At 38.7% G+C, this 288,358-nt stretch overlaps 7 protein-coding genes and 1 long non-coding RNA gene across 16 annotated transcripts; 4 read left to right on the forward strand and 4 right to left on the reverse strand.

Moving 5' to 3' along the window:
* Positions 1 to 3,380: 3,380 nt before the first annotated feature.
* Positions 3,381 to 13,713, reverse strand: THAP1 (THAP domain containing 1). The gene is made up of 3 exons (XM_026673003.2): positions 13,416 to 13,713; positions 11,040 to 11,235; positions 3,381 to 3,921 (listed from the first exon to the last, which is right to left on the reverse strand). Exons 1-3 carry the CDS (start codon positions 13,484 to 13,486, stop codon positions 3,526 to 3,528), a joined length of 663 nt encoding a protein of 220 aa, XP_026528788.1. The 5' UTR covers positions 13,487 to 13,713; the 3' UTR covers positions 3,381 to 3,525.
* A 7,880-nt stretch (positions 13,714 to 21,593) lies between these two features.
* LOC113415459 (transcription factor Jun-like) lies at positions 21,594 to 27,486 on the forward strand. The gene has a single exon (XM_026672870.2). The coding sequence runs from the start codon at positions 21,910 to 21,912 to the stop codon at positions 23,194 to 23,196; it is 1,287 nt and encodes a 428-aa protein (XP_026528655.2). The 5' UTR covers positions 21,594 to 21,909; the 3' UTR covers positions 23,197 to 27,486.
* Positions 27,487 to 60,925: 33,439 nt separating this feature from the next.
* Positions 60,926 to 87,194, reverse strand: RNF170 (ring finger protein 170). Of its 4 annotated transcripts, none has more exons than XM_087957459.1 (9): positions 87,087 to 87,194; positions 81,937 to 82,028; positions 77,370 to 77,519; positions 76,271 to 76,346; positions 71,627 to 71,735; positions 70,796 to 70,869; positions 68,777 to 68,881; positions 66,927 to 67,223; positions 60,926 to 64,690 (listed from the first exon to the last, which is right to left on the reverse strand). In XM_087957459.1, exons 3-8 carry the CDS (start codon positions 77,504 to 77,506, stop codon positions 66,954 to 66,956), a joined length of 771 nt encoding a protein of 256 aa, XP_087813585.1. In that variant the 5' UTR covers positions 77,507 to 77,519; positions 81,937 to 82,028; positions 87,087 to 87,194; the 3' UTR covers positions 60,926 to 64,690; positions 66,927 to 66,953. The 4 variants fall into 4 exon arrangements, with proteins under 4 accessions (XP_087813585.1, XP_087813584.1, XP_026528791.1 ...); XM_087957458.1 differs by having other exon boundaries at positions 81,937 to 82,024; positions 87,087 to 87,190; XM_026673006.2 differs by lacking the exon at positions 60,926 to 64,690 and having other exon boundaries at positions 66,409 to 67,223; positions 81,937 to 82,024.
* Positions 87,195 to 87,235: 41 nt separating this feature from the next.
* HOOK3 (hook microtubule tethering protein 3) lies at positions 87,236 to 153,486 on the forward strand. Of its 2 annotated transcripts, XM_087957460.1 has the most exons (23): positions 87,261 to 87,555; positions 97,804 to 97,889; positions 102,176 to 102,248; positions 103,474 to 103,549; positions 105,583 to 105,633; positions 106,960 to 107,092; positions 116,912 to 116,979; positions 121,909 to 121,971; positions 124,200 to 124,283; positions 125,371 to 125,534; positions 126,737 to 126,877; positions 128,103 to 128,304; positions 128,688 to 128,798; positions 130,368 to 130,455; positions 132,956 to 133,025; positions 134,611 to 134,751; positions 135,730 to 135,817; positions 139,500 to 139,534; positions 141,375 to 141,457; positions 142,807 to 142,907; positions 145,826 to 145,930; positions 146,275 to 146,346; positions 147,052 to 153,486. In XM_087957460.1, the coding sequence occupies exons 6-23, from the start codon at positions 107,044 to 107,046 to the stop codon at positions 147,190 to 147,192; spliced, it is 1,806 nt and encodes a 601-aa protein (XP_087813586.1). In that variant the 5' UTR covers positions 87,261 to 87,555; positions 97,804 to 97,889; positions 102,176 to 102,248; positions 103,474 to 103,549; positions 105,583 to 105,633; positions 106,960 to 107,043; the 3' UTR covers positions 147,193 to 153,486. The 2 variants fall into 2 exon arrangements, with proteins under 2 accessions (XP_026528790.1, XP_087813586.1); XM_026673005.2 differs by lacking the exon at positions 103,474 to 103,549 and having other exon boundaries at positions 87,236 to 87,555.
* Positions 153,487 to 159,270: 5,784 nt separating this feature from the next.
* On the reverse strand, positions 159,271 to 215,798 carry KCMF1 (potassium channel modulatory factor 1). 4 transcript variants are annotated; one of them, XM_087957464.1, is made up of 8 exons: positions 214,470 to 214,630; positions 186,725 to 186,892; positions 174,184 to 174,323; positions 168,205 to 168,295; positions 165,502 to 165,687; positions 164,663 to 164,945; positions 162,407 to 162,518; positions 159,271 to 159,903 (listed from the first exon to the last, which is right to left on the reverse strand). In XM_087957464.1, exons 1-7 carry the CDS (start codon positions 214,546 to 214,548, stop codon positions 162,443 to 162,445), a joined length of 1,023 nt encoding a protein of 340 aa, XP_087813590.1. In that variant the 5' UTR covers positions 214,549 to 214,630; the 3' UTR covers positions 159,271 to 159,903; positions 162,407 to 162,442. The 4 variants fall into 4 exon arrangements, with proteins under 4 accessions (XP_087813590.1, XP_087813589.1, XP_087813591.1 ...); XM_087957463.1 differs by lacking the exons at positions 162,407 to 162,518; positions 214,470 to 214,630 and adding an exon at positions 215,255 to 215,798; XM_087957465.1 differs by lacking the exons at positions 162,407 to 162,518; positions 214,470 to 214,630 and adding an exon at positions 214,935 to 215,156.
* Positions 215,590 to 222,758, forward strand: LOC148132417 (uncharacterized). The gene is made up of 3 exons (XR_015747981.1): positions 215,590 to 215,697; positions 216,260 to 218,947; positions 220,117 to 222,758. It is a non-coding gene; the product is annotated as an uncharacterized LOC148132417 (long non-coding RNA).
* FNTA (farnesyltransferase, CAAX box, subunit alpha) lies at positions 222,194 to 238,544 on the reverse strand. Of its 2 annotated transcripts, none has more exons than XR_015747980.1 (9): positions 238,318 to 238,544; positions 237,400 to 237,488; positions 235,650 to 235,764; positions 231,989 to 232,093; positions 229,879 to 230,005; positions 229,191 to 229,339; positions 227,558 to 227,620; positions 224,501 to 226,130; positions 222,194 to 223,935 (listed from the first exon to the last, which is right to left on the reverse strand). XR_015747980.1 is itself a non-coding variant. In XM_087957461.1 (9 exons), the coding sequence occupies exons 1-9, from the start codon at positions 238,446 to 238,448 to the stop codon at positions 223,363 to 223,365; spliced, it is 1,083 nt and encodes a 360-aa protein (XP_087813587.1). In that variant the 5' UTR covers positions 238,449 to 238,532; the 3' UTR covers positions 222,194 to 223,362. The 2 variants fall into 2 exon arrangements, 1 of the variants encoding a protein (XP_087813587.1); XM_087957461.1 differs by having other exon boundaries at positions 222,194 to 223,494; positions 225,959 to 226,130; positions 238,318 to 238,532.
* Positions 238,545 to 244,595: 6,051 nt separating this feature from the next.
* Positions 244,596 to 256,568, forward strand: POFUT3 (protein O-fucosyltransferase 3). The gene is made up of 5 exons (XM_026673012.2): positions 244,596 to 245,088; positions 246,927 to 247,213; positions 250,552 to 250,846; positions 251,926 to 252,761; positions 256,090 to 256,568. The coding sequence occupies exons 2-5, from the start codon at positions 247,133 to 247,135 to the stop codon at positions 256,312 to 256,314; spliced, it is 1,437 nt and encodes a 478-aa protein (XP_026528797.1). The 5' UTR covers positions 244,596 to 245,088; positions 246,927 to 247,132; the 3' UTR covers positions 256,315 to 256,568.
* Positions 256,569 to 288,358: the final 31,790 nt, after the last annotated feature.

A 288,358-nucleotide genomic window follows, 5' to 3' on the forward strand; every position in this document is an offset into this window, starting at 1 on the left:
TGGGCAGAGGCATCTTATGGCTATCAAACATCACTTGCAGCAGATAAAGTAAAGCATTTCTGCTGCTTAACTTTACTCTTAAGTGTCACTTGCTTTCATGAAGAGCTTGGGAAGGCTGCTTTCCTCAAGCCTTCCTTAACCCAAAGCACTTTTCAAAGATTTGCATATTTCATAAGCAGTTTTTGTTTGTTCAATTGAAAATCAAGATATGGAAGAAGAGATGCACAGCAAACAAATGTCAATTAATTAAGACACGAGGCTAGAAATCAGGTTGTCATAGGTTCTAGTCCCACCTTAGACATGAAGGCAATGAGGTGACCTTAGACCATGCAATCTCTCACAGCACAAGGAAAGAGGCAATGGCAAACTACTTCTGAAAAACCTTGTAAAATAGCCTGCAGTGGTAGTCCAGGAAAAATCACCAGTTGACATTGACCCACAGGCACCAAAAAACATACATGACTTTCTAATCTATGGTAGATCAATTCCATGGAGAAGTGTGTCAAACTCGCATCATCATGTGACATATCGCAACTTTTTTCCCTTCATTAAAACGGGTGGGGGTGGCCAGCACATGATGCATCCACCCCGCAGGCTGCAAGTTTGACACCCCTGCCAGGGAGGCTTTCAATGTACAATCATTCTTTTATCAGAAAATCTTACAAAAGATTTGATGAGGAAGGCTCAAGTCCACCTTCAGTTATAGAAGCATTGGGACAGTCATTCTCTTTCAGCCCAATCACAGGATTGTTGTTGAGGTAAAAAAACAACAAAACAGAAAACTTGATATACTGCTCTGGCTTAAGAACAAAGTGTAGGATATACAGTAAATCTCACAAATAAATTTGACTTAAACATTAGGAACCTATCACCTTGTAACCGCTGGCACGTGTACTTCCTTTTCTACTCAAAGAAGCTATCAGCATTTGTATTAAATATCTTCAGTATTTTTTTTATCAATAAAGAATGGTAATTTGGATAACAGTTTAGATCTTCCATATGTTACAATGACATCTAATAAGCTTTACCTTAACCAGATGTCTTTTCAGGAACTCAGTCGCATTCACTAACATTAACCTTTTGTAAGGTACAAAGGAAGGAATTGTGACATCATTATATCATCACTGATTTATACACTTAAGAGACTACATAAGGAGTCTGACGGTAGGGGAATGTGCCAATCTTTTTATAATCAATCTTTCAATTTAATTTACTAGGTCTTGCGTGGTAGTCCCAGAACAATAAAATCTTCCCAGTTTAAAATTAGTACACTTAAAATTTATTTCTTCAGAGGTTTTTTATTTGATAAAAGCATGCAATTGCTAGAGTTGTTTACTGGTCTGGGGAAATGTTTTAATGAAGACAATGGCAAGCAGCTCTCATATCTTTCTTAAATTTCTTAAATTTCTTAAATTTCATGAATAGCTTTTAATATTATAATGGTTCTATATATTTTAGATTGGTAATTTTAGCATACTTTATTCTATACAATCATTTATTTGCTTATATAAATTGTAGCATACTTTATTATGTTATTTTTATGTCCCAAACGTTCTTAAAATTTTGTTTTATGATTTTATATTGTTTTCTATAAATCATTTGCAATATTTTTGCTTTGTTAGTCAGTGACTGAAATAAAATGACTCTGACTCCATGAAGAATCCCTCAAAATGTTTGGATTCACAAAGTGTTTTAAGTTACAATGTGGCTTGTTTAGGACTTAAAATATGTAATGTAAATTTATACATTTTCAATCTATAAATAAATGGACTAGAGTGCTCTGCATTAATTGTGATTTACTCAATAAACCAGGATTAAATGATTTAGCATAATATGTGAACCTGATTAATTATCACTGCAATTATCTGTGTACCAAGCCATACTGGGTTTTGTAAATTAAAACCAAGACTTTGGGTTGCAACTGGAAACCTATATAAGGCAGTCAGAGAAGGTTGCACACCATCAATCATCATCAAGTTGAACGCAGGCAGTGAAACTGTTTTTTTTATCTGATCTATATCTTGTGTTTCCGGTGTTTATTATGGATCTGGCTCACCACAAGCACAAAATGGAGGATGAACAGGATGAAACTGAATATAAATTTGAAGGATCGTTGACAGCTCGTCTTGATATAGACTGTTTTTCTATGTGATCTCCAGCTCAAACTAGCAATGGCTGGATACACCTTTTACCAGTTTTAAGATACAGTGGATCTGAACAATTGTAATTCATCTGTTCAATAACCTAACTTCAAAGTTGTTTCACATGGGCTGCCACAGATCATCGAAAACTTCAGCTGTTGCAGACACAACAACACAACTCTTTCCAAGGAGGCACTCAAAAAAGCACAGTGCAACCTCACTTTAACAATCTAATTTTGGGGAGTGTGTTCATTATTCATAAAGTCTATCAAACATGGAAGTATATCATTGGGACAAGCTAATTTGTATAAGTTGTATGATTAAGTTATCATGCAAATGATCTGAATTGATGCAAATGGCATAAATCACCAGTGCAATGTGATTGATTGCATGTGAACCCTGTTATACTGAAGTTCATTAAATTGAGGTTTCATTGGATTCTAATAATCTAGAACCTGAACTGGAGCCCTATTACTGTCTGGGCACTATTCTAAGAGATGGTTAGAATTTCTATGCATGTGTCTCTAACATTGCCTTTTTTGTTTGTTCTTAAAAGTATGATTGAACAATGAAAGATGACCTAGCTTAGCTATCTTTTGCAATCTGGCTCACACAGTGGAACAGAAAAGTCACATAAATATTTTTTCAGAGGCTGAGGAAACACAACTGGCCTAAATTACTCAAGGGAGACAGAATTTGAACCAAGGTTTTAGTGACTCAGATAATAGCCACCACGATTTATCATACCACACCTTATGAATGCTATAGAAATATTTCATAGACCAATGAATCACTGAACATAGATTTCTGAATGTGCTGGAATGTGAATTTCCTGAGACAAAGAAGAGGACAATGCCAAGATATCAGCAATTTGAGATAGGTAGAGTCAGAAAACAGAGTCACTAGAGTCTTGCACTGCACTTGAATGCTGGTAAACTATTGATACATAATCTTGAAAGCATGACAAAGTATCTTTCCAGTTCAACTTATCCCTAACACAATTAAGGTGGAGGTGTGCTTTGAATTTTTTTCTGATGCTTTTTTTGCTGATTTATGATTTATCTTTTTTTATTACAGCTCAGTATTTTTTTTACTGTCAAATCCATATTTCATCACATCAGGCAACATATGAGTGAGCACGGTATGTTATTGCCAATCATTCTCTACATTTAAGTATCATCAGCTCCATTCTTGAGCAACAGATCAATAAAAAGATCAGCACTAGGCAACACCAACAAATGATTATATCCCAACTTTTATTGTTTTGAAGGGCTGAAGTGTTTAATATACAGAACTAAAAAGTCTTGCTTTTTTAAACTGAACAGGTGGATTAGTCTGATGAGGCTAACTTTGGCGGTGTCCCACAAATGACAATGCTAGCCTTCTAGGCAGGGACTTCTACAATTTCAAAGTAGTCATTAGGTAGAATCACATAACCACCTTTGCCTGACAGCACGTCTTTTTCCTTCTGAAACTGAACAAGCTCTCGTAGTTTTTCAATCTGTTTTTCCTGACGCCTACATCGCTGCTGGGCAGTCTTAAGTTTCTTCCTCAGTTTATCCACCTGCTCTTCCAGTTGCTGAATTCTTTTTCTCTGATGCACAGTATCCTCTACGGTATAGTTGTGATCACAAAACACAGCAATATTATTGGGAGTGTGAAGTGGTGGCATCAATAATCCAATGCTTGGATCCACCAATCTTGGGTACGTTTGCGGAGGTGGTGGAGGTGAAGGAGAAGGAGGCGTTGGTACTTCAGGTGGTTCTTGCGTGCCTTCAGACTGAAAAGCAAAATAAGATATATTTTTACATTTATTTCATTAAAAGGTAACATAAAACATTTCAAGGCAAAAAGAAAGATCACTTTTCTTCTTCAAAACTTCATGCTTGGGGAAAAAATAATTTCATTATTTTAGTTTAGTTAAAACAAGCTTCCAACAGAGGTAGCAAAACCTTCAGGGGAACAGTATGTTTAGTCAGTTAAAAGGCTTCACAAATGAACAGAATACAGAAGCCTGCTCTCAACGGAATCTTATCATACCTGAACTCACCTTTAAGATACCTAATGGACACTGAACAAGTTCAAGATACTAATTGTGTAAAAAGGGGCAATTTAGTAACATATGTGCTACAGATTCAACTTTGGATCTGAGAATCCAGAGACACAATAGAATAATTTGTTACCACTGAAGGCAGCTCATTAGTTTATACCTGTGTAAATGCTATTCTACATAGAGCATGAAGGATATTATAAAATTATCTTGAGATAATAAAAGAAGCACCCACATGTTCACACTTGCAATGATATTTTGGATGCCTAAGTCCATCGTTTCAATTCTACCATGTACAGATAGTCTTCGACTTACAACAGTTCATTTAGTGACCATTCAAAATTACACAAGCACTGAAAAAAGTGACTTATGACCATTTTTCACACTTACAACCATTGCCACCTGCCCATGGTCACATGATCAAAATTCAGATGCTTGGCAACTGACTCCTACTTACGACAGTTTTAGTGTTCCAGTGTCATGTGATCACCCTTTATGACCTTCTGACAAGCAAAGTCAATGGGGAAGCCAGATTAATTTAACAATCATGTTACTAATCTAACAGCTACAGTGATTCACTTAACAACTGTGACAAGAAAGGTTGTAAAATGGGGAAAACTCAATAACTTCCTCGCTTAGCAACATAAATTTTGGGCTCAACTATGGTTGTTAAGTCGAGGACTACCTGTCCTGGATCCAGAAAGCAAGGACTAGGCTTTGAGGACCCAAATCCGCTTAGAGAGGGTTGTAAAGCACTACAGCTAATTTCCAGCCAACGAAGAATATTTGCGGGAGACTAAAGAACATGGAGAATGGCTCTTAGAAATTTTGACTGACTAGCTTTGAAGGTAGGTATGGCCTTACATACACAGAGCTGAGTGCCATATAGCAGCAGACTTACGATCTTAGTGATTAGTTCAATTGCTATGGGTATATAATTATTGCCGATAGCTTGAAAATCCAATAATCACACTGGAAGCTTCTAATGCTCTTATTGAGAGTCCACTTACTTTGTCGTTCGAAGAGGTACAGTTAAAGTGAACATTTAACGTTCTTAACATAGAACTTAACATTCAATAGATCTATTATTAATTTTCCAATTATGAGAAAAAATGAAATACTTTTTGGTGAAATCTAAGAGTTTTGTCTTAGAATAATATTCTATGTTTTCCCTAAAGCAAGAGGTCACCAGTGCTCTTAAGGATCTGAACAGGACAATTTTAGATAGATAGGATAGCAATACTATCTGAATAGAGAAGAAAAAAATAGGCCAGTGGACGAGAGCTTAGAGATAAAATTTAGATTTATGAAGAACACGTGATCTTAAGATAAAAATACATGCAGTCATTTGTTTTATTCATAGAATCATTGTTTCACCTAGATTAATTCTATTACAACAGAAATGAATTTCCATAGTTCTAATTCTTTAATTGATCCTATTAGATTTAGGTGGTACGGTACCAATAAAGCCTCAGTTTTTTTTCCTTTTATTCATTTATTCTATCCTTCTTTTCTACTAAGCCATTAGATGTTATAGTTATATTCCTACAACTGCTTTTTATGTTTTCCAACATATGTGAATGCTCACAGATTCTTCAGGATTATTTTTTTAAATAATTACAAAATGCTTTAGGGATTGTTTCTCAGTAATTCTCACTAGACAGCAAAATAAGATTAAATTTCCAGTTCCAGCTAGATTTTTCCTTTGATATAAACAACATATCTCATAACAGGAGCAAAAAGTACAATTAATCCAGCCTAGAAGTCTCCATTACAGATTCCAGTGGAACATTAGAAAAGAGAATATAATCTATTTTAGTGAAGCAGTTATTATATAGTTATATTTTTTAGAAACATACTTGTTCATCTTACTGTAAGTAAGAGTGTGATTTACTTTTAAGATGCTTTTTTGAAAGAATATGAACGTTTAATCATTCTAGAATTTCAGTTGAAATCTCTACCAGTCTATAGGTCAAGAATATCTGCAGCTACAGTCACTGGCTTTAAAATTCACTTGCACATTTTGAAGCCAATGACAGAGTTGTGGATGCCCCTGCCATAAGCCACCTTTCAGAAGGGACTTAATATCTGAGGAGATTTTCTAAGGAAACCCACTAGTACACAATTGCCTTGAATAGCAGTGATTGTTTAATGTGAATTCTATAATAAACACCAAATAAAATAAAAGGCAGAATATAAATCTAACAAACAAATACATCTTCCATGCTTATCTTTTGAAATACATGGCCTTGAACAGGAAATAGTTTCTTATACAATCCAGCAACCCAGTATATGGGTAATTATATGACCCATAAAATGCAGTTTATCAAATTATTTACTTTTAGGACATTGTTGTTTTTAATTTATGAGATTATTTTTCAAATAAGATTAGATTCTGTGTCTTTTAACAGTGTTGTCCAACTGAAAGGAACCCTTTTGGAATTCAGGAAGAGCCTTAAAACCCGGCTGTGCTAGTTGACATGGAACTCTGGAGGAGAAACTTTAGGGTGCAGGTAGCTGAGGCAGAGACCGAAAAGGCACCATAACTGCTCCATTTCAAATCCGTAGTCTTTTAGTCTGTTCTTAATCTTTTGTAATTTTAATCTGTTATTTTATAGTTAATGTTTTTATAGCTCCATGTATTCTTGCATTGTGAACCATCCAGAGTCACCTCAGACTGCAAGACGGGTAATATATAAATTTAACAAATGAATAAAAATAAAAATTTGATCTCAACTATTAATTATAATTGTTTGAAATGCATAACTTGTACTGGAATTATCTTATATATCTTCAGTATTTTGAAACTGTTCCATCACTACTAAAGACAAAAAACATTTTTCATCTCCCATTTATTTTAAGGCACATTGCCATTGAAGGGGGACAAAAGTCTATTGTTTAAAATGGTATGTTTACCTAGAATTAAAGCTTGCAACAATAGTTCTTCTATAAGTACAACAGAGAACACTGCCCATGTCTAGTCAGTCACAAACAACCAGATCCACACATGAAGAATTCAGTTGGCTACTTTATTGTTCATGCCTATTTCACAGGAATCTTCCCAGAATGGCAATTTGTACCTCAGCCAGATTAGATATGGTTCAAAGGTCTTCAAGGAGGATTGGTCCTTGCCCTCTTGTGCCTACATAATGATTCCAGACTATTTCCCTACTTGACTTCTCCCTCTGGTTTGGCCAATCTCTCTCCAACAATGTCTTATTATATTACAACTTTTATATACATTTGAGAACAGATTTAATCTCCCTAATTTGGAAGATTCTCAAGAAAAATAACAATGCATATGTTATCCATATATTATTCAATTCTTGTCCTAGTGCTACATATATTTTGTTTAACTGCTATTTTTTCAACAATCTTTGAAACACTTTGAAAACTTGTGAAATGTTCCTTATCTCAAATTATAATTGATACTATTATTGTACATGCTGTTTGTATTTATATATACTAATCAATTACCATAAATACACTTGAATTGAACTGAAACAGATTTATATATTAGTTACTACATCTCAATTAAATGCTTCAGTAAGTGAAGCACTAATGACTAATCCACGAGTCAGTGATTATTTCTTTTTTTTCACCTTTATCAGTTGCTCTGAAGTTATTTTGAAATAACACCATTAAAACATGTTAAGAGTCAGATAGCAAGATGGGTTTTTTCCTGCAAAAAATAAAATAAAATCATTTGACTATAATTAACAGTTATAGGAGGAGGTTTTGGAAGTACAGCCTAGAAACATTCAATTCATGAGTGTTTATATAATAGTGACAGAGGCTGATGAGCTCTCACCTCATCTCCAGGCTTGCTGTCTTACAGAAGTTGATTTTAACATGCGTGTTAAATCCTATCTTCCACTAGCAGCACTGAGGAGTTATTAGCAATGCTAAGTCCTGGTTGATATAGCTAGTCTAAATCCACAACAAATGTATACAGAAATGTAGTTGCTTTAGATAAAAAATGAGCTGTATATCATGCATTGAACAGCCTATCCAGTGGCAACCTTTCCATTAACTCATAAGAAAATCCCTAGTGGCAATTTTATATTCAGACCAGAAAGACTGAGGGCCTAACCATTTAAGACTGGATTATGATTATATTCATTGCACTTTATATCATCATTAAAAGAGCCAGTTTGGTCTAATGGTTAAGGCACCAGGCTAGAAGCAGAGAGAGCATGAGTTCTAGTCACGCCTTAGGCGTAAAGCCAGCTGAGTGATCTTGTGCTAATCACTTTCTCTTAGCCATAAAAAGAAGGTAGTAGCAAACCACTTGTGAAAAACTTGCCAAGAAAACAGCAGGGATTTGACTAGGTACTCTCTGAGATTTGAATACAACTGAACAGAAGAAAAAGGAATAATTAATATAATCAATTGATTAATTAATGTTTATCACAGCCTTTTCCTCAAAACCACACATTTCAGCATGTATAGGGTAGTTGTGTTAGTGTCCAATCTAGTGTAAAGAATCATTAAACTATAACTTTCAGAGTTCCAAGCATCATTAATTAAGTAACTGGAAAAAAACCTATTAACACTTATGTTTTATACACGGTGCATCAAAAATTAAAGGTTTAAAAAGATAGTATTAACTAACAACCAGAACAGTATAATTTTTTTAAATAATGGCATAAAGTGTCTATGTGTGTTTCTGTGTGTGAGGGGTTGCAGCAAAATACATTGGTGTCATGGAGTATATTGACTTAATATTTATAAAAAAACAGAAAGTCATCATAAACCAGGGGATCCTAACACCAGAGCCACAGCCCACTACCGGTATGCGGCTTGTTAGAAACCGGGCTGTGCAAGCGATGGGCAAGTATGTGTGCAAAGCTGCATTTGCGCGAACATTGGGCACTTGTGCAAATGGCACTTCACATGCGAGCACGAGCGCCCTCCACTCAAGCACCCATTCGTGCAAGTGGAGGGTGCGTGTGCCTGACACTCACATGCTTCCCCCAGCTGGGCCACCAAGATGATAAGATGTCATAAACAATCCTTTGGCTGAACTATTTTTCTTATATTTCATAATGTAACAATAATATAATATAATAACTATACCATAACATAACTCATATTCCAGTATTCATCTGGTGTATTCAATGTATTTAATTAGTGAATTAGGTGTAGTAGACCACTGCATAGACCTTGGCCAACGGATCTCAATGGAAGGTGATATAATAAAGGAAATTGAATGACGTGTTAAATGTGGTTGGCTGTCATTTGGCAAGTTAAGCATAATTTTCCAGAACAACCTCCCCCTATGCCTGAAGAGAAAAGTTTTCAATCAGTGTGTGCTACCTACCTGCTCTAACATATGCCAGTGAAACATGGACACTAACCTCACAATCGATATTAAAGTTATGAGTGGCACAAAGAGCCATGCAGAGATATATACTCGGCATTACAAGACACGATAGAAAGACCTGAACAAGGATTAGAGAACAAACCAAAGTATATGATATCATCAAGAGAGTAAAAGAATTGAAATGGAAATGGGCTGGTCACATAGCAAGAACAACTGATGACCGGTGAACCAAGGAAGTTGGTCAGAATTTATCCCACTTGATAAAAAGCATCCACTAAAGAGACCTAAAACAAGATGGATCAATGACATCAGCAAATATTGTGGGCCCAATTGGCAAAAGAAAACTCAGGAGCATTATGGTTAGAAACATGCAGAAGAGGCCTTCATCCTGCAGGAGATAGACAATGTTTAAAATAATGATGATGATAATAATGATGATGATTCACCTAATTAACCCATGCATTTTTAGGAAAAGGAAAAGGCACAAATATTCTGTTAAAAGAAAATCTTATGGTCTGATAAAACAAGGGTTATATCCATGATACCTTTATATTATACCCTCTAACTTCAAAAATTAAAATATGAGGATTTTTAATAAAAAAGTAAAAACGTAAAATATAAGCCAATTATATAAGATTGCTATATACTCTTGCATCAAATATCATGTGATGTTTGTTATTTAAAATTGTATTTCAGCATCCAAAATATAATGCAAAATTGTAAAGGAGCCTGAAAAGGTTGCTGATCTCTAACATAGAACATTGCAGGTAAGTTTGTTGTTTTAAAAGAGCATCACTTACTTGTATTAATATAGCTATTTCTTGGATGGAAATAATAATTTACGATATTCCTATTTAGGTTTTTAGTTCACCATTAGTTCTGAAAGAGCTGCTGAGTAGACAAAACAGTACCTTACTTTAAATTTCCACCAAGTCCTGTAGTGACAATTTGGAAAAAAAACTTGTGTCCCAAATATCCATTGTTCCAAGCAAATCGTTCTCCATATTTCTCCTTGTTTAGAAAAGAAAATGAAGTGGAACATTATGGTTTGAGCAGCAATATTCTGTCCATAAATGACATAAGATGGAGTAATGTGCAGCTGTACAAAACAGTACATATTTATCACTCTTGCAATGGTCCCCAAAAATGAGATATTGTTTGGTGCAGAAGTGTTGATCATTCTTACAATATTCTTGAATTAACCCATGTGAAATCAATCAAATTTAAAAGTATTCTTGCAGGAATGAGGAAATGTCTAAAAGTGATACAAAAAGCTGTCAGAATTGCAACAATGAATCCATTTTTGCTTTTATTTTAGAAGAATCCAAAATTTAAAAAAAAATCAAAGATGGTAAATGAGTAGAAACACAATTTTAATTCTTTCCATTATATCAACAGATGAATATGCTTCCGTCTGGCACTATATATCAGTCTCCTGTCTTCAGAATACTTTTGCTTAGCAATAGTGGCATTGCCGACCAATATTTTCTGAATTACAAAACAATTCATAAACCTCACTTACCTTCACATTTGGTTCTGTGTGGCAAAATATTGTTGGTACAGCATTGTCCTTTAATAGTTTGTTGTTACATTCTCTTTTGAAGCAATCTGGAGTAAAGTGTTCAGAACAAATGCTGCTATATTTTGTTGGTTTGAAATTTTTTCTTCTAACAGCAGCTTCCCATTTCTTGCAGAGATCAGGTCGTGTGAGAGGAAACCTACAAATAAAATGTACATCAAACAATTTTTATTACTAAACTGGAGGTGGGAAGGAGAGGAAGGGGAAACACTCACATTTTCACTTAACTGTAGTCTTTCTATGCTTTTAAGAAGTTGCCTAAAACATGGTAGAATCAAGCTTTTGAATTTAATGAAAGGTCTCTATTTTTCTATTCTCCCAGTAACAGGAGAGGTGCTAATGGAAACCAAAAACAGAAAAATCAGTTTGTGCAAGATGAGTTCCAGTACAGATATCTCAACATTCAATGTCTAGTGAACGAATTATGGATTCATCTCTATTCATGGTCCGTTGGAGAAATTTGAAATACCCCTTGTTTCTATAACTTTAATCCATGTTTGTAGAAATGTTTAAGGAGCATACAAAACCCACAAAGACTCAAGATTTATTATTGTCCAAGGAAAAGAAAACATTTACAATAAGAAAAGCTCAAAATCAGTATTAAAACATATTTTATTAACTCAACTATAGATTTACAGATAGCATGCAAACGTTCAAGTTCTCAAAAGCACATATTCAGTCAAGATGAGTTTGTGGGTATTCACAAATGTGCGTGTTTTATTGGTAAACTTTCAGTTACCCTTATAACCTCTTCTTTGGTGCAAGTCAATTCAGCTGCTCTTAAATTTTTGTGAGAACAATCTTAACTGAATACTGGGCTTAAAAAAACAATGTAGTAGTTCAACAAACAAAACTGAGATATATAATTAGTGCTCAACTTACAACAGTTCATTTAGTGACCCTTCAAAGTTACAACAGTACTGAAAAAAGTGACTTATGATCATTTTTCATACTTATGACTGTTGCAGCATCCCCTTTGTCACATGATCAATATTCAAACGCTTGGTAACTGACTTGTATTCATGACGGTTTCAGTGTCACGGGGTCATGTGATCAGTTTTTATGACCTTCTGATCAGCAAAGTTACTAGTTTAAGTGCAATGATTGAATTAACAATGGTAGCAAGAAAGGTTGTAAAATGGGGCAAAACTCACTTAACAAATTTATGCTCAGCAACATAAACTTTAGGTTCAGCTTTAGTTGTAAGTCAAGGACAATCTGCACACCTAAAGCCCAAAAGCAACCATAGGTCTTCTAGCTCACAACCCTTTGTTTAGTGACCATTAGAAGTTATAACAGCACTGGACAAAGTCACTTATGTCTGTTTCTCACACTTATGACCATTACAACATCCCCATGGTCACATGATCAGAATTCAGAGACTTGGCAAGTAGCATATATTTATGACAGTTGCAGGGCCCCAGGGTCATGTGATCACTTTTTGCACCCTTCTGACAAGCAAAAGTCAATGGGGAAGCCAGATACACTTAACTGTGTAATACTAACTTAACAATTGCACAGATTCACTTAACAACCATGGCACGAAAGGAAAAAAAACAAACCATGGCAAGACACTGCGTCATAAATGTCAGTTGTCAAGCATCCAAATGTAAATCACATGAATCATGGGGATGCTGTCATGGTTTTAAGTGTGCAAAATGGTCATAAGTCACTTTTTACAGTGCCATTGTAACTTGGAACGGTCACTAAGCTGTTGTAAGTCAAGGACCTAACGCACCAAAGCAGGAGTAGGTCTACTTGCTTTTAACAAAACGAGAACTTTTTTTGCTTTATTTGAGGGGGGAGGTGGACTTTATTAGACCAGACAGCACTCGGGTCGAATACCAGGATCAAAAGTGGGGGCGGGAACAATCCCTATTGATCCTGCTTTGCCGATTCTTAATCATGGTTATTTTAAACAATCACTGGTAACCGCTCCCCCCCCCCCACAGCCTGTCAGAAAGGTTGAAGGGGCGCCTTGCTGTTATTGACGGTTGAACAAGCGCGCGCTTGCGCGCGTTCGGTTCCACCAGTCAGGCACGTCTCGAGCCTTACTTTTTAAAGAAAGAAACAAAAAAACACGAAAGGACCCAGTAAGCTGACTTAGCCCCGCCTTCTCGGCGACCTCCAGAGGCCGCGCACTATTTAAAGTCCCTCCCGCTTTGGGCCGCGCAGGCGCTCTGGCTCCGCCTTCCTGTTCGCGAAGCGAATGCAACCTCCTTCTCCCGTCTGGTTGAGAGCCGCTTTTTTTCCCCCACTTCCCTGTCTCCCCCCCCCGCCCTCCCCCGCTCCCGTTTTCCTACCCCCGCCCCTACTCACTTGTGGAAAGAGATGGGCTTCTCTTTGTCGTATCGATTCCGGCAACGGTAGGCAGAGCAGGACTGCACCATCCTCTTGTTGCCGTCCCCTCCGTCTGCCTCTTTAGCACCACCGGTATTTCTGGGAGGGAACAAATCAATTTAAGACAAGCGTCGATCCAAATGCTTCCTTGAGGTCTTCGCGTTCCTTTTCACAAACAAACAAACAAAAAAAATAAATCCGAAGAACGACATAAACTGGCTGTGGCCTCTCCCTATTTCAACATGGCGGTGCCAGCTTCAGATCAACTCTCTCGAGATCTTCGTATCGGGCTTTGGCTATTGGTCACGCCCCGCAATGTTTGGGGTGCGACGCGTCTCCGTCGGAACAGCCAATGAGAGGAGCGACTCATCTTTTGACGCACGGACTCCGGCTTTCTGAGCTCGGAAATAACACGGGGCGGCCGTCCGAAGGCTTGGCTGGGCGCGCGACGGAAGCGGCGCGCTATTTTGGATCGAGCGTAACGGTTGATGCGCGCCTCGGAAAAGAAGGAACTGGCGGCCTTCTATCAATTGTATTCTTAGCCCTGCAGTTTAGCCTTATTTGTTAGAAAGGATGTTGGTTCCTAAAAGAATTCAGTTGGAGGATGTGATCTTCTAACATAATAAATACGGACGACCATTACATATGCTGTATATTTGACGGGCTTTTATTCTGTCTCTGTCTTTCTTACTTTCCTTTTCTTCTTTCCTTCCCTCTCTTTTTCTTTCTCTTTCCCTCCCTCCTTTTTCTCTTCCTCTCTCCCTTTCTCCGCCCCCTCTCCCTCCCTCCGTCTTTTTTCTTTCTTTCCCTGTCATTTTCTCTTCCTCCCTCTTTCTCTTTCCCTCCCTCCTTTTTCTCTCTTTCTTTCCCTCCCTCCCTCCCTCTCTCTCTCAACAGGGATCCCCAGTCCATGGACTAGCACCAGTGCACAGCATGCCAGAAACTGGGCCACACAAACACGTGTGGGGTGTGTGCTGCTGCGGGATGCAGGCAGCACACGAAATCACGCCTCCATGAAAAAAACTGTCTCCACAGAACTGGTCCCCTGTGCCCAAAAGGTTGGGGGCTGCTGCTTTAAAATACAACGTTGAGATGTAAAAGGCCTTTTTAGAGCTATGGTGATTACCCTTCTCCCTATTGGGGATGCTTAATAGGACTTTGGGTTTAGACACTTTACAAATTCTTGCCCTTGTATTATTACAATAAGGATGCAGTCCTACCATAGTTACCAATGACTATGAATGCATTATATTCTTTACTTATACCTTTGCCTTTCTTTCAAGTGATGTAGTAAAAATCAGAATGATAGGGTCGCAAACGTGGCAGTTGGTTTGTATGGGCATTTAAAAATATACAATCTGGTGCTTCACACGAGTCCTCTATCCTTAACTCAGAAAATGAAAAACCTGTACTGGCATAAAACGTGTTGTCCTTGTTACCCGTCCATTTTTGCTCTTGGGGCACCTGCCCCAAATCGCTGGAGTATTCAAATCAAATCTTTATTACTGTCTTTGACACAAGCCATAAGGAGTGTGGGTACAATCAAATAAAATTCACAGGGGTATAACATTGCCCTACTTTGTGAGTGGCACTTCTGATGGGCATGTTGATTGGTTTTCTGGTATTTTCAGTGCTGTGAGGACTGGGTGAATTACCATTGAAAGGTTGGCAAGGCATAGCAGGTATATTCAGGCATGAGAAGGGGATGGGAGGACAGGGATTTGAGGTATAGGTGAAAGGACAAGCCTGAAGGAGCCTCAGGATCTTAATCTGAGAATATCTTCTTTCAAGGAGAAAGGGTTAAGAATATGTTTAATGCTAGGATATACTAATACAGCTTGTCCTTGACTTAACAGCCATTCATTTAGTGGCCTTCAAAATTACAACAGCATTGAAAAAAGTGACCTATGACAGGTTTTCATACTTGCGACTGTTGTAGCAGCCCCACGCTCAAGTGATCAGAATTCAGGTGTTTGGCAGTTGGCTTGTATTTATGACAGTGGCAGAGTCTTGAGGTCATTTGATCACTATTTGTAACCTTCCCAGCTGACTTCTGTCAAGTCAATGGAGGAAGCAGAGTCACTTAACAATTGCAGTGATTCATTTAACTGTGGCAAAAAAAGATCGTCAAATGAGGAGCAACTTACTTAACAACTGCTTAGTAACAGAAATGTTGGATTCTATTGTCATACATTGAGGATTACCGATATTGATAGGATATAAAAGTAAATAAATAAAAGTAAGTAAATAAGTAAATAAAAGTAAATAAATACATTTAAATAAATGTATTTAAAATTATTTCATAAAAGCAATTTTTTATGTCAATCTGTTCTCTTCAATATTTTCCTGACATTCCATCCAGTTACACTTTAAATTTCAAAACCAGAAAAGGGGCTTAATTGTGACAGCAACACAAAAAGTTAATAATGGAAAAGAACACACACACACACACAAAAAAAAAAATAAGGAAAATTTGCACAAGCAAATTCCCAGTAGAGCAGAGAAAACATCCTTCCAAAAGGCAGAACAGCAAAAATAAGGTGATCTGTCTAATAAGGTCTCCTTAAGGTTTATTTTTGCTTTTACTCCCATATTTCCCAAGTCAAAATAATATAAAAAGCATCTGGGAAGACACCACGGCAGAAATAGCCCCAGGGAGGAGAGAGGCAGATTCTGTAATAATTGTACAACCAACTAGATCCTGTAGGGTGGAAATTTAAAATGATTAGATGTTGAGCAAATGACATCTTGTACTACAGAGAAGGCAGGGGAATAGTAATTGAAATAAATATGGGAAATAAACCAATGCCCAGTTTAATATCCCTATTTTTGGACACTGCTATCAAGAAAAGTGGGGCTGCTGTGTCTAAAGGTACGTGCTATTTCAGAATATTTTAGTACCAGCATTAATACACCTTATCTTGCCCAGAAAAAACTATATCTCATTTCCTCTGTACTGAAAGGCTCAAGTCTAACTTTGCAAAATGGATAGAAGACACTGCCAGGTGTATGAAACTGAACTCAGGAATCAAAGACAGGGAAAGAAATGGCTATGGGGGAATGCATATGCCTCCCAGCAATCCCACACACATCTCTTTTTACAGTTATTACCTGTCTTTGCTTTCAGAGTAAGTGATGAACATTTTACACAGAATGAAACTATAATGACTTTGTTGGCCGAAAAGGAAAACAAAATTACTTCTATTCAGGTACAGTAAAAAAATTACTTCAAATTGTTCGCTTTTGGGTTGGCTATAAGGTGACGCTACAGTCATGTGATCAAAGTTCAATTCTCGGACTGTTAAAGCATGAGAGTACAATGATATACATAGAGAGTTACAGATTGAAAGGATGTCCCTTTCAAGAAAAGGAAGAAAAAAAGGATGCTTTATTATTTGCAAATCTGCTTTACGTTTATACATTGATGGATATTTACATTGCTGATTCTCCTTTTTTCACCACTACAACTCTTATCAGTCATTAGCTACCCCTATTTATCTCCAAATCAGTTTCACCTGTTTATATCTGGAACTAAGGGATAGACTATTTCAGATATAAAAAGGAAACAATTCAATGTTAATTGCATTCACAGCTGCCTATAAATTTAAGACAAGGATAAGAACATAAGAATAATGTGTTGATCAGATCAAGGCCCATATTGGTTCTACATTTTATTTCTCAGTGATCAACAAGTTTCCTCTGGGATGCTTTCAAACAAGAAAGGGTTTTTTTCAAACTGGATATAATGTTAAATCTTAAAATATAGTGCTCTTTAATAAATCTGTCCACCACAAATTTACCCAATCCATCTTATATTTAACCATCTTGTATTGCATTTTCCACTTTGGGATTATAGCACAATACTTCAGCAAGCTCTACATATGTCTCCCTCATACCTTCTTGTCTTAAAAACCTATTTGAACAATGCTATCAAATATGTATGCAACAAAACAATAGTTTATAAATAGTGTAATTTCACTTAGCAGATACAGCTTTGTGTGGACATTTTCAGGGCACAGTAAAATAAAACACGGCTCACATATAAATAATGTTAGTGCCAGTTTTCATTCTTCTCCATATGAAGCCATAAAACTCCCATCATTTCTGTTCAGTGACCATGATAGACCATGATTGGAGATGTAATGCGGAGGAGGTTGTTTGTTTTTAAAAAAAGTTTCCAGGGATACAGTTCTTTTCTGAGACTTGTCTCATTCAGACAAGAAATAAGCACTTCTGATGTGGAATTCATCGCACATCTGCTGACTAGGACTGGATTTTGTCTGAAATAACAGGTTATTCTACATGTTCTGGTTGATGTACTGCAAAGTAACCACATTACCATTTGTCAAGCCGTGTCCTCACAATAAAGCTTCCCCTCAGGTGCTTCTGAGACTAGCTGACATGAGACAAAGGGTTCTGACATGAAACTAGGGTTTTCCACCTTATGTCAGCAAAAAACATCCATCCCATTCTAGTACATATGGAGGAGCTTTATGAGATCAGCAATTTGCAGGAACCCAACTTGTCCACAGCAGGACCCTTTTTCCTTCCAGCTAGATGGTGCTGCATCTCTACAGTTGTTTTCTGCAGAGGAATTGGTCACATCACTGGAATGGACTTTCTTCTAATGAGAATATTGACTTCATGAAAACTTGACTACTGGTCTACCATGAAATTATTATTCCCATTAGTAAGCAATATTAAAGAAGGCAAAGGGCCGGGAGTTTGACAGGTCTGAGGTAAAGGAGCAGTAGGGAGTAGTGGTTGCGCAGTGATTACAAAACAGTTCCTTTTGTGTGTGAGCATGTATGCATACACTGTATACGTGACTATGTATGCATTTATACATATGGATAGAGAAAGCTCTGCAATGGAAAGGCTCGTTCTATGAAATAAATGTACAGGTGATTGTTCCCATTTGCTGCATTTTTAAAAATATAACTTCCCCATCAATTTTGAAGAAGTGTGAATCTGGGTATATTTAATAGGGGCACTTCCTAAAATCTGTTTATAGGAGTAACTACTGAAAATGAGGGGCTGGGATGACTACATTCATGTCAGATTGAAACAAGATTCCTTTTTTGCATGTACGAAAGCTTGTTTCAATTTTGTTTTAGTTGGAGGAAAGGCTCATGAAGTAGTAAGTTGAGGAGAGAGTAATATTCGATGTTCCTATTCAAGAAAAAACAACAGAAGAGGCACTTAGAGACTTCTCCTTGTATAGTGGAAGAACATGAGAAATCATACTAGAAAACCTCAATTCTTCAAGGGTAAATAACACCTGGAAAACCTCATTCATCTCTACTATTCATAGAAAGGAGAAGAAACTATGGCTATTTAGATCTCATCTTCTGGCCAAGACACCACCAGAAGACCTTCACTCTTGACAAGCAGGAGAAATCTTCAGAAATTTGGATACAAGAGTGCCTATCACTTCCATTGCAAGTTTTCTTTTCTGCGGGTTGGACATCAAGATGTTGTTGTTTTTAGTTCTATCACTAATGCTTAGCAATAAAAGTCTAGCAAAGCAGGACAAAATTAAGTATGCAATAAAAATGAATATAGAAGCCTGCCTTACCACCCATTCACAGGAGCAATTACAATAGTAAGTTTTCTTGCTACTGGAAAAGTAGTAAACATTATATCTGAATAGCCATATATATTGTATATATTTAGAAAGACAGAAAGATAGAAAGATAGATAGATAGAGATAGATAGATAGAAAGATAGATAGATGATAGATAGATAGAAAGATAGATAGGTAGATAGATATAGATAGAAAGATAGATAGATAGATAAGATAGTTAGATATAGATAGAAAGATAGATAGATGATAGATAGAAAGATAGAAGATAGAAATAGATAGAAGATAGATAGATAGATAGATATGATAGATAGATAGATAGATAGATAGATAGATAGATAGATAGATAGATAGATAGATAGATAGATAGATAGATAGATAGATTATAGATAAAGATAGCCATATGACCAGGAGGGCCTTTGTTCAAGTTTATTGTTTACAACTTCTTGGACAAAATAACCTCACAATTGTTTTAAATTCATCCAAGCAATTTTATTACTTTACAATGTTTCAAAACTCCCTTTCGCACAATAGTCTGTAGAATAAATCATTCAGAGTATACTCACTGAAATAAGTTGATTAAATCTATTATGTTGCATGTTAGACTTTCCTCTCCCTGTAAGATTAATACAAGATTCTCCATCATCTTTGGGGAACAGGTTTTGAGGGTGTGAAGTTATTCCATTGATTGAGGCAACTCTTTTGGCTGAAGAGATTAATTGAATACCATCTCTCAAATTTGAATCAAGCATGATAAATCTCTGACTTGCTATCATTCATGAAATTAGAATTCAAAGGCAAAAAGAGAAATATAGGGCACAACACAGACTTTATTATGCCTCTGCTAATAACATTGTCTGAGAAATCTTCAGTAACAAACCTTAATGGACAGAATGTGATGTCATTCGTTCAAGACAGTAACCAAAAAGAAATCTTTCACAGATGAAGTCCACTTTTTATTTTAGGAGCAAATCAGAGCTAGAAGAGTAGGTGGCCAGTGTGGCAACGTTATAAGTGGAATGGGGCCACAAAGTTTGGGTTAGACTGGTACGGTCAAATGGGAAATTGTCCTTTCCCAAATCAACACATTTACTGCTGAATTTCTGCAGTGTGATCTGGATGTTCTGACAGAGCCATACAACAAATTTATGACCACAACTGAGCCCAACATTTCTGTTGCTAAGTAAGACAGTTGCTAATTGAGGTTTGCCCTATTTTATATGCACATTGGCAAAACCTCCTTGCTAAAGGTAGTCCTTGACTTACAAGTTCATTTAGTGACCATTCAAAATGACAACAGCACTAAAAAAAATGACTTATGACCGTTTTTCACACTTAATGACCGTTGCAGCATCCCCATGGTCACGTGATAAAAATTCAGATGCCTGGCTACTGGTTCATATTTATGACTGTTGCAGTGTCCTGGGGTCATGCAAAGGGGGATTCACTTAACAACCAACAACTTTAACAACTGCAGGGATTCACTAACAACGGTGGCAAGAAGGGTTGTAAAATGGGGCAAAAATCACTTAACAAATGTCTCGCTTAGCAACAAAAATCTTGGGCTCAATTGTAGTTGTAAGTCAAGGACTACCCGTATAAGTAGCCTAGTTCCTAGTTCCCCCGTTGCATTTCCTTTCTAGTGGTTCTGTATTTGTAACAGAAAGGCCGTTATTTTCAAAGTGGAAAGACATTTTCTTGAAATGTGGATGAAAGCAGGAAGACCCTTAAGAGAAAGATTAGGGTCACTCTCTTCTTTTTTTCCAGATAGACAAAGCCATAGCTGCTTGGCCATGATCTACTATAGGTAGTCCTCGACTTGTGACCACGATTGAGGCCAAAATTTCTGTTGTTGAGACACGTCTTAAGTGAGTTTTGCCCCATTTTATGACCTTTTTGGGCACAGTTGTTAAGTGAATCACCGGAGTGGAGACTGTTACTAACCCAGTTAAGTGAATATGGCTTCCCCCACTGATTTTGCTTGTCAGGTCGCAAAAGATGAAGACGACATGACCTTGGGACACTGCAACGGTCATAAATACAAATCAATTGCCAAGGGGCTGAACTTTGATCCCATGATCAAGGGGATGCTGCTGAGGTCATAACTGAAAAACGGCCATAAATCACATTTTTCAGTGCCCTTTGAATGGTCACTAAACAAACTGTTGTAAGTCGAGGACTACCTGTAGTTGCCCGCACTTTTACTTCGCCCGTTTATCGGATCGTCCATCCGACTGTCCCTGTGTTGAGAAAGTTTAGGGGCGGGTGGGCGAGGGGGAGGATACAGGCACCTTTCTGTCCCTGATTTTCAGGCGAATGAGGCGGAACCCAAGGCGTCCCCGCCGCAATGCAACGTCGGGAAGCAATAAAAGTTTCGCGCCAAGATTTCTCTTTGATTTCTCTTATCAGCCTCCGGGCTGATCTCAACGCAAAGCCCCGTTTTATTCGGGAAGAAGGGAGAGGCAAGGTAGGAAGACGGAACCAGGCGACGCGGCTCCGTCGCTCCGCCCTCCGCTGCTGAGCCGAGAAGGCCGCGTGTGGCCGCCGCAGCCACAGCCAAGAAAGGCGGAGTAGCGGGAGCTGCTACTTAGGGCGAGGCATTTTGACATCAGTTCCTCTGGCTGCAAGGTGAGGGGCGGGGGGGAAGAGTTTTCTCCCTCTTCAAAAGGCGCAAGTCGAAAGCGCCGAGCCCCGGGCGGGTTGCCCCAAGGGGCGAAAGATGGAGAGCCGGCGCCGGGCGTGAAAAACTCGCCGCAGCCTTCGCCGCGCTGGGAAGCGGAGCTCGCGGCCGGCACCGCGTCGTTTCTTCTTTCTGGAAGGCAGACAGAGCTGGGGACTGGCGGCGGCGGCGGCGGCGGCCACTCCAAACCCGCCGCCGTCCCGCCCAGCATGAGCAGCGGCGGCGGGCGCACTGGCGCCCGCGTGGCTGTGAAGATGGAGATAGCACCTTATTACGGCGAAGAAGGCTTGGAGCTGCTCCCGGACTTCGTGCAGCTGCCGGGCTTCGGTGGCGGGCCCGGAGCCGGAGGACCGACGGGACTTGAACCGCCTGAGGAAAGCGGGGCGGTTCAACAACGCAAGTTGCTTCTCGTCGGGAAGCCGCCGCCGCCGCCTCCTCCTCCTCGGGATTTAGCGGCGGCCTCCCCGGGTAATGCCACCTTGCCCCCGGCCGGACCGTTCTTGCGCCCCCGCGGCGGCCCAAGCAGCGCCGTGCACCGCCTCATTCAGGAGACCACCGTCGGCGCCGGCCCTGAGGTGGGCCCAGCCGTTTTGCAGCCTTTGCTGAAGCTGCCGGCGGCCGCCGACTTGGAACAATTGCTGATCCAAGCGGGGAGCCCGGGCCTCGCCGGCCCATCCAGCCCCACCGGCGGAGGACCCTCGGTGGCGACGGCCGGCGGGCCCCCCTTCTTGTACCGTTCTCCGCAATCCTCGGTTCCGCCGCAGGCGGTGACGCAGGAACAGGAGGGCTTCGCCGACGGCTTCGTGAAAGCTCTGGCCGATTTGCACAAACAGAACCAGTTGCTCGGGGTGTCCCCGGCGCCTCTCTCGCCTACCCAGCACCCGGGAGGGCCCTGCTGCCCGACGTCCAGGCAGGATCCCCCAGCCGTCTACACCACCTTAGGCAACTTCAACCCGGCCAGTCCATCGGCCGGCGGCGCTTTTTTCACTCCCCAGGCTGTGGCTCGTCTGCAAGCGCCCGGCTCGACCGGCAGGGCTTTGGAAGAGCCGCAGACTGTGCCGGAAGCGCCTGTAATAGTGTCAGCTCCTCCACCGCCGCCGCCGCCGCCGCCTCTTTCGGGGCTTTCGTCCGGGGAGTCCCCGCCGCCGCCTTCCTCCTTATCCCCGCTGGACGCAGAGAGCCAAGAGCGCCTGAAAGCTGAGCGCAAAAGACTGCGCAACCGTATCGCGGCTTCCAAGTGCCGCCGGCGCAAGCTGGAGCGCATCGCCCGCTTGGAGGAGAAAGTCAAAGCGCTCAAAGGGCAAAACGCCGAGCTGGCCGCCACCGCCAGCCTCCTCCGCGCCCAGGTCACCCAGTTGCAAGGTCGAGTCCGGAGCCACCTCTCCAGTGGCTGTCACATCAACGCCGCCGCCGCAGTCCCCGCGCAGACCTTGGCAGTGGGTGGTCAGCCCCCCGGTAGGGAGGCACCCACAGAGCCGGAGACCAGTGCTTGCTGAAAGCGTGTGAACCCCTCCAAAAACTCATCGTGCGCCCAACTTTGCCATGCATGCATGGCAGAAAGGGGGATTAGACCTTGATCCTGGTCTTGGGAAGGGGCCATGGGAGCCCTGCCTTCCGTTGCACATCCTTTGGCTTCTGCAGAGTTCGTTCATCTGAAAAGCTGAAGTAGACAGGGAAAGGTTCGGCTTCTGCAAGACCATGCAGGTATCTTAACCAGTTTCTGATAGAAGTCGGAAGAGCCAGAGAAGAACTTGGTGTAATAATGGCAGAGAGATAAATATGTCAGAAAGAATATCCCATGGAACAGAGTAGAACTTCACAGTGTTAGCCTTTCTAGAAACAACTTCTTAAAAACAACAACTGTCCTCTTTAACTAAAGGTTGGCAGTTTCAAGCATCTCCAGCAACCGGCAGCTTTTCTGCCAGCCACCTAAGTAATGAAAGTAATACTGAGATTGGTAATAACCAGCTGGAAGTGATGCTGTTGGGTTCTTTTTAAGAGCACCAAACAAATGCAGAAACCTTCAGAGGGAAAGAGGAAAGTGCCAAGCTTCTCCAATTGAAGCCCCTCTGACCACCTTCAGGCTGTGAAGAAGTCTGGGGCTGGATTCTTTCTTCATCTTCTGAAAGCTCCAGCTTATTTTTCTAGCTTTCTTGCCCTGCTTGAAACAAAGAACCAGAGCTTTGCTGACTGGACATTAAAATATGTCTTGTTGCTGGAAACCCAAAGGTCTCTTCAAAGATCATACCTGTGGGCAAAAAGTTATCTTTGTGGAAGACTTTTATATGTTCTAAAGATTCATAAATTGAATTTTTATTCTGTGGTTGACGGTCACTGAGTGTAACATGTATTAGCATTTCTGCAAAGAGAAAAAAAAAGTTACCAGGGACAGTTAAAGACACTCCAGTATGTTTTGCTGAAGGTGTATTTACAGCTTTCTAATGAACAGTGTGGATTTTCTAAGAAGGGATATTAAGGGAATAGTAATATGTTTGTATATCATGGATATTGCTAGTCATTTCAGTAGATAAATCATATTTTTAAGAGCAGCTCTAGAATTTGCCAGTGGATAGAGTTGTGAAATGTTTTTCAACATTTAAAAGACTTGTGCAAAGTTAAGTCAATTTTGTGTACAGACTATTTGTTATTTTCTTGCTGTAGAGATTCTCTAGATTTGCTAAATGCTTGAAATACACTAAATTTATATGTTTAGGAAGAGAAGTACAGAGTATGTGGCTGGGCAATTTTGATGAACAAAAGGAAGCAGTCACATAATTTGTCACTATGAAAATGTTGCCATTCAAGCTAATTTCTGGTGCTGGAGATTTAGCATACTATGCCATATAAAATATTTATTTAAAAAGCAGAATTTAAGAAAATTCTTTTCACCCCTAGATCTATGAGCTCTATATTATTTCTTGTGCCAGCACAAAGTTGAGGTCTGGGTACACTTATTTATTAAAAATATAGAATATCTGTTTATTTTTATAACATGCAAGGGGATAAAAGAAATGTTTTTGAAGAAAAATATCAAATGCTTTATCTGTTACAGTATACATTCCAACTGTAATTGTTCTCAGTATGATCACTATAGTTGCTATACAGAGAAAAAAATTGGATTTTTAAAAAGAGATAAATCAGTGAATTCAACTATGTTTTGAATAATTCATAGAAAACAATTAATAGACATGTAGATAGCCATATATTTTTAGAAGAACTATGTATAAGCTATTTTATTCAAAATGTTAAAAAAAATGTTCTCAGGATGGGAGGTGGAAAGTAAATTTATAAGCTGAGTTTGAAAGGTTTGTTCACTTTTATTTTAAAATGGGATCCGAAATAAGCGTTGTTTCTTGCTTGGTTTTGATGGTTTTATTAGTATTTTTGTCAGTTTTATTAGTAACTGTGCCAAACTGTTTATCATAGACCAGGGGTCTCCATCCTTGCCAATGTTAAGCTTGGCGGACTTCAACTCCCAGAAGTTAAAGCAAAGCTGGCTGGGGAATTCTGGGAGTTGACATCCGCCAGGCTTAAAGTTGCCAAGGTTAGAGACCCCTGTCATAGATGACAGCCCTCCCTACTAACGTATTTCACTGTATAAGTTCAGAGAATAGTTTTTACCCTTCTCCAAATGCAGTTTTCTTATGTCCTGTGATTTTATTTTCTGTTTCAACTATAACTTTCCATGCAGTAAAAACCCTTGCTTTTGCCTGGAAATATTGTGGTCAAAAAGATACTAGGGCACAGCTGATTTTTCTTTCATGCAGTAGTATTGACATATCCTACTTGATTGATAGGTTGATATTTATCTTAGACTTAGATGGATACCTATGAGGGAGTCAGATTTTCAGAAGAAATGGCAATTAACAGCTTTTGACTTGGAATCCTATCACTGCAAGTGTGAAATAATCTATTTTGGCATTTTAGAAGTAGAAGGAAAACTCTGGTGAAGAAAATTAACTTGATTAAACCATCTTGTACTGATTGACAAATATACTTCAGTAATATATTCCTTATCTTTTCCCCCATATGTGATAATTTTTTCTTCTTTGGAATGCAAATCTACCTTAGCATTTTCACAGTCATCATTAGTATGAATAATTTTCTTTCCAATTTGGTTAACAGTTCAAAATCAGATGTTTTCAAATGTTCTCTAGAAGATGTATACTGAAATAGGAGAATTTTTCAGGTAAGTTCTGTACTGGAATATTGCGTTTTGGAAAAGGAGCTTTCAGAGATCATAATTCCTACTTCAAAAACAGCATCCTATTTCTTAATTTCTTCAAAAAAGACACATCATAACTGAAGTTGCTTTGATCTTGGCACTCAGATAATTCATTATCTTGTTCATGCTGTATGTATGTTTGTAACAGTTTTTGCCAAAAACATGGTGTGCTTGAAATATTTGCAGTATTCTAAATTGTTTGCCTTTTTCTAGCCTATTTGGCAAATATTGCCAATGTATGCAGTTTTTGGCGCTTTTTTCCATGAGAATTTCTCTGAATACAATGTATTTTGGACACAATTTCCGGATGTCATATTTTTAATATTGTATTTTTTTTCATGTACTAACCGATCTGCCGGTGTCTTTGAAATCTTGTTTACATACTGCATCATTCATTGCTGATGAACTGGGAACATATTTATTCCCAAGGGAAGAAATTTCACCCTTATGTTTTTCTCATTTGTTCTGATTACTGGTTTTTGTTTTTGTTTTTCGCATGTGCCTCTGAATAACTATTACAGAGCTATTTGAATTGTTTTTATACACTTTGTGTCTTGCACTTTAAGTAATTATAAAAACAACCCACTCCCCAAAATTCTAAACTAAATGGTACTCACCTGTCTTAAGAATTCATTAGGCAAATATCCCATTCTAATATTGTTGGTGGTTCAGGTGATGTCCATTGTTGAAACTGACATAAAATCTCATTACAAGAAAAAATATATGTCTTTGGGAGATTTGAAATCTTATCCTTGACTTTTAACAGGAAGAGTTATTTGGCAACTGGTTTTCTTGTGGATTTCTCCAGTTCATGTGAACACTTAGGTGTGATTGTGTGGCTAAAAAGGCTGACTAATTTTGTTGCTAACTTAGTGAGTGATGATGTATCATCTCTCTTTTCCAACGGTTCTTTTTTAACTTACCAATGGAATCATTTTTTGGTTCTATTTTGCAATGCTTGTCATTGATAGAAATGTACACTCAGGTGTGGACTTACTCTGAAAACACCACTCATTATTATAGGTTTTGCAGGGATTGACGTAAAACACTGCATGTTTTCACAGCAGGATTTTTAGTCATTGAAAGAAAATCGTTGTTGGCTTTATGAGAACTCCACTGTTAGCCTGAAAAATTTGATTGATTTTTTTTCTCATTAGAAATGTTAGTGGGCCGCTGGCTTTAATTATGATAGCGTATTTTTTTTTCCTGGAAGCTGTAGAACATTTATTAGGATTAAATGTATTAGGATTAAAAGACATTAGGGCAAGTGTCAAGCAAATTCATATATGTTTAAACCCCATGATTTTAGTCAGAGGATCTTTTTTAAATTTGCCATGGAAATCATTGCAATATAAAAGTGCTTAAATTTTGCTGGAGAATGCTTAGCTTTTTATATTGCTGGCAGAAAGCATTTTAATAATATGTATCTGGAACAGAAGGATGTAAAAATCAAACATAGGCCGGCCCTGGTGCATATTATTGTAATTTCTTGCTTTCTGTGGCAAAGCCAAATCTGTTTGAGTATGACAATATTTCTATTGCTCAATAAAGTTCAAAGTGATTTTTTGCTATGTTAATTGTTGTCAGTATTTCCCCACTATCAAGCAGTTGTACTGTAAATAAACACCTGTTCCTTTGATCAGAGGTATTTAACTTGATAACTAGCTGTAATTTTTGCAGCCAGACATTCAGATGCAATCATAAAATTTTTGTCTTTTGCATTTTTAAGTGTATTAGTTTTTTTAAAAAAAATAGTATAATTTTAGGTTTAAGACTGTTTCTATGCATGATCAATTCTAAAAAATGCTTATTTAATTTAGCAGTTCTTTGGAAGACACAATTAGTTTTGTCAATTTGAAAGATCTGGGGCAAGGAAAGTTTATATAATAGTTAACCAACCTGTCTTATGTATGATGTCTTCAGGCAATTTGTTCAGATGAGCTTCAGTTATATTTTCCTTTTTGGGTGGAAGCAATACTCAGGTTGTCTAAGAAACTGCTAGGTGGGGTGTGAGTAATTCCTCTTAGATAATGCATAGTTTTAACCTTCTGTGTAGTTTGAAACATAAACTGGAAACTTGACATGATAGATGAATAATGCCTGTTACTTTAGATAATGCAGTTATTACATGGATAATATTTAAAATGTCTCCATTGAGAGTACATCTACTGAGATTGAGTAGTAGAAATTAGTAGTATACTCGTAAGCTTTTTATTGATGCTAACTCAGCATGGCTTCCAGAACGGTTGCTGTTCCTGATGAGCTTTAATAGTGAATTCCTAGATTATCTCATGATAATTATACTGCTTTGAGACAAATCAAACCCAATGGTTTAAAATAAAAAAGCAGATATCCATGTTTCTCTAAGAAAAACATAAACCTGGTATTTTAAGCCTTTTTCCCATATAACATTCAGGAAGATTTATTGGTAAGGATGTATGCAAAGGATTACACCCTTTAAAGCAGGGGTCCCCAACCGCCGGTCCGCGGACCGGTACCGGTCCGCGGAACAAGTCTTACCGGGCCGCTGGTTGCTGGGCGCCGCCATCTTTTTGGTAAAAAGTGCTTCCGGTGAGCTTTTCCGGGTAGAAAGCTCACCGGAAGCACTTTTCATCAAAAGATGGCGGCGCAGCGTTCGTGAGCTTTTCCGGGTGAAAGCCATTTCTACCCGAAAAAGCTCACCGGAAGCGCTGGCGCCGCCATCTTTTTCGTCAAAAAAAGATGGCGGCGCCCAGTTGATGCCGGTACCGGGCCGCGGCGTCAAAAAGGTTGGGGATCACTGCTTTAAAGGTCTCCCTGATTCCCATCTTTGACCACTGGTCTTCACTGATTGATTAGTACGCACTATTACATCACAGAGTCCCGTGCAGGAAAGGATTCTGAAACTCCTTGGGTGAAGTAATGTGTCATTAAAAAAAAAAAACACAGTTGATCAGTTTCAAGAAAAGACCTACATATTAACCTATAACAAGCATGTCTCCTTCTGAAATTTGATACAGATGAGTTATTTTTCTTGCTTAGGAGCAAGAAAAGTAATGTTTTTAGAAGAATAAGGTCATTCAACCATTTGAGAAGTGAAAAAGTATGTGCATATATGAATACACATCATGAGTTGAATTTGGAGTTAATTATACTTCATGCTGAAGACCTATGAAGTTGGTGGGATTAAGTGTGGCTAAATATTTATCCAACATAGTCATTAACATTTAATCTTGCAAAGGTACCTTTTTATATTAAAGACATATATAATTGATTTATTTTTATGCTGAAGACATACCTTGAATTGGGATTGACTTCAGGCATGGCAATGATCAAGGAAATTCCCCGAGACAGAAAGAGTTTTGACAAGTTTGGGATTCTCTTTTCAGTCTTTTTTGGGTTCTACTTAAAAGTGGCTTAACAATTTTGACTTTTGGATGGTTTTCTTGAAGCAGAAAACCTTCTAGAATTAGGTTCCTGGAGGTAGATTGAACTCAATGCTGGTTCATGCAAGTAGAAAGAATGTAATGGGATTGAAGGGAAAAAAAAATAACAAGATGTGTGTCTATATGAAATTAACCCATCACCAATCAACTAAAGCAATTTTGTAGTTGCTTAAAATTTGGAATAGGGGTTACTTTTATTCTGAAAATAAATATCAGTATTCCAATTAGGCTATCTTTTCTTGCCTTCTTATTGAATTCTACCCCTCTCAGATATGACAGTACTGCCAATGGCCTCACAGTCTATCTGAAACCACCATAATTACAAATATATTCAAATGAAGCATTTGAAATAGTACCAAATAATGCCATTTTAAATAACAAATCATAGGAAAGGGGCATTCCTGTGCCTTTAAAACAAACATGCAAGTTAAGCCTTTCATATCTTGTTAGTGTGCCACTTAGTTTCAGAGCTAAGAATGATACAGGGTTTGTTGTACAGTTTTTGAAATATTATCTGAAGGCAGAGATGGTCCTGCCATGATGGTCGTGCAGTTAAAGGTCAGACAACTGACCAAGTGTAATTCCAAAAACACTAACTGATCATATGGTGAAAGAGGTAAATGGACTTGTCTGATTCTGTTGTCTCTTAATTGCTTAGCAGTTAACATTTGTGATATGGGGGCAGCTAAGCATTGCAAAAAACATGGCCTTATTAAAGAAATGGTTGAGATGATCCTTTCAGAGACTGTTGCAAAACTGAGAATCAAAATAAATGGATACTTCTCTTAGCAAGAGGATATAAAGCTTGTAGGGAATTGATCTCTCCAGACTTCTGTATTGAAACCACTGGTTCTTAATTTCATAAATAATCTGAAATTAGTGATTGCTGAGGACACCAAATTCTTTAGTGTTTTCTCAAACAAACAGTCCAAAAAACAAACAAAACCCTGAACAGCAAAGCATTGCAAAAAGCTTTCTCCAAATGGGCTCTGAAATAGCACATTCCATTAAATGTAGCAATGTACAGCAATGCACGCGTACACGCACACATACATTCCAACTGCACATACATTTGAGCTGATGACTAATAAGGAAAGATATCTTAGGGTTGTGATAGCTCATTGAAAATCTTGGCAGTTTGCAGTTTTCATCAAAAGAGCCAATTCTGTATTGGTGGTGGAAATAAGGAAATCATATATAAAACTGACAGTGTCATAATGCCTTTTACAAATGTATGGTGTAACCACTGGGCACAGTTCTGGATAATGCACTGGAAGTAATTTTTGGCTCCTTGTCTGAAATAGTTTACCCCTATTTCAGAATTAGCTATTTTCTAATAACCTTTTCCCCCTCTTTAATCTGGCATTCTGCTGTTCTTGCTCTGCTTCTGTTTCCTAGAGTAGCCTGGCAGATGAATTGAAGATTTATATTGAATATATATATTCTATAGTTATATTTTGTACTGTCAGAAGCGTGTTGGCTTTATTTGAGGAGCATCATGCTGTTTTGCTTATTTTATATTGTGCTTCTAGGTGGCATTCAGATGTGTCAAGATTTTGAGATGAAGAGAGGGAAGATGTATTTATGAAGGCTGATGTTCTGGAAACATGTTCAGAACCAAACCAGAAAGCGGTTCCAGGTACTGCTTTGTAAAGAGAGTCTTCAGATTAAGGCTCAAGGGCTACCGTGTTTCTCCAACAATACGGCCTCCACCAATAGGAAGACCCAGCATGTTTTCTAGGCATAAAATCAAATTAAGCCCCTCCCCCCAAATTTAGGTCTAGTTTAAAACATGCAAAATAGGGGGAAGGGTGGGGGGACTTGCCATTTGGAGTGCTGTTGGAGCTGCTGCCGCCGTTTGGAGCTGCCTCTGCCGTTTGGAGCCGCCGCCGCCGCCGTTTGGAGCTGCCTCTGCCGTTTGGAGCCGCCGCCGCCGTTTGAAGCTGCTGCTTCCGCGTTTGGAGCACTGCCGCTGTTTGGAGCACCACCGCCACTCCAAACACGGCGGCAGCTCCAAACACGGAAGCGGCAGCTCCAAACGTGATGGCGGCACTCCAAACGGCGGCGGCGGCTCCAAACAGCAGAGGCAGCTCCAAACGGCGGCAGCAGCTCCAACGGCACTCCAAACGGCAGCGGAATGGGCAGAAGGGAAAGCAACAGTGGCAGGTGCCAAGGGTCTTGGGTCTGCAGCAAAGGTGTTTGGTGGGAGTAGGGAGCTCTCTACGCTTCGCCATGATCGCCCGTTAGGAGCGGCTGGTGGCGAGGCTGCCGCGGGGCGCTCTAGATGAGGATGAAAGGGGGAAAATTAAGTTACCCCCGAAAAGACGGCCTAGCTGTTTTTTCGGGGCTCAAAAAAAAATAAGGCCCGGCCTTATTATGTGAGAAACACGGTAGTATATAGTCAATAGTTGCAAACAAAATCTCCAGTTTAGTAGAAGTAACAGGTAGGAGTTGCAGAAATGAATACAGTATTTTCTGTAGAGAAGTAAGCTTTATTTAATTCATAGTGATTTTCTTCAAATGAACACACTGGATTGTGAATTCACATGTTAATAGTGAAGTCCTCACTCACAATTTCTGGCTTTGGTTTGCTTTTATGGAATTGAAACATTTGCATGGAATGGTATATGAAACATAAAAATACAGGACAGTAAAAATGCATTCAGGTCATGTATTTTTTTTCATAACCTTCATAATGTGTGGAACTAAAAGGTGTTTAATTATTGACACGTCTTTTTAAAGTAACACATAATTCTACTTGATTAAATGTGTATCTTGCTTTAGTGTAGTGAGTGATTGAGGAAATAAAGTGCTACACCTTTTCATTGACTGGTGATTAAATCCATGTTTACAAGAACACTCCAAATTTATACTGCCAAAGAGCAGTTAGCTTTTGTTTCCTTATGAACTGAGTTTGTGGATGTTTTGATTCAGTGCAGCAGTTGGAAATCTTGCAATGCTAATTTCAAACCTGCTGTTGTTGCAAATAGTGGATCTTTTGTCTGTGACTCCACAGGAACAGGATTAGATCTTCAAATCTTTGTGTTAAGCACTTGGGACTAAAAGGCGACTTGCCTTGTATGTCTAACCAATAGGGCATCTCTGCCTGTAGGGACTAATATGGACATTCTCTGGTTTTTATCACTTTCTAACCAGAATAATTAATGGAGACTGAAAGAAAAAAAGTGGGAGATAATGGATGTTCTGGAATGTATAACATTCTTGTGCTGACATTGTTTACATTAAAAAGAAAAGATTACATTTATGAGTTTGTAATCTCTAATGTGCAATTTTGTATATGTTGTGTCAACACTATGTTTATAAGATACTGTATGTAAAAAATACTTGACGGAGTATTTGATATAAACATCAGAACATTAAAATGTCTTTATATTCATACTAAGTTTGTATGTGGTCTTCTTTTTATCTTCCCAAAATGAAAGCACCAAAATTAGCACTAGCTGAAAGCTCTGACTTTAGTCCCATGGAGAGTCTGTGAAAAGAGGGGCTTTGGAACACACAGGATTGCATATGAAGCCCTGTTTATTGGCTTATTTAAGCAGTTGCCTCTTCAATCTCATTTAGGTATTTCCAAGCTGGCCCCACTTTCTGCCTGCTGGTATATACACAACTATTTCATTTTGCTGGGGGGGAAAAAAGAAATTAGAGCGATTTTGAATGCATAGGCATACATTCATAGCTAGGAGCAGTTTATGAAACAGCTGCACACATTGGGAAAAAGCTGCCTTAATGAGCCAAAAACAAATACTTCTTATATACAGTATTCCTACACATTACAGAAAATCCCCTTTAAAGGGTTTGCACAAATCTAACTGCCAAGGTAAAATGTACAGATATACTGGAAAAGATATGTTGCCAATTTAGAGATCAGCATCCAACCATGTGAGTTTGGCTAACTTTAAAGAGAGAATTATGGATGCTGTGTACTTTAAAGAAATGAAAATACACAAATATAGGTATTTTTGTATTTTTGTGATCTGATGCCTACTCATAAAATAGCTATTCTGGGGGCTGGGGCGGGGGAATGAACATTGAAACAAGGAGCTTGAAATTTACACATAAATCTATATGAATAGTAATTATTATTAAACACTTCCCGTGTTAAAAATGGCTTTGTTAGATTTGTGCTCTAGCTTAGATGATTGATCCATACAACCAACCAGTGCCAGGCCTCCTTCAGTGTTCAGCCATGTAACCCCTCTCTTGATTTAATGTCTTGGGTATATTTAGATTTTATTTTCGGACAAGGATACCGTTCTGTGCTAAAGGGTCTCCATATACATATACACATACTGTATACCTATACATAGACATCGAGAGAGAGAGCCGGACAAAGACAGACTGGGAAGTTTTGAGTCTGGTTCTTCTGTTTAGTATAAGCAGGGAAACAACCAGTATATTCCAAGTAGAAATTACAGTGGGAAAAAAATGGAATTTAATAGCCATCTGGTTGTATTCCTTTATGTTATTGATTCCCAAATGTTTCTAATTTCTGGACAGATGATTCTGAATCTGAATCCTAACTAGGGTTGACTTTTTAGTTTTTAATTCCACCTGTATTATTTTTATAAATAACTCAAGGCAGAAAACACACTTAATATTTCTTCCTGCCTTTATGTTCCCCATACCATAGCAACAATTTTGTAAGGTGTAATGGATTGAGAGACAATTATTTGTCCAAAGCCACTCAGCTGGTTTTCATACCTCAGGCAGGACAAGAACTCACAGTTTCTTGGTTTCTAGGCTGGTGGTGCCTTCACCATTAGAACAACTGGCTCTATTGCTTTAAAATGACTTTGATCTAGTGAACATCGAATTCGAGCCATTTCTAGTGCATGGTTAAAATTATTAAATCAAGAAGGGCATAACATTCTTCTAGTGTAGATCTAATAGTTTTTTTAGGCAGTGCTGAAAAATTGAATTTATATGGTCAGCCTAACTTTATTTATTTATTTATTTATTTGATTTGTCAATTGCTTACAAAATAATAGGTATAAGTATAAACATGAGTAAGAATACGGAAAATAGGTACGATTAAATGGGGACAATAGGACAGGGACGAGAGGCAGAATGGTGCACTTATGCACGCCCCTGACAGACCTCTTAGGGATGGGGTGAGGTCAATAGTGGATAGTTTGAGGTTAAAGGAGTGGGAGTTTGAGGATGTAACCACAGAGTCAGGTAGTGCATTCTAGGCATTGACCACTCTGTTGCTGAAGTCGTACTTTCTGTAATCAAGTTTGGAGCGGTTAACATTGAGTTTGTATCTGTTGTGTGCTCTTGTATTGTTGCGGTTGAAGCTGAAGTAGTCATTGACTGGTAGGACATTGTAGCAAATAATTTTGTGTACTACGCTTGATTCCAACCATAGGCAGAGTAGTTCAAGATTGTCCAAGCCTAAAATTTCAAGACTGGTGGTATAGGGTATTCTGTTGCAAGCAGAGGAGTGTAGTAAGTACTCTTCTTGTGAAATACTTCTGGACTCGCTCAATTGTATTAATGTCTGATATACAGTGCGGATTCCAGACAGATGAGCTGTATTCGAGTATTGGTGTAGCAAAAGTTTTGTATGCCCTAGTTAGCAATTCAATATTTCCAGAGGAGTAGCTTCATAAGATTAGATTTACAACTCTTAATGCCTTTTTGACAATCCTGTTACAGTGAGCTCTGGCACTTAAGTCATTAGATATGAGTACTCCTAGGTCCTTGACAGAGTGAGGGTCATCAATGAGGTCATATCCGCCCAGTTTGAATTTGGTGTACTGATTTTTTTTTTACCAGTGTGTAGGACAGAGCATTTGTTGGTTGAGATTTGGAGTTGCCAATTGTTTGACCATTCAGACACATAATCAAGATCACTTTGAAGAGCAGTAGCATTGTTGGTGGTGTTGAATAGTTTTACATCATCTGCGAAGAGGACACAGTTGCTTATAAGGTGATCGCAAAGGTCATTTATTATAAAGAGTGTGGGTCCTAGAACACTACCTTGGGGGACACCGCTGTTAACTGGAGCAGGGTTTGCTATAGCGCTCCCTATTTTTACTATTTGTTGCCTGTTTGACAGGAATGCAATAATCCACTTATGAAGGGATCCAGAAATGCCGTAAGAGTTTAGTTTTAACAGTAGTTTGTCATGTACCACTGAATCAAAGGCTTTGCAGAAGTCTATGTAAATTGCATATTCTTGATTCAAAGGGCTAAAAAGTACTCAACTATTAGAAAGGAAGCAAAGGTAATTATGCTCATGACATTGCTACTGACCATTAGATTGAGGAAAAGAAGGTATATGTCAGGAGATAGGATACCTGTGTATGCAAACATACAAAAATCACAAAAGATCCCTTGGATAACCTTATCAGAGATGTAAGAGCAAAATACCCATTTGAAAAATAAGCCCAATATACAATACAAGTTGTTTTCTGATGTGCTGCACTATTTGTAGATCATTTGAGAAGGGCAAATATCCATTACAAGCTACAATGTTGTCAACATCTGGCACCAGTACTATGAAATGCTCTTTATTGGTTTTATTATTGTTTATAAGCCACTCAGGGTTACAATAAACAAGGTGGGTGGCTGTATAAATCTTTGAAATAAATAAATAAATAAATCTAACTTAACTATATAAAGTTAGATTCCTTGCACAATGACATCATGACACATTTAGACCACCGCAGATGATCATAGCAGAATGCATGCTTAGGAAAATTGTGTCATTTTGTTTTTCCATAGTAAATTTGGCCTTGACATATTCTCTTAGAAAATCCCAAGAACATTCTGCAATCCTACAGTTCCTGTATGTTCCCAAGCATGGAGTATGCTAATCAATTCACATCCCTATAGGCAGGAGAGAGGTCACCAGTCCATATTTCACCCAACATGATTAGATAAACTATGACAATAAAGAAGGAGAAATCTACTTTGAGACATCTTATTCACACTCTAGCACAAGCGCAAATTAATAGTACTCTACATTCCATGCATATAGTTGGTAGTATAGAATACGATGTATAGTTGTTATGTCAACCATAAAGTCCTGGGTCAGCACTGCCAAAGAATGGAAGATGAACCTCCAAAGACCACCATATTTGGTTCTCCAACACACTGTTGCTTTTGTCAGTTTGCATAAGACATGGGCCACGGATAGGTAGAAAACAATAACAAACTCAATGTGTCGCTTTGGTCCAATATCAGGTTCAAAAAAATGCAAATCTAGATTAGATGGGTTTATGAGGGGAAACAAAGGAGTCTTTATTGACCACAACCAGAAGGTATGAATCCTCCCTAATTCTCTAATCCACATTGATGTACTACCAAATACGTAGACAGGTAGAGCTGGATCAAACTCATCAGCCTAGTTTTTCTTAATGTATAATTAAATCATAGATGACTGATGCTTTAATCTGAACTGACATTGACACTCATCAACAGTGCCACTAGGCCACAGAATTGGCTGTCCCCTGTTTCTGTACATATCCAGTCCAATGCATAATACATCTCTTTTTCTTTCAGTCCATTTCTTTTCTCTCCTGTTGCCATTTGAAGTATTAGTGTCTATTTCCCTTGCTCTATATCCCAGATTCACTACTGAGACGCAAAATTTAAAACTGCAACAATACATTCACTCACAATTCACAGGCAAAGGACTCTGTCTCTATAACTCATCTGATCTAATTTGGGAGATCATACTCAAAAGCTCACCTTCTCATCCCACTGATCTGTTCTAGGATCTTCCAGGTGCTGAGGCTATTAGCAGAGAAATCTCATTTGCAAACCTGGATCTCCTTTTCAATTGGGGAAGAAGAGAAGTGACCGCAAAAATAGCCAGTATGCAGTCCTGCATTTTTCAGGATCTTCACAAGTACCTTGGGAAAGAGGAGGCAGGTTTCAAGGCAACAGCCCTATTTCATTGTTCAAGCTCCGTAGTCAATTATGTTACCTTGGGTGTATTGATATTAGATATATCCAGTGGTGGGATTCAAATTTTTTTTACTACCAGTTCTGTGGGCTTGGTGAGCATGGCGTGACTTGGTGGGCGTGGCTTGGTGGGCGTGGCAGGGGATGGATACTGTAAAATGTCCATTCCCACCCCACTCCAGGGGAAGTTTACTGCAAAATCCCATTCCCTCCCCACCCCACTAACCTGCTTTCCAGCTCCATTCTCCTGTGCAGGGCAACAAAAGAAGACCCAGCCGATCAGCTGGGACTCGGGAGGCAGAGAATAGATGGGGGTGGGGCCAGTCAAGAGGTGGTATTTGCCGGTTCTCCGGACTACTCAAAATTTCCGCTACCAGTTCTCCAGAACTGGTCAGAACCTGCTGAATACCACCTCTGGATATATCTTGTAAAATGGGATCAAGAATACCTCTCTGATATGATCTGTTCAAATCTCAAACACCTATAAAAGACAAACGTGACGAGCCTGTGCAATTGTGTAGTAAAGACAGGGCTGTCCTTTTGCTTTGCAAATTTAGCAGTTGTAGCGAGGGAGCAGCAGGGAACTGCAGCCTTGGGTATGATTCTAAGCTAAAAGAATTAAGTATGATAATGCACACATACAAACAAGTTTTCTGTTGCAAAGTACTTGAATGTCTATTTAAGCACCTTATGATATTGATGGGCTAAGCACAAAGTGCCGGATTAAGAGCCTGGGGAAATAGGAGTGAGGTAGTGTCTCAGACAGCAGAACAAATATTTATCCACAAAGTATTTTGGCACATAATTGAAGAGTGGCTCATGCAGGCTGAAGCTGTAGTAGAGTATGCATGAAAGACAATTCTTGTGGAAGTAATGAGAATTAAACCAGGCTCAAAAAGTCATTTGCAAATTTGATATATTCAAAGCTCTAGAAGACTTGAGTTATATAACCATTGTCGTGGGTAGTCCTCGATTTACAGCAGCAATCGGAACCAGAATATTTTTATTGCTAAACAAGTCAATTGCGTCCAATTTTACAACCTTGTTTTGCAATGGTTGCTTGAGCAAACCACTGCGGTTGTTAAGTGAATTGTGTGGTCTTTTAGTGACTCTGGCTTCTCCACTTGGCTTTGCTTGTTGGAAGCCAGTCGGAAGGTCTTAAATAGCAATAATACTTAAATTTATATACCACTTCATAGTGCTTTACAGCCATCTCTAAGCAGTTTGCACTAACAATATCATTTTACCCACCTCAGAATCATGTGACCGAGAGGAATGATACAATGGCCATAACTATGAGTTGTAAGTCAATTGTTGTAAATAAAATGAACAGTTGTAAGTTGAGGACTCCTTGTGGTTAATTTGAGAACTAGTCTAGATTTCAGGGAAAATGCATTCCTAACAAACGGCTTTTTATGATCAATGGATGGTCAAAGGATCAATAGACCATAAGTTTGGAACAGATCTTCTTCCAGGAATTGATCCTTTACCTTTTGAAAATATACTGTAGGAAATATACAACTATAAAAATGGAAGTTAGAACATATCAGCTGATTTGATTGCAGTTTGGTCAGGTCGGTAGGCTAGGATGGAATAGAGTGGATCACCAAAATATGTAATGAAGAGAAACATTTTTTCCTTCTAGCAAATGGAATTGATCTGCCTGGAACATCTATTGAAAAGTTTTGACATGAGCCTTCACTTGCTAGATACCAGAAAGGTTAATTTAAATACTGGCTTTTTAAGAGGTATAATTTTCTTTTTTACAGTGATGTAATGAATATGCATTTCCTGAATTTTTCTAGAATGGAGTCTAGGAATCTGATATTTAAGGATGGTTGATCTCAAACCCACAAGGTAAATCAGATTAAGGATCCAATGCCATATAGGTCAGGACTATTTTTACTGTGACTTTATTGCAATAGCTATAGTTAGAGAATCTTCCACAAGTGAATGTTTTTCCTCTTTCCTAAGATTTACCTTCATGTGAACTAGAAAAGGGTGTGTCTGAAATATTTTCTCAGGTTGTTTTCTTGGCCCATGCTAAAGTTCCTCCTATTTCACTGCTGCCTTGGCTGTGATTCTTCCTGCTATCTCTTATTCTCCTCAGAATGTTTGAGATGATGTATTGAAGAAAAATACTGAAATACTGAAGATCAGGAGTCTGCATAATCAAATTTTAGGATATTCTGGATTTGATTTCTCGCACCATGAGTTGATAATCCAATAACAGTTTTGGTCTTTCCCTCACATTACTTTACTCCATGAAAGGCTTGGTTACAACTTGCCATGATAGGTTAGTGTCTGAAGCAGTACTTTCAAACAATAAATATAATAAATAACAAATAGCCCATTCTTCGTATCCTATCCTCACAGGGTCTCATGCTATCCAAATCACCACTACGTACAGGGGTGGGCTTCAAAATTTTTAGCAAGGGGTTCTCTGCCTGCTTGTTGGGTCGGCCTCCTGCACCATGGTGGAAGGGGGGCGTTTTTGCCCTCCCTGGGCTCTGGAGGCTTTCATGGTGACTCCGGGAATGCGAAAATGGCTTACCCAGGCTCCAGAGGCTCTTTGGAAGCTGGAAATGGGCCCATTTCTGGCTTCCCCGAACTTCTGGGAGGTCTGTTATTCACCCTCCCTGAGCCTCTGTGCACACCCTGCACTTCCCTGCATCCAAAATGGGCCTCACAAGGACTCAAGAGTGGCGGGGTGGGCGGGGCCAGCCAGGAGTGGGATTTGGGTGTTCTGCAAACCCCCAGCAGCCCACCGCTGACTACATAATAGCATTTGTCTTAAACAACTGAAAAAATACTAAAGGGACAATGGTGGCGATGATTTAAGGCAACTGAATGCAAAAATAAGTCATGTTTCTCTATATTGTAACTTCCAATAATATAAAAACAAATGATATATTGATGTCATCATAATAAAGGTGTTCTACTCTATCCTTGCAGGTAAAAACCAGTGCAGGGAGATAGGTGATGGGAAAAGAAACTGATCAATCTAGAAAAAGAATGGTAGGGTATTGGTTGGCCTTCCTCTTTTTTAGTCTATAGTCCAACTAAGGAAATCAAGTAAATAGTGAGTTCGCCTTTGAATTCTTTTATGTTTCAGTGCCAGATTAATTACTGCTAAAAATAAATAAATGAATACCCAGGACTTAATTCTAGGGAAAACACTGACTTGCTCGTATCACAAAGCTCTTGCTGACGCTTGTTTCTTCTACCTCTGTCTGCTAGATTCCTCTATGGCAAGGGTGTCAAACTCGCAGCCTGCGGGCCGGATGCATCACATGCTGGCCATGCCTACCCCTGGTTTAGCGAAGGGGAAAAAGTTGTGATAAGTCACATGATGACAACGTGACGCTGTTCTATGCTCTATGGTATATCAAGATTCCCATATTGCTAACTAAATATCAGCTCTTCAAGCTAGTCCAGCTAAGAAACCAATATAATGAGTACTAACACTTCCTTTATTGCAAGGTTACAGTAACAGATGCTTGCAAGTCTGAATGCACATGTCTCTCCCTTTGCCTTTATTTTCCAGAAAACTAGGGAGAATCCCTACTGAGACACTTTCCACATCCCCATTCCTTCTTTGGGCTGGGATATCTCTTATCTGACCATTGCCCGGGATTTCTCCTCTCAAGGATATTCCCACAGATTATTATACCAGAAGCTTGATGGGATAGTTCATACTGCTGTATTCAGGGAGCTGCGACAGCATAGGGATATCGTTCAATACTCTGTGCTGACATGGCTGGAGTCCAAACATGGCCACAGACAAACAAGAACATGTTTGGGAACTTGCAATGTTTGCAGAAATATGAACAATGCATAGTGCAATGAGCATATTCTGTAATCACCAAGATTAATCTGATTAATCATACTAAAGGGTCCTTTGTCATTTTAAGTAAATAGCTTGCAAAATAGACAGCGAGCTAATTACAGTGCACCAAATCTAACTATTTCAAACTAGATTTCCAAGATTAACTTAGCTTTTCTTTTCTTTTCTATAGATCCCCAGATATTTTCTTTCAAATACTCTGTAAGACACAATAGTCAGTTCCATGAAGTGTAATTATTTTGCAACGTCAGATATTAAACTTAAAGCATTTGACGTGCAACACCTTTCATCTTGACTACTATAATACACCCTACATGGGACTGCTCTTGAAAAGTATCGAGAAGCTTCAATTGATTCAAGATGTAGTGGCCTGTTTGATTCCGTGCAAGTCTAGACTTCCACACAGGCTATTTCTCTTGCGAGAGCTGCATTGGTCACCACTTTGCTTCAGTGTCCAATTCAAGGTGCTGGTTGTCACTTTTAAAGCCCTACATGGCCAGATTATTTGAAGGGTCATCTTTTCTCAGTTACATCTACCTGACCCAGGGTGGGGAAGCAAGGTATATTATGGGTCCCATCTATTAAGAAGGTCCATCTAGTAGGACCAAGAAGAAGGGCCTTCTCCATGGAACATAATCCCAACACAGGTAAGATTGACCCTTACCTTGATAATCTTTTGGTAAAGGTCCTAACAACACGAGTTTGCCAGTCAGACTAGGGACCCCAGGGTGATATGGAGACCATCCTATGGTTTGTTTCTTTGGTATTGTTGAGTGGGAGGGGATTTATTGGGTTTTGTATTTGGGTTTTTTACTTCCATAAACCCAGGGGTGGGATTCTACCGGTTCGGCCCGGTTCAGCTGAAGCGGTAGTTCCGAGGGTCAGCTGGGAACAAACAGGTTCAGTTTGCTCCAACGATCAGCTGTTGGGGCCACCTGCCTGCCAGGGCTCGAGGCTATGCTTTAGATCCTGTTTTTCAAGCTCAGCTGATTCACGCGGCAAAGCGGATTGCCATGCACCAGCTGCTTAACACAGAGGGATTGCTGGAGAAGGTCAGTAGCAAACACTCTATGCGCACATGAAGTGCGCGCTCACTGAACCAGTTGTTACACCGATTGAATCGCACCCCTGCATAAACCACCATGAGTTGGGCAACCATATGAAATTCCTTTAATAAATAAACAATAACAAAACATGTTTGGCAGGAGACTCTTTAGAACTGTGCAATCTGTAGCAACTATGCTGCCATTGTAAACATTTGCTGACATTCATAGATGCTTAAGACTTAGCAACTTTTATACAAGGGTTGAATCAATTGAGAGGTTGAGTAAGTGGCAAAAACCAAAGCATCCAGATTTTAATGTTGATGTTGACTGGTAGGAGAAGCATCCATGCATCTCTGATCTGATCCTAATGGTGCTATTAATAACAACAGACATCCTTGCTAAAGATACCTGCTCTTATTCAGAAGTTATCTTATTTAAACTGGAGGCACATGTAATGTAAATTAAAGGTAAAGACTTCCCTGTCAGTCATGTCTGATTCTAGGACACGGCTCACATATGAAACGGGGTGATGCAGTGGTTCAAATGCAGTATTGTAGGCTAACTCCGCTCACATCGCCAGGAGTTCGATTCTCTCGATCCTGACAGGCTCAAGGTTGACTCAGCCTCCCATCCTTCCAAGGTCAGTAAAATGAGACCAAGATTGTTTGGAGGCAATAGGCTGACTCTGTAAACCACTTAGAGAGGGCTGTAAAACACCATGAAGAGGTATATAAATCTAAGTGCTATTGCTATTGTTGGGAATGTAAGTCACCTAACAGTTGGGTTGGAAATATATAAACCAGGATAGAAATTTTAATACTGTCTCTTTAAGGGAATGCTAAAATTGTAATTGGGTATGGTTCCTCAAACGGCCATAAGATGAAGCCAGAAACCTGGGTTGTTTAGTCCTGTTGTTGATAGTTGCTAGTTGGTCGATGTTCTGATGTTCACTGTTTCCTGAATATTTCCCTATTGACTGTTGCTGATCATTGTTATTCTTGGATTGATGTGAGTCTATTACTGAACTGTTTTTGATACTGGACTTTGTTATTGGATTATCCCTGGACTGAAAACTGACTGCTATAACTGTGTATGACTTGGACTGCTTGTTGGACTTTGCTTAACCATTTACTGGAAGTAAAAACCTACATTTTACTATACAGTGTATCTGTGTGCTGGTTGTGTGTTATTCCTCACCACTCTCACTACGTCTCCCTGTGTGCGCTCATTCTCCTAACGGTGAATTACCTCAACAGCTATTACTATCTCTGTTTCTGGGCTGAGGGAGCCAGCATTGTCTGAAGACATTTTCTGCAGTCATGTGGCCAGCATGGCTATACAACAAAGGCTCATGGAACAGTATTACTTTTCGACCAAAGTGGTACCAAAAATGTTAGCAATGGGTTCTCTGCTTGGTTACTGGGTGTGCATGGCCATGGTGGGCGTGGCTTAGTTGGCCTCCTGCACCATGGTGGTGGTGGTGGGGCGTTTTTGCCCTCCCTGGGCTTTGAAGGCCTTCCTTGAGCCTCCGGGAGGGCAAAAATGGCCTCCCTGGGCTGTGGAGACTCTCTGGAAACCGGAAACAGGCCCATTTCCAGACTTCCCGAACTTCAGAGAGGCCTGTTTTTTTGCCCTCCCTGAGCCTCCGCATACACCCTATACTTAACTGCATCCAAAATGGGCTGCTTGGGGACTCCTGGGAGGGGAGGGGCAGGGTGGGCGGGGCCAACCAGGAGTGGGAATTGGGGGTTCTCCAAACTGTGCAGAATCTTATCTAGAGGATCTCCTGAACCCTTGCGAACCCCCAGCAGTCCACCCCTGTACTTATTTATCTCTTGTATTTGCATGCTTTCAAACTGCTAGGTGGGCTGGAGAAGTGTACCACTAGTTAACATCTAGTGTACCACTTTCTAAACTAGCCGAAAATGACTCTCTAGGATTGTCTTCTAACTGGCCTTTTCTTGCCCAATGCTGGAGATCTAAAATGTACACCTGCTCCCCTTCTCTCTCTCTTTCTCTCTCTCATGTTGTAACAGGTTCTATGAATTGCTTCCACTGGGATAAATGTTGGACATTATGATATGTTTTATGATATATTTTTTCCTGTTTAATCCCCAATAACTGTTTTATATCAGGCAGTCATACTTCATATTAGTTTTGTGCATGATACCCTTAATGAGGGTAAAATGGGGTTTCTCTGGAAGATAAGAGCTTAGCTGATCATTATAGATATTTTATTTTAAAAAAATATTTTTATCCTTAAGCATTGAGAGATATCATTGAAGAGGGTTGGTTTTCTCTATGACAGATGGAGACTCACATGGCAAAGTATAAACAATGTGTCACCTAGAACTGAAAACTTATTTTGTTTTTTTTTGTTTTTTACATTAGCCACAGATGGCTTGGCACATTTTAAAAAATATATAAAAACCGGTCCCTAACTTTATATTTTCCTTCATTCTGTATTTGTAATTTTATCTTGACACCATGAGATTTCTAGCCAGGAGCTAACAGGTAGTCCTCAACAAATGATTGTTATTGAGCCAGAATTACGGTCATAAGTCATTGCAGTCATAAATCAAGGCATCACATAATTGGATTTGAAGTTATGGCTGTTTTTTATGATGGTTGTCAAGCAAACACAGTGGCTATTAAGTGAATACAGCAGTCAGTTGTTAAGCAAATTCATTTTTCCCAATGAGTGCAGCAAAAAAAAAAAAATCCCATTTCAAATCATGATCATGCGAGTGCAGGACATTGCAAATAGCTATAAGGGTGAGCCAGTTGCCAAGAGCCCAAAATGCAATCATATGACTCCAGATGTGTCTGTGGGTGGCCATCCTAACTCTGAAAATGGGTCATAAGTAGCTTTGGGGAGGTCCATCGTAACTCTGAATGATCGTTAAGCAACTAGTTATTAATCGTGGACTACCTGTATCTCGTCTTTTTCAACTTTGGCAACTTCTAGACATGTGAACTTCAACTCCCAGAATTCCCCAGTTGGGATGACCACTGCTGACAATTCTGGAGATTGAAATCTACACATCTAGAAATTGTCAAGGAAACACTGTGCTAACTTTAATCTTACAGCATGGTTACAGCTACAGTATAGAGATGTGCATGCTTAGAAAAATGTTCTACTCCCCCACTATATATTTGACTGTTTTTTTTCCAAAAAATAAGGATTTTTAAGAGATATAGTTAGAAATGGAAATACTTCCTTTAATAGCTAATCCTACTGCTAAAACAGTTCATCTGATTATTATTTTTTTAAAAAACAACAACTTGCAAATAGTTGATACTGGAGTGAATTCTAGAATCATGTGGGATAGGAAAAAATATTTCTGAACGTAATATGCTCCATTCCTGACTTTCTTATCAAGCTCTTTTACTTTTCTTATCAAAACTCCAAAAACTTTCATAAAAGTCCAGTGCTTAAACTATTAGACACTAACACTATCATAGTGTTGCTAAGATTCCTTAAGTGAAATTGATCGATCTGTCATATAGTACAGATCAGTAGACTATAGGAAACACAACTATTTTCTTCTATCTGGGTTGTTTATAATACCTTGAAAGCATGCTTTTTTGCTTAGGATGCTAAGGAAATGAATCACCTGCCAGAAACCCCCAATACTGTAAAATGAAGAGAAAAATCTCTTTTGGTTCATTCCTTTACAGCCTTAATAATTCTGAAGAGTTCAGATAAGCATAGCTGGTCTGTGATATCCACTTTCTCTACAGTGGCACTCAAGACAGAATGTAATAGTTCACCTTGTTGAAACTTTAGGCATAATAAAAAACCAAACACAGGGGATTCATTGTTGACCCATGCTAGGCTTTACTTATACAATTTTCTCTTAAGATATGCATTTTTTTTCTCAAGCTAATCAATTTAGCTTGCCCAACTGGGCATTTTTTATTTAATAAAAATTCTGAGTGGGCGAAGTTGTAGGGCAGGGGATGACAAATGGGGCCCCCGCAGGCCGTATGCATCATGCACAGGCCACACCCACCTCAGCTCTGCAAGGGCAAAAAAACATCACGATACATCACGTGACGTGACGTGATCAAGTTTGACACCTGTGCTGTAGGAGATAACCAGGCTGAGCCTGGGGGAGGGGTCAAGTGCATCATCAGTCTCAAGTTTCTTCGTGCCCACAAGACATCTAACTCCGGCCCAGAGGTGGTATTCAGCTGACCAGTTCTGGAGAACCGGTAGTGGAAATTTTGAGTAGTTCGGAGAACCGGCAAATCCCACCTCTGACTGGAGATTTTACAGTATCCTTCCCCTGCCACGCCCACCAAGTCATGCCCACAGAACCGGTAGTAAAAAAAAATTGAATCCCACCACTGGTCCAGCACACCTTGAATTCCATTGACTCTTATCTTCCTCCAATTTGCTTTGACCTAGTAGTTCAGATTCTTGTAGACAGCTCATGAGCCTGCAATAAATCTTTATACTCATTTGAACTGCCTGGCTTTTCTGATTTTCGTAGGGCTTAATAGAAGCTCAACATTAGCCATCAGGCAAACAAAAAGAGTAGGTTTATTAATAGGGATGGTTTAGGAGGTAGGAGGTTCTAAGCAGACTGTGGCTGGTTTGTATTAGGGTTATAAACTGGATCGGAATGTTTGAAAATACCAAAAGAAAGCAATGGTGAACCTTCTCCATGTTGTTGCAAAAACCCGCTACTCAGCATAGTTATTATCTATGCATAGGTCATCCTCAAGTTACAATCATTCATTTAGTGACCATTCAAAGTTAGCACAGCACTGAAAAAAGTGACTTATGACCGTTTTTTCACACTTAACCATTGCAGCATTCCCACGGTCACATGATCAAAATTTGGAGTCTTGGCAAACTGCGATCCCCTTTTGCCACCTTCTGGCACACAAAGTCAATGGGGGAGCCAGATTCGCTTAACAACCATGTTCCTAATTTAACAACTCCAGTGATTCTTATAACAACCCTGAGAGCTACCAGGCATTGAGCTTAAATCAAGGAAGACTTCATTTAAAGGAAATATTGTCTTACTTCCCACATCTTTTCTCTGCTTGCCATTCTGCATATCAGCAAGATGACTGAGTGAATATACTCTATTCTCCAAATCTGGGTTGTTGCATTCTGCAGAATCTATTTCAGATGCAGAATGTGCATTCAGTTGCCTTTGGGAAATCTTTCTTCCTTGTTTTTATTTCTTTAACTTATTGTGCTATTGCTTCTATGACTCAACCATGCTTTCACAACAGTCTGCAACATAAATTGTCCAATGTCTGAAATTCTGGTGCTACCAATGCCCAATGATGTAGATCAATTCTGACCTCTTGGTTTAGACCTCTTTTTCACAGGGCTGTTTACTGCAAAGTACAGAACAGAGGTAAGGACAATCCAAGTGATCGTGTTGCCTGAGGTAGAGCAGAAACAAAATATTCAATATTTGTCTTTGTTTTAGATGGAACAAAGCGTTTCTTTAGCAGCTAGATAAGTATTTGGAATAGTTTAACAAAGCTTTTAGGATATCTATCTACCTATCTGTCTTTCTATCTATCATCTATCTATCATCTATCTTTGGCTTAAACATCGATGCATTTTAATTTGAGCATCTTTAAATGTTTGTCAGGAAAATAAAATGCTGACCTGTAACTACAGAAAATCTGGCAAGCAATAAAGCATCTGGTTTCTCATCTATTTCTTAACTAGAAAAGCATTTCTTGTTAACGATGGCACGGTGGGTGGATGCCAAGCTAGCTTACATTTTCAGTCTCATTTGACTCCTCTCTAAAGCCCACTCATTCGGTGACTAATCTTCAAGTTGATTCAACCTTTCCCATCTTAAGAGCTTTACCGTCACCATATTGCCAGTTTTTTCTTGGAGCCTAACCACAAAAACTGGTAAGTCAAAAAGCATCAGAAAAGGCAGCAGTGAGAAAAATCTTTGGTAGTGTTGCCAAAAAAGTTGTATCGGATGCACTCACCAGAAGTCCAGGTCTTAATTGTTGAAGTTTATACATCCGTAGCTGTAATTAATTGGATGGCTTCACACTCTGATAGCATCTGAAATGGATTCAAACATTGGGCTGGGCATACCAGAAGTGTGAAGCATTTGATTTGGAGACTTGCTGAAAAATGTATTAATTCCTGTTTTATTTTTTTTTTCTACTCTTAATTGGCTGCCAGGCAAAACTCAAGAGCCTAGCCTTAATCTCAAATGGTACAGAAGCAAAATATCTCAAAGTTATCTCCTTACAAAGTTGTTCCTAATATTGGAGAGAAGGGGGTTGGGCATTGATTTATATTACTTTGTTATACTGCTTAAGTCTTTTTATTGGCATTGTGAGTTTACGTAACTCATGAATTAGAATAGAAACTAAGTGTCCAAATTACCTTGAGATAAGCAGTTCGAGTATTCTGTGACTTTAATTAAATCATGGAGTCCATTTGTATTACTAAGGATCATATAGTTAGTTGGGTTATGTTCATTTTGAAAAATCCAGTGGAACACAATATCTAAAGTGTTCAAAGATTCCACAAAGACATTGGAAGTCTTGGAAGTCTTAAAAAGGAATTGCTTTTTTTCTAAATTAAAAGATATGGACCTATAGATCATGGAATATAGGGTTGCTTGATTTTCTTTGACTTTGGTTTAGCTTAGGGGTGGGATTCTACCGGTTCGCACCTATTTGCTAGAACTGGTTGTTGACATTCTAAGCAGTTCGGAGAACCGGTTGTTAGAAGAAATTACTGGCCTAATCCTGTAAGGAAGGCAGGAAGGAAACATTCTGGTGTTGCTTACAGAAACTGCCTCTCTGTTAACCTTTGTTACATTCTTGGCAGGACTAGACTTCCTGTCTCAGGAACATCTCTGGAGGTTTTTTCCATTCCTTTGCTGGTACTTTGCTTGTGTGGAGTGACCATTTAAAGTTACAATGGCACTGAAAAAAGTGACTTATGACCATTTTTCACACTTACGACTGTTGCAGCATCCCCACAGTCATGAGAGGCCAGGCGAGAAGATGCGTGCATCGATGTGAGTGATGTTGAGTTGGCCAGGCCCAGCCAGTCACATGACCACCAAGCCATGACCACCAACTAAGCCATGCCCACAGAACCGGTTGTTAAAAAATTTGAATCCCACCCTGGTTTAGTTTTTGTATGAACCTAGATGTTAGAGTTGTACATCTATGATTTATTATTTAATGGAATACTGCCTTGTTAATTGTGGCACATTCAATAAACTTTAGGTTAAAATTATAGCTTAGTATGATACATGAATCAAGCCACTATCTCTCAGCCTACAATAACACAAACACTAATGTTGCGTATTCAATATGAGAATTTTACTTACATGATAGTTGAATGAAAAGTAATGCCTCCAATTTTTATAAGTTGGCAACAGATTGCAGTACCGATGTGCTAGAAGCTCTTTAGCTTCTGATCTTTCCATCAGCTGGTTGGAAGTTGCTGTGAGAAAATATTTTTTGTTGCTATTGTTTCTGGAATGAAAGCATGCAGTGTAAATATATCAATGCATTCTAAGCAATATGCCTTTTTTTTTTTTTTTTTTACTATAGCCCTGCCAATTGAAATTTGCTGCTGGTGCAAGTTGTTTATGGTGATAGCTGTATTGATATGATTACTGTGCATTGCTAGGTCAAAAAATATAGTAGTGAACTGGGAAAGCTGACTTTGGGGATCAAGAATGAAATGGACATAGGAGTTATTTTATGGATGGTTGGAGAATAAAAATAGAAGTGAGAAATAAATGGAAATTAGTGAAATAAAGAATATATGTTAGGATAGAGATGTAAACAATATGATGACTATTATATATGATTGTTAAGATGACCATACTCAGTATAATATTATATTTTCATTAGAAGACATGTTAAGAGGGAGAAATGACTAGTTATAATGCTGAGTATTAATATTGTAAGATTAGAGAATTATTATCATTGTAATGAATATTGTAAACTTTGATTGTAATTGCACAGAGACATTTGTACACACACTGTTTAATGGAAGATGATATGTTCAAGTTAAAAAAAATAAAAAAAGTATATACAGAAGCCTGATGATGGCAGATGAGATTCTGCCGAAACGTTGCTACAACTTTAAAAGCACAACTACAATGACGCGGGAAAATACCCGAACAAAGCTGAATGCCATATATATATATATATAATTTGTTTTTGTAGATTTTCACCGGTACAGGTATGTAGGTCTAGGTGTGTTCGGGTCTTTTCCCGTGTAAAATTAAGAGTATCTTGGCGACGTTTCGGCGAGGTCCCACTCGCCAACCTCAGGCTGGTGCTTTCGGCTTCGTGCCAGTGCAAGTAGTGTGTGATCGGAGCTGCCATCTCTCTATAAATTCTGGTGGGGGGGCTGGTATGCTGGGCTGGTTGGCTGCGCTGCTGCCTCTTGATTGGTTGATGGAGTTGATGTTGGTATAATGGGCTGTGTGATGGCCTTGTGAGTTTTGTTGTGGAGATATCCTGGATCTTGTGCTGTAATCTCCTGGGTCGTTTGTTTTGTAGTGATCTTTTTTCCATTAGCCTCTCGTGTTTTAACGGCTTGGGTAATGGGTTGTGTGATGGGCTTGCGAGTTCTTTTGTTGTGGTATCCTGGGTCCTGCGTTGTAATCTCCTGGGTCGTTTGTGTTTTGATCTCTTTTCCATTAGCCTCCTGTGTAGTAATGGCTTGGGTAATGGGTTGTGTGATGACCTTATGAGACTTATTGCTGTGGTATCCTTGGTCTTGTGCTGTGATATCCTGGGTCATTTGCTGTGTTGCAATTTCTTGAGTTCTTGTGGTGTAATTTCCTGAGTTTTCTGATGTGATATCCTGAGCGGGTGGCTGTGATGTAGCATTCTGGGTTTTAGTCTGGCTTCAAGTTTGGGGTCTGTGTCTGTTTTCTTGGCGTGTGTCAGCTTGTTTGGTTTTGGGGTTGGGGGTGCGACAACTGGCGAAGCAGCTGTGGTCTGTTTTCTGGATGGTGGTTGTCCTTCGTTTATAGGATGGGCTTGGGCCTGGGTCTGATGAGGGGGATTGGCGGTGGTTTCCCGTGTTGTTTCGGGTCTGGTGTTGGTTTTCGTAGCTGGGACTCATTTGTTGGTGAGGGCTAGCTTCCAGATGTCTGGTATGCGGAAGGTATCATCCCGTCTATTCATGTTATGGGGGTGTTTCTCTATCTCGATGGTTTCCCTGATTATTCTCTTGCTGGAGTGTTCAGTGTTGGATATTAATTTGGTTCCTTCGAAATTAATTTCATGTCCTGTGGCTTTAAGGTGCTGGAAGAGGGAGGAAGTATTTTCTTCTTTTCTGACTGTGTTTTTGTGTTCTGCAATGCATGCATTTATTCTCCTGTTGGTTTGTCCAATGTATGTGGCTGGGCAATTGTTGCATGGTATTTCATAAACTCCTTGGTTTTCTAGCTGGATCTTGTCTTTGGGGTTTCTTAGGATGTTGGCTATTTTTGGTCAGTGCCGAAGGCTGTCCTGATATTGTGTTTGTGGAGAATTTTGCTGATTTTGTCTGTGGTGCCTTTGATGTAGGGGAAGAGTGCAATACCGTTGTCTTGTTCTGTGTCTTGGTTTTTGGGGGGCATCTCTTTTCGGATTAGATTGATGATAGTGTTTCTTTGGAATCCATTGGAAATTGATACGTTAATGAGGGTGTGTACTTCTGTTCTCAGGTGGTCTTTGTCAGCTAGGCGTTTGGTTCTGGAGATGAGGGTCTTGGCTACGGAGTTGATCTGTGCAGGGTGGTGATGGGATTGTGCATTTAGGTAGCGGTTGGTGTGTGTTTTTTTCCGGTAGATGGTGTGTCCTAGGGAGCCATTGGGTTTTTTGTAAATTAGGACGTCCAGGAAGGGAAGTTGGTTGTTGGTTTCTGTTTCCATGGTGAATTGTATTTTGGGGTGTAGGTTGTTAAGATGTGTGAGGAAAAAGTGACTTATGACCATTTTTCACACTTACGACTGTTGCAGCATCCGCACAGTTATGAGAGGCCAGGCAAGGAGATATGTGCCTCGATGTGAGTGAGAGAGAGCGCAATTGACTTTTTCCCCTTCAACTGAAAAAAAGAATGAACTTCTGAAAGCTAGGCACTTCAAAAGGAATTTTCATTGAAAGAAAATGATTCCAATACTAGTCAAAGCAGAATCTAAGATGCTTCCAGGCATACAGTAATAGATAAAGGGAGTTAGAACCCCTCCCCTTATTCTGATGTGGATTTAGTCAAACAAAGAACCAACATGTTAATCTCCCCTCCCCTTCTCTGGGAATGTACCTTAGAACAGTGATCCCCAACTTTTTTTATGCGCGGCCCGGTACCGGCATCAGCTGGCGCCTGCGGCCCGGCATCAGCTGGCGCCGCCATCTTTTTGATGAAAAGTGCTTCCGGTGAGGTCACCGGAAGCACTTTTTCATCAAAAAGATGGCGGCGCGCTCGGTGAGCTTTTCCGGGTAGAAATGGCTTTCTACCCGAAAAGCTCACCGAGCGCTGGCGCCATCTTTTTTATGAAAAGTGCTTCCGGTGAGCTTTCTCCGGAAAAGCTCACCGGAAGCACTTTTTCATAAAAAAAAGATGGCGGCGCCCAGCAAATCAGTGGCCCGGTAGGACTTGTTCCACGGACCGGTACCGGTCCGCGGACCGGTGGTTGGGGACCCCTGCCTTAGAAGAATTTCCCAGGGGTGGAACTTTTATGGTCCCTTCTCCTCTTGCTCTCTCTCCAAGAGGTGACAAGTTTGTAGACATCTGGCTTCAGTCCTCTAGTGCAAGTTATACAGATTCAATATAAGATTTAATATATTCAGGTTACATCAAAAAGGATTACTTGTACCAACTTCCCCCCTTTTTTTGCTTCCATTTGAAGAATGGCAGAGATACATGGATTGGACAGAGAGACAGGGAGGGAGGGAGGGAGAGAGAGAGAGAGAACTTGTAACTTGCAAAGGACCAGATCATCATCTTGAATGCCGCTCAACTCTCAAGGACTCTGGGCAACCCACAACAAAGAAATTACAATAAAATCAATAAAGCAAAGATAAAAGATGCCAGGTATAATGACCAAAGGCCTGAATGAAGAGCCAGGTTTTTGCCGCTCTTCTAAACAATAGCAGAGTGGGGGAACCTCATTCCAGAAGGCAAGAAGGTGCAGATGTGGTCTCAATAGATGACATAATTGAAGGAACCCAGAGTGTGCCAACCCTGTAGGGTTCAATCAGCTGGGTAGATATTATGAAAAATGGGCAGTCCCTAAGGTAACCAGGCCTTATGCCATGTAGGGCTATATAGGTAACAACCAGCACCTTGAATTACACCTAGAAGTAAACTGGCAATCAGTGCAACTTGCAAAGCAGAGATGTTACATGGGCATCCTGAGGCATACCTGTCATATTCTGACCAGCTGGGGGTAGCCTTCAAGGGCAGCCTCATGTAGAGCATGTTGCAGTAGTCAAGCCATAAGGTGACTAGAGTATGACTGTCTGTTTGAAGAGCTTACAGATGAATTGGTTAAGGACAACTGGTAGAATACAGAAAGGGACATCTGGTTAATCTTGGCATTTCCGAGGAACACATGTTCACCTTATTGAACTTCTTCCATATCAGAAGAATTGTGTAAGATTGCATGCTGATAGCAGAGACAAAAACTTCCAAGAGCTGAAATTTGCTAGTGCTGTAGTTGTTGTCTTGCTGTGGGAATGAAGGTTGCTTCACAGCATTGTGATTGCTTCACCTGCAAATAATTAAAACTCGGGGTTTAGCAGAACTCATTGGTATGTTTTAGGGATCCAAATAATGCTATTCACATGGATTTCCTTGTATTGTGAAGTTGGACGTATCATCCAGACTTGATGGCATGTAACTTCCATCTTTTTCAAAATTAAAGTAATGTTTTTGTGGGCATTTGTTTGATTCAGAACATAGCACTCGCGTCAGAAGCACCAATGTGCTTCCGGGTTGAAAGGATTTGCCAGTGACATCATTGTTGCCCAGGGGCACTCAGTTGGGTGCTCTTTTCATGTCCCCGTCAGGAACTGGAAGTAAAGGACAGGAGCTCAATCCCGCCCCATGGCAGCACTCGGGTCTCAAATGTGAGCTTGCTAGCCTCCAACCCAGCATCCAAACCATGTGAGCCACTGTGCTTCTTTATAGTTTCAGATGAAAAGGTGGAAAAGGCTATTAGAATCAGGTTGAAGAGACAAAGTGTGGAGTTCTTTAATGACATCTTTAAGCTTGCTCATTGAGGATAGAACTGGAGACAAGTTACACGGAAAAATAAGGATAACAAAACAACTCATTTCAAGCATTCCCCACCCCCGTTGTTTATTTTCTGTTTAAGTTACAGTTGTAAAGGTACAAGCATACTTTTCATTCAATCCCTGTAACCTTTCAGTTCTTGGAAGAGAGTAGACTATAAAAGTAATAAAACAAAATTCATTTATTTGCCATCAGAAAAAAAAATCTGATGTTAGTTGGTACGATCGGTTAGTCTGGCATAACTTCCCACTTATAGTTAAGTAAAGTCTCCTTCAGGTTGACCTAGACTTTTGATGACTTCATGAATAGATCCATAGTTTCCTTGGCAATAATACAAAAGCAGTTTGCTGCTGCTTCTCCCATAATATTTCCCAACTTTCCAGTCTAGCTGGCAGCCTTGGCATTTCCTGAATGATCGCCACCCAATCCTGCTTAGTTTTGTGGAGATCAGCCAAAGACAACTAGATGGTGCCACTTAGTTGAGTATGTATAATTCCAGTAATTGGATGTAAAAGAGGCTCCCTTTCTTGAATATTTTTTAAAAAGAATTTGATTTATATTCTGCATTGAGGTTCAGATTATTATGTGAAAGGTCATTTCAGCGTGAATAATTTCTACACGCACAATTTATTTTTCAGCTGTCCACCCTAAAGCAGATGGATATCAAGGCTAAACTTGTTCTAATTTTTTTTTTTTTGTCTATTGGATGAAAAGATAACAAAATATTTTTGTCACTGTTTAGCCTATGCTCATTGTCTTTGGAACTAAAAAGATAAAGGATTTATCATCTTTCCAACACAAAACTCTCTAAGTACATTGGGAGTGCAACTCCTAGAATTCTTAACCAGGATGGTTAGATCTAATTCTAGGAATTGTAAACGCAATTTACAAGGATGGGAATTCTGTGACTAGAAGATACTTTGAGCCGTGGTGGCATTGTGGTTAGAATGCAGTACTGCATGCTTATTCTGCTGACTGGCAGGAGTTTGATCCTAACCAGCTCAAAGTTGACTCAGCTTTCCATCCTTCCGAGGTCAGTAAAATGAGGACCCAGACTGTTGGGGGCAATATTCTGACTCTGTAAACCGTTTAGAAAGCGCTGCATAAGTCTAAGTGTTATTGCTATTGTTACTTATGATTGATATAAACATAAAAAGGAACTACATCCCATGCATGAGTATATAAATCAGGATAGGTAGCCTTAGTGTGAATTGTGCTCCTTTCCATCACTATAATTTGAAACAGCATACAGGTAATTGGGTTGAGAGGGGATTATTTGCAGATATTAGTAGATAATGACATTTTTCACCTACTTTGAGAAGCTTCAGCTGCTGTTTTCATCAAACCAGCAGCTGGTAGAGCAGGTTGAAGCTGTTTTTGTTTTTCTGGTCAGTTGACAATCCTTAAGCATAACCTCCCTTTCATTGACAGTTGCCGAAATTTTGCAGGGAAGTGTGGGTGAAAAAAGATTTGGTAACTGAAGCACAGCATATGTTTTAAACGGGGCATAACAGCTTTTGATGCCATAGAGTTGAGCCAAGCTATTAGTAATACCTGATATAAGTTCCTATGCTTGTTAATCATGTGCCAAAAATGAGCCATCCCGTTAGCATTCACGCCTTTGTTCTTCTGCATTGCCACCAATGAAGCATCTGTTTGCCGTGCAAAAACAGACCATCTCCTTATGAAACAAGGCACAAACATTTGCTTTTTTTAAAAGATGGAATGAAAACTACAAATAATAATAATTGCTTGGGAAAAAAAAAACCCTCCAAGGAGGAGGAGGTAAGTAGAATCTGCTGAAAGTTTTGTCGAGTTATGGCAATGCTGCTTTGTAAAAATTGTGTTGTAATCCAGGTTGGTGACTTGCGAGTTTTGTTTGCTCTAGAAAGAGGTTTAAACCTTAAAGGTTTGTTTTCTCAATTTTAGTCCTCTAAAAAGCAGGTTATATCCTGGTAGTGAAGGTTAGACTAAGTGATAGGGTCCAGTTTGGCCATAACATTTTGTGTGAACCCATGAATTATGGCTCGTTAAATTCACCCTGATGTAGCACAAAGTATAAATTTAGCCAGCAATTTCCCAAGGCAACAAATACAGTACCTGACTTTGGATGGATCTTGAAAAAAATGCCAAAAAAAAAAATTGGACTGGATGAGGCATCAATAGGAAATCCTGGGACAGTTAAGTTAGACTAGGAAGCTGAAACAATAACTTGAAAAAAACAACAATGGAAAATCCATATTTATTGTTAAGGGCTGCTATATCTGGGCTGCATTCCTGCCCGATGGAGCTAGTAATTTTGGCAAGAAAATACAAGGAATAGAGTGTACATTTATTCAGGAGGCAGTCCAGTTAGAATAAGAACTTCATGACTCTTATGTATATATGTGTGTGTATTGTATGCACCTAACTTTTAAGGTGTTCCTGCCTGCCATATATTTTCCAAGGTAGCAAAAGCACATTGCTTACTGTAATTTGAGGTCATAGTTTAGGAGCCTTTGCTTTTAAGTAAAAGGGGAGTTCTAGATTAGTCAGACCTCATGCAAAGTAAGAGTGTACTCACTCGTGATGACTGTACTGTGTGCGGACAAATAAATTGGTGCTGGGTTCAGAGAAGAGAGCATGAAACGTAAGATTTGTAAAGAAAGTTTGAAAAAAGGATTGTAATTGTAGTTTTCTGCTCAAATGAGGAGAAATATCTACATAGGAAGAGGACATGGATTGCACTATTTCTGACTTTTGGAAGATGGCCAATTGCTATGGATCTAAAGATAATTTCTCCAGTCCAATTTGAGTGATGGGAAAATGTGCACATCTTCATCGTCATCTCCCCTATTTTCTTCATGGCCATAGATACTTATTTTGTACTATTTAAGAGAACAGAATGAAATCTGTAGACACAATCTTTTCCAAGGTGACTAGATCAAACAAAATTCATATAAATAGACACACAAGGCTGATTCTATGTTTCTGGATTGTTGTTTTTTTTAAAGAAGAAAGTTTTATAATATTTTGCTTTCACAAAACTGTATGTTTTGTATGCATAATTGTCTGCTCTGTGTACTATGTGGGTGCATGCAAGAGGAGTCTTTATAGTGTAGGAGTGCTTAAAAAAAGAATAATTGTTCCTTGACATTGTTGGGAGGGTAATTAAAGGAGAAAAAAAAGACATTGTCAAGGTGCCTCTCACTGAAAGAAAAACAACTCCACCCTCCCTGTCCAAGTAGAGCATAATTGCAGAAGTTTTTGTGCAGACATTGAAAAGCTGGGTTTGGCTTGGTTAAAAAAGTGTTTATAAGATTTTTCTGGACCTCAGTGTCTAATTACCATTTTGGAGTATGGAAAAGGAAAAAGGAAGGACTCAGTCAAATGGTTAGGGATTTTTGAATTCAATGACAACTACGATGTTGGCAGATTCCTTGAAAAAAATTGGGTGCAGATGATTAAAATGTTGCATTGTTGAGGGGGGAAAATCATCCTAAATATGGTTGAACCTAGACAAGGACAAATATTGTGTTGGGACCTATATCTCACCATAGGTGGTCATCCATTGAAATAATTCCCTAAAGTCCTCTTACACACACACACACACACACACACACACTCCTTTGCGGTGGGTGTAACCATGGCAACTAATATTCACAAACCCAATTCAATTGGGAATACGCCTTCCAATCTCTAAGTGGGTGCTACCTCCTGTTCTTTCTTTAAATTCCTGTAATGCACAATGGAACCAGATTGGAACCAGTGATAGGAATTATTTCCTAATGTAGTGTAGAGCATCTTAACAAATTCACAATAACCATCCACATCAACATCCAAGAAGGCTTTTTCTCCCAAGTGGGAACTATATCAAACAGTGTTTAAGGCTGAGAGTATAGTTAGAACAGCGGTATTTCAGGAGATGAAAAACTGAAGTGGTTTATGCCTAGTGGTAGGGAGATACAATATTAAAATATTAATGCAATATTAAAATGGAACCTCTCCATTCAGATTCTCCACGCAACTGAAAAACAGGTGTCTGGGGGTGGGCCTTTTAACAATGGGGTTTTGCTATGGTGGCAGGTCCTGTGCCCGCCCTCTCTCTCTCAGGCCCAAGGCTTGATTATTCACAACTTCTTAATGTAGGTTTCTGCAGTCTGGGGGCTGCTGATGTGCTGAGATGACAACTTCCGGACCTCTTAGTATGGCAATTGGGAATCATAGTTCCAACATATGGGAAAGTTTCCAACAGAAGAGAACGTATGAAGCTCAGGGCTGAACTGTCTTCTTGGGCGGATTGGAGCAATGTAGCAAACAATGTTCTATTCCACGGATGACAAAAGCAAAGACTAAGGAAGTTCTCCTATCACGATAAAAATATTTTTTTTACAATTCGGCCCTGCCCCTTCAGATGTAGGCAATGTTTTTATCTTTTATATTATTCTATGCATCTATTGCATTTGATACTGGATTTTATGTTTTCTACTCTTTGATCGCTTGTAGATGCTTTGAACAGCAAGCAATACATAAATGTTAAAAAATGTTGTTTCTGTCAACCAGAACCTACTGTATTAACTATTTTTTTCTTTTTCACCCCAGAAATTGTTGGTTTAAAAGAAAAGGAGCTTTCCCTAATTTAACTTAATATTTTAAAACATATTTTAGAGACTTCTGGGTGAGGATCTTTGGAAGACTAGGTATCTCCTGAGGGAGTGGATATGGCATTTATAGAGAAAATCAGCCACCAGACAGCAAATTATGTTCAGTGGAGTTTCTCTGGACAAGGACAGACCAAGAGATTGCCCATTTGATCTCTGGAAAGCTGTTCCTCATACAGAGACTGCTGAAAGTGAAGTTTTTGTAATTCAGTCACGAACTGAGAGGCTGGGAGTTGAGGGATCAAGCATACAGTTGTAATATGAATACAAGATTTGCAAATGCTTACTTTTCTTAAACCCTTCTGGATATGTGCATAAGTGCACCATCGTGCCTCCCGTCCTTGTCCTATTGTCCCCATTTAATCATACCTATTTTCTGTATTCTTACTCATGTTTATACTTATACCTATTATTTTGTAAGCGATTGACAAATCAAATTAATTAATTAATATACAACTAGAGAGATTTTCTGAGTGGCAAGATAAGATAATTTCACTTTTCTTTAAAAAGGAAAAAAAGGGGGGGGATTTAATTTTTTTTGGGCAAAAAGCTTAACAAGCACGTGCGAGAAAGTTTAAAATGGATATAAATGTGATAGTAAATTTGAAAGATTACATTTGGGTAAAAGTGCTTTTGAACACATTGGAATTAAAGTAAAACACCTGAATAGGAATGTTTTTTGTGTACCATTAAAGCGGGCAGACAATTACCAGATTTTACAAAACAAAAGATAAAAGGTAATATGAGGCAGACCGTGACACTGACTACAACTATAGAATGCCACTTGAGACGAAAGTATTAAGGATACAGAAGACAAAACAGAAAAAAAGTAAAAAAGAACACAAAGTCAAAAGAACTGGTGGCAAAGGAATATAATTGTCAATGGTTTTCTTATTTACGGTTATTAGATTTAAAGTTGACAAGACTTTGTTTTAGAATATTGTAAGACTGAGTTTGAAATGCAACTGGGTACAAATGAACATGTAATTGCTAAAATGTATAAACTTTTATTGAAATTTTAAACAGAAAGTATATATTTTGGCTAGAATATGTAGGTTGAACAATGGGAAAATAAAAAATGATGTACTGTTGGATATGACACAAAAGAAATTGTTTATAGTGTATAAAGGACCTTTATATGTTAGAATATGTTCTGATTTATGTTGGAACTGTGAGCAACAAGAAGGGATGTTTTATCATACTTGGTGGATGTGTAAAGCAGTTACAAAATTTTGGATTCAAATAAGTACACAGGTTTAGAGAAATTTAAAATGTAATATACAATTGAGACTAGAGGCTTTCTTTTGGGACTGATGGACAAACAATTAGAAAAATGGCAGGGAACTTTTTTTGTATATAACTGCAGCAAGAGCTAGAAAGATCTGGCAATATCTACAATGGAAGAAACGTTGGTAAAGATGTTAGAACTTGCTGAGGTGGCCAAATTGAGTTTTTTGATTAGAAAAAAAGGCTATATTTACTGCTGACTGGAAACTCCTTATGTGGAAAACACAAAAATTTATGATTTGTGGTTTTGATGAATAGGCAGAATACATTAAAGAAAAGAATAATGATTTAATTTGAGAGAAAGAAGTAAATTTAGAATTATATTGTAAAGAAGATTGGAAGCCACTTCTTTGTGTTTTTTTTCAACATTTGTCTTTTTTGTTTCTTGCATTTTTAGCTTTCTCTTTGATTCTTTTCTTTGCTAATTTACATTAATTTTTAATCTTTGTTTTTAAAACTCTTAAATTATACAAATTTAAAAAATTAAACATGTTTTAGAGAATGCAAACCTATGATGGTATTAGAAACAGAAAAATAAATTGCCAGAGTACATTTCTGATTTCAGATATGGTTTTATTACAATAAAAACAAAAATTAGCTTAGATTTTTTTTATAAAAGATATGTATGTATGTAATCTACAGCCTCAGGTCTCCAGGCCATTATTGAGCAAGTTTAGTTACTAATTCTGTAACCATATACTATATATGCTTACTCAAGAGTGTATTCAGTGGAGTTTGCCTTTCATTGAATATAGATAGTATTGTAGTATAATTCTTCCTTAAATGAAAGTCATTTTAGCATAATTCCTATATACAGTACTGTTTTTAATTACAAGATCAATAGATATAATTGTTTTAAAATACTGTGGGTTCAATTAGATAGCATAATGTGATTACAGATAGTCCTTGACTTACAACCATTTGTTTAGTGACTGTTCAAAGTTACAATGCTACTAAATAAAGTGACTTATGACCACTTATAACTGTTGCAGCATCCCCATGGTCATATGATCAAAATTTGGGGGCCTGGAAAATGGCATGTATTTATGACAGTTGCACTGTGACACGGTTAAGTAATCACCATTTATAATCTTCTCAGCTGACTTCCAACAAGCAAAGTCAATGAGGGAAGCCAGCTTCACTTAATAACCAAATTATTTAATAATTCTGGTATAACAGGTTATAAAATGGGGCAAAACTCACTTAACTATCTTGCTTAGCAACAGAAATTTTGGGCTCAACTGTGGTAATAAATCGAGAACTATCTGTACAGATTTTCTATTGAATATTTTATCTTGCAAACATTTTCTTAAAAAGGTGGCTGCATAGTTTAAACCAATGTTTTGTATTAGTATGATTAACAAACTAGGATTTCAGAAGAGGCGCGGTGGCTCGATGGCTTAATGATACTGGAGATAGTCTCTGCTCCAGTGGTTCGAGTCCTAGCACTGTGTGGCAAGGTTAGCTCCTGTCCCTCAGCTTCTGTCTGCCTAACAATTTGAAAACATGTTTTATGCAAATAGATAAAATAGGTACCACCAGTGGTGGGCTGCAAATTTTTTAACAACCGGTTCTCTGGCTGGGTAGGCATGGCCAGTTGGTCATGTGACTGGGTGGGTAACATCACTCATCGCACCCAGCCCTGTCTCCCGGCTACTCACCTCAAAGGAAGAGGTAAGATTCAGCCACTGAGGCTAATCCCACCAGTGGCTGCCCGTCCCTGCCTGTTTTTTGGCCTGTTTTTGAGGCCGTTTTTGGCCTGAAAAATGGCCTGAAAATGGCTCGAAAAGTGGCCTGAAAACAGTAAAAAAACAAAACAAAAACCAGACCGAACAATGGACAGGGGCGGGGTCAGCCAGTGGTGGGATTTGCCCGTTCTCCAAACTGCGCCTTAAATACCAGTTCATTAGAACCAGTGCGAACCAGCAGCAGCCCACCTCTGGGTACCACTTTGGTGGGGTGACAAGTTGGTGCTCTGTTCAGGCAGTTAGATGTCTACTGGCTCTGAACCTTCCTGGTTGTAGTGCCTGTTCATGAGGCAGCTCCGAGAAGGGAGGGGGCCTTGGAAGACACCGCAGAAAGAGCTGTTCGTTTTTCTGGTGCAAATCCCTGCTATGGCGCACCTTGGGAAACATGCAAGCATGTCCTATAACAGAGCTGGTAAATTCACAAGCCAATCTACTACTCTGCAATAACTTTATGGTCTCCTGGCTAATGTAACAATGCCATACAACAACAACAATAATAATATTAGGATTTCAGAGCCATAAATGTACAATCCATCCTGAAAACTAAGTCTCAATGGATAATATTTTTTAAAAGAAAAAAAAACATTCTAAATCAAATACATAATGTAAAATTAAATTTGAATGTAACATTTGATTACTGCATGTAAACTGGTGATTGAATCCCCTTTGTATAAGGAATCTCAATTCCTTTTAGAAATTAGTGCAACAGATATATGAGGATACCCATCTAAATACGTAGGCAGCATTTAAAATGAGATTAGATCATTCATGCTCTGTATCAGATTTGACAGAGGACATTTTTTCTTGACGAATTACAAGCAAATCTAGCTATTTTTCACCTTGCACAATAAAAGCAACTGTTCACATCTGAGGTAATTCAAAATGGTGTGATTATTTCTATATTACAACTACATTAGAGGCATTGTGATACTTTCTGTCCAAATTCTTACAAAGCAATCGGAGACTGGTTTAGTTAACTATATATTAAAAGTCAATGTAAACAGGAACATTCTTTCTATAAATTCAACCTGGGTGTATGTTGGAAAGTGGGTACAAGCTAAGAAAAGATAATAGGAAATCTTATTCTGTCTTCCCCAGCTCCTGCCAAAATCTGGAAGGAACTAGGTTGAGAAGGGCTAACCTAAGCTGTGTGCATGAGATGAAAGATTTCTTAGAAAAATTCCCAGAAAAAAAGTTTTAAACTGTCACCAATTGGAAAGCATGATACCATCTGAACTGACTCCTTAGAGCATCATTAGAACACCCACGCTGGTTTCATACATTGCATGAGGACAAATTGTTATGCCATGTTTTATTGAACAAATATTTACTGAATTATCTGGAGCGAGGCCAACACAGCACACTAAGTTAAAATCAAATAAGCCATATTAGAACTTAGTGTATTATGTGATACTGATTGCTGCCCCATCAGGGAGGTATCCCAAAACTCTAAAGAGACATTTGTTGACCAGAATACCAGAAAAACATCAGTACAGAAAAAAGGTAGGGTATTAAAGCATTTGTAATTATAGCTATTTTGCTTAGCATAATAAATGCCTCAATTTCACCAAAAATGAAACTAAAAACAGAAAGCAATAAGTAGCTAATTACTTTGACTCTGCACTTACGTCACATGAAGGCCTTTAAAATAAGATTGAAGATCATTCTTCTCTGTAAACATATATACATGATCAAGATTCTATGTTTTATAACTTATGACTCTATCTTTCCTGCCACTGAAACATAGGATTGGTGCTTGCCAAATTTACCTCATTCAAAATTCACATTATGCTAGACTTTTACCTGAGTAAGCCCAGAAACTGTGTTAAGATGCTACTGAGGATAAGGGACTGATTAAAGTATTGTAAGGTTTAGTATAAAAGTACCTTCTTTTTCTAAATTATTGTATCATGTTCCCTTTTCTTCAGTTCAAACATGGATAGAACAAGTTGCTACCCTGTTTCTCCAACAATACGGCCTCCCCCAATAGGAAGTCCCAGCATGTTTTGTAGGCATGAAATGAAATTAAGCCCCTCCCCCCAAATTAAGGCCTATATTAAAACATGCGAAATGGGGGTGAAATGGTGGGGGGTCTTGCCGTTAGGAAGTACTTTTATTGCACACCCAGATATGGTGCTGCCTGTGTTGACCCCGATACTAAGTGCCTCACCAACGCCGAGGTCAACATCCAAGCCGTCGCCGCCCGCCCGCCCAAAGATGCAAGGGGGGGAATTAAGTCACCCCCGAAAAGACGGCCTAGCCATTTTTTCGGGGCTCAAAAAAAAATAAGACCCGGCCTTATTATATGAGAAACATGGTATTACATTTTAGTATGCAGCAGGTGCATTCAAATATGTTCTCCAAACATAACTTTGGAAATTTAACACGTTTAAAGAAATTACAATGAAAATGGTTCCACATTTTTAAAGAAAACTTAGATCGTGGTCACATTCCGCATTCTGAGATGAAAGCAAGAGAGACATGTCCATTTTTACAAAAATTACTACTCAGATATACTCAATATGTACATCTCAACATATTCATTTGTTGATATTGGCACTTGAAACCCCTGCATAGAAATGAAAGCAAAAAACAAAATGGCATTTCAAATCCAGTCTTTATATAGAGTATATGAAGATGATTATTATTGTATCAACTAAGTTTGTTAATAATGGGAGATTTCTTTGGCAACAATTTCATCAAATTGAAAGCCTTGGATTTTTTTAAAGTCAATCTTAATGCACATGTTTCCCCTTCTCTAACTGTAGCTATATGATTGGAAATAAGACTTAAACATTGCCTCCTCTCTGACTAATCATACCCTCCCACCTTTAATCATAATTTAGAATTGCGTTAATTTAAATGTTTAAAATTAGTCAATATTCAACATTAAAGCAGTAATCAAAATTCAGTTTTAAATGGGAATAAAATTTAAAAAAACATTAAGAGTGTTGTGGAAAAATAGGAAGAAGAGGTATTAGATATATACACTGCCTTGAGTAGTTTATAAAGACACAGGTGGGATATAAATAAAAATAATAAAAAATCTGGCTAATAATAATTTTAAGTTTAATATAAGTCTTCATGACAACACTGCCATAGAGAATTCAGACCAGAAATGGGTATCCTCTGGTCTTCTCCACGTCTTTTTTTTAAAAGTTATATTTATTAACTTACAACAAAGTTTTCATTCTCTGCAGGCATTTGCTAAAAAGCAAGACCTAAATAATTATTTCTTGGATGCTTACGAAGTTAAGAACATTCCACATATAGCTCAGCACTCTATATTTTTGGAGATTAAATGCTGTATAGCACCCTTTATAATCCAAGCACCTATATGCCTATTCTCTCTCTCTCTCTTTTTATAGTAAAGATACTGTTCTGCATATATCTAAGGAGATAGGGCATGTTCTTCACAGATTAGTATATTTCCAGTTGGGATATGAAATGAAATAGTATAAACAGACTGGAAAAAGTATAGTTATGATATTCCATTAGTCCAAACCAGGATTACAAATAGCAAGGAAAGCTGGAAATTATAGTTCACATCATATGGAAGGCTACAGTTTCTCCAGCATTGTAGATTTGTTAGTCGTTTTCTCTTTCTTCAAGAAGTAATGCATGGCTTAAACAAGGCATTTCATGTTTTAGGACCACTTTGAAATGTAACTTGAGAAGGCTTGTAGACTGAAATTATGTGTGCTTATTGAGAAGCAAGGCCTACAATGTTCAATGAGGTTTACTCTTAAGGATGTCTATATACTTTTCATATAAACTGTGGTTATATGATATAACCATATATCTATGGTCCCCATTACCAGTTGTTATTTCAAGTGTACTTTCGGCTAATGGCTCTATCAGCTGTTATTTAATATGCCATTTAGTATTTCACCTGATTAAAGAAGCCAGTTACAATTGAAACTTTTGCCTAATACTGTACCATAATAGGCTAGGCCAGGGGTCTCCAACCTTGGCAACTTTAAGACTTGTGGACTTCAGCTCCCAGAATTCCTCAGCCAGCTTTGCTGGCTGAGGAATTCTGGGAGTTGAAGTCCACAAGTCTTAAGGTTGCCAAAGTTGGAGACCCCTGGGCTAGGCTATCTTCCACTTTTACAAAAAACATGTTGAATATTGTAATGCAAAACCTTACTACATACAATCATTTGTTATGGAGAAGACAGCATTCTCTCCATAATGGACAGTGCAATTCCATGGGGAAAAATTATATTGAGACAACACATAATTGTACATAGTCACAACACTGTAATGTACTCTGATGGTGCAATATTATGTTATAACACAAGCTTATTTAATAACTGCACTCCTGGAGCATTTCCTGCATAGGCAGACATTCCAAACAATTGTACTTAAAATTAAATCATCTTTACCTGTTTACCCACAACCTAAAGGCATTTTTGAAACTTTACATTTAATATGAAATTAAACATTAAACAATGTTTTAAGCACATGTCCAGCTAATTCAAATAAAATATTCCAAGACAATTTCCCTTTTTATCATTGCTGGTGGCTTAAATGGCATTCACTCATTCATCTGCTGTAAACACGTATAAGCATGGGTTACACCTTTTTAATATCGCACATCAAATTTCCAGTTCCCTAATCGCTGTGACATTAATTCCTCACATTTGCGTAATATACTTTTATAATCTCATGTTATCTTATGCTGGCTTATGTCAGAAATAAAGATGTTTTTGATTGCATAAGATGATCAAATGAAAGCTGTTTAATAACCAAAATTGTGTCTAGATATTTTTTTCTCAAAACAGTTAATTCATTTAATGTACCTTAATGCTAATTACTGACATCTGTCTTCATCTGTTCAGTCTCTGTGTCACAAATTCTCGGTACATGATAGATATATATATGAGTAGCAGAAAAACCACAAAAAAGTCATCTAAAAATCCTAATATTCCAAACAAAGCTTCAGGAAGAAAGTCCAACGGTGATGCAAGATATAACAAGGCCCCCAGGAAACAGAGGAATATTCTGATGCGGAACATCCAGAAGAGACCACCGACAGAAAACATTTCTCTGAATGCATGGCGCAATAATGTAGGTAAATCCATAATCCTTTCCATAATCTAAACAAGACATACACAGTCAAAATTTGTCTGTCTTATGCGCAAGACGTAATTTGCCACAGGAGCATTTCACAGATCACAGCTTTTAATGTGCAATCAAATAGTATCACTTTAGAGCAGAGGTGAGGAACTATAGCTGGCTCAGGCATTCTGGGAGTTGGAAGTCCACAAGTCTTAAAAGGGACATAGTTCCCCACCTCTGCTTTAGAGAGAGCTAAATTTCTTTCCCCAGGACCTTTAACTTAGATCTATAGTGGTCAATAGGAACCCAACCTCAATTTTTAAAAATGCATGGAATCTCTTAATAACAGACACGCAAAATTAGACAAGCTAATGAAACAAGCAAAAGACATTAGAATAACACAGCTGTGCAAAATCTTTGGAGAAGAATTTCCCCCAAAGCTTTTAAGTATCAAGGTAGTCACTTCCTTCTCCCCAAACTTTTGTGCCGATTATTCAAGATTGTCTGTCCGTGCATGTACATGCAGAAAATGCTTCTGCTGGGACCGCTATCAAGGAGACATACTCACCTTTTTATTTCAAGGTAGTATATTCATATTCATATAGAACATGAAGAGCATATTGTCATTTTATTGGGTTAGGGATATTTATTTCTGATTATTTTAATGTTTTTATTATGTAAACTGCCCAGAGTTGCTTCAAAAAAAAGATAGGCGGCAAATTAATTTAATGAATAAAAATAATAAAAATAAATTTGGTATAAGCTATGTCTCTCCAAATGATCTGCACAGCTTCATTAAATAAGAAAGACTGGTATCGTAATTGTTCAATATCAGAGGGAACTTGCCTGCCAGTAGCTTGTCAAAGATTCCCTAACAAATTCATGGTCTACATGAGATTTGGAGTAGAGATCATTTTGCTCAAAGCTCTCTCTTCTAAACTACCTTAGTACTTTTTGAGCAAACCTGTTCTGCACATTGCCACAAAAACAAAACAAAAACAACTGAAATCACTGGTCACATCTCTGTGATATAAATTACTATAGTATGGATAGTATTATCCAGGAAGGGATATTGTATGGTTTAATTGCTAACACTTGGGGGGGGGGGGATTAAAGATTATTCTGGTAGAGTAACTTAGATTTCAGAAGTTTGTATTGTTTTATTTAGCAAATTCATATTTTTATCCTAAACAACACACTTTGAATTTTACTACTAATGGCGATGTTTTATCATTTCATAAATCTATCTGATTAAGTTAAAACTACGGTTTTTAAGTCCCTCCTCTGAATGACATGAGATTCTGAATCAAGACGAAGACTTCTCTTTCCGCAATGCTGTACTATGCAATGTGAACCAGAGAAGGAGATGGGAACTGACAAACATGGGCACAATTCCCATCTATTTCCATCCAATAGCTTAAGAACGGCTGCGGTTAAGAAAAATACTGAAATGATCCCTCCACTTGTTCTTGCTACCCCAGCTTCATTTCCAGAGCTGGTGACTTGTCCAACTCACATAGAGAAATGCAGCGTTTGTCATAATAAATAGAACATTGGGCAGATATTTTAATTGCTCTAGCCCCATACATACCGATCTTGGCTGTCCCGAGAATCTCCTATTATAATCATTAACATCATGAAGTACTTGTGCTGCATCCTCTTGTCCCTCATCAAAGAGTGGTAAAAATAAAGTTACCTGAATAAAAACGACAACAGGTATTCAATATCTTCATACAGACTCCACCTTCCTTTTCTTACACAGTATATATATTTAAAAGTGTATATGGGTACCCCTCATCTTACAACCGTTCATTTAGCCACTGTGTGAAGTTACAATGGCACTGAAAAAAGCAGTTACAAGCACTTACAGTATAATCATCACAAACCCTCCCCTCCCATGGCCACCTGATAAAAATTCGAGCACCTGACAACTGGCATGTATTTACAATGGTTGCAGCATTCCGGGGTCATGTGATCATTATTGCTGATCTTCCCAGATTGCTTTCAGCAAGCAAAGTCAATGAGGGAATCAAAATTTTCTTAGAAACTGCAGGGATTACTTTAACTATGGTACCATGACAAAAAAGGTCATAAAATCAAGCATGGCTTACTTAGCAATCAGCTTGTTAAGCAATAGAAATTCTGGTTCCAAATTGAGGATTATATGTATACTTAACAGTAATTTGTCAAACAAAAAGTTTTGGAAAAGAATGCAGAAGTATTCCTGCGAGGTCTTTCTTACAATCTATTGGTACTAAGCATATTACTAGGATCATAGAAATTCAGATGGTTATTTATTATACTTTAAAACTGATTAACAACTGTGATATTCAGAAGGGAATAGAAATAGATTAAGAAAGTATAAGAAAATAACTATGTATAAAAGCAGAACAACATAAAAACATAAAGAGGAATGCATTTAATGTACATAATTGCCAAAGGTCTGGAGAAGAGAAATAAGAATGTCTAGAAACCAAGAGACCAAAATACAGATACCAAGTAAGCCTGGTGGATAACTAGAGAAAAAGTGCTCAGGTGATAAGCTTACCGTCTAAGTAAATATGAAAGGTGACCCAGTAGTTAAATTGACCCCAAGCTACTTAAGACATTAAAAAGCAAAAATGAATAGAGAAAGGACTGGCAACAGTCATCATCCTAACCTTTTAACGACCCCGTAATCCCTTGGGGGGTGGAGTCTGGGCAACTGAATGGGGCTAGCACAGTGTTTAATGGCCGGATGCCCTTCATGTTGCCAATGCAGAGTTTTGTTCAGCAGATATATTTTCATTGTGCCCAGAGAGGGAAATATCTGCCTCTACGTAGGATCAAACTCATAGCCTCCCGATTGTGAGGTGAGGCTACCTCTAGGCCACTGCACCACTCCCAAAAAGGATTGGCAACAGTGCAGATGGTAAAATACTGACATATTATAGCCATGCTTGTTAGACTTATATGTTATTCTGGTTGCCTTGTTTTTAATCTGAACTTTCTCAACCATTTTGAAAGCCTCTACATAAGTTGGAATAATCCAAACAGGATCTGAAAACCTACATAACTGTTCTGTGTTGAAGCACTTGTCAAATTAGTGTTCAATAAAAAGTTCTGAAAGCCAGAACATTAAGCACTCTAAACTTTTATCTGAATAATTGCAGAAAAGAAGCTTAAAGGAAGATCAAATTATTTCTTATCTGTGGGAGTATTACAGATATATTTGATAGTAATATGTAACTAGGTTCTGGTTGGCTTTAACTCTAATCCATGAAAATGATTATCTCAAGTAACCTTTACGGTGCTATGGAATGTTTAGTTATTTTTCTATAAAATGTACCTGACTTTTATCTTATGGAATTCATATATAAAATCCTACATTAGATTCTAAAGAAAATGTTATTATACTCTAGCTACATACTGCATCATTCTTTAAATATATTACAAACCAACTAAAAACAAGAAAAGCAAAAGACATAGTAAACTAAATGTATTTAAAATCACAGTTTAAAAAAAAGCCAAGGTGTTAAACCTTCTAAATTTCCATTTATACTTAGGACACAGCATACAACATTTGTAAAATCAGAGCTAGAATTTTACATCAAAATATTCATATTATTACCGTTTGTCTGCAGATAGGACAGTGTATTGCACCTAGCCATGATCCGCACCTCCAATACGCTATAATGCAGGAACCTAAAGAAAATAACCTATTAATTTCTTAAACTTTAAATATAGGTAGTCCTCGACTTACAATCATTCCTTTAGTGACCATTCAAGGTTTCAATGGCACTGAAAAAAATGACTTATGACCATTTTTCACACTTACAACTGTTGCAGTATTCCTGTGGTGATTAGGAAGTCAGATTCATTTAACAACCGTGTTACTAATGTAGCATGTTACATTCACTTAACAACGGTGGCAAGAAACATAAAATGAGGCAAACTGTTTTGCTTAGCAACAGAAATTTTGAGCTCAATTATGATTGTAAGTTGAGGACTGACCTGAATTTGAGTCAATATCTCACTTAAAAACAAACAGCTGTTCACTGAAGCTGATAAATTATTAAAAATTATTTGACAGTTTAAGGCACTGAGTCTCAGGAGAGAAGAAAGGACTGCTTACAAACATCATTGAGATATGCATTACCTAATTTTTTTGCCCAAATACTAGCAATCCCTGTAGCAGTTCATAACATTTGTATTATATGAGTTGCTGAAAAATCTAGTCCAAATTAATAGAACTTAAATTTATAAATGAATAAAAAAATTGCTATGTGATAGTGATCCATTTTATACATTTTAAAATGATTGACTGCAAAGAAGAAATAATTAAAATAGAATTTCTTCACTTCTTTAAAGCCAATCCAGTTCCAAAAATATTTCCTCAGCAACTCTTACCATTTCAAGGAATATAAGAAATTATTCAAATTTTATTTTTATTTTTGCATACCACAGAAAAGATGTCCACAATTTGTTTCAATGGGAAATGTAGCCTGTTGCAAACACACCGGGCAGGACAAATCAGTGTAGAAATGTTGCCTGTCACCAACACTATTTTCCTAGGGGGTGGGGGGGGGGGAAGAAATATAGTTAATTCAAGCAGAACAAATGATTTTATTTGTAACAAGCTGCAAAACAGTTAGATTGGCATAGTTACAAGAAAGAAATCTGCCGGTTGCAAGGCTTCGGCGGCGGCAGGAATCTGCTTCTCTGTGGGTCCCTGCTGCGCTCGCCGCTGAGGTACCCCCGATCCAACTGGATTTGGGGGTTGTCGCTACCCTGGAGGGGCAGCGGAAGATAGAGGAGATCCGGGCAGGGGTCTGGGGATATCGCACCCCCTTTCCCCAGCTGGCTAGACTCTTTTTTTCTGAGGCGGTGGAGCGGCTGTCAGAAATGGCAGCCACAAAGGAATCTTCAACCGGATAAGACTGTGCAGGAGGAAGAACCAGAAGGAGAAGTTTTCTTGGCTGAACCGGGACATTAAGTTACTTTTAAAACACCCTGAAACCTGACTTTTGGATTGATACATTTGTTTCCAAAAGAAGTTGCTACAGCAGCGAAAGTGCAGAAAGGAAAGTTCACTCCCTTCCTTACGGAGAAAGCAAATGAGCACAGAAAACCTGCTTCTTTAAGGTAAAAATAAGCTCTTTGTTATAAGTGGGAAGGAGAGGACTAAAAATTCTTTAAAAATTTGTTGGAGGAGACACCTTGAAGATTATAAGACCAGCAACTAACTGTAATACGGCTTTAAAATATATTTGGGATTTTGCCCCAGGAGGAAAAACTGCAAAGAGAAGAAGAGGAAATAATTTCTGTCTGTTTGGATTGTTTGATAACTTTGACATTTGGAAATTACTTTAAGATTAAAAACATCTGGGTTGTTCTTAAAAATTTACAATGGCACTATCTGTGGATGAATTAAAAATGGAATATGAAAAATTAAAAAAAGAGAACAAAAAGGCAAGGATTCTTTGGGAGCTGTCTTCCACTTTTTAGAAATGGCGGTTTCTACATACCAGCAAATACTTGAGGAAGAAGGAGAAGAAGAAGAAGAAAAGGAAGAAGCCATCTTTAATGGACAAAAAAGTTCAATTAAGAAAGAAAATAGGAAGAGAGGAAGGAAAAATGAGAATTTAAGATTCAATAAAACAACCAAGAAAAAGAAAAATAAGGTGAAAAAAAGGTACAATGTTAGAAAGCAACTGAAAAGAGAAATACAACAGAGAGGGGAGGTTTAAAAGGTGGAGGTTAGGAGAGGGGGGGGGGGCAAAAAGACCAGAATGGAGAAGAAAGGGAGGGAAAAATGGAAAAAAAGCCACGGTCTGAAACAAGATGCCAAAAAGCAGATTTTTTTTAGAGATAAAGGATAAAGGACAGAGTATAATTAAAGAAAGATTCTGCAAGAGTACATAAGATAGTATTGTAGTATTTGCATTTGAAATAGTTTATTGGAATATTAAAATATTAAAATGTTTAATAATGATAGATCTCAATATTTAATAAAATATTAAAGAGAATGTGTAAAATGATTAATGTTTAGTTATAGTTTAATTTGTTATTGTCTTAATCTTATTATAAATTCATTTTCTTATTTTAAAATAATGTATTAATTAGAATTAGAACTAGAATGGAAATTATATACTTAACTATATTATAAATTTATTATTCTTTTATTTTAAAATGCAACATGTAGAATGTACTAGGCAGAATCAGGATGGAAATTGTGTATTATTTTAAGTGTTAATTTAGGGAAAGATAGAAAGGCGCACACTTTAAAAGTGATTACAGGGGAAATTTTTTGTTAAAGAGAAGAGATAAATAGACAATTGGAAAAGAACAGACAAAAGATACAAGCATAATGATTTTAAAATAAGATGAAATAAACAAAATATAATTAAGAGAGTGAAAAGAAGGGAGAAGTTATATAGAAAATATAGAATGGTTAATAAGATATGAATGGTATATAAGGCGAGCATGAATTTGATTTAGGTCTGTAAAAAAAGATGTAACCCGGGGCTAAGCCACTTTTCAAAAGAAGCTTTATGTTTTAAGTTTTGTGTTTTGGTTAGGCATGTTTGATTGAAAATTAATAAAACCTTGGAGGAATAAAACTAAAGGGAGAGAAATTTGGAAAAGACATGTACAAATGATAATTAAGGAGGTTTTATCTTTTTATGTCTTGTTTTATGTTTTGTATTTTGTGTGTTTATGTTTGATTGAGAATTAATAAAACCTTGATAGAAAGAAATATAATTGAATAAAAGTGAAGGGAGAAACAATGAGAAATTTGGAAAAGATATATAGGTGTTTAAATAGAAATGTGATAATTTGGAACTATGCTGTATAAATGTTTATATTCGATTGAGAATTAATAAAACCTTGATAGAAAGAAATATAATTGAATAAAAGTGAAGGGAGAAATAATGAGAAATTTGGAAAAGATATATATGTGCTTAAATGGAAATGTGATAATGTGGAACTATGCCTTAAAAATAATGTTTTATTTGCCTTGTTAAAACTTATAAGTAATTTTTACAAAGGAGCTTTTATGTTTTTATGTCCTATGTTTTGTTTGTCTTTAAAAAATCAATAAAATTTTTTGTTGTTTTTTAAAAAAGAAAGAAATCTCAGACTGGTGTGTTTTCTTTGATAAGTGATAAAGGAAGGAAGCAATAAGATCATACAATAGTACAACACAGATACCGTGTTTCTCACATAATAAGGCCGGGCCTTATTTTTTTGACCCCGAAAAACGGCTAGGACGTCTTTTAGGGGGTTATTTAATTCTCCCCTTGCATCCTCGGGTGGATGGGCAGGCGGCGACAGCTTGGATATTCGGGAGACCCGGGTTGGGCCACCGTTGCTTTCCCTTCTCCTTGCTGGGGCGTTTGGCGCAGCCACGTGCGGCCAGTCAGGTTTCCTCCCTGGCAACGGGAGCCCTGAGGAGACACTTTGGCTTCAGCGCCCATCTTCCCTTTGCTTTTGAAGGTAAAGCGAATTATTTTACAAAGCCTCCCTGCCCGAGAGGGCAGCCCAACCCACGTGGGGAGGCTAATTTCCCGGGCCTCTTCCGTTCCTCCCCGACCTCCCTACGCTGCGCGCCCTGTGCGCCGCTCCCTTCAGCCCAGCGAGCTCTTCCACCTCAAAGAAAGGCCAGGCGGGCGGATGCAGAGCAGCAGCAGCGGGTCCTGAGTCGCCGCAGCGGAAACAGCCACCACCCGCAGCCGACGGGGAGAACGAGCGAGGTTAGCGCCCGCCAGCCCGGCGAGATTTGGGAACCAGGGGCAGGAGGAGGCACGCACACACCCGCGGCTCACTTTCCCAGCTTTGCCCAGCCCTTACGGCTCTGGCGCGGCCCTGGCAGGATGAGCGGAGGGTCTGGCGGGAGGCGCCGCTGTCCGCCAGGGCCGCGCCAGAGCCGTAAGGGCTGGGCAAAGCTGGGAAAGTGAGCCGCGGTGTGTGCGTGCCTCCTCCTGCCCTCGTTCCCAAATCTCGCCCGGGCTGGCGGGCGCTAACCTCGCTCGCTCTCCCGCGCCGGGCTACAGGTGGTGGCTGTTTCCGCTGCGAGCGGCTCAGACCCGCTGCTGCTGCCCGCAGCCGCCCGCCTGGCCTTTCTTTGAGGTGGAAGAGCTCGCTGGGCTGAAGGGAGCGGCGCGTCAGAGGCGCGCAGCGTAGGGAGGTCGGGGGAGGAATGGAAGAGGCCCCGGGAAATTAGTCTCCCACGTGGGTTGGGCTGCCCTCTCGGGCAGGGGAGGCTTTGTAAAATAATTCGCTTACCTTCGAAAGCAAAGGGAAGACGGAGCGCCTGAAGCCAAGTGTCTCCTCAGGGCTCTGGTTGCAGGGAGGAGCCCTGACTGGCCGCATGTGGCTGCGCCAAACGCCGCGGCAGCAAGGGAGAAGGGGCAGCAAGGGAGAAGGGAGAAGCAACGGTGGAAGGTCTCCCGATATGAAGTGCCCCACCAACGCAGGCAGCACCATATCCGGGCATGCAGCAAAAGTACTTACTAACGGAAAGCCCCTCGCTCTCCCCCCCATTTCGCATGTTTAATATGGGGCTTAATTTGGGGGGGGATTAATTTGATTTTATGCCAATAAAACATGGTGGGGCTTCCTATTGGTGGAGGCCGTATTGTTGGAGAAACACGGTACATCATACCTCATTCGCTACAAATACTTGGATAAGATGAAATCTCATTTTGAAACAACTTAGACCTTCTTTTTGGGTTGCCCTTTGATGACCATGATTAAGAGGGAGATAACAGAGTTTATTCATAATTCTTATCTGGTTCAACTTAGAATAGCTGCAGCATAGTATTATAACATAAAAGATCCAAGCTTTAAAATTATGGTTAAAGTTTTAGGACCCTATGGAGTCCCTAAAGCTTTGCTTCTTTAATAAACATTTTAAATATATATTCCTGCAAATCCATATCAACGCTTAATTTTAAATGACGTTAAGTTTATTTTTAGCACAAAGAACTAGGGTATCCAAACTATCAAACTCAAGCATTTCTACATTTGGTGATTCCCTGAGAAATTTTCCAGGATATAATTGATTTATATCAAAAAGAATTGTGCGTAATTGTAAATATACCTGTTCCGATTGTATTTGTTGTCTAACTGCTCTCACTAGCTCTTGGTTTTCTGGATGAATATCTGATTGCCCATCTCTGTTAAGAGAAGATAATAATAATAATTAATAAGATATTAATAATAATTAATAAAACATGTCAAAATTGGAATCAGACAGAACAATGTAAATTAATCATGTTTAGAATTCTAAGGGTTTCTAATCTTTGCATGTTGTTATTTTAAGAGCTGCTACATTACTTGAAGTATAGAATCTCCAAAGATAATATTAATCAAGGTGTAAAATAAATATACTAAATAGTTTAATAACTATTGTACTTAAGCTAAAAGTGACATTTTTCCTTTGCATAATGAAATCCTTGGCTGAACATGCTTTTCATTGTATATCTTTTTTTTTTCATTTTTCAAATTAGTTCATAATATGAAATACAAATTAGTTCATAATATAAAATACAAAAATATGAAAGCAAATATTAGGAAAAATAAGGGGGGGAAAGGAGAAATGTATAAAACAAGGGAGAAAAGAAAAAAATAGGTGTTGATTTCTGCTTTTCATTGTATTTTATTGTTGATCATATAAATATTTGGAAGTAAACATGCAGATCCGACTTTAAAAACCATAACATCTACAATAAAACAAGTAAACAAATCCCACACGTGAAAAGAGCCATCATGACTCTATTCAATAGTCTTAATTGGTTAACTTAAGAATTAGTCAGCATAATAACTATGTGATTCAAATCCGATCTGTTTAAGCTTTACGTTATAGTAATACTTTCTCTACTTTCTTTCCAATTTCTTTTAATTACATTGCATGATGATTAGCATCTGCATATGGGGCTGGGAGGTTAATCAAAATTTATTTTAATTATCCTCTTATGATAAGTATGATGAAAAGAAAGCAGTCTAACGTCAATGAGCTTGTTTGAACCAAATCTCCCCAAATTCCAAGCATGATCAGCAGCTCTCTTCTGGATGTTGCTGTCAGAACGTGTTACCAAGTAATTAAACTATTATTCCAAATAACTTAATTTACAAGAAATAAATACAACTGACATACATCGACAACCTTCTAGTGCTACCAACATTTTACTTCACCTTACCTTAATAGCATGTATGTCAGTGCAACCAGGAATGTGATGCTAAGCACTATCGCCAGCAGAACCTGGTCACTTATCCCTTCTATCATTGAATCGTTATCTAGTACCAGTCTTTGAACTTCAATTTCCTGGCTGGCCATTCCAGACCTAAAACTTAGGAAACATATAAATATGCATTTATTCATTGAAACAATTATTATTATAGCAAACACTTAGACTTATATACCGCTTTACAGTGCTTTACAGTCCTCTCTAAGTGGTTTACAGAGTCAGCATATTGCCCCCAACAATCTGGGTCTTCATTTTACCAAAGGATGGAAGGCTGAATCAACCTTGAGCCTGGTGAGATTTGAACTGTCAAATTGCTGGCAGTTGGCAGTCAGCAGAAATAGCCTGCAGTACTACAATCTAATCAATGAGCCACCACAGCTCATATTATATTCTTTTTTGCAAACTAATGAACAAAAACAAATCAACTTTCACATTTTAGCTTTCAAATGGCTAAGATTAATTCCAGGAACTCCCTAGCAGAATATCCTTCTCCACATAGTTAAAACAGGGTAATACTGGGTGATATTCTGATTTCCTGGACTAAATGCAGTGGAAAGTAGGAATAAAATGTCCTTGAATGAAAATGGTTCCAGAAGGTAGAAAGGGAAAGTCACTGATGCATAATAAGACAAATATATATTAACATATAGTGAAAACAGATTCTGCTCCAAGATTTGTATTTTAAAACTAGGAATATTGAGGTATAGCAATAATCTGAGATTTCCTTCAAAGAACATTCTGGTTTTCAGTTTGATGAGGAAGTGCACATAGCATTAATGATAGCACTATTATTGTGACATTATGAAATATAATGGCTTGCTAGCAGATAATTTATTTTATGTTTTTCAGGATGTTAGATGAGTTAATGATTTTTTTTCCTGTAAATTTTGAATTTATTATTGCATTGGTGATATTTTTATTTGTAAAGGTGTTTAGATTCTAATGACTAAAGGCACTTCCAGAAAATAATAATTAAATAACTGAATAACCTAAAACCAGACAGCGATAAAAGATGCAGTATACTACAAACCGGAAGTCCGGTTTGTCGGCTTCCGCGGCGGCAGGGATTTGCGAAGCTGCGCGATCCTGCCGCGCTAGCGTTTTGGGGCTCCGACCCAGCGGGTGCGGAGCTAGGCTGCCTGCAGGGGCAGCTGAAGCTAGGGGATCCGGAGAAGGGTTTGGGGTGCTGCAGACTCCCTCCTGGCCGGCAGAACTCCCTTTTCCCAGGACGGTGCAGCGGCGGTCTGTAATGGCCGCCACAAAGAAGCTGGCAGCCGGGTAAGAATGCGCAGGAGGAAGTGGAGAAAGTGATTGAGAGGAGAAAGTTTTCTTGGCTCCTAGGACTCTAAGACATATCTAATAAAATTCCTGAAAAGTATGACTTTCTGAATAATACCTGCCAGAAGAGGAAAAAAGCGGCTGTTTGAAGGTGCTGAAAGGATAGCTTTCCCTCTTTTCCTACGGAATAAATAACTGGATATTAAGAAACCTATTTCTTTTAGGTGAAAATTGGTTTTAAGCGATGAGTGGGAAGAGAGGATTAAAAAGAAAACATTTGTATGCTAAGACTTTGTTGGAGCAGATGCCTTAAGGATTTGAAGACTAGAATATATTGCAATAAGATTTTAAACAGATTTGGACTTTCTTTCTCTTGGATTGATATTACCCCAGAAGGAGAAAGTGAGAACTCTGCCTTGGTTTGGACTGACTGATAACTTTGGGACTGTTTTATTTTTTTATTTTCTTTTGAATATTCTGGTTGTTGTAAGAAGAAAGAAGGGGAAAAGAAAAGAAAAGATTTATAATGGCTCTTTCTGTTGAGGAACTAAGAAAAGAATATGAACAAGCAAAAAAATGGTAAAGATGGTGTGGAAGAAGCTTTCCTTTTCTTAGAAATGGCGCTTATTAATTATCAACAAACATTACAACAGATGAAGACAGCAGAGGAACAAGAAAGAAAGAAAGGAGCCATTTTTAATGAATCTCAGAACTTGATCCAGAAAGAAGGAAGAGAGAAAGAAAAGAAAAGAAGAGAAAAGAAGAAAATTAAAGGACTTAAGGACTTAAGATCTAAAAAAACATTTAAGAAAGGGAAAAATAAGGTGCAAAACCAATATGATGATAGTAAACAAAAGGAAAAGGAATCGACAGAGAAGGGAAGCTGGCAAGGCAGAGGCTAGAAGAAGGGGGGTAGAAAGGTTTGTTGGGAGAAGAAAGAAAGGAAAAGGTGGAGAAAAGCTACAATGTTTTGAAATTAAATGAAAAAAGAAATTTTTTTGGATAATGGATAAAGTATAATTTTTTTTTAAAAAAGATTTTGCAAGGTACATAAGATGAGATGGTAGTATTGTAATGATTTAAGAGTTGATAAGAGATTAAAATGTTAAAATGTTTAAAAATGATTGGCTTTAAAACCTAATAATAGGGAGGTTTAGAATATTGTTTTAATTAAAGAGTTTAATAAGACTATGGTATTGATGTTATTATAAAATTTTTATTATAGTATCTTTTTAATATTTGGATTTATTGTCTAATTATGTACTTAATTATGTTGGATGTATTAGTTAGATAGAATGTACCAAGCAAAATCGGATTGGGTATTATATATTATTTTAAAGATTAATTTGATTAACTTAGGGGAGATAGAAAGGCATCATACTCTGATTAATGATTTCAGGAGAAACTTATTTTCTTTTTTTTATAAGGAATGAGACAAAGGGATGATAAAAAATGGACAAAAGATATAAATATAATGATTCAAATTAAGATGATTAATTAAGATAGAAGTAAGAAGTGTGAAATATGTGGGAAGTTAATATAGAAGGCTTAGAATGGTAAATAAAATAAGTAATGATATGTAAGATGAGCATGAATATAATTGAAGTCCATGAGAGAGAGACACCTGGGTCCAAGTTACTTTCCAAAAAGATTTTTTTTTATGTTTTGTGTGTTGTGTGTATATGTCTTTTTGGGGGAGAATTAGTTAAAAATTGTAGAAATATAGATTGAGAATAATGGTAACTAAGTCAGAAAGAAACAGATGAAATAATAATAATGATATTGAATAAGAGTAAAGAGAAGTAAAGAGAAATTGAATAAGAGGTTTTGGTATGTTGTATGGAAATGGTTTAAAACAGAATTATAATTTATCTGACTTGTTAAATTGACAATGAAAAAAGGTTTAAACATGTAATGAATAATGACAATTTGTGTGTTTTAAAAATTAATAAAACTTGTTTTAAAAAAAAAAAAAAGATGCAGTATACTTAAATAGGGATAAATAGCAGTAATATGTCTGTCTGTCTGTCTGTCTGTCTGTCTATGCATGTAAGTATGTATGTATGTATGTATGTATGTATGTATGTATGTATTATAGATAGTGTATTTTCCTCTAGAATAAATATAAAGATGAAATTGTGCTTAGATTTTGATGGATTATATTTTATACAGATTGAAATATCAATTTCTAGAAATTAATTTTTCAATAAAAATTCAGTAGAATGATACAATAAAAAGCTGTAATTAAAAACAACAGAAGAATCAACTATTAAGTCTAGTCCAAACTATTATTGCTCTCTATTTCTGCATTCTTCCACCATGCTTCAATCCAGCGGTCGGCAACTGGTGGGCCCTGGCTCACTGGTGGGCTGCAAGAAAATTTTGGTGGGCCGCAGAGAAATGTCACCCCCAGAGCACCCCCCCAAAAACAATTAATCCAGGCTGCGCAGAAACACAAGACTGCGCCGCCCACATGGCCTATGGGAACCCTCCCCGTCCACTCACTCCTTACCTGGCAAACTTGCCTGCTAAGTTGCTATTTTCCCCTTTTTTCCGACCATCAGCTGTTCTGTTGTGCCGGGTGATTTAGATTAGCTAGGAAGCAGGAAATGGTTGGATTTCTTGCTTTCTAGCTAGTTTTTAGATCTTCAGCTCTGCTTTTAAGCACAGCCGAACCTCCCTTAGGACTGAAGGTTCTATTATTCAGTGCAGACTCATGGCAAACAAATTTTACGTGACAAATGGAGCTAGCCGATGGCAGATAGATAGATCTCTGAATGAATCTGTGATTCTGTGAGCAACTCAATCTGCCTGCCTGCTTTGCCTGATTTTGGGTAAAAGTTGCCCTTTTTTATAAAAAAAATCAATATTCAGATATTTATAATATTTAAATACAAGCCATGACCACCAGGCCACACCCACAAATTGGCCATGCCCACAGAACCAGTTAGTGATCCCTGGGATTTAAAATTATGAGTTTGGTGGTCTCTGAGGTCCAAAAATTGGTGACCTCTGCTTCAATCTGTCTTTCTCTAACCTCTAGAATATGTGCAACTGTAAAACTGATAGCACTGAGACTTTAAGGTTAAAGAAAAAGCAAAATAGCATTTAGATAAAAAGCCAATTCATGCAGAGATTAATGTGTAACTTCTCAGAAAGCCCCTGTGCAAATGCCAAAAAGGGAAATCCTTGCTTTAATACAATGATACTGGTATTTTTAGATCAATGCCCACTCTTTTACCTCAGCTGGAAATGAGAAGACTCATCACTGTGTCATCTTCAGAATCAAAGGAAATGTTTCAGATGCTGGAGCTTGAAACCTCTGAATTCTGCCTTGGAAAAAGAGACATTTTCAGGCTATTTCTTAACTTATTTAAGAATAGCATTTGTTCTACATTATTTCATGTCCAAAAACAGAGATATAAAGAAATATATCCTCACATGGAATAAAACATGAGGGTGTAAAAATATTATGAGAAGAAATTGTAAATCACATCTATTCACAAATAAGACAGGAATAAAATACAGGTAGTCCTTGACTTACAACTACAATTGTGTGTCAAGCCCAAAATTGACATATGTGTAGCCATTTTAGTTAGGCTTAGTATATATTCTTTTTCTCACTTTTTCTGTGGCAGTCATGGGGGAAGGGTTTTAGGCTTGCTACATTCCTAAGGGGGAGGAGTGGAGATAGAGAGAGTTGTTTAGGCTAGGTGATTCTTCTTCCCCTGGGAAAACGAGCTTTCCGTGCTTAGGCCCCTTGAGGTGGAGATTTATGACATCAAGCAATGTTGAATTACTTTTATCGGAGAATGTGACTTTTGGGGGTTGTTTCTAACTTCTAATATTGTGGGGTAATTCCGGGTTGTGTCAGATCCGGAATTACCATGGACTTTGCCAATTTGATATTTTCCTAAATAAAAGAAATTGTCTTGGAAGATGGACTTTGTTCTTTTCTTTTTAAATGGATTTCATCACTTGGAAACCTGACATTGTGTTGACCCAAAATTTGTGTTCTTAAGTGAGATATCTGTTAAGTGAGTTTGGTCCCATTTTACGACCTTTCTTGCCACGGTTGTTAAGTGAATCCCTGCAGCTGATAAGTCAATAAGCCAGTTATTAAGTGAATCAGGCTCCTCCATTGACTTTGCTTGTCAGAAGGTTGCAAAAGGTCATCACATGACCTTAGGACACAGCAATGGTCATAAATATGAACCAGTTGCCAAGCATCTGAACTTTGATCACATGATCATGGGGATACTAAAAGGTTGTAACTGAAAAATGGTCATAAGTTATATTTTTCAATGCCGCTGTAACTTTGAACAGTCACTAAATAAACTGTTGTAAGTCGAGGACTACCTGTAGTGAAAAGTATTAAAATTAAGTTTAATTAATTTGGGAAATAATTAAGAATTTTAACATATGTAGTTGAATTCCTGTTCCCATTTAGCTCATGCTGTAAAGCAGGGTGGGCAACTACGGACCGCTGGCCACATCTGGCCCGTTGGTCTTTTTAATCGGCCCGCCAAGATTGGTACAGAATTAAGGTTTGATGTGAATGATTGAATGATTGCATTCATTTGATTTTGACTTGTAATGACAGGCATTTCGACACCAGGTAGCGGCCCGTCTGTCAAATTTTAAAAGTCAATGAGGCCCCCGAGCCAAAAAGTTTGCCCACCCCTGCTGTAAAGCCATGATTACAACAATATAATACCCATACAGCCTGCTCCCATTCAAATCCTTCACCTTCGTCCAATATATTTTGAAATAGAGTTGAACTAATGAGCAGCCCTTGAATCCCTGAACTTGTAGATATAATAAATATGCCTGCATAAAATTTGCTCCCCTGACTGACGAGCCTTATTTTGCCTCAGCAACAAGCACAGCAAGTTGTGCTCTCATTACAGTTTTAATGAGAGGGATGAGTTGAGGAATGTGATTGGTGCATTCCTTTGATTTTGCTTCTGCTCCCATGAAGTGTCACATACTAGCAGAAATGATAACCTCTCTAATATAGATCAGAAATGGGGGAAGAAATACATTTGGATAGATGATTAGATCTCTCCATGCATCTGAAAAGAGGCTTTCTAAACCATATAAACTCCTGCAGTCCTCATAGATATTAATAAGATATATTACAGGTAATCCTCAACTTATGACCATAACTGAGTCCAAAATTCATTTATTATCATTATTATTATTAACATACGCTATGATGCTAAGGAGTTCTACTCCCCCTCCCCATCTGAAAACAAATCTGTTCCAAATGCAAAACACAAGCAGAGGAAAGGAGTTTCAGTTTCACAGCAGCAAGCAGCTTTAGTACAGAACAGTTGAGCTAAGCCACACCCAGGCTCCTTGCTGTCTCCTTCTTGCTCACATAGCAAATACTGTTTCAGTTTCCAAACAACCCTCAACTCTCTCAAACACTGACAGGACGCTAGCCAGATGAATACCGATGGATGTTGGGAGGCAGAGCCAGAATTTTTTTCTCCTTATTTTTCTCCCCAAAACTAAGCCCGATCCCATAGTTTTGTAGCGAAGCACGGGTATCAAGCTAGCATATGAGACATTGGGTGTTTTGCTCCATACTTCATGGCTTACAGTGGAACTATTCTATGGGTACTAGTAGAATAGAAACTATTTTATAGATTCTCTGAAAGAGGATCACAAGTCTGTCAACACATAAATATAACTATACGGTTAGTATTCTAGCAGTACGTTCAAATTCTACATTAAGGCATCTGTCCTATCTTTCTTGTTACTGAACCAGGAAATTTAAAAAAATCCAGAAGACCTAAATAATGAACCATGTCCATAAGGTTGCTAAGAAAATTATTTTGGTATCTCCATGTAGTTATCAGCTGAATTCAAACCAAGGTCTTACCGGAACTAAGGCTGAGAGCTAAATAAAATTAAATAGAGGACCACAGTGATATCACCTCCATCTCACTCCCACGAGAAGTCATCATGATCCTGCTCTGTTGTTCCCATACCTGGACCTGAAACCCGGATGGAAAGAGTCTAGATAATCTACCTGAATGGAAAGAGTCCAGATAATTTAGGACCTTCTGAAGCTGCAGCGTAACTACCTTAACTATCTTTTCTAAAAAGCTGGAGATATAGTAAAAATTGTCCAACACACTTGATCCATTGACGGCTTCTTGAGAAAGGAAACTACCACATCTCTCAAGGATAAATGCGCCATTGCCTAGACTCAGTTACACATCATTATCTAGGAGGATTAAACCAGGAGGTATATGGAGCTAATATACAGGAGCTAAGAACCCTGTCCACTTCCTCAGAACTAAACAAAAATCACATTTATTCCAGATAATAGAGCCAGAGTGTCCTTCTATCAACTTTGTAGGAACTGCTGGTGTATATCTGGCTCTATTCTTCCAAGGACTGACCAAATCATTTTGAACAGAGTCACCAGCCAACAATCTGAAGATGCAATATGGGTAGAAAAACAACTATGTTTTGTTGCCATTTATCACAGGTGGCCCTTAAGGGTAAGATTTAAAAAAAAGATTATTTCCCTTTAAATAAACTTAAAACCTCCCTAGAATAGTTTAAGTACAATATTCTGTAATCTATTTTATTCTTCAACGTTGGTGCTTGATACTTATAATTCATGCCATTCATGCTGAGTAAACTATAAATAAGCCAGTTTGAAAGGAAAACTGCCATAGACAACTGTGAGTACTATTGTAGCAATGCCAAAATTCCAAAGAATTCTGTGATAATTTGATGGAAATTATGAAACAAGTTTACTTGTGTAGAGTTTACTTTGATATATTAAACTTCATAAAATGCAATTGCAATTTTTGTAGTTGAGGATTAAACCTGTCAATAACGCAAACCTAAGAAGGACACCAACAAACCTGGAGCCATCCTACCATTCCAGATCTATTCCAGCTAACTGAAGAGCTTCCATTATAGTGTCTACAAAATTTTCTCACTCTAACATACATCACTTTGACTTCAAAAAGAAAACACAAAGTAACAACACTTGGCTATCTTGATGTTGTGAATCTGTTAACACAATAAGTTCCACCCTCACTTCTCTAGAAAAAAAAATGAAAAAAATCCATCTAGTTTTCTTTCTTCACTATCAACTATCACTGACTATCAACTTTGCAGGATCGCTCTTCACTGACTGCAACTTGATTTTTTTTTCTACTGCAATTTCTTTCACTAAGTTGGCCTTTTGCCTAGGTGAAGCAGCTACAATCTATTACATCGTTAATGCTTTAGAAATTAGCAGAATGTTTCTCAATCTTATTGAAAACTTTAAGCTGTCTGGAATTCAACTGCCAGAATTCCCCAGCCAGCAGAATTCTGGCAGTTGAAAGTGAAAACACTGGATTAGCATAAGAAAGCATAGAAAAATATATTTATATATGTTAATGAAAGTCAACCGTCCCTGAGATATAGCAGGGCACACATCTTAGTTATCATTACGCACGCTTGCATGCGGAAGTCCCCAGGGCTCAAACTCCGGTATTTCCAGACAAACTTTGAAGCAGCTACCGAGTTGCATTAAAGAATATACCACGACTGCGTTCACCCGATATACTTATTTCTGATTTAAGTTAATCACAGCGTATGGAGTTAACTCACTTTTCTGGTTTAGTCTGTTACTACTTGTGACCGTGCAGCCTGGTTATGTACAAACCTAACATGCACAGACCCTCTTCCCCTTTCAATTCGGAGTTCTCCCCAAAACTTAACCCAAGCAGCATTTTCCCATCCTCAGCCATTGTCTATGGAGATTCTCAAGTCATCCAGGTCATGGCTGTTCCCAAGGTGCTTTTTTCAAGAGGCAACTGGACTTTTTAGGTTTTATTTCTTTGAAGACGTTTCTCTTCTCATCCAAGAAGCTTCTTTACATCTTCAAAGAAAAACCAGAAAGTCCAGTTGCCTGTTAGAAAGAGAGAGAAAAAGCACCTTTGGGTCATCCTCAGCCATTGTTACAACCCTCCAGATAGTTTAGATTCTACCATTAAAAGTTTAGAAACGGGCTTCCATCCTGCAAAGCGCGGCCGATATATAGATTGCTGTTCTTCCTGGGCTTGGAAGTTATTACGGAATTAACTCTTTACACACACAAAAAGGAGGGGACGGAAAGAGACTCCTAAGGCGACCGATACCGCGGGCTCCCCTCTCCCTTAAGAAGCCCATTTTCGCAACTCGGTCATGTCTTGCAAGCGGGAGGGACTTCGCAAGCGGTTCTGCAGGAGAACGGAGGGGAAAACCCGCCTTGGGCAAAGCGGGAAGGGAAAGCCGAATTTCAATACGCTGTGGGGAAACCGCGGCGAGGGCGGCTGCCCGCGGTGGGTCAGCCCGCGATATCGGGCGCCCGGCCCCCTCATGCCTCAGTACCTCAGTCCCCGACGGGCGCCCACCAGGCCTGTCAGCCCCCTAGAAGAGACAGCGACACGCTTCAGCCAACCCCGGCTTTGCTCCGCCCCCTTGGCCCTCGGCGTGACTGACTGAGCCGAGCTAGCGCTTTTTTTTTTTAAGGCGCGCGCATGCGTGGTGAAGGCCGGGGCCGACGGAGCGGGCGGATCCTTACGGGACCCGGTGACGTGTCTTGCGTTCCAGCTGCCCGGCCCGGCGCGGCTCTTTGCCGGCCTGGGTTTGGCGTGTCGGGTGGTGGTGGGGAGGGAGAGAGAGAGAGAGAGAGAGAAGAAAGGGCGACGGCGAGAAAGGCGGAGTGTCACCGGAAGGCGCCTGTTCAACAACCTCGGCTGCCCGCCGCTTTGGAAGGGGAAAAGCCCGCCCGCCTTGAGCCATGTTCAACGTCGAGAGCCTGGAGCGGGCCGAGCTCGGGGAGAGCTTGCTCACTTGGGTGAGTGACGGAAGGCCCCGGGCTGAGCAACGTCGACGCTGTCACCCCGGCTTGGCCTTGCCTGTCTTTCCCTGTCACCGCCGGTCTCCGAAGTAGCGAGGCGTAGTTAGTCTTCTGAAGTTGAGCTTTTTAATTCTGGCCTGAGATACAGGGGTGGGGGTTCAGATGAACGTGAGAAGCGGGAGGGTTAGGTTGGCCGGAGAATCGGGGTGGATGGGCTTGCAGATGGCTCTGAGTGAGGGTCTGCAATCGCGGGCGAAAGGCTGCTTCTTTTTGTTCTTGGCGGAGGAGGCAGGGGTGCTGCTCTTTACCGGGGCTGAGTTAAAATAGCTGTCCTTTCATCCCTTCAAAAGCAGCCCACCCCCCCATGCATTTCGCATCTTTCAGATGCCGTAGGGACTTTCTTCCTGATCCGTGGCTGGTAAAAAGTTGACTGTTTGGGCTGCTTCATTGCTGTACAATCCTGGAAAAGAAAGGGCGGAGATAGCAGTAGCGCTTAGACTTATATTCCGCTTCACAGTGCTTTACAGCCCCGCTCTAAGCCAGAGTCAGCCTATTGCCACCCGCTCATTTTATTTTATAAATAGTGTTGATACCTTATGATTTATTATGAATGTATTTTATGATGACTGCGATCATGATTTATCACTTATTGCTTGTATGTACACTGAGAGCTTTTTATGCACCGGAGACAAATTCCTTGTGTGTCCAATCACACATGGCCAATAAATAATTCTATTATATTATGTTCTATTCTATTTGCCGATGTTGGAAGAATGGAAGGCTGAGTTAACCTTGAGATACTTATTATTTAAGATGTGTTGCTCTTTGGGTACAAGGTGGTTAATATTTTTGTGCCTCTGGAGATTATTTAGAATCTTTGCAATTGTGGTGAATGTCTGTATTCGGAATATAATTTAGAATCTGTCTAGTCAAGAATATTAAAATGTTATCTAGTTTGGTATATCCATATTAGTTTGCTGTCTCTGTACTCTGTTACCACATCCTGTTGTGATCGCATTATGAATTGGTCTCCTGCATTCCTTTCATGTAGGGCATGCATAAGTATTTCTAGTGGGAGAGAGGAATTATTTCTATAGGAGTGCTTGTTTGTTGGTGTACAAAGATGCAGTTTTATATTGAAGATGTATTGGGTGTTTTTCTCTATGCGTAAGGTACCATGGAGAGAGAAGATGAGTCCCAACATGCATAGTATTTCAGGGTTGCATCCAAACCAGTCTGTGCGCATTCAACTAGATAGGTGTGTGGGCATTTAAAATGTTTACATTCTTGCCACACATAAATCCATATTAAAAACACGGTTATTCATGATTGTCCTAATCCTCCCAAAAGAAGTGTTATGGCTTTTTCATAAAGAAAACATTCTATCACTTCAGTCTAGCATACTGGAGAATAAATTGATAGAGCAAGTGAGATTGCATAAGTTACTGCCATTTGCAAATCTATCTTAAAAGATTAAATCATGACAACTGGACAAAAGTTTATTAAAAACTGAGATGTTTCATTGCTCATGCAAGTAGCTTCTTTAATCAAAATGAAAATTTGGGTAGGCAGAGAGTCAGTCATTGGAAAGAACCAATTCTTGCCATACAGACTGCAAGGAATTTCTCCCCCAAATGGAAAATTTTAATAAACTTTGGTCCAGTTGTCATGATTTAACCTTTTAAGATACTTTTGGCCTCGATAATGGAATCTTCATTTACAAGCCATTTGCAGACTTAAGCACAATCTGCTTTTGATTAAATTCATGAAGAAAATATATTTGAGAAATAGACTATCTTCAGATTACATCTAGACTTTAAATAAAAATTTACACACGAACGACAGAGAGGGAAGGTGAGGAGGAATGAAAGTAATATACTGTGATGGTGCAAGCCCCATTTCTTTTGTACATGTACATATATGAAAGAGGAGAGCTTGCATTCCAATCACATGATGCTGCATTCATTATGTTGACAAAAGCATCAAATGCTTCTGGAAGTGGACAATTCCGTATCAAAGTATCATTGATTTAAAATATTCCTAGAAATATCTTTTCATGGATTCTATCATTAATTACTCCATAGTACTCTATTTCATGTTGCATGAAACTTTACTAATTATTTTATAATTATATGAAATTATAGAGATTGGGGGCGGCATTTCTCAAAGTGCAGTCTGACAACCCCTCGGATCCTCAAGACCACCTTAAGGGTCTGTAAGATCAACAACTACGTTGAAAAATGATGTAGTAAAAATCCCATCAAACAATTGTGGAAAGCGGTAGTAGCAGCAAATGTATCAGTGTTCATTTTTAATACAGTAAATATAGATAAATATAACCCATATAAACAAAGTTTTTTTAGAACCCACCACAATTCTTAAAAGTGGGGAGAAAAAATGTTTATAAAACATTGATTTAGGCAGGGTATAGTTTAGAGCAGGGGTCTCCAACCTTGACAACTTTAAACCTGGCGGACTTCAACTCCCAGAATTCCCCAGCCAGCTTTGAAGTCCGCTAGGCTTAGCTTTGCTGGCTGGGGAATTCTGGGAGTTGAAGTCCACCAGGTTTAAAGTTGCCACGGTTGGAGACCCCTGGTTTAGAGTATAATTCACTAAATTATTTTAGAATTCCTGCAATGATTTTGTTAGATTTTATTGGAAAATAAATTAGTAATAATTTTATTGGTAACTAAAGGAGACAGAAAACTGCTTTCTTATGTGCTTACTTATGCTGCTTGTGCTGCTGCGTGGTGTAGTCTCTAGGATTAATCTTCAAGGGCAGCCCCTTGTAGAGACCATTGTAATCCAATTAAGAGATGATCAAGGCATGAGTCACTGTCGGAAAGGCCTCATGATTGAGGCAAGGATGCAACTGGTGCACAAAATGAACCAATGCCTCCTGATCACTGCTGCCCCAACTATATGCCATAGCTGCGATGTCAGAAGGACCCCCAAGTTGCACACCAGTCTTAACCTCCACAACCTAGAGGATCCAAACAGTTTTGTAGGATTGAGCCAAAGTCTGTCCTGCCCAGACCTGAACAGCGTCCAAGCTCTAGGTCAATATACTGACAGCTTCAACTGTGCTGCTCAGGATAAAGATGTAATGTTGGGTTTCATCAGCATAGGAATGATCAGCTTGAACTAGCAGATGAACCCACCCAATGGTTTCATGCAGATGTTGAACAGGAGAGAGTAGAGAATCAAGTCTTGACATACCCTACACCAAGGGCGCCATGAACATGATCTCTCCCCCCCCTCCCCACAAACACCAGCTAGAAATGACTGCTAAGGAAGGAGGTAAATCAGTGGAGCATTGTGCCTCCCATTGCTAACTCCTGCAGCTGGACTAGAACAAGTCAACAATATTCAGTACAGAAAACTGCTGAGAGATCCAGGAACACTGAGTAGATGAAAGCTGCATCCACACCCCAGTATTTTGAGGCCTACTCTGAAAGTCAACCTTTGTAGGAAAAATATCAGCTTATGGGCCACTATTTTTTTTCCTCTTTCTTAAAACCAAAAGCAGCATAATTTTTGAAAAGAAAAAGTAAAGCTAGTAATCATTAATTAAACCTGCTTATAACTTAATTAAAATAAAATGTTACTATTTTGTAGATATGGTGAAAATAGTACTAAACTTTTTTATACTACTTTATATAGCGAGAGCCAACTGTTATCAATTTCCTTATGATTCCACTGAAGAGTTTAATTCAGACACAAAAACACTAGCCTTAAATATATTCCTCAGGCTCCACAACAGCTTTAACCATTATTATGAATGGACTCTTTGGTTATCCAGCTTTGGAAAAAAGTATGTAATGTAAATTCTGCATTGAAGCCAAGCCCTCAAATAAATCAGATTTTCAAGTACTTCCATATAATAGCCTAGAAATTTCATGAAGTTGTCATATGTAGAGCCAATCAATTACTTTGGCTGGTTTTGTCATAGGATTGCTAATTTGAAATAATGTATAATAAGGAATTATCACAAATTCTCAGGCAATATTGTTAAAATGTATCATTATTTGACCCAGAATTAAAGTCTTACATGTTTGAGCATTGTAATAAACTGTAACAAAATGTTTGAAAAATATTTTCAGTTTTCTCTTGTTATGTGTATTAATTTTAACTGCAGAAATTGTATTGTGTTTAAAAACATATCCAAGATAGGATAGAAATTAAAATATTGAGAAAATTCATACTGATTTCTAAACAGTTTAGTTAATATAAAAATAATTTATAATCGCATATAGTACATAATATAGAAAATAACATAGTGCAAAAATAATTTTCTGGTAGCAATTAAAATTCATCGTCATAGTCTAATTCTCAAATACTATTCAGGACTCAGTGGTTCAAAATATTTTTTATTATTTTACTGTTATACTTGTGTTTGGCATTATGGCCTGGTATCCAAAGAAGCAGATACACAGAGTTAATATTATCTGCAACTTTTTGTGCATTCTTTTTCATACAGTAATACTTTGGCAGTGAAACAGTAGGTTTTGAAAATTGACTTTTAGCATAGTAACAGCCTAAAAGAGCCATTTGTGTGTCACAGTAACAAGAAACAGAAGCTGAATTCAGATGTAAAAAAAAATCTAGTACATCATGGTTTATTGCAGGGGTTTTCAAACTTTTCTGTGGAGCTCTAGTAACTTGGATTCTGTAGAATCCTAGGGAACATGTCAGAGTTCTGGGAAAGACTAAAGGAAAACAAATACTCCATTTACTGGTATAGATCCAGTTTTCTATCTCTTAGAGTTTTGCCTTTTCATCAAGTGTTCTGAGAAATTTTTTAAAGGAACAAATTCCATAGTCTGAAAAAGCTTGAAAACTCCCCACTTATTGGATTGAGAATGGATCCTGTACATTCTTTTATCTGCTTTAATTTGGGAATTCTGTATGTCATTGACCAACTAGGAAATGCACTAAGTAAGTTTTGAACTTTTGAGTTTTTTAATTCAGATTCCACAAGAAATTTAGATTTATTGTGCTGAGGAAGTAGAGAGACTACACAAGAGGTGATTTGAGGAGGAAAGAAGTATAAACCATTCAAGTCATTTCTGATCAGATAAATCATGTCTTACTGCACTATAAATATGATGTCTGAAATACTTTGCTGTCCCTGTTCTTATTGGCACTATTGCTTTTGTGGAAAATGTTAATATATAAATAATGAACGATATTACTTCCTTTGATTTTTAAGGCAGCTAATAGCAATGAAATTAATAAATAAAATATTGCTAAATAAAAATAGTTTGCAGCAGCAAAGAAACCCTTATCGTGTTTTGTAATAGTTTTGCTCAGTTTTGATAGTTACAATAAAAAATAACTTCAGCATTTTTAATCAAAAGGATTATAATTAATTACAGGAGATTACCAAAAGCTTATTTAGAGTAAAAGACCCCTAAGCTAAGTTTGACTCATGGAACAGTAATTACAGGTTGCAGTTTTTCTAGCAATGTTACAGGAGTGCTTTGTCATTTACTTTTTCTAAGAGTTTTTTTTTTTTTTAGTTTGACTTACCAGTCTAACTTACAACCATGGGGTTCAGAAGTAATTCTGCCATCCATTAATAAGCAGGGCTGATGTTTACAATTTGACATGTACCAAAGTCAGCTACATACCACAAAATATATTAAACCTGTAGTTGAGATGTTTAGAAAACTTCTTTTTTTAAAATAAAGTTTTATTGAGTTTTAACAAAACAAATAAAACATCTTATTTGAGTACAGCATCGTTCCGGGTTATCACATTTCCATACAGACACAATTTCCTATTCCTATTCCTATTCATCTTATGTATTCAACTTCATATCTTATTACTCTTTTTCCAACTTCTCACTATTTCTCCCTTTACTTCTCTTAATTTTCTTTTATGGTTATCTCATTTTCTTTTTATTCAATTGTATTTCTTTTACCTAAATTTCTACATCTTTTTATTCACTGTACTTATACTTTCGTCTGTCTTGTTTACAATTCCATATGTTCTCTTCCAACATTCTTAAGAAGCAAAATTCCCTCTATGATTGCCAATCGAAGTGCAACACCTTTAAATCTTATTGTTATTATCATATGAAATCTCATTAAACATTGAATTTGTGCATTCTAAAATTATAACATTCAAATTTCTAATATCTATTTTATATCATGTAGATATCATCATTCAGACTCTCCTTGGTACTTCCCCTTGAAAATGTAAAAAGAAAAATTCTAAAAACATAGCAAAAACTATATATATATACACACACACACACACGTAAACAAAATAGTTATTCAAAATCATTCTAGTACTGGTATGAACCTTGTAAATCTTTCACGTTTCTTTTCAATATCTATCAATCTTTGAGAACAATTGAAATGTTTCCCTCCCTCCTTCATTATTACTTAACTGTGAATAAGCATACCATTGGATAGTCATACAGTTTTATCTTATAAATTTCAGTTACAATGTATCCTCGGGAGTCTTTTCAAAGTTTCACTGTTAATACTGTTTATTTTTTCAGGTGGCACTCCATTTTTCCATTTTTCCGAGTCCCACCCTTTTGGCTCCACTCTTCTCCTTTTTAGGGCTTTAAAATGACCAAGAAAAAAATATTTATTCTCCTTTTGACACTTAGATTTCAGCTTAAGGTTGCCTATTAGTGTCAAAATAGATTAATATAAATTTCTTTCCATACCATTTGTAATTGTCAATATAAAGGTAAAAAAAGGGTTTTTAACCTCCTTTTCTCTCTCCTTCGCCTCTTAAAGATCTTCTTTCAGAAGTATCCCTCTAAGTACTTTTAGATTCAGGGTACCTTGCTTAGATGTTCTTTGTTGCTTAGCCCGGTCTGTCCTGCTTTCCTCTTTGTCTTCCTCCTGCACAATCTTATCCAGTTGGGTTCTTCTTTGAGGTGGCCATTTCTGACCACCACTGCAACCGCCTTCAGGGAAGGGAGTTTACACCAGCCAAGGAGGAGAGATGCGGCTCCCCTCCACTCGGCTAGCAATCTCCCCCCTCTTCACCACCTCTACGGGGTGGCTTCAGCCCCAAATCGAAAGGATCAGGGCGCTCCAGTGGCTAGTACAGATCGAAACCGCGCACGATTGTGGATTTCGGTCTGTCGCTGAAGAGACCCAAACCGGAAGAAATATATTAAACCTGTAGTTGAGATGTTTAGAAAACTTCTCATGTCCATCCAAATGTCCTAACCTGTTTGTGAACATTGCAAAAACTGGTTAGAGTGGCTTAAGTGGGGAGTAGGACAACGGGCTTGTTCAGTTAAAATGTTTCCAAATAAAACCATTTAGTATTTTAAGTGAACATAAGCAAGCTAAAAATGTTTCTCCTTTTTTTTCAGGGTGTTAACTTCCTGTTTTTTGTTTTTTTTAAAGGATTTTGATTGAATATTTTTGGTCTCCGGGGGTGGGAAATTTCAATGTGGAAACATTGCCTTTTAAGTAAATTTGCTAGCATATCACTGTTTATACTTTAATGTGCCATTATACAAAGATATTCCTGTTTCTATTAAAAGAAGTTATTTTTAGTGGTATGTGCTGAGAACAATTGTGTATGTCAAGTATATTCACATTTTCAGAAAGATCTGTTTAATTAAGTACCACATGCAGGTTGTGTCAGCGTTTCTTCACTTAAGAATTCCTTGAAACATACAATTAGACTAGGGCTGTCTAAATGTTTTCATGCGATTGTATATAGTATTAGCAATTCAGAATTGTTAGAGGTATGGTTACTGTATTTTGATCCAAAGATATTTAAATTTCATAGTTAAACAAAAAATAATTGCAGGTAGACCTCAACTTACAGCCGTGCATTTAGCGACCATTTGAAGTTACAACGGCACTGAAAAAAGTGTCAGTTTTTCACACTTACCACTTGCATCATCACGTGGTCACATGATCAAACTTTGGATGCTTGACAACTGGTTCATATTTATGATGGTTGCAGTGTCTCCATTAGATGTAATCACTTTTGTCACTTTCTGACAAGCAAAGTCAGTGGGGAAGCCAGGTTAACTTAACAACTGTATTAGTAACTTAATGACTGCAGTGATTCACTTAACGGTGGCATGAAAGGTTGTACAGTGGGGCAAAACTCACTTAACAAATGTCTCGTTTAGAAACAAAAATTTTAGGGTCAAGTGTGGTTGTAGGTTGAGGATTTATAATCCAAAAGGATATGTTTTAATATTGGTATTTAATTCTTCTGGGGATTATATTGAATCATTTATTTTCTTAGGCCCATGAAGATGCTCTATATAGATATTTTGAATATTTTTTTAAAATATATGGAAGTCAATCAAATGGCTGAGGGTTGTAATCAAGTTTAATTCTTGTGTTGGTTTGCGACATATATACACCTGCGCACATAAAAAGGTTCTTAAACATTTATGAACTTTGGAATTTTCAATATTTTTGCATGAATGTAATCTAACATCTGTTTTCTATACAAGGAAGCCTGCCAACATCCCCGAGTTGAAATTTTCTCTAAAGAAGAATGGGCTAAAATTTCTCAAAGATAACGTGAAGAGCTGATCAAAGTTATCAGAAACATAGCTGATATTGCTGCCCAAGAGGGATATATATCAGTTACTTGAAAGCAAAGGTTTATATACATTTGCTGGACATAACTTTGGATAATTTTCCTCAATGAATAAATGAACAAGTATAATATTGTTGACATTGTGTTCCCTTTATCTACTTTTAGGATTTGTGTGGAGAACAGATAGTGTTCTACGTCATATTTATGTAGAAATATTGAACATTCAGAATGTTAACTTTTAAACACCACTGTACACCTTACCAAGTTTATACCCCCTATAGCTTATGTATTGGAATTCCACTTAATGGATGTATGTTGATTTCATCATAACACAAGTTCATTATTTTTCCCAATTCTGCATCAGACTTCTTCTCAACTTATTTCTCTAGTCTCTTGAACTTTAGTCAACTGGATAGATACCATAGTTCTAAGATAAGCCTAGCTGCAATATCTGACCATTTATTTGCTTGTTTATTAACTTTATCCCATCTTAATTTTTTACAACTCAAGTCTACATACATACATAATATTTGGTCTTTCTATTTCCTCATAACAGCAACCTTGTGAAATAGGTTGAGCTGAGAGAGAGTGACTGGCTTAAAATTATTAATAACACTGTCAATTATTATTAACTTTTTTTCTGTTTTATACTCAGCTTTATAAGTCAGAAGTTATTGAAGAACAAATCAGAGGTGCTGCAGTGCCTCCATTTTTATGAGTTACTAGACAAATTTCTTAACATCTGCTTAATAAAAGGAAGCAGACCTTTTTAAAATATTCTAGTTGTTTCTTCATTTGCAATTCAGGATCAAGAATAGAACTAGAAGTACATTGAATGGCAAAAAAAATCTATTAAAATCTAGTAAAATGGAGAGCTGGTTCATTAGAGGGTGGGACTTTCATTTTTGGAGGGGAAGCTAAGTATGCTGCCATTGGTTTTTAGCTTCTTTCATCCTCTTCCAGACTATTTTGTAGAATGTGTTTTCTCTTTTTGGCATAGAATATAGGAAGAAGAGAATAGCCTGTCCTCTCTTGTTCCCTTCCCCCTATCTTTTTTTTAAGATAGGAGAGGCCAAACTCCATGTTGCTTCTGAAAAAACATTGAATTGCTACACACAGCTACTGCTTTATTATTATGCAGATATTTTTATGCATATTATTATGCAGATTTTCTTTCTTTGGGGAAGAATCAATTAACACTTCAGTAATTTCAAAGCAGATACTACCCTGGTGGAATCCTTATAGCAAAAAATTGGCAAAAGTCTCCTTTGAATTGAGCTTCATTTCTTAGAGAAGATTTATAACTAATCATCATGTTTATATACCCTTTTCAGGTATTAGTGGGTTTTGAAGGTAGTATATGAATAAATATTTTCAAATGTTGCTTTTACACACATTACTGTATTTAATCCATTGAAGCTAATTAAAGGGCAAAGAAAGAATTGCTTTCTTACAGATGTGATGGTAAAATAGAGTCTTTCAAGTTTACAAAAATAAATTCACCCATTCATTATTTATAATACCAATAATAATCAAGATCTTGTATTTATTTCTTTGGTTTAACCCGTTTATTTTTGTCACTTCTTCCAGCAGCTCTTTGTACAACTTTGTAGCTTTGTACAACTTCTGAAATCTCATGATGTGCTGGTGTAATACATTTGAGTTAGCCTGACTAAATATGACCTTCTTTCTCTTCAGATCCAGACATTTAATATTGAAGCACCATGCCAGACTGTAGAAGATTTAACGAATGGAGTTGTGATGGCTCAAGTACTTCAAAAGATGTAAGATTATTTTTTTTATAAATAAATGGTTTATTCATATTCAGTTTTCTGCATCAGAAAAATAGTGTCAGTTTTCTATTTCATATTATTACCTCTAGTTTTCTTACAATTGAGCAATGATTTTTTAAGAGAGTAAGAATTGAATTCATTGAATTAACAAACAAGCTAGTTAAGATCTCAAACTTTTGTTAACTATAGAAAATACAAATATGCAGATAAGAGAAATATAATTTAGGAAGAAATTTAATGAGACTGTTGTAAAAAGATTAATATTTGCTGAATTATCATATTAATATGAAAGAAGGCTAGTCATTTCTACAAAATGACAGGTTTTTTTTTTATCCCCTGAGAATGTAATATTGAAGGTAAACATGTTCCATCAAAGTTTCCTTTATGGGGTATGCGTGTTACATTTGGTTATCCAATACAACATTTTCAGTTAATTCAGTGTTAAATAAATTATTTTAAATACTAACAGACTTATATCCAATGGAATAAATATGTATCTTGTATAGTAGCTTCCATAGTAAAAAAGAGGAACCCCAAACCCATATTCTAAGATGGGAAATGCAAGAGGCAGAAAAATATGTATTAAACAATAAAAATAGATCTGCATGTTCACTAAATTATGCTGTAATTAGAAAATGGCAAAACATTGGCAATGAATGTTTGTTTAATAAAATATCTACACTGCTATTTTTCCAGAGTAGTATTTATTATGACTTAGTATGTTGGAGACAGTGTAAAATATACTTTTGTCTCTATTGCTGAAATAGACAGACAGACAGACAGATTCCACATATAAATTGAATAAATAAGAGGAGTGCAAGCAGCCTTGTCTCTTTGTCCTTTTCACCGTGTTCTGTCTGAACTGTGGCTTTCTGCCTGTCTATAGGCTTCATGTGAGAATGGCAAGATGTCCCGAGATTTCTATTTTTCCAAGCACATTCTACAGCTAGACATAAATGATACAATTGAAAGCTTTCAACAAACAATGAATACATACTGACATCTTGTTGGTATTATTTGGCTTTCTCATTTACCCAGCATGCATCAGCACTAATGTCTCATGTTCCTTGGCCTTTTCTGAAGCCATCCTTGAACATCTGGCATCTTTTCATGTAAGGCTCTAATCTGTGTCAGATGATCCTAATATGTAAAACTTTTACTTAACTTAAAATTTTACTTAACAGAAGATAAAAAGAGAGTAGCAAGGAAAATAATGGGCCTCACAGGTATACATAACGTTGAAGAAAGTCAAGTTACATACTGAGAGAAAGGACGCTATCACACATATGTAACAGCATCACCTGGTGTTAGCTGCTCCCAGAGAGAGATAGGAACTGCAGGAACAGTAAGAATAAAGGATATATTATTAGATTTTATGTTCCTAAAATTGGATTATTTTGACTGACGGTTGTCTTTCTTCTGACCAGCAAACAGCAATACACTGGGAATTAGAGGTAAAACCACTAATTTAGCAATTATTATCAAAGTTTGCTTAAGTAAATGAGATGAACAAGGAACTGGCAGATTATATATTTGAAAAGGGTTGTTTCCCAGGGCCCTGAGTTAAGGAAGGTAGGGTATAGAGTTTTCTTAGCAATTCATAAGAGATTTTTAAGTATGGCAAGTCAGACAGAGCAGAGATTGTCATACATTGTTTATTATGTAGTATAATAAATTAGCTCACTCATTGGTGTTATTCCAACAACCATGATTGAAATAAATCATTGTTTAGCATATGTGAACCTAGCCATTCCAATAGATATAACCTCAATAATCTTTGTTATATCAAATTCTACCGTGTTTCTCCAACAATACGGCCTCCACCAATAGGAAGCCCCAGCATGATTTATTGGCATAAAATCAAATTAAGCCCCTCCCCCCAAATTAAGGCCCATATTAAACATGCGAAATGGGGGGGAATGGCGGGGGGGCTTGCCGTTAGGAAGTACTTTGTTGCATGCCCGGATATGGTGCTGCCTGCGTTGGTGGAGCACTTCATATCGGGAGACCTTCTGCCACCGTTAATTTCCCTTCTCCCTTGCTGCCGTGGCGTTACAGCAACGCCGCGGCGTTTGGCGCAGCCACGTGCAGCCAGTCAGGGCTCCTCCCTGCAACCGGAGCCCTGAGGAGACACTTGGCTTCAGGCGCTCCTGTGGCCGCCTTCCCTTTGCCTTCGATGGTAAAGTGAATTATTTTAAAAACCTCCGCTCATCCTATCAGGGCCGTGCGAGCTGAGCAGAGCCGGGAAAGCAAACCGCGGGTGTTTCCTGGTTCTGCCCAGCCCGTACGGCTCTGCCGCGGCCCTGGCGGGATGAGCGGAGGTTTTTAAAATAATTCACTTTACCTTCGAAGGCAAAGGGAAGGCGGCCACAGGAGCGCCTGAAGCCAAGTATACCAACAACAAAAGGCAAATCCTCAAGGTTGGCTGGAGGGAGGTGGCTACGTGCCCCCCGGGCTGCTTCAATGCAAGGTCCTGACTTGTAATGCTACGGTAGCAAGGGAGAAGGGAAATTAACGGTGGCGGAAGGTCTCCCCAACATCCAAGCTGTCGCCGCCCGCCCACCCGAGGATGCAAGGGGGGGGGGAAATTAAGTCACCCCCGAAAAGACGGCCTAGCCGGTTTTTCGGGGGTCAAAAAAAAATAAGGCCCGGCCTTATTATGTGAGAAACACGGTATGAGCGCACGATTATATTTCTTAATGGAATATAATCATGTTCTACCTCTGCTAGTAATATTGATGAAAGGATCACGTGTTATTGGGGAAATGTGAGTGCAGTGAAATGTGTTTTTACAAATATGCATTTAAATACATGTGTTTGTATGGAAACTGTGAATGTAATAACTTAAAAAAATGTCTAGGGCAGGGCTGTCAAATTCCCGGCCCATGGGCCGGTTGTGTCATATGCTGGCCATGCCCGTGCCCAGTTTAGCAAAGGGGGAAAAATCCCGATACATCACGTTGCCGTAACAACGTGAGTTTGACACCCCTGGTCTAGGGGAATGACAGTTCGACCCATGCTTCTAAAACTAACGTTTCAACTTGTTAATTAAATAGCAGGATGAAATAGCTTTTTCAGGTATAGAAAGGCATACTGAAAAAATGTGCTATATCAGCAATTCTTAAATTGTGTGCCAAGGCATAATGGTATAAATAGAATCCTTTGACCTATAAGAACCTATGTACAGAAAAGATAGCTTGGGACACTTCTATATGAAGAGTTAAACCGGTTTTTCCACTTTTCAGTCAGAGAAGTGACTTGTTCAAAAGCAAGCTCTTAAAGTAGGGTGCATGAGTTTTTCTATATGCTAAAAGTAGACCTCAAGTGTGAGTAAAGAATGTTATTTTGTAAAAAGATGTGTCATGTTAAGATAAATTATATAACAAGGAAATGAAATATACTATTAAATTATATAATAAGGAACTTGTTATATTTTAGTTTCATCCAATAATAACTCAGCAGTGGAATTTTATTGATAACAATTCAAAAATAGTTTGCTAAAGTATGGTCAATTACTCTTCTTGAATGAATTACTGAAAAATTCAAATACTAAATTAACAGGGATGTATCATATTTTCTCATATCTGGAATTGTTATTTTTTGTTTGTGTATAAAATGTCAAAAGTAATAGGTCTGGTTTTGGTGAACCATGATTTATGGGAAATTGTGAATTCTGGTTGATGCTTTTGTTAAATATAAACTTTTGTAAATAAATAATTTTCAAAGAGAATTACAGACTGCTTCTGGTGATTTATTATTTGAATTCTACAAGTGTATAATAAATAGATTTTGATTAGAAATTTAAACTCTGATATTATCAATTAAATGTTGAAGATAACTTGAATAGCTAGCTGGATAGGAATAGGATTATAGGTAGGACTTAAATAACTATAAATCTGTGAATGATTTATATAATTTGGTATAGAAAATAAAAATATTCTTAATTTATCAAATGTTTTGGAATATAAAAAGGTGGGATAATAAAATGTACACATTTATATTTAATGTGAATATTTTGTGCTTCATATTGTATGAAAATATTTTTAAGTCATTGCTATTCAAATTTCTGGAAACCGTTTCCAAATAATCTTAATTGCCATGAAATATAGTGTAAAAGCCATTTTTTAAATATCATAATTATAGGATTTTTAGTTGATAAACTTGTAATTTTGTATAAGCAGACATGGTATTATATGCATGCGTGTGTGTGTGTTTGTAAGAGAGAGAGTTTGAAAGAAAATACTTTTAACAGAATATTCTGCTTTTGTTTTTTTTAGAGATCCAACATATTTTGATGAAAATTGGCTAAATAGAATAAAAAGAGAAGTAGGAGACAATTGGAGATTGAAGGTATTTTTATTGCTTAACTATTGCATTGTTTTTTTGGTCAACTTACTACAACTGTTTTGTTTTGCATACAATTCTGCAAGATTCAAGTTAGGATTCTATTTAAAAACAGTAAAATGTCGATTCAATTCTAAGCTTTATTAAATATTTAATAACTCTTATTAAGTCAATTATTTGAAGCTTCTAGTTTAAACCCATACTACTTCATGCCATGTATATAGCATTTTCTTATAAAAATATTTTTTTTCTTGTGGGATTTTAACCCAGCTCATTTTGCTTTATCTAGTCTGGGTTGGAGGGACTATGGTATACTGGTATCCAATGAAAATGAATAGGAAAAATGACATATAAGACATCAATTGTACTGAAACAATTATCTAAATGACTTCACATTGTCAAAGAGAGACTGTCCCAATCAAGAGGTGGGGTCAAGCAGGGGAGCAGTCTGAAATTATTAAGTAGATGAAAGAGGCAAGGTCCAACCCCACCCCACCCCTTGATTGCCATTGAACCTTCTCTAGTCTTTCCCAGGGACAAACTGCCTGTCTGAGAAAATTGCTGTGAAATAGACTTCAGCATTAAAGTAGCTGGTTTATAGTCTACACATATGAGTCTGGTTGTTCACGTCTGACAACACTGATAAACTCTCGTTTAATTGTGAAAAATCTGCATTTGCATACATAAGGTATAAGTAGTTTTATTTATTAATCTCTCCCAGGGCTTTTGTATGGAGAAGAAAACTGCATAAAAGAAGGGAGATAACCGATACGACAACCCCCCCCCAACCAATAGTACTTATTGAGCCTCCTGATAACATTGTTGCGCCCATGTAGTACCATTATTTGAAAATTTCAAATGGAGCATATTTTAATATATTCTATTTATTTATATAATTAATATCCTGCCCTATTCTACAAACTTATGGAATTGATTTTCAGAGACATTTTGTTTCTTAAATAAATTTATTCTATATCAACTGGCTTTTTAAAGCCTGGTGTCTCATGATAAAAAACAAATATTTACTTAGTTGGTTAACCATATTTGTCCATGAGAAGGTAGATAGGGATGTGTTATCAAATAGGGCTTGTTTTATTCTGTCCGAAAACTCAATCTGAATTTGAAATAAACTGCCTTAAGTACGGAAAAACATTAATGACAGGATATTTGTTGTTGACCAAGGTCTCTAGTATAGGTTGAAATGTTAAATTATTCCTTTTTATGTTTGCAGTACAGTTTTGCAGAAGGCAAAAGCCAAAAATTGCTTCCCACTGAAGTCTTTTTCAGTCTTACCTGCAGATGTGGAGGTAAAATGGGAGCTTTTGTCAAGTCCCAGACTCCTCTTGACTAGTGGAAATCATGCAAAGGGAAGGGAGTGCTGCACATTTGCATTCAGTACTCTGTCTTTATTGATTTTAAAGTCTGAAAAGCTTTTGCTGAATCTTTGCTTAATTGCTTCTTGGCAGATCCTTAGCCATAGCAGATCATCATACACATAAATTACTTTTTTTTGTTTAATCTGGTTTTGTGATGATTCATGATTGATTTAAAGTTCTTGATGGTTCTTGTTTCCATGTAATAACATTTAAGTCCTTCTGAGATACAGCATCATATTATTGGGAAAGTTAAAGTTCTCTTGTTATCAGTAGGAAATGCTGAAATATTCGCTACCACGTTTGACAATAAAAATGGGGAAAAAACTATCAGAAAGATTAAAACCCATACTCTTTCCATCAAATTAGGACATGTAAAATTATTAGTACTGCTAATGCATTTAAGTCTTCAGAAACTATATTTAATTAAGAGTCATTGTGAAACATGGCCCAAACATCAATAATTATATGGTTGAGACAAGCTGACACATTTTTCTTCAGCTGTACTTCACTGTTCTGCAAGTTATGAAACCAAATAGTGATCTTCATGTGGCATTTTCTTATTAGATAGACACAGAATTTTTGCAACAAATATTGCTGCTGGGTGACCAAAAGACATCTGAATTTAATTGAAGGCTACCTGAGAAGTGTTTATCTTTAGACTGTGTGTTATTTTACTTCTTATTTATGCATTTGTCTGTTTATTTTCTACAAGAAAGAATTTGCTGATTTTTTTTCCAGGGACGTCCCATAGTAGAAGAGCAAAACATAATTATTTCATTACAAAGTTTGCTTGTTTGCTTACTTATTTATGGGATTTGCCTGTCACTTGAAACCAGGATTCTAGGTGGTTTGTAGAACTTACATATAAAACACGAAATGTCAATCTAAAAGCTAACTAAATAGTAATGGAATGAAGTTTTGATTTAAAGGATTTTGAAGAATGCAGTATTTGCAAGAATAATTAACATTACAGACCTAAGACATATGGAATTGCAGTGAATCTCATGCCCTCCAGGGAGCAACAGAAATATTATTTAAATTAAATTCTTCATTCATTGTTTTCAATCCAATATCAGGATGGAATTGGACTTCTTTTATTATTATTTGGGACTCAAGACCACATCCTAAGTTGGAGTCATGTTTTTCTTTGGTTTAGGTTAAATACAACTTGCTTGAAATCTCTCATGTTTATGCAGAAAATTTGCTTTCTTCAGTTGCTCGATTGCTGTTACAATACTGAATTCCCTTTCATTGATCTTGACACTTTGCCAAAAATGTCATACTTGCAATTACTTTTTAGAAAAAAAAAATTAGAAATTCACATGTAGGTTCTAGTTTATAATGAGAAATGTTTAAAAATTGGAAGCAAAGGGAACTAATATGTTGTTTTCAAATTATAAAAATCATACACTTTCATGGATTTGTTCAGGATGGTCTGAAACATTTTAAAAAATGGAACAAAGAAACCCTAAATGAAATAATCTTTTCAGGCACATCTAATAGCTTTCATGTGCCTAAAAATATGATGCTCCCCCACCATCAGAAACAGTTACTAATGTTGTAATTGAGGGTATTTTGAAAAGTTATGCTAATCCCAATAAATATATGATTTTGAATCTTTGCCTTATATATTTTGTATTTATAGGGATATTCAAATATTTTTTATTTGAATAATTAGTATATAAAACAATTGGGAATACTAATCCAAATTCAGAGATATAAACTATCACTATTATGTGTGATGATTTTTTTTTTGTATCCCTGTGACCAAACAGTATCTAGAAATCAGAAAAGCATAGAATCACAATTTTGAGATTTTTGTTATTGGCTTTTTTGGCAAACACCGCCACAAAACACAAAAAAATCTTCTTCTGCTTTATATTATAATGAATTCTTATAAACTTCAGTTTTAATTGTAATTTAGGGTATTCTTTTTTAAATAATTGTTTTTCTTTCACTCTAAGGTGAGCAATCTGAAGAAAATTTTAAAAGGAATTTTGGACTACAACCATGAAGTAAGAACTTATATATATAATATATCCCTTTCTTTAAGTATAATATGTAGATTAGTTTACTATAATTGTTTCAAATATTTTACATCTCTTTTTAAAAATATCTTGCCTACATTTAAAATATATAAAAAGAGTAATTCTTCCTCTGTGGGCATTTGCCATTTTTTAAATAAATGTGCAACATGATTTTATTGCAGGCTTGCATGTTTTGAAAGCTAATAAATTCCTTGATATATACTTTATCAGTCTTATGAAGATGATCTTGAACACATTTAATAGAATTATTGATCTAAAGTAGTTAGTTTGACAAATATGGTAAATATATAAAATGACAGTTTTATTCTGTTCTGTGATCTGTCCTTAATTTTAATTGGCTAGAATGGTGATATTTTTGTTGGTGAAATAAAATGTCCTGTCTTCTAAAAGAAATGTGAAATAAGTTTGATGCATCAAAAATTGTTTTTGTTGATCATTTTGGGTCATGGGTAAAACCCCAGTGGAATTCTGAATGTTTCCATTGTGAAGCTTTTCACTTTAAATACTTATATACTCCATTCTGATTTCATAAAAAGAATGACAGAATAAATGTATTTTTACATTCTCTGGTAAAGTGTTGTAATAAATCATTGATGTTTATATATTATATATTAATTGTTCTAAATCCAAATGTCCCGTGTTTACTACTTTCAATGGGTGTTGGATCTATTATCAATTTTTAGAGAGATGATTCTAGAAAATCTTTATCTTGATTGTATTTGTTTGAAAAATATTTTAGTATTTATGTTAAAAGAGATTATTTGAATCAGGTTTACACCTAAAGAATGTTGCTTGTTTGAATTACAAGCAAAAGGATTTGGTGTTACTGCCAACTTTTATGCAATAGTACTTAGTCCCCTTATGGAAATGTGTCTCAGCCAAACCTCTATACATTAATGGGCCTGAATAAGCATTTTATGCAATGAATAGTCAACAGCATGAAGCATCAACTATGTACTATAAAGATAAGCTAACTTCTAGATTTGAGCCACTTAAGAACAACTCGACCATTTTGACTCCTTAACTGGAGAGTTTTGCTAGATGTCTAGTATGGGGATAAAGATTTTATTAATAGGAGATAGATATGTCAGAGGCACAGAAACAAAAGCTTTCTGTTAGTTGCTTAGCAAACTGGATTTGAAGAATTCAGGAAGGAATGATTTATGCATCTGCCTGGTAGTTACTCTACAGAGTGAATAATACAGTTTCCTCATTAGATTCCTGATTCTGCAATTCTGTTTACTTTGACCCTGAAACCTGGAAATATGTTAATATATTTTTATCCTTGCACAGATTTTGGGGCAACAGATTAATGATTTTATCCTTCCTGATGTTAACTTGATTGGGGAGCACTCTGATGCAGCAGAACTTGGAAGAATGCTTCAGCTTATTTTAGGCTGTGCTGTAAACTGTGAACAAAAACAAGGTTAGTTGGTATTTTATTAAAATGGTACATTATTCAAACTAGATATAGTTTTTGCTTGTTTCATTAACACAGACATAATTGGCATTGGGTTTTTTTTTTCAGTTTCTTTGGTGAGTGTTAAGAAAATTGACAATTAGTTTAATGTCTTCTATTTGACCCAGAATGAGTCAGTAGTGAGCCAACCTGAAAAAAAGGCATTGGTACTTTAAGATTTACACGGAAATCCTTAAAGCAGCAGCATCTTTCTGATCAGACTGCTGTAATGAGTACTTGAGAAGTGTTGTGCTTGTCTACATTCAAAGCACTTCTGAATCATTTCAGATTGATTTTTCAGTGAAACATTGGTTTAAAAGAGCACATATTTCCCTTGTTTCTCCCATGAGCTCTCTCAGAGCATCCAGTGATGGGAAGGTGCTTCAGTCCCTTCTAGGAAGGGTGGGCTTAAACTTGAGGACACTCCTCCTCCTCCACGAGACTCCTCCTTAGCACCCCCAGTTTTAGCTCAGCCTTTCTTCAGACAGGTTGTGTTATTGTTTTCCTGGTCAGAATAGAATACTGGCGATTTAGCTGATTTTCGTTCGGTTTTTTGTTTTGTTTTGTTTTGTTTTGACGTTCCAGCCTCCTGAGGCTAAAGCCTCATAAACAGGGAGGCTTATCTTTCCAATCTGCCCTGAGGCTAAATGCCTCTCCTTTCAGAGACATGCTGCCTTAAACTTCTAAACAAGGAGGTTTATCTCTCCGATCTCCCAGCCGGCTGAGTAAGCGCTCTGTCCCTTCGAGGGTTAAACTTCCATTTAAAAGTGCAGCCTTTTTTCCTTTTTATTATGAGGCTTTCCCCGCAGAACAACTCAGGGCAGGGAATTAGCCCCTGCGCCTTCCCGCTGAACGGTTTTGCTTTTAGCAGGCCGGGCGGTGATAGCTGCTTTCGTTTTCATTCTGCCACAAGGCAGCCAGCATTTTAAAGGCTGCGTGGTTAAATTGACTGAGTAATTGTTACTGTCTGTAAGGAAAGTTACCCAACAAGATTTCCCTTTTGGGGGGGACCTGGGGAGGGGGAGTCCCTGCCACCAGTCCACTGGATGATAGAGGACTTGAACTGCTGGATTCCACAGGCAATAAGTGCAGCTAAACTGATCTAATTATCAGTTACAGACCTCTGTGTCCTGATATAGGTACCAGGTCTGGAGGGGGGAGTGTTCTGGTCTCCATATTTGATATTACAAGTGCTTTATTCAAAAATTGACTTGATTGACTTAAATTCTACAAATCTTTAAGTTATTAAAAGATAGATGATAGATAGATAGATAGATAGATAGATAGATGATAGATAGATAGATAGATAGATAGATAGATAGATAGATAGATAGATAGATAATAAAGCAAAACAGTACAAGGATATTTGTTAAAGGCATCGGGGAACTATTTATTCCAGGATCCCCTGCCCCTTAAGGGAGCAGGCCCCTAGGTGTTCCAGCCACCTAATTTCATAGCCTCTTTCCATTGCTATCAAAGGCATTACCATGGCCAGCAGCTACAACTCCAGATCTAGACTAACTGCTAAAAATAGAGATAAGTCCATGGAGCCCCAAAAAACCTCTATGGCAGAAGAGAAAGATGCACACAGACACCATCAGAAAGGCAGGTGGAAAAATGTACACAAGCAGCTGCACAGCCCACCTCTTCACCACTCATCATACCCTCTACCTCACAGGCTCAGAACCCTCCAACCGCCCTTCTGGATTTATCCAGAAGGAGCAGCATATTGATACAACCTCCCCAGAAGGCTCTTTCTAACATTCTCTCCCCAAGGAGGGCCCCAGAGGCAACATTTACGCCAACTGCAGCTGGCCTCAGACAAGAGGAGGAACTTCCGGAGGAAATCCCTGCCAACATGAGGGCGTGGAAGGAGCTAGCTATCCAGAAGGGCATAGCAGCAGGCGTCCAACAGACTATTCAGGCAGGACGAACACCCTCAGCTTCGGGTTGCAGTTCTCTTTCTGAACAATCTCTGGGCATCACGGATCCACATCTTCATCAGGTACCCCCGTAGAACTATCAATGCCCATTGTCAGAGACCCTCAGTATACACAGGATATGGGAGATCAAGGGGATCCAATGGATCAAATGGAGGAGGGGTCGGTACACACCGTTGACCAGGTATTGTCAGAGGTGGATCCGCTAGAAAGGGGGATGTCTGACGATGAAGGCCTCTCACCTGACCTCCCTCTATTTACAGGATTATTCCACCCACGATTATTTAAATCCCTGCTGTTTAAGGCACAACTGGATAATACGGGTACCCCTCCCCCACCAAATACTCCAGGGGAAGCAGAGGATCTCATATTCTCTCAACCAGTCACTGAGGCAGAGGCTATCCCTGTGCCACACATGTTTTCCAATTTAGTACAAAAACAATGGGCTGCAGCAGCCTCATATCCCACTCCCACAGGACATGATAAAAAAATACTATAATTTGGCCCCCGAGTTCTCTAAATTTCTAAACACTCCAGAAGTGGATGAGCCTATCATTGCGCTTGCATCTTCCTCAGCCATCCCAAGTGAGAGCTGAAGAGGCTCTCAAGCCTGAGGAAAAGAGGGTGGAACTAGCCCTCCGCAGGGCACACGTCTCGGATGCATGGGCCATCAGAGCAGCCCACAGCTGCCTCCTTTTTCACCAGATCATCTCTCAGATGGCTCCACCACCTGAGGGATACCATTCCAGCCTCAAACATTAGGGCACATCAAGATGTGGCTAAATTAATTGCTGCTGCAGAGTTTTCACAGATGCTACCTTCAATGTAGTTAAATTTTCCTCTAGGGCCACTGCTTCCCAAATTGCGGCTAGAAGGTTACTTTGGCTCAGGCATTGGCAGGCAGATGTCAAGCACAAGTGGAGGCGTGCCTCAGCTCCCATCGGAGAACAAACTATTTGGCAGTGCGCTTGAACCCCTCCTAATTGAAACCAGAACCAAAAAGAAAATTCTTCCCTCTCTTTTTCGTCGATCAGAGTCCAGATCACCACAGCCCTTTCGTAGGGATTCCTTTCGCCCCTTCTACCAACCCTACTATCCAAGATTTCAAAGACAGCCTGGATTCAGACAACAGACAAATAGAATTGAACCTGGGGACAGATATAGAAAGGAACTCCATCCTAGGAGACAATTTCGAGGAACAGGATCTAGGCCTTTCCGCAGGTCCAAGTAACTACCACAATGAGATTCCCATTGGTGGTCGCCTAAAAAGGTTTGCCGACCAATGGGACTCCTCTACCACTGACACATGGGTCAGGAACACAGTACGATTTGGTCTGGCACTGGAATTCAGCTCCACCCCCCTGGATTTTTTTATGAAGTCCCCAATTTCCAGGGACGCAGAAAAAAGGTTTCTCATGGACACAGCCATAGCACATCTCCTAGAGATCTGGTCCATACAACCCGTCCCTTCTAATCAAAAAGGTCTTGGTTTTTATTCGCACCTCTTCATGGTCCCTAAAAGTTCAGGGGGATGGAAGGCAATCCTGGACTTAAAACGCCTAAACCAATATTTAGTTTACCGAAAATTTAAAATGACCACTCTCCAATCCATCTTACTCAGCATCAGAAAAGACGATGTCCTTACCTCCATAGACCTCACAGAAGCTTACTTACATATCCCAATTAGGCCCCCACATTTCAAATTCCTTTGTTTCTGTTACAACAACGTCCATTAGGAATATATTGCTCTCCCATTTGGCCTAGCTTCAGCTCCCAGAACTTTTACAAAGATCTTGGCTGCCTTGGCAGCATCACTCAGAGATAGGTCCATCCGAGTTCAATGCTACTAGGATGACATTCTTATTCTGGCATCTTCCATCAATCAAGCAAATTCAAACACTCAAACTACACTTGTAACCCTACAACTACATGGGTTCTCAATCAATTGGTCAAAAAGTCATTTAACACCCTCTACTAGACTCATTCACCTTGGCGCCATCATTGACACCTTGGAAGGCAAAGTTTTCCTCTCCCCTGACAGACAAGAAAGCATTAGAGATTTGGCTCAACAGATCAGAACTCTTAGGAAAGTACAACTATGTCTCCTTTCTAAATTGCTCGGAAAAATGATTTCTTGTATTTCTATTATCCCTTGGGCCCGGTTCCATGCAAGAACCCTGCAATGGTTCCTGTTGCCATACCAACGTGCCGGGAGAGATGACGCCAGGACTTGCGTAAAAGTGCCATCAACCGTTCTCAGGTCTCTACGATGGTGGACACAACCCGAAATCAACAAGGGATGCCCTTTCAAGGACCCACACAGGTCGATTGTTACAACAGATGCCAGTCTAGTGGGATGGGGGCCCACTTCCAATTACATACAGTGCAAGGCCTTTGGACGGATTCAGAGAAGGCACACAATATCAACTGGCTAGAACTGAGAACGGTGTACTTGGCACTTCGAGAATTCCTCCCGCATCTCCATTGCAAACATGTGCTCGTCTTAACAGACAACGTAACTACAAAGGCCCATATCAACAAACAAGGAGGCACTCATTCCAATCTATTAATGAGGGAAGCAGAAAGACTATTCCTGTGAGCCAAAATCCATCTTCTGTCTCTAAAGGCGGAGCACATATCTGGAGTAGCGAATGTATAAGTGGATTGGCTCAGCAGAGCCACGTTGGACCAATCAGAGTGGCGTTTGGACCCCAAGATCTTTCTGGAGGCTACTGGGAGGTTGGGCCAACTGGTAGTCGACCTGTTTGCCTCCCCACTCAATGCACAGCTTCCACGATTCATTTCTTGTTACCTATCGCAGGGGGCGGAGGACATGAACGCACTCAGATGTCACTGGCCCATCGGACTATATATGCCTTTCCTCCACTCTCCGTGATTCCCAAATTGATTCAGAAGTTGCTGGAAGAAAAAGTGGACCTGCTATTAGTGGCTCCTTATTGGCCATGGCGAGCATGGTTCGCGGACTTGAAGGACCCCTCGTCAGTACCACCGTGGAGGATCCCATCATCGGTCATATTGCTATCTCAAGGCCCAGTGCTACACCCGGACCCCCAATGGCTAAACTTAGCTGTATGGAAGGTGAACGGCGACGTCTGAGAGATGCACTCCTTTCTACTCAAGTTATTCACACTATTCAGTTGGCTCAATGTCCTTCGACGAACCAAATCTATGAGGCCACCTGGTCTAGCTTCTGCCGTTGGTGTCAGAAGGTTCAGATCGACCCCACTTCCCCATCAGTAGTGCAGTTATTAGAATTTTTACAGGAGGGCCTAAACAAAGGGTTATCACCCAATACTCTGTGGAGACAGGTGGCGGCCCTGGCTTCGGTCATATCTTGGGATGATTTTACCTCCATATCTCATCACCCTCGCATTCACAGTTTTCTGCGCGGTGCCAAGAACTTGAGGCCCCTCATAGTGCACTGATATCCAACTTGGGACTTAAATAAGGTACTATTGGCCCTTAATACAGGTCCCTTTGAGCCACTAAGGACCACGACACTTTGATTTCTAACCTACAAAGTAGTTTTCCTGATAGCAATTACATCTGCCCGAAGAATCTCCAAACTAGCTGCATTATCGGTGCTCAAAGATCTCTGCATTTTCCATTCGGATAGAGTGGTTCTCACACCAGATCCCTCCTTCATTCCAAAAGTTAATTCGGCATTCTATAGAGCTCAAGAGCTGGTGCTCCCAAATTTTTGCTCATGTCCATCACACAGGCTCAAACACCAATGGCACCACTTGGACGTAAGAAGAGCCTTAAGCATGGTGCATGGTGCCCTCCAGAAAGACAGAAGCCCTCTTCGTGTCTTTTCAACCTAACACCCTGGGGCACAAGGTTTCAACCTCTACCATAGGTAGATGGCTAAGGGCCACCATCGCTAAGTCGTATGACTCTCACTTGATTCCAGTGCCCCAAGGCGTTACCGCTCACTCCACCAGGAGTGCAGCCACCACAGCAGCATGGGCGACCCAAGCTACAATAGAGGAGATTTTCCGAGCTGCAACCTGGGCTTCTCCATCTCCATTTATTAGAAATTATAAAATTGATGTATTTGCTTCTGTTGAGGCTTCATTTGGTAGGTGAGTTTTGCAGCAAGTTATTTCAGAGACAGTTAGGTCTGCAACCCAGATGGAGTCCCTCCTTTAGGACAGTGCCAAGCTTTGGTATGTCCCATCACTGGATGCTCTGAACAGCTCATGGGAGAAAGGGCATTGATATGCCCGTTCTCTGTGAGCTGTGAAGAGCATCCAGCCCCTCCCTTTTATTCCATCTGGTAGGGGGTCTGTTCCGGCCAGGGTTGTTACATAGGCTTAAGCATATAGGGTATCAATACCTTGGCTTTGCAAAAATGGGGTTGCTAAGGAGGAGTCTTGTGGAGGAGGAGGAGTGTCCTCAAGTTTAAGCCCAGCCTTCCTAGAAGGGACTGAAGCACCTTCCTATCACTGGATGCTCTTCACAACTCACAGAGAACGGGCGTATCAGGTAAGTACCCTTTCTGGATGCCCGTGGCTTACTGGTTTATTGCGTTTGATATCACTATTTTTTATTACATCTCATTTCTCTAAATAGTATGAATAACAGAGTTGGAAGAGACCTTGGAGGTCTTCTAGTCCAACCCCCTTGCATTCTTGATGTAGCTGGAAGGCAGTATATAGGTAGGAAAAGATTTGTTAGCTATTTATATATCTCTTATTTTCACATGAAACCAGAAAGTATTTTTTTAATAAAGTTTTATTTGGGTTTTCACACATACAAATTACAACATCTTTTTTGAAAATAGCATGGTCCCGGGTTGAACTTCTTTATACAGACACAAAACTCAATTTCATGCTCCTTTTTGTATTCTATTCCATATCTTATACTATTTTACATTTTCTATATAGTTTTTCCCCTCTTTTAATTTTCTCAATTTTATTTTGATTATCTCATCTCAATTCAAATCATTATATTTATACTTTTGTCTGTTCTGTTTCAATTTCATATTATCTTTTCTCATTAAACAAATTTTCTCCTGTAGTTACTAATTGGAGTATGACACCTTTATATCTTTTAATTACATCCATTCAACTCTTATTTAAACTTCAATATATACCTTAAGTTTATGACCTTCAATATAATATATAATACATAACTTCCAATTGAATTCTGCTTGGTACATTCTTATAATACTATATATTATATATAATAATATATATTCTTTAAAAAAAAAAAGAAAGATTGTAAATATATGTAATTATAAACCCTAATTCCATTCCAGTTCAGTTCTATCATTAATAATCATTAAAATCTTAACATCTTTAACACTTCTTTTCAATTAAATATCATACTTCCTTAAAAACACATATAATCTCCATAATTAATTTTTCCCTTATTTCTCTTCACATGTGTTTTATAAATCATTAAATATACCTTTTGTTACATTTATTTATTGACAAGCATTCCACTGAATTACGGTAGCTATTTTATCAGACATTTTAATCATACATTGTTTCATATTTTCTAAAATTATTTCTGCTTCTAATATAACCATACTATCTTATGTACCTTTGCAGAATCCCTTTTTCCATTAAGTTTTCACCCATTATCTCTAAATAGGCCCTGTTTCTCTATATTTTGCTTCTGTCCTTTATAACTTCTTTTCCTTTCTTTCTTCCTTTTCATCTTCTCCCTCCCCTTTTTACCCCCTTGTCTCTCTAGTTCTACTTCTCTCTTCTGCATTTCCCTCTTCTGTTGCTTTCTGATTTTATACTTATTTTTCATTCTATTTTTTTTTTGGAGTTGTTTTTCCCAATCTTAAACTTTCCATTCTCTTTCCCCCCTTTCCTTCCCCCCCCCCACATCTAAGATTACTTGTTCATTAAAGATGGCTTCTTCTTTGTTGCGATCTTCTTGTTCTGCGGGCATTTCTTGTTGTTTCTCATAATTCCAAATCTCCATTTCTAAAAACTGAAATGCGAAACCAAAAGAACCTCTCCCTTCTTATGCATCTTCTTTTTTAAGTTCCATTTTCAGTTCTTCTAAAAGTGGAGCCATTTTAAACAGTTTTAAACAACCACCCGATTTATTTTAGTCATTCAAAACAATAACCAAGAATCCCGAAATCATCAAGTAATCCAGATAGTCCCGAGTTACCGTATATCTTCTTATTTCTTTTTCGACTTTCTCTTCCTGGGGTTTTTGTTGCGATATTTCAGTTAGAATGTATCTTTTGGAAGTCTTGTTGAGATTTTGCTGTAAGTTCTTTTTTAATTCCAGGCAGTCTCCTCCCTTCCAGATCCTACCCTTTCATTCTTTTTCTCTCCTTTCCTGTTTTCAAAAGCTTTTAATTATCCAGAAATCTTTATTATCCCTTTGACTTTTTATTTTCAGCATTAAATGCCTATTGATGTCAAAGTGGATTTTTTTCCAATTTCTTGCTTAAGTCTCTTAGCTGTCAGTATAGGAAAAGGAGAAAACCAAATCTTTTCCCTTTTCTCTCTCCTTCGCAGCTTAAAAATCTTCTTTGGGAACAATGTTATTGTTTTTTAACAGTTTCAATTCCAGGGTACCTTATTTGTTGCTTTTGCTGTTTGACCCGGTCAACCAAAACTTTCTCTTCTTATCTTCCTCCTGCACATTCCTTTCCGGTCGAGTTCTTCTTTGTGGTGGCCATTTCTGACCACCGCTGCAACCGCCTTCGGGAAAGGGAGTAATGGCCAGCTGGGGAGGAGAGATGCAGCTCTCCTCAACCCTGCAGGCAGTCTCCCCCCTCTTCACCACCTCTATGGGGTGGCTTAGCCCCGAAACCAGCCGGCTCGGGGTGCTCCAGTGGCGAGCATGGATCGAAGCCTTGCAAAGATGAGGTTTCGGTCTGTCGCTGAAGAAGCTCAAACCGGAAGTCCCGAAACCAGAAAGTATTTTGTGTTCTTTTGAACACTGTTTTATATTAGGATCACCAAAATGCATGTCAGAAAAGTAAATTTGTCACTTAACTGCTTACAGCTACATCTTTCAGTGAACTGAAGAATGTGCTATAGAATAATTCATTTTAACAATATAGACATTTATATTTTGCTTCCCTCAGTTGTTCCTTTAAAACTGATTTTGCAACAGGATACAGCCTGTGCTCAAGACTAGCTGGAAATTGCCCACACATTCATGACCAGAGTGTCACAACTTGATAATTGCATGGCCAGCTACAATCAAGTTTTGATAAGTTTAAGAACATTTTTATGAAATATTTAAAGGGGAAGGAGGTGGATTGATTGTATATGTCTCTGTTTTTAAAGAATGGAAAGATATATCTATTTCTGCTGTGCCATTTTTTATGGTCTTTAATTAAATAACACACCTATAATTATCTGCTAGGAGTGAAAAGTATTAGACTTGCTGAAAAGAGACTTCTTGACAATCAGTTTCAGTTCTTCAGTCCTACTTATCCCCTTGCATAGAGAAATTCAATTTTTTTTAAAAATTGAGACATTTATTTATCTTTGTTTATTTACTTTATATCTCATCTTTCTACTTGTCTGAATACTTAAAATGGCTAACAATAATTAAAATACAGAATATAAATATGAAAGAATAGAAATTAAATGTAATGCTAAAAGCCCATTAAAAGAATTCATCTTGAGCCAAAATGAACTTGAATTTACATCCCTTGAAGTTTGCATTCTTCAATTCCTACGCATGGATTTGTATTCATTTGTATCAGGGCTAGTAACATAGTTGCTGTAAATTAACCTATACTAAATGAAACACTTTAGTATTGTTGGTGTACTGGACTTGTATATCCTTCTGAATTTTCTAAGCATGAATTATTACAACTGTTTTCTTACAGAGTATATTCAAACCATCATGATGATGGAGGAATCTGTTCAACATGTGGTTATGACAGCCATTCAGGAGGTAAGGAGTTAAAAGATACACATCTTAGTTATATAGTGGAACTGGTTTCCAGAATTCATACTGTGTGAACCTTTAACAGTTCAGAAATATGATCAGATGAGGGATGAAATATTTTTAAACATAAATTAATGATATGTTCCACTTTGCTTTTATGTAGAATATTTACATTTCTGAATACTTGGTCCCCCTCTTATATTCCCTTTCCTATTAATTTCCACCAAATCTTTGAATAAGAGCATATTTAGCAGTAGATATTTTTATGACTGAATTTCATTATTATCAATGAAATAGGGAAGGCTCAATAACTTGGAAAATCTTTATGAACTTTCCTGTGAATAAATACCACTGAATTGATTGGTATGTACTGGGTGGTGTGCTGACAAATGTATAACAACTATTGCTGCTATCATGTCTATGGAGATTCTCAATCATCCAGGTCATGGTAGTCCCAAAGGTGCTTTTTCAAGAGGCAACTGTAGAAAACCCAGTTGCCTCTTGAAAACATGCTGTGCAACAAGCTGCCAAACAACTGATCAGCATGCTATCTTATCGTGGCTTAGCTCTGCTCTCAAACTGACTCACAAAATCCCCCCCCCCCCAAAAAAAGACTCTTGCAAACTGGTACAAGCTGGCTCATGAAATTGCCCCTCCAAAATTACATGCATAGAGGAAAAAAATATATTTTATAGGTCTTTTCTGAACTTGGTTTTCTTCTTGGATACATTTCATTTCCAGACTATATAACGATATCACTGCTCTAACATTGATGTCGTTTTCTGCTATTGTTTTGCAACTTATCTTACCAGGCTTGTATCAGTTTGAGCAGGAGGAATGTATTGCTTCTTCTTGATTCCATGCTATTCTCTGGTGCTTGTTGGGGTGATTAGGTGCCCACTTCAAAGCTCTGACAATGTTACCTAGTCTGGTAATGAAATATCTGCAAGAAGGAAATCAAGTTCAGAAAACATCAATAGCCCAACAGTTCAACCCTATATATTTACATTTGTGGTTTTGTTTTATTTTTGTTTCTTGAATCCTGTAGTATGTGCAGTAGTAGTTAACAGTGTATTGGTTTTATTATTTCACTGGAATACAAATGTAGAGCGTGACCATGTTTCTGGTCATGTGTATCCAGTACAAACAAGTTTCTTGGTTGGTTTTTTGGGAGTGGGGATAAAGAGGTAGTATACTAAGTAAATCTCTAAGATCCAACCTGCACTAATACGATAGCAGAGAATCAATAGCAAGGATTCAAAAGATGATAGTGCAGTTGAGGCACTACTTCCCTGAAATTAATGCAAATAATAAAACAAAAGATTTTCAAGCGCAAAATATACTGCTACATATTCCAACGGTCTTCTTCCTTCCTGTAGAATGTCTATTCGCAATTGCCATTCAGTAATACCACCACTTGAAATCCTTCTTTTTGCAAATCAAGTTTCATTTATTACTATTTTTTTTTTAAAAAAAGCTGGGGAATTAATTTTATTACTCTCCGATGTACCCTGTATCTTTTTAAAAAAAAATTGTTTATTCAAAATTTCAAAAATTTCTAAAAAAGAGAAACATGTTCTCACATTTGGCAGCGTTATCGTAACAGTATACATATCTATTAGTGTCAATTAAATTCATTTACTACAAATATATCTACAACTTATTTACTAAATCCTTACTTATTTATATTATTATATTACAATAATTATTTATTTACATTACTTGACATATATACATAACTATATACACATTCGTCCTTATTCCTATTTTTCCTTAGAATTTCTTTAATCATTTTCACTAAACATCTTTACTTCCTTTTTACTCAGCCATTTGTACCATATATTCCATATTATAAAGAAAACTCCTTCTTCCTTATTTTTTAATAGCATGGTTAATCTAATCATTTCTGCGCATTGGTGAATTTTATTGATTACTGCCAGGTCTGTGGGGATGTACCCTTTATCTTACTGAATAGCAGTATATTTGGTAATAACAATATTTTTTCTCTTCTGTGTGGGCAACTTTAGTTTATGAACAGTAGTATAAGCATTTGTAGCAATAAGTTACAGAGTAGTAAAGAGATCTTGCAGTGATGGAGGAATTATTTTATGCCTCAATAAATAAGGCGTTAATTATAATTTTTAGTGAAGTAAAAAAAGAGGAACTAATGTGCTGTCCAGCCAGTATATGGGAATTGGATAGTTAGGTAGCAATTGTGAGCTGTACCCTTAAGGGAATGCATCATGGTAAATGTAGTTAAGGTATCCTGGGAAATGTAGTCCATGTAACGTGATCACATCTGTAATCCTAATTGGTCACTAAATTGACCCTCGATGGGTTGGGGGAGTTTTCCTCACTCTTGGCTGAACTCATGGACTCATGGTAACTGTTCTACTTCTATCGTTACAAGATGGGAGAAAAAGGATAGGAGATAAACCATCTTTTTACCTACAAGACAGATATGCAAAGGATTGGTCATTAAAGAACTTCATCACAAATGTGAGTTATGAGGATACCTGATGAACCAATAAAAGTACTTTGCTATGGATGTTTTGTGGAGTTTATCTGCATCTGTACAGGATACAGAATAGTAAAAAGATGGTTATTTGAAGTCCTGAAGCCCATCAGTATAAAGACAATTTGGATTTCTGATAAAGCAAAGTAATGATGAAGTCAGGAGTGAATGTGGAATGCTAAGCTCTGTGCCTCAGTTTGAATTGCAGGGAGGGGCAAGAATCCCCCCCTTCCCCTTTTACACAAGAGACTTTTCAAATATCCTATGTGCTGGCTTTCAAAGGCAATCAAATTTGCCTCCTTTGATCCTTTTTTTTTCTCTTCCTTTACTGAGGCAGGATTCCTTTGTCTTCGTATCAAGCCAGGAAGGGGCAAATTCCCCCTCTTTTTCTCTTCATTGAAAGAAGTGCTGTGTCTCAAATTACAACTCCTAACTCAGAACCAATTTGTAAAAGAAAGGGAGGGGCCAAGTATCTCTCATCCATCCTTGTATTCATCCAATTACAAACCCTTTCCAAACGCAATGAGAAAGTTTCAGAAATCTTGCTGGCATTTTTAGAAAGGAAAACTAATTTTGCCCTGCTCATTTCAGCTGAAAGGCTTTGCATTTTTCCAGCTCAGAGGCAATAAGAGAAGCTTCTCCAGCTGTTTTTACAATTATTCTGGCCGTTTTATTGAGGGTCATAATTCATTACTGACAAACCATCTTCAAAGCAAAGAAGGCTAATCCTAGCAACATTTTAAAAAGGAACAATTTCTCTTTCTGCTCAAAACCTTAAAATTTCTTCATGTTCCCCTATCTTTATTAAATAATTTTAAAAAAAACATATAACACTTCAAGAAAACCTTTGGAGTGTTGCATTCGATTGATTGGTTTTTCTTCCAGCAAGGAAACAATAAATTCCTCTGGAGTTCACCCCCCCCCCCCGACTCAAGCAAAGCATCCCACAGCACCATCTGGTGGTCAAGGAGAAATTTCCCAGAGTTTACCAATACGTGCTTGCAATGATAATCCCTTTTTGCAATTATTGTGGACAATTTAATCAATTTAATTCAAATGTTCCAAGATTAACTGCAACCTAACAGACCTAAGCAAAGCAGTCCACAGCTACATCTGGGGCTCAAGGAGAAATTTCCCAGAGTTTGATTTTTTTTTTACCCAGTTTCTCAAATTTGACCAGAGTGTTTATCCAATGATAATCCCTTTTTGCAATTATTGTGGACAATTTAATCAATTTAATTCAAGGTTCCAGGATTAACTGCAACCTAACATGGGCGTAGCAACAGCGTCTTCCATGCATATTTCTGCATTTAGCCATCCAATCTTCTGACTTCGCTACGCAACCTCTACTGCCACCTTGTGGAGCAAGCGACACTAACAGGCATATTTCTGCGTTTAGCTTCCAAGTCTTCAGACTTCGCTATGCACCTCTACCCCCTTGTGTAGCAAACACACATCTCACCCTAGAAACTGCCATACTGTGTGCTGTGCTAGCATTGCCCAGACTCTGCAGTGCCCCCTACGTGCTCAAGTATTAAATCCAGCAACAATTCTATTTTCTGCTACCTGCTAACTAATCTCAAAAGAATTGGGGAAAACATTTAAACATAGTCATCAGATCTTTTTGCTTTTGAATAAGGAAGGATATATTTAAAATATTTATTGTGACAAATTTGGATTCATTTTTGAAATAAAATAATATATGTTTTTTCACACCATTATTAAATGTGGATTATGATATAACCTTGGATAGTTTTTGATATATGAAAAATATGTATAGTGTAAGCATGTGTTTTTTAAATTCATATTGTTGACATTCATAGTCTTATTTCATGATTTATACCTGTAATGTCCTTGGCTTAGTTTAAAATATATGTCTTTCTAGCAATACAAGGCAAAAATCAAATCTTAAAAGTCTATGGAGATTCTCAGTCATCCAGGTGATGGTTGTCCCAAAGGTGCTTCAACATCTTCAAAGAAAAACCAAAAGTCCAGTTGCCTCTTGAAAAAAAAGCACCTTTGGGTCAAATCTTAAAAGTTTTTCATATATTACTGATTTAATAATAAGTGAGTTTGCTTCAGTATATCCTGATGTTATCATATGTATAGTTTTAATATTTCATAAACTGAACATTGTACTGGAGCAATAAGTGATTTTAAGTTGAAAATATAGAAATATTGTTTTCTATATATGCAGTCCAAGCATTTTTTTAAACATTACAAATAATGTTTCTAATTCTTAACTCTCTCCTTAAAATTAGCTATGTTGAACCAAACAGTAAAATGTAAATTGCTTTCTTGATTAAGTAAGGCCATACCCAACACCATAATACAGTACCTTATATTTTAAATGCCCTTAATTCTTACACAGATACAAACGAGTCTTTTGCTTTTTCTAATCCAGTGTGATCTTATTGCAGTTGATGAGTAAAGAGTCTCCAGTCACTGCTGGAAATGATGGTTACGTTGATCTTGACCGTCAGGTATGTAACCAATGCTGCTAAATTTTCTCTACATTAGTAGAGTTCAATTTGCATAATTTTGGAGCCACCCATCTATTTTGCCTTGTTTTTATCAGTTTATTTCTTTAGTTTATTTGGAAAAAGTGTAAAGGAAGCAGACAGCAAATTAGTTTATTAGAACTGGTAAATTGTAGATGTTACAATTATCATCAATAAAGTAACTTAATTACTATGTTAGTATCATTGCCAAAAGGCAGCCTTAACACGGTTATGCTACATTTTGATTTTTTAAAAATCTAGTTACCAGAAATGAGATCAAAGTCTGTTTATCGGGTCCAGTGTGAAATTTTGAAAGCTAATTACAGGCAAAGCCAGAGATGCAAAAACATCTGATTTTATAAAACTAATACTACTGGCATTGAGTAAAAAACAACAGTATTTTTTCATATTTTCTCTTTACATATAAAATCAAATGGTTAATTTGTAGCATTATTTTCTTTCTCTGCCATCTCAACAGTCAAACTGGCTTTATCTCAAAAATGCTATGACTCTTTTTAAACTAGCAGTCAGGTTCTTTGCCAATATTTATTTTAAAACATTTGATTATTTTAAAGAAATGCTACTCAGGTTATTAAATGCAGTACATTAACAAATTAGTGAATATAATGCAGCAATATAGTATTGAATATAATTGGGACTATGTTTCATGCCATTATTCTCAATAGGCAGAATTACACTTTGAAAGAATTTGGAATTACGCTGAATGTTTTTCAAAAATAATTTATCTAATATGAGTGAATTATTTTCCAGCATTTGGGGGAACATCAAATTTGACATCTGCCTGCTTTGGATACACTATTTGTTCTTAAGTTGCATTTATCTTATATGACTTAACAACAGTTCGTTTAGTGACCATTCAAAGTTAACAACAGTACTGAAAAAAGTGACTTATGACCATTTTTCACACTTATAATCGTTGCGGCATCCCCATGGTCACATGAATAAAAATCAGATGCTTGGCAATTGACTCATATTTATGACGGTTGCAAGGTTCCAGGGTCATGTGATCAACTTTTGCGACCTTCTGACAAGCAAAGTCAATGGGGAAACCAGATTCACTTAACAACTGTGTTAACTAATTTAACAACTGTAGTGATTCACTGAACAAATCTGTTAAGAAAATTCAAATAATGGGGCAAACCTCACTTAACAAATTTTGGGCTCAACTGTGATTGTAAATTGAGGACTACCTGTATGATATTTCTAAAGCCATATTAAAGAGTTCTTGGCTATTATAACAAATACTTATGCAAGCTATTATTTTGTAGTAAACAGTTTCAACATCACAAATGTTTTGTATTTCATTGAATTGGAATGGATAACTACTTTGAATGCAGATATGCAGTTGAGTCCCTTATTTCTTTACTGAAAAATGAGCAAAAACCTGATAGAATAGACAGAAATGAGATAGTTGGATCAAGTAATCTGACCTGGTAAGAGATCTTCCTTAAAGAAGCCACCTTTCCTGGTCTACTGCTGATATAAAATGTTTGTGATGTTGAACTGTTTACTACAAAATAATAGCTTACATACACATTTCTTATAATAGCGAACACTCTTTGAAGATTTTATCTTTATTTGTTGTGTTTCCTTTCCTGGTCCATGTATGTACAAAAACAGTTGAAATCAGCACATTACTTCTTTAAGGGGAAAGCTTGTAAGGCTTGAAGCATTATGTATAATACATTTTCTTATATTGAAAAATTGTAATGCCTAAATTTACCTGATGGATTACGTACCATCAAGTCATTGTGGATCTTTAGTGACCACATGGATAGATTTTCTCCAGGATGATATGCCCCTAATCTGATGCCATCAATGTATAAACATCTCTGGTTGTTCTCCATTAGAGCTGCATCCAGAGTTATATGATTGAAACTTAACTACAATTATATTTTAATATCGTTGTTTCATGATTTGTATGACTTGGATGCTGCGGCTCCAAAGTTAATTAGTGTATGAATAACAAAGTATTTTAGATTTTGCCATGTATACACAATAGAAAAATATTCTGGTAGATTTTATCTCCATGAAACAAAAAAAATTGCAGATGATTTGTCAAAATAAATTAGGAGGGCATGGATAATTATTTTAAAAACAGATAAATGAATTCTTTGGATCCCTATTCTTTTTTATTTTTCATATCACCATTTTTATTAAATAAAAATATATTGTATTTAAAAACACAGTTGAAGAAAACAACGGAAGAATTAAACGAAGCCTTAGCAACCAAAGAAGAAATTGCTCAGAGATGCCATGAACTGGATATGCAAGTAGGCACAGAATTTTGCTTGTAATTTGCAGGGTTGCCTGAACAGGGGAAGGTAGTCTGTAGGCTTTCATCTGCTTTTTTGATGAACCCATAGCCACTGTACAGTTTCCCATTCTGAGATAGAAAGAATAATTTGTGCTCTGACATATGCTACACCTGGGTTAGAAAACAAAGAAAACTCCTGCAGAGCATCATCCCAAGTAGGGAGAAACTGAACAATAATAACAGTGTTCCCACATTGTGTTTTTTGCCTTGCTCATTGTTACCTTATCAAAACACCCCAAATTTTTCCTGTGAAAGTTGAAAGAACTAGGTTGGTTCATAAGTGAACAGTCTGTAAGGTTGACTAAAATAGTGAATACATTATTTTAAATAAACAATTTAAGCAGACTTCAAAAAGTCTAGTAGAACTACTTCTCGTAGTAGAATTTTGCCTTTATAGTGTCCTACATAAGTCTCCTTACCTTCTTCCTGATTTATGTTTTACAGCAAATCAAAGTCTGTTTTATTCAAGTATATCAATAAATGAGGGTTGGTCATAAAAAGAACCAGTGAAGTTCTTTTTGAGTTCTTTCTGAGGAGCCAATGAGGAGGATTTTAGTTGCATTTAATTGACCCTGAATGATGATGGTGATGATGATATTTTAGAGGAACTTTGTGTAATCTAATTCTTAAAATATCATTACAATATCATCTTTTTTTGGTGTTTCCAAATAAATCTTGCTGGTTTCATTAAAATATTAATCCCAAATGAACTATGGATAGAACTGCAATCTTGAATTCATAATAGAAGTAATAATAGAAGAATCCTTCAAGGTATCTTAGTTTCAGAAGAAGGTACATCTAAATTGTTCTGGTTAAGCAGTAAGGTATAGGTGAGTGAGTATATGTAGGGATGGATAACCTACTGCACATCTATGCAAATACATGAACCCCTGTTGTTAGTCCTAGAAGGAAATGGTACTGATGAAGGATATTTCATTGTAACACATAGTTCAGATTCAAAGTGCTATACTGTTTTTTCATAATATTGCCAAAGTATGCTCTTGGTCAAACATGGTGCATTTATTATTGCATTTTGGCTACAGGTTGCCGCATTGCAGGAAGAGAAAAGTAGTTTGTTAGCAGAGAACCAGGTCTTAATGGAACGCTTAAATCAGTCTGATTCCATAGAAGACCCAAACAGTCCAGCAGGACGTAGACATCTACAGCTCCAGACACAGTTGGAACAGCTCCAAGAGGAAACCTTCCGGTGAGAATTCCATAATAATGTACTAGCCACTAAGAAATGCTCATTTCATTCTTATCTGCCATTAGAATAAAGAGTTTCCAATAAATTTAAAATTAATTTTATTATTAAACAAATCAGGATAAACTATAGCTCCTTAAACAGTTTACAGAGACAGCTTATTGCCCCCAACAATCTGGGTTTTCATTTTGCCAACCTTAGAAGGATGAAAGGCTGAGTCAGCCTTGAGCCAGTCAGGATTGATTACATAATCTTTATTATTGTGATCACCAGCCAACAATATTTATATAGTAAGATTCTAAAAAGTACTTTATGAATAAAATACTAAAAAGCTTTCTTAGTAATTGCTAAGTGTTTGTGTGGTGTGTCTATTTGTAATACTTTTTGGATCAGTGACTGATGTATAAATTAAAATCTGTATTGCTGGGATCCTAAAGAGATGTTTTTGTAAAGCAATAACAATAACAGCTGAAAGAAAATGTGTATGTTTATGTTGATGGTGACTTACATCAGTGCAATGTTTTACAGTTGCTAATAATCCTTAAATAAAAAAGCTGTTAAATTCTCCACTTTTATGCCTGATTTGCATAGAAGTGGCATTGATCATTCATTTTGCTGACCTTAAAAACACATAATTAAAAGGCTACTTGATGTCTCACTTCTAACTTCTTGGATATATTTCTGTTTAATTTCTCATTATTTGCTGTGCAGCCTAGCCTAGAAGGATCCACAGAATATTTTCACTTCTTTAGGGAAAACAAATGGCTTTCAAAGGTTGTATGCATAAGTATAATTTTTTTTACTAAGTAGTATTATTTATTAATTAAATAGATTCACTGTTTATGGCCACTGAACTCATGGTGATATGACATAGAGCTTTAAAAGTCAGCAACATGGCAGTGACAAATACAATCAACCTGGAGTCCCAAAGCCTGCTAATAGAACCATGTTTCTACCTCAATATATGTACCCAATAAGAATTAAGTTATAGTTTCTGCAAATGTTGAGAGGGTGAAAGTTATGATTTGCTGTTGTTGAATGTTTTCTGAATATCCAAGGGATTTTTTTCCTTGTAATTGGCATAATTCAGGGTTATTTATTTATTTGTCTGTTTGTTTGTTTTAAAGTAGATACCCAGAAGAGAACTTCAAATCTTGATTGTAAGTACTTTTCCCTATGTAATATATTGTAGTGTTTTCTTTCAGATTAGAAGCAGCAAAAGATGATTATAGAATTCGTTGCGAAGAGTTAGAAAAGGAAATTGTAGACTTACGGCAACAAAATGAAGAATTAACAAATCTGGCTGAAGAAGCTCAATCTCTGAAAGATGAGATGGATGTATTAAGGTAAATAATTTTTAATCCTTTAGGTTATATACTTTCTGATATAGGTTCATTATCCGTTGATTAAAATGAATCCAACATTGCCTTCATTCAGTAATTTTTATAGCTTCCCATCTCAGTCAGTGATTCTGGTCAGCTTACAATTCAAAAAATACATTACAATTAAAACCATTAAAACACTAAAAACATTCAGATTAAATATACATAGGAGCAAGATACTTGGGCAGTTAGCAATACAGCCAAGAAACCAGGGCCTCTTAACACATTCGGCACCCCAGGCATGGGAACATAGCCTGGTTTTTAAGGCCTTATGAAAGGCTAACAAGGATTGGGGGCATTCCAATCTCTGAAGGGAGGATGTTCCATAGAGCAGGGGCCACTGTGGAAAAAGCTCATCTTTTGGTTCACATCAGTCAACATTCTGGCTGATGGGATCTGCAGCATGCCCATTCTGCTTGATCTAGTTGGATGGGTAGAGACTCTTAGAAAAAGGTGATCCCTCAGAAATCCTGCCCCTAAAGTTGGCTATGCTCAGTAACACAATTATTACATGTGATGTTCCCTGAAAATTGTCTAGTAGCCCCAATTAATATTAAGTACTGTAGTAAGCAAGATCACTAACACCAATGTAAACTTATTTGGATACTTACTTCCAAGTTAAATCACTGTAAGAACTGGACATGGGTTTTTTAAAAGTTGTACTGCTGGACCCCATCTTTATTTTTTTGGATAGTAGCTGTCCATTTATTGTAGCCTGAGAAGTTTTATATAATGCTGTAGGATGATTATGTCTTCATTAATTTGTTATCAATTCACCTTTTTAATTCCTTGCCAGCTGCTATGAGATTTTAGATGATGAACTGGCAAGTACTCTAGGAACACATAAGATTGTCTAGAGTGACCACTCCAACTTTGGAGGTGTTCCTCCAAATACAAAAAGAAAAATGAGATTTCTTGTTGTCTGTTTCCAAGGGGATTGAGGTCCCAATACTGGAGGTCCCAATACTGGAAAGTCCCAATGTGCCATGACTGAATGCAGTCAGGTATACACTGTCTTCAGTGAAGATCAAGAATTGCTGAATGTATTTTCCTCTCCCATTTCCCTGCAAGTAGCACAGCTTTAATATTTACTTAAAACAGATGAATCTAAGGCTACTCTTCCAATAAACTGAAATATATTTAAAAAGAGATTCTAAAAATTAAGTCTTGGCAACACTTCTCTTTCCAGGCACAATTCTGACAAAGTAACCAAGTTGGAAAGCCAAGTACATTCATACAAAAAGAAACTAGAAGATCTTGGAGATCTTCGGAGGCAAGTAAAACTTTTGGAAGAGAAAAACACAATGTACATGCAAAACACGGTGAGCTTGGAAGAAGAACTGAGGAAAGCCAATTCAGCTCGTAGCCAATTGGAAACATATAAGAGGCAGGTGAGCACAGGAATGAACAAAAATACAATTTGACTGTCTATATTTCTATATATTTCCTATGTCTCTTAGTTTGATCAATATGGAGCATTTTGAAGCTTCTACTTAACCTAACAGGAAAAATATTGTTATGTCTGAATTCAGCATAGAGTTTAAAAGATTAAAACATTGTAAATGAATTTAACCAGGTTTGCGTTACCATTGAAATGTCATAGATGTAGATTTGAATAAGTCTAATTAATTGAAATGAGAAGCTGAAGAGAAGAGGAGAGGAAGGAAGAAGAAAGTGTCAACTTAAAGGTTGCTGTGATTTATCTTTATTACTGGCTCTTAATGAAGGTTTACACTTTCATATTGATACATTGTGATCCTTCTTGCTATTGCAGGTGGTTGAACTTCAAAACAGATTGTCTGAAGAATCCAAAAAAGCAGACAAGCTAGAATTTGAGTATAAGATGCTGAAAGAAAAAGTAGATAGTTTCCAAAAAGAAAAAGATGTATGTAGTCAACATATAAATCTTGCTGTTCCCTTTTATATTTAAAATATTGATAATTAAACTGGCTATTTTAAACATTGTCTATATATCTTTATTATGCATGTGTAGTCAGCTGTCTGAATTATTCAGTTTTCTACTGCTCTTTTTTTTACTTTTCTTTTGATCTTGACTTTTTTATCATCTTTTAAAAATATCCTCTTCCACTTGAGGATTCAGTGATACAATTTGTTTTTAGTATATTTTCTTAATTAATTCTCAATTAATAGCTTTGCTTTTTGGAATTCTTTGTGCTTCCCTTTTCTCTCTTGATTTTGTGCAAGGTTCCACTACTGTTTTATGCAAATTTGTGGGTTTGCCTGACAGATAATTTAATTAATTTGCTGGTTGAGTTAAAATTAAGTAATCACTTAAAGAAAACAGATAATGATGGGAAACGGGACTGTATCATTATGAAGCTATGCTTAACTAATACAAAATCATAATTTAGATTTATTTATATACCTATTGTGTTTTCTTCTGTTTTCTCTTTATTTGGCTTTACATATCATGTTAATGTGTATACTTTCAGATCTAGGTTATTATGTTTGTTTTTTATTTCAAGTAAAAAAATATTTCTGTTTCAGTTTCTTTATCTCAGATCTCATGATAAAGTTTGAAATCTATATCTGTGTCTATTCAGCTAGATTATCTTTCCCTATAATCCATGTAAAGATATTATAATAAATTGAGCAAGTAGAGAATTTAGTTGTTCATTAGCCCAGGAATAACAAAAAAGTTTTGCTCTGTTGATAAACCATAATGTACTGCAGTTCTTTTTTACGGTTGCTTCTGTAATCATGAAAATCCACATATCAGTTGTTGACTTTTTACTTAGTTTTTGTTGACTTGCTTCCATTAATATGGAACATCGTAGCAATATGATTCCTGCTAACTTTATCATTAGTATTTTCTAAGATTATTGTTAAAAGGTTTCATGGATTTTAATAGCTTTCCACCAGAAATATTGGGCCATATATATAATTAAATATTCCTTCCCATTTTATGACTCCAATCTGTTATATACTTCAGAAATATTAGTTAGCTTATTTTCCTTTGAATAATAATAGATTTTAGAATTCTAAGTATGTAATTGTAAAATATTTATATGTGTGAGTGCTTGTGAAATGCCATCTGAACATGAACAAACAATGTGATGCAGTGATGATTTACAATCTGTTCTCACAGGGCCACTTCACTATCCCTGCGGTCATGTAATCACAATTCAGCTACTTGTCAACTGGCTTGCATTTAAAACTGCTTGTGATTTGTGATCTTCCCAGATGGTTTCTGAGGGAAAAAAAGTCAGTTGGAGAAGCTGGATTTGCTTAATGACTGTGGTAATTCATTGAACAATTGCAGTAAAAATGATTGTAAAATCATGACCAATGACATGATGCACTCACTTTATAATCATGACTGAAATTTCGGTCCCAATTATGAGCATAAGACAAGAACTATCTGTAACATAACTTCATCCTTTATGAACTGTATACTGGAATAGTGAAATATTTTTCTTTTTAAACTCTGTAGCGGCTAAGGACAGAAAGAGATTCTTTAAAGGAAACAATTGAAGAGATCCATTGTATAAAAGCACAAGAAGGACAACTAACTACTTCAGGTAAGATTCTGGAAATGCAATGGTTTGTGAAAAAATTATATCCCTTATTAAAACTTGCAACACTTTTTCCATTTTTTCCCTCTTGTTGGAGTATTGAAAGGAATAGTACTTACTTAGGAACTATTTATCATGTAATTTGTTTAGTGAATATTGGAGTTGCTTAAGTAAAAATTAAGACAAATCGCTATTTACCAGATTGCGAATTTTTATTACAGGCTTGAAAAGGTATATATTTAGGGAAATTTTAAGAGACGATAATGTTTTTTTTTTAATGTAAGTATGTATGTATGTATTTATTTGATTGATTGATTGATATTGCCGCCTATTCGCCCATGGTGACTCAAGGTGGCTTACACAATGTAAAATCATATTTAAAACAAAAAATAAAAATAAAAACAATAAGAACTAACAAAAAGAATCAAATAAATTAGTAAAGTACAATAGAATAAAATTTGGGGGGGAAAAAAGCAAAACAAAACAAAAACCAACTCCCCCACCCCCAACCCCAACGACAGCGGATCACATCAGCCATCTGATGGGTTCCATCCCTCTCTGGGTTCTCCAGGCCCGCTGGCAAAACCAGGTCTTCAGTGCCTTTCAGAATAGTATTAATGAGGGGGCCATTCTAATCTCTGGGGGAATGATGTTCCTGAGAGACGGAGCCACCACTGAGAAGGCCGTTCTTCTAGGTCCCACCAGGTATATCTCCCACAGGGGTGGGACCCGCAGCATTCCCTGCCTCCTCGCTCTAATGGGTCAGGTAGATGTCACTGGCAAGAGATGTTTCCTCAGATAACACAGACCCAAGCCATGAAGGGCTTTAAAGGTGACAACCAGCACCTTGAATTGCACCCGGAAGCAAATTCGCAGCCAATGCAGCTCCTGAAGGAGAGGGGATACATGTGCACACCGGGGTCTGCATAAAACCATGTGGGCCGCTGCATTTTGCACCAACTGGAGCTTCCGGATGCTCTTCAAGGGCAGCCCCATGTAGGGCATGTTGCAATAATCAAAATGGGAAGTGACCAGAGCATAAGTGATTGTGAGTAGGGACCGCTGATCCAGGAAAGGGCGTAACTGGTGCACAACCCGCAGTTGCGCAAAGGCCCTCCTGGCCACGACCGCCACCTGCTCTTCAAACAGGAGTTGTGAGTCCAGGAGAACCCCCAGATTACGCACAGGGTCTGTTTGGGGTAGTGCCACCCCATCCAAGACTAAAGGTGGCAATTTTCCCTGAACCAATGCACCCCAGACCCAGAGCCACTCGGTCTTGCATGGGTTTAGTTTGCTCCCCATCCAGCCCCTAACAGCCTCCAGGCATTGCGAGAGGGAGGACACAACAACACTTAACTCACCATGGGCCGAGACATACAGCTGAGTATCATCAGCATATTGGTGATACCTCAGTCCATGGTGACGGATGATCTCACCCAGCAGTTTCATATAAATGTTGAACAGGAGCAGAGAAAGTGCCGAGCCCTGTGGAACCCCATAAAGCAGTGGGTGAGGGTTGGATCTCTCCCCTCCTATCAACACTAACTGAGAGCGGCCGCAGAGGAAGGAAGTGAACCAAGACAGCACAAGGCCTCCCACTCCCATCCCCTGAAGTCGTCCCAGGAGAATCCCATGGTCAATGGTATCAAAAGCCGCCGAGAGGTCAAGTAGAGCAAGGATGGATGCACTGCCCCCATCCCGCTCCCGCCAGAGATCATCCAAAAGTGCAACCAATGCTGTTTCTGTCCCAAATCCAGGCCTGAATCCTGACTGGTAGGGGTCGAGATAATCCGTTTCATCCAGAAACCTCTGGAGCTGCTGCACGACCACCTTCTCAACAACCTTCCCCAAAAAGGGAAGATTGGAGACAGGTCGGAAATTATCCAATCGGGTGGAGTCCAGCAATGGCTTCTTAAGAAGAGGGCGGACCACAGCCTCCTTAAAGTGCTGGGGCACCGTCCCCTCCTGTAGAGAAACATTAATCACTGCCAGAGTCCACCCGCCTGTCACCTCCTGGGAAGCTTTCACAAGCCAGGAGGGACATGGGTCTAAAATACAGGTGCTCACATGCATACTCCCTAGGATCCTGTCCACTTCGTCAGGAGCAACAAGGTCGAACCGTTCCCAGATAACAGAGCAAGCTCAGAAGCTTCCACCGGATCAGCAACCACGCTGGCATCTAACTGGGAACGAAGTCGAACAATTTTGTCTTCCTGAAAATCTGCAAATTCCTCAGCGTGCCCCTTCAGGTGGATCTCAATCTCCTCCTTCCCTAAGAGGAGACAGCTCACTTTAAAGAGGGTCACTGGGCAGTTATCTGCAGATGCAATTAGTGTGGAGAAGTATTTACACTTTGTCTCATGTTTTGCTATTTTTTTACTTTGAATTGCATGCTTAAATATTTATTGGGTTTGGACAGGAGAATTAAATTGAAAAAAATTTTTTACCTTTTCATTTACTATTCTATCCTGTTTAATATTTTCTTTCTTCTCCATTCCCTAAAAAGGATTATTACCTTTGGAAGGTCAAGAATCTTCTGACAGTTTGGCAACAGAAATTATTACTCCAGAAATAAAGTAAGATAAACATAAAATATTTTTGTATGATCACACATTTAATTTCATATATTACTAACATTTTATTAGGACTAAGATTAATAGTTCTTACTGATCTTGCCCAGTTTAAAATTTGATCTCCCTTTAAATTGACTGAAAATGGGTTTAATCTTCCTCAGGCAAATATTTGAAAAGTAAATCTGTAGTAGGCCTGAATCAATTTAATCCTTCCTTGAATTTCACAAGAATTGTGAATGTACTTTTATCTCTTCTCCTCTTTTCATTTTAATAAAAATGCATTCTCTCTACTAAACTATTCTATTGAAGATCCTGTTGAATAAAAGGAGATGGGGAATTATATGGTCTATTTTATGTGAGCAGATTTGCATAAAATAGACCAAAATTGATATTTACTGTAACCTCACTCATTGAATTTGTTCAGTTTCTGTTATACTTTGTATTCTTCTCTGGAGCTCCCTGATGCACTTAAATGGATATATTGGAGTAATTGAATCAAGCTAGTATTAAAAGTATGTTTCTTAACTTTATGGGATTAGAGATAGTTTATAAAATATATCAATAAAATTATTAATTCATGTTAAACTGGAGCTAGTGAGAAAATAAATATCTTTATTTCTGCGGCTTTAAAAGTATGAATTAGATAAGTTGTACAAAAATTGAACAGCTTTTTGAAGAAAAGCAGGGGGAAAATTCTGTTAGTTGACAGGAGTGGATGAATGGAAATGAGAAGAGAGAGTACAAGAATGGGAATGTACTGTTGATGCATATAGGAAATCCTCATTTAGTCACGACAGTTGATATCGGAAAATTGGTCCTTAAACAGCATGGACATTAAATGAAACTGGCTGATAATTAGAACTTACTTAAGCTTTCCTTTGCTTTACACATCTTTGAAGGTTGTAAATGAGAAGTTTGGTCCTAAGGTTACTTTTTCATCACCATTGTAACTATGAATGATCATTGCAGTTGCTAAACAAAGACTACCTATGCAAATTGAAAAGGAATGAATCTAAAACCATAATTGATGCGATCGTTTATAGTGAAAAATTGTTTTATGGTTAAAGATTGGTTTAGTGAAGAATGCAAGGGTGATGAGAATTTCTGACAAGCTATTTTTTGCCTCAGGAGTGAGCATGTGAGAAAATTAATTTGAAAGATAATCTAGGTTTGGTTATAGAGAAAGAGTGAAAAGGGAAGAACATGGATGGGTGGAACTAATGAGATCTTGAAAAAGAGAAGAGATAACACAGATAGTATATGAAGTAGTGCGTAGATATGATGGAAGCAAATTTGCAAGGATAATAAGACTGGAGAAGTACAGCAATGATGTCAACTAGATTAAGCTATAGCGGGAAGGGGCTAAAAGTTTGTGACTCTTTGATTTTTTCATTATTTCTGCATACGTATGATCTAACACAAGGCCTAAAATTAAATTGTTTATTTATTGAGAAAAATGATCCAAAGTAGATTGATGCTGTCCAATTAATGTAGGATGATTACTTCACAATGCATACTTTCTATAGTGATGGTATGAATCTTTCCCAGAGAGTGACACTATTTCATTAGTCCTGCTTTGTTTCTCAAGGGAAAAGCTTATTCGCCTTCAACATGAAAATAAAGTGCTAAAACTTAACCAGGAGGGGTCTGACAATGAGAGGATTGCTTTGCTACAGAGTCTCTTGGATGATGCCAATCTGAGAACGAATGAATTAGAAACAGAGAACAGGTAAGAAGGTGCTGTTTTTCTCTTAGACTAGTGGGGTGGAAGTGGATTGGAACCACTTGCTTCTACTTTAAAGATAAAAACAACATTTTTTAGCTGGGACTGCATTAATGTCTGAAGACTTCAAGGATGTATTGGAGTGATGAGGTAATACCAGAGTGAGGGTCAGAAAGTTTCTTATTCAAAAGATGTGTTAAGCCTAATGGAGGCTTTGCTATATGTACCTTGTTATAATTTCTGCAGCAATATATTATCCATTGCAGTTTTACTGGGCCTGTCGCAACTTCACCAGAGCCCCTTTAGCAAGGATGCTTCAAGTTGACCCAGGATGGCCTTCATGGCTACCATAACGGACCTGTGATACAAGGCCACGCCATATTTCGCCCACTCCTAGCAATCCCTTACTTTGCCCTGTTACCACTGTCACAATATAGACATGGGCTTGTAGTTTGAAAGACTTCGAGGCCGTCAGAAGAGCAAGAACCAGAACTTTGTATCTCCCTAGACATCCAAAGCAGTAAAAGAGGAAGTAAAGAAGAAGAGAAAAATAAGACGACTATATGTACCCAGTTTTGTGCTGGTTCCATTTGAAGAACTCAAGAAATTGCATTGAAAAACATCAATAGTTTGGCAGTATTTTAGCAGTATGATCTTGAACTGCTCGAGATGTTGGAAAAATGAGAATGAGAAGTAGCATGGAGCCCATGGCAGCAAACTAATCAACTTCATTAAAAAAAAAAACCCACTATATTTCACAGTCTGCGATTTGCTTAATACATATTTGTGACTTCATTGATGAGGAAGAGACTTAGTGCTATTGATTCATTTGAAGGACAGTAGAATGTGCTAATAAGAAAATAAAAGCTTGAGGCCATTATTTCCACAAATATTTCTAAACACCCACAAGATCCTTGATGATTCTTTTAGAACAACAAACCCTTCATTGCTACTTAAAAGTTAAATCTCGTTTCCTATTTCTAGGCTTGTAAACCAGAGATTGATTGAAGTGCAATCTCAGGCTGAAGAATTACAGAAGTCTTTGCAGGAGCAAGGATCAAAAGCTGAAGATGTAAGTGAAAAGATATAAAAATACATGGCCCTAAATTTCTAGTGCCCCCTATTTTGCTGCTAATCTTATTAATTTTTCTGACAAATTTCATTACCTTTGTATATAAAGATAAAGTAATGTCATTTTCTATTTCTACGCTTTTTAATTGATGAACTGCCTACCTCCTGTCCCCCTACCGTTTTAATGAAATCCAGTTGATAATTTCAAAAGGAAAACTGGTGGTTAAAAAAAAAGTCTAACATTTGCATTCAGGTCTCTGTCAGAAATCTGATGGGATAGTCAAAGGAACAGCTGGGATGAGATGGGATGGGATTGGAGTAGATATTTCCAGCTAGAGACTCGAGTGGCGTCCAGCTTTAAACCTATACAGGACAGGTGGCAGCAGTAAAAATTACAGCTTTCTGGGTAGCTAATAATTTTCTTGATATAAAGATTCCTTTTCTGACTTACTGGCAACATATATCAATGTAATCCAACATTGATTTGCAGCATTGGAGCCATGATAACATGAGGGTGCTATTTTCCCTTCCAAGAATGATAAACGCATCAGAGCAAAGGAAACTGATAAATGGCTCAATATGTTCACAGCACAAGACTATACCATAAGTGCTGAGGCTCCCAATGGCCTCCCCTTTAATTTTGTGAACAAGCCGTTTTATTTTTGTACATTGTACGACTGATCATTACTGAAATAATCATCATTTTAAAAACTAACTTATTATGCAAATAAGAACCTGATGTTTTGGATAAAATATATTGTAAGCATTTTGTCGGTCCCCCATCATAGACTATCCTTGGTTACATTCAGCAGACTGTTACTACATATTGCATCCAAAACTTGTCCATGCAAAAAAAAAAAAAAAGAAAAAGGTTGGGATTATCATAATCCCTTTTTTACTATTCTCTGTTTGAGTTCGTATTTTCATAAAGTTACCTTGTTTCTTGTAGCATCTGCTTTGAGTACGAACGCTCACTCCTACCCTTAACACCCCTTTGTGATAGTTTTTCAGAATTCTCTAGAGGACGAGATAGGAGAAAGAAACCTTAGAGAGCACAGAAAGAGAAGATAATGTGCATGCTCTGTGAGAATGCCTTGCTTTAACTGTATATTCTTCAGAAAAAGATACTAAATAGTTTCCTTCTGTTGGCTGCTGTTCACTTCGTACTAAACTGTCGCCTCTGTCTCTTGGCATGGGTTTCTGCACAAGGCTATTGTGAGTATGGCTTCCTATTTATCTCAACCTGCTCTGAATCAGTCTCATTTGTGACTCAAATGTTTTAAAAAAAGAACATTTAATTGGACAGGATTTTCATTCTTTTTTGCATGCTATGTGCTATCTGTTTGTTGTTTGATTATTTTTGTACGTGTTGTCCTTCTGGCAGCTTCTACACAAGTCTGTGGCATGTTTTCCTATAAACAGGTATACAAATGATTGGAAATGTCTGAGGTTGCACCTGAATTAAAAGTTTAATCCTTTAGGGATTTCCTCAAATTATTTCTCAAAATGACACGGACCTTATATTTAGTTGAGATTGTTTAATACAGTATAAAATTCCTTTATACTACAGGAATTGATGTGAAATACTAGTGCAGGTAATCAGATAATTACGAATCATACATGCACATTTTTCCTCTTGTGTTTTTCATACTATGGAAAAGGGCTTTGGTGTTGTCATATGTGAGCTACCCCAAATACATACATCGTTGAGTTTGTTGGATTGATTCTTACCAAATCTGCCAAGCACTCCCGGTGATTTAAATGCGGAGCACTTAAAATAGCCATGGAAATACGTATGTCTCATCCATAAAACATCCTCTGTAAAATTTCAAAAGACATTTTAGCCTATAGTCCCAGCTATAATGCTGTTAAATTGTATTATATTTACAGTTCTTTCATCTCAGTCTGGAGATAGGTTTCGGGAGCGAATCAGTCGTGTTTCTCTGTCTCTGGAAAAGAGATAAAGGAAACATAACTCTTGTTGATTTTGCTCGAACTCTTAGTGGCTTTTGACATTGTTGACCCCAATGTGCTCCTGGATTATGTCTGTGAGTTGAAGATTAAGGGCACTGTGTTAAACTACTTGCAGGGATAATTTCAGAGAAGGTGGCATAGATTGGGTGACTGCCTTTACAGCCTGGTAGCTTTTGTTGTGTCCTCAAGCGCTTTTTAATAGCTCTACGACAACTGCTGAGGACAACTAGATGTCAACAGTGTGTTGATGACATTCGGTCTCCTTGTTGTAGAAATCGTACATATTCTGAAGCAGTATCTGGATGTGGTAATAGAGTAGATGAATGCTAGTATAAGTAGTCCTTGACTTACAACAGTTCATTTAATGACTGCTCAAAGTTGGCAGCAGTACTGAAAAAAAGTGACTTATGACCATATTTCACACTTATGACCTTTGTAGCATCCCTGTGATCATATGATCAAAATTCAGATGCTTGGGAACTGGTTCATACTTATGACTGTCGCTGTGTCCCAAGGTCATGTGATCGCCCTTTGCAACCTTTTGACAAGCAAAGTCAATGGGGAAGCCAGCTTCACTTAATAACCGTGTTACTAACCTATCAACTGCCATAATTCACTTAACAACTGTGGCAAGAAAGGTCATGAAATGGGGCAAAACTCACTTAACAAATGTCTCGCTTAATAACTGAAACTTTGGGCTCAGTTTCAGTCATAAGTCGAGGACTACCTGTAAAATAAAACTGATTCTGAACAAGATGGAGGTTTTGGATTGGGTGGCTCCTTGATTCATAGTTGGAGCATTTAATCTATTATAAATGGGGTCTCACTCCTTTAGAAAGAAAGAAGAGCTTCTAAAGTTATCATTATCACTGGAGATCCAGGTGACCTCTGTGGTTAGAGTTATTGCTCTTCGCTGATATTCATATTATGTCCTCTTCTTGCACAGGCATACTCATTCACATGCTTGTAACTTCATACTTAAATTATAGCAATGTCCTCCTCTGCATGGGTCTGCCCTTTTGTTCGGTACACGTTGCATCAGCTAGGTTGCTGAGTGACGCCTGTAGCTATGCACATATTATGGCTCTTTTGAAGCAGCTGTATTGGCTGTCAGTTAGTGGTTGAACTATTTTCAAGGTTTTGGTCATGACAGACTAACCCCTCAATAACTTGACCCAAGTTGCCTTCATGTTACTAGACTGGGTTAGTCACTGAAATCGTCAGGCGTGACCTTGCTCTGTAAACCAAGAGCTGCTGAATATTGTGTGTGTGTGTGGGGGGGGCTTCTCTATGACAGCACTGATGCCCCTTTTGGGGGGAGCACCTGACTTAATAATCTGTAGGAACATATTCAGAGCTCACTCTTTCATCCAACCCTTCTCAATTTGAATGTTGGAAAGAAAAAAAAGTCTTTTTCTGTATCTTTAAAGGATTTTTTTTTTAAAGAATACTGCTTTATATTATTTGCATTGTTTTAAGTATTTTTAATTATTTGTACTGCTGTTTTTATTATAAATTACTTTTAGATGCTCTGGCATACGAAGAGATAGATAAATACCATGAATTTGCATGTAAATACATAAGGAAGGAAATTAGGCCGCCTAGTTCTTTTCCCTATAAGGAATGTCAATCATGCTTCAGTTAAAAGTATTTGATAAAAATATACAGCTTTGTTTGTTTCAAGTAATTCTTTTTTATTTCATTTATAGTCAGTCATTCTGAAAAAGAAACTTGATGAGCATCTGTAAGTAATAAAAATATTCCTCCCGTTTTCATAATAAATATGTTTATTTTATGGAGAATAATTAGGATTGAATCATTTAAAATTGTTAAGTCTATTAGTACTAATTCTGTGACTCTTATCTCCTGGTGCGAATCTATATAGCATGCGTTCTTAGTTTAATAAAATTATTTTGCAGGGCTCAGAAATAATGTTCAATAATTTGATAAAATAATTTGATAATAATTTGATAAAATGTTTAAATCATGGTTTGAAGTAGGAATTTTCTTATTACATAAGTAAGCAAGCAGAATGGATACGATTATTAATTTAAAGTAGTAATATCTTTGTAAGAAATCAGTCGTGAGTGGAGTGAAAGTGAATACGTTATCGCCAAAGTTGTCAACTCATACTGGCTAGTTAAGAAAGAGAGTTGTGTATATATGGGATTGGTGTGGGATAAAGTGTGTGTGAGCTTTTATATGTTTATGTGCATTCACTCTCCCCCTCCCCCTCCCCCATACTTAAACACACCTGCTGGTGCCAGGAATTAGTTAATAAGCTACTTTAGTTCTGGGGCAGATGGACTTACAATTTTATTACCGTAATTATGTTGTTGGTTTGAGCTCCGAGCTTGGCCATTTGGTTGCAAACGTTTTGTCCCCATTCATGTCTCCTCAAATGGGACGAAACATTTGCAACCAAATGGCCAAGCTTGGAACTCAAACCAACAACATAAGTACTGACTGAGCTACTAATATTCAAAGACTTTTCAGTTCAATTAATTTATTGGCATGATATTGATAACTTCTACCTCTTAACAGAAAGGGGATTTCTAATGAAGAGCTATTAATGTTTTGACATTTAATGACGAGGTTTGTTAACAGTATTTATTATCCCTCTGTGTGTATATAGCCTTAACATATTTGTATATGGTACTTTAGTATACTATACTTGTATATACAAACCTTTATTTTTTTATGGTTGTGGAATAAAGTTCCAAGCCATACAAGTATGCAACCATATATATGGATAGAAATTTATCTACCGGATTAATTGCTAATACATATCAGATAAATGGCTAAGAGAGATTAGCAGATCTAATGAAACCCTGAGTGTCCTTACAGCCATCATGATTGAATGTCATAATTGGACTAGGGCACCTTATTAGGAGCCATACTAAACAATGTTGAAAACCTTAGAAGAAGAGACCTGAATGAAAATGCAGGTTTCTCTTCTCCTGCAGTAGCCTACCCAGGGCCTCTCTCCAAAATTTCCTTGCCTTCCAAAGATAACCCAGCAATTTCCTGGGTACCCCAAAACAGCTCTTTAGGGATCTCTGTGTGCAGAGCTGATTGTTGCCTTATCTCTTCCCTCCACCATTGACCTCTTGCTCCCCTGCTAATGATGATGGCTTGCAGCCTTCTTACTGAATTCTCTTTCAACCATTTGTTGGTTCCCAAGGACAGAATTTCTTCCTCATAGGCTTATCAACAGAAACGGAACTAGGCGTGGTCCTGGTTCGTCCACTTTTCATCTTTCTCAACATCTTTTTTCATTTAACATTCTCAGACCCGGCATAAATCATCTGTAGCCACATCCACAGTCTCTAAAGTTCACATTCCCTTGTCTCTTTCCTTTCATTACTTCTTCCTTCATTTCACCTAATTCTGAGGATCCTCAGTGGCCCAAAGCAAAAATCAGAACAAACATAACTAGTAGCTAATACTAGTTTCTGACAAAACTCTATTTCTTTGTGGAAATCCACAATTAATAGTATCTTAATTTCTTCTCTCTTTAATGTTAATCCAATCAAGAGTGACACAGCGGTTGTTTTATGCGCAGATGCTTTTCTTTTTTGCAGAGTAAAGCTGCATGAAGCTAATAATGAGCTTCAGAAGAAACGGGAAATCATTGAAGATTTAGAACCCCGTTATAACAATAGTTGTGAGTAGTTCTTTTTATTTCAAATGATTTCATTGCAACTGATTTTTTTTTTAAAGCTCAAAGATATTTGCTTATATTCCCCCAAAGCTGTGAATACACAGCTCTTATTCTAAGACTTAATGTTTCAGCTAGTTTCTATGTAGTATTTATTATTGTTAAAGAAATAAAACTTGGTTAATTGTTCCTTTATTATTGGGGTCATAGAGTAGCACATGCATTGAATGTAATTCACTCAATAGCAGAAATGAAATATACATTAAACGTCTCTGTTTTCTTCTTTTAACATCCTGCAATACGTAGAGACTCCTTTGGAAATTATAATACTTAACTTACAACCATTCATTTAGTGACCTTTCAAAGTTAACAGTGTCACTAAAAAAAGTGACTTATGACCATTTTTGACACTTATGACCATTGCAGCAGCCCTATGGTTACAAGCATCACAGTTTGGATGCTTGGTAACTGGCATGTATTTATGACGGTTGCAGTGTCCCGGGGTCATATGATCACCTTTTGCGACCTTCTGATAAGCAAAGTCATTGGGGAAGCCAGATTCACTTAACAACTGCAGTGATTCACTTAACAACTGTGACAAGAAAGATTGTAAAATGGGGCAAAACTCAAAAATTGTCCTGCTTAGCAACATAAAATTTGAGTTCAGTTATGGTCGTAGGTCAAAGACTATCTCTATGGTTGCTCTTGGGCAATTCTCAAAGTAGATTTTTGAACATTACTTACAACCATTCATTTAATAATGGTTTGAAGTTATGACAGCCTTGGAAAAAGTGGTTTATGGTCCACCCTTGAAAGCATTACCTCAGATGTCATCTGATCTCAGTTCGGGCACTTAGCAACTGGCTCACATTTACAACAATGGCAATGTCTTGTTACATGAGCATGATTTGTGACTTTCTCAGCCAGTACGCAGAGTCAGGTTTTGCATGATAACAATGTCAAAAATGATGGTAAAATTGGGTCTAGTAATGTGACAACTCACTTTACAACTGTATTGAATTACAGTGGAAATTCTGGTCCCAGTGGTGGTTTTAAGTCAAGGATTACCTTTATGCATTCACTGTAAATATGGCTTTGGTTGTAAGGCAAGGCTGCCACACACATATTTGCTTAATGTAGATGCCATCCACTTCTACAGAAATGGGTAATTATCTACCTCCAGTTGGGTTTCACCCGGTTTTTAGAATTCCTTGTAGTTACAAATATATATTCTAATGTTTAAGTTTCTTCATTGTATTTTATCTGATTTATAATCTGCTGTTCAGTATGTCTAACATCTCAAAACTCTTAAACCTTTGCACTATTCTAAAATGTAATATTTTCTCCAAATAAAGCACTCAAAATAGAAGAATTGCAAGGAGCTTTGTGTAAAAAAGAAGACGAAATGAAGATAATGGAAGAACGATACAAAAAATATTTGGAAAAAGCTAAAAGTGTAAGTATTTCATGTTTCGCTAACATTGTCCTCCCTCTACAACTTTGACAGAGTCAAATGATGCTAACATAATATAGGTTAGCTAATAATTAGCCTCTGAACTGCAGCTTTCCCTGCTTTATATTACATTGTCTTATTATTTCATTTAAACCTATTTTCAAAATAATTAAAACCCAAGATGACTAGATAGATATAAATGTGTGTTTATGCTTGTGTCTGTATTTAATATATGTATAAAAAAAATAGAACTTCTAATCCCAATATGTTGACTACCATGAGAAATTGGTGAATGAATAGAGCCCAATTTGTTATTAATATAATTATATTGATATTGATAGATAATTATATTGATCCTTGAATGGCAAGATAATTTATTTATGAACTGTCACTTCCAGCTTCTGTTATTTAACTGTTCCTCTATCACCATTTGCTGCACAACTTTGTATTTTTTTGTGAATTTTGGTAAGGGCTGAACAAGGAATGGTCCTCAAAGGTATCTTCCCTTTCACCTGCCACATTTAACAATGAGAATTTCAACTGCTGGATTGAGTAGAATTTATCTCAGGATGTTCTACTGCTTGATTAGTGAGAATTCTAAACAGGAGATCTTCAGCAAGCCAGGTCCAAAAGCATAAATTAAATCAAATATGGAATTACTTGGCTTTGAAGATTCATTGTAAAAGAGAGTGAGAAAACATGAGAGCCAGCAAAACCAGAATGGGTATATGGTAAAGGTAGACTGTGAAAAAAACATATTTCACTTTGTGATGAATTATTATAGGTCAGCCATCATTTGCCATTCTATCTTAGCTCACAAGGCATTTCCTTAGTTATCCTGATGACTTCCATAATGGATACTTCATTTTCAACTTGCTTGATTCATGTTGCATTCTTATTGTGATTCCTGTTGTTTTCCCATAAACTTGTCTAAAATTCAAGGCATTTTCTTTGCCACATTTTTTTTTATTATTTGTAGTCTATTTTTCCCATTTTCAAAAATTTTGTAGAATTTATTGCCCTAAACTGAAAATTTTGATGGAATTAGATTATTTGATTGTTGTATCAGTTGATCTCAGCAATGGCCACAATTCTTTGTTTCAATTATTCTGCAGTCTCTGCAATTTCTTTGTTCTCCAGGTTGTACATGCACAGGCTATTTTTGATTTTTTTATTCTTCAAATTTCTTTGCCTCAGATTCTACAAATTGCTCAAAACCATTGCAAATTTTCTTTTTCTTCAATGCTACACAAATTTTCCATTTAGGATTTGCTTTCTTAATGCCTTCATATTTTAAGTTCCAATTCTTGAGTAGTTACATAGACTATGGCATACATCAGCTGGTTGATTTGGGTCATTGTTTCATTTGGAATATTTTTGACAGCTCCATTAATATTTGTTTCTATTTTAGCTGATTTTTTTAAAAATTTTGACAAATGTATTCTTTGGCTTCTTTCATTCAGCTCATTTTCCCAACTAGTTCTTCATTAACCAATAGAGTTGGCAATTATTTAGTAACTTCAAGTTTCTTTTCTTTGTTGTTCTCCATTAAGATTTAGAGTCTTTTCACATTTTGTTTGTTGCTAACGCTGCAAATTGGTATTTTTATTGGTAGTTCTAACTACACCTAAATTTTGAATAGCTTGGTTTTGAGTTGCTTCCAATTCAGCATTGATAAAGAACTTGTGTTTGAAAATTAATTCCGTTTGGTCCATAAACCTCTGTTTGTTAACCAAAAAATTGGATGTCTTTTCAAAACTGGTACATTCACATTTCAATGTTTCTGATTCATGGAAACATTCCATAATTAAGTAGTTTTGAGTAGTAAGAGCTGTGGTGACACAATGGTTAGAATGCAGTATTGCAGGCTAACTTTGCTGACTGCCCACAGTTCAATCCTGATCAGCTCAAGGTTGACTTGACCTTCCATCCTTCTAAGGTCAATAAAATGTGGACCAAATTGTTGGGGGCAATATGTTGACTCTGTAAATTGCTTAGAGAAGGCTGGAAACCACTGTGAAGTAGTATATAAAGTCTAAGTGCTATTTCTTCCTTCAACCAAATTCTTCACTGTCTGTTGCCTTCTCTTTGCCTGTCAGATCCATGCCCTGGTTGCCTAGTAGAGGCAGCTGAGCTCTAGAACATTTTTCAGTGAATGTCCAAGAGTCATAGCATCCAGTGTGACTTTCATTAATCCAGGCAACATTCGATCTGGCATGAACTTCGAACTATAAATTCTCACCATACCAAATGGCTTTTTTGGAACACTTTTAGTCAGACTCTTCAGCTAAGATCTGTCTGATATGATTGTATCCGTTCAACAGCGTCACTAGAGCATGCAGGCCCTCCACACAATGAGCTACCCCTTGGAGGGATAATAATGATGGTTTTCGTTTTCATGACAAAACACTTTTAAGATCACATTGTGTGGTAGCTAATTTCTTCTAATTTCTATCCTCTCCCTTTCTTTCCCTTTCCTTCCCCTCCCTTCCCCTAATATATATTCATAGGAATATGAAGGAAGAGAAATCTAGGCTAGGTTCTTCATATGTTCCCAAGTATTTAAATTGACTATTTTTATAAACTTCGATCAGTTCTACCGTGTGATAAAATGCTTATGCTGTTCATAATTCCTATAAAACTAAAACTTATATATTTCTGGATGTTCTGTAGACTCTGTAAACTTAAGCAATTCTAAATAACTTGCCAAAGATATACCGTCTCAATAATGTAACACAACTTCTGCATGCAAAAGATCTTAGATTCAATCTGGCAGTCACCTGCTTAGACCTTTTCCTGTCCAAGACCCTGGATTATTGCATCAATCAGAACAGATGGTTCTGGAGTAGATGAACAAATATTCAACTTCTTGTGTTCCTATTTGGAGTTACCTTATTAGCATGTGATTCTTCCTTTTGCAGGTCATCCGTACCTTAGATCCCAAACAGAACCAAGGTTCAGCACCTGAAATTCAGGCACTGAACAATCAACTACAGGAACGTGAGAGGATGTTCCGTTCCTTAGAGGTAATTTCCTATGAAATTTGTGCATATTTAAACCCAATTAAGCCTTGCTCAAAATCAGTAGATCTTATCTTGAATAAAAGCACACACAATTGAATCTTCTTGGCAATTACATTAAGCACATGAAAAACAACCATTATGTTTTTTATCTTGAGCTGTTAATCTGAAGTATGAGCTTCCATGATGAAAATTAATAACTGTATACAATTTCATGAATAATTTAAAATTCCACAGTTTGCCACCATTCCACACAACAGAAATGAAAATAGGGACTTGAGCGCTGAGCACAGTATATTTCCATTATAGTATGCATGTGAAATCATGAGAAATACTTTTTTTCCCAATAGAAAGAATATGAAAAGACAAAGAGTCAAAGAGAAATGGAGGAGAGATACATTGTCAGTGCCTGGTACAATATGGTAAGTAGAGTTCAGATGATAAAATAAGAATGCCAGCAAAGTTTAATGAATTGCTTCACTTCTATAGTATGTTTTTCAGAACTAAATTGACATTTAGACTGCAAAGGTGATGTGTCCCCTAGTATCTTAATTGTTTGAAGAACATTGTTCTCTGTATAATACTCAGTTTTGAAATATATTTTTCCACTTCAACGCAGCCTCAAGATGTTAAGGAACGTATTGTCTGTATATTGATACAGTTCAGCCCTCATCCTATGTAACTGCCTCCTCAGCAGTTTCATGGAATTGGCATGGAAAACTAAAATGAATACTGAGGAACCCTTTGGCATTGTTGTCTTGGAAGAGAGGTCCACTTTTGGAAGCAACCAAAGAGAACTGTTGTAAGGGGGCACCCAATTTAGAATAAGAAAATCAGAAAGGACCATGATTGATGTGTAGAACCTTCAAGAGAATCAGGAGGGTTATATTTCCCTGTCTGTTTTTTAACATAAGGGAGCTTCCCCAGGATGACCAAAACATTCTTTCTTCTGAAAGACAGATGAAGTGTGTCTAAGACCATCCGCTTAATCCAAGAAAACCTGGATTTCTTTTACTGGAAACAGTTCAGCGGAGTGACCTAATAGGTTTGGCGAAGAAATAGTGCATCCTGGTTGCTTCCCACACTAATACTGCATGCCTTTTCTGTTCATCTCTTTCTCTCTACAGGGGATGACTCTTCATAAAAAAGCAGTAGAAGACAGACTTGCTAGTACTGGTTCAGGACAGTCTTTCCTAGCTAGGCAAAGGCAAGCCACCAGCACAAGGAGAGCTTATTCAGGCCATGTCCAGCCAGCCACAGCAAGGTAGAGAGAGTCCTTGCCTTGCCTTTTGACTGGAAGCCATCCTGGAATCAAGACCTACTTCTGTTATAAGTGACTGTATTTCAGGAAAACTTAGCCAGCACTCTTTCAGTATTGTCTCTTCATGTCTCATTTCCAGAAGAGAACTTTTCTTTTTAACTTTCTTCTTTTCTGGAGTCTTCCTTTTGTCTTTTAATGTGCCAAAATGTTGAAAAACAACCAATGGGAGGGTATTAATGGAATTTTTCCCATACCCCTTTTCATATGCAAGTGTCATCTCTTAACAAAAGCCCTATAATGGATGAAAACAAATTTAACTTGTCCCGTGGCTAAACGGTATTGCATTCTTCCCAAGGCTACCGGTGCATTGAAAGAAATATGCCTCTTTTTCACACTAATTTGATCCGTTTGAATTGGGTAATGCAATTTGCAACAGTGCTACATAGAAAGACGTGTAACATTACTTGCAAAGATTAGATAGACATGCTGGCAGAATTTGTAAGAACCCGATGAGACATGTTCATGAAATTATCTGATGCTGCTGTTATTTCATTTCCTTTGGCTTTATCTTATGCTGCTGTTATTTCATTTCCTTTGGCTTTATCTGGTTGATTGTTTAAATGCTGCTTTTTTTAAAAAAAAATGCCCTCCATTACTGAGAAGTGTTTTTTATAGGTCAATAAGAAGGATGAACCCATTTGACATTGGCATTGATCTCTTCGGGTAGTTAAGATCATTCTCATATGTAAACTTGCTAACCGGTTGTGCTAAGTGATATTTCATGCCTGTGCAGTTATCGATCTATCAGAAGCAGGATTAGTGTTTCTCTGATTCTGCAAGGGATGAATTCTGGTTTCTGAGCTATCGCGCCCTTCTCAAATCTTTGGGATTAACTCAAGTTAAACAGTTCCATATGGATAGAGGTTTTGTTGAAGACTTCAGTAGAGAGATTATTTTGCTTTTTGTTTTTCTAAATATAAGCTTCTGTTGACTTCTTAAGAATATTTCAAGAGCCTTTTGGCTCTTTGGGTCAAAGCAGGTAAGGTAACAACTCTGTTTTTCATCCTGAATGCATCTGGATTTTATCACCATATTTATTTAGGTATGGATAATTTTTGTTAATACATTTATACTGTGCACAATAACTTTCTGATACTTGTTTTTAACTCATTACCATCTAAGCACATGAAATGAGTTTTTAAAATCCACTCATGTAAATGCGATAAAAATAAAATGTGATGCCATTGGTCCTTCTGTAGTATGTTTCCAATATTTGATAAAAGTAGGCCAGATGTTGTCCCTGCTGCAGAAAAATCATTTAATAATCAGTATAAGGCTAATTCCTTTGGTAGATCTTTACACCCATAAGAAAATTTATTAGGTAGTCATCATGCCTTTTGTGCTGATGCAAAAAAATAATAATCAGATTTTGTTGATTAACCTTATTTTGATAAAGCCTGTACAGTACTTACTCTTTTGAGAGTTAGCTTGTTAATTGGCTACTACTGTGTTTTTGTGTGCAAAAACAAAGCAAAACTCATACCTGAAGATGTTTTTTCTGCCAACTATTACGGTAATCGAATGAAACCTGATTATTTAGTCTTGCCTGAAAAAAAAACTTGAATGTAATTTTTCATAAATAGATCTATCTTCTCTTCTTTTTCAGCTTTCAGTCTCTTCACTAACTCTCCTTTCTGACTAGTTGTTATTGAGGTTTTTGATCAGCTTTATTTCATTTTTTTAAATTAGCCTTTTATATTTTTCACCTTTCCTGAAAGCACCTTGAATTTATCTCCCTAGTCTGATCTACTTGCGCAGAAATGATAAGTATGTCCGATGCAAAGTCTAATTCTTTTAAACTTCAAGGCTTTGTAACTTAAATATTTCATTGATTTTGATGCCCATACATGCATTTCTGTAAGTTAAAAAATGGAATATCAAGAAACATATCAAGAAAGCCAAAGAAAGTTAGTGGCCTCTGTTTCCTACTGAAATATGGGGTATTTGCATCTAAATAAATACCAGTTTTCTTATGGAGGAGTCAAGTATGGCTGTGTAATTTGTTGAATTCAGGAGCTGTGTAATTTGTTGCCATGTGCAGGCTTTCTGGCTAAGATAATTTAAAGAAAAAATCATGTAGGATCTTCAAACTAGTCTACACTTTTTATTTGAAACATTTCTTATAACACTATTTGCAACATCAAGAATTTTAATGAGTTTCAAGAAATCTTTGATAAGAGTTGTGTTAAAAGTTGGATTCTATTTTGTTATTACCATTGTTTCCAAAATTTTATAATTAGGTATTTTTTCCCATTGCAAGTTTTTTTTGTTTGTTTCATACATGTATGTCTCCTAAACAGGACATGGCTCCATGTCCTTCTTAGCTAAAATGTATGTCATTCTTAGACATGGCTCCATGTCCTTCACGGCTAAAATGTATCTGTTGTGGTTTTTTTTTTTTTCTATTAATAGTGATCTTTAGTGTATGAAATGATCAGTTAAATCCTAATTCCAATTAGATACTGGAAACTTAAGGAATTATAGGAAATGAATGCTGGTAACCTGCAAGCACACCAAATATTTAATATTTCCTACTGCATACGAATGTATCTTTAGGGTAGGCATATCAGGTTGAGAAAATTAACCATTAATTAGCCATTAAAATACACTGCAGGGACATACTTCATTTCAATATTGAGTTATGAGCACATTGTCCATATTTCTGGGAAAGAACGTTTGATATGAATTTTTTGTGATATAATTTAGCTGAATTTACATGGATGGAAAACTGTAGGCTGCTGCTTCATTATTAAGACAGTTGACAGTGGGTTGCTCACCTCCATTATCCTTGTATTACAGAAGCAGCAAGAGATATTGCTCCTTAGCCAGGAAATTTTTTTCAGTCTTATGGTGTTTTTTTTTTTTTGCATAAAGGTTACAGTCTTTACCTTATAATGAGCTTCAGGCCATCTACATAGTAGTCCTGGGCCTCATGTACCGATGTCTGAAGCTGCCTTTTTGGCAAGAAGACTAATTAATTAGACTTTCGGTTTGGATTCTGAAAGTCTGAAGCAAGATGGACTATTTTGGGGTGTGAAAACATACTTAATTAGTTCAGCATTATATTTTTTTCTCAAATAATTGCTCAGTTTGAGCTGGATATTCAGAAGTCGTTTGGGCAACTCGAGAACTGAATGCGATCAGGGAAAAGCGGATTTGGTTAATATCAAATTGCAGGAAGCATAGCATAAGAGAAGCTGTGGAAAGTTTTTGTGCAAAATGCTTTAACCATTTCAAGTGATCAGCTGTTTTACGTTATGATGGACATATTAAAAAGCTTGATTGTTATATACAGCAAAGGCTCCTGTATAAATAGCCTATGAGCTCATTTTTGCAACCAGGCAGTGAATTGCTTGATAGAATTTCCTTTCTTTCGATATATTGTCTAGTACAGATATGCCCAAAGGATCACACCATTGTGGATTTGCTGAGGGCCAATAAATTCTGTAGACTCTTTTTGCAAAGATATCTTTACATCTTAGGCTGCATTCACTGATATTATTAATCTCTATTTCATCGTCTTAAGCCAACTATGTAGGAACATTTGTCCCAAAATTTGCTAAATTTCTCAGAAAATAAGGGCTGTTCCATACATTGCATCTCCCCCCCCCCCCAGTCTGTTCTAAGTTAGCCAATTTTTTTCATCAGTTAATATCAAATAGCATATCATTTCTGGGCATCTGCTTTTTTCTTTTATAAGAGTGGAGTTTATTTGCAAGGAGAAGTATAGAGAGAGATAACCATATCATCTCCCACTTTCCCACCTAGCAAAACATTGAAGCTCTAGAAAAAAAAGATGGGTAGATGGCACACAATTTGTTAGCATTCATTGGCAGTGCTATTTGACGGCTTCCCTTCTTCCTGTTAACAGTATTAACATACAGACCTCTTGCAACACACACCTTTAGACTGAAATATGTTTTATAAATGCACCTTTATTTACTAGTATGATTTTTAAAAGTGCACTAATGTTCAATACTATACATATATACATACATATATATATACCAGAATAATTTTGTTGTCGTTGTTGTTATTGTTGGAGAAAATGGATAGGAAGGGTTGCCAGTTCCTTTCCAGCTTTTAATTTAATACCCAAGCCTTGTCACTCAATATATGCAATATTGTATGTACTGAGGCTGCTTACTTAAGTCTTAATACATATATATCCTTTTTTTTTTTTGTTTTTGTGTATCTCCTTCAGCAGATTTGTTTCCCTTCCTTTTTTTCTATCCATTTATACATGCACAAGCAGTTCCGAAAAGGAATGTAGAGAGCAGGAACATTTAAAAAAAACCTGTGCCTTTCCTGCATTTCAGTGTTATGTGATAGAACTTTCTTTGATTGTTCTTGGGTTGAGTGTATTTATCTTAAGATTTCTGTCCTTCATCTGTGTTATCTTCCCTTTGGATTGCACTAACGTGTCTTTCTTTATGTTATGAAATATTGCTGTTATTCATGTAGACTATGTTGACAGTTGGAATGCGTTGTGCTGCCTTTATAAAAATTTAAAGCTGCTTTTTTCCCCCCACACTCTTGTAAGTATCGGCTTGTTCTGCTGTAGATTTCACTTTATATTGAGGCAGATGTAGGAAATGTGGCACGATGGGAGAAAACCTGAGGGAATATTGCCTAGCGGTTATATTTGTATCACTGCTTTTATCATCTCGTGGTTAACAGATGAGGCTTTTGGAAGAGTTGGTCAGTTTTATGGGAGAACCGCTTTGAGGAGATGGAAGGGAGGAAGCCAGCCTCCCTCCCATTAAGCCTCATTGTAGGAGCAACTGCATCTGGAACCAGTTTACAATTTGATCAGCATCATGATTCTCAATTGTAGCTACCAGAGAGGTAGGATTTGGCCTTGATACCCCCGGCTGCTGACTTCTAAGCCATAAGAAACGGTCTCCCTACGTGTTCCAAGTGAAAACGAAGGAGTGCTTAGCATTGAGTGGTTTCAACAGGAGTCTGTTTTTGTTGTGAAACTTGACAGGGTCCTTCCATCTGCAGGGGGAAAGATGTAGACACACAAAATTTAGGAATGGGGTAGCTTGGACCGTGGCTGAAGAGAGATCGTTGGCAGTTCTGGTCCAGTTGCCATTTCAGATAAATAGATTATGTCCTACATTAACATTCAGCATCATAGATAAGGAGTAAAACTAGTACTGAGTAGTAAGGATACCTCTGGCTATAACCCTCTTTACCAGCCAGACTGGGGCAAAACTTAATAGTGGCTCAGAAGCGAGGAGCTGGGAAAGTGAGGCCAAAATGGAATATTTGTCCTCCAGCAACTTCAGACTCTGAAATAGAGTCAATTCCTAGTTGTGTTGATTCATTGGGGTGGGGGATGGGGGAGAAGGTGGGGCTATGATTTATGACACTTAAATCATTTTTTTTCCCAGAGAAAGTTTACTGCTGGAATTACTGAGTTGTTGCAAGTACATAGACAATACTAGGAAAAGATGCTTGGCTGGACCTGGCAGTTGGGAAGTCAGTTCTGGAAATTATCATTGTCTCGCATAGAGTGGCCTCCCTTATTTAGATACCTCCAATTATAAAACCATATATCCTGCTCCCTTGGTTCCCCTGCATATCTTCTTGTCTGTACTGTATTAGCTCCTAGGAAGGACTTGCTTTGTAGTTGTTTGGTGAGTTGCTTGGTGTTTTGGCCTGATCTTAAAATATGTGCTTGCGGTTGGGAGCTTTTTTATATCATTTTTTTTTTTTCATCTACAGAAACCCTTTAGTACATCAGATAAGGGGAAAGAGTATGAATTTTGCTTTTAACCTCCATTAGGCAACTTTGCCTGTCTACTTGCAATGATTTGGGCTTTAACATTAAACTATATCATGATGCAGCTGCCACTTTTTGAGATCCTAAGCATGTGTTCGACCTATCTGTGTGTTTCAATAACAACTTGTTTGACTGTCCTGAGCTACCAAAATTACTTGTTTGTCACATTGCCAATAAAATGTATTTTTTTTTTCTGTAAGAATGAAATTCTAGGATTACTAGATATTAATTTCCCCCAAAGTATGATTTCTCACCATACGTCCATTGTAGTGATTTTAAAAAACCTATCTGTATATAGATAAACAGGATAATAATGGTTGTAAGTTCAGATAAATTTTGGGGGGGGAAGGAGGTCAGGATGTTTCCCCTCGGTCCGGAACATGCTTCCAAGGCTACAAAAACCAGTGTACAGTTGTTAAACAAGTTGTAAATAAAGGCTTCTATAAAATGTGTGATGCTTTTTTTATTACAAGAGAACATCTATCTTGTCACAACTAGTAGTCTTATTTTTCTTCAGAAGAGTTCTCGGAGGGAATTGAGACAGTCGCTGCTTAGTTTTCAATACAGAATATGAATTCCTATCTTCTTAGTTTAAGTCAAGTATGCTATCCAGTGTACTTGTATCAGGTTTTGTTGGATCCAATTTAAGGACTGCTGTTGTAGTAAACAAAAACAACCCTTGGAATCTAGTGAACAAAAACAACCCTTAGAATCTAAGTATAAGAATCTAAAGCCTACTCACAAAAGCTCTTGTAGGAATTAAAGCAGATTTCTTCAAAAAAAAAAAAATGTTATGAAGAAATACTTGACAGAGGAGCAAAGCAATTAGTGGGCTTTTATATTCCCTAGGATTTCTAATCAATTGGTGCAGTTTTGTTGATAACATTTCCATGACTCCCCATCTACTTTAATGGCAGGGAATGCCAGTGATAAGTGTTTTGGGGTGGCAAAGTGTTGGACTTTCTCACCTGCCTTCAAAGTAGCCGGCTATAAGCCTTGGCTGTCTTCTCCCAAAGATGCTTTTTCAAGAGGCAACTGGACTTTCAGGAAGTCCACTTGCCTCTTGAAAAAGCACCTTTGGGACAACCATGACCTGGATGACTGAGAATCTCCATAGACATTTGCTGACTTCCGTTCATGGAATGGAATGCTTCCAGGCAAATTGTGCCGACACAACTGGAACTTCAACGTGGCTCTCACCATTATCAGTAGTGCCTCAAGCCTGGTCCTGCCATTATGTTTTGCAGTTAGGGCAGGTTGAAGACTCCTCACAATGAATGGATGCAAACCTGGCTCTTAAAAAGGTACCGATTCAATGTTTTATTATTGTAAAAGTAGGAGTGGATGCCAAGACCCCAAATGCCTTGTTCCGTAGCCGGGCCACCTCTGATAATACAGTAGATCGTACTGTGCCACCCTGCTTCTATTGCCTTTCCTAACACTGAATTTGGCAAAGTAACATAACCCAACTCCTGGCAGTGACAAGGGGGCTGAATTTGCCAGCCAGCTCTTGACAGCAGCCTAGAAAAAACAATAAGCAGAGGCAACAAAAGTGAATTCTGAGTGTTATCCAGAAAAGGTAAAGTCTTGCCGACATTGTCTATTTAACTAGACATCTCAGGGCCAGTGAGGAGAAAGCTACATTAGACCACCCATACCCCAGGACACGCATCAAACGGGTTTTTGCAAGACAACTTGGGGCTCTTATACTATATATAGGGGTGTTTTAATTTTGGGGGAGTAGAAATATCCTTGACATTATGCAACTGAAAATTTGCAGTGGCTAAAGGACTCCTGCTATTTTCATCACATTCTTCACCTTTAGGTTTTTGGATTTGTTGCCATTCCAGCATATGGATAAAACTTACACAACCCACCATATACAGATAGTCCTCGACTTACAACCACAATTGAGCCCAACATTTATGTTTCTACATGAGAATTGAGTTTTGCCCCTGTTTACAACATTTCTTGCCACGGTTAAGTGAATCATTGTAGTTGATAAGTTTAGTAACCTGGTTAAGTGACTCTGGCTTCCTCGTTGACTTTGCATGTCAGAAGTTTGTAAAAGGTGATCACATGACCCCAAAACGCTGCAACAGTCATAATTATGAACCCAGTTGCCAAGCATTTGAACGTTGATCACATATCATAGGAATGCTGCAAAGGTTGTAACTCTGAAATATGTTCATGTCATTTTTTTTCAGTGCCGTTGTAACTAAATGACTTGTTGTAAGTCAAGGACTACCTATACAGGTTTTAATCCAACTGCTAAATATGAGGGAAGATTAAAATGTTTATAATGGTTGCACGTTAATTAATCCATTTTTTTTATTTTAAGTGCTCATTCCAACTCCCTTCTTACCAAGTTATAAAATTACCAATGCAAAATCCCTGTCAAAAAGCACTTTTGTTCAAAAAAAAGGCTAGATGCTGACTGAATCCGGGAAGGAATGCCCAGGCCACAGTCTCTGCTTGATAGGGTGCCACAAGGCTTGCCTGGTACTCTCATCTCCTGTCTCTAACATCAACACGAACACCAGAGTTGCTTTTGGGGGATGCGAGGTTCTACAAATCTGATGAATAAACAAACATGGAAGTCTCTGGGTGAAGTTATCAGCATGATCGCTTTTTGTCTCCACAGCAGCCTGTTGTGTATGATGGGGAACAACAGGCTTCAACGCAATCTAAGCAAAATGGAGTAAGTAGCTTTTAGGAGAACCTCCCCCCTCCCCAATCTCTGTAGACCTTCCATCTTGAGTTCTGGATGAGGCTGCAGTTACATATTGCACCAATTCCTGGATCAGGAGGCCGGCCCTGCTTAGTCACACGTGCCTTGGTCACTACCCAATTAGACTACTGCAACATGATCTATATGGAGCTGCCTTTAACAGTATTTGAAAGCTTCAGCTGATGCGAAATGCTGTGGTGTGGGAAACTACGGATGCATCTTGAAAAGTATTTGATCTAAATTATTGGAACAGCACTATACAATCAAAATATAGCTAGGGTTTTTCTCTATTTTCCATACGTATGCAGTATATCATCCAAAGTGAAACATGTTGCTTTAGTGGGATGCTGCTGTTGTTGCTGTTGCTGCTGTGAGAAATACAAAACAAAAACTTGTTTGGTTGTAACTGAATCCTGTTGAAACCCATCATGTGGAAAGAGTTTAATTATGATCTCTCTTCTGCCAATAAGCTAAAAAATCGAAGCTGACTTTTGGAAATTACCGCTTGCATGAAGTGAAAAAAAATGGTCTTTTGAGTTGAATGCCTAGGTTTTATCTGATGCAGATTAAGAACATTTCTGAACCATTTTGTAAATAAAAATAGATCTTAAAAAGTAATCCGGGGTCATAAGGCTACCCTGATACAGGTAAAAGCAAAAAGCTGTACTTTCAAATCGAATGATTATACAAACTGAAAAGTCATACTAATTTGGACAACCTTGTTCTTGTATAAGATTTTAAATCAATTAAGTATTTTTACTGTCAAATATTGGTCTGAAATGAGGCAACTGACAATACTGTACTGAATTGTCAAAAAGACAAAACAGAACCAATCAAATTCATAGGAGTAAGACGACAGAACCAACCAAAGTTCCAGTATATAATCTAAGAATGTGTTAAATTAAATGTATTCCTAATAAATAAAAATGAGTAGCTGAGCTTTTTCACAGCTTTTGTCAACTGAGAATATGAGAATTTCACTTGTCCAATTTCTGAACAGCAAACTGCAATTAAAAACAACCTAATAACCAACCTGGTAAAGTCCGATGTTTTGTGTCTTGTAACACTCTAGAACAGGGCTGTCAAACTCCTGGGCCATGGGCCAGATGTGTCACACATTGGCCACGCCCACACCCATTTTAGTGAAGGGGAGGCAAGTCCTGATACATTATGTGACGCCACCGTGACGTGACTTTGACACCCCTGCTCTAGAATTTGTTGAATAGCTCTTTGAGCCTATTCAAATTAAGAGTATCCAGTTCATTTTAGAGTATACATTTTCAGTGCCATGAATCTGTCCATTAATGATTTGAAGTAAAACAATATTGATGGTTTTTTAATTATCACTCATTTCTGTTCCATTACCTGAGGTTGATACTTGACTTTATTTACATATTTATTTTTTATCCCACCTGTATTATTTTTCCAAATAACTCAAGGTGGCAAACATATATAATACTCCTTCCTATTTCCCCCACAACTACTACTTCGTGAGGTGGGTTGCTTCATGTTCCAAGATTTCCAATAAGATCCAATTTCATGCTACTTTTGTGAAGCTTTTATTGCCTCCATTTCATGCTTTTTAAGAAACTGATGTTAACAGCATTCCAAAACAGGATACTAACTTATTTACAAAATTACATGAAATAAAAGCTCCATAACATTTGAAAGTCCCTGGCTACTTAACCTCCTACAGCTTAGAAACACTTTAAATGAGCATATGATTTTAATGAAGCATCGTAATTTCAGTGTATCTAGTGAAATAATGAAACATCTGTGGTCACAACAGAACACATCCTCTATACTCACCAAACAAGCCTCAACAAATCATAAGTCTTTTTATGTATTTTCCAGTCTGTGACCAAAGTTTAAAATGAAGTTGTGTGTTCAGGGAGAGCAAGAGTGAGAGAATCAAGTGTAAGCCTCCTTAAAACATCATTGTAGTGGCCTGTCTAAAATCGAATTGTTTTGATAACACAGCAACATCAAAGAATCAACTGAACAAACAGTCTTGAAAATGCTTTATTGAACTGTGGGTCTTACTGTAATGTGCAGGTATGTTTGAAAAGACTACAGCTTGAAAACTGGTTTTTAAAATCCTCAACAGTTTTAAAAAAAACAAAAAACACCCTACCAGGTTAAACACCCAAGTTAACCTGAGGGCAGCTCTAGAATTCCCCCCCTTAGAACATTCAGTTTCAAAGAGTAAAGAGAAAAAACAAATCTAGTACTGTATTTTATAGAGAAATAATTGGAGTCAAAACTAACAGCTGTCAATAGATTTTCCCATTTTAAGAGTAGCATCCATGTCAAGACTATCCTGCTATTTGAATCTGAATTTATTTTTATTATTTATTTTAAAAAGCTGGTACTGTGGCAGAAGTGGAAGAATATACAGGCAAACGAGGGGTGAAGAAAGTGAGAGAACCAGGCAGAAACATGATTGTGGTCTAAGCCTAGTTTAGATTTAACCAGAAGCGGTGTGCAATTTTGTCTTTATTGTCTAACTTTACATTCCATTTCCCACAGCCCCACCCTCCACCCATCCCAAACCACAATACCCCCACCTGTCCCTGCCTCGGGGTTATTATGAAAGTCTATGCACAAAACACTGTACATTTTATACATACAGGATTAATAGTATAGGCATGTAGGTGGCATGATTCCATTAAAAGGCTTTTTTAAAAAAAAATGTTTTATGCCAGAAAAATATATATGAAGAAATAATAAATTAAAAGGTGCTGGAATTAGCATTAAGAATGCAGTTGCAATATATTGAAAAAAGTCTGGGAATCATCTTTAAGCTCTCCTGATACTGACAAGTCTGCAACTAGGAAGCAAATACATAAATAACTAGGCATATGACCAAGACGGTGAACGTTTTAAAAGAAGACAATTATGATCCAGGTTAACTTTTACTTTAAGACAGTGAATAAATGAACCATCTACACCTGAATAAAACATGTGTCAACAGTTTGAATTTTTTTTTAAAAAAAATAACCATTAAAAAGAAGGGGGGGAAAAACCCCTTTAAACAAAGCTGAACAAAGTACACAATGCAGATTCCTAGGTACACAAAATTTCCTGTTGCCAAGCTTGGCAGTGGTCTTACTTTTGTATACCCCGGTGATGCATAAAAACCAGCTTGATTTATTCCATACATTAAAGTTTGATGGTTAAAGAGGGCAACATTAAAAGACACACTGAGCAAAATGCCACACCCTGAAAAACATCAAGCGGTCCCACTGCAGAGCTTGCGTGATGTGCCAACAGCACACGAAAAAAAAAAAAAGGTGGTTCCGATATACATTATTCAAAAGCTACTTGATGGTCACACATCACTAAATGAGCACTAACGTCTTCGTCTTGTAACCTTTGAATAATAGGAAAGCTTTGGGGGGAGGGAGTTGTTTGTAGTTTTACTCCTTGTATTTAAAAGTGGTTTTTTTTTTTAAATGACAAGGTCACTAAAACTCATGCACGCTGCAAAAAACCTCATGCAGTAAAGGTAAACCATCCAAGCAGTTTTTATTAATATTCATAAATACACACAGCAGCTTCATTAGAGATTTCTTTTTTTTTTCCTCTTCAGTTTGAATGTGGAGTATTAGGAGAGCCTTTTTGCATGTCAAAAGTACAGAGCACAGAGGATTCCCCTCTGCACTGAAACCTACATTTACCTGCTAGAAGTAAAAATTATTTTAAGTGGAAATGATTATCATATATATCTTTTTCTCTCTTCCTTTGAATGTACACAATGTAACAAGAGTGACAGACCTGAAATTACAATCACCAAAACAAACCCAAGATAGTTGTTGTCCACTTTCATTGGCAAATACAGCACAGAGGACATTGTCTGCGAAGTGGGATGTCATCAAAGAGGAGGTGGCGGAGGCTCATTTCCTTTATTACTCTCTTTTAAATTTAGATTTTCTAAAGCAACATCTAAAGGCATAATATCTACACAGCCCATAGCACCAAAATCGGCAACTTCCCCACGTTCATCCTCATCAGAGGATGAGCTTTCTTCCCGCATCAAAGTGGACAATAGAAGCTCTTGAACAAACAGGCTGCGGTCAGCCCGCTCACTCTCCATTGACTGACGCTCTACTTCAGACATCTTGGGATCATTCAACCTGTATAAAAGATGGAACAGGATAGAGCTGAAGAGGATCGCGTGTGTTTCCTTGTAGGATGAATAATTCTAAAAATCCAATGTAAAAGGCTCGGGGGATGTTAGAATTGTTAATAGTTTTGCATTTAATTTGTAAGCTCAATAAGCTACCTGGAATTGCTGTTCCAATATGGGCAGCCATGCAAGTCTTTTAAATGAATTATGGGGGATGGGGATCAGGAACAAAAAACAAGTCCAAAGTTTTATCTCCAGGCCTCGCTTGCATATTTCCATAAAGGAAAGGGAAAGGGAGCAACAGTTACTTGTTGCTTCTTTTGTTTGATCCTGTAAGCTCACTACTGCTCAACAATTGTGGTGCCAAGAATTGAGGAAGAGCTGGAGAAGATTTTTTTTTTTTTTAAGCAAAGGGGGGCAAGACTCTTTGCCTGTTACACTTTAGTACTCTGCTTACATTTCCTTGGTTGTTGTTTTTTTCCTTTCAAAGGTCAGTTTTAAGGTATTTGTTTTGGTTTTCTTCTATTTGAGGAAGGTTATCTTTCTATGATCTGAGATGATCTAACCTTTCAGGCTGCTGGGTAGGATCACGGCTGGCCCCCTATCTCTGGGACTCCTTTCTTATAGAGATGCTTGTGGCTTAATTGCTTTTTAAAAAGAGTTCGCATATATATATATATATATACATTTACTCCAGACTGCATTCAGTACTTAAAGAATGTTCAACTGAATGGTTTTTTGTTAAACGTAATACAATACAATTAAAGCTTGCAAATCACCCTGCATCCTGAAAAATAAGAGATAAAGAGGTGTGGGGGGAGGTGGGGGTGGGAATTCAAGTCAGTGGTGGGATTCAATTTTTTTTTTTACTACTGGTTCTGTGGGTGTGGCTTGGTGGGCCTGGCAGGGGAAGGAGACTGTAAAATCTCCAGTCAGAGGTGGGATTTGCCGGTTCTCCGAACTACTCAAAATGTCTGCTACTGGTTCTCCAGAACTGGTCAGAACCTGCTGAATCCCACCTCTGATTCAAGTTCCAATTCAAGCATGGAACTCCCAGGTAAATTTAGTTTAGGTGACTCATTCCTGCTGAATCCAAGTCAAGTCATAGGGTGACTATTGTGGGGCAGAAGACATCCCACCAGGAACCTATGCACCATAGGTTCCTTGAAGGAATGTGAGATACAATAATGCAAATAAAGAGGCGTGAGCACCTTAAAGGGTACACAAGCCTTTACAACTAGAATTCACTGTGGCATATACACATACACATAAACACAAATTTGAAGAAGAAAAATCAGAAACACTCCGATTACATCCAGAAAGTTTGGGGGTAGGGGTGTTAACTGAAATGTATTGAGAAGTATCAATACTTCAATTACTCTGAACATGAAGAGAGACAATGGTTATTCTTTGTGGTCTCTGTGCCTCACTCATGGGTTTGTGCCTGCACAAAACATCAACCTGGAAAGTTCCCCAACTGAGCTTTTGGTGAAAGTGCTGCTTCCTTCTTGTTCTGTACCCTGGCCTTGGCTAAACCCCAGTAGTCCTTTCTAGCTGCTGCTTTGGCACCAATTAAGAGAGGTGTTCTCTCATCTTTCTGACTCCAAACCAGATTATTTTCATTTCTTTTCATCCCTTCTCTCATTCTTCTGTCCTCTTTCTATCTCATTGTCCTATCCATTTTTCTCAGCATCCTTGCTCACTTAATAAAAGCCAGTTAGATCTCATCTGTTCTTTTCCAAACTACCAGATAAACTCTTCCCTATATGTAAGATTGAGAGTATCTTGGCAACGTTTCCACGAGGCCCCACTCGCCATCTTCAGGCTGCTGTTTTTGGCTTCGTGCTTGTGCAAGCAAAGCGTGATCGGAGCTGCCGTCTCCCTATATATATATATTTGGTGGGGAGGTTGGCTGTGTTGTCATTTCTTGATTGGTTGATGGAGTTGATGTTTGCAGATTGGCTGGCTTCTTACACGGGAAAAGACCCGAACACGCCATATATATATATACATCTATATATTCCCACTGCTTATTGTTCTGAAGATGGCAAATATTTGTCCAAAGTATCAGCAATATATGTTTCCTACCTTTCAGGCATTCTGAAACCCATGGTCCCAATTGAGAGGTTCTCTTTGGCAGCTCATACTGTGGCTACATTTCTAGTCAAATAATCTAGTGTGTCAAACTGGCCAACATCTGGCCTCTATGCTTGCAGGCTTGAAATACCAAACCTATAATCAGTATTGGAGGTTTCCACTGTTTTCTTGCCAGCAACGTTATCATCTTCAATTCTGATACTGCAATTTCTTGAACCAATTTTATCAATTACAGTTGCCCCTGAAACATGGTTGATCCATCTCTGCTCTAGTTAGTAAAATATTAAAAATGTTTTTTTTTTAAAAAAAAATCAAGATTCAAAATCTACTTTTTGGGAATCTCTTACCTGTCCCTTAGCAATTACTATCTTATTGGCTGCTGGCACTATTTTGTTATCAGCTGACAAACTTACCTGTTCCATCAGCTGTTCATGGTCACTTCACCAGAGCTACAGCAACTTCTGACTGCATTTGCTTGAGGAGGGTCTCTTCCCAACATATGTAGAGTTGGTGGCTTGTCCACACCTTCCATATTTGAAGGTGAAACATTATCAGCTAGATATCCAAGTCAGAGCAGATGCTTACAGTTTTGCTGTTATTTTAACATAATGCAATCTGCCCCTCCTTCTAAAGCTATACAAGGCTACCGTAAGTTTGAGAACTGATAACAAAAAACGTCTTTCTTTCACTATAGCTCTTCCACTGATCATCTCTATATTCCTAGAACCCATCAGCCTATACCATTGTAGATACCTCTAACATCACTGAATGTGGCAGCAGTGGAAATCTAGGAACTGAAGGAATTTAGCAAAGCCAAGGACTGTAAATATACATGGGATGGGCAACAGTGTCCTGCCAAGAAGCTCAGCTTAAATAGTTTCCCAAAATTCTTTGCATGAAGCAAAGCCATGTGTGTGAAAGCACCAGATGACCATTGAACAAAACAAGAGTCTTGTTTCTTATTAAGTAACAGCTCTGACTTCATCATCATTGTGACTATCCTGGGACTGTTTTCATATACATGGGCCCAACAAGAATTACAGATCACATCTCGACTTGAATTTGAAAATCAGAACCAATTGGGAGTGAAATGCTGGTAGTGGGAAGAATGTAATGAGACATTCTCCATTGTCACTGACAGATCATTCTCTAGTGAGGTGTGAGTTGATTGTGCCTAAATCCTGGAGAAGCAGTGGATCCATTTGGGTGATCTGAGCCAGAGAGTCAGGGGAATCCTGAAGGCTCTTTGGATTTTCTAGATAACGTGATTGGTGATTCTGTTGAGGCCCAAGAAAAAGAAGAGGGACTACTAACACAATTGCTTTTGAGCACCTACTGCTGTTATACTACATGGAATCCCTTTGGGTTTGAGGGGAACTTCGGGTAATATTTCCTAATAGCAAAGTAATATAAGCATTATTTAATAATATGATTGGGCACAAGATAAAGAGTCACTTTCAAATAGGTAAAGAGGTCCCAATAGTTCTACTTTCAAAGCTACGATGATAGGTGTGTGTTGTAATTCTACATTTTATATTTGCATCTCCAGATGATAATCCTTCATTGAAAAATACTTTTAGATTAATAGTAGTAATGTTTAAAAAGGAAACATTTTCCTACTTGCTTCTTTATGATGTCATTTGTGATATTACATTTGATTCTTTATATTTTTATTCTTTGACTAAAAAAAAATAATTCAGGTACAGTGGTAGCATTTGGGCCCCCGACGCTCTTAAATCATGTGAAGTTGCTGTCCAAATAGATAAAAGGACAGCTTTCACATACAGATCTGCTGAAGAATATGATGCATTCTATACAGATCATTGTGATTATTATGATTGTATATAAAATTTTATAGTGCCTGTCTACACATCTAAGCCTTTAGTTTTCACATGTTTTTTTTAACAAGTAGTCCTCAACTGCAACTGACCCCAAAAGTGACCTGTCATTAAGAAGTGAGGACTATCTCTATTATTATTTGATTCTATTTAAAATAGTTCTCTACACACACATGTGCATATATTGAAATTTAATCCATGTTTAAAGTTGCTTTAAAGTTTAGTTTAAAGTGTGTGTGTGTGTATACACACACACGTTGTTCTTTTCCTTTTTCTAGATTGTTTAAAAAATAAGACATAATATGACTTCAAAATTTATTATAAGTTGATGCTAATAAGAATCAAAGAATGTAACAATTCTTTAAAAACATGCTATAGAAAACAAATTATTCATATTTACTTGTAATAATATATCCATGAGATAAATCATTCCTGTGTTTGTGGGTGGGCTTATTTGGTAAATTTTACACACCCACAAAATCAAATTGAACAACATTTAAAGTTCAGCTCCACACAACTGCCAAACCTTTCATATATAAACAGTCTTCAGACTGTTGGAATACTTTTCAAAACACATATTCTCAACCTATAGTGTTCTATTTTAGTTTAAGCCACTTGTTACTCTCTGGAATATAAGCATACAGTATCTCCCCAATACACGCAATCAGTCGTGGGAAAAGCACACTCTCCATGTTAGCTGGACATTCCACGTTGAATGAAACCCAAGCTTTGGGGGGGGGAAGGATAACATCACAATATACAACGGCAGCTTTGAAAGCATGGAGCAAAAAAAACCACAATAATCACGCTCATCTCACTAGAATGCATTACCTGGCAAGGAGAAATTGAGAGTTCTGGATAGCCTGCTGATTATTTTCTGCATTAGACGTGTTGGTTGTTGCTGTAGATTGTGTAACAGTGGTGGTGACACTGCTAGTATTCGTACGCCTCGTTGCATTGCGTGCAGTCTCCAGTTGTTGCCTTGCTGCCTGTGCATGTTGTCTTTCTAATTGCAGCTGCATCTGCAACTGCTGTAACTGAGACGCCGAAGGGCCAGAGGAGTTGAGCTGTCCCCCTGCAGAACGCCTTACACCAGATAACTGAGATAAAAGCTCTGCCAACAAGAAGAGAAGGGAGACTAAAATCTGCTCTAACAAATCCATGGCCATGGCCAGTAGCCAGAAAATTCCTTTCCATTAATTTGGGATTTTACTGCCACTGTATGAAATGATCCCAACTACTGACAATCTCTAAGACACAGGCACTCTTGGTAAATGATAATTTCAAGTAACAATATTGAACAGGGCTTTTTCACACAGGCCAGACAAGGAACAATGGATGGAAACTGAACGAGGAGAGATTCAACCTGGAAATAAGGAGAACTATTTTGACAGTGAAAGCAATCAACCAATGGAACAGCTTGCGTTTGGAAGTTGTGGGAGCTTCATCACTGGAAGCTTTCAAGGAGAGACTGGACTGCCATCTGTCAAAAATGGTGTAGGACCCCACTTGGGCAGGGGGTTGGACTAGATGACCTACAAGATCCCTTCCAACTCTGTTAATGTGTATTTATACAGCCATGAATATCCTTGGTTTCTAGAAATTGGTTTTGATTTATTCAGAACACGGTAATGTGCAAGGAAAAGATGCAAATAATTGTTAACCCTTACCAGCTATAGGATCCATGGCTTCTCTATTGCTTGGAGAATACGAACTCTGTGATGATGAAAATCCACCAGTGGAACTGCTAGTAAAGTGCATGTTTGATCTACGTGCGCGGGGGCCACCCAATCCTCGACCTGGGTGAAACATTCTACGTACATGCCGAACACCGCTGGATTCATCGTTACCAATAAGTTAAGGAAAAAGCGTCAACAAAGAGTTGCAAACAAAGAAAACTTTAGTCCGTGTTCCCCACTGTTCCCTCCCCATCCCAAGAATCCCAAAGGTGCTTTTTCAAGAGGCAACTGGACTTTCTGGTCCAACACAACACAACAAGAGCAAAGAACGACAAAAAGGCAAATTTTCTACTCTACAGTTTAGACAGGAAAAAACACACACAAAACAGAAAAAACAACCCAGATGAACAGTGACATGTCTCAGAAAACTGACCGAAGGGTGAGAGATCTGTCTGACAGAGTTTTTCCAAAGAAGAAAACAATGTTTTGGTCAAAGGACTGGATTTTGCAGTAACACCAGAACAGCTACCAATTGTAGATCTCTTCACAGCCACAGAGTCAGCCATCAGGAGCAATAAATTGGCAGAAGCAGAACAATTAAGGAAGAAGGTATTTGTAGCTCTCGTCAAAACCAAAATGCCCCCTTTCCAACCTCACAATTCAAGAAAGAAGGACAATGACATCTCTAGGAAGAGAGATCCAAACATCACCATCCTTGCTAGCTGATGAAGAAAGATGCACAGTTATCCTGAATACTACCAGAAAGTCCAGTTGCCTCTTGAAAAAGCACCTTTGGAACAACCGTGACCTGGATGATTGAGAATCTCCATAGACACCTCACCCAAGAACTATAAAGATCAAAAGAAAAGCTATTTAACTAAATGCTACTTCATGGATTCATTTTTACTTTAATGTTATAACAATTAGAAGAAACTTTAGATAAAGGCAAAACCATATAATAAACTATCATTACAAAATAACAGACAAAAGAGAGGCCCTGCCTTGAGGATTTACAATTCATTGAAGGTTTCACAGGCCATGATTTGAAATGTCCATATAAAGAAGCCCTACTTACATCATGGCATCCTCATATTTAAGGTTTGAATCTAACTTTCTTCTGTATTGTGCTCTTAAGTACCTTGAAGTGTGGCTAAAAAGCACTCATTACCATAAAATATAAAATTATCCTCGTAGTTGGAAAAACTGGGCATTTTTATCTGAAGATGTCTTGATTAAACAATTTGCTCTGTGCGCTTACACAATATTTGGTAAATTAAATCACAGCAGTCAGTTCATTATTGCTTCCTACCCCAAAAGAGTGTTAACAGTGGAGATATATAATAGAACACCTAAGTTTAGATAAGTGTAACTAAATTGCAACACTACTTATTGGAAACTATTCACCTAAATAGTTCCCTAGGAACAATACTTCAAATAGGAATTTATTAGTACAGACAGTCCTTGACTTACAACAGTTTGTTTAGTGACTGCTTGAAGTTACAACAGCACTAAAGAGAGTATCTTAACTTACTGCACCTGTGTATGGTTTGCCAACTGCACAGTGGCAGATAAGACAGCACTCCAGAGGGTTAACATCATCGCCCAGAAGATCATTGGTTGCCCTCTCCCCTCTTTGGAAGAGCTTTATAGCTCCCGCTGCCTTAACAAAGTTCAAAACGTTCTCAAAGATCCATCTCATCCTATTACCATCTGGCAGATGGTACAGTATAATAAAAACAAGGACAAATAGGCTGAAAAACAGCTTCTATCCCAGAGCAGTAACTCAGTTGGATTCTTCTGTATAGTGCAATATTAATGCAATGTCAGGGATTTTCAATTCAGTGTATAGAATGTGAAGGATATGTGTGTTTGTGTTTATTTTCAAAGTCATAATACAATAAAGATGGTATTTAATTTTGTTGTACGAGATGCAATGACAATAAAATAAACTAAAAAAGTGACTTATGATCATTTTGCATACTTATGACTGTTGCAGCATCCCCAAAGTCATACCGACTCATATTTGGGACAAATGCCCATGTCCCAGGGTCATGTGATCACTTTTTGTGATCTTCTGAGAAGCAAAGTCAATGGAAAAGGCAGATTCACTTAACAACCATGTTACTAACCTGACAACTGCAGTGATTCACTTAACAACTGTGGTAAGAAAGGTCATAAAATGAGGCAAAACACACTTAACAAACATTTCACTTAGCAACATAAATTTTGGGGCTCAATTGTGGTCATAAGTCGAAGACCAATATTCCATCTTTCTTCTAGGAGTTCAACATAGATCTCTTAGGAATCTTCTTTAATTTTCACAATAATGTTGGACTGAAAAGAGACTGAACCAATGCCACTAGAGGAACAATATGGTAAACTGGGGATTTTAACCTGACTCTCCTAATCCAATCTAATGCTTCAACTGCACTTGTTTAGATGACAAGTTTCAAAGTCTTTCTTTAAGGGTCGAAAAATAAACTTCTTATATAGTTAACCATTCGGATTCGATTTGGCACAAAGCGATCAAGCACAGCTTCTTGGACATAGCTAGCAACTCAAATCATGTTCCCTTGGGACAATGCCTACCCTGTATGTTAATAGAATAACTTCGTTCAAAATTAACTTGTTTAATGCATCCAACAATAATTATCCTGTTGTTTCTTAATTTAGGAAAGGATATTAAATCTCTAGGAGCTCTGTGTTCCAGTGTAAGATGAGCTGCAAAGTCATCCGTTACGTGATTGGGATCTCCTCCAGGTAATGCTGCACATATTGGACAAATCTAAAAATGATAAAAAGTTTAGAAAGTCTATTTGCATTATGGTCTTCAACAACAAGAAATCTCTAGCAGGAGCTGCCACATCAAAAAGCACACAAAGCACTTAAGTAAATTGGAATGCTAACTTAAGAGGGCTGGAAAGGTTAAACATGTATGCATGTAAGACTGAATATTTCATCTATTTTACAGTGCTGCCAATCTATACATCAAATCTGATATATAATTGTTATCCAATTCTGGCTTTTTAAGCAAGAATCTAATAATTTTGCCACTCCTAATTTCCAAAGTGACTTTGCCAGAGCGTTATCGAAGTAAAGTTTAGAACAAATGGGAGGTGGAGAGAAACCCTCAGTAATCATTTATAAACAGACTGTTGGTTTTGCAGAGACAAAGAAGATTCTAGATCAGGGGTGGGCAAACACTTTGGCTCGGGGCCGCATTGACTTTTAAAATTTGACAGACGGGCGGGTCAGCACAAGATTTTTGGGAATCGCCCCCCACCCTTCCCCCCTTTTCCTCCTTCCCCTCCCCTCGGAGGCCCCTGAGTCAGGAGTTGCTACCGCTGGTGCGCTCCGCGCGGCTCCAGTCCGCGTTGCCTCGGGAAGGGAAGGCAAAAGGAAGAGCCGCGGCGGTGCTTTGCAACAGCAGCAGCGGCTCCTGGTTTGCCTTTCCCTTCCCGAGCTGCTGCAGGACTGGAGCCGCGTAAATGCGCCGGCGGTAGCAACTCCTGACAGCCCAGCCGGATACCTGAGCGAAGCCCGGGTGGTGCGGCGGAGGCCGCTGAGCGGCAGGAAAAGGGAGCTGGGCCAGCCACAGACCAGCCTCCGTGCAACACGCCGCCGCCCGGCCCGGCGAGAAAGCAGCGGGCATTCCCCAGGCGTGCAGCGGGGGTCTCTTTTAGCCGGCCCGATTTTTTTCAGAGCGGAATATCATGCCTGGCCCGCGAGTTAAAACGAAGCGAAAGTTGCTGGGAAGTTGCTCGGGTGCTGGGAGCAGGCTTTTAAAGTGCCGCCCGAGCAGGACCGCCGAGCCGGAAGCGGGGCACCAAGGCAGGGCAAGGCTCCACCAGCAGCGGCCTAGCTTTAGGTGGCTCAAGCAGCCCGCCCCGCTCGCTGGGTGGAACCTTTCCCGCTCCTCGGCGGGAAGACGCTCCAGCCTGCAAGCTTTGCCTTTGCAAAGTTTAAGCCTGGAAGCCCCGGAAAAAAAGGGGATCGGTGGGACTCACCTTCGGAGAGGTCGCACTCGAAGGTGATTTCGAACTCCCAGCCAAGGCCTTTGCAAATTTCTTTTCTTTCCTACCCCTAGATTGCTCCGCACTGTTTTGCAGCTTTGGGGGCCACGCGGCACAGGGCAATACGCCAAACCCAGCGATTTTTTTTCAGGGGCGGGCGGTTGGACAGACCAATGGCAGTGATTTTTTTCAGGGGGCGGGCGGTTGGACAGACCAATGGCAGTGATTTTTTTCAGGGGCGGGCGGTTGGACAGACCAATGGCAGTGATTTTTTTCAGGGGCGGGCCGCATTGGACAGACCAACGGGCCGGATGTGGCCCCGGACGTGGTTGCCCACCCCTGTTCTAGATGGCCTGTAGAAAAATGTGGCAGCTGCCACTGATGGTTTCTGGAATGAGCCCATTTCCAATTGGGCTCCATTATGATCTATTAATTTAGGGGTGTGTGAATTTCTACTTTAAAGGAGAATCGAGCACTTGGATTAGATGTTTCAGTATGATTACAACTTTGACATCATCATGCAGATTTTTATAACATTCAGTAGCTATGAAACTGCCACCGAGTGGGGTCAACCAAAGCTCCTGAAAGTTGCAACTGCACAAACTGATTAAAGGTGATGAAATAGGTAAGGCACAAAAAAGGCACTGGTGTTTTTAAAATATTGGTAGTTGTGGGTTTGTTTGATTTTTTTTTTTTTTTTTTGGTAATTTTGTATTAAGAGTTGTATGTATTCATTCACTATGAAGCCAAACAAAACATCATTGGTATCGGTTTGCTGTATGTATTGTGTACTTTATTTTTCTTTATTTCCAGGGCATATTACAAAATAAAACATTAGCCTGCACTACTTTCTACATTTTCATTCTTCAGGATTTCTACATGTTTGTGTATGTCTCAGTATGTCCCCTTCCAATGTGCCCACCCTTCTAATTTAAAGTAAACAGATAAAAAAAAATCAAATTGGAAGAAGGGGTCTTACTGCCTGCCAAAAGGAGCATCAGGAGAAACCACAATGCATGCAAACTTTGCATTAGACAGGTATAATATTAAAAATTCCTCCTTATAATCATTATGTATGAAAGTATCAGCCCTTAAAGCAGCATTAAGTCTATACCAGTGGTGGCTAACCTTTTTGGGCTCCTGTGCCAAAAATTGTGCGCGCACTTACACGCTCAGTCGCGTGCCAGCACCCAGAAGGCAATGCGCCCCCCACGTCCCCTATGCATGAGCGCGCAATCCCCACCCCCGCCACCCCCTTACCTGGCACTGCACCTCATATTTGATTTTTGGCCGGTTTGAGGCCTTTTTCGACCTCGCAAAGGCTTGAGGAAGGCTTCTGCAGGCTTCTACAAGCTTTTTAGGCCGAAATCTAGCCCTGTTTCGTTACTGTTTTTCCAAAAAAACTGGAAGTGATGAAACGGGGTTAGATTTCGGCCTACAAAGCTTGTAGAAGCCTGCAGAAGCCTTTCTCAAGCCTTTGGGAGGCCGGAAAAGGCCTCAAACCAGCTGAAAATCAACTGTGAGGCGCGCATATGCGCAGTGAGGTATGTTTGCCTGCAGCTCGCCTGCTGGCACAAAAGGCTCTGCGTGCCACCTGTGGAACACATGCCATAGGTTCGCCATCACGGGTCTATGCTATCACTTTTTTTTTTATTAAAATGCTCTTACAATGAAGAATAAATCAGGAAAATATTCAAAGGTAACAACATTACACAAATGGAAAGCTCAACATTTTTATTTTATTAATTTAATGTCTGTACCAAGAATGTGTGTGTGTGTGTCTGTCTGTCTGTCTGTGTATATATGTATGTGTATGTATATGTGTATATATTCCTGTGTGTACACACACACACACACTATCAGAATAAAACCACAGTGCTGAAAAATGTGAATATAAAAATTAAAACCAAGGCTACTTAAACAGAAAAGCAATAAGGCAACAGCTTCAGCTGGAATGTGCATTCCTCATGAGAGTGTTCCATGATTGGTCTCCTATTATTGAGAATGCTCTATTCCTGGCCACCATATCTTGAGCTAAAACTATTGTCCAAATTGATCTTACTGCATAGGGGTATGCTATGGAGGCAGGTTTTAAATTGCTAGACTCTGAAGCTGTTTAGGGCTGGAGAGTATCATACCCTTAAATGGGGCCCTGAAACACTAATGTAGTACTCCTCGGCCTGACACCCTATTATCTATTTTAGCATCCAATTTAATAATTGAGTAGCTGTTTTCTGCACTTTGGGGCATTTTAGTAATCTAGCCAAGAAATTGTAAATATTAGGTGTAACTGAAACTAAGCAATCTTGATAGAAAAGGCCTAAGTTTGGGACCGGCCTTCCTCGCCATTCAGGCCATTTGTGCCTCTAATGATAAGGTTTGAGTCAAGGAGAGCTCCCAAGTTATATATCTGTTATTCCAGAAGAAGCACAATCTTGTTAACGGGGCATCTTCCAAATTTCCTGGTCTAAGATTCCTATCTACATTATTTCTATCTTATCTAGGTTCAGGTTTTTGGGCAACTTTCAAGCCTCTATACAATCTTTTTCTGGTTCAGATGGAAAGGAGAAATAGAGTTCAGTGCCATCAGTATACTCGTTAAGACAGTTCTCCAAATCTCTGGATAATTGCTCCCAATGTCTTTATGTAGATATGAACATAAAAAACTCTACAGAGAATCATTAAAACTGCCCAGAATATCATTGGGCTTCAGCTACCAGCCCTGGATGACATCTTCACATCTCGCTGTTTGAGGAAGTTGCACAACATTCTCAGAGACTCTTCCCATCCTGCTTACAATCTTGGTGAACAGTTGCCTTCTGGCAGAAGATACAGAACAATTAAAACTCGGACCACACATTTTCTGAATAGTTTTTATCCAAGAGCTATAATTGCACTTAACGATGAACTTAAGGACCACCATCAGTGAGCTGTTGGACAGTATTACTTGGTCTGTTGTGTGGATGCTTGTGTGTTTTTAGGAGGCGGGGAATTTTGGTGGGTGGGGAGGTGTTTGGGGATTGTCATGTGTGTGTGCATGTTGAGTCTGGTCTCTGGTGTTATGTGAATTTCGTTGTATGTATACTGTGTATATACATATAATGACAATAAAGAATTCAATTCAATAATTCAATAAACAAACAGCAGGGGAAAACCATTAGAATTAAGCACTTTGGACCAAAATATAAATGTCTCATTGACATTCTCTGGTGCCAGCTCTGTTTGTATGATCTTCCTTATATGATCCCTTTCCCTTCAGTTATATATAACTTCTTATTATGAAAAGAACATATATAATTGGAAAAATATATTCTTATAGGAACATCTCAAATGAGTTGAATTAGCTCAAAGGCCATCTACTCTAAAATTCTGTACATAATGTGTCAACTTGCCTGCTTTATTAAAGCCCAGAAGCAGCACATGAGACCAGTAGCATTCTTCCACACAGGTTCTCTGTTTTTTTAAATTTCTGGGATGAAATTTTAAAAGCTATTTTCATTTACCTGTTTTATAACTTTTATTGTCTATAATTTTGGTCTAATCCTTCTTGAAAGCCATCCAAGCTGATGGGTAAATTAAAGTTTAGGATTGTCTTCTGATCATTTTATGACCAGCTGTTCTGTGTCTCGGTTGTTAGATGTATTTAGAAAGTTAGGTTCTTGTTATCTGCATGAATAAAGTCTTAGGATATTTACAATGTGGTCCAGCATATAGAATTACAGGAATATATTAAGATGGCATAAACTAATTTTTTCTGGATGCCCCAAGTCAAAAAATTGCCAATCGAATTATCAAGAACTATGTGGGGGCTTCCGGTTTGAGTTTCTTCAGCGACAGACAGAAATCCGTGATCGTGCGCGGTTTCGGTCTGGGCTTGCCGCTGAAGCGCCCCGAGCCGGCTGGTTTCGGGGCTAGGCCACCCTGTAGAGGTGGTGAAGAGGAGGGAGACTGCCAGCAGGATTGAGGAGAGCCGCATCTCCACATAATGTGTCCAAATATAATCATTTGAGACTAGTCATTTGTGCCTCAAATGAGAACTCTGAATTGAGATGTTTTGTGATCCAGTTATCTGCTTTCTTAGCTATTCATAGTATTCAAGAATCTTCTCCAACATGGAAGTTCAAAAACAAAATTCTACCCCTGCTTTTCCAAAATCCAACCTTTGTTTCCACAGAGGGCCAAAGAAAAAAAATCATTGCCTGCACAATTCTAACATTTGTACATAAAAACATATCATGGAATCCCAGTATCTTTTCCAAGGCTTTCACTACTGCCTTACAAAGTGAGTCTGCATTTTTCACGGACTCTGCTTTACTCTAGTGATAAACCTATTTTTCATAATCATACATTGTTTACAGAATAGCAAGCCTTTACCTTCATCCAGAGTTCATTTATAGTTTCCCATGTAAAAGCAATAAATTGCACCAGATACATTTGGAGATAGATCAATGCAATGATTCTTTTACCTGTTGTTACCTATTTTAAATGTAATGATTCCATTACCTATTGTTTTCCTCTAACAGGACAACATGAAAAGTATGTGTTTTATATTATTTTAAGGCATTTATATCTCTCAAAACTGGGCAAAGAAATCTGGGCACCTCACAACAAAAAATATTAATTTCTGTTATTAATTCAGGAGTATGGCTATTATAATTACCACTTCTGTTGATGTTTCTGCGTGTTCTGAAGTAACATGTTCTTGAAGAGATGTTTCCGTATAACCCATTTTTCCACAATATGGACAAGTAAAAGACTGTGGCTGCTCTACAGAGAAAGCTTCTCCACCATAGTACAAATCTGAAATAATAAACAATATGACAACTGCAGTCAAAACAAATCATCACATTGGAAATATAGAAAATATTCTTTTTTAAAAAAAAAGTTTTTAAAAGCTATTTAGTTCAACAATTTACTGAACTAAACTTTGAATATAAAACAGCTAATATATAGCGTGTTCAAAAGCAAAATAAACCACATATAACCTCAGCTAACCAACGTTTATAATTATCCTATTTTTCCCCACTGTGGTTACATGCTATAATCACATTATTTTAAACTACAAGAATCAAGGCTAATGTTATTTATAACCTAAATTTTTGTACTACACAAATAAATCCAAACCTACTGAATATTGTAGCATCTACTTTCTCTTTGCTTCCTGTATTGAGAGCACATGAATGCCAGCAACTATTAAGACATTTTGAAGTAATGATATACATCATTATTTCCTCAAAATCTTACAGCATTTAGACAGTCTGACTCCTAGGGAAGATTCATAGCTAAACAAATAGAAAATTTCAAGCTAAGTTTCAAATATAAATAGCCACTCTTCACCTTTGTTCAATGAAATACTCACAGTCCAGAGATTATAACCACTTGTTCAATGTCTATTCAAAGTTAACAGTGATGCTGAAGGAGTAGTAATTATGACCTATCCTCGAAGTTCAAACAGTGACAATTTCCCAACGGTTGCAATCCAGGTATTTGGTGCCAGGCTTGCAATTATGATGTTGCAGTATTCTGTGGTTACATGACTGCAATTTCCAATGTGATTGTGATTTCTTGCTGGCTTCCCTCAAGCAAAATCAATGGGAAAACTGGCAGGAATTTGGAAGCTACCCCAGCCACATTTTCACCTATCTGCGCTCTGTAGCACCTGCCTGCAGCACCCCATTCTCTGGAGAACCTCCCCCCCCGACCCTGTTGCCTGGAATTCCAGTCTCTTCCTGTTTAATGACTGATATGGTCCTGGGATTATGACAGCGACCAGGACAGCCATTGCTATGCGATGCAATTATATGATATTCCACTATGTGACAACATCACTTTGTGAGGGAAATTCTGGTCCCCATTGTAAAACTCTTCTTAAAATATCCTGGGCGTATATAAAAATTCTCAATTCAAATCCAAGTGGAATTATTTGCTATGCTCCCTGACAAATGGCACACTGAAAATAACATCATGCCACCAGTGGGCACTCTGAGCCTTGCAAACCTTCTGCAATATTAAATCATATTTTTACAGACCACAAAACAACTCCAAATCTCCAAATAATCTTTTTCATTATCCATTTCCTGGATCTGCAACATGGCTGCTCTCTATGAGAGAATGAATATATGTGAGCTCTTACTAGTTATGTGGCCAAAAAACTTCCTAACCATGATGGCTTTCATGCATCGGCTATATATTTGATAGCCTGATCTGGTGAAGATTAAGGCTGCATATCCGCAATTGAAATAACAATACGAGCCCAGGTGGATATCTCCCATTGCTTAATTGTGCTAAAGCAGCCTCTTAGCAAAATATTAAATCACAGTTAAGGAACAACAACAATTCTGATCAACTAAAATTTTAAACCAGCATTACAGATAGTTCTTAAATTATAACTACATTTGGGACCAGAATTTTCATTGCTAAGTACGGCAGTTGTTAAGTGAGTTACACCCAATTTTGTAACCATTTTTGCCACAGTGAATCACATGAACATTTAAGGAAACGCAGCTTCCCCTATTGTTTTTGCCTGTTGGAAGCTGGCTGAGGAGGTCATCAATTGCAATCACATGACACCGGGATGCTGCAACTACCTTAAATACATGCTGTTTGCCAAGCAACTGAATTTTGATTATGTGACAATCGGGAAGTCACTTTTTCCAGCGCTGTTGTAATTTTAAACAGTTGCTAAATGAATGGTTGTAAGTTCAGGGCGACCTGTATTATTTGCTATTATCAAGGTACAGTTAAGAGAGATGGCCACTTTTAGCAGGGAAGAAGCACTGACTGCCTTCCCACAAAACAGGAATTTAATTTTATTTTATTTATTTATTTATTTAATTTAATATAATGTAATGTCCTACCTGTCAATGAATACTCAGCTTCAACCATAACAATAGAAGAGCACACAATAGATACAAATTCAAGTTTAACCGCACCAAACTTGACTGCAGGAAATACAACTTCAGCAACAGAGTGGTCAATGTCTGGAATACTCTACCTGACTCTGTGGTTTCTTCCCCAAACCCCAAAAACTTTAACCTTAGACTGTCTACTACTGACTTCACCCCTTTCCTAAGAGGTCTGTAGGGGGCGTGCATAAGCGCACCAACGTGCCTACTGTCCCTGTCCTATTGTTTCTTTTTATTTTTCTTATATGTATCCATATCATGTATTCATAACTATGTTTATACTTATACCTGTTATATTATAATCACTTGACAAAATAAAATAAATAAAAATAAATAAATTATTCCAATAACACTTTATTGAAAATCATTCTTGCAGATAGTCATATTAATCATGGCTTGCCACCAGATCTTCATTTGTTTTTTACCAGTACCTGAATAAAATTCATACGGCATATATATGACACATTGTATCTTACCAGATTTACATTAAGTAGGTCATATAATGCTCCTTAGACCCAATCCTATAGTTAAGATTCCTTGTAACAACCACAGCCAGCCCTTCCGGTTTGAGTTCCTTCGGCAACAGAGAAAAATCCGCGATCGTGCGCGGTTTCGGTCTGGGCTCGCCGCTGGAGCGCCCCGAGCCGGCTGGTTTCAGGGCTAAGCCACCCCGTAGAGGTGAAGAGGGGGGACTGCCAGCAGGGTTGAGGAGAGCTGCATCTCTCCTCCTCAGCTGGCCATTACTCCCTTTCCCGAAGGCGGTTGCAGCGGTGGTCAGAAATGGCCACCTCAAAGAAGAACTCGACCGGAAAAGAATGTGCAGGAGGAAGATAAGAAGTGAAAGTTTTGGCTGACCGAGTTAAATTGCAAAAGCAACAACTAAGGTACCCTGGAATTTAAATTTACAAAAAAATATCATCGCTCCCAAAGAAGAGTCGGAAGCAGCGAAGGAAAGTGAAAAGGGAAAGGTTTGTTTTTTTTTTTCTTCTCTCCCTTTCCCTATACTGACAACTAAGAGACTTAAATAAGAAATCGGGAAAAAAATCCGCTTTGACATCAACAGGCAATTAAGCTGAAAATAAAACAAAATGTCAAGGGGATAATAAAGATTTCTGGACACTAAAATTTTTTTTCATAAGCAGGAAGGGAGAGAAAAAGAATAAAAGGGCAGGATCTGGAAAGAGGGAGGAGACTGCCTAGAATTAAAAAGAATCTACACTAAAACTTCAACAAGACTTCTAAAAGATACATTTTGACTGAAACTTTGTAACTAAACAGTAGAACCCCAGGAAGAGAAAGTGAAAAAAAAAAAACCCCAAAAAGAAACAGCTTGCGTGTATTTGGATTACTTGGTGATCTTTGGATTCTTGGTTATTGCATTTGAATGACTAAAATTAATCGGGTGGTTGTTTAAAAATTTATACAATGGCACTACTTCTGGATGAATTGAAAATGGAACTTAAAGTATAAAGAAGATGCACAAGAAGGGAGAAGTCCTTTTGGCTTCGTTTTTCAATTCTTAGAAATGGAGATTTGGAACTATGAGAAACAACAAGAAACGTCTGCAAAACAAGAAGACTGGGACAAAGAAGAAGCCATCTTTAATGAACAAGTAATTCTAAGTGGGGAAGAAAAAGGAAAGGGGGGAAAGAGAATGGAGAATTTAAGACTTAAAAACAACCAAAGAAAAGAAAAATAGTTCGAAAAATAAGTATAATACTAGAAAGCAACAAAAGAGGGGAATACAGAAGAGAGAAATAGAGGTAGAGAGACAAGGGGGTAAAAAGGGGAGAGAGAAGAAGAGAGGGAAGAAGGAAAGGAAAAGAAGTTACAAAGGACCGGAACAAGATACAGAGAAACAGGACCTATTTAGAGATAATGGGTGAAAATGTAACTGAAAAAGGGATTCTGTAAAGGTACATAAGATTGTATTGTTATATTAGTAATAGAAATAACTTTAGAAAATTGGAAACAATGTATGATTAAAATGAGGGATAAAATAGTTAGTGTAATTTAGTGAAATGTTTGTTAATAAAATAAATGAAATAAAATAAATGAGAAAATTGAATTTGGAAAGGACGGGAACATTTTAATTAGTTAATGTTTTATAAAATATAAGTGAAGGGGGGAGGAATTAATTATGGAGAGCTTATAACTGTTTCCATAGAAGTATGATATTTAATTGAAAAGTAATGTTAAAGAAGTTAAGATTTTAATGAATATTAACATTAATGATAGAATTGAATTGGAATGGAATGTGTTGTTTTAATTACATATATTTATAATCTTTTTTTTTTAAGAATATAGTGTGTATTTTAAGAATGTACCAAGCAGAATCTGAATGGAAGTTATGTATTGTATTGAATGTTATAACTTTAAGGTATATATTGAAGCTTAAATGAGAGTTAAATGGATAAAATTAAAAGACATAAAGGTGTCATACTCCAATCAGTAACTACAGGAGAAACTTTGTTTAATGAGAAAAGATAATAGATAATTGAAACAGGACAGAAAAAAATATAAATATGATTTGAATTGAGACGAGATAATTAAAATAAAATTGAGAAAATTAAAAGAGGGGAGAAGCTATGCAGAAAATGTAAAACAGTAATAAGATATGGAATAGAACAGAAAAATGAGCATGAAATTGAATTTGTGTCTGTACGAAGAAATGTAACCCGGGATTACGCTACTTTCAAAAAAGATGTTTTATTTGTATTTTTTTTTTGTGAAAACTCAAATAAAATTTACAAAAAAAACAAAAAAACAAACCCACAGCCAGGAATCTTGGCTTACAAAATCGTTATTCTGTGTGCTATCCAAGTTATGAAATTAAAACAAATATTAACTATCACTTCCTGCTTCCGGACATTAGGTTAGCTATTAGGAACCAATTCCCCCCCCACAATCTATCTTTGCCCAGTTTTTCCACTGCTCCCAGTTCTGATTAGCCATCTCCCTCGGACTCACCCATGTACAATGGCTCTAGTCTCAATCAGGCCATCTGCCTATTTTTATTTTTTACAATCCCCTGCTGGTCAACCATGTTTCTGGGGGTATCACAGGTGGTGAGAAACAAAATAGATGGAAACCATTATCAACAGCAGTCTCACTGAATCATTGCCTGGGTGTCTTATGATTAGCCAAGGCATACTGTGCACAAATATCTAATGATGGGCTAATGTTAATACACCATCATAAGATTGAAGTTAGAAAGAGACGGGCTTTTAAAAAAATTACAATCAGCCTTCCTTCCAGAATTAATTCGACAATTTTCCAATTTAACAGAAGTGCAACATTATTTTGGACTCCCCAGAAACGATCGAAGGCAGAACATTAAGCTTCCTATCTTCACATCGCTAACATTTATTGAATGTGCTGAACTGACAACCACAGCGTGAATTACAACAAACACCTTAGGTAAGTATATTAATAGTAGTAAACTATGATACCTGTATAATAGTAAGGTAAGAGCTCTCTTTATATAGAGCATGAGAAAGAGATACTGGTATATGACTGGAGCACTGAACAGAAGTCTAGAGGGCAGAAGGCATGTCCTCTATACACATTTTTTAAAATTCAGCAAAGATATTTTTCTTCTTAAAAACGTCCTTAAAACTATAAAGAAGCTGGACATAACTAAAACTTTGCTGTATAACACGCCTAATGACTTTTAGAGTTTGCCTTGGCTCATAGAAGGCCAGTATCCAAACTGCCACAAACATCCTTTCACATATAGGGAAGAGAAAGTGGCTGACAGAACTGAGAAACACCCAAGCTAGGCAGACACAGCTCCTGTATTGCAATAGAAGCATTGTGCATGAACTGTCATGACACTTACGGTTATGAGCTACACTGAAAGAACAAACCGAAGCAAAACAAATTCTTTTGGAGTTGGGGAAGTATGTTGCAATATAAAGTTAGATGAAAAATTAAATGGCATAAAACGATTGAGACGACAGCATGAATTGCTCCACCAAATTACCCATCATCAATTACAGCCTCTTCCTTGATATGTTGGTTGATGGCATAATACCAGCCCTTAGAAAAATGCAGCCAACTCCTGCCAGGCTGCCCAGGGCTCAGCGGGTATGTTCAACTATTACTTCATTGACTCGGCCAGGTTAATATGCTATGACTGGCTGCATGTCATCCTGGCAGATGGTCTGGTTGCTTTTCTTTTCCATAACTGTGCCTGAGTTCTGCTCCATAATCTCAATACCTTTAGCCACGTCGCCTCCTGAAGGAAATCTGGGTTGCTGCTAGAAACGCCTTTCTGCCTCCTCCCTTCAAGACTTTGGTTTCTTTATTTGTCCTTTATTTTCTTTACAAACGCGGTTTACCACCTCAATTTTGTACTTTTTCTGATGTTTTTGGACTATCTGCTCTGCAGTAATATGAAATCTAGAAGGGTTTTCCTTTACAGGAACGGGTGGGTATGTGATTACAAATTGTTTAGGATAAATTCTACACAGTAGCTGGATTAGATGTTATTACAAAGGACTGAAAATAATGTTAAAAATATAATTATGAATCTAATTATGTAAAATCAAGGTGGAATTAAAAACACACCAACAAAGAGTTTGTATAATTAATGGTTAAAAGCACAGCACCAAAAGTTGATAAACATGAGTAGTAGTCCTGTCTTAGGCATGAACCAAATGGGCAACTTTAACCCATCACTCCGTCTCAGGCCTAGAAAGGAGGCAGTAAAAAACATTTCCAAAAATGTAGTTTCCAGGAATTGAAACTGACTAAAAAAAAAAAAAAAGTCCTATCATTATTAAAGGAAAAAGCAATAATCAAAAGGACCACTCTTTCATTTTTTCCACTCCCAATTTCAGCAGTCAATACAAAATGAATTTAGCCATTAACTTAAGAAAATAAATACTACACTATGAGAAATCATCCAATATAAAAGTCTATGAATGTTGCATTGTGTATTTTTGATGTACTTCAATCCAGATGATTAATATTACAATGTTTAAATGTGCACAGACCATAACCACCATCTGGTTCCTTTTGGGTTAGAATTAAACATTTCATTTACTTATCGTTCATACTCTCTAATTCAACACCCCTTACCCTGCTTTCTAAAATCATCTACTGTACTATTTAAATATAAAGATAAATTCACCAAGATGGAAGGGTAGATGACTTTATCATGTTAGTTATCTAATTATAGAGAATAAATCCATCACTATGAAAGACTCTATATACAAACAGAGAGAGTGAGCAGATGCTCCAAGCCATTCTAGTTTAGCTACTGCCTCTTTTAGCAACAGTTTGCAATTACAATGGTAATGAAAAAGCAGCTTTGGAACCAGTCCACCTATTGACAGCCTTTGCAGATATGCAAAGCAAAGGAAAACTGAAGTAACATCAAAAACACAGTTGCCATTTCACTCAGTGGCCACTTCACTTAACAATCAAGTTGCCGGTCCAAATTGTGGCTGCTAAACAAGGACTACCTGTACTGACTTATCTTCAAAAGCACGACATAGGTCATCAGATGCATTCACTGCAAACATTTGAGAAATAGTCTTTCATTGTTTTACTGGCAAAGGTACAGACAGTTGTCAACTTACAACAAATGAGACCATTCTAAGCAATGGAATTGTAAAGCAAGACTCCGTTACTTAGTGATGGCAATCCCTATAGTCCCATTTGCTGTTGTTAACTGAATCCCATAGTCGTTAGGCGAGGCAACTTCCTGCTGGCTTCCATGACCAAACTCATTGGGAAAGCAATCAGAAAGTTGCAAGTCCTAGGCTAGCAGCCAGGTTAACCTGTTGGCTTCCCCATTGCCTTTCTGGGGAAGCCAACAGGGAAGGTTGAAAATCATAATCATGTAATTGCTCTTGACAAGCAATCGTAAACTGAACGGTGTTGCCAGGGACTCAGATTGGGATTCCATGACCATCAAGGTGCAGGAACAGCTGGAACGCCTTCGTAACTTGGAATAATCTCTGACCAAATGGTTGTAGGTTGAGGACAGTTGATTATGAGAGCCAGTTTGGTGTAGTGGTTGAAGTGCTAACCTAAAAAGCAGGAGACTGTAAATGCTAGTCTTCCCTTAGACAGAGCTGACTGGGTGACTGAAAGAGTCACTCTCTTTCAGTCAAGGACATCCCACCACAGGGTTGTTGTTGCAGGAATAATAGAAGGCAAAAATACCAAATATGTTAGCTGTCTTGAGGTGACAATGAATACACACATAACACGCATGCGCACACACACACACACACACACACACACACACACAGAGAGAGAGAGAGAGAGAGCGCAGGTGAGATAAAAACATAACGTAATAATGCTCAAATATAATTAAATGCATTAATTTCAATCTTTCTTATCTATGTTGGAAAGAGTGTATTAAAGCTGCAAATTGCTAACTCTTCTGTGACTCAGAATAGCTGCCTAAATTCCTACCATCCCAGCCTACAGGGCTTTAAAGGAAAAACATTTGTCTTCCATTTCTCACATAGAAGCACTGCTACTATCTCCTCTAAGGAGACAGCAGAGCTGTGAAAAAAAAAATTCTGTGTGCTAAGCTACTGTATCAGTAAACTTCTGAATATTTTTGTACAGCCAAATGTTCTTGCCTGCCCCTTCCAATGTCACTGTTTCTACATCTTTCAGACAAAAAAAAAAGTCATTTGCAGGGAAAAGGTCTGTTACCCCTCTGTTCAAAACTGGTGTGATCTTGTCATTTCTTTTCCTGTTTGTAAACAGTAACAGTTGAAGCCCTCATCAAAGTGTTCACATCAAATTTAGTAAGAGACATATCACAGGGAATATATACCCAGACTACAGGATGTACATGACAATGATATAAAACTGGTGCGTGCACATACAAACATACACACATACATATGAACACACTCCTAAGCAAAAGAACTGAAAACCTAGGGTAGAATTTGACGCAAGATCAAAGTAACCTAATGAAGAGAGAAACATGATTAGAAAGGAAAAGTAGGAAGAAAAAATATGGAAAGATAAGAAAAGTAGGGAGATAAACAAGTTACAAAATCTTCTCACTAATTCTAAAATGCTTTACTGTATATATACTTTATTGTTCAGATGAGAACTGGAAGAAAGCATGTATAAGCAAAGTATCATGTAAGATATTCTTTTCCTCCTCTGATACAATAGTCTCAATTAATTTTTTGCCGGCAACTAGAAATTGGATTTTTCAATTGCTCAAATCTTTCCTGTACATACGTAATTTCTATTATAGTCCAAAACCAGTATAAAAGTAACCTCCTGAATTAAACTTCATCTGCGTTAAGAAAGCCCCAGACAGACATTCCTAACAGTTTTTTGACAAAATATTAAAGATTGAAGACATTCACAGAATTAAGCATTCCACTAATCTACTAATTGCCATGCTCTGCATATGCCTCAAAGGCTTTCAGGCTGAGCAACTGGCAAACTTGTCTACATCAAATTTAAAATGATAGGTATTCATTTTGTTGTGCTTTGTATCAAGACCTTCCAGTGTCCCATTGCCATTTCCCACTGTGTTCTTGACCTGGAAAATAAAAAGAAAAGCTAATTTTATGCTGAGTGACTTGGAGCAAGTCACATTCTCTTACCCCAGCTACCCCATAAGGTTGTTGTTACAGGGGAAAATAGGAAAGAGCAGCCAGACTTCTCATATCTAGCACTGGTCCATATAAGCCCATACTTCTCACTGACTTAATCAGTTTCAGTTATGTTATTTTATTTTTACTTTGTTTTGTGAGTGCACGTAGGTGAAGTGTCACTTATTTTGGCTATATCCTGCAGCCGAATTCACTGGAGAAAGCAATTATGCTGGGAAGATTTAGCGGATGGCTGGACGCCATCAAAGCTGCCACCAGCCACATCATAGAAAAACTCAAAGAAGCGGTGCAAGATTGGAAGATGTGGAGAGACCTGCCCAAAGAAACCCCAAGAGTCGGACACCACTTAATGGATAACATCTTCATCATATATGTGAGAGCCATTTAGTGTAATGGTTAAGACACCAGGTTAAAAACTGTGAGTTCCAATCCCACCTTAGGCTCAAGTCCAGCTGGTGACTCTGGGCCAGTTCCTCTGTCTCAACCCTAAGGAGGAGGCAAGGACAAACCACTTCAGAAAATATTGTCAAGAAAACTGCAGGGACTTTTTGTGTAGTTGAAGGAGTTTAGACTGACCTAAAGGTGCACTTTTGCACAGGTGCATAAACACACAAATGGGTATGCATATATTTGTGTTGTTAGTGTATGTGTGTGTGTGTAAACAGAGATTTTAAAAACTGTTTTTTTTTCAGTGTGTGTTTGTGTGTGTGTGTGTGTGTAGGGAATGAAAAAAAAAGTTTTGGAAATCCCTGTTTTAAAAGGATCCTGTATTTTCTTAATAAAAGAAGTTCAAAAAACCTATTTCTTCATAGGAGGCACGTTCTCATAGCCATATTCAAATTAGAATTTGTGATGTAACATTTTTGCCCTTTTGACTTAAAAAGAAAAATCAACGTGACTATATGTTACTCTAGCTCAGGGGTGTCAAACTCAATTTCACTGAGGGCCACATCAAGATTGGTTTTGACCCTGGAGGGCCGGTGGGGGCGTGGCCATGGTGGGCATGACACGGGACTGCACCTCTGCAGACATGGTTTTATAAACTTATAAAAATAGGGAGGCGTACATTTCTGTAATTTTGTTTTTTTAATACTCTCTTGAGCTACTTGATCACCTTATGAGAGAGACCAGATCAAGAAACTGACTCCATAGGAAGGCTAGGACTACAACATTGTTGACATAGGCTAGGGTAGCAGAATCCTGCAAGCCTGAAAGGTAAAATATTTGACTTTTTCTCCCTTTTATAACCTTCTGAGTCACGGAAGGCCTCCTGGACTACTCCAAAGGCTCCCTTTTGCGCCTGGATCACCTCCCAAAGGACTCCGGAGGGCAAAAGCTAGCATTTTAGCTAGCAGAGGCCCCGTGGGCCGGTCCTTTGCTATTTCCAGACCTGCTCTGTGGGCCAGATCTAAAAAGCCCACGGGCTGGATCTTGAGTTTGACACCCCTGCTTTAGCTATTATAGGTCACTGAAGCACAAGCAGTGTAATCTATTTGAACATCATCATTCTATTTTAAAATTTATAGAAAAACACACATAAAAAGCAGAACAACAGATATTTTTACACAAAAGTTTTCCCCCCAAAAGGAAAAGAAAAAGGTATCAACAGATGAAAAAGAAAAATATTTGTGAGTAAGTAAATGTCGTTTGTCAAGGAGAAACTGTCTCTGGCTGATTATAAGTAGTCCTGGACTTACAACCATTCATTTAGCAACTGTTCAAGTTATAAAGCCACTGAAAACACCATCAAAACTTGATCTATGTCACTTTTTTTCATATGTTATTAATAGAAATGCTTTGATTTTAATATGAAGCAGAGAACTATCAAGCAGAATGCGAGCACGTTTACAGCAGTTACAATCTCTCTATTATCTACAATTCTACAAAATATCTGAAATATGAAAAAACAGTGTAAAAACAGTGTAAAAGCTATAGAAAGATCAAAGCCAATAATGAAATCTTTCCCACAGCACTTTGTTGAATGTTCATTCTACTAATATATTTTCGATCTGTTTCTCCTATCATACTAGCTTAGCTCTAAGTCCTCCCTTGTTTTTTTTTCTTCTAATTTTGAAACCATAAAAACCCTAAGCAAATTTACAATTCAAACAGTAGAAGAAAATACCCCTTAACTTATACAGGTTGATTCTGAATTAAATGACATGGAAGTTTTAAATCATAAGTTGGCCAGAAGGACCTTAATTTTAGTTATTTTTGGAAGATCTGTTTGTTGGTACATTGTTAGGTTTAAAGAAACCTCCAATGTAAAACCTTTCTTTCCCCCAAGTGCAAGTCATCCTGCAAATGCTGCCATTATTGACTTGCCTCCTAACATCTGATATAAGAACACAAGTTGCCACATTTTTTTAATGGCACACATACTCTCATCTGCCTCACTTCCAATTCTCTCCTCAAGGATGCCAAAGAAAAAGAGCAAAAATCTGTAGTGGGGCATGTATCAGTCTACCCAAGAACTCAAGTTAGTTAATTACAATCTGCAAATACACCACAATACATGTTTGATTTCAGATTTTTGTGCTTTTATCATCTTTTATGTTTATTGTTTTTCTGTTTATTCTGTGATAAAATTCCAGGAGTAATTTTTGTTTACCTTGAAATAACATTAAGTAGGTAACTAAGTAAGTAAATAAGTAAGTAAGTAAATAAATAAAAGGCAAGAATCATTTACCAAAATCTACCCTTGTTAGTATGCACTGCATTGGATGGTCAGTTGTATGCCTTGTCGTTGTTGCACCACTTTCATAACAAGATGCACACAGATCGTAATCGTAGCAAATTAAACACTTGTATCTGCGACCTCGGAAATTGCCTTTTAAACATGCATCGCAGCTGACACCTGCAAAAAAAAACAACGGAAAATCATTAGCCATTTGCATGAACAATGGACATCTGAGCAATTTCATTACAATACCACTGTCCAGAATTACTATCAATTCTATCAATTATCTTATAGTTGAAAATTAAGGTTCATGGTTTCATCATTACCCTGAACATGCTTCTCACATTACAACAATCAGCTAAAATACTGACTATTCATATTCTCAGATAGGAGTCTCCAACATGAGGGCTTCCAGGTCAATTTTGAGAACCATAATAATACTTACAAAGAGCAAGACCACCAAGGCATGCTTGCAAGTTTATCTCAAAAGAAGATGGCATTGTTTGCAGCCCATTTAAACAGGCATGATATTCCACTCTGAAAAAAAAATCGGGGCCGGCCAAAAGAGACCCCCCACCGCGCCCGGGGAGCGCCCGCTGCTTTCCCTCGCCAGGGCCGGGCGGTGGCGTGTTGCACGGAGGCTGGTCTGTGGCTGGCCCAGCTCCCTTTTCCTGCCGCTCAGCGGCCTCCGCTCGCACCGCCCGGGCTCCGCTCAGGTATCCGGCTGGGGCTGTCAGGAGTTGCTACCGCCGGCGCAGCTCCACGTGGCTCCAGTCCTGCGTTGCCTCGGGAAGGGAAAGGCAAAACCAGGAGCCGCTGCTGCCGCTGCAAGCGCCGCCGCGGCTCTTCCTTTTGCCTTTCCCTTCCTGAGGCAACGCGGACTGGAGCCACGCCAGCAACTCCTGACTCAGGGCCTCCGAGGAGGGGAAGGAGGAGAAGAAGGGGTGGGGGGAAAGGGGGGGATTCCCTAAAAAATCGGAATTCCGATTTTAATCGGAAGAATATCATGCTTGTTTAAATGAGGTTAACATGTGAAACAACAGTAAGATAGAGAGATGGACTGGCAAGCAAGAAGGGATAGAAAAAGACAGTGCAAACTTGCCTGCTGCCCAGAATAGAAACCACCTCCTTCATGGACTGCAGAAAAAAAGGAACTGTCGAATCTTGAATTTATAATCCTAATTTTCACCCCCTCCATCTCCTCTCTCCAGGAAAGATTTAGGAGACTGATGGAGATGAACAAAGCTGTGGAATTCAACAGGTATATCAGAGAAACTGAGGCTAACAGGTGTACACAGAAAGATAGCATTGTTCCATGTCCAGACAGAACAGGCAGGATGGCTGCATGTTTTGCCTCTTATAGAAATGCTATCAGAGCCAAGCTCAGGACTACAAAACCTCCTCTTTCCACTGGCCTGTTCCCCACATCCCTGGTGTAGCTTGTTACCAGCAGCTGCTGTCCAGAAACTCTGGTAGTGACTACAGGTGTTTATGTCAATGTATAAAACTTTCAAAGCTGCAGACCTAAAACGAATAAACTGATCTTTTTGAAAGGCTGGTGATGATCTGAATTTGAGATTCCTGTCCTAAAGTCCAAAGACTTTCTACACATTATTTTGGTAGTTCACACTACCAGATAAAAGCATTTCTGTACAAACCAAACAGATATCGTTCTTGTAATACATTTCATTCTGATCAGAGCATACTGACATAATATTCTTGTTTAATAAATGTATCTTAACTATAAAAACTACTGTAAGTTAAAACAAAAAAGCTACTGAGATTACTGCTAACCCTTTGATATGAAAGGAATCTGTATTGTTCTAGTTATATACAGACTAAAATTATCATTGGTTTGTCCATTAAAAGCTTATAGTTTAAAGGTGTCTAAGAAAAGCATTGATAAAATATCTCAAGCACAGATTAAGAGCATAACATATCAGATCTGAAGCAGATAATGTCTGACATTAAAGTCATACCGTGTCCAAAAATATTCGTATTAGCTTTGTAAATCTGTCATACTAGCTTGATACCTGTATCACTACGAAACTATGTGGTCGGGCTTAGTTTTGGGGGAGGAAAACAAGGGGAAAAAATTCTGCCTCTGCCTACCAGCATCCATCGTTATTCACCTGGCTAGCATCCTGTCAGTGTGTGAGAGAGTTGAGGGCTGTTTGTAAACTGAAACAGTATTTGCTGTGTGAGCAGGGAGACAGCAAGGAGCCTGGGCATGGCTTAGCTCAACTGTTCTGTACTAAAGCTGCTTGGTGCTGTGAAACTGAAATTCCTCTCCTCTGCTTGTGTTTTGCATTTGGAACAGATTTCTTTTCAGGTGGGGATGGGGAGTAGAACTCCTTTAGTATCGGAGCGTATTAATAATAATATATGAAATACTAATGCTCTGATGGTCATTTTGAAAAATCCTTTCTTAGTGAGCACCTAGAAACCAAGAGCAACATACATGCCAAATTTCAAGTTTGTAGGCTTTACGGTTCTGGAGATTTTGTTATGATGTGTGACTGGTATTTCCCTTTTATATATATAGATTTTTAAAAAATCAAAAATGTTATTGAATTTCAAAATCTTCCAAATCCTATTTTCTAGTAAAAAAAGAATCTGAAAACTTTTTCATTGTTCAAAACAGCTGAGCTGAAATATTTTACCAGAAGGGAAAGCAAAAAGTAGATTTTGCAATTTAATATATATACAGTATGTTTATGCATTTCTTCAAATGTGACATTATTTGAGTTCAACAATATTCATTCTAAAGTATTTAACTGATGCATTTAGTACTGCAACCTTAGTATGCTTAAAAGAGAATCATGGACTTATAAGAACTGGAAGGGACCATTTAGAAACATCAAGACTATCCCCCCTCCTCCTACTCAATGTAAAAAATATACTTTTTTTTGTTTGTGTGTTCAGCCTCTTCTTGAAAATATCCCACTACATCTCTGAATAAAAAAAACTAGTAAAGGCAACAATCACTCGATTAAATGCTATTCTTCCAATATAACTATTGGAAGATTCTAAATAAAACTAGCATTTCCAAGTTTCAGCACACAATGCATTCTACAATATTAACATTTCACCCCAATTTTCCATCTAAAATGCTACAGAATTATTCTGCTTTTATTTTTAAACTTTCAGATGAAAGCTTAAAATAATTTACTGATAATACTGACCAAATGCTATGCTTCCTAGTTTTAATAAAAACTAGCAATGCAGATGTTTAGTTTCTCCCTCCCTATGATGTGGCTTTCATCAGCAAAGATTGGTTCAGACAATATTGTAATCAGGATTAAGAACCGGAAAGTATAAAATAGCCTCAATATTTTTCATTTGTTTGGAATTTTCATGTCCTGAAAATATTGTGTCAAAGAGGAGAAAGCTTCTGCAGACTAGACACATGTTTTGCTGTACTTTTGTATTCCTCTTTTCCTTCTTAGGAGTGAGTAGGTCTAATAATATCACTGCTTCAACACTTGACAGAAAATGAGAGGATTGGCATTGCTGCTGTTTTGACAAGTGATAGAAAGGCTGAGAAAAAGAACAGAATCGGCCCATCTCAAATTGTGGATAAAGATCTTTAGTGATAAAATATCAAAGAAAAAGAAAGTCAAGCCAGAGGAGACTGCTGCTACTTGATGAAAGCTTTTTCAAATTGTGTAAAAAGGCAAAGAGGCAGAAGACAGACTAGAACGGCACCCCAATCCAATGGGGTTCATTCTTTCATACTAAATTTAATAAAACATTAAGATTCCGTAAATTTTAGATTCTGCAAGAGTTCATAAGGTATGCCAATCTGTTGGAGATAGTTTATTACCTCAGAATTGTTTTTCCCAACTCAAGTACCTCCGCCACAGTAGTCAACGATTATAAAAACTGCAGTCCGTTTGCTTTCTCCTAATCTAGGTTATTCATCCACCACGAAAGCAAGAGATACTGAAGAGTAATTGGGATTCTTCCCATTAAATTTGACTTTTCAGTACATGAAGCTTTCAATAAAAGTGTGAAAATTCTCACAAAAGTAAAAAACACTTTATAACAGATCAGGTCATTGCCAAAAAAAAGGAAAAATGGAAACTATCTCACCTCCAAAAAAATTAGCTTCCAAGTTTTTACATAGAATAGGTAGAAGAAAAACAACAAAAAATAGAATGATTGCTATAAACAATATTTACATTGGATACACCAGCAATTATGGAATAATTTTGGTAAATGGCTTCATTGTTTTGCTACTGCTTCTCTAAGCTTTCCTGTCCTGAAAATATATTCTACAATGTTTTATCTTGCCTTGACAGCCAAGGCAGGTTTGAAAAAATTGTAACCTAACTCTGTAATATTTGAAATGCTCTGCCCAATGTTCAGAACTCATGTTACAAAGTTACAATACTGTTATCTAATAATGCTAGACAGATAATCCTTGACTTATGACTGTTTGTTCAGTGAATGTTTGAAATTACAACAGTGCTGAAAACAGTAACTCACAGTTGGTCCTCAAAGTTATGGCCATTACAACAGTTCCATAGTCACGTTACCAAAATTAGGCACTTGGCAGACTGCTCACCCAAATGTAGACATATCTTGGATTGAGGTGGGTCTTTGGCTACTGACTGGTGGGATTTGGTGAACAGTGGCAATGGCATGAGTGTTGCTAGTATAAGTCTAGTGTTAATCTTGATCTTAACTTAATCTGATTGTCCCTTTTGATAAACCTCAAAAGCCAAAAAAGAAACAAAAAGACCAAAACTCCACCCCACCGGCAATCAACACCCTCATGAGCAGAGATAAAAACAAAGATTAACACAGTAGACCAACAAACAAACAAACAATACCTCAGTCAAGGAACTAACAATGCAGACAAACAAGCCAACAGCAGCCAACAGCCCAATCAAGGAACCACCAAGACCACTTCTAGCAACACAGAAAGGGCAAGCCACTAGCATGTAAAAAAAAGGGCAAACCCCACTCCCTCCTAGCAATCATAAATCATGACTGATTGATTTATTCAATTTCTAGCCACCCAAACTCAATGAAGTGACTCTGGGCAGCTTACAATTCTAAAACTATAAAACAATTTTAAAAACATTGAAATATATTGCATATTTCCCCATCAATCTGAATTCCCATTTTACCAATCTTGGAAGGATGGAAGGCTGAGTCAACCTTGAGCCCATCAGGATCGAACTGTGCCACTAGGACTCATGTAATTACCTCGGTTTGGTAATGAAACGTTTACAAGAAAACCACCATGCTTGGACAGCACCAAGGATCCCATGATCGTAGTAATATATTCTAGTTCACAATATTTAATTTTCATGATTGCTTATTTCAATAATTTTACAAAAATGTTTTAGGCATGACAGTGTTTCCTTGTAGCACAGAGATCAAACACTCAGAAATATGTTTGCAATACAGTCAACTTATAATACACAGACATCATATATCTTGTTTTTAATGCCAACACAACTACCTCTAGTATATTATTGATAAATGACATATGCCAGTAGTGGGATCCTACCTTAGTTGCTACCGGTTCGGTGGGTGATCATGTGTGTGCATGCGCACCCCCCTAACGTGCGCATCCCTAACGTGCCAATCAGCTGAGAGGATGAAGAAACGAAAAGCTAGGAGCAACCTCCCCCCCCCCTGCACTTTTTGGTCTTTTATCCTCTCAGTTGGAGGCTTTTCTCCCCCTCCTCTCAGCTGATCAGAGACTTATTTTTATGGCCGAACAGGTAGTGATTTTTACTACCGGTTATACTACCACTGATATATGCAGCCTATTAGTGGCAACTCAATAGAACTGCATTCCAAATCTGAGTTACACCAACATTTTCAGTTAATGCTCTTTTCATTCTAATGGAAGCCTATAGTATTCAAAAATGTAGTGTTGAAAATAAAATTAGCTTTTCTATCTTTCAAAGCTTGAAACCATTTCTAATGTTATTTTATGCCTTCTTGGGCCCTCCCTGCTTAATTCCCCATTTTATCCTTACTATTCTACTCTCTAATGTCATAATGTTCAAAGATTGTATCTTGTTTCTATTGGCATTTCAGCTGAAATGCCAATAAAAACAAGATACAATCTTTGAACATTATGACATTAGAGAGTAGAATAGTAAGGATAAAATAGCTCACCCTAGTTTTGAAAATACTGTTTCTCAAGGATTTTCTCACCTTTTGCTGTGCTTCTAACCATACATGCATTTTAAAAAACTTAATACAGTATTCATACACAAAGAAATGACAAGATAAAATAATTACGATCAAATTTAAGTTTCTTTTCAGATAGGACGATTGTAAGGCTTTCTCACAATGAAAGCCTGCAGGAAGCTTGTTGTAATGCATGAATCATATTATTTAAATTTTATTACTCAGAGATCCAGAGCAGTGAGTAATTTAATGGATTTTTTTTTTTGCGTTAACCCCATTATTTCTATATTTGAAAGAAAAGCATGTTCACAGTCCTGTTTTAAGCCATGATTTACCTAGCATACAGGAACATCTATTTTCAGTTCAACATAATTTTGAATGTTACAAATTACATTCTTAATGATCTAATTTTACCAACAACCAGATTAATTGTGCAGTATTGATTTCTAAAGCCACATCGCATCATTGTCTAGTAGTTGCTAATATTGATTCAAGACTGTAGAAAACACAATGCATCAGAGATTATAGGGATGTGACACATTAAGACCTCTCTCACTATATGGATAAATCTTATATGGCTTACATTCAAAAAGGTTTAGGAATCACAGGAGTATACACGAAACAGAAAATTATTTTTTATTTCAAGTGTAGAACAAAACAGTTTGACTCAAATGAATTCTGTTGAAACATTTCAACTTGGCTCTATTCCCTCAGAACAAAACACTATGAACAAAACACAAAATATTTCAAGTACATAGAACAATAATTAAAACTCAGGATCAGCTGCATTTCCTTGTTTTTCATTCTAGGTCTTGAAAAGTGAAATGATATTCTCTATTGAATGCTACCCATCACTCAAACTTCAGAAATGTTTATCCGGGGGCATCACTGTTTACATTAGCATGTCACATTATAAATTCCACCCCTCCAACAGCAAGAATAGATAGGTGATTTTTTTAAATTATTTTTTTAACCTCTCTGGGTGGCTCAGTTACCACATAATAGCACAAAAAAGAATAGTTAAATTATTGAACATTCTTTTTAATTGGTACATCAGCCCTATGAGGTTTTCTTTCTTTTTTAATTTCTTTGACTAGGCCAGTGGTAGCTAACCTTTTTTGGCTCCTGTGCCGAAAATTGCCAGCACCCAGAAGGCAATGCGTGCTGGGGCCGCCCACATCCCTGTGCATGCACGCGCAATCCCCCCATGCCATGCATCTGTGCATGCACGCGAGACCCCCCATGCGTGCTGCGCATCTCTGTGCATGCATGCGCATCTCCTGCGCACCTCCGCCCCCACACATCAGTTGTTGGGCATGCGCAGTGGGGCTCTTCCGGGCAACCTCTCGCATGCCGGCAGAAGTGGCTCTGTGTGCCATTTCTGGCACATGTGCCATAGGTTCACCAAAATGGGACCAGGCTGTCAAAAATGTGATGCCTGTTTGCCAGATGCAAAAGAACTATGTTATTCTTCCTCAGTGCTGCTACTTGTGCAAAAGAGTGGGTGTAAGAAAGAAAAAGAAGACCGCTAGAGCTTCTTAACAGCATGAGTAACATAAATATTACAAAACGGATGAGAACACACAGACAGCATATAAACATTCATTCCCAGCCAGTATCTGAATGTAGCACTCATAGAACCTACCTATACATTTTTTACACGGATTCTGTTTCTTGGAACAAAACCGATTTTTATTTCATCCTCGGGACAAAAAAGCGTATTTTGGTTTATGCCGAACATACTAAAAAGGGCTCAATTCTTCGCAGTTGAAATGCTCTACATTTCCCAAGGGATGACCAAAGTATCCTAAGTGGGAGATATTGTTTTTACGCTTTGAGTTCAAAACAAAACACCTATGCTGCGATCGTTTATCCTGACCACAAAACAAATATACTATTTTATTCCAAGATTTCTATAATTGGCTTTTTAAAAATCCAACATTGCAAAGAAAAATGGCATGGACAAGTCGAATCCTGATCAAAACTAAGCAAGGAGAAAACCAAATAGAAATAAGGAACAGAAAAAAAAAAGAGTGCAACAGGCAGAAGCAGAGGTTAATACTGCCCCTGGACTACTGCCCCTGCCCCTGGAATAAAAAACACTATAGTAAGTCAGGTATAAAAAAAGCTACACATTGTACATTCAGATGATGATGTTTTAGAGCAGTGGTTCCCAACCTTTTTTTCGCCCCGCACCCCTAAAGAAATTTCACTCGAACCTCGCACCCCCTGAAATAAATAATAAATAAAAATGCCAACATATAGCCAATATCCTATTATTTACCTGGACTTTTCTCGCACCCCCTGGAATATCGTCTCGCACCCCCAGGGTGGGAACCCCTGTTTTAGAGCAAAGATAGTTCAGAAGACTCAACTCAAAAATAAAAGTAAGCTTTTATAATTTTAGGTTTTTGTCTGGATTCTCCTAATAATGAAAAAGTCTGTAAATATGAGCACATTGACCATTACATTCTAACTATACATACATTTTCTGACAGGCCAATTAAAAATTGGAGTCTCATGCTATTTGTAATGTTATCACAGTATTGAATTAAAAACACTAGATGAAATATATCCCAAAGTACTGAAACAACTGGATAACTAGATGGATTGGACCTACGTCAGAATTCTGGAGAACTTGTGAAGTATCCGATATACAACTGGAATACAGAAAATGTAACTCTTCAGAACGAGAGAAAAGGAAAATTCAGCAAACTACAGACTGATTTATTTGACAGAGAAACCAACAACCCAGAAAACTGGTAGACTCCCCTTCATCATATATTCAAGCATCTTTGTAGGATTCTACAATTTGGGCTCCTGTACTATGCAAGGGGCTACATGGCTTCTTCCAACTCTGTAATTAAAATGCAATGTTTTCAGGACAAGCAAACAAACAAAAAATCACGTTATCTCACATACCATATACATTATTTTTTAACTTTGGTTATTAAATCCAAATCATATTTTATATAGGTCCCTATCAAACTGAAAGCATGTATCAGAAATCAGAAATCAGCTGTAGATAGAAAAAAAGAAAAACTTAATCAAGATAAAATTTAATATTCCATAAAGTACTTATTGTAATGCTAGCAAGATTTCCATAGTTTTAAGATAAGATCAAATATCAAATGGAGTCACATTGTTTCTTTAGGATGAAAAACAGATTAAATAGCATTTTCTTCTTTTCGTCAGCCTATAATATCTCTGTATCTATATATGACATTGAACAAGATGCCAAAGAATCCACTTGTTCCATTTAAATCTTCTGTCTCAACCAATTGGAGGAATGTTATATTTGAATCTAAAAGCTCAGCAATAGCCAAACACAACACTGCTGAGTTGCTCAGTAACGCTAATATTCAATGCAGTTTCTAATCTACAACACAGCTGACAAAATCAATAAGCAAAAAATATGCTTATTCATTTCAAGGCATTGTAAGGAAGAATAATATTGTGAGATCATTGACTCCACATTAATTTGAGTGTATTTAACTGCATTTATTCCCCCCCCCCCCTTTTTATTTCTGTTACTGGTAGTTCTTGACTTCCGACCACAATTGGGACTGGAACTTCTGTTGCCAAGCAAGACAGTTATTAAGTGAGTTGCACTAGATTATACACCTTTGTTGCTGCAATTGCTAGGTGAATCATGTGATGATTGAGTGAATCCAACTTCCCCCATTGACTTTGCTGGTCGGAAGCCAGTTGGGAAGATCACAAATGGTGATCCCATAATCCTGAAATGCTGCAACTGTCATAAATGCATGTCCTAAGGGCCCAAATTTTGATCATGTGACCTAAGGACACTGCAATAGTCATAATGCAAGAATCAATCGTAATTCACTTTTTTTTCTGGTGCCATCGTACTGTTGAATGGCCACTAAAACAAATGGTCGTAGGTCAAGAACTACCAGTACAAACTTGCCTCCCAAATTCATTTTTAAATAATAGAGAATCAAACTGAACAAACTGAGTAGTGTCTAACTGATACCAACAACACCTAGCTATTAATATTTGGCCACAATTTATTGATTTGAAAAACAGTTTATAATATACATGCAATGTGGTAATATTTTGGGTTTATTATACCTGTCAATCTATCTACATGCAGAGTATTATTAATCCACAAAGATCAGGCAAATACATGATTACGTTAAGGAGGTGTTGAGGAAATACTGATAACATGCATCTGCCTTACTTGAATAAATATTTTTCTGACCCTTTCCAGCAATGTTACAAGCCCAGGAAAAGACAAAGCCACTTTGAAGAGCAGACTACAGGTACCCAACTTCAAATCATTATGATCAGAAGCTTTGGCTAAATAAGAAGAAGCTATGTGCCAACATCTCTTGGTTGAAAGCTTCCCAAAGGTCACTCCTCACATGGATTTTAGTACAGTCCAACCAATATTCAACTACTGCATTAGCTATCATAGTCACATATGACTCTAATAATGGCCAAGTAAATAATAGTGTTTATTTCAGCAAGCAATAAATGTATCATGAGTTTACCTATTTTTTTCCCATTCACATATTTTGAAAACAAACTATCATTTTAGAAATTAGTAGGGAAAATTAATCAAGGAAAACATCAAAATCCATAGAAAAAGATCTGCTACTGAGTACTAGTGCTGCAATTACTGGAGTTAATACCTATTAGTAAAGGTTTTATATGGAAATTATATCCACCTGTTCTAATTGTTTTCAATAGTTTCTTGAAATGATAAAATACAAGTGTTTTTAGAATAAATGATAAAATATAGTAGTTTTTTTAAAAGAACAAAATGCTTAATTTGTGTTAAAGAAGCTGTCTTTGGCACTGAGTAAAAAAGACATCAGCAAGTACATTTGATACATTTAATCAAAGCAAATGTTTAGTCTGGCTTTAATATTTTTATTAGTTTATCAAAATACAGTATAAAATACAGAAGTACAAAGAAAAAGAATGAAAATAATGGGAAAATTGGGTAGGAAAAGGGTAAGAGAGAAAAGTGTAGGATAAAGGGGCGGGGGGAAGCATTGATTTCCGACTCTTTTTGATGCAATAGAATAAGGTAGTAACATAAAACCTCAACTTTTTACTTTTATATGGTAATTATATACTAGTCATTTCTATAACAAACTTATCTAATCAACAAAACCCAAAATCAAAGTTTCATTTTTTTCCATCTCAAGCACACAGTTCAAAAGCCATTTCCAAGTAGAAACAAAATTGTGGATTTTTTTTCTTTAATCAAAGCAGTCAATGTAGCCATTTCTGCTAACTCCATCAAGTTTTGCAGCCAATCATCCATTGTGGGAATCAAAGTATCCTTTCATTTTTGTGCATAAAGTATTCTTGCTGCCATCAACATATATAAAATCAAAGTTCCAATTTTTTTTCAAGTTCTTTATCCATTAAACCCAAAAGAGCCTCTGGTTTTATTTTTATATTCGCTTTAAGAAGGGGCATTGGTCTTACCTGATACGCTCCTTCTCAGTGCTGAGAGAGAATGGGTTGACACTTGCCTTTCAGCCCAGACACTGAGTCTGTCAAATTTCCAGCCATGCCTCCTTTGCCTGTCTAAGTCCCAGTTTTGATGAAGGCGTAGCGATTGAATAGACGTATTTCCAGTGCTGATTCCGGCCACTCCTGGACTCTGGACCAGACGGTCACCAGAGTGGGGTTGGATTCTCTGTCTTAGCACACCAAGAAGGAACGTTATCAGGTAAAACCAACACCCCTTCTCCAGTGTGCCGAGTAGAGAATCCAAGAATGGGACATACCAAAGCCAGCTGTCCTAAGGGTGGGTAGCAGTCTGGTCCTGTGTCCCAAGTCCATATGCACTTTCTGAAGCACCCTCCTGCAGAAGGCGGCTTTAGCCAAAGCAAAGGTGTCCAGTTTGTAGTGCCTTATGAACGTGGACGGAGAAGACCATGTTGCCACCTACAGATGTCCTCGATAGAGGCCTGTGTTGCCCATGCAGCCATCATGGCTACGCTTCTGGTGGAATGAGCTGTCACTCGCCTGGGCAATGGGAGCTCATAAGCTTTGGCGATGCATGCCCGTATCCACTGGCCTATGGTCAATGGTATGACTTTGTTACCTAGCGTAGAGAGCTGGAAAGATACAAACAAGGATTCAGTTTTTTGAAGAGAGGCTGTACTCTTGATGTAGGTACAGAGGGTCCTCCTAATGTCCAAGGTGTGCCATTTCTTCTCCAGGGCGTGGGTCGGACCTGGACAGAAATCTGGCAAGATGACTTCTTGTGCCCTATGGAACCAGGAATTCACCTTGGGGAGAAAGGAGGGGTCCAACTGCAGGATCACCCTGTTTGAATGAAAGGTGCAAAGGTTCTCTCTTATGGAGAGGGCCTTCAGTTCGGAGATTCATCTGGCCGAAGTGATGGCCACAAGGAAGGCTACCTTGAAGGTGAGGAAGCATAGACTGGCTGCCCGCAACGGCTCGAAAGGCACAGAGGTGAATGCTTGTAGTACTTTGGGCAGGTCCCAGGTTGGGTACCTGTGTACCACAGGAAGTTTTAGGTTAGCTGCACCTCTAATAAACCTGTGCATAATCAGGTGTTGAGTAAGGGACTCCAGATCCCCGCATGCTAACACCGTGGACAGAATAGCTACCTGTCTGCGAATGGTATTAGGGGACAGACCTTTGTCCAGCCCTTCCTGGAGGAACTCCAGACTCTGGGCCACTGATACCAAGGTGGGTTCAATGTGCCCTTTGGAGCACCAGCTATAAAAGGCTTTCCAGGTTGAATCATAAATCCTGTTAGTCAAAGACCTCCTGGAGGCCTCAATTGTCTGTATCACATTTATGGAGAATTTGTCCTGCCTCAGAATTCTCCTCTCAAATGTCAGTCAGTCAGTTGGAGCCACTATGGCTCTGGATGGACCAAAGCCCCCTGGCTGAGGGAAATTCTGTCCTGAGGAATCCTCCAAGGTCAGGATACCAACAGGCTGACCACATCTGCGTACCACAGGCATCTGGGCCAGTGGGGGGGGCTACAAGTAGGAGCTCTGCCTTCTCCGCTAGCATCTTCCTGATTACCTCCAGAATGAGGAGAAGAGGAGGGAAGGTGTACAGTAGCCCTGGGGGCCACGGAGCATTGATCCCTTCCATCCCCAGTGTTGCAAATTGGTGTAAAACCTGAGCAGCTGGGTGTTCATTAGGGTGGCGAACAAGTCCAGGATCGGATGGCCAAACCTTTCGGATAGCTCCCTGAAGAGGTCTGGATGCAGACACCACTTGAGTGGTCTACTATAGCTTTGCTGAGCCAGTCCACCTGCACATTCGTTGTCCCCGAGATGTACTCCGCTCTGATGGAGAGAAGATGTCTCTCTGCCCAGAGTCCTAATTGTTCAGCCTCTCACATGAGAAACTTGGAGTGCCCTCTTGACGAATGATGTGGGTCTTGGTGGCCACATTGTCTGAGAGAAGGAGGACATGGTGACCTGAGATAGCGTCCTGGAATTTGCAGAGGGCCAAGTGTGCTGCCCTGAGCTCCAGCCAGTTGATATGATTCCTCATGTCTGACTGAGCCCTTGTGTCATCTGGGACTGGAGGTGGGTGCCCCAACCAAAGAGGCTGGCATCTGAGGTGATGGTCAAGTGTCTGGGCTCCTTGAAAGTATATCCTTTGGTTATGGCTCGGGACATCCATCATTGGAAGGATCAAAGTACCTTTGGTGGAACCCGAACCCTGGCATGAGTTGCTGCTGCTGGACCTTTGATACGGCAGAAGAAACTACTGCAAGGTCCTGGCGTGCAGAAGTGCCCGAGGGACAATTGATATGCAGGACACTATCTTGCCGAGGAGCTGCAAGAGGAGGGTCAGGGACACTGTCTGTTCTTCTTGGATCTAACTCACTAAGGACTCTATATGGGCCAAATGCTCCTGGGAAAGGGAGAGCTCTCACGATCTGGTATCTATCACCATTCCAAGGTTTAACAGTCAATTGGTGGGAAATAGGTGGCTCTTTCGAAGTTGACTGAAAATTCGTGGTCCTGGAGGACCCGGATCATGACTTGCAGGTCTTCTCTCACCCGAAGGTAAGAGGATGACTGTATTAGAATATCATTGAGGTAACACTGGACTCGCAGGGCAATTGAACTGAGGTGTGCCGCCAGTGCCATTAATTTGGTAAAGGTCCTAGGCGCTGAGGACAGGCCGAATAGTAGGGCTCTGTACTGAAAGTGCCATCCAGCATAATAGAATCTCAGGAACCTTTGGTAGAATGGAAGGATAGGCAGGTGGAGGTATGTCTCCATCAGGTCTATGGATGTTATAAAGTCACCCTCTCGGATGCTCTCCAGGATGGACTGGAGGGACTGAATTTTGAATCTCTTGTAGACAAGGTAGATGTTTAATTTCTTGAGGTCCAGAATTGCTCTCCTCCACCACCCCGGAGCTCTTTGGGATTACTAGCAGGATGGAATAGAATCCCTGCCCCTGTTGGTCCTCTGGAATCGGTTCAATAGCATGAATGTCCAACAAGTGTTGGATTGTAATCTCCATGAGGCCTCTCCTTATGTTGTTGGAGATGGGGCAATGAATGAAGTGCTTTGGGGGTGTGGAGAGGAATTCAAGTGTGAGACCTAGCCTCACCATATTTAGGACCTAAGTATCTGTGGTAGTTGCCTCCCACTGGTTTGCAAATATAGCTAGGCAGCCACCAATGGGAGTATTGGACTAGCAGTCACTTGTAGAGATGAAAGGGACTTCCCGACCCACAAAATGGCTGCTTGGCCTGAAACTGTTGCTTGTTTCTGTTCCTAAATGCCAGGTCTCTGTGGTCTTCATCCCCCAATAGTAATTCTCCTCTCTGCATGGATGAATTGGGAGAACGAGGCCCCTGAAAGGTTGCCAAGTCTGTGTGAATCTGAGTTTGCTGGCATAGATGCCGTGAGGTATCGGATGCCAGAGAGGAAGTCTGGTGGCTTTGCTGCAAGCCTGCAGCAATTCCCTGTATAATGGTCTCTGACATTAGGCTTTTTAACTGATCAGATATTTCAGGCCACTGGTTCTCCCTTGGGCGGAACCCTGCTGCTGTGGGAGTGAAGGTGGCCTCAAAAGCAAAGATTCTGCCTTTAGAAGTGGCTCCCATTCTGCTGTTGCTAGGCAGGAAAAATGGAGCAAAAAACCTTCATTGCTGTCTGATGAAAAAGACAGCTGAGACTTCCGGTTTGTCGGCTTCGTGAGCGGCAGGGATTTGCGAAGCTGCGCGATCCCTGCCGCGCTAGCCGTTTTGGGGCTCCGACCCAGCCGGGTGCGGAGCTAGGCTGCCCTGCAGGGGCAGCTGAAGGTAGGGGGATCCGGAGAAGGGTTTGGGGTGCTGCAGACCCCCTCCTGGCCGGCAGAACCCCTTTTCCCAGGGCGGTGCAGCGGCGGTCCGTAATGGCCGCCACAAAGAAGCTGGCAGCCGGGTAAGAATGCGCAGGAGGAAGTGGAGAAAGTGATTGAGAGGAGAAAGTTTTTCTTGGCTCCTAGGACTCTAAGACATATTTAATAAAATTCCTGAAAAGTATGACTTTCTGAATAATACCTGCCAGAAGAGGAAAAAGCGGCTGCTTGAAGGTGCTGAAAGGATAGCTTTCCCTCTTTTCCTACGGAATAAATAACGGGATATTAAGAAACCTATTTTTAGGTGGAAATTGGTTTTAAGCGATGAGTGGGAAGAGAGAGGATTAAAAGAAAATATTTGTATGCTGAGATTTGTTGGAGCAGATGCCTTAAGGATTTGAAGACTAGAATATATTGTAACAAGACTTTAAACAGATTTGGACTTTCTTTCTCTTTGATTGATATCACCCCAGAAGGAGAAAGTGAGAACTCTGCCTTGGTTTGGACTGATTGATAACTTTGGGACTGTTTTATCTTTTTTATTTTCTTTTGAATATTCTGGTTGTTGTAAGAAGAAAGAAGGAGAAAAGAAAAGAAAAGATTTATAATGGCTCTTTCTGTTGAGGAACTAAGAAATGGTGTGGAAGAAGCTTTCCTTTTCTTAGAAATGGCGCTTACTAATTATCAACAAAAATTACAACAGATGAAGACAGCAGAGGAACAAGAAAGAAAGGAAGGAGCCATCTTTAATGAATCTCAGAATTTGATCCAGAAAAAGGAAGAGAGAAAGAAAAGAAAAGAAGAGAAAAGAAGAAAACTAAAGGATTTAAGGACTTAAGATCTAAAAAACATTTAAGAAAGGGAAAAATAAAGTGCAAAACCAATATGATGATTGTAAACAAAGGGGAAAAGAAATACGACAGAGAAGGGAAGCCGGTAAGGCAGAGGCTAGAAGAAGGGGGGTAGAAAGGTTTGTTGGGAAAAGAAAGAAAGGGAAAAGGTGGAGAAAAGCTACAACGTTTTGAAATTAAATGGAAAAAAGGAATTTTTTATGGATAATGGATAAAGTATAATTTCTTTTTAAAAAAAAAAGATTTTGCAAGGTACATAAGATGAGATGGTAGTATTGCAATGGTTTAAGAGTTGATAAGAGATTAAAATGTTAAAATGTTTAAAAATGATTGGTTTTAAAACTTAATAATAGGAGAGGTTTAGAATATTGTTTTAATTAAAGAGTTTAATAAAATTATGGTATTGATGTTATTATAAAATTTTTATTATAGTATTTCTTTTTAATATTTGGATTTATTCTCTAATTATGCACTTAATTGTGTTGGATGTACTAGTTAGATAGAATGTACCAAGCAAAATCTGATTGGGTATTAGATATTATTTTAAAGATTAATTTGATTAACTTAGGGGGAGATAGAAAGGCATCATACTCTGATTAATGATTTCAGGAGAAACTGATTTTCTTTTTTTTTCATAAGGGATGAGACAAAGGGATGATAAAAAATGGACAAAAGATACAAATATAATGATTTAAACTAAGATGATTAATTAAGGTAGAATTAAGAAGTGTGAAATATGTGGAGAAGTTAATATAGAAGGCTTAGAATGGTAAATAAAATAAGTAATAATATGTAAGATGAGCATGAATATAATTGAAGTCCATGAAGAGAGAGACACCTGGGTCCAAGTTACTTTCAAAAAGATATTTTTATGTTTTGTGTGTTGTGTGTATATATCTTTTTGGGGGAGAATTGGTAAAAACTTGTAGAAATATAGAATGAGAATAATGGTAACTAAGTCAGAAAGAAACAGATGAAATAATAATAATGATATTGAATAAGAGTAAAGAGAAGTAAAGAGAAATTGAATAAGAGGTTTTGGTATATTATATGGAAATGGTTTAAAATAGAATCATAATTTATCTGACTTGTTAAATTTACAAGGGAAAAAGGTTTAAACATGTAATGAATAATGATAATTTGTGTGTTTTAAAAATTAATAAAACTTGTTTTAAAAAAAAAAAAAAAGAAAAAGACAGCTGAGAGGACTGCTCTCTGGCGCCATCCGGAAACCAAGCCTATGGCCTTGCATAGTTTGAATGAACCAACGGTTCAGCCTGCAGAGAGCGGGAAATGACAGGACCCCCCTGAGAGGAATTTGCTTGAATCCCTTGCTCTGCCTTGGAGATTTGTTTCTCTAGGGCCTTTTGGTGCCTTCTGGCGCCTCTTCCTTCGGCCTTAGAAGCCTTTTGGGAATGAAGGGCTTTTGCCCTTATCTTGTCAACTGTTCCTTTGCTAGCCGATTTAGCCTTTATGGATTATTTCTCGGCTGGCTTGTCTCACCAGGGGAATGAATGTTGATCGTCCCCGCTGCTTCCTGTCATGTCGCGATCTGCCATTTTGAATGCGCCAGCACCTTTGACAGTCAGGCTCATTCCTGAAAAGAACACTGCTGCCGCGGCTTTTGTCTGCCACAACTGAGTATGCCCCGGAATTAATCAGGCAGTGACTCCAATCATTTCAGCTGATCACTTCAGCTTTGGGTGGTGACGGCTATTCCGGACAGACTGGTGGAGCCAGTGCACTCACAAGCGGCTAGAAAGCTCACAGGCACAAGGTAGCTATTCCAGGCGGACCAGGGGAGACAGCCAAAGCGCAGCCCTTACGGCGGTCAAGGTGAGCGGCAGCTATTCCGGACGAACCGGGGGAGCCAGCCAGATCAAACATGCATCAAAGTATAATTTAAATCTGATAAACCCAAACCTCCTCTTTCCTTAGCATCTTGCTATAATTTATATCTAATTATTGGATTTTTCCCAGTCAGTGGTAAAGTCTGAAACAGAAAAAAGCATCTTTGGTAAACAGTTTTAAGAGAATCAGAGTTGGAAGGGACCTTGTAGGTCATCTAGTCCAACCCCCCACCCACCCAAGTGGGAGACACTATACCATTTCTGACAAATGGCAGTCCAATCTCTTCTTGAAGTTCCACAACTTCCGAGGGCAAGCTGTTCCACTGGTTGATTGTTCTCACTGTCAGAAAGTTTTTCCTTATTTCCAGGTTAAATCTCTCCTTGTTCAGTTTCCAACTGTTATTTCTTGTCTGTCCTACAGGTGCTTTAGAAAATAGCTTGATCCCTTCCTCTCTGTGGCAGCCCCTCAAATATTGGAACATTGCTATCATGTCTCCCCTGGTCCTTCTCTTCACTAGACTAGCCATGCCCAGTTCCTGTAACTGTTCTTCATGTTTCAGTCTCCAGCCCCCTAATCCTGGTTGTTCTTCTCTGTACTTTTTCTAGAGTCTCAACATCTCTTTTATAGTATGGTGACCAAAACTGGATGCAGTACTCTAGATGTGGTCTTACTAAGGCTTTATAGGGTGATATTAGTACCTTACTTGATTGTATCTCTCTGTTAATGCAATTTAGGATTGCATTACCTTTTTTGGCTGCTGCTGCTGCTGCTGCTGCACACTGCTGGCTCATATTTAGCTGGTTGTCCACTAAGACTCCAAGATCTCTCTCACACTTACTGCTATTAAGCCTGGTTTCACCCAGTCTATATGTGTACTTTTGGTTTTTCTTGCCTAAGACTTTACTTTTCTCTACATTGAATTTCATTTTGTTAGATACAGCCCAGTATTCTAGTATGTCAAGATCCATCTGGATCTTGAGCTTATCTTCTTGGGTGTTAGCTATTCCTGCCAGCTTAGTATCGTCTGCAAATTTGGTAAGTTCCCCTTCCTCATCTAAGTCATTAATGAAGATATTGAAGAGTATTGGGCCTAAGTTGGAACCTTGTGGCACCCCACTACTTTCTTCCCTCCATGTAGACTTAAGGACTACTCGTTGAGTACGGTTTGTCAGCCAGTTGCAAATTCATCTGGTGGTAGTGCTATCTATCCCACTTTTTTCTAGCTTACCAAGAAGGAGGTTGTGGTCTACTTTGTCGAATGCCTTGGTGAAATCTAAGTATATTATGTCCACAATATTTCGCTGGTCTACTAATTTAGTCACTATGTTGAAGAATGAAATAAGATTGGCTTGGCATGATCTGTTTTTAACAAACCCATGCTGACTGCTAGTTATTACTTTACTTATTTCTAGATGTTGGCATATCTGTTTTATTATCTATTTTTTATTATTTATTATTCTTTTATTATTATTTTATATTATTTGTTAAACATTCATTTTAATTACAGAGATTCTACCCAATAATGATAATTGTGATTTGTCCCTTCTTAATATTCAAAGCAAACATTTACTCTGAAAAGAAAAAGTAATTTAACTGATCATGCTAACCAAAATGTGTATATTTGGTTTTAGCATGTTTCATGAATCCAGTCACTGTTTATAATCCATGGTTCATGGATAATTTTGGTTGATTCAATAAATCATTGTTAAGTATGTATAAACTCTTATCGTGGTCAAAGTTCTGCAGATTCACTCAACCAATTCAGTTTATTGGTGCAATTCTTGTGAAATGTAATCCTAATTGAAATGCAAACTTTAGTGGCAAGTGTTTTGTCTATGTCAATAATATACTGTATCTCTAAACCCATCAAATTGTGCTGGAAAAGTTGATTAAAACATAAATATCCTTTTTTGATTAATGGATGTCAATTCCAAATAATCTATCAGATTATCAGCCACTGGAAACATTTCTGCTGCTTGAGTGTCTAGTTGATAATCTAAAGTTTTTATTAACTCTCCAGTATCTTTCTTATGAAGATGCAAGATTCCAAGTCTATCTTTAAGTCAAATTTGTATGTAAGTTGGAACAGGCTATTGTCAGTCAAATGTTCACCTTAGTATGTTGTATTTACTTCACATTTCTATGCATGTAAAACTTAAAAGAGATACTTCCGACTTCACATTTTAAAACATAATCAAACAGCACATAAAGGTATAGTAATGATTATTCTCCTTCCTCAAATTGACAAATGGCTGAAGCTATGCAATGATTGCATGAGCATCACCAAGTATACATGATACATTCTACATATTACAAAAGACATGCACTAATCTGTGATACTCAGGAAAACATCGTGCAGATTCGGGGGTTCATGAAAACATTGTGCAGCTTCATTGGCTTGAGGGTGGAGAATGTCCTCCACCATTTTTAGTAACAGGCAGTCCATTTGTAAATATACATTGTCTATAAGTTGGGTATTCTTAACATGGGGACTGCTTATAAAACATTCAAAAATGTAGGAAAAAAAGTAATTGTTGCTGGGTGCTAGAAATAAGAGCAACAAGCAACCTGTTCAAAGGCCCATCACTAACAAGATTCTCTTGTTATATTTTTCAGCAATACAGGTAGAATTGCTTAGCGATCATAATCGTGACTGGAAATTTCATTGCAAAGTAGAAAATCACATGAACATGATGGACTTAAACTTCACTTACACTTCAGTCATTAAATGAGTCACTGCCTTCATTAATCACATGGCCGTGGCTTTTGATTTTAATTCTACACTCTCGATCAACGGCTGAAATGATCACACCCACCCTACCTATTATATCAAAGCAGCTCAAATAACAGCTTTTAATTCTAGCTTAGATATAAAATCTTTAGAAGCAGCAAAAAAATCAAAAAAATCTTAAGTATACCATCTTAAATAAAAATCAACAAAATCTTAAGTATACCATCTTAAATATAACAAACTATTCTGCAAAGATCATTAGACTGTCCACCATGCTACTTTCCATTTCATTAGACTTTCATCAAACATAACAGTTCAGCTATAATACATTATATTACATTACGGAGAAATAAAAATTATTTAGTACTCAATTGCTAATCAAAATTCCTTCAGTGGGTAATGTCAACATACAAATTATCGGTATTAATGTTTATTAGATACTAGAAAAATTTCAAAGCAATTTATAGAATTATGTCAAAAATGTAATGAGATTTCAGAAATAACCATTTAATCTAATTCAGTAGCTCTTTTAATAACTAAAATGTGAAATGGTTCAAGACTTTATCAAAAGATCTGAGAATATATAATGGAATATGCATTGTGAGGCAAATTTAAAGTGTATCAGGTAAATTAGTGGCAAGTAAAATGAAGATCATAAGTTTTAATGATAGTTAATCAAGGTTTTGCTGAACAAATCAAAGAAATGCCTTAAAAAAACCTTTCTTCCTAAGCCTTTCAAGGATACTCCTTCATTTAAAAAAGCAACCTAATGCTTGCTTTCAAAAAGACTGACAGAATTCCTTACAAAAAATTCCAAAGAAACCAAGCTATTAGCCAATAAAAGAAGAGGTCATCTTAAGAATCGTATGTGTTAACAAATAATTAGGACCTCAAAGAAAAACTAAATGTACACTTTTTAAAATAATACATGTACCTTCCATCTATACTTCAGTGGTAGTTAATTACAATATTCTTAAACCAAAACAAAAGCCTCAAACTTTAAATGTATATAGAAATCACAATTTTAGAACGTCTAAATAAGAGGAATTTTTTTTAGAAATATGTACAAAGTCCACTGAGAAATATCTCACTATTTTACATTCATGAAAAAAATCAAGTTCATTATTAAAAGCTGAAAATAAGTACAGGTAATCCTCAAGTTACAACAGTTCATTTAGTTACAACAGCACTGAAAAATGTGACTTAGGACAGTTTTTCACAGTTGCAGCATTCCCATGATCGTGTGATCAAAATTCAGATGCTTGGTGACTGACTCATATTTATGACAATTGTAGTGTCCCGGGGGTCATATGATCACCTTTTGCAACCTTCTGATAAGCAAATCCATGGGGAAGCCAGATTTACTTTAACAACCAGGTTACTAACTTATCAACTGCTGTGATTCACGTAAAAAACAACTGTGGCAAGAAAAGTCATAAAATGGGACAAAACTCATTTAATAAATGTCTCACTTAACAGAAATTTTGGGCTCAATTGTGGTTGTAAGTCGAGGACTACTTGCATAGCATGATTTAGCTGCCCATCCTGTCAAGGTGAAGAAATTAGACTGGGTTGAAATTTATCTAATGTAGATGTGTTATCTAAATGGACAGAAAGATTCCTACAGAAATCACTGGGCATACAACTCAAATCCTCTGTTCACTCAAATGCCACAGGGACACTACTGAGATAGAGGCCTCCCATCAAATCTGCCCCCTTACCAAATGTCTCCTGGAATTTTCAACTATGGTATATCTTTCCAGAACATGATGGGAGATAAACATACATGTACACTATTATGAAGTAACTATGCTCATTTCTGCAGGGGGATGCTGGGAAAATGTGATATTAGCTGAAGTGTAACAAGGTTCCATCTTATTGGTTCATATTTTTTAATGTTCATGGTTTCAAGAAAGCAAAGGATAAAATTCATAAGTGCTTAAAATCATTTTAGGAGCTGACAAGAGTGAACTATTAACAAGCCAGGTAAGATTAGAAATCACTGCTGATCAAAAATTTCAGGCTCATTACTTTCTTTGGGAAAGAAAGATTGTCAATTGCATATCTTTTACCAACTTTAGCTGACTCACTGATAGAACTTTTGAAAGAAAATGGAGTTGATTATTCACATGCTAGTTATTTCCAGGTTGGAACAATGTCTTGTATGTGAATTGTTTTTTGGCTACAGATTTAATCATTTGAAAATACTGGTGCCAGATTGCTAGTTGGTAATCTTGGTATATATACAGCACACAGTTTTCCTATTTGTTCCCTAATTCAAACTAACATGCCAGTAAAAGTCTCCTGAACACGAGCTCAACTCCGAATTAATTATATAGACCCATACTTTCTAGGTTTGGTGTTTTAACAAATAAACAATCAATTCATTCTCTGGCATATTTTCTTTCTTAGCTGAGATACAATCCTCAACCAAGTGGAAGAAGAGAATTGCAGAACAGAAGCATTTGGGAACACAAGTGTCCTTTAAATCTAGATGTTTTTCTTCACACTGGAATTAATGTAAGTATATCTTCAAAGTTATCTATAACTTTGTCTATGTAGTTGTAATTCATACAAGGATATAAAATTCTTATATACTTATGTATTTCTGTCCCTTAGGTTTTTCAATAACTACTACCCCAGCACAACCAGTTTTCTACATTGATTTATGCTACTACTTATGCTTTCCACAACATTGTTTAAAGTTTCTCCTTTCAAATCCTTCCTCCATAAAACCAATCTTCTGTGAAAACTTTGGTATAATATTTACTCCCTATATTTCATTATGTCTCTGTAATAAACCATAAATTATGTAAATTCTTCATTTTCTCTTCATTCTGTGATACATTGCAAGCTCTTGATTTAATACATTATTAGACAGCAATAGTCTAAATATACAATAAGTATATTAGTAACATAAATTTTCTATTATTTGAAACAGCACTCTTATATTCACAAAAATAAGTCACTTGTTCAATTGTTTAAGTAAGTAACAAGTGCCTGGGCTCAGAAAATATACTAAACCATGGTTTAACAAATCACAATACTAGCTACAAACTTCTAAACCAAACCACATTATGGTTTACTATTGTTAGGGATATACCCTAGCAGAATGTGCACAGCAGTCAGGCATTCAGGTGAGTATGAGAGAAAGCGTTTCCCAGTTTACACACTCAGCAAAAACGGATAAACTATCTTAGTTGAATAGTTTATTCCATTAAGAGTTTAGCAGGGTCAAACAGTCCAAATATCATTCACTAGTGTTCAGTCAGTTCAGTCCGGAGATTGTTCAATTGCAAAAATCCAGTGTCGGGAAAAAAAAGTCAGTTAACTTACAATGTCAATCCATAAATCAGTCCAGTAAATATCTTCTCACAGTAGATTAGATATGCAGCATTCAAAACTCTTTCCTCCTTCAGCAACAGGGAACACGCAGAACAATCAACCAACAATCCAGTAGCAATCCAGGTTCTCTAGCTCCCTCTTATGGCAGTTTCTCAACCGCACCCAAATTATATCATTTAGAGTTTAAAGTGAAAAACACATTCAAACTTTGCTATCATGGTTTATATATTATTTACCCAAACAACGTTAGGTAACTATGGTCATTCCTAACAACTATATTCCGTACTGTAGCCATCAAGTACTTATTAGGACCAGATGATAACAGAAGTATGCCCTTATGCACAATTCCTAATGGGCTTAAGCTGTACTCTTTTAATGTAGAATAATTTAAAGTTATCTGAGCAAAAGAAATTTATTGGTTCAAGATATGGTACTTGAAAGGTTAATGACATTAAAAACAGGCTTACTAGAAGGAACAAGGAACAAGTGTCTTTCAATGATTATTAAATCAGAGAATTAAAAATGGAATTTTGTAATTCAAGATAATAAGCCTTTGAATACTGTAAAAGACACACGTCCACCACGCTGTTTATGAATTCCCCAAGATCATCACATTAGGTGCTGTTCAAAACAAATTGCTGAATTAGATGGATGTTAACTGGTCATGTAAGGATGTATTCAGGATGTATAGCGAATACTGAAGCAGGACATAAATGCATACAATAACTGGAACAATATAAAAAAAGCAGTATCACGATTCAGCTTAATTTACATGTCAGTATCTCTCCACCCCAGAGTAATCTCTGTAAGTGTACTATATTTTTAACTTGCTTATCTCTGAGTCGGTATTATACAAGTAATGTTTTGAAAACTTTGAGCTAAACACTAAAGAGCTAAAGTGTAGAATTCAGATATGCAAAAGCTATTCTTAGCTCAAACTTCCATCACTGAAGATTAATATTCAAATGGGAGATAGAGAATTGTTCATAGTGAAAACAACTGTCAACACAAGAACTTAGTAAAACCTAAAGAAGGAGTTCATCAGATCTTAGTTCAATAATAGAACTACTGACCAAATACAAAAAAAGAGTTGCCAATAAAGGTGAGGCACATTTATCAGTTTTCCTGAGAAAAGAATAAATAAAGCTAGTTGTAGCATCATGGCTGTATCTAGATAAACTTCAGCAAGGATCCCAGCAGCCAGTATAAAAAACAGGTTATTATACTAGTGCAACATTATTAACTCTACCAGCAATAAATTGGCTTCCTAAAAAAATATCAAGGCCTATTCTAATATACAATTCAAATGCCTTGCTGCTTGTAAATAATGAACAAGGTGGCCCTGATAGCTTGTGGCCTCTAAGATCATCTGCTGTTAGTTCTCTGACTCCAATTCCCTATGTTAATTGCCAAACAACAAAACAATCAATTTTTAAAGAGACATTATTACTTGCTTGCTAATGATACCTGTCCAACCCATAAGGACCAGACATCTACTTAAGGAAATCAGTGTTTCTAAGAGAATTGTGCTGATTGTCTACTATTGTTAAATATACTGAAAGTAGCAGCAAAACTATGTTAGCATCATGTATTCAATATTGTTTCTCTTATGAATTCAGTCAAAAAAATTACATAGGAAACCTAACAAAACAGCAATACAAATTGTTCAGAATAACTTTTTTTTCATCACTAAAATCTATTGAATACACTAACTTTCAGACTGCAGTCTCTTGAACACTGACTTTGCACCTCTCCGTTAATAAGCGTAGGATTCGGCTGTAAAACTAAAGGTATGTATAAATTACAAAAGTAATTTCAAATATTTTTTTCATTTTACTGTACGCTTACAATCTCTCTGAGATCGAGCTTTAAAAAAAAAGAAAAATCACTATTATTGCTATTTATAAAGAAAGCACTCAGATGAAGAATTGGTATCAACAGGATACATACAAATCTCACAAGTACTTGGCATCTCTCCTTTATAATTTTAATCAACATAGCTATAATAATGCTTTATTCTGCTAGCATGCTTTAAATCTTCATACAACTTGATTACAGCCCTTAAAAGCAATTTAAAAACCATTCATTCCTCAAAAAGACAACAGTAGTCTACAACTTTACTGAAACAAATCAAGAAATTAACTAGTCCAGCATCACTTCCAGCAGTGACCAGCCAAAAGGTTCCAAGAAAACTAAGAGGAGAGCAACAATCCTCTGTTATCTTTTCGCTCCAATCTTATTCAATGGCATTTTGCCTACAAACTTGAAAGATCCCTTAGCCTATAATAGGTAATAATTATGAGAGAGCTATCTTTCATGAATTCCCTTATTAAGCTGTTTAAACTATAAAGGATAACTATTTTCTGATAATTCTCAACTGATAACTGATGGAATTCCAATTATAAAAGACAATAACCAAGAGCAAAGATTGAAAATCTTTGTTCAAATACATAGTTAATTTCTTCAATTACCTTTAAACATAAAAGTGCTGTTTGTCATAGTTCTTCATTACAGGGTACCCCAAATACCTGTCATGTATTTCCATAACAATATTTCAGGCCCACTGATAATGAAACCTGTAGTTTGTTTTCCCTGATACTAACTGGACAAAAGTTGTTTAAACAAGTAACTTCTGATTATTGACATCTTCAAAATATGAGAACGATTCATCGGCCCTGCATGTAATTTTCTTTCTCCTTCTTAAGGATATTCTTTTCCAAATTCTCCTTATTTCAAGAATGCACAGGCAGAGAAAGCTGAATTATCACTTTTGTAAGCAAAGCAAGAGATCCTACTATATTCTGTCAACAAAAAGATTTTCTCAAGAAACCATTCTTATTTTTTTTAAAAAAAAATAATACTTGCAAATACCTATAAAGTACCACAAGATACAAGCATGCCTGATGAGAGAAGTATCTAAATAGTGACAATTTTACTCATTATTGAACAAAAGACATTTTAAGTTTGCTGAAAATCATTTAAAAACTCAACACTTTCTCAGCCAATAGCATATGCCCCACATGTCCATCCATCGATAGATAAATATGCCATTTGATTTGTCTCTCGTGTATTTTGCTCCATTTGAACTTATCTTCCACTTTTCTCTGGCACCGGGACAATACTTTTTCTTGAATTCAAGAAAGGGTGCATTCCCTGAAATACATGAACTTTATCCAAGTTCAATATCAACTTCCTTTTCCAATCTCACATTTTCCGGTGCAGGCACCTTAACCAACTATCTCCAAATACTTTTAAGTACCCAGGGTACACCCCCCACTTTTCGGGCCTGTGATCGCCGACCGTTAACCTCCCCCCCCCCACCCATATGCATTTTCCAGCGGCCGTGCCGCAAGTCGTTCTCCCCCTTAGCTCGTCTCCTTCGCCCGATCAACAGCTTTTAACCGGCTACGGTGGATTCCCGGTTGCCCATCCCTCTCCAGCAAACACAACGACAAGTCCTCATCACCCCTTTCCCAACCTCTGTCCTTCAGACCCGCGTTTGCCCAGGAAAAGTTCTTCCCTCCGTGCGTCCTACTCCGAGGGGACCATAAACCCATAACCTCCCGATTTCATTCCGCAACTTTTTTTCACGCCGTTAACCCTTCAAATGGAGGCACGTCATTCCCATGTGCCGCAGAACAAACCCTCAACTCTGCCCGAGATGCGAGCCGCCCCGAAAGTCCATCCTTACTCATTCCTATGCCCGCCCGCCCTCCCGCCCAGTCACTGCCATCCATCCGGCTCTCGCCCGATCCCCTTCCCTTCTCTCCCTCTCACAAGGACGTCCACCCTAAACGCAGAGATCGTCCCGGAAACAGGGGAAACTTTCGCCCAATAACTATTCCCCCCCCCCTACACACACACACCAAGGGTGGGGCCAGGGCCAGGCCAGGCCCGGCCCCGAGGCTCCCAGAACCGCCTTGGCTTGGTTTTTAGGCCGCACCTCAGGCCACCCGTGGATCGGGTCGGAAGAGGGAATCGTAACGGCCATAGGCCCCATGACAATGCAAAGCGGGACCGGCCCGCCCTTCTGCCGCTCCGGTTCGCCCTCTCGGACGGGCTCGATCGCCGGCTTCTTCCCTGCCCGACTTACTACTCCCATCACCACTCCTAGTGCAGCGTCGGCGGCGCCATGATGAGCCACCTCTGCCTCGCTCCTCTTTCCTTCCTTCCTTCCTTCCTTCCTTCCTTCCCTCCCCCACCAACCCACCGCTTCCCGGCTCGTATCGCCCAGGGCCCGGCTTGCTCCGGCTTCGCACTCACCTTCATGTCGGGACATCCTAGTTCAGAGGAGAAGACGGCGGCAGCGGCCTGTCCCGGCCCAGCCCAGGCCCGTCCGGGCTCCAGTTCCCCCTCCCACCCACCCCCGCTCTCGACTGCTCGGCGCCCGCTCTGCAGCTTCGGCCCGGCCCGGCCCGTCTTGGCCTAGCTTGGGCTTTCCCACCCCCTCCCCAAGTCGCCCCTCTTGGTTGTGTGCACGGCTCGGGAGGACTCGCCGGGGCTGGGGAGCGCGCGCGCCCGCGTGTGTGTGTGTGTGTGTGCCGAGGGAGGAGACTCGGTTCCGGTTGGCGGAGGAGGAGGAGACGAAGGTTGGCGATGGTGGCGGTAGCAGAGCGGAGAGGGCCTTTCCGGGTAAAGAGATGGTGGTGGCGGCGGCGGCAGTTTTCCCCCCTTCCCCTAGCAGCATTAATGAGGCGGGCGCGCGGGTGAGTGCCGACACGGTGACTTCGTAAGCTCGCTCAGCCCCAGGCCAGCTTGTAGCGCCGCCTTCCCCCCCTCCCCACCCAACACCCGCTCGACCACGACAGCGGCGGCTCTCGTCGGCCTCTTTCGCCTAGTCCCCTCCCCGCGCCATTCGCGCGCGCGCCCGCCCGCCCGCGCTCTCCCTCTCTCTCTCTCTCTCTCGCACACACATAGACGGCGCGGGCGGAGAGAGGAAGGGAAAGAGAGAGTGAGAGAGAGAAGGAGCGAGAGAGTCTTTGGACGGTAACAGCGCCGCCGCGACCTTCTCCTCCAGCCTCCTCTTCTTTTTCTCCCGCGGAGAGGAAGTAGAAATCGGCCTGCAGAAGCGAGGTAGCGGTGAGGGAAAAGGCGGCGGCGGCGGCGGCGGCTGGGCAGCCCAAGGAAGAGCCTCCTCTTCTCTTAGGACAGAGGTTTTCCCGCTCGTCCCGAAGCCGAGCTAGGATCGTGGGAATGGAGAGGAAGCCTTTCGCCATTTAGAAATCAATGGAGATTCTCAGTCGTCAAGTGTGTCCCTTTCCCCCCCAGGAGACAACTGGACTTTCTTGTTTTTGTCTTTGAAGACGTTTCGCTTCTCATCCGAGAAGCTTCTTCAGTTCTGACTGGATGGCCGGGAAATGGAAGGATTTATATTCCTTGCAGACAGCTGATTATTTGCATCCTCAGAGTCCTTGAGGAACTTGGAAGTTTTATCTGGTCACCTGACTGGTACAAATGGTCCCTGTAGTCTGCAATTCCCCCCCGGAAATCTGTTCATATTCCCATACCATTCGAAGGGTGTGCAAGCTAAAAATCTTTGCCATTTAGGTTGATGTTATACTGTAGAAAAAGACAGGTGCCTCTGTAGGTTTAACTGTTGGTATGAACTCATAAAGCTCCAGGTTTTTTTTTCTCTTTCTCTCTCTCTCCCTCCCTTTCTCCTCAATCCTGAAACTTTTGAAGCCTGGCGATATAACTTCTGCTACTATTCACACTTTCAGATGAGGAAGGTTTTTAAACACACTGGGTTGAAATTAAATTGGGCATACAGGATCACAAGTAGGGGCTTCACTCCCCCCCCCCCCACACACACACACAAGAATCATCATCCTAAGTCCATTTTCAGAATTTCCTATTGTACAATCTGTTACAAGTGGCTTCACGCATCTTTAATTCCCTGGCTTTCTTGGGTCTGTAAGGTATGCTGAAAATAGTATTTTTCTCCCATTATATACCTAATTCTCCCAATTATCTTAAAATCCTCTGCAACTTTTCTCAACTAGTTACTGTACACTGAACTTCCATGTGGGAACAAGTGGTATTTAAGTTGGATAGTTGGTATGTTCAAATAATGGAACAGTGGTACAGAGGATCAAAAATGTGGGCATAATTGAGTAATTGCAGCTCAGAGCCTGTCTTGTATCACTTCATCCTAGAGCAAAAAGGCTCAAGATTTTACTGAGAAGACTGCCTAAAGGAAAGTGATAGCAGAACAGATACACATTACAACTTCTCTCTTTCCTGGAGGAGAAAAGAGAATATCTATAAAGATGCCCTCCCCTTTCAAATGTGAGACATTCATGATCATTCTTCAGGAAGAATGTTAGTTTAGATTTCTAAACTACATTTTAAAGAATCCGTAGAGTGGTGAAAAAGGTTCAGAATCTAAATCTATGCCTTGTGGATTTATTAAGTTTATGATGTGAACATGTTAGTGAAAGAACTGAGGAAAACTGATCATAGAACTTTTTGGAACTACCTCTTATTTTTCAAACGTTCCATAAAAACTAGCTAAAGACAAAGGACATAGAATTTATTTATCTTGGCCTCTTAATAAATGTCTACTGCCGGATTTGTACTGCTGTAAAGTACTTTAAGAACAAAATTAAAAATCACTAAGTCAGTGATTGCCAATTTTTCTACACTACTATTTTCTTTATTTTATGTAGATTAGATTTTCACTCCTTTTCTTGAGCAGCAATCACACAAAATGGTCGTCTTTTGTCCTTAAGATTAATTATTAAATTGGGAGAGAGAATTATGGAGTTTTTAATGAAGATGCTCATGTAGGAGATGACCAGGCTGAGCCAACTACATCATCAGTTTAGAATCTAATTTCAGCCCATCTTGAATTCCATTGACTCTTTATCACCAATTTGCTTTCACCATTAGTAGTTCAGATTCTTGTGGAAAGTGTTAGCATGGATTAAAATTTATTCATTTGAACTGCCTTAACTCCTAATTTCATGTGTGACAGTTCCAATTGTTTTATGTTAGAGGGCATATTTGGAATTTTGAAAAAGTATTGTGGTGCTGTTATAAAATGACTGCAGTGTGGGAGAGCCCATTCATGATTATAATGATTTTCTAAAATCTCATCCCCAAAAGGCAAAATAGTGTGCATAAAAGATAAATAATTATTTAAATCCTGAATAAAATATCCATAATATGTCAAAGGTTTATAAAGCAAATCTTGAATTCACAATTTTTGAATCCAGTAAAACTCCAATAATCTATTTCATTTTGCCAGTTATGTGACCTTGAATCGTGAAAAACCAAGTGGGGAGAGACTTCCTTAGTTCTCGGCAGGAAGCTACCCAAACCCTCTCTGGATTTTTTTCCCTTTTACTCCCAACATACAGCACTATTTCATTAATATAGTTTATGATATCTCTTTAAAAAATACATTTCCCATGTTGTCATGCATATTCAAAGTACACGTTCCTTAGAAGTACTTTTTGTTTCACCTTTACTTTCTATTCCCCTTTGATCCTACTACTATCCCTAAGTCTTCTTCCTATGGCTGAGCCATCTGCAGCCTGCATCCACCACTTTTTTTTAAGGCCTTCAAAATCTCCTGTCCATCATTGCCAAAAAGTAGCAGTATTTTGGTTAAGAACAAATAAAAATTATACCATGCATCCTAAAACAGGCTTATTTTAAAATAACAGCCAAGTATTTTAAAATGCAGAAAAAAATGGAACATCCCAATGCTACCCATGTATGGATTCCTCTACTTTGCATCATGTTTATTTATTTATTTTGTATCTTGCCTTAATTTTTACAAATAACTCAGGGTGGTGAACATATCCAATATATCATCCGTCTCCTATTTTCCCCACAACAACAAACCTGTGAAGTGGGTTCCATCCAATTTGGCTCTTAGCCCAGCCAAAAATGTTCCTCACCTACAATGTGAGGTGCTAGCTAATGAAGATTAAGGATACTAAAGAAATGGTAATTTGTAATTTTTCTTGACTAGTTGCTTACATAAGGCAAATTTTCAAAATAGAACTATTGAGGCAGGTTCATTTCTGCTGGTCACTGCTTCTTACCTCCATTACTGAGTTCCTCTTCTGGATTAAAAAATATATTGTCTGAGGGAATGAAGAATGGAACCCCACTTTTTATATCCAATTATACACATGTGTGGAATAATCTATAAATTAGGTGACTTTTACTTATTTTTCCCTCAAGTCATAAGTTTCTCCTAACGCTGGTAATATATAATTACTGTCTTAAGTTGAATGTCAAATAAAAGGAAACAAATTTTCCTGATTTTGTTACCATCAAGAACTGGCTGATGAAGGAAGTTGTTTTGCTCAAATGTAAACATGATTTTTTTTTTTAAATATTCAAGTTTATGTTCATTCAGTACTGTCCAGTTTTTAAAAGAGAAATGTAATATAATAAGCAGAAACTGGGGGATATATCTTACTAGATTGGAAAGCAGGGAGGCCTATGAAAGGATAACTGTAGACTTTTATCTTCAAGGTGTTGTGGGATTTAAATGGTGTACAGGAAAAACATGCTCATTTAGGTTTCATGAAATAAAAACACAGTTTTTGCCACAAAGGAGAATTGTCCTGTATACAGTATTGAAGTGATAATAATCAGTTGTTGGCTTAACTTCCTATATATCAGTCTGATGCAAATCCAAATAAAAAAAAAGAGAGAGTAATACTCTTTTTTTGTTTATAAAAACTTAAGTGAAGGCTCAACTTTGTAATACTTTGAATAACCCTCTTTTTTTTTTTACTAATCCCATATTGCTTTTGGAGAACTGAGCCTGAAAGATGCCTAACAATTTTGCCATCAATTTCACATAACCAAACTTCCACTTCTCTTGTTCCAGAGACTCAGATCTGTACTGAACAATATACAGGCTAAATATGCTACAGGACGAGAGAATAACCAGTTTAGGCATTCTTCATATCATTAGAGGTGGCAAAATTTTGAGTTTCCCAATAGAATCCTCTGTCCTCTTTCCCCCACCATTCTCAAGAGGATGGACTCTGGAAAGTGAATTTTTTGTCAGTTGTGAAGATGTGGCAAATGGCTGAATTTGTTACATTCTAACCTGAGAGCATGAGACAATTGATTTGTATGGTGTATTTCCTCTACAGAATCCGTGGAGTAAACCAAGTGTCAGATCCACCATCACCTGATGCGGCTTTTCCTCTTAATTGTTGATGGACTTGCTATTTTTGTGCCAAGAGTAGGAACCCTAACTTGCCGACTGAATCCACGACAAAGGAATTCTTTTAACTTGGCGCTTTCTGGTTTGTATACCAACTGTTATGCTGTAGCAGCTTTCATAGAAGGGTTATAGCCATATCATATTTATTTCAGAGAACAAAGACAGATGTTCTAAACCCCAATTCAGAATTTTCCATCAAACATGTCATTAACTTCCACTCTCAAATTTTTGACAATGCAGTAATGAAGTTAGGGCTGTTTTCTTGTGGACAGAACTCTTCTTTCTGATTTCCAAAATTGGAATGGTAAGATCTCTTGTACAAGAAATCCATATATAATAATGCCCTGTCCCACATAAGTGGAAAGGCAGGATTATGTATTAAAAAACACTTTAGGATTGTCAGTGTAAAGTGGCATTATGAATACTGGTATCGTGTTTCCCCCAAAATAAGACCCAGTCTTATATTTTTTGAGGGCTCCAAAATAAGCATTAGGGCTTATTTTCAGGGAAACAGGTTATCAAGGGGATCAGCCTGGCTGAGTGCCCCACCCCCCCAGCACACTCACAAGAGGCAATGAGGGCAAGTGGGATGACGATGTCCAGCAGCAGTTGCAGTGCACCAGCCCTTGGCGCACTTGGGCTGCATGGCGCAGGGGAATTGATTACCTGTCCAAGAAGCAGGCAGAGGCAAAGGGGGGGAGGCGGGCCGCCCAACCACGGGAGGCTTATCTTCAAATGGCAGCACCGGCAGCAAATAGAGGCGCGGGGCGAATCAGATCCTGCTGCAGGAAAGCCAAGACAGGGATGGAGTGGGCAAGCGGCTGCGGGAGGCTCATCTTTGCATCTCTTGGCTTGCCTGTGCCCTGCGCAGTGGGACCTGTTGCTTTCTCCAGCACCCACTGTGCTGCGGGATGCGGCGGGAATCCCTGCCCTGCCTCCATCTGATGCTGGTGCTGCCTGCGAAGATGTCTTACGCGGCCAATCACCCATTCCGACCAGACTCAGCTTTCCCATGGTCCACACAGCATGTCTGGACCGCCTGCTTCCCCCCACCTCTGCCTCTTGTCTGCTGCCTGTGCCGCTGCATGAAGGCGAGCCTCCTGCAACCCCACCTTAGCTTTCCCGTGGCCTGCACAGTGCATCTGGATTGCCTGCCTTTCCCCCTGCATCTCTGCTTCTGTCTGCTGCTGGTGCTGCCATGTGGAGATGAGCTGCCCATCCACCCTGGTCCACCTACTGTCGGCTTTCCTGCGACCTGTGCAGAGCATCTGGATCGCCTGTCTTCCCCCACTTCTGCCTTTATCTGCTGCTTGGAAAGATAATCATCTCACCTGTGCTTCTCAGGTTACACAGCACCAGTGCATCCTCGCTGCCTCCGGTGCTGGCCATGGCCCCCCAGCTGATGACCTTAACTAGGGCTTATTTTTGGTTAAGGCTTATATTAGGAGCACACTTAACAAATCAGGCTAGGGCTTATTTTTTGCTTAGGTCTTATTTTCAGGGAAACACAGCAATTTTCAATAATCTGTTTAGTGACCTTGAAGTTACAATAGCACTGAAATAGTGACTGGTTTCACGTTTATGAATGGCATTGCACTATCCCCGTGGTCATGTGATCAAAATTCAGACACTTGACAACTTACTCATTTATAATGGGTGTGGTGTCCTGGGGTCATGTAGTGTCTTTTGAGACCTTCTGACAAGCAAAGTCAATGGGGAAGCCAGATTCACTTCACAACCGTGTTACTAACTTAACAACTGCAGTGATTCACTTAACAATTGTAAAAATAAACTCAGTTACCAAATGTTATGCTTAGCAACACAAATTTGGGACTCAATTATGACCATAAGTCAATGACTACCTATATTTACTGCATCAAAATAAAAGCTTATGAGGCTTCCCAAGTAAAGGTCAATTTCTACATCAGAAATTGATCCAAGTAACATTCTCATTTATTTTTTATTAAATCATCTATTTACGGGTAGCTATAAATTAAGAATGGTATATTTGTTCAGTTTATTTCACAGCAAAAGTTTGTACAATTCTTCATAAACAGGAAGAAAAATGCTCAAGGTTTAAGAACATGAATGAAAAAAAGCAAAACTGACAAGTTCAGTGACAGAATTTTGGTTACTTAGCTTGTAGATCATTTTGAATCCCTGTTGAATTCATGTGGTAAAAATAGATGGGAGTTTTATTTGTTTTTAATTAGTTTTAGTCTTAATCTTCTAAATTTGCAGAGTTTTTCTAAAGAATTAAATCATTTTTTGAAATAAATCTGAATGCAGGACCATCCTTATCTGGCCATCCTAATTTCATAGGCACCTGGAAAAAACTTGAAACAATTATTATTGTATTGGTGAATAGGTTTTAAATATTAAAATAATGAAGTCTACATGTATATGCGTAGATATAGATATTTCTGTCTTAAATACATTCCAAGGTACAAATATTCTCCACTTGTAAAAAATCAGCCAGGAAAACAGAAAGACTTATCTAAGTCAACTATTGTCAAAACTATTTCCGCTGTAAGTATACAGGTGATTTAAAGATCTATATAGAGCCAGGGCCAACTGAAAACCCTCACTAACTATGGCCCCATTCTGACATCCTTGCTCTAGAAAATAGAACAAAGCCATTACATTCTTGTACAAGTACAGCATTTATATCTTTATGACAAATTATTGATGGCACTAGCTGGATACAATGAAAACATAGTGTTGCATAGCTGCTCCAATGTACAATTGCGTATTCTTCGTACGTCCACAGTAGATCTCTGCAGTCCAATCCAAATACGTTCAGAGACTCACATGCACTTACTTTATGAGAAGGGTCGCTTTAAAATTTAGGATAGTAGAATTGCTTGAACAGTGTTATTCATGTACCGAATAGAAAAACAAATTTATTTATTTCTGATACAAGGGTTTTTTAAATGCACAGTACTTTAATTACCCCATAGCTAATGTGTATAGCAGCAATAACCATGGGTCAATTTGTTATTCAGAACACTTTGCATTCTCAATGCGGTTAGAAGCAATATCTCTGCAATTAATGTATAGTTACAACAAATTTTGGAAAGAAGGGGAACACTGTATTAATTGCCAGTCTAGTTTAGAGATTTTGTAAAATGCACAGAAGCTGAATGCTGTATCATTTCTCCTTTGCATTAAATTAATGCTGATCATTTTCTGTTGGCACAGTCTGTTCTTCATTTGGGCTGTGTTTATTCTTAAGGGATCTTCCAACATATCCCCAGTATTCTTTCCGTATAATGTCTTTTTCCTTAGCGAGGATTTCACACAACTACAAAAAGGAAAATTATAGTTTTACTTATATTTATATTCCCTTCAGTATTCACAATATTTTACAGAATAATGAGAGGAAGGGAGGGAGGGCAGGCTTTATGGAGATCTTACAGTAAAGCAGGAGACGCTACTATAAATTATGCAGTAATTAAAATTTAGATATGGTATATTATACAGTAAATTAAATCAGCAGGAGTAAAGGACAAAGCCAGTAAATTGGGTTACAGTATTCAGTCTGAATTCTTCATTATTAAATACTTAACTGTCTTATTCCAGGCTCCTTTTAGTTCAGTCCCCGAAACTTCGTATAATGCTTATAATAATACATTAAACCAGTTTAATTGATTTGGGTGAACAAAATAAAATATCCACTATGTTGTTTGAAATATAATTGGATCACTTAGGTACCAATCTTATGCCAGAAGATGGCAATTTTTAACTACCGTATTTATCGGCGTATAACACGCACAGGCGTATAACACGCATCTTCATTTTAAGAGGGAAATTTCAGGAAAGCGCCCGTTTCACCCCCACTCCCACCCCCGCGCGCTTCAATCCACAGTGTCCCATTCTGCCTGCCTGCCTGCCTGCCTTAGTTTCTGGTTGTTTGGGAGCAGCTTCGGCTGAGAATAATAACTATTCGCCTCTTTTACTCAGCCGAAGCTGTTCCGATTCAACCATTAACGAAGGCAGGTAGGCAGGCAGAACGGAGCACTGCGGGCGGGCGGGCGGGCGGGCGGGTGGGGAGAAACGGGCGCTCAGGAAGCCCCGCTTCTTTGAAGCAGTTTCTTCCTGTGCTGGTGGAGGAGCGAGAGAGCGACTGACAGAGCTGACCCAGAGAGAAGGACAGGCTTGGTTGCTTCCTCCCTCCCCTTCTTTCATTTGTGTCCTTGATCCCGATCCCAGCAGCATTCACCGAACATTATATCGGCGTATAACACGCATACATCATTTGCCCCCTATTTTCAGGGGGAAAAAAGTGCGTGTTATACGCCGATAAATACGGTACATAGCTAAAGTGAGAAGAGTTATAAATACTCATCATCTTATTTAGCACTGCCACTATCAAAACCTGCACATAACTTTATAATAGCATATCCAAATCAGCTTCAGTTGCAATGAATATTCCCCCTCTCTATTTTCATCTATGTTCATTTCCCTTCCATTTTCTTGTTCTCCACGTATTTAGCTTATAAACACTTTTTAAGTCAGGAATATGTTTTCTAAAAATGTTGATAGCACTGTTCAAGTAAGTTTTGAGATTGAAAATATAATGATCTATCAAGCTTTTTAGAACACAGTACTTTCTTCAGATAATTCAGCAAATTAGTCTGATTTTTAAATAAATTATAACATCAGGCCGCTTAATGAACATTAAATAAAATACAGCTTTCTAACACAGCAACCAGTTGAAAGACAATCTTTCTCATCCTATGTGTTGGCAAGTTGAAGCAAATGGTAACTATTTCTGATACCAGAAATTACTTTTGAAATGGAACTAAGTTGCTTCTTGAAGTGAAATAATACATGGAAAAGAAGAGTTTATAACGTAAGACCCCTAAGGTGAAATGATTAATGAATTTTTATACTTGACATAAAACACCATGGTAACTGGCATGTATGAAACCAACAACAATAAAAGTATAACACATTACATGAATGAGCTTGTCATTTTCTTCATCCTTTTGCAGATTTACAGTACTTCTCACTATGATTCAGTGAGCAAGAAACTTTGGATATATAACGTAGTGCTTGAACAATGGGAAATATGTAAATGAAAAGACTAAAATTTAGATTAAATTATAATGTAAAAGAAAATTTTTATAAGATGATTATTGTTAATATTTAACACCAGACAAGTTGTCAAGAAGGTATAAAGATAAGTCAAATGAATGTTGGAAGTGCAAATGTAGAGAAGGGACTTTTTATTATCTATGGTGGACATGTGATAAAGCAAAGAAATATTGAAGTAGGATTCATATTCTAATACAGAAGATCCTTTAAGTGAATATAAAGATAAAACCAGAGACTTTTCTTTTGGGTTTAAAAGAAAAAGGTTTGGGGGGGGGGGATTGAGACTTTGATGTTATATATGTTGATAGGAGAAAAATTACTTTATATACAAAAATGGAAGGACACTTTGATTCCAACAATGGATGAATGGCTGCAAAACTGGATGGGAGTTAGCAGACATAGTCAAATTGACTGCTCTGATTAAAGAAAATAACACATTTAACTTTGTTTCTACTTGGAAACCACTTTTGGACTTTGTGCTTGAGGTGAAAAAAAACCTTTGTTTTTCCCCCCTTTCCTCCCTTATTTGCCATTATTTTCTTTTGTATTTTATATTTGAATAAATTAAAAAAAATGAATTGTGAAAAAAGAGATTTACTATAACTTCTGTTAAGGACTCCAGGCTGGGGATGGCTACTGTAAAGAACTTTAATCTTTAAAGAACTAACCTCTAATGCTTTGCTGAGAGTTTCTTCCTTATTTTCACACTGGTTTTCTAACATGTCTTCATATATGTCCACCAAGAAGGCAATTAGATACGGGGAATTATGACTTGGCTGCAATTCCAGTAGCTGTTCGAGCAGATCTGGATATTTTGAAAGGCCACGATCTTGCAAAATCCTGAAACGAAAACGTCTGATGAACATCATATTAAATTTCAATCACCTTGCCATTTTTTTAAAAAAATGTAAACATTCTAGGAACATAGAGATCCTAGCTCCAGTCTCGTGTTCTGCTTGCTCATCTTAATAGCAACAGAAGGAAGAACACAAGGATGTAATCAAGCAGGGAGGTATTTGGTGTTTCAATTAAAATGAAGCAGCTGTGCTTTTCCCTCATACTTCATTCAACTCTCAAAACAAACCTTATCTTTCCCCATAGATAGAACAACTTCTGCCCACTTGCTGCAATTTCTGGGGGATGCATTAGGTGATGAAATGTGATCTTTTAATGGAAGCACCATTAAATCCAGGGCCTAAAATTAGCCAGCTATATTATTGCAGTATTTTAAGCATTAAAACAATTTATACTACTATAGTTTGGCTATGGAAAGGATACCACCTACCCAATATAAAAAAGCAAAGCATTTTTTTACTATGAAAAAGCAAAAAGTTGTGGTTTGGTATTAATGCTTTATTTTACTGCAACAGAGGGAGTAGGAAGTCAGCGCTTTTTTTTTCTTTTTCCCAGCCCTTCCTCACTTCTCCCTTTTTCTCCCCACTGCCTCCCTATTTACTTTTGTATTATGTATCTTATCTTATAACCTAATAAAATAGTATTTTCAAAAAGCAAGTCATTTTTAAAAATCATGTTCTGTGCTGTTAGCTGGTTGAACATTTATTTTTATTTATCGTGCAATTTACATCCCACCTTGATTTTGTACTCAAGGTGATATTGTTCTCGCCTCCTATTTTTGCCACAATAACTTCCCTATGAGTTGGGTTAAGCTGAGAGTGAATGACTGGCTGAAAGTCATTCAGGTGACTTCCCTGCCTAAAGGAGGATTAGAACTCATGGTCTCCCACTTTCTAGATCAGCACCTTAACCAGTACTCTAAGCTGCTACAACTTGTTTTGTAAGCTTCTTTTACTGGAACTGTTAGCAGTACATTTTCTGAATAAGTGTATTTATAATTTCTCCTATGGAAAGCCCCTCTCAGGCAGAACAAATAGAGTCCTATGTATGGTTCCAGAAAATCCCAGGGAAGGAAACTATTATAAAAATCAAATACTAAAACAACATTTTCGAAGTGTTTCTTTCTGGATTTGCTAGTCTTCAGAGAGGACAAGAAATTTGCTTCTCCTCTTTCCATCAAAATACATTTTGCTTTGGTGAAACAAAATAGTGGCTTCTATGGCTTCTGCTTGGCCACATACTTTTAAGCATTTTTTTTACAATCAAAAAAGGTGAAAAAAAACTTAATAACAATATTGAAGCAGTAATATTCTTATCTGAATCCTGGGCTGGTATTAAACTCTAACCTTCTTTATGTGCATTAAATTCGCAACATACAGCGGCATTAAGCATGTTAAGTAAAACAATCTCACCCTCTCAGGTAGTTCCAGGCACTTTCATTATGAGGTACCAGTTTGATCATTTCTAGAGTGTACCTGAAAAGGAAAAACAAACTGGATAAGGAAACTATGGAATAACCATATATATGTCAAGATAGCATAAATCCTGAATGGCAAATACAGACGCATCAAGCTATTGAGTGAAACACTGGTTTTGTTTATGAATATTAGACATAAAATATTCTAAGTTTACAACAGAAATCCAGAGAATTTTGCACATGCTTCAGTGAGTCTCTCATCTTGTGGTTACCTTAAAAACATTCTCCAATTTATGGAGATTTGAAGGCTGCTTTAGCAAATAGGCACATTTCCATCCCTACTGTCTTGGGCTGGACATAATTTAATATTTTTGAAACAATATCTGGATAATTTTAACCCAGATAGCTCTCAGCATGGATTACTGTATTATTACAACACAAAAGAAAAAAGGGCTTATTTTAAATTCACCTAGTTCCTTATCATGGAAATGTTTTAAGGTTTATTCCACTAATGCAATAATCCATAGGGCTGTTCTGTTCCATACTTTGGACAGTTTTTGTTTCAGAGTTACTCCTTCTGATAGATATTTTACAAATCAAAGCATTTCCTATATAGATAAAGGCAGGGGTGGGATTCAAATTTTTTAACAACTGGTTCTGTGAGCGTGGCTTAGGTGGTGGGCATGGCTTGGTGGTCATGTGACTGGGTGGACATGGCTTGGTGGTCATGTTATTGGCTGGGTGTGGCCAACTCAACATCACTCACATCGAGGCACGCATCTCCTCGACTGGCCTCTCAGGACTGTGGGGATGTTGCCACAGTCGTAAGTGTGAAAAATGATCATCAGTCACTTTTTTCAGTGCCATTGTAACTTTGAATGGTCACTCCACACAGGCAAAGTACCAGCAAAGAAGGGGGGAAAAACTCCAGAGATGTTCCTGAGACAGGAAGTCTAGTCCTGCCAAGAATGTAATAAGGGTTAACGGAGAGGCAGTTTCTGTAAGCAACACCAGAATGTTTCCTTCCTGCCTTCCTTACAGGATTAGGCCAGTAATTTCTTCTAACAACCAGTTCTCCGAACTACTTAGAATGTTAACAACCGGTTCTAGCGAATAGGTGTGAACTGGTAGAATCCCACCCCTGGATAAAGGAGAGATGAACTATAGATCAAGTAGATTTATATCACAAGTTACATAATGCTCAATTTTCCAATTTTTTAAACAAAAAATTTAAGTCATTTTTATCATATGAAGTTTATGTTGCAAGTACCAAGTTCTCCATCATACCACTCTATCTTCCCAGTTGTTTCCATTTCTTTCCAATTCCATGAGCTTAATTGGCCTCTTTTAGGAGTACTTTCCAACAATAGGGATTTTCTTACAATATATTTTGTAGTCTACTTTTGGATTACCTCTCTTTTTGGATGTGGCTATATCAAGTTATAACTGGAAAACTAAGGTGGCCATAACTCCAAACTACAGTACACAATGCTTAAGTTAGCAAAAGGATTCTAAAAGTCCACTGAGAACATGTGTACAAAATTATCCATAAAATACACTGCATGTATACTTGGACACCCTTATATTCATTCATGGCACAAGATAAAACCAACTAAAACATTACATACTGAATTTCCCTTTCTAGAATAGCAGGATCATTGTAACCAGATGTGTTTGAAATCACAAAGTATCTTTGGTTCCAGGCGGAATTATTTCTGACATCTTCTTTCAAAAGTTGCTCAACATACTCCAATTCATCATCCCATAGCTTAAATTCCTAAACATACAAAATTGAAGGAAACACAAAGATGTTGCATCAAGAAAATTATCTCATTTCCATTCGTTCTAACCTTAACTGATACAACTGTAGATTTAAGAGTCCATTCTCACACAATTCTCACACAATTGTAGCAATTATAGAAACAACAACATGATTAACTTGGTGCCATATCAGAGATGTGAAAACCAAATAAACAATACCCTAAATATCAGATATTTATTATATTACCTTGTATACCATTTATAGGGAAAAGTATTATAGATCTGAACTAACAACCTGATCTGTCTGAAGCACATTAATGCAATTATCAAAACATACAAAATCACTTCCCCAATATTCTGTTATAAATGACATAATGGGAGTCAGGCAGCATCCATAGACATCTCTTCACTTTCTCAGCAGATAAATGAACAACTGAAGTTTGTTCCTTTTTGGGGGGGGAAATAAAGCAAAACAAAAACTTCAACTTTCCCTTTCATACATTTCCTGCTCAGATTAACAATGAGCAATTGTTAATAACAGCCACAGGAAAATACCTGAATGACCCATTGTCTGTGTTGCCAAGCATGGTAATTCTTGGCATCCTGGTTCAGAATGTTTGCAATAAATTCGAGTTCTTGTGATGGGTCCTTCAACCACTCTACCAAAACTCGTCGGTGATGCCTAAAAAAAAATCAAGAATGTTAAAGAACAGTAGTTAGCACATGTTTTGTAATGGCAATCTGGTTGCTTGGGCAACCTGTTCATACTCACAGCCATTTGCCAAGCACGTCAACCACGTGATCACCATTTGCAGTCTTTTCTGCTTAGCTTCCCCTGAAAGTCAATGGCAAAGGCAGCAGAGAAGGTTGCAAGCTTTTACTGCCTGGCCAAGAAGACTCCCTCTCATCTCGAGGAGCTGGCTGAAAGAACTCCCTGCCAAGCTCCATGCAAGAAGGCACAAAGGATTTCAGTTCCATGCAAGCAGGCATAGAGCTGAAATCCTTTGGCAGGGAGCTAGCTCCTAGAGATGAGAGGGAACCAAAATTCAAGGAGAATTTTCAGCCCTGAATGGAGAGCTAGCATGATAGCATAAGGAGAGCCTGGGGCCTCAGGGTTGGAGGCTGGCACAGGCCACACATGAGTGTCTCCTTGGCTCAGGAGCTAAAAACCCTGCTTTGATTTTGGCAGGGAAGACTTTCAACTCCTGAACAGAAAGGCACTTGTGCAGCCTGCGTCAGCCCTGCCGGGGTCCCCCCATCCCTCTGAGACACCCCATGCTCCTTACTTGGGACTCTTATCCCTTTAACAACCCTCAAATCCCTTCAGGATCACAACTGGGAGTGGAGAGGTTGTGGTCATTGAACAAAGCAATCACACAACATCTTGCTTGACCAACCACTTTGCTCAATGACTGAAATTCCAGTTCCAAATAAGGTACCGGTAATAAGTTGAGGACTACCTGTAATCTCTTATTATGGGAATGCTCCTGCCAGAAAAAAAACAAATATAGGAGAGAGATTTGCATGAGATGCTGAGCCTGGTTATTTTAAAGCTTAAATCGGATGTGTACATTAGTGTAGGGTTTTTTTAAATTTATTTTTTTCTCTCCGGATTCCTTCCCACTTTTAAAAGATTTTGTTTGTATGAGTTATATTTTATACTGATTCTCATGGTTGGTTGGTGGGATTTTAATACTGTCTTATTTTTCAACATCAGCTGGAAAATCAATTTGATTTTGCATTCCTCTAGGAGTATCCTGGGAACTTAGCACCACACTTCGAGAAATGCTGTATTTGTGGGTTAGACAAACTTAGTTTATTTCAATGGTTTATGATCAAGTGTTCTGTGCCAACCCCAAAAATTATTTTGTTCACTAACCAGGTAAACTGAATTGTGTGAATAAAGAAGACTGTTAGCTCAGCAGAGGTTGAGTTCTGATAACATTTGGCAACGTGACCTGCATACATCCATCAGAAAATCTGTTTTAATTAACACGGGATGTAAGAAACTTTCCCTTGTAATGATAGCTTTACAACAGCTCTTTCACTTGCCCAAACTATCATTTGATGCCTCAAAAATGCCTACAAACATATACCATACCCATTAAAATTGCCTCTTCAGTTGATAGTCATTTGGCTTATAAAACCTGTTGCACAAGAAGCGTGACAATGGTGCACAAGAAAGAACACCCAAGCATATAAAAAATACAAAGACAAATTATCCAAAAAAATATATAGCAGTAGAATCACTGAACTGTTGTGGATCCCCTGCTGTATTTTTCTCCTTGGCAGATGCAGCCCCTGCAACTTAGATGAGTCTGTGCTTTGTTTAGACACCCCTGTTTTGCTCCAGCAGTAATCGAGATACATTATTTCCATCACATTGTTCCAGCACAATATATAAAGCATAGCCAATATAATCATATCTTGTTTTTTTTCTTTTAAAAGAACCAAGGGAGCATTTTCTCAGATTATTATCTCCATCAATATCATTGTACGACAAAATCCGCAGCTTAAAGAACTCTTACTATAACTTTCTGTTGAACTTCTGCTTAAGAGTCTCTGTGGTAACAATTCTGCACTACGCATTCAGAGGAAAAACACAAGGAATCAAATATTTACATAGATATGAAATAACGTTTGTTAACCAAGAAGCTAAGCTTACCAGACTTGGTAATTCTTTGGCTGATCTTCAATGATAGCAGTGATGTAATTGAGTTCCTCATTTAAGTCTTTCTTCAAGGACTGCAGAAGTACCCTACGGAAATGCCTACAGGGAAAAAAGGGGGGGCAGGAATTCTTGATACTGACTTCAGCTGCTTCTACTACTGTCAGTACTTCAAAATTTATCATTTCCAAATAAATAATAGTTCTTCATGGGAATTTTTTTTCTTTGAGAATCAGACTCCCAAATCTGTAAGATAGGAAGGTGACTACATTTGCTACATTTCATTTTCGCCCATCAGTTCTAGTTGAACTCCCCAAATTATCAACTCGAACCCACAATGGTTAGGAATGACAGAAGCTGCAGTCTGACAGTGATGAATTTCTGCTATAGTTAATTGTAATACACTTCCTAGATATGCTCTTTAACTTGAAAAATAAACTGTGTCCAATCAGTAAGAACGGGAGCCACAAATAAATATACCGTATATACTCAAGTATAAGCCGAGTTTTTCAGCCCATTTTTTGTGCTGAAAAATTCCCCCTCGGCTTATACTTGAGTCAGATTCCCTCTGAAAAAAAAAATGGTGTGGAGCTCCGGAGCTGGGCAGGCGCTTCCCTGCTTCCGTGTTTCCTTTGCAACTTTTAAGCATGGGGGTAATCGGAAGCAGAAAAGTTCTTGCATGAGGATATATTTTTCTTTTTTAACTGTTTTTAGGGGGAAAGACCCACCGTCATGTGAGAATGCTCAGACACGAAATCTATCCGACCGAAAATAAGTGTGTGTGTGGGGGGGTTTAACAGAGGGAAGATGTAGGGAGAAGGCAAAAGCGACGGAAGATCCTTCAGGGGAAACTGAGGGGAGACTCACCCTTGGTCCAGATGAGACCCCTTCCCGCCCTAAGGAAGCAGAGGCAGCCAGCAAGGGCAGGCAAGCCCCGCTTCACAGACTCTGTCCGTCCTCGCTCCCTCCCAAAGCCACGAAGTCCCCCAATCGCGCAGCCCAGAATCGCCCTCCCCTCAGGGGCAGCAACGACACCCGGTTTTTCCCGAGACAAGAAGCTCCGCCGTGCAATGAAACGCCCTGGCTCTAGGCTCACGGGCTCAGAAAACAACGCGAGCCGAGGTCGCTTCGGCTCCGCTCGGCTTCTCCAACATCCGGCACCGCCCTGTTCTATGTGCCGGGCCCGGCAAGTCCGAGCAGCCAGCGCGTGGAGCAGGACGGCGCCGGACATCGTTGGCTGCCTCTTTCGCAGCACGGGAGGCCTCCCGGCTGGCCAGCTGCTCTCCTCCTTCTCTGCCTGTTTGTTCTGTGTGACTGAGGAGGAGGAGACCGGCCGGCTGGTTGGGGGAGGCTTTCTGCGCCGAGGGAGGCGGCTGCTGGTGTCCGGCTTTGCTCCGCTTCTCCGATGGTCCGGCGCGGCCCTGTTCTTTACTTGGGCAGCCGGGCGCCCGCAACGGCGCCCACGGCGGCAACAGGCAGTTCCGCCCGGGCTCCGCTCAGGTGTCCGGCTGGGGCTGTTGGGAGTTGCTGCCGCCGGTGCGGCCCCAGTCCCGCGTCGCCTCGGGAAGGGAAAGGCAAAGCACTTTTTGCCTTTCCCTTCCCAGCTGGGGCTGTTGGGAGTTGCTGCCGCCGGTGCGGCCCCAGTCCCGCGTCGCCTCGGGAAGGGAAAGGCAAAGCGCTTTTTGCCTTTCCCTTCCCGGCTGGGGCTGTTGGGAGTTGCTGCCGCCGGTGCGGCCCCAGTCCTGCGTCGCCTCGGGAAGGGACAGGCAAAGCGCTTTTTGCCTTTCCCTTCCCGGCGAGCGGACTGTGGGCGCACCGCGGCAGCAACTCCCAACAGCCCCAGCCGGACACCTGAGCGGAGCCCGGGTGGAACTGCCTGTTGCCGCCATGGGCGCCGTTGCGGGCGCCCGGCTGCCCAAGTAAAGAACAGGGCCGTGCCGGACCATTGGAGAAACAGAGCAAAGCCGGACACCAGCAGCCGCCTCCTCGGCGCAGAAAGCCTCCCCAACCAGCCGGCCGGTCTCCTCCTCCTCGGTCACACAGAACAAACAGGCAGAGAAGGAGGAGAGCAGCTGGCCAGCCGGGAGAAGCCTCCCGTGCTGCGAAAGAGGCAGCCAACGATGTCCGGCGCCGTCCTGCTCCACGCGCTGGCTGCTCGGACTTGCCGGGCCCGGCACATAGAACAGGGCGGTGCCGGATGTTGGAGAAGCCGAGCGGAGCCGAGCGACCTCGGCTCGCGTTATTTTCTGAGCCTAGAGCCAGGGCGCTTTCATTGCAGGCGGAGCTTCTTGTCTCGGGAAAACCGGGCGTCGTTGCTGCCCCCTGAGGGGAGGGCGATTCTGGGCTGCACGATTGGGGGACTTCGTGGCTTTGGGTGGGTGGGAGTGAGGACGGAGTCTGTGAAACGGGGCTTGCCTGCCCTTGCTGGCTGCCTCTGCTTCCTTAGGGGCGGGGAAGGGGTCTCATCTGGACCAAGGGTGAGTCTCCCCCTCAGTTTCCCCTGAAGGATCTTCCGTCGCTTTTGCCTTCTCCCTACATCTCCGCTCAGGTGTCCGGCTGGGGCTGTCGGGAGTTGCTGCCGCCAGTGCGGCTCCGGTCCCACGTTGCCTTGGGAAGGGTGGGGCAAAACCAGGAGCCGCTGAGCCTGAGCCTCCGGTGCCGCTGCTGCTGTTGCAAAGCGCTGCCGCGGCTCTTCCTTTTTGCCTTTCCCTTCCCGAGGCGACACAGGACTGGGGCCGCACCGGCGGTAGCGACTCCTGACTCAGGGGGCCTCCGAGGGAGGGGAAGAGAGTGACTCCTGCCTCCCGCTGTCATCATCATCTTCTTCTTTTGGGTTAGTGAATCAATTAAACCTTTCATGATAGTGAGATCGTTTCCCAAATTAATTATTTTTATTTTTGAAATTTACCAGTAGCTGCTGCATTTCCCACCCTCGGCTTATACTCGAGTCAATAAGTTTTCCCAGGTTTTTTTGTGTAAAATTAGGTGCCTCGGCTTATATTCGGATCGACTTATACTCGAGTATATACGGTAACCCATTTAACAAAAGGAAATAACTATGCGCTAAACAGTCTGTTCCATTTAATGTTTTTAATTTTCACTAACTTTGCCACTTTGAGGATCATTAAGTTTTTTGTGTGTTATGACTTGGCTTTATGAACGGTCTAAGTTGTAGGTGGTTTGTAACTTTGTAATGTCTATAGCATTTTGTTAACTTGCTAAACTTATTATAAAGCTGTCCACCTACAAATCACCTACAAGCCACTGAGTATTTACCCATGTAATATAGCTGTAGTATTATTATTATTATCTTTATTCCCTCCTCTTATTGGTATTATTATGATAATAATGATTATTCTTTGCATCTTCTGAGATCTTCTGCACCGGAGACAAATTTCTTATGTGTCTAATCACACTTGGCCAAATAGTGTGTGTGCATGTGTGTATTCATTCATTCATTCATTCATTCATTCATTCATTCATTCATTCATGCTTAGAGTCACTTGGGTAGGTGGCACAAATAAATAAATAAAAGTTTACAAATATCACATCAAAAGGCAACTTGTAACTAATCTGAATGGCCTCAGTATTTTAAAATTATCTTCTTTTGGAATTTCAGAACAGAACAAAAAAAAAATTTCTCAGGATTGCTACATACCATACTGTGTAGTTTGCAGCATTAAGTTCAATGGCATCGCCTGTTAACTTGAAAGCTCTTTCACTCCTTTCATCATGTTGCAAAACGGCCCGGAAGTAATCATATACATCTTTAACTAGGCAGAAAAAATTAGTTTATCAAATCTGTCTTTGGCTTTCTTTGCCACATTTACTCTTACTTTCTCAGGTATAAAACTGTTTTTTCATCATGCCCCATATTTAGCCTAAATTACTGGTGTCCTTAATTTTACAGCTCTTTGTATCTTTTCCCTATATCCTCTCTTTTAATATTTCCCACTAAGACTCCTGGCTCTCCATTTTCTTATATCTTCAAAATCCACCATCTCAAAATCATCCTCTTATTGCCTATTCACTTCTATCCCAGACAACTGACAAATCAGATACTCTTACTTGCAAATATAGATATCCCCTTGTGTTATGTTAGGATTCTGTTTTCTGAAAACCTCATATAAAGCATACAAACTGAGACACTGAAAAAAAAGGTGAGGTGTCAAAATTGTACCCCGAATATATTGACAAATGTGCTCATAAATTTTTAGAGTCCTATTCTTATGCATTGTGTTATTCAAGCATGTTTTTATCCTTGTTTCCTAGTCTATGTAAAATAAAAACATTTTCTCCACCTCTTCTACGGATGTAGTTCTAATGTGTGTGGTTATCATGGCAGACAAATAGTGGAATGCATTACAGCACCATGTACTTCATTTTCATTTTTTCTTATGTTGCACACAGATGTGCTCATATTAAGTTTGTCCTAGGGCAAAGGATCCTTTACCAACTTTGGTGCAATTTACTATATCCAGCTTTGTTTCTAGTGTTAAAAAGGTCCTTTTCCTATTGGATAAGAAGCTTGGATGAGATTTTGATAGACATTTTGATACCACAATAATAGCAACTGCAGGTACAGAAACAAGTGGAACACACAACTACACAACACATTGGTAAATGCAAAAGTGAGGGCATCAGGGTCTTGGTGGGAAAATGTTCAAGTGGTTTTGGGAGGGGAAAAAATCTTGGTATGTTTCCAGACATTTGGCACCAATTGCATACTGTAGTAACTTTTGTTTTTCCACTTAAAGTGAATTCTAGGTCAAAAATTACTACTCACATAAATTTCCATAAAGCATTAGAATCTTGTAGTCTATTGATGCTTTTGAGTAACACATAGTACATTTCATCAATATAATTGTTTCCTGATGCAATAATCTGCTTCTGTTGATTTCTTTGCACTTAACAATTGACTGGTGGAAAAACAACCTACCTTTCAGAACTGAGTTTTAAAGTATGACATTCATAGTTCTGGGATTATTTAATAAGTAGAATAACTTTTAATTAACTTCAACCTCATGTAATAGCTTATAATAAGCACAGTTCTAATCTTAGTTTCTTTCATGTCTTGATGTTTTAATCATCTGTTTCATCTTTGAATTCCAATGAAAAACATGCTGCAGAATTCCAGATACTAATGGACCATTATGGAATCCTATAAGGATTTATTCCAAAGACAATCTCAGAGTGTTCAGCTGAACTTACTCCCACACTTGCCTGCAAACATTTGTAATTTTAATTTACACTGCTCAGTAATGGGTCAGCCAGTACAATTCCATTGTAGCCAGACTACAATGGAGTACCAGTGAGAAAATCCAAAAACCAGCAGAGAAGATAACCTTAGATGGTCCATTTATTCCCTACTATTGAGAAGAAGTCTCTTAAGCTTCTTCTAAACTTACATTTTTCACTATATATGATCTGAACAACAGGATGTGGCCCATCATCTTGAGGAACCGGGTCAATATCTGCCCATTCTTTCCTGTTTCTGTAAAAAAAACAAACCCAATCAGTCATCTGGTAGCAAATGCAAGAACGTTTGAAGGAAATATATAGTTCAAGGATATCTCCTAAATATCAAAGACTTGTTCATGTATGTTGTAGTACAGAATAGTGCCTTGCTGAGAATTATACTTGCAACTGAGAAAGAAGAATTTGATATGTTTTAAGCATTCCTATTACTATGCTTTCTATAAACCTGTACAAATACAACATCACAAGGAGTCCTACCTGCAGAAACATAGGAAACATGTCTTTTCCCCAACTAGGTACCTTGCTGATATGTTGGATTAAACAAAGGCGGCACTCTGGGACTTGTAGTCTAATACATTTGAAGAATATCAAGTTGCAGGAGGCTGGATAACAATAAAAAATCAACCCTATAAATTTGATGCAATATATATAAAAAAATGACAGTGTGACAAGCACTGACATAGCACTGTGACTTGTTATTGTTTATCCAATTTGTCATCTAAGTGACTCTGGGGACTCACAACAAGTACAGTCCAATAATAAGTTAAAAACCATTATACAAGCATGTAAAAACTATCCAGAATCAATTTAAACAACAATTATCAGTTGCGACTGAGAATCTCCATAGACCATCTCTTCCACTGAAAGTTAAATCAGCTTAACCGAGTTCAGTGGGAAGCGGCTTCTAAACCGACGGCTCCACCGAGGTCGAGGAGAGCCCTTCACTGGCGGGGGGCTTGGGTACCGACCTGGGCGCCCATGAACCTTCCACTGCAAGTATCAGCGGGGGAGGGGGGGGGGGGGGCAAAACCCGAGCCCCACCCGGGGGGGGGGAGCCTTCCCTCCTCTACAGCACGTAGCCAGTGGAGTCCAAGGGTTCGCCGCACTCCAGCAGCTCTCCGTCTCCCGCGGCGTCGGCTTCCGTCCCCAACCGAAGGGTGCAAACCTCCGGGCTTCCTCTGTCTTCCTCGTCCGCCATCACCGTCAACGCCTCCGCCCACCCCGGAAGAAACAACACCTGGAGGAGCCTATGAGAAACAAAACGGCCATCCCTCCCGCACCATAGAGTTGCAGCCGGCTGTACGGCGGAAGTGGGTCTGATCTCACGCGGACGCGCTTTTTGCTCCCAGCCGGTTCCGATGTTGCAAGGCTGGGCGTCCGCTCTGCGCTTAGATTTAGCATCGAAGGAGACTTCCCGGTGCCTTCTGTTGGCATTTCTCCCTACTACGTGCTAATCTAATCTACCGGGCGAGATGTTCTCGACATAGAACAGCACAAATCGCAGTTACTTGTTTCTGCTTGTTTCTCCGTAAAATCTTGGTTATATCTCGACCCCGTTGGTTAAACGCAACTTGTTCGCAAATGAGTGCATCACCCAACTATTGCGGTATCGTGTTTATACGGAGCGATTGCGCAGTTAATCTTCGCAGTAAATGCAGGTTGAATCCCTAAAGAAAAATCGTTTGGGGCGGGAGGGATGGGGGGGAAACATGCACATTCATTTATGCATGTTCATTATTCATTTTCATCACTGCCTTCTGTCAAAGAAAAGCCACCTAAACGGCTCGTTCCATTGTATTTTCCATGCACGCGTCTGATTGTAAGAACGCAAAGGTTGTAACGCTGATATTTGGGAGTAAAAATATTTTCCATTTGGAAGGTGTGACATTTGCATGCTGTTTGTTCCCAAATTTTCTTCTGGGAAAAATAGTTCTGGGCCGCCTTGGACTCTTCAAGAAGAAGCCTGAGATAAAAGCGCTATCCTAGCACACAAAAAACTGAAGCCACCTAAGTGTTGCCTTCATTGCTGGTCCCAGATTCTGCAAAACGATTGGGCTGGCAAAGTGACAGATGGCCTCTCCTAGGGTTTTCATGTAGGTTATAAAAAGTAGAGAAAGAGAACAAATCCTAGTGCACTCCATAAGCAGGCCTTGAATATGTCTAGAAAGGCAAAAGGATACTTTAGTGCACTAGTGGGCTGCGAGAAAATTTTGGTGGTCCACAGAAACACAAGGCTGCGCCGCCCACATGGCCCGCAGGAACCCTCCCCACTCACTCACTGCTTACCCAGTAAACTTGCCCGCTATTTTTCTTTTTCCAACCATCAGGTGTTCTGCTGTGCCGGGAAATTTAGATTAGCTAGGAAGCAGGAAATGGTTGGATTTCTTGCTTTCTAGCTAGTCTTTAGATCTTCAGCTCTGCTTTTAAGCAGAGCCGAACCTCCCTTAGGACTGAAGTTTTATTATTCAGTGCAGACTTACGGCAAGCAAATTTTATGTGACAGACTGAGCTAGCCGATGGCTGATAGATAGATCACTGAATGATTCTGTGAGCCATTCAATCTGCCTGCCTGCTTTGCCTGATTTTGGGTAAAAGTTGCTCTTTTTTTATAAAAAAATTCAAAATTTATATAAATATTTATAATATTTACATACAAGCCATGTCCAGCCAATCACATGACCACCAAGCCACACCCACAAATTAGGCCATGCCCACAGAACCAGTTAGTGGTCCCTGGGATTTAAAATTATGAGTTTGGTGGTCCCTGAGGTCCAAAAGGTTGGCGACCCCTGCTTTAGTGAAAGGCACGGAAGACCACTGACAGTTCTAACGTGCCCGGGAGAGATGCACATTCCCATTCAGATGCCAACAAATCATCCCACAACACCATCCTGTGCCAATTCTATCTCATGCCTACATATGAAAGGTGGTTGCAAGGATTACACTTCATTCATTCTTTTAAAAATAATACCATTAACCTTTGCTTTGCCAAAGAAGTAACATAAAGCATAAAACTTAGCTTTGCTGCAGTGTTAACTTTTAAAAAGCATAACCTTTCTTTCTTTCCTTTATTTCAGTGTATGTTTTGCAGCTGAGTTGATACAGGTCACTAAAGTAGACAGTAACTAAACACTGAGTTAATGCAAGATACCAGGACACATGGGGAAATTCAGAAAACAGAAGGTCATCTTCTGTATGGAGAAATGGAGTAAAGAACAAAGAAAAGGGCTCAGATATGAAAGATAGTGGAGGAGGATAATTGGGTGCTTACATCTATAATTACATATCAAACCTTAGATACACAAATTTGTAACCTTTTAATTAGCTAATTAAAGAAACAACAGAACAAAACCCAGATTGTTTCTTAGTCTTTACATACCCTATTTAATCCAAGAACATGATAGTGTATAATCTGGATAGGTATGTAGTAGGGCCATGCCTAGTAGAATGTTTGTTTGACTAGGCAGTAATCTCACAGGAGAGGAGGGTATCAGTCCCCTCAGTAAAATGAAATTGGTAGTCCAGAGCCAGTAGAAACAAGACAATGCTGGATGGAAGAAGAGAATTGTATTAATAAAAGCGTTCACAATGAATTTCTTCTAGGGTTGAGGCATGCCAGAACAGTTGGAAAAGAAATTTCTGTTAGCACCTTCCTTTTAAAAGCATAAAGGGTTATATATATATTTTGTAATGTCAACTGTTAGAATACCATCTTGCAGTTCTGTAGCACTTTAGAATTTACAAAATGTTTCCTACACATTACTGTAGTAATCCTGTAATCCTTAACATCAGTACTAACATAAGATTGGCTCATATTTACATTACTTGTAAAAGGCCCAGAGAGAAAAAGAAAGAACATGAAAGTATATTACTAGAAAAGGTGGGGTGGGGGGGATCCCAAAATGGTGTCTCACTTATTTGGCTGTGTCATGCAGGGAAATTCAGTGGAAAAAGCAATTATGTTGGGAAGAGCTAGCGGTAAAAGGAAACTAAGCTGCCAAAGAACATGATGGCTGGATACCATGAGAGCTGGCACCAACCACAGCACAGAAAAACAAAGAAGCAGTGCAAGAGAGGAAGATGTGGAGAGACGTGGCCCATGAAATCACCAAGAGTCAGATACGACTGAATGGATATCATTATCATGTTTGTAAGGGTTGAAATGACGAGTTCTATATTTCTGCTGAGGACATTATTCTTTTGAGCTCCACTTATTTTCATTGTCATTGATTTACATATTTGTCTCTGACTTACAGGCAGGATATGAAAATGCTTAATTCCAGTTCATTTTAATTTATAAAAGTTTCATATATCATATTGCTCTAAAAGGGATTGCTTGGACATCTTAGAATAAAAATAATACATGAACGCAGAAAAACATTAAAGCCTTAATTTAAAAAAACAAGCAAACTTAATACAAGCAAAGCAAGTATAATTGGCCACATTAATAGAGTAGAACCCTAGCAGAATTTTATTTCTCCTGTCCACGTAAAATGAAAGAAATATCACAAAGCATTCATTTATTCATCTATTTTTATTCTAAGTGTACCGTGTCAAAGAGCACCACTTAGTCCACCATATCGAAGTGTCTTTTCATTGTTTAAAACTAGACAGCAGCTACAAAAACACATCTGATCAAGCTATCTCCTCTACTCAAAGCTAACAATCACATATAATTTCACATTTAGCATATACAGTACATGCAGACTGCACTTTTATTCAGGTTGAATTTATAACATTTTTCAAGCTCATTTTCTTAATGACTCATGCAGTCCAGTATGGTTTTAGCTTAGTTTCATGTTGTAACTAATATATGAATTGAAATTGTTATGTACCAGTTTCATCCTTTTTTTGCTTTTTCCTGTGTCATATCCACAGTTTTACAAAATAAACAATGCAATTTTTCATGAACAAAAGCTGAAAATAAACTTTTATATATTTATTTATTGAATTTATATGCCACTCAACTTATGGTTCTATCATTAAAAAAGACTTATACAGTACTCTATAACAGTGATCCCCAACCTTTTTGATGCCGCGCCCGGTACCGGCATCAGCTGGCGCCGCGACCAGTGCACCGGCATCAGCTGGCGCCGCGACCAGTGCCGAGCATCAGCTGGCGCCGCCATCTTTTGATGAAAAAGTGCTTCGGTGACCTCACGGAAGCACGTTTTCATCAAAAAACGGCGGTCACCAGCGCTCGTGAGCTTTTCGGGTAGAAATGGCTTTCACCCGGAAAAGCTACGAGCGCTAGCGCCGCCATCTTTTTGATGAAAACGTGCTTCCGGTGAGCTTTCTACCCGGAAAAGCTCACTGGAAGCACTTTTTCATGAAAAAGATGGCGCGCCAGCAAGCCAGTGCCCGGTAGGAGTTCCGCGGCCCGGACCGGTCCGCGGATCGGTGGTTGGGGACCCCTGCTCTATAAGATAAAGTTGTGCACGCTTCAAAATAATTTAGGAGATATGCTTCAGGCTAATGCAAGCTTAACAACAGATTTCTGAAATTTAAAAAATAGGCTGCCTGAAGTCACAATAAATATGCTGTTGTAAATGGTGATTCATTAAAGAGCAACATCTTTTATCAGATATAAAACAGTTTTAAAAGTATTATTAATATAAGAGAAGTATTGTGGCTGAATGAGGCCAAAGAGATACTAAATTATCATTTCTCAGAGAAATTCTGAGAAACATTCTGAGCATATTATCAATTAATTCAAGGAATAACTTTTGGCTTGGGCTTTAATAGAAGAAAAGTTAATAAAGAGGAAATAAATATATGATTTTAAAAAACAAAGATCAGAGTTGAGCAACCTGGTTTCAGGGCCATAAGTAACCGCCAAACCTCTCTTACTTTAGTTCTAGAGTCCCCTTCAGTATGGTTGACCACCATTTTTGATGTGGGATAGCAGGCAAATATGACAAAACAAGCCTAAGGGTGCCTTAGCAAGGTGAAGATATAGACCTCTTCCATTGAAATTCCTGCCAGTGAGAATTTTATCTAATTGCCAGGTTGATTTTTGCCTATCTAGGAAATCAACTTTATGTAATTAGTTTGTTAGATGTGTAATCCATTATTTGGTTTGGGAGATCAAGGTGGCGCCCCCTCATGGCTCCTACTTTGTCCATAACCACAACCCTATGTAGTAGGGTAGGCAGACAGAGAGAGTGGCTGAATATGGACTACAACTTGGCTTTCCTCTCCCTCTTGACTTCTATGCACCACGGGCTTTAATCCTCCTACAAGTTTCTCCACACTGGTCTACAATTGTAGCTAAAAGGGGAGACTATAAAGCAAAACATGGAAGAGAATTAATGTTATGTGAAGGAGGAGAGTGCAAAAGTTGACTTGAAACTCAACATTAAGAAAACTAAGATTATGGCATCTGGCCCTCTTAATTCCTGGCAAAGAAATGGGGAAGAAATGGAGGTAGTGACAGATTTTATTTTCCTGGGCTCCAAGATCTCCACAGATGGGGACTGCAGCCAAGAAATTAAAGGATGCTTGCTCCTGGGGTGGAAAGCTATGGCAAATCTAGACAGCATACTAAAAAGCAGAGACATCACCCTGCCAACAAAAGTGTATATAGTCAAGGCTATGGTTTTCCCAGTTGCAATTTATGGTTGTGAAAGTTGGACCATAAGGAAGGTTGAGCGCCAAAGAATTGAGGCTTTTGAACTATGGTGCTGGAGAAGACTCCTGCGAGTCCCTTGGACAGCAAAGCGATCAAACCGGTCAGTCCTAGAGGACATCAACCCTGGCTGCTCTTTAGAAGGGCAGATCCTGAAGATAAAACTCAAATACTCTGGCCACCTAATGAGAAGGAAGGACTCACTGGAGAAGAGCCTAATGCTGGGAACAATTGAGGGCAAAAGACGAAGCGGATGGCAGAGATGGTTGGATGGAATCACTGAAGCAGTCAGAGTGAGCTTAAATAGACTCCAGGTTATGGTAGAGTACAGGAAGGCCTGGAGGAATGTTGTCCATGGGGTCGTGATGGGTCAGACACAACTTCATGATTAACAACATTCCTGTCTTCACCTCCGAAATATTGGGTGAAATGTAATGGAGGGGTTCTTATTCTTATTCTTTATGTCTGATCTGACCAGTAAATGGCAGCAACCAGCTGAGAGTAGGATGTATCATTTCTGCTGACATCTTGGGGTCATAAGGAGTTTTGCAGTCAGACACAGTAGCTCTAAGTAAGTTATCACCAGCGACAGGCAATTATTTCTAATAGAAAAAACAACCTTTTATAACGTGATCTACACAAATAATTCGCCTTAAGCTTCCTTTTTTTTTTTTTTGGACGACTTTCAGGCTGTGTCTGACGCAGCTCTCAGACTGCTGCATTATGCTAAAGCGAGTTGGCAAGCGCTCTGCAAACAGCTATGGAAACCGCGATGACTATTTTGGTTTTTTTTCAAAATGCGCTCCCAAAACGAGAAACGTGAAACCTTCCTCTAGAAACCGGATAAATTAGCTGCCGAATTTTTTATCCCGAGCTCTTCCCTCCCCCCCCTCCCCCATTTTGACGGAGATCCTTTTTCGGTGGGTGTCTCCATTGAAACGATGCCACGATGAGCTTCATCAGACCAACTTTCCTTCACACGAACCCGGGAACGTCCTGTTTTGCAAAGTGGGATTCGGGGAACTCTGGAAGGTGGATCCCCGGGATCTGCTTCTCCCAGACCCAGATGATCCTCCGTAGGGAGGTTGTTGGGAGAGGAGAGCCGCGATCCGCTGCAGGCTTTACGGTCAACCTAAAGGAAGCAGAGGTACAAATTGAAAGTTAAAAAAAAAGCACCTCGCAACAACCGGGAAGAAGAACGGAGACTTGGGTGAGTGTTTTTATTTCCTATATGGGAAAGCATTGCGATAGTTTTCCTGTTGGTTTTGCACGGCAGGAAAAGGCGCCTGTAGATCTTAAAAAAGAGAGGCTGTCCTTATTCGGTTTACTTTTGGTCTACAGTTCTGCGACGCGATGAGGCGTTTACAGTTGGAAAGGAACAAACAAACGAGCCAAAAGATTGCAAACAAAAGAGGAAAAATGTAACGTTAACTCTTCCAAACGAAAAATACCAATTTAACGTTGCAGCTCCGCCTCTCACATAAGGGAGAAAGGAAAAACTTGGGGCCTATTTTAGCACAAGCGGCTTCAATGATTTCCCCCTTTCTTTTAATTTCTAAACTCTTGTTTATCTCCCTATATAGTAAAAACTTTTACAATAGCATGCACTTTAAAACGTCTGTCTGTTCTAAGCTTTTGTTTTAATGCTTTTTCAGTATTATTGAAAGACAGAAGCAGAGGCGGCTTTTTTTTTTTTTTTTTTAGAAAGGCAAAGTTGTTTCTGGAAGTTGTTTCTGTTTTCTATTCAGACCAATCCTTCCTTCACCTTTCAAGGAAAAACCTTACAAACCTTGATAAAAGGGTAGTGCTAATATTACCCTTTAACACTTCTGGGAGAGAGATTCGATAATTGTCTTGTTTCACTTCCATTAGGCCATAGAAATTTCATGTGTGTTCTTTGCTTTAAAAAAGCAAATTATAGATGCCTCAGATCAGTTCCTACAATTATACAAATTTTGTAATGCAAATGAATGTGAACTTGCATATGTTTATTATGTAGCATTATTGTTTCTATAGAACAAAGCATATTGCTTCTGTTCACCACCTCAAAGATTTACAATAATTATTTTCTGCAGAAAGACAAAATTTCTTAGCTATATTCCATGTGTGAAATCTTATTCTATCCTATTTTATATGTTCATTAAATGTAGGAGTATCCAGTTTCCTTTTGGTATAATGTGACCTTATTCACTGTGTTGCTGTTTCCAAGGTCTCCTACTACAGATAGTCCTTGACTTACAACCATTTCATTTAGTGACTGTTCAAAGTCACAATGACACTGAAAAAAAGTGATTTATGACCAGTTTTCACATAGCTGTTGCAGCATCCCCATGGTCACGTGATCCAAATTCAGTTGCTTGACAACTGGCTCATATTTATGATGGTTGCAGTGTCCTTGGGTCATGTGATCACTTTATGACAAATCAAGGCAATGGGGGAGCTAGATTAACTTAACAACCATGGCACAAACTTAACAACTTCAGTGATTCACTTATCAAATGTGGCAAGAAAAGTCCTCAAATGGGGCAAAACTCACCTAACAACGTTATTTCGCTTAAAACAGAAATGTTAGGCTCAATTGTAGGACTGCCTATATATGTTGAATCAAAACTCCAATCATATAGAGCCAGCAAAATCCATAACATCTTTGTTAGAGATGAATGGAAATATAATGTAGAACAGTTTTTCTCAATTGGCAGCCCAATAGTATTGTACTGGTAAATTCCTTCAAATTAAATTAAATTTTAAATTATTGCAATCTCACAGGCTTGTCCTCCTAATATTCTAGAAATTTGGCAGTCTCAAAAGTTGTGGGCCTTAAAATAAATAATTTGTATTTAATATTGGGGTCCAGTGGATTCTGTCTGGAGAGGGACACGTGTGCTGTAGTATCCACACACTCAGTGTTGCTAACTCTTGGTTTATGTGGGCCTCAAAAGTTTTTGATAGGGGTGTGATCAGCCACATACATCAGGAAGACTGGGAACTGCTTCCTAGCACATATGCCAAGAAGAATGTGCTTCTGAACTGTATCTTTTCATTTGTCAGGTGCATTCATTTTAAGGAATCCTTGACTGAGGAAACTACAGTAATACAGGATCAAGGATGGACTCAGGTTTGATGGCACTTCTTCTCCCGCCAGTGATGACAATGGAGAAGAACAAGGATTTCTAGGGAAAACACAGGTGGACCACTTATTGGGCATGTTAAAGATTCCTGAGGCCCCAAACACATTGTGTGCCTGATCGTAAGGCATGAAAAGAATTAAGAAGAAAAGATTTTGGGCATCTTGCTTCTGCTTTATGGCTTTCTTTTTTCTCCTGACCACTTTCCAGGTACCAAAGATACTTGGAATGGGATGGGAATATGCAGGGGTGGGCTTCAAAAATTTTAGCAACAGGTTCTCTGCCCAGTTGCTGAGTGGGCATGGCCGTGGTGGGTGTGGCCTAATTGGCCTCCTGCACCATGGCGGGGGGGCATTTTTGCCCTCCCGGGGCTCTGGAAGCTTTCCTTGAGCCTCTGGGAGGGTGAAAATAGCCTCCCCAGGCTCTGGAAGCTGGAAACGGACTCATTTCCAGCCTTCCCAAACTTCCAGAAGGCCGTTTTTCACCCTCCCCAAGCCTCCACGTGTGCCCTGCACTTACCTGAATCCAAAACGGGCCACATGGGGACTCCTAGGAGGGGAGGGGCAGGGTGGGCGGAGCCAGACAGGAGTGGGATTTGAGGGTTCTCCGAACTGCACAGAATCTTAGTTAGGGGCTCTCCTGAAGCCCTGTGAACCCCCCGAAGCCCACCCCAGGAATATGTTCAGAAATACCCCAACGAGAGAAAGGAATAGCTATGTAATGTAAATTTTTAGGAGAGAGAATGGGGACACTGCTATATCAACTTTGGAGTTCAGCCTGGTAGTAGGGGTTTAATTATGTGCTCAATGCTTCCAAATCTCTGCTCTTTTCTACTGCTGGGTTTTCACCAATAGATAATGCAGGTGCTCTTTGATTTGTAACCATTTATGACTGTTTTTCACACTTATGACAGTTGCACTGTCCCGGGGTTCAACCTTCTGACAAACAAAGTCAATGGGGAAGCCAGATTCACTTAACAACCGTGTTACTAACTTAACAACTGCAACGATCTGCCTAACAACGGTGGCAAGAAGGGTCGTAAAACAGTGCAAAATTCGCTTAACAGCTGCCTCGCTTAGCCACAGAAATGTTGGGCTCAATTATGGTCGTAAGTTGAAGAATACCTGTTGAGCGGGGCAAGCTATAAAAACTATAAAACACTGTTTGCAGAGCAAACAGTAGAAAAAAAAATACAGGGCAAATCATTTTCCTTGAGTTAAAAAAAACATCCTCATTCTCATTATTCTGGTGCTGCTATCATGAGTTATTCTAATGCAGTGGTTCTCAACCTGTGGGTCACGACCCCTTTACCAGGGGTCGCCTAAGACCACCGGAAAACACCTATTTTCAATGGTCTTAGGAACTGAGCCATAATTTTATGGTTGGGTCACCACAACATGAGGAACTGTATTAAAGGGTCGTGGCATTAGGAAGGTTGAGAACCACTGTTCTGACGTATAATGTCACAGCTTGGTTCCTCTGGCAAAGCTGTAAGTGGATGCAATTAAAAAAAGGAGAAGCCAGATCAAAGTTAACTCTGTCACGGGTCAGAATTCCTCCTCATTCAGCAGCTCCCAACCTTTTGGGCACCAGGGAACGGTTCTGTGGAGAGCGGGTTTTTTTTTTTTTTTTTGGTGGACCAGAAGGGGTGTGGTTTCATATGTTGCATCCGTCCATCCTGTGGATGGGGCTTTGCTTCTTTGCACAGACCAGTTCCTGGCATGCCACAGACCGGGGTTGGGGACCCCTGTCCTAATGGGTCCTGTGGAAAACTGTACATGTTTTTTTTAATGTGAAGTGGTATAATGAAATTAAATTTCTGCTGTTTGTGGGCTTGAATCCAGATGAGATGGGGATAGCAGACTTCCTAGCGTCTGCGTTAGTACCTTCAGTCCTCTAGAAATGTTACACCAAGGATGGGGAATCTGGAGAACAGGACAGGTCCGTGATGGCGAACCTATAGCACACGTGCTGGAAGAGGCACATAGAGCCTTTTCTGCCGGCACGCGAGAGGTCGTCCAGAAGAGCCCCACTGTGTATGCGCGCCCGCTGCCTGCCCTCCAGCTGATTGTCGGGTATCTGGCATGCATGCGCGGGTGGCGAGGTGTGTGCAGGAGATGCATGCACATATGCAGGGGGTGCGGGGGGTCACGCGAGCATGCGCAGAGACGCATGGCACAGCACATGCGGGGGGGTTGTGCATGCATACACAGGGCGTTGAGGGCGCGTGCATTGCCTTCTGGGGGCTGGCATGTGAGCGCGAGCACAATTTTCAGCACGGGAGCCAAAAAAGGTTAGCCATCACTGGGATAGGTCATGGTATACAGACAAGGAAAATTCCTAAACACTAGAAGGATACAAGCATCTTAGATGTTTTTGAATAAAACTCTTTTCTCTTAAGTTTGGTTGCTTGGTTGTTTATTTTATGGTTTTTATAGCTTGCCCCGCTCAAAAGACTTAAAATTATAACTGGGACAAAAGAATAAGCAAAACCTCAGCAGTAATAAATAAAATCAACCCTCTCCCAGTATGAATGCCAGCAAAATTTTTGGTAGAGTTCGATAGAAAGCCTGATTAAATAAAATTATATTGTAAAGATTTTCTCAAAACCATGAGGAATGGAGCTTTACAGGCTAGTGAGCAATAGCCTGATATGACTAATATATGAACAGAGTAAGTTAACCATCCAGAAATAATATGCTTATCATAGCCTTGCTAAGTACATGTCAGAAGAGTGTGTACGTATATTGGAGGAGCGGGTTGCACCTTCTGAGTTAATGATAACTCTCTGTGACTTCCTGGCCTGGTCCCTGCAGTCTTGTTGGTAAAATTTCAGAAGTGGTTTGCCATTGTCTGCTTTCTAGGGCTGAGAGATAGGTGGACTGGCCCAAGATTACCTTGTACCTAAGGCAGAACCAGAATTCACAGTTTCCCAGTTTCTAGCCTAGTACCTTAAATCAGTGGCCCCCAACCTTTTTTGTGCCACGGCCCAGTACCGGCATCACAAAATGATCCGCGGCCCGGTACCAACATCAGCACACATGGCAAGGCAAGCCGAGCGACTGGCCGGCCAGCCGTCCCCCGCTTCTCCCCGCCACCTTCAACTCCTCCTTTGTACCTTTGTTGATGGGCTTCGGGACGGCTTCAGGACGGTCGCTCGGCTCGCCTTGCCTTGGGTGCTGAAAGAATCCTTGCGCCTTAGTTTTGTTCGAAGCCACCACCCCCTTTGATGAAACTAAGGCGCGAGGATTCCTTCAGGACCCAAACACCGCTTTCCAACCGGAAAAGCTCACTGGAAGCACTTTCTCATCAAAACAAGATGGCGGCGCCCAGCAAACCGGTGGCCCGGTAGAAAATGTTCCACGGACCGGTACCGGTCTGGGGCCCGGTGGTTGGGGACCCCTGCTTTAAATCACTCCACCAAATTAGCTTTTGTTAGAAAGTTTAAGCCCATTTAAAACCAGTATCAGTCCATACCCTCTTAAAGAGATGTCATGCCTTATTTCTTAAGCCTTTGATAATTCTTAATTTTTCTTTGCTTTCAAAAGGTGGTTGTGGAACTGGGCAGGTCTAAACAGTTGACCTCAAAAAACTCAGTTTCCCAAAAGAATGCTTTCAGAGAAGATGAGTTCCAGAAATACCCTCCTCTGTTTTTCAAAAGGCCAAAACTTGACCACAGTGCAGGGAAAAAGTTGCACAGAGGCACATATCCTGTCTTGCTCTGGTGGTCTCCACTCACAGGAGAATCTGGACGGCAGGCTCAGTGTGGTGAGGATGTTTGCTTCTTTACCATCAACAGGACTTACCAACACAATCCTTTGACTAAAGCCTTTCTGTTTTACGGTAAGGGACTGGCTAAAAGTTTGGAAAGGTGATTGAGTAATCTCTTCCTCCCCCTTTTCTTGTGTAGCTTAACATATTAATTTGGATATGCAGAAAAAAAGTGGACCCAACTGGGAATATGGTGGTTTATATTACAGGTATCCCTTGACATGATTATAATTAGGACAGGATTTCTGGTCATAAGTCATTGTGGTGATAAGAGGAAGGACCAATGTGGGTAAATCTGAGTTTATGACATTTTTTGCATGTGGTTCTAAGTGCAAAACCATTCTTCTGAGTGGGTATTTTTTGCCAGAAATTAATTTAAAAATGCCAGAAACTGGCATGAAACATAAATCATGGGACACTACAACCGGTCATAAATGCAAGCCAGCTGCCAAATGCCCAAAATAGATGTTCTTGGGAGGGTGGATGACATTTTACAATGGCCAGAAGTGCTTTATGGTTTGTACATTACCAGTTCCTGGGCCCATCTTAATTTCAAGTGGTCATTAAGCAACTAATTGAAAATCAAGGACTACTCATACAAATACTTCCTCTCTGAATAATCATCATTTCATGACCGCTAAACAAGCTAAGTTCTGACTGGGTTATTTCCAGATTTCCTCCTCTTAGTTTTTTCTTTTTCCAAAAAAGTGGATTTTTGTTCTACTTCAAATCTGACATTCTGATGCAATGTCCGATTTTCTAAAACAAGGGTACCTTGGTACTCAGCTGCTTTGAAACTCATCAAATTTGCCCCTGTACTCCTTGTTTGGTACTCGACTCACAAGCTAGAACTTGTCAATGTTGGCTGCCTTGTGATTCACTACATTATTCCTTATAGGAAAATTTGTTTGGTACTTGTCATTTTTGAAACTAATTGCACTTCCCGGAGCCAATTAACAAAGAGTACCAAGGTACCACTTGGTACTGTATTAGTATACTGTATTAGTATGAATCTTACAATTGGAGAATGTCTGCATTATTGGCGATGACCACATTGCTTTGAAATAATGACTGTTTATATTATTGAAAACAGTGCAACCAAGTCCATTGAATGTAATTAAAAGGAATATGTTATATTTTTCAACCTCTAGGTACGGATTTCAGCATACACAGCTTACCTCTGCCCCGTGCAGGCTACCATGACTGGGCTCTTTTTCACGAGGAGTCCCCCAAAAACAACTACAAGCTTTTCCAGCCTCCTGCCATCACTTTGTTCAACCACACAGCCACTTTCAGCCGCCACTCACACCTTCCGCTTACCACCCAGTACCTTGAAAGTATTGAGGCCTTGAGGTCCCTGAGGTACACAGTTTCTCTGCAAAAAAAGAACAGCTTGAGGAAGAGACTTGCGCCACTGGTCTATGTACAATCTGATTGTGACCCTCCCTCTGACAGAGACAGCTACGTAAAGGAGCTGATGGCACACATCGAAATTGATTCCTACGGGGCTTGTTTGCATAATAGAGACCTTCCAGACCATCTCCGAAATCCATCCTCCATGGACAGCGATAGTTTTTACAACATACTCGCTCAGTATAAATTCGTCCTGGCTTTTGAGAATTCCGTCTGTGGCGATTATATCACTGAAAAACTCTGGAGGCCACTAAAGCTGGGAGTCGTGCCTGTTTATTATGGCGCTCCCACTATTCAAGACTGGCTTCCAAGCAACAAGAGTGCCATTCTCGTCACAGATTTTCCACACCCGAAGGACTTGGCTCAGTATATCAAAGGTTTGGATGCGGATGACAAGGAATATGCGGCCTACCTTGAATGGAAGTTGAAAGGTGACATTTCCAACAGGCAACTGCTTGCTGTCATCAAAGAACGCACATGGGGAGTGCAGGATATCATGAAAGACAACTACATAGATGCCTTTGAGTGCATGGTGTGCACCAGGGTATGGGAAAATATCAAGAGACAAGCAAAGGTAAGTATAAATACGTCTCTCCATAGGGACCTATTGTCATTAAGTCAACTGCTGTCTTTTGATCCTCAAGCAGAATCGGTGTAGCAGAGGCAAACAAATTCTGCAGAATTACAGAGTTCCTACAGAAAGAAGATGTGGCTTTGGGAGAGGTCCATGAGTCGTTCTGTGGTCCATAAATGTAGAAAGTAGTTAGAGCACATTGATTTAAATAACACTATAGCAATAGCACTTAGACTTACTGTATATACCGTTTCACAATGCTTTTACAGCCCTCTTTAAGCGATTTACAGAGTCAGCATATTGCTCCCAACAATTTGGATCCTCATTGGATTCTCGGAAGGATGGAAGGCTGAGTCAACCTTGAGCCTGGTGAGATTTGATCTGCCAAATTGCAGGTAGCCAGCAGTCAGCAGGAGTAGCCTGCAGTACTGCAATCTAACCACTGTGCCACCGCAACTTCATCTTACTTTCAGGTCCATTGTTTTCTCTGTTCTGCCATCTTCTCAGACATACATCTGAAGGATAAAATATCCTTTCTTGTTCATATTTCTAATTTATATATAAGTTACCTTTATACATTCTAGACAATTCCTTTGGTGGCATATGCCAACAATACATCATTTGATAAACATTCTCTCTAAATTGATAACATAACATACATTTTAGTCGCTTCAGCTATGTGTTCTTCCATTGTTCCATTTGTATATTGTAACCAACAATTTTAATCCACTTAATCATGCTTTTTTTTTTACTTGGTCTTCTATTTCAAATTTCAATAAAAGTGTAAATTTTAGCAATATTCATCATTTGTACACAGTTCTGTTTCAAGCTCAGATTTAGATTGTCCAAAGCCAAAAATTCTTTTTCTACTTTAAATCTTTCTAATGATTGTATATTAAAAAAACTACTGACAGATATATCCAACTGCCATCAGATCTTCTCTTGATTTTATTTTATATTCTCCTTGATAAAATTCTAATAGCTCACAATAAGTTTGCCATTTGTGTTTACTTAGCATTTTTCGTCTATAAAATGCTTCTTGTACTGAAAGCCACAGCAGTGCTTTTGGGCACAGCCGCAGTTTATATCTATTCCATATTCTCAATAATATGATTTTTAAAATCTATTTTAACCTTAGTTTTATCACATCATACACATCCATGCCATCTGAATTTCTAGTCATGTTCTTCTAACTCCAAAAATCTTCTATTTCTCAGTAACACCCACTCTTTCATCCAAATTAAACAAGCTGCAAAATATACTTTCAAATCAGGTAAAAACCCACTTCTCCTCTTTCTTATAACACCTTATATTTAACTCATATATTTTTCCCTGCCACATAAATTAATTATATATATGCTTGCACTGGCACAAAGCCGAAAGCACCAGCCTGAGGATGGCGAGTGGGACCTCGCCGAAACGTCGCCAAGATACTCTTAATCTTACATGGGAAAAGACCCAAACATACCTAGACCTACATATATATATGTGTGTGTGTGTGTGTGTGTGTGTGTGTGTTTGTGTGTGTGTGTTTTCTAAAGTTTTCGCAGGTACTTACATGTATGGTATTCATCTTTGTTCGGGTATTTTCCCACGTCATTATAGTTGTGCTTTTAAAGTTGTAGCAATATTTCGGCAGAATCTCATCTGCCATCATCAGGCTTCCAGACGAACACAATACAGAAGCCTGATGATAGCAGATGAGATTCTGCTGAAATATTGCTACAACTTTAAAAGCACAACTATAATGACGTGGGAAAATACCCGAACAAAGATGAATACCATACATGTAAGTACCCGCGAAAACTTAAGAAAACATATACATACATACATACATACATACATACATATTTCTACCATTATTTAAGTGGTGCATCAGTTGTCAAAATATGTATTGCCTGAAACAAAAATAACATTCTAGCCAAGAAATTAATCTTAATCACATAAATTCTTTCCAGTAATAACAGTTGTATTTTCTCCCATATTAACATATCTTTTTAAAACTTCATTCCGTGTCTTAATATAATTACTTTGAAATAACATACAATTCATATTTGTTATAGTAACATCCAAGTATTTTACCTTCTCGATCTTAAAATCCATTTTATTCCTCAATTCTGTTTGATCCTGCATTTTCATATTTTTATTAATATCTTCATCTTCTGTTTATTAATCTTAAAGCCTGCTATTGCATCAAATTCTTTTAATGTACTCATTAATATTTCAATTCCTTTTAAAGGATCTTTCAAAACCAGCACCAAGTCATTTTCTTCCATAATCTTCTTGTCTTGTTTTATATCTCTAGTATTTCAAGGACAAAAATATACAGAAGAGGGGATATTTGGGCAGTCCTGTCTTGTTCCTTTTTGTATTTCACATGGATTTGCTAGATTTCCATTATCAATAATTTGCGCTTTCAGTGAAGTATAGATAGATTTTACCCATTTTGTTCTTTTCTACATTCAGTGAAATGTAACCTCTGAAGATATGATGTCCCCTGTTTAAACCAAGCCCTTAGATAATTAGCAGGTCCAATTACACAAGCTGGGTCCCCTAAAGGTAAAGTTTCCCTGTCCAGTCATGGCCAATTCTGGGACGCGATATTCATCTCTGTTTCTTGGCCAAAGGAGCCACCATTATCTGAAGACGTTATCCGTGGTCATGTGGCCAACATGGCTATATGCCAAAGGTGCATAGAAAGCTGTTACCTTCCCATTGAAGTGGTCCTTATTAACCTACTTGTATTTGCATGCTTTCAAACTGCTAGGTGGGCAGGAACTGGGCAGGGGTCAGCTGTAAAAATTTTAGCAACTGTTTCTCTGCCTGGTTGCTGGGTGGACGTGGCCATGGTGGGTATGTAGCCTCCTGCACTACGGGGGGGTTTTGCCCTCCCCGGGCTCCGGAGGTTTTCCTTGAGTCTCCAGGAGAGCAAAAATGGCCTCCCCTGAAATGGGTCCATTAACCACTACATCAAGCTGGTTTTCTTGTCTTAGTTATTCATTATTTCTCGTCTTGGTTATTCTAATGTCAGGTATTATCAGTTAGTTCATTTGTCCATTAGACACCGAAGCTAAATTCTATATTATGATAGGTCTAGAACATGGGTCTCCAACCTTGGCAACTTTAAGACTTGTGGACTTCAATTCCCAAAGATCCTCAGTCAACAAAGCTGGCTGAGGAACTCTGGGAGTTGAAGTCTACAAGTTGCCAAGGTTGGAGACTCCTGGTCTAGAAGGCCAAGTATTTGAAGTGGGAGAACATCAACCTTCACCTCTCAAACCCTTACCACAAATAAACACAGATTGTGTTTTTAATTTTTTTTTATCAGGGAATGCCACCAAGAAGATGGAAGGCAGAAGCAAACCATCTGAGCTGCCCAAGTCCTGAAGGATTTGTCTTTTCTCCTCTCAGTGTGCAGAGATCTGTTCTTCAGGACGTGTGGAAATCAAGCTTTGAACAATCTAAGAGAGAAGCTCGTGCACTGCAGCATCTGGTAGAAAGGAACAGGAATTTCACAGCCCTGGAATTTTGGACTCTGGTTTTTAGAGACTAGTTTAAAAAACAAGGAGTATTCACCTCAAGATTGGGGGGGGAACTGCCAGCAGAAAAAGCTAGTAACAAAATCCAGTGTTCAGAATAAAGTAGGAAGCACTTTTAAACCCCTGAATGTATGAAAATGTGTATTTAGTAACTATTTATCATGACCTATTTGGTCATCTTGTAACATATATTTTTACTGCTAATATTGAGACATGTTTTTAACGTGTGTAGATTAACACAAGAATGTAATAAAATGCATTCCTTTCCCTCTTTGTGCGCCTGTGATTGTTTCTGTTAGATTTTACATTCAAGCTCATTTGCAAAAGATGTCAGACCAAATCTAGTGCTCTGACTTGGAACCAACATGCTTTCTATGTTTCTTGCATGTTTACAAGAAGTTGAAGTAATGAACTGGGCTGTTCAAAAGAATGGGCAGTGATGTGTATATATATATATTTTTGTGTGTGTGTGTGTATGTGATATCCCCAAGGAAATACTTTACATGAAATAAATGCTTACCAGAAACCTGTGGAAGGAAGGACTACAGCTAGTCCTTGACTTATGACCATTTAGTGATTGTCCAAAGGTACAATAGCATTGAAAAAAGTAACTTACGACCACTTTTCACAGTTACGATCATTGCAGCATCTCCATGGTCACATGATCAAAATTCAGATGCTTGGCAACTGACTCATATGTATGATGATTGCAGTGTCCAAGGGGTCATGGGATCACCTTTTGCAACCTTCTGACAAGCAAAGTCAATGGGGAAGCTGCATTCACTTAACAACCGTGTGACTAACTTAATAACTACAGTGATTCACTAAAGAAATGTGGCAAGAAAGCAGTGGTGGTATTCTACCAGTTCAGCCCAGTTCGGCCGAATCAGTAGCTCCAAGAACCATCTGTGAGTGAATCGGTTTGCTCCGACAATCAGCTTCTGGGCCCTCCCACCCACCCTGGCTCTATACTGACCTTTATTTCCTGCTTTTAAAGCTCAGCTGCTTGGTGCGGCACGGTGGATTGCCATGTGTCAGCTGTTGAAGACACGGGGGAGAGTGCAGGATTGCAGAAGGTCAGTATCAAACCCTTTGCGCGCATGGCAAATGCATGTTTGGCGTGCACCCACAGAGCCACGCCCACAGAACCAGCGGTAAAAAAAGTTGAATCCCACCACTGCAAGAAAGGTTGTAAAATGGGACAAAACTCGGATAACAGCAATTGTTTTACAACTGTTTCACTTAGCAACAGAAATGTTGGGCTCAGTTGTGCTCGTAATTCGAGGACTGCCTATACAGAGCCCTGGCAAGAACAAAAGAAAGGTACATAGCAAAGAAATCTTAGAATATCTCACTCAAGTGTCATATGATGGAACTTTGTTTTTCCTTACTCCCCATTTCTATCATTCTTCAATCTCCACGGCTTTTATGGTGTCGGGAGATTACAATATGTGTGAAATCTAATATATTTGCAGGGCATCAGATCATGTATAGCCTCAGTAAAGGAACAAAATGCCTGAACTATCCATAGCTTAGGCTGCTGGACCTATCACCACTATCAGACATGCAGATACTGCAGTCTCTGCGGCAGAATCTAACACACCCAAATACACACACACACACACACACAAGGAAAACTTTAACTAACTCAATTCTGAAAGGTTTTTTTTATTTTAAAAAATCTCCTCGCTAGAAATAAAGCTGCTAATGATACATACTATAGGTCAGTGGTGGCTTTCCTTTTGGGGCTCCTGTGCCAAAAATTGTGCTCGCACTTGTGTGCCAGCACCCAGAAGGCAATACACGCACCCCCTGCCCCCTGCGTATGTGCGCGCAATCCCCCCACGCTCCTGTACCGCACCTCAGAGCTGATTTTTCAGCTGGTTTGGCGCCTTTTTCGGGGCCCCCCAGAGGCTTGAGGATAGCTTCTGCAGCCTTTGCAGGCCAAATAATAGGTGGAAGTGACAAAATGGGCCTATTATTTGGCTTGCAAAGGCTGCAGAAGAATCAGCTGTGAGGCGCACGCATGCGCAGTGAGGTAAGTTTGCCCGCAGCTCACGTGCCGGCATAAATGGCTCTGTGTGCCACCTGTGGCATGTGTGCCATAGATTCGCCATCAGGGCTGTAGGTAGATGTAAGTTGTTAAAGTGCTGGCACCATTATACAGAGAATGGGGAATACTTGGGAGCAAATGCTTTGACAGTATCAAAAGCTTCCATACCCTAAAGCAGTGATGGCAAACCTTTTTGTTGTGCTGTGTCAAAAGCGCACGCGTGCCGGCATCCACAATGCAATGTGCCCCCACCCCCCTGTGCATTTGTCGCAACATGCCCGCCCCATCCCGTTACCTACACTGTGCATGTGCGTGCCTCCCAGCTGATTTTCAGCTCATTTGAGGCCGTTTTTGCCCTCCTGGAGGCTTGAGGGAAGCCTCTGCAACCTCGGGAGGCCGAAAAACAGGCCTTCCATAAATACCGGAAGTGCCCACATTCAGCCTCTGGCGGGCCTCCGGAGCTTGGGGGAGGCCGTTTTCGTCCTCCCGGAGGCTCAATGGGAGCTTCAGGAGGCTGAAAACGGGCCCGTTTCGGCACTTCTGGTATTTCCGGAAGGCCCGTTTTTCGGCCTCCTGAGGATGCAGAGGTTTCCCTCAAACCTCCGGGAGGGCGAAAACGGCCTCAAATGGGCCGAAAATCATCTGGGAGGTGTGCGCATGCACAGTGCAGGTAAGTTTGGCTGGGGCTCACATACCCCACACAAATGGCTCTGCATGCCACCCATGGCATGGATGCCATAAGTTCACCATTACGGCTCTAAAGTGTCTTTCTGTGTATTGCATTCCTGCTGACCGTGCATTTTGTCCACGAACAAGCAGCTCCTCACTCGCACGGAAAGGCAGAGTACCTGTGGTCACTCTCATTGGAAAGCCCCCAGAGAAGGAATAGGGGTGGGGGCATTTCTGCTGCATCTCTCTACATTGCCAACTTTTTCAGCATCAGCAGTTTTAGTTAAAACTTGGCAGCTTGAGATTCCCTGACATAGAAAATGGATGTAAAATGCATTAGCATTTGGCACTCATGTGCTGACATAAAAATAAATATCCTGGTTTGCCCATTACCCACTTTCAAAACCAGGAACATTAGAAGCTATGTCACAAAAAGAAGTGCCATAGTCCAAAACATTAGGAATACCTCCCCATTACTTTCTCCAAGCACCAGCACCTTTACAATGCTACTGTATTTACAAGGTATGGCAATGCCATCTTACTTAATTCACCAAGATCTGTTCCTAGTCAAGTCAATGCAGGATTTCAGGAGTCTCCTTGCCAATACAAGACATTCAGTAATTGCTTGTTCATTTTAAAGAGAGCCTACTGTCTTACCACAGCAGCTTCCATCTTTGGCAACAGAGCAAGGATGAAGGTGACATTGTTCATTTCTATCCTTAAAGTGACCTGCTGGATTTCTTAGTTCTAAAATACTTTCTCTCTTTAACGTCTTTGGTTAATAAGATGGATTTGTCCCTTAGCCATGGTGGCGCAGTGGTATTGCAGACTAATTCTGTCGATTGCCAGCAGTTCGATCCTGACCAGCTCAACATTGACTTAGCCTTCCATCCTTTCGAGGTGGATAAAATGAGGATATAGATTGTCTGGGGCAACAGGCTGACTCTGTAAAATGCTTAGAGAGGGATATAAAGCACTATGAAATGGTATGTGCGATTGCTGTTAGCCCTGAAAACAGGACTTGATTTCTGCGATGGAGATTCTGCTACGATCTCCAAAATTGGCCACTGTTGGGTGCTATATAGCAACACACCTGAAATTATATACAAGAAATTCCATCCTAAATGCCACAAGAGTTTCTCTAAGTATGCTTGGTTTGTTTAAAGTTAAATTCTGACTCAGTTACAATAATAATAGGTACCCCATTGGAAAATCTGAAATAACCATAAGATATAAAACACAATGGAGAAATAGATCTTATAGTCACTAATAATCACCACTGACTTGATGGTATATAATCAAAGTTAAATTTCACCAGTATTTAAGCTTATTGGCCTATCAGCCCATCTTTAAACAGATTTACACACACACACACACACACACACAGCTGCCTCCTAATAAGTACACGGTGTCATTTGGAAATCTATTTAGAAATAAGGTCCATTCCAGATTGCACAGAAAGGGCTTTAACGGATTGGATTTTCACTATACTCCTATACATATCAACTCAAAAGGACGTCCCCCTGAGTTTAATGAAGTGTATTCCCAGCAGCTGAGTCAAAAATTGTACACTTACATGCACTTCTTCCTGTTAGGAAATTCATTACTGAAATGAGTATACTCAAGTGTATCTAATACTGAGTAAAATCGAGCTATTGCTTCATTTTTTAAAATTAAAGACACATATAGCTTTCAATTGTACGAAGCTTAAATGCATGCAAGTAGCTTCCAATAGTTTCTAAAAACACACTTGAAGGTATCTTCAGTTTGCCATAAACCAGCCTTCTTCAATTTGTTGCCCTCCCTCTTTTTAACAAATGTCGTTATTATTTGTATATATTAAAATACAAGATAAAGAAGAAGCAAAAGAAGAAAAAATCTGCACGCCCTAAAAGGAAAGTAAAATGAAATACCTCACAACGTATCTGTATAATACAATTCCATTGTAAAGTGAAGCACCTTTTTAGCAACAAATTGAATTATGACTGACAATGTCTTTGAATCATATTGATCAGTTTTTCCATTAAGAGCTAGTTGAAAGGCTAAACGTGAACACATGTCTTAAGTCCACGATTTTACAGTAGGTGCTGTAATTTTTCCCAGCCATGCATTACTTTTCCTTGTACCTAAAGTCTGATGTAGCCAAAATCCTAATAGACTGGCAAATACAAATGTTTCAGGATATTGTTTAATATTACATTTATATCTTTAAAATAATAAAGGAGTCCCTGTGGATTTTACTCCACTAGTCATTGCCAACTCTAGGGGCTGGTGCTCATCTCTATTCAAGGCCATTGAGTCAGCACTATCCGAAGACACTTTTGCAGTCATAAGACCAGCATGACATCATGGAGTGCTGTTATCTTCCCACGGCAGTGGTACCAGTGGTGGTATTCGACCGGTTCGGCCCAGTTCTGGTGAGCCGGTAGCAGCGATGAGCAGCAGAGACCGAACCGCTTCTCACTGCTGCTCTGCTCTTGGGCCTACCCACCTGCCCGGGCTCCCATACTCACCTTTATCCGCTGAATTTGAAGCGCAGTTGCTTTGCGCGGCACAGAATAGTGTCATCGTGCAGGCTTGCAGGTGGTGAGTTAGAATGCCTCTGCGCCTATACAAATGCCTCTGTGCCTGCGCAAAGTGTGCGTTTGGTGTGTGCGTGCACGCAAAGCGCGCCCACCAAGCCACACCCACCGAACCAGTGGCAATAATATTTGAATACCACCACTGAGTGGTACCTATTTATCTACTCACATTTGCATGCTTTTGAACTGCTAAGTTGGCAGGAGTTGGGGCGAGGAGGGGAGCCCAGCCCATTGCATGGTGCTCAGGTCTCGAACCTGGGCTGCAGGCTGTTTCCAGTCCACAAACCCAGTGTCTTAACCGCTGAGCCACCACACTGCCCCTCTTTTCATTACCATATTCAAAATAGAAATATTAAATGAACAATGGGCAGCCTAAAACAGGGTCCCCCAACCCGAAGGCTGTGGCCTGTTCAGAACTGAGCTGTGGAAGTGATGGTTGAGCACGCACGCAGCTCCAGTTGCACACACAGCGGGTTAGGCAAGCATGCACACACAGCAACATTTGCGCAAGCGGTGGGTGCGTGTGCCTGCCACTTGTGCAAATGGAGCTGCTCATGCCTGTGTCCATCATTCACGTGGAACCATCCCCTCTTCCCCCCCCCCCCCCGCTGGTCCGCAAAGCTAGAGAAGTTGGAGACCGTTGGACGAAAAGGTAGTTCAAATCATGTGAAGTTCCTTCAAATTTATTTCATTGATATAAACAAGCCCTCTTTTATTGGGATGTTCAATAAATATGAAATATATCAATTTATGATTAATTTTAATCCTTTGAAAACTTGGCAAGTTTTTACTCAGAAAATACTTGACTGTGCTGAAATGGACCTACTCACACAAAAACTTAGGAATAAGGAAGACTCAAGATATATTACAGCGTAGGATAAATGGTATCAGTGGATTAAAGAGAAAAAAAACAGGAATTTAAAAGATATGCATTTGATGAATGGAGCAGTTAAATTAAGAATGTTTACCAAATAAGAAATGAATAGTAGTAAAATCATTACCAAGAAAAAAGCACACCATCTTAGTTGATTAGAAGCATATGTTTTATATGTTTATTTATTATGTATTTGTATATATAGATTTTGTCTACAATGTTAAGTTGTATTCGATGTATTGTACATAGTGTTTTTCTTTTTTAATCGCTAATAAAGATTTCTTTTAAAATTTTAAAAAAAGAAAGAAAACTTGGCAAGTGTTTGGTTTTAACTTTAGTTAACATTCTTTTCTAGCTTTAACAAGAAGATATATTGGGAATTCTTTGGAATGAAGGTTTGATTTTGATCCTGAGCATTTTAGGTAATCCTAATTTAAAAATGGTTAGTAAAAGTTTGGTTTGTTTCAGAGAAAACAGGCTAAAAAGGAAATAATACTTCAGAACAATTGATTGCCAAGGAGTCTTTTATCCCCATGGTCATGTGACTTGCACACATGATTTACAGTGTGTTTGACAACTGATTAATATTTATGATGGTTGCAGTGTCCCGGGGTCATGTGATCAACTTTTGTGAGCTTCTGACAGCCAACGTCAATGGGGAATCCTGATTCACTCAACAATGGTGTTATTAATTGAACTACTGTGGTGATTCCCTGAACAAATGGGGAAAAACTCACTTAACAAATTTCTCACTTAGCAACATAAATTTTGGGCTTAATTGTGGTCCTAAGTTGAGGTCAACCTGTATATGATAATTAAACAAATAAATCTGAAATTTCTAAATTATTAATCATGTTTAAAGAGTGTTGTTGGAGCTTAAATAGATAGCTCAATTATAGATAACTATTTAAAGTTCAAAGAACATTACAATAAAGAGCTGGAATATTCTATTTGACCGAACCAATTTTTAGATTTCAAAGAATGCTAGGTAAGCATCTATGAACACAAGCGGGGATTAATTCTTGGTCACCCCAGAAATGCTGGATTTCATTTTCCATCTTTATAACAAAAGTTGCCTTTGGCAAATTCTAATAACTATTGTGCAATAATAAATCTGATTAGTATGCTAATCAGAGTATAGGTACTCTTACTGTTAAAAATGTATTGCTTCCAAACCCTATGACTTCATCTAGAGAAGGAACTCTATAAGCCCCTAAAACCAAAATATTTGATCAGAGGTTCTGACCAGTTCTGGAGAACCGGTAGCGAAAATTTGAATAGTTCGGAGAACCGGCCAATACCACCTCTGACTGGCCCCGTCCCCATCTATTCTCTGCCTCCTGAGTCCCAGATGATCGGTGTCCCAGCTGATCGGCTGGGTCTTCTTGTGTTGCCCTGAACAGGAGAACAGAGCTGGAAAGCAGGTTAGTGGGGTGAGGAGGGAATGGAGATTTTACAGTATCCTTCCCCTGCCATGGCCACCAAGACACGCCCACAGAACCGGTAGTAAAAAAATTTGAATCCCACCACTGTAGCAGATACACCACTGACTAATTACATAAACTCAAAAGGACTTTTGAAAGAAAAGCTAGATTTAATTCTAGTTTATACATTTCATTTTTTAAATACATGCTACACTCTTAACAGATTTTCCCAACAAACACTCTTAAATTCATGACATAAAATTTGGAACAATTGATTTTAAAAAGTGTATATTCACTGCCTTTGTTTCAATCCAAACTGATAATTAGTTCATGCTAGGCAATTAACTTTCCAAACAAATATTCATAACAGGAAGTCTTAAATACAGGACAAATATGTATAATTTCCTAGGTTCCCATGTCTGTCATGTGACCCATTGGGTGTAAGGAGTGATCTTCTACTTGCTACAAATGAAGCCATTTGTTGTTTTCATTCTTTTTAAATCTCTCCCCACCCTCTTTTGGAGAGAATGTTTTTTTTTAAAAATTGACCCCTGGTGTCACAATGCATGTCGTTATTGCTATAAATCAGGGGACTCCAAATTTGGCAACTTTAAGTCTTGCTGATTTCAACTCCCAGAATTGTGGGAGTTGAAGTCCACAAGTCTTAAAGTTGCCAAGTTTGGAGACCTCTGCTGTAAATAAACTTAGAAGGGCCTTATTCATCTCACCCTTCTGCCCCTTCTCTTGACTAGAGTTCCTGTTTTTTTGCACAGCCTCTCTGGGTCTTAAGACACTCTGAGTTTTGAGAATGGGAAAAATGAACCATCTCCTCCAAAAATAATGGGAAATAGTTGACTAGGAGCTTTTAGTTTAATCTCTAACAAGACCTCTTGGATAATTAAGCAGGCAATAAGGGTAGGTTAAGAGTTTGCGTGGCATCATTACCATCACCTCCTAAGCACTTTGTGAGAAGTAGATCCTCTGTTTGTGTTTGTATATTTTCCATTATGGATTTTTTTGTGTGTGTGATGTACAAGGGATTTTTATAAGGGCCATACTATGTTTTGTAAGAACCCCAAGATGTCCTGGCCCTATATGAAGTTTTTTGAAGCATCACACACAACACAGAATGAAACCTCTGGATCCTCTCTGGATCAGCCTTTGATAAATAAAGAGTATAGCAATGCTATTACAAGAGATACGTTAACAGCATTTTCTGCATTTCTTTTGCCTCTTTGAATTCAGCATATAATCTGATAATGTTAAAAGCCAATGAACCAATCAACCAAATATCAGCCATATCTAGTGACATTCTGTCACTAGATATTTTGATGACGTAGTCCTTCCCATTTCTTATCACATTTTGTTGTTAGTTTCAAATCATATACCTTTTTAAAACAGTAATTCCTCTATCTTCATCTGGATTCTTTCCCACTATTCAAAGATTTTACTGATCTGATATTTGATTGCTTCCTACTGTACTTGAACGTTGACATTTTTCAGAAACTGGCAAACATTAGACTTAGTAAAGGTCTCATAATAAATACTAAAATGAAAGTAATGTTCCTTACTCAGGCTGGAATGTTTTTGCGTAAAAAGCTTTAAATCTATAAAAGGAAGAACACTGATGAGTATATAAAAGACTTAAAAGACATCAAGGCTGCACGAAAGATTGTTCAAATGCAAGTGAACAACGTGTTCAAGGTCGTATTTTCAATCTTTAAACCAAAGCAGATTCTTTTGCTTTAGGACATTTTTTTTAAAGAAGAGAAGTACATGTGGCTCGGGGTTGAACCGGGTAGAGAAGAGCAACAGAGATGATTGAGGGACTGAAGGCTAAAACATACAAAGAACGGTTGCTGGAATCGGGTATGTCTAGTTTAAGGAAAAGAAGGACTAAAGAATTTTTTTTTTTAATTAAAGGTTTTTAATACAATAGTAAAAGCAAATACAAATTAAAACCTGAAAAGAAAAAAGGTAGAAAAAAAAAATCAAAAGTACAAAGAAAGAAAAGAAAAATATAAAAAAGGAAATAAATCTAATAAAAAAATAAATATATGAAGAAGTGACATGTAAAACATATTTGGTAACTCATTAACCCCTAGAAGGATATAAATATTCCTTCTTTCCATAACTCATCCCTTCTATATGTCATCCCATAAATCATCAACTTTTTAATCCTGGCGTCATGAGATTTGTTAAGAGTTACCAGAGCTTTATATTTTTTAAAAAATAATGTTTTAACCTTAATCAAACAAAGCAGCTTTACATTCCTTTCTTTTGCTAGAAAATCTTGATCTTTAATTGATTCAGAGGTTGTCTTTCTTTTTTGCAAATACTTTTTCAAGGTTTTAACAGACCTCTTTGGTAAAACCTATGGAAAATCATTATCCAGGCCATTGTCTCGGTTTGTCCTTTGTATTTCCTGTTTGATTTTCAAATTCTTAACCATGTTTTTTGGGTATTCAATAAAAAGTCTATGTCAGGATCATTTTCTTAACTTTTCTCTATTTTGCAATCTACAGTTTTGTATTTCCACTTTGAATGCCTTGTTTGTAATTCACACTTTTTAAAAATCTAATATTTTTGATTCCATTAAGCAAAATTTGTTTCATATCTGTCATTCCTTCATTCACATTATATATCAATCTTTCCATCATATCTAATCTGTCCATAGAAACATTGTTATTGATAAAGGTGGTATTGTAGCTAGTGACTTCTGGCCCCATTCTTCAAAGATTATAACATTTTAAATGTTATATTATTTTGTGCCATTTAGTAAATTCCAATCTAAAAGAAAAAGTCTCCCCCCAACCTTTGCCTGATCTTTAGTCCCTCAAGTGTCCAATTTAAATCATAAGGTCTCTTATCTCTGTTAGGACTTGCTATGATAAAAACATGGTGAATTCCAAAATCTTACATTAAAGTTTCAATATTCCAGATTTGAAATAGCCTTAATTTTCTTTTGTAACTTTATCAGTTGTTTAGCTTCTTGTCCTTTATTTCACATTCTTTAAATTCTTAAGCTTATAGCTAATTTTTGTTTGGTTGGGGAATAAAGATACACTCAACAGGTCACTTTTCAGACCTGTCATTCCCAAGACTTCTAACAGCCTTGAGATATTTAATTAAGCAATTTCCCAAAGTGATTAGAAACAAGATTAGCAAACTTAATATCCTTAAAAACCACTGGCCACAGTTGTGAGCCTGACAATTAATCCCTTTGTCATCTGCCACTCAGGCCATCTGGAGATTGCTATCCTGTAGTCCCCTTGAAAGGATTAGCCCTTTAGTCTGCATGTGGGTGATTTCCTATCCTTTCCTTATCTGGGGAGGTTTCCAAAGAGCCTAGTCGAGTCATCTTCTCCTGAGTTCCCACTCTTCACAGAGATGTTTTTAATCTCACCATGCCTCCAGTGGAAATCCCTCTCCCCAGGGGTGGGATTCAATCGGTGTTACTACCGGTTTGGTGACTACGTTTTGCACGTACGTGTAAAAAAAAAAACATCAGCTGTGCCACCCAGACAGCTGAAAAGCACTGATCGCGGGTACGCAGTGTTTGAAAAGCCTCTTTTTTTCCTGCTTTTTCAACCTCAGCTGTGCCGCGCAAAGCAGCTGAGGTTGAAAAAGCAGGAAATAAAGGACAGGTAAGAGCCCAGGCGGGCGGGTGGGCCAAACAGCAGCAAACACAAAACCAGTTCGGTGGTCTGCTGCTCTTCAGATCTACCGGTTCTTTAGAACCAGGCAGAACTGGTAGCATCCCACCCCTCCCCCCTCCTCTCTTCTTTCTCAAAAGGTATTCTCACTTTTGCCCATTACGTTTAGTGAGTGATTGTCAAGAGGCTAGAAAATAATGGGAGGGAGATTTGACATAAACAATCGAGAGACAGAGAGAGTCTCTTGCATCTTCATTGTTTCGTTTGTTTAGTTCAAAACCTGAATTCAGGGAGGACGTGTTTTAAATCACTAACAGAGTCCACCTTAATGAACTCACTGTGAACACAGGTTGGCAATTCTTTCCACTATTTTCAAGACTCTGTGTTTATCCCAGACAAAGTGTTGTGTACATCACACGGACATTTCTGCAATTCTTTCTTTCTTGATCTTTCTCAGTTATGACGATCTGGACAGTGAGGAGGAATGTTCTTGCCTTCCTAAAAACCCTCATGTGGACATTAGCATTCCTCCTGACTGAATATTTTAGACAAGCTGCCTTTTGAATTGCTCCCTGTCTTCAAAATATCCACCACCCCCTTCCCTTACCTACACAATTTGGAACATCTCACCATTCTTCCTTGTCTCTTGCTGTTTCCCTTTGCTCTCCTCAACTACATCCATTTATCCTCACTTATCCTCCAGTCCTGCATCCCTTTCCCTTCTCCCACTGAAATGCAATTTATGCTCTGCATTTGGCAAACCAGCTAAAAGATTCCTTGTTGGCCTGAATTACCAGCAGAAGGATTTGCTGTATGCAGTGATTCATTGGAGGCTTCTCTGTGTGTCTGTGGAATAGCTAAAAAGAGTTCTATCTCACCTCCTCAAGTTAAAAGCCTCCAATAAGCCAAGCCTCAAGTTAAACCATAAAAGCCTCCAATAAACAACCTGTGCAAACAGAGAAGTTTAGCACTGAATACACTCCTTTACTATGTTTATACCAAGTTTATTCTTACATAGGAACAAACAATGAAATTAATGAGAGGAGGATGTTCACACTCTCAGTTGAGAGAAATTGACTGTGTGGCATGCATGCTTATGTCTTTGTCTTCATTCAAAGTGACTCGCACTAAATACACACATATACACACAATTTAGTAGAACAGTAAACAGAAGCATAAGAGCCAGAGCTGGTATTCAGCAGATTCTGACCAGTTCTGGAGAACAGGTAGTGAAAATTTTGAGTAGTTCGGAGAACCGGCAAATACCTCCTCTGACTGGCTCTGTCCCCATCTATTCTCTGCCTCCTGAGTCCCAGCTGATCGGCTGGGTCTTCTTCTTTTTTTTAACATAATTTTTATTAATTTTCTTTTCTTTTTTTACATCGTAAAACATCATGGTATCAACAACGTTCTTGGCATCTATACAAGATTTTGATTTAAATATCATATTGCATTATATTGCGTTTATCTACTATTAAATAATATCTTTAGCTATAATTACTATTCTTATATCTTTATATAGTTTACAAAATTTTATTTTACTTTCTTAAGGGTTGTTTCAATTAACATTTTTGTCTCACTTCTTGGTTCTGTTTGTTAGCCATTTATACCAATTGTTCCAAATTGTAAAGAATTCAGAGTCGTCTTTTTCTTTCAGTTTTTCATTCATCTCAGCACTTTCTGTTACGCTGTGTATTATTAGTTCTTCATTAGGGGTATTTGGTGTTTTCCATACCTGCGCAAAGGTTATTTTGGCGGCTGTTATAATATGTAACACTAGGTATTTTACTTCTTTTGGTAGTCTTTCTTTAATGATTCCTAATAGGAAGGATTCCGGTCTGAGCTCAATCTGATAGCCAGTGACCTCTTTTAACCAATTTTTAATTTGAATCCAGTATGTCCTGGCCTCGGGGCACATGCACCACATGTGATAAAATGTACCATCAACTTTTTTGCACTTCCAACATTTAGGACTCATATTGGAGTAGATTTTTGCCAATCTTGTTGGGGCTAAATACCATCTATAAAACATTTTATATATGTTTTCTTTGTATGCGGCAGATATCATTAATTTATAATTTATATTCCATATTTTTTCCATTCCTCTAATTCTATAGTATATCCAAAATTCTGTGCCCATGCAATCATTGTACTTTTAACTATTTCCTCTTCCATTTTAAAATCTAATAAATATTTATATATTTTAGTTATAAGTTTTTGTTCCGGTCCCATTAATATTTTATCTAGTTGGTTCTGCCCTTTGTCAAATCCAAAATCTTTTGAGTCTTTTTTATATTTATTTTGAATTTGCAAATATGGCCACCAATCGATTATAATTCCATTTTCTTTCAGTTCTTGGTTTGATTTTAATTTCCCTTGACTATCTAATAGTTCTTTGTAGCTTACCATTTTCTGTAGGTCTAATCTATTTGGATGTATTATGGCTTCTATGGTTGACAGCCATCATGGGATTTCTGTATAATGTTTACCTTTGATTTTTTTCCAAATTGTAATCAATGAATCTCTTATTAGGTGTTGATTGAAATAGGTATGTATATTACTTTTATTTTTCCACAAAAATGCATGCCAACCTATCAAGAAGTCATGTCCTTCTAATGTTAAGATTCTCTTGTCTCTTAATTTAATCCAATCCTTAATCCAACTCAATACCGCTGCCTGATAATAAAGCTCCCATTCTGGTAGTCCGAGACCGCCTCTGGTCCTATTTTCTTGTAATAATTTCATTTTAATACGTGGCTGCTTGCCCAACCAGACAAACTTGGATGTCATTTTATTTAATTCTATAAAAAAAGATTTTCCTAATTTAATTGGAATCATTTGGAATAGATATATTAGTTTTGGTAAGGTATTCATTTTCAATGTTGCTATTCTTCCTAATATAGATAGTTTCAATTTGGCCCATAATTCCAATTCTTTTCTAATTTGCTTAATCAGTTTGACATAATTGTCCTCTTTTAATGATGAACATCTGTGTGATATCCAAATTCCCAGGTATTTCACCTTTTTTACTATTTGGAGTCCTATTGTATTTTTTAATTCTACTTTCTGTTTTGTTGTACAGTTTTTGACTATCATCTTAGTTTTATTTTTATTTATTTTAAATCCTGCTGCTTCCCCAAATTTTTCTATTTGTTGCAACAATATTGGTCCTGAATTCATTGGATCTTCCACTATAAATACCAAATCATCAGCAAATGCCTGAACTTTATATTCCTCATTTCTAATCTTATTTCCATAAATCTCTGGGTTTTGTCTGGTTGCAGCTAGCAACACTTCTAAAGACAAGATAAATAACAGAGGCGATAATGGACACCCTTGTCTCACTCCTTTTGCAATTTCAAAATCTTCAGTACGATCTCCATTTAATAATACACTTGCTTTTTGATTTGAGTATATTTCTTGTAGTGTTTTTTCTATATTAGTGCCAAAATTCAGCTTTTTAATTTTATATAGCATGAATTTCCAATTAAGATTGTCGAATGCTTTTTGTGCATCTAAAAAAATTAAAGCTGCCTGTTTTTCTGGGTGAGCTTCATAGTATTCAATCGAATTTAGTACTGTCCTAATATTGCTTTTAATTTGTCTATTTGGCAGGAAACGATTCTGGTCTGTGTGTATAAGTTCACTCAGAATTGGTCGGCTGGGTCTTCTTTTGTTGCCCTGCACAGTAGAACAGAGCTGGAAAGCAGGTTAGTGGGCTGGGGAGGGAATGGGATTTTGCAGTACCCTTCCCCCAGGAGTGGGGAGGGAATGGAGATTTTATAGTACCCTTCCCCTGGAGTGGGGTGGGAATGGAGATTTTACAGTATCTTTCCCCTGCCATGCCCACCAAACCACACCCACCAAGCCACACCACACCCATCAAGTCACGCCCACCAAGCCACACCACACCCACCAAGTCACGCCCACAGAACCAGTAGTAAAGTTTTTTGAATCCCACCACTGATAAGAGCAAGTCAAAGGACATGACAGTAGAAAAAGAGGTGAAACCGATTCCATTAAAAGCGTCTGAATACAACCGTCTTGGTTGCCTCATAGGAAGGCAGAAGTAGAACTAGATTGGTCCCCATGGATCAACATCTTAGAAGCAGCTACTGGACAGGCCCCTACCTTAAACTCATACCAAAGCTATAGATGTAAGAAGATCAAAAATATTCGTGCTCTGTTTTTCCATTGAATCCTCAAGGTGCCTCACTACATTTATAACATTCACTATCCCTATTATGGACCAGAACAGCTGGCACTTGAACCGCTGAAATGCTGTCTGAAGTTTTCATAGAGCAGCTGGTGGTCAACTAGAATTCTAACACTACAATTAGACACAAGAGAACACTTCGGCCTGTAAGGAAGACTAAAGGTCAGTAACATATTGGCCTTTCTTCCTCAAACAAATTGCTGCTTTCAAGCAACTACTTGAAGCCTGCCTCTTCCTTTGATCTTCTGCTTTTGAGTGCTACCTCCTGTTTTCCTTTGCTAAAACCCAGTCCTGGATAGAGCTGGGGTTTTTTTAAATTCCAGAAGCAGTGCCGGATCTTGGAGCCTCCAAAGCACAGCACACCTGATCATTCAGAGGGCTCTGCAACCCCATCCAGAAAAGGAAATGGGAGCCATCAACTCTCAGATCATACCATCTCCCATTATTAATGCCTCCATTTTTACCTTTGCTTTATTCACTCTTGCCAACTCATCTTTTTAGATGTATATTGGAAAATACCCACTGCTTTTCCTATTTCTGTTTAAAGAAGACATAAAATATGTAGCATGTTTACTGCGGGTGTTAAAACATTTCAGACGCAACATATTTTGAACTGGAAATATTTCTGGAGTGGTTCTATCTTCTCTGTGATGTTTCATTTTGAACTGAAAACATTTCAGATTTGAAATCTTTTGCATGTCTCCTTATATATGCTGTTTCAAAACCATACCTTGGCTATTAAGTTGGCACATAAACTCCCAATGAAAAGTATAGTTCGATTCCTTTGCTCAAAGAAAAGTTCCCAGAAGATCAGAACTTTGAATTCTTGAATTGAGTGAAAAGATCATCCATTCTGTTTTCCCCTTGTTATAACAAATAGGTCAAAGATGCTCATGTATTAATTAACTTTCCTAAGGTTCTGGAAAACTTTTGAAAATCTGGCTTTAGTCCCAGCTCTGGGGTTGATTATTTGTTTAGGGATGTGGTTTTTTTTTTGCTTTTGCCATTTCTAAGATTACTTCAGTCTGGATTGTCCTTCTGATTTGGTATTTTTATCTGTTTTGTGCTTTTATCCAGTTTTGACCATCACCCAGAGTCCATTAAGTGGTTTAATAAACTCAAACAATAAAATATGCCATTATTTAATTAGCCCAACCATAATTTCTTTTAAATAATGAATGCTGCCACACCAGCAGCCTACTAATTTGCAAATAATTTCCAATACACTTCAAAACCAATTAACATTTCCCCCCTTTGTCCTCACTATTTATACAGATTGAAAATGCTTTCAGCATGGTGTTGTCCGTATGCTTATCAGCTTGAGGTTGTGAAGAGTAACTTTAAGCAATTATTAATCTTCCCAAACAGGTTAGTAACGCTACTGACAATCACAATCAGTGACTATTTTGCCACTCACTAGAAAATTTGTGCAAAAATAAATAAATCCTAAACACACCTCTAAATAAGCAAGACTATCACAGCTCAGACAGTTGTTACGGTCTATGCATTTTTGGTTTTTGCCCTTGTTGTTTTTCTCATGGATCCAAATCTTTCATTTCTGAATGTGGAACATTAGTCTAAACCAAAGTAATCTCCCTCAACTGGGTGTTCACCCAGACTGGGCAGGCAAATGTGAAGGTTCTTGGAAACATAGCTGAGTTTATTGACTGAATTCTGAATAGCACTATTCTGTGCAGAGATAAGTGGATATCTTGAATTTTTGTTCTGCTCCATTATGCATTGGCTTCATTTGTAAAGAGACAAAACAACTCCAAAAGTAGAGCAGATTGAGAATTCTGTGGAAGGATATGTTCAGGTGTATTGATCTACCCATTGGCTGAAGATTTGCTAATGATAAGAGCAGCTGAGTGAAACTTTTGTGGTTCTTTTTGATGTATATATGCATCAAGACCCACAAAAAAAGCAACATCAAAACAGCCATTATTGGATGATTTTTTTTTCTAAAAAAACAGCAAACAGCTTAAAAATCAAATGAATATGAGCAGAGTATGAATAATTAATTGATTGTATGTTTTTGTATTTATTGTCCCTAAAAAATTGGATGCTATTAAAGGGGAAGTTTAGGGACACGTCATTTGAAAACCTGATTGTATGCTACTATGCCATCCCATCCCTGGGATAAGAACCAGAAACAATCCAGGATGAATAAAGAGAAGATAGACGGAACATTTAACAAACTTGGTCGGAAGAAGGGCAGCAAAATTAAACCCTGTTCCATCATTAGTGCACTCTGGGTACACGTGTGAGGAAATTGTCAATTATCCAGGTCATGGTTGCCCCAAAGGTGCTTTTCAAAAAGGCATCTCGACTTTCTTGGTTTTACTTTCTTGAAAACGTTTCACATCTCATCCAAGAAGCCTCTTCAGTTCTAACTGAATGATGGAATGGAAGGCTGTATATTCTTTGTGTTGAAAACAGGAGATAGGTGGTGTCAAAATCATCTCCCTCTCTGTCTGTTGAGAGAAGACTGTTCAATTTTAACATGCAGGGGTCCTCTCTGTCCGGAATATGAACTTTGCTGTCTTATCCTTTGTCCTCTGTATTCTTTCTCTGTTGTTGATGAAAAGACAGCTTCTCAAATGAAAGACAGAGGTCAAAGGCCGCCAAGACAGTCAACCACCAGGTGCCCAGCCACTCCTAGCCCAAAGTAAGCTGGCCTCCTTGTACAGGTTCAGAATGCAGCCATTTTTCCCCAGTTGCCAAGGGAACGAGTTTGTGTGTTTGCCTGAAAAGCTACCAGTCAGTGCACAGCTTCCCATTCTTGCTTTGTGCAGTGAAATACCAACATCTAGCTTGGTTATGACAGCACAAAGACTTTTCAGAGTAAATGTGGCCATCTCAGATGTAGGGGAGAAAATCATGCTTCTCAATTCTTCTGACTGGCTCACATCTATATCTCTTCTCTTCATAGAATATCTCTTAAGTGTTAATTCCTTTTCTGCTGTATGAACACCACCGTAGAAGACCTTCCTGTGCCTCCTGCCAGATACCATGACCTTCTCCTTAAACCCTGGGCATGGTGTGGCACCATTGTTGGACTGCAGGGCCTGTAAGAACCTCTGCCCAAGATATATATATATATATATATATATATATATATATATATATATATATATATATATATATATATATATATATATATATATTACTCCGAGAAGCACAAAGCCGAAGACACAAGCCTGAAGATGATGAATGAGACTTCATTGAAATGTCACCTAAACGTCTCTGAACAGAACACACCCCCAGCCAATCAGAACACAGCCAACCCCTACCAATCAGAACACAGCCAAACCCTCAACCAATGAGAACACACCCCCACCCAATCAGAACACAGCCAAGCCCCCACCCAATCAAGTCACACCCCACTAGCAGTTAAAAGGAAGAAGCAGCTGCAAGCTCACATTACTCCGAGAAGCACAAAGCCAAAGACACAAGCCTGAAGATGATGAATGAGACTTCATTGAAACGTCGCCTAGATACTTCCAATTTTATGCGGGAGAAAACCCGAATAACCAAAGATCCACATATATATATATTTTCTTAAGTTTTCGTGGGTACTTACATGTATGGTGTTCAGCTTTGTTCGGGTATTTTCCCATGTCGCTGTAGTTGTGCTTTTAAAGTTGTAGCAACGTTTCAGCAGAATCTCATCTGCCATCATCAGGCTTCTGTATTGTGTTCGTCTGTGACTCAGACTTTTACAGTGGTTTCAGTTTTAAAAGTTCCTATGCAGCTGCAGAGACAACAATGCAACACCAACCTGCTTCAAATTAACATTTCATCACAGCATAGCAGCTACTAAACGTATCCTGAAAAGAACTGAAATGGCTCTACTCAGGAATGAGCTCCACAGCAAGAGATTCCAATTGGATCAGTTTAACAAAGATTTGCTAGCACTACACCTGGAATTGAGCAGCAAAATCCACCCTCTACTTTGGGACAAGATAGAACAACTTACAACTTGGAGAGCTGAAACTGAAACCACTTACAAAAATGACAAACTCTTGAAGAAACTAAAGAAATTAGAACATGACAAGAAAGCCCCCAACAACTCACAACACCTGAAACAATTAGTATATAACGTTTCCAACAGAGAACTCACCAAAACAGAAACAGATGTCCTAACCAAAGGATTCAATTATGCTATAGCACCCAAAAAAATCCCCACAGAATCCATCATATGTGCAGTAGAATCCAGCCTAACTAAATTAAATACAGATGAAGCTGATAAAATAAGACACCAAGTTACTAACATCCTATGCACAAGCAAACCACCCAAAAGCAACTTCCAGAAAGAAGAGCTAAAAGCACTACAAGCCCTGAAAAAAGATAGCAGCATAATCATACTTCCAGCAGACAAAGGGAATGCCACAGTAGTAATGGATAGAAAAGACTACGAAACAAAATTGACAGACCTACTCCAAGACTCCACATACAAACCCATAAACACGGACCCAACCACATATCTGGAAAAATTAACCAAGAAGAAAATTATAACCAGCCACATGAGCAAAGAGATCCAACAGACGATCATCCCAAGAGAAAAAATCTTCCAGATGCCCTAAACTATACGGCCTCCCAAAAATACACAAAGAAGGCATACCTCTCAGATCCATAGTCAGCTCCAGAGGAGCACCACTACAAAACCTAGCTAAACACTTAGCAAAACAGCTACAGCCCCATGCTGAAACAGCAGCTTCACATGTACAAAACTCATACCACTTCTTGGAAATGATCAAAGATCTACACGTGGAACAAGAAGATCTGCTTGTAAGTTTCGACGTGGTTTCACTATTCACTCAAGTCCTGATAAAAGAAACCCTTGAAATCATCAAAAATAAATACCAACCAGATAAACACCTCATGGAACTAACAGAACACTGCTTAACCAACACATATTTCATATACAAAGGACAAAGATACAAGCAAATTGAAGGAGCCCCTATGGGATCACCACTGTCACCCGTCATTGCAAACCTGTTCATGGAAGAATTCGAATCCAGAGCCCTGGCTAATGCCACCCACAAACCCAAACTATGGTTAAGATACATTGATGACACATTCGTGATTTGGCCCCATGGAAAAGGAAACCTAAACAATTTCCTAACACACCTAAACAGCACACACCCCAAAATCAAGTTCACCATGGAAACGGAAACAAACAAACAACTACCATTCCTAGATGTACTAATCTACAAAAAAACAGATGGCACACTAGGACACACCATATACCAGAAGAAAACACACACCAACTGTTACCTCAACGCCCAATCCCACCACCACCCAGCAAAGATAAACTCTGTGGCCAAAACACTAATTGCCAGAACCAAATGCCTGGCAGACAAGACACACATAAAGACTGAACTATGCACCCTGACTAAAGTACTGACAGCTAACGGCTTCAACAAAAGCAAAATCACCGGCTTGATCCACAAAAACACACTGAGACATAATGGAGACCTAGAAGATGAACAGACCTATGGAACAACTGTCCTGCCCTACATAAGAGGTACTACAGACAAAATCAGTAAGATACTACACAGGCATCACATCAAGACTGCCTTCAAAACAGACAGAAAAATAGCAGCCATCCTTAGAAACCCCAAAGATAAAATTGACCTGGAAAACCAAGGCATATACAAAGTCCCCTGTGCATCATGGCCGGCCACATACATTGGACAGACCAATAGAAGAATAAGCACCCGCCTGGATGAACACAAAAATGCAGTAAAAAAGCTGGAACACACTTCCTCACTAGTCCAACACATGAAAGCCACAGGTTATAGCATCAACTTCAATGGCACCAAAACCCTAGCCACTATAGAAAACCCCAGCCAAAGAATTATCAGAGAAGCCATAGAGATTGAAAAAAGTCCTGAAAGCATGAATAGAAGAGATGATTCCACCAGACTGTCAATCATTTGGAAGCCTGCACTCACAAACAAAAAAATATCCACACCACTAGCCAGGCAAACACCTGGGCACAGATCCCCCCTGATACCTCCAGCTCAAACACACCCCAACCAGGCACCCAGATGAAACCTAGCTTCCTAACAAATGATAGCCGTCCATTTACTCGGAGCCAAGCTGCACTAAAGGCCTCCAATAAAGGAACACAATGTTGCCAGCCAATCAAGACACAAAAAGAGCCACAAAACAGACAGAAGATATTAGAAACACCAATCAAGCAGAACACAGCAAACTCCAAGACCAATAAACACAGACCAAGACTCCCAACCAATCAGGATGAAGAAAAAAACATTCTGGCACAGCAATAGGCTAGCCCCAAATTTAAAACTGAAACCATTGTAAAAGTCTGACTCACAGACGAACACAATACAGAAGCCTGATGATGGCAGATGAGATTCTGCCGAAAAGCGTTGCTACAACTTTAAAAGCACAACTATAATGACGTGGGAAAATACCGAACAAAGCTGAATACCATATATATATATATATATATATATATATATATATATATATATATATATATATATATATATATATATATATATATATATATATATGGATCTTTGGTTATTCGGGTTTTCTCCAGCGTAAGATTCAAAGTATCTAGGCAGCGTTTGGCGAGGTCCCACTCGCCATCTTCAGGCTGGTGCTTCGGCTTAGTGCCAGTGCAAGCACTGAAGATGGCGAGTGGGACCTCGCCGAAACGTTACCTAGATACTTTGAATCTTACGCGGGAGAAAACCCGAATAACCAAAGATCCACATACAAATACCCGAGAACCTCAGAAAACATATATATATATATATATGTATATATGTATATATGTATATATGTAAATATGTAAATATGTAAATATGTAAATATGTAAATATGTAAATATAAATATAAAATAAAGCTCATCAGAGAGAGATCCAACCCTGGAAATAAGGAGAAATTTCCTTAGAGTGAGAACCATAAATCAGTGGAACAGTTTGCCTCCTGGAGTTGTGTGTGCTTCATTGCTAGAGATTTTAGAGAAAAGACTGGGCAACCATTTCTCTAAGATGGTATGAGGAGCCCTGGACTAAGAATCCCTTCCACCCTAGGCTTGTATGGTTCTCTCTGTGCTTGGTGCCACAATGATTGTGCTTCTTGTGAACAGACAGCTTCCCACATCCAAGGCAGAGCCCAAAGGCCACCAAGACAGCCACCAGGCTGCCCAACCACTTCTAGTCCAAAGTGAGTTGTCCTCCTTGTGTAGGTTCAGAATGTGGCCATTGTTTCCCTGGTTGCCGGGAGAATGAAGTTGTAAATTTGCCTGAAAAGCCACCAAACAGTGAACAGCTGCCCGTTCTTACTTCATACAGTGAAATACCAACACCAGCTTGGTTATGACAGCACAAAGGCTTTTCTGAGTAAGTGTGGCCATCTCAGAGGCCAAGAAACTAGTAGTAGAGGAGAAAGCCATGCTTCCCAACTCTTCTGCTTGGCTCACGTCTGTTTCTCTTCTCTTCACTGAACCTCTGGAAAAGGTTTCTTTTCTGTTGTATGAAGAGTGACATGGAAGAACTTCCTGTGCCTTCCATACCACGTCCTTCTCCTTAAACATTTCATGTAATGAATGTTTGGGAGCCAATGAACATTCTGAAACTTCATGAAGGCGTCAATGAGTTGAAGAGTTTGGGATGCCCTGGTCTAGCCCATCTGCTTAATTTAATCTACCAGCTCTGAAGGAAACATAGTGAATCATTGTTCCTTTACTTCATAGAATATTCTGGATTTGTAAATTACAGAGTTGTCTGTGTTTATCCAAAAGCTCAGGAATAAGACAATGGTAACTAGGGGTGGGATACGACAGGGTTAACTACCGGTTCAGGATTTACGAACTTCCCTGCCCGCTGTGAGCCGTGCACCTGTTAAACGTCATTAGCACAGCTGCATGCTGAGAAGCAGCCTTTGAAACAGCCCTCTTTTCTTGTTTTTTTAACTGCAGCTGTGCCTCGTTTGGCAGCTGAAGTTGAAAAAATCAGGAAATAAAGATCAGGTAAGAGACCGGGTGGGTGGGCAGGCAAAAACATCAGCAGACATAGAACCGGTTCTATGTCTGCTGCTCTTCAGAGCTACCGGTTCTACAGAGGTGGACAGAACCGGTAGAAACCCACCCCTGGTGGTAACTAGCTTCTCCATTCAAAAGACTGAGATGAGCTACAACAGTTTTGATTAACCAGTGTAGGGCTATGTCAGAATTATTGAGAAGTATGTCCATTGACCTTGTCAAATTTAATAGGGTTAAATATTGATATTTCCCTGTATGGAAATTGAGTTGCCTCACAGGCCTCAGCTAGTCCTCGACTTACAACAGTTCACTTAGTGACTATTCAAAGTTACAACGAAACTAAAAAAGCGACTTATGATCATTTTTCACACTTATGACCATTGCAGCATCCCCATGGTCATGTGATCAGAATTCAGTCACTTGGCAAATGACTCATATTTATGATGGTTGCAATGACCTGGGATCACGTGATCACCTTTTGTGGCCTTCTGACAAGTGAAATCAATTCATTTAACAACTGTGTCATTAATTTTACAACTGCATGATTCGCTTAACAAATCTGGTAAGAAAGGTTGTAAAATGGGGCAAAATTCATTTAACAAATGTTTCATTTATCAACAGAAATTTTGGACTCAATTGTGGTCGTAAGTTGAGGATTACCTGTATTCCCAGATGTCTATGGAGATTCTCAGTCATTGAGGTCATGGTTGTCCCAAAGGTGCTTTTTTCAAGAGGCAACTGGACTTCCTTGTTTTTATTTGAAAACGTTTTACTTCTCATCTAAGAAGCTTCTTCAACTCTGACTGGATGGTGGGGGAATGGAAAGATTTATACTCCTTGCAGACAGCTGCTCATTTGCATTCTTTGAGCGGGTTGTTAAGGCCACCTAGAGGCTTGTCTGTGTCATTAGGGTCACCTGAGTGGTGCAAATGGGTGTGGAGCCTTCTTGAAATTGTTGAAAGGACTGTGTTGTAGAGCAGTGGTCCCCAACCTTTTTGTACCAGGGATCAGTTTCAAGCAGAAACACTTTTTCAAGGACCGGGGGGGAGATTCTATTTTCCATTCCCAAAACTTTATGTTTACCCTACAACTAGCATTAAAGACACCTGACTGCAGTCTCTCTAGTTCTAGGTCTTGCCCAGCTGTGTAGCTACAAAATTTCATGCAGATGTTTCTCTTATCTCTGTTTGGTGAAAACAGGAATTGAATGAGGAGCATTTAGTCAGTGTGTTTTCCCTAGGAAGCTCCTGTAGTCCTTGTTTAGGGATCATTCAGAGCTACGATGGACCTCTAACATCCAGCCCAGGAAGAAACTGCTTCAAAGAAGCCGGGGGTGGCTTTTCCTGTCGCCACAGCTCCTCCTCCTCACCCCCACCCGCCCACCCCGCAGCAGTTCAATCCAGTGCTCCGTTCTGTCTGCCTGCCTGCCTGCCTGCGTTTCTGGTTGTTTCGGAGCAGCTTTGGCTGATAAAAAGAGGCGAATAGTTATTATTCTCAGCCGAAGCTGCTCCGAATCAACCAGAAACGAAGGCAGGCAGGCAGGCAGAACGGAGCACTGGATTGAAGCAGCGGGCGGGCGGGGGGTGGGTGAACGGGCGCCGGAGGAGCTGCGGCGACAGGAAAAGCCACCCCTCCGGCTTCTTTGAAGCAGTTTCTTCCTGGGCTGGTGGAGGAGCGAGAGAGCGACTGAGAGAGGAACGAGGCGGGAGGAAACCGAAGCCGCTGAGCTGGAGAGCAGGACAGGCTTTGGTTGCTTCCTCCCTCCCTTCTTTCATTTGTGTCCTTGATCCCTGATCCCAGCAGCATTCACCGAAGGCGAAGAAAGCCACCATTTTTTTTATTTTTTTTTATTTGCAGGCCGGTACAGAGTGCTCCACGGACCGGTACCGGTCCGCGGCCCAGTGGTTGGGGAGCCCTGTTGTAGAGTGAAGATAAATGATGCCGTAACTCTCCCCCTTGAGAGAGGGCTGTTCAGTTTTGACCTAGATGGCCTCTTTGACCCCTCTTTCAAACCAGCAATCCCCTCTGTCCAAAATGTGGGTTTTGCTGTCTTCAAAAGAGTGGTCTATGTCTTTTAAATGCAGATGGACTGCTGAATCTAGCCCTGATGTAATTTGTTCTGCTATGTTGTGCTGTTGGAAGGTTCTGGGTTCAGTTCCAAGTGGGGAAGAAAGACACTGGAAACATGGTGACTGCTTGGAAAGATGGTTTAATGATGGACAGGTTCACATAGCCTTGGTTGAAGAAAGAAGGAAAGCAAAAAGAAGGATTGATATGCTGAGAGTGCCAGATTTTATACCCTCTGTTGGGATTTGAATTTGAGCTTGTATTCTGATTGGTTGTCAGACTCCCATGGGGCCATGCAGGGGCAACTCTGTAGGCTGTCCTGAGTGCCAGGCTTGGTTGAGCCTTGCTGGATGAGGATGTAATGAAAAGGGCTTTGGGCAATTCCTATAGCTTTACCTGGAGATCTTTGTTATGTAAAATATTCTGGCCCAGGCCTTAATGGCCCACCCATTAACAAAGGTGGGGGTGAGCTTCTGCTTCTGAGGTGAGTTTCTGCTTCCGAATTTCTACTCTTTTTAGGGGAAATATTCTGCCTTTTTAGTATATCCTAAAATATTTCATTTTCCTAGGAGAGGGCGGGGTGCTAACTTCCAACGGTGCCATGGGCTTATGAAGTGGTTGTTTTATTTCCCCAATGAACAGATCTGAAAATGGCTCACTGCACTGTAGTGCATATACCACATTGCCCAGTTTTTGACTGGGTGTTTTAATCCTTGGGGTAGACAAGCTTCTACCTTAGTGTATTCTTAGGTTTGAAGTGTACATATATGTTACGTTGGCTAAAGATCCTCCTGAGCTTTTCCGATATGTCTGCAATGTACATGACAGAATGACAATGTTGCTTCATTCATTGTTTTCTTCATTATCTGATATGGAAGAGCTCCCGTAGGGTCTTTCTTGAAATTTGATGAAGGCCCACTTGGGATAGCCACACATTCTGAGGGCTGCCTTGATGTGTTTTTATTCTTTTTCTTTCCCATCTTTGCTGGTAGCCAGGGCCTTCAGCTCTGTGATGTAGCGTTCTGATAACTCCCATTTTGTGCCCCAGTGGGAGGTGGGAATCAAAATGTAAATATTGGTCTCTGTTTGTGGGTTTTCTCTGAACTTCAATGTTAAGACTTCTGTTTTCCTGAATGTGTCCCACACAGTCCAGGAAGGCTAGACTATTTTCCTTAACATCTTCCCACGTGGCCTAGAGGTGGAGCTGTCACCTCACAATCAGGAGTCTGTGAGTTCGATCCTAGGTAGAGGCTAATATTTGAAATAGACTCTCCTACTTGAGCAGGGGGTTGGACTGGATGACCTCCAAAGTCCCTCCCAACTCTTGTTATTCTATGTAATTTGATGTATCTGTCCACAGAGTTGATATGTTTGGTGAACGCTTCCAATTCCTGTGTTTTGATATTGACCCTAGAAGCATCCACATACCTATACCAGTGAGTGGGTAGGATTCCTGTGAAGGAGTCTAAGGCTTTGGTTTCTATCTCATCCATGTAGAGATTGGCCACAATGGGGGACACAGATGAATCCATGGCACATCTGTGTTTTTGTCTGTAGAACCTTCATTGTATTTAAAATAGGTAGTGGTCAAGACCCTAAGCTTTACCCCATTGGGTCTCAGTATATATTTTATTCTAATCTCAGATATGGGAGAAAAATATTCTTTTTAAAAAAATTCTTTATTAAACAGATAAACAAACACAAAGACACACAATTCTTAGAATAAAAAAAGTTGAACGTGGTACAGTTTCCCTAATATCAATCACTGTCATTACATTGCTAAATCCAATAGTAATATTACATAATTTTCATCTATACACTTTAATTATACATATATTCATTCCTTATTGTCCTTGACCTTCCTCATCTCTAGCCAGCCATAAAATTTCTCCCATGTTTTATAATAATCTGAATCTTCCTTATTTTTTAGTTCTTTTGTTAATTTATCCATTTCTGCGCACATTGTAATTTTCTTCAATATTTCCAATTCATTTGGGATATCTTTATTTGAGAAAAATATTCTTTATGTGTGTCTGGGACATGAAATATTGCTTCTGTGTGTCAAAGATCTGTTTAGTGATCCTTAGGCTGGCCAATTACATTCTTCTGAGTAATTGATGTCCTTCTTTGTTTTGGAACTTTTGAATTTGTTTTAGCTGAAGAACTTCCTCAGTACAACTGTATCATTATGGATGATTCTCGGGTGTAAAAAGGATTAGAGTTGGGCCTGATGTTTTTCTCTCACTTTTTAATCTCAGCAATTCATTTCTCTAATGATTGGTATGAATATTCACCGCCCTTTGACCTGGAACCTTTTCACCGCCAATTTTTTCTGCTGATTGATTTTTCTCTTTCCCCACCTTCACCCCTCTGCTTCTTGCGCTTCACCTTCCTCTGGGAATTAATGCTAGCCTGTCAGGGTTTGCTAATAAATCCAATTTAAAATGAAAGCACTGCCTATTTACTTCCATTAGTAAACCCAATAACCAATAGAGAAGAAAGACAAGAATGCAAAAAAAAAAAGTTTGAAAAATGAGTTTAAGAAGCATCCTTTTGCTTACCATAAGAAAATCTATAAATATTTATACGGTAGTTTTCGTTTGTTTAGTGACCATTTGGAGTTATGACCATACTAAAAAAAAGTGACTTATAGTCATTTTTCAGGCTTATGACCATTGCAGCATTCTCATGATCACATGATCAGAATTCACTCATTTGGCAACTGACTCATATGTATGACGGTTGCAGTGTTCTGAGGTCATGTGATCACCTTTTGCGATGTTTTGACAAGCAAAGTCAATGGGAAAGCCAGGTTCATCTAAATAAAAACCCTGTTACTAACGTAACAACTGCAGTGATTTACTTAACACCTGTGGCAAGAAAGGTCATAACACGGGGTAAAATCCATTTAACAACTTGTCTTGCTTGGCAACAGAGCAAGACTACCTGAGTCTAATTTTGAGCTCAGTTGTGGTCATGGTCAAGGACTACCTAAGTCTAATTTTAAATTGAAAACAAAAAAACCAGTGCAAATGTAACGGCATGGTGTAAATTATTCAGAAGCATTTTTTTTTCATAATTGATTCATCCGTTGATTCAAGTTGTAATAAAACCCAAATCCCAATTAGGGATTATGCTAAATACTTCCCCTAGCACTAATTGGTTCTCCTCTAACCAACCCAGTTGTGAAAATTGATAGCATAGTGCAACCCGCAACTTTTTGCAATAAATAAAGCAAGATGTTCAATTCCGGAAAGTTTATTCACTTGTATAATGTACTTCCCTTATTATAGGTTACAACGGAGGTCTCCAAACATGGCTACTTTAAGACTTGTGGACTTCAACTCCCAGGGAGTTGAAGTCCACAAGTCTTAAAGTTGCCAAGTTTGGGGAGCCCTGTGTTACAACAACATCCTAAGGATCAATAGACAAATGAAACTGCCGGCTCTCCCTCCCTGCTCTCTTAAAGCAGTAAACTTGCCTTCAGGTTTTCTTTTGCAAATTGTGCGATATGCACGTCCACCACCAGGTGTCGCTGTGGTGCAGGGCATCACCATCATCAATCTCATGCTTTTAAGATGGTTCTGCTTTTTAAAACATTTGAACTTTGGTGTAGAGTGCCCTATTGTTATTTTTAATATATTTATTCGCATTTTCGCAAGTGAGCAGTATTGAATATTTCCCTTTGTCAAAGCAAAAGAACCGTCCGGCTCCATCTCTGTCACTCAATGCAACCTTCCTTTTTGGGTTTACTACTTTGTCTACAATGGAAGGTTTCCCGGAACAACAATCTGGCCTGGATGGCAGTCCCTCCTGTTTGTATGCAACATTAGGAAGAAGGTCATGGACCCAAGAGTTACTGTAGACTGGAATTCCTTCTTTCCTTTCAAGGAAGCCTTTCACTGAAAGTCAGGGGAGCGTTAAAGAACCTGGCAGGACTTGTGCGGCTTGCTTTTATCTCCTCTGTGAATGAACAGAGGGCTTAGGTTTCCTTAGCTATCGATCCAGCACCTTTTCCATTATCAAACACTGGTATTGTATCCTGTCCTAGGAAAGTCTCTCCAGAAATATTTTTTTAAAGAAGATTACAGTCTCTCTCTCTCTCTCTCTCTCTCTCTCTCTCTCTCACACACACACACACACACACACACACACCCACACACCTGTCTAGTTATCAATGTATCCCTCCCTATCCAACCTTACCTATCTAAGCAAACAGGGATAAGTTTGCTATGGTTTTCCCAGTTGCAATGTATGGCTGTGAAAGTTGGATCATAAAGGAAGGCTGAGCCCCAAAGAATTGAGGCCTTTGAGCTATGGTGCTGGAGAAGACTCCTGCGAGGCCCTTGGACTGCAAGGCGATCAAACCGGTCAGTCCTAAAGGAGATCAACTCTGACTGCTCTTCAGAAGGCCAGATCCTGAAGATGAAACTCAAATATTTTGGCCACCTAATGAGAAGGAAGGATTCACTGGAGAAGAGTCTAATGCTGGGAACGATTGAGGGCAATAGAAGAAGGGGACGACAGAGAATGAGGTGGCTGGATGGAGTCACTGAAGCAGTAGGCGTGAGCTTAAATGGACTCCAGAGGATGGTAGAGGTCAGGAAGGCCTGGAGGAACGTTGTCCATGGGGTCACGATGGGTCGGAACACAACTTCGCAACTAACAACAACAACAACAACAACAGGACCTATTTTTATGATCTTTTTTGTGGTGGTGGTTAAACGAACATTGTGGTTGTGCGTTGTGAACTGCACCAATCATAAAGCGACTGCCACAGTTTTTCGTGTTCCCCTCCTCCCCCATCTCTGAACAGTACTTTTTTGGTTTTATTATTTTAATGTACAGTATATTTAATGTTTGTAAATCACCCACAGTCATCTCTGACAAGATGGACAGCACAAAAATTTAATAAACAAACCAACAGGTAGATGGCTGATATTACCTGTCCTTCCTCAGTAGGGTAGACCCTACAATAAACAAAGCTGCTGGATAGCAACCTGCTGATGCAGTAAGACCAGATAAATACGTACAGTTTGCTGCCTATATCTCTGCAATATAGACCTGAATGGGGGAATCTCCTCCCCATGCTCTGTCAGGTTCACTCTTTGTCTTTTCCCCCCTAGTGTTCGAGTGTCACTTCTCCCCGGACTCCTTTAGCATCCTCTAAATCCATTAAGCACCTGGAATGGCCTAGTGCAGGGATGTCAAACTCACGTCGTCATGGCATCGTCACGTGACGCATTGCAAATTCCCCCCCCCTTCACTAAACCTGCCGTGGGCGTGGCCAGCATGTGACACATCCAGCTCATGGGCTCCAAGTTTGACAGCCCTGCCTAGTGTAATGGCTCCACCCACTCTATGGAAGCAACGGTTAGCAACCAATCTCATCTGGACCAGAAAGAGATCTGACCACAACGAAGTCCATAGCCAAACCACATGATCGGGCTGTCTATTCTTATTCCAGGTGGCACCAGTTTCCCATAATGGTCTGGGACATTATCTTGTTGACAGTCTATTCAGCCCCATTCTCATCTATGCATGCTTGTCTAACATAGACTTTGTTTTTATTATATTATCATGCCTATTTCTATTTCATAGACTCAGAGAATAACAGAGTTGGAAGGGACCTTGGAGGTCTTCCAGTCCAACCCCCTGCTTAGGCAGGATACCCTACACCACTTCCGACAAATGGTTATCCAAACTCTTAAAAATTTCCAGCGTTGGAGCATTCACAACTTCTGGAGGCCAGTTGTTCCACTGATTAATTGTTCTAACAGGAAATTTCTCCTTCGTTCTAGGTTGCCTCTCTCCTTGATTAGTTTCCACCTATTTTGTAAGCTATCAGCACCTTCAAGCCCACCAGGCTTTGCTTCAACCTTGTAGAGCAATAGAAATAATTGAAAGTTCCTGTGCATATACTTGGTCTCTTCTGATTTCCTTCCTGAACTCCTGGATCTTGTTGCTGGGTTGATTCTGGATTTTCCTTAACTAGCGATACTGAAGGACTTCAGTCCCGATGTATTTTTTAATTAATTAATTAATTAATTAATTAATTAATTTTTGTCAATTACTTACAAAATAATAGGTATAAGTAAAAACATAGCTATGAATACATGGATACATATAAGAAAAAGAAAAGAAAAGAAACAATAGGACAGGGACGGTAGGCACGATTGGTGCGCTTATGCACACCCCTTACAGACCTCTTAGGAAAGGGGTGAGGTCAATAGTAGACAGTCTAAGGTTAAAGTTTTTGGGGCACTGCTTTTCTAGTCTACTTTCAAGGGCTGACGTAACCAGGCATAAGAGGAGAGCCTTGAGGGCTGAAATTCAGTATTGTCCTAAGACATCAAAACTGCCTTCCCCTGAGTGCCTCACCCCCAATCACCAATATACTGTATTTTCTTCTGCCCATCACCACTGATATATTACTGTTTGTCCCCTGAGCCCCAAATACACAAGTACACACCACCCTACCCTACCACCCT

The sequence above is a fragment of the Notechis scutatus genome, chromosome 2 (genome assembly GCF_049901735.1).
Source record: "Notechis scutatus isolate UNSWTSFEM ecotype Mainland chromosome 2, rNotScu1.2, whole genome shotgun sequence".
NCBI classification, from domain to species: domain Eukaryota; kingdom Metazoa; phylum Chordata; class Lepidosauria; order Squamata; family Elapidae; genus Notechis; species Notechis scutatus.

Coding starts and splice junctions, on each gene's coding strand:
- THAP1 (XM_026673003.2), bottom strand. CDS start 13,486: ATGGTGCAGTCCTGCTCTGCCTACCGTTGCCGGAATCGATACGACAAA. Junction 11,236..13,415: donor AAGCCCATCTCTTTCCACAA/GTGAGTAGGGGC, acceptor TTTTATTTGTAG/GTTTCCTCTCACACGACCTG. Junction 3,922..11,039: donor ACACAGAACCAAATGTGAAG/GTAAGTGAGGTT, acceptor TTTGCTTTTCAG/TCTGAAGGCACGCAAGAACC.
- LOC113415459 (XM_026672870.2), top strand. CDS start 21,910: ATGAGCAGCGGCGGCGGGCGCACTGGCGCCCGCGTGGCTGTGAAGATG.
- RNF170 (XM_087957459.1), bottom strand. CDS start 77,506: ATGGCCAGCCAGGAAATTGAAGTTCAAAGACTGGTACTAGATAACGAT. Junction 71,736..76,270: donor AACAAATACAATCGGAACAG/GTATATTTACAA, acceptor CCCACCCCCTAG/GAAAATAGTGTTGGTGACAG. Junction 67,224..68,776: donor TCTCGGGACAGCCAAGATCG/GTATGTATGGGG, acceptor TGTCTTGTTTAG/ATTATGGAAAGGATTATGGA.
- HOOK3 (XM_026673005.2), top strand. CDS start 87,499: ATGTTCAACGTCGAGAGCCTGGAGCGGGCCGAGCTCGGGGAGAGCTTG. Junction 126,878..128,102: donor GATGAGATGGATGTATTAAG/GTAAATAATTTT, acceptor TTCTCTTTCCAG/GCACAATTCTGACAAAGTAA. Junction 142,908..145,825: donor ATTTGGAAAAAGCTAAAAGT/GTAAGTATTTCA, acceptor TTCCTTTTGCAG/GTCATCCGTACCTTAGATCC.
- KCMF1 (XM_087957462.1), bottom strand. CDS start 214,548: ATGGGTTTATGGTCCCCTCGGAGTAGGACGCACGGAGGGAAGAACTTT. Junction 186,893..214,469: donor CGCGGGTCTGAAGGACAGAG/GTTGGGAAAGGG, acceptor TTTTTTTTGCAG/GTGTCAGCTGCGATGCATGT. Junction 174,324..186,724: donor ACTAACAAGGGTAGATTTTG/GTAAATGATTCT, acceptor TTATTATTTCAG/ATTTGTACTATGGTGGAGAA.
- FNTA (XM_087957461.1), bottom strand. CDS start 238,448: ATGGCGGACGAGGAAGACAGAGGAAGCCCGGAGGTTTGCACCCTTCGG. Junction 229,340..229,878: donor ACAGACAATGGGTCATTCAG/GTATTTTCCTGT, acceptor TTGTATGTTTAG/GAATTTAAGCTATGGGATGA. Junction 227,621..229,190: donor ATTCTAGAAAGGGAAATTCA/GTATGTAATGTT, acceptor TTTCCTTTTCAG/GTACACTCTAGAAATGATCA.
- POFUT3 (XM_026673012.2), top strand. CDS start 247,133: ATGAAAAGAATTAAGAAGAAAAGATTTTGGGCATCTTGCTTCTGCTTT. Junction 250,847..251,925: donor TAAAGCCTTTCTGTTTTACG/GTAAGGGACTGG, acceptor TTCAACCTCTAG/GTACGGATTTCAGCATACAC. Junction 252,762..256,089: donor ATATCAAGAGACAAGCAAAG/GTAAGTATAAAT, acceptor TTTTTTTATCAG/GGAATGCCACCAAGAAGATG.